This window comes from Mixophyes fleayi, chromosome 5, assembly GCF_038048845.1.
Source record: "Mixophyes fleayi isolate aMixFle1 chromosome 5, aMixFle1.hap1, whole genome shotgun sequence".
Lineage (NCBI taxonomy): Eukaryota > Metazoa > Chordata > Amphibia > Anura > Limnodynastidae > Mixophyes > Mixophyes fleayi.
In genome coordinates, this window is record NC_134406.1 from 256,224,781 (window position 1) to 256,446,472 (window position 221,692).

Sequence of the window (221,692 nt, forward strand, 5' to 3'; positions counted from 1 at the left end):
ATTCAGTATAATTTGTAAATGCGAAAACATATCAGCATCATCATCAATGTTTCTTAACACCATACAGTCAGCAAACAGGTCATGGGGAATGAAAAACATATTGACAGAAAACAAACAAAAACACATTAAAAGAGAAAGGGAGTGCAAATGGTATCAGAAGTCGTACAAGCACAAATGAACAAGTAAAACAAGTTAAACTGAAATCAAAATAACAGGTGTGAACATGAGACAAAGGGTAGAGGACCCTATTCATGAGAGGTTAAAATCTAGAGGGACGCAAAGTGTCTATTGATTTTGAATCATTAAATATCAGCGGATCAGCCAACGCAAACAAAATATGAAAAAACTTGCTTGTGCCTTATAGGAAAGTGTGGTAGATATAAAAGCAAGGAAGCTTTTTTTAAAGGGGGCATTAAACCTAATTACAAGATAGCTTCTATTAAATTTACTAATAGCATTCATAAAAATGTCCAAGACCCCCCTCTAGTACTGCCACAGTTTTGCCACAGAAGCACAACAATATTGCTCGAATTCCAACTGAATCCTCCTATCAATCAGGAATTCCAACTGCATCCACCTGTCAATCAGGAATTCCATCTGCATCCACCTGTCAATCACCAAAGAGCGCTGTCAGGTGAGTGTACTCCCCAATTTCCATGTCATGGTACGCCCACAGTTCATGGAGTTGAGGGAGGAAGATTGCTGGGTGTGAAATTTAATTTTACAAGGAGTTACTCTTTAATAAAGGTAATTACATCTATTCTGTTCTCTAGAGTGGTGTCTTTTCACACCACACAATGAAATAGAAGCAATTAAAAGTAATTACATCTTAGATATAAACATGGGACTTCGGTATTAAAAAAATAATAGTAACATGAAGTATTAGCTGAACTGCAGAGAATCAGAACACAGTTTTTCTAGTAATTGCATTTGTCTTGAATTAATTATGAGCTATATATTCATATTGTTCTGCATTTTCTTATGATGAGGAGTAGTGGATTGCCTTGTTATATGTGCTATATGTGGGATGGATATTTTCACTTTCTAGGCTGGTCACTATCAATTAACAAATTAATTTTGGTCATTTAGTCAAATATACTCTCTTGTATACGTTATGGGGTCTATTTATTGAATGTGCAGCGCTGAGGCTAATACTCTATCGCAGCTTATCACGGCAATAGATAATCACTTATTACTGCAATTTATGAAAATGTTTTCACAAGGGCAGCTGAGCGATACTTTACTGCCTTGGTAATACTGGCCCGGAGGGTTAACTTAGCCATACTTGCCAACTCTCCCTGAATGTCAGGGAGACTCCCTGAAATAGGGGTGATCTCCCTCCCTCCCTGAAGAGTCTGGCATTCTCCCTGATGCTGAGCCAGTACAAGACGTGGTTGGCTTCGCCCTCTGTGGCATGATGACACAGTTCAGAGATTGTGTCCTGTGTCCATGTATTGATGCCTATGGAGGTGGCCATTTTCATGGAGACCAAGATTTAATCAAAGACTGACAGGTAAGACAACATGACTTCCGTAATGGAGACAGAAATGTAAAAGACACTTCAGTCTCTAGAGATTCATTAGCTGCTTTTCTTTAACGCATAGTTGCCTACTCTCGTCCGGAAGACTCCCGCATTTCTGGGAGACCTCCCGGGAGAGCAAGTCAACCTCCCGGATCACGCCCCTGCAATAGATAAGTGGTGGGGACGGGGCTTAATGGCGCAAACATTGCGGCATCTTAGCCCTGCCCCCTGCTGTAATTGGCCAAACTTGTGACGATCATTTAGGGGGTGGGGCCAAAATGATGAGATTCGTCAAGCCCCGCCCCCACGCGCCCACCTCCCCCAGGATCTCCCTGAAGCCAACAAGGAAAAGTTGGCAAGTATGAACTTATCGTTTCACCGAGTCACTCTCCGAAGATATGCATATGCGTGATCCAGCTAGCTGACTCATGCATGCGCAGACTGGGGCTTTCACTTTCACTTTGTGGACAAAAATAAATTGTTAAAAATAACTGGAAAAACAAATAAATCTTAACCCCTTGATGTGTAGGGTGAAGCACTCATTGACGCTGGCCATAGGACCTTTATTGGATAAATAGACCCCTATGAGGCTAGATGAGGCTAGACTTTTTCAACTGTATTTATGTTTTTTTGTGTGACACTACAGGTACACACCAATATGGTTCTAGTGTTAGAAAACCCTCCGAGGAAAGATATGCAAACATACAAACTGCACACTGATAGGGCGTTGTTTGGAATCGAACCCATGACCCCAGCACAGTGAGGCAGTAATGGTCACGCCAATGTGAAAGGCACCTTCACACCATTCCAGTGTAAAAGGGGCTACATGTTATTGATTTTAGATCCTTAGATATCTTCTGTGATATCCTAAGTTTATAGATATACCATACAATATAAATACTTTATTACAGGTTTTGAATACATTAATGGGCCATGTAATAGTGGAAATAAGCTATAAGAGAGTGTTACGTTCATCCTGGGCTCCCCTATCTCACCTGGGGGTAGTATCTCCCCCCACAAGGCATGGGTACAACACTTGCTGACCTGCAAAGTTGAAGATTGATAACAAAAAGGTCCACTAGTTCAATGCCTAAAATACAAGAGACAACAACAAATTTACATTATAAATAATTTCTTGCCAGTCTATGGTGGTATGGCACAGAAGTGAGGTATTTTTAAATGCAAAACAGGTGCACGGGGAACAGTTTGGGTAAATAGTTTGGTAACCTCGCTGAGCATGCATCAGAATTGACTTGTTGGATATGTTAATGGTGCAGTAATTAAAGCATAGTGTTTACCAACAGAGCAGCATCCATCAATTACTTTCTGAAATTATTCTGGATGTTGATTTATTGTGTACACGGGAAATGGCAACAAACAGTCAGCTTCATGAAGGTTAATGGGAAAAATGAAACAATGCATTTATAAGAAATACGAGTACTAAAATGTAAGGGTAAATTCTGCAACTGATGACAAAAACATGCTATTTTGTAGCTGAACAACATTTTATTGTGTGTAAAGCAGAAGCTGTCTAAGGCTACGTGTAGCTTTTAAAATGATTTATTTATGTAGCACTACCTTATAACGCAGCACTGTAAAGTGAAGATTTGTCTATCACATCAGTACCTGTCCCATAGGAGCTTACAGTCTACAGTAAATTCCCTAACACCTTCACACACACTAAGGGCCAGTACCAGTATGGTTTCGGAGTGTGGGAAGAAAGCAAAGACCACGGAGGAAATCACATGGGAAATACACAAACTCCACACATATAGGGCCATGGTCAAAAATCGATATCATGACCCCATCATTAAAGCAGCAGTACTAACCATTGTGTCACTCTATATGCAAAGGGGTGTTATTTAATTCCTTTTCTCCTCCAAGACCATAAATGTGACCTCAGACCCGATCTCCAAGACCTTAAACGTGTCAGTGAATTCAAGGCTTTTCACAGAGAGTAAAAGGCTGTGTACCCTCTGACAAAGCAAGGATCGCTTCTGAAAAGCCCCTTCTCCAACACTTTATATCATTGAAATAATCATGTCACATATTATGAAATCCCATTTCTACACTTCAACGTAATCCGTCACTTAACAGCGAATGCCCTCGAACTGCCCAACTTCTCCCATCTGTGATGTCACAAAAGAGTATTTTCATTGCGGTTTTGTACATTTGTGATTCATAAATGGTCTTTCTGGGGTTTTAGTTTACAGTTTACAGAAACTCTCAGTGGTTCAGTATCTATCTGGTCTTAGATATCTCTCAATGGGCACTGCACTAAGTGGCGGTTCAAATGCCAACAACTGAACACTCGATTCACAAGAGGCTGTAGTAAATGACTCTATAAATTGGATAATCAACTAGCCTTGAGAGTCGTGACCTACAGAACCATAGTGCACATCTCTCACACATCCACTAACTTACACGATATTATACGTTTAAAGCTTCAAGCACACATTTTACATTTCAGGGACAGCTAAGAAAGTACTTCTGTAGTATTTATAGATAAGATGTTATAACTATTTCTGATATTCATTTGACCCTTTCAGTACCAGGGGTTTGAGTTGCTGGACTCACTGAGGAGGTCAAAACAATTTTCAGCATTTATCAGTGAGTTGGATTCATCAGGAATCATTGTGATTTGTTTTTTTACAAACCTAATTTAATTTTTAATTCTTTTTTTAAGACTGAAAAATTAGGTTTTCTTTTGCTACCATTCTTGGATGAATATCTGTTTTATTCCTAGGAATAGAGAGTACATTTACAATGGTTTTTTTTCTTTTCCAACATACACAATTAATCCAAACTACAAGATAAACTTCATATTTTATTCTTCAACTTGTAATGATTCCAGGAATATCATATGTACAGTAGATATAAAGGGCCTGAGTCATTAAGGAGAGAAGCAAAAAAAAGGAGTAAATTTGATCCTGGACAAAACCATGTTATAATGCAATCGGTGCTAATTAGTTTATTATTTTGCACATAAAGAAAATACTGGCTTTTTTGTAGAGCCTGATTAAGGGTTCTGGCCGTCCTAGGCTCATACACAAGTAGCGCCCCCTCCCCCCCACCCCCTTCAAATCATTAAAGGAAGATTCAGGAGTATTCTCCAGCAAACAAACTTAGAGAGATTCTCTTACCTGTTCTTGCTTGTTCTTGCAGCTTTGTTGTCGTTTAGCTACTTCTGGAAAGTTGGGGTTCTGTTTTTGAAAATGCGCAAACATTACAAACCCTCAATGGTTAGGCTCTTTAGAGAGCATCCTCATGAACACCACACAATACAGAGATCATGCCCCCCCCCCCAGCCAGCAGACATTTCCTCAACCACCAGTGACCTTCATGACTACCCTGGCAATTTCATCACCCACTTCCCAAGATATTTCATCACCTAACCCCCCCAAGACAATTCATTATTCACCTTAGCTATCCCCACATATCTTCTACTTACTCTTCCCCAAGTCATTAGATCGCTGTACCCATAAATCACACTGCCCTCTCAATACAGTGTGCCCTTTAGCACACTCTGCCCCCCTTCAGCACACCATGCCCCTCCTTCAGTACACACACTAGCCCCCTTCAGCACACACTGTCCCCCTTATTACACCATGCCACCCTCCAGCACACATTGTCCCCCCCCTTATTACACACTGTCCCCCCTTCAGCACACAATGCCCACCCTCAGAAGACAATGTCCTCCTCTTCAGCACACAATTTCCACCCCATCAACCCACAATGTCCCCCCCATCGACACACAAAGTCCCCCCTTCAGCACACACTGAGCCCCCTTCAGCATACAATGTCTCCCCTCAGCACACAATGTCTCCAATCAGCACACAATGTGCCCCTTTAGCACACAATATCCCTCCTTCAGCACATAATGTCCCCCCCTCAGCACACAATGGGGGGGAATTCTGCCGGCAGTCAGTTCCTCTCACTGCGGCTTATCACTGACGACATTGGGACATGATGATGACATCACGCCCGACAGTCAGTGAGGAGGGGGGAGGAGCAGAGGTGAGGAGAGGGAAAGGAGGGAGGGAGGGAGAGGGAAGGGAGTGGCAGCATGGAGGAGGGAAAATGGAGAGAGCGGTAGTGGGGAGACAGTTCATGGGGCGCACAAGATAAAAAAAAAATGCTGCCGTCGCTGCGCCCCCCCAGATCCCAGCGCAGCCTGATCAACCAATTGGTTGACCAGGCCCTGCTTTTTTGTCATGTAGTACACAAATACTTTGATAAATGTATCTTTACACTAACATTAAAAGTTGATCTAGAACATGTCCTAAGACAAAAAAGCTGATCCAGCACAACCGTGAGCTAAGTATAGATAATAAAAATGTAAAAATTACGGAAGAGTGCAGTTAGCCACAATAAACATTTTAATAATACATTAAAAACTGTATAAAATACATCACAATCGGTTATCCTAACATCGACACTGATGCAAGATATAATACAGATATATATTCTTCAAAGGACCGAGTAATCTAGATATAGCATATATAAAATGTTCATAGATAGCAATTGGTATCTTATTGCCAAAACCTCTTGGGACTAATCTATGACATTTACAGGCAAAGATTAGCAACGGAGTAATGAGTGTATACAGACCGGTCTGAAGTGTCCTCTGATACCAAGATAATGTTGGTATAAGGGTGATATGATACAGGCAAGTGATCACTTCCGTATTCTGTAATATATAGATGATCCGGATAAAATGGATTATTGAAGGAATATATTGATGTCCAGAATATTAGACCAGCAGGTGGTTTCAGCGTACAGGGGAATACACAGTCAATTAGCGGCAATACAGTCACCCCGATGTTCCGTAATGCGGAACATCGGGGCGACTGATGGCTGAGGTCTGGACAGGTTAACCGATCAAAAAACCTGTCCAAACAGGGACCAGGTAATAGATATTTGGTTCCACAGATCTTTCTAGAGCCAGCCTATCTATCTATTATCGGCACTTGCACTTTGTGAAGTTCATTATATGCTAAGAACGAGCATACTTATAGTAACAGGCTACGGAGCTAGAAAGATCTGTGGAACCATATATCAATTACCTGGTCCCTTGTTCCCAGTTCTGACATACATGAATACAACAAGGATGAACAAACCAATAGTACAGTCTTTCTGATTCACTTAACTTGACAAAGCACACAGGATTTCTGGTAATAGCACTTTTGGCTATCTTCTCCTGATAGAACAATAGATCTCTTCTGATTCTATGACCAACACTCCTTCTCTGTCACATAGGAACAATCCAATATGGATGCCAAAGCATAATGAATGCTCATTTTTACTCTGATGTTACAAATCACTGTCTCCTCCACTATAACCTCTGTCACACTTGTAAGGTTTACACTGGGATGGATTTGCTTTTAATGATTTTATCACTTTTGGATTTAGTGCCTCAGTTCCAAAGTTCCTATCTATCTCTCCCTGCACTACACCTTTGATACTAAAGCATAGTCTTTGAAACGGGCTTTGACACATAAATCTGAAGGTCTCTCCACCTGTTCCCTGTCTATCTAACTAAAACAAAATACTCAGACTTTAAGTATATAACATAAAAATTTGCTTCTACTTATCTCTAGCTTCCACTGGCAGCATAGGTATGGAGTCTGGCAGCTGCATCCACTTCTCTCTAAATGGCCTCTTTCTTCCTCTCTTCACCTCTTCATTCACTCTCCTGCTCTCTCTCCCTGGTGTTTCATTTGCAAGGTCAATTTCTCTGTAATGGCAATCTTAATCTCCTCCTCTCTTTGCCCGACTCACACTTTCTTCTTTCTCTGTTTTCAAGCACCATCTTTCTCCTTCCCACCATCACTTACTTACTTTCCCACTCTGCACCACTTTTGCATGATTTTGAATGTCAGCTCTCATCTCCAGTCATGCTGGGAGGTGTAGTTTTGTGACAAGCAGGAACTGGTCAGTTGCACATGTGCAGCCCATCTTGGACGTCAGCACTGTACATACACACCTTTTCATAATGGGACTGTAGCTGTGTACAGAGTTATCTAAACACTTTCAAAATCATGTTCAAGAGTACTTAGCATATACCTGCCTGTTATGAAAGTGATTGTGATTAACCCCAAATAAAAATCAGCTGATCTTGATTGAATCCTACTGGGATAACCGTGGTCCACATGGCTATCCCAGTAGTGGAGAATGGATGGTTATTTTTGTTTGTTTCTTTGTTTTTTTTCTTTGTATTTCATTTATCTCAAAAACAAGAACACCTCTGCAAATTTTATTTTGTTATCGAAAATCAATGTAATACATATATACATATACAATGCATCGGATTACTGCTCTAATCCTCTTAACATTAACTCTCAGAAGTTTGTCCTTCTCTACCTCCTCATCCCCTTTGTAATGTTTCCTTTGTTCTAGACTAGTTGTTCCTTCTCCTCTAGTTGCTTTCGCTATAGTCTATTGTATTGATTGTTACTGATTCTATTGTTTTTCTTGTCTCTTACTTATCTGTATTTTGTTCTGTTTATTTTTTGTAGATTGTCCAGTACTGCGGATTCTATGTTGCCATATAGATAAATAAATATTATAATGATGATGATGATATAGGGTCTTTTGTTTAGTACAACTCCCTACCTAACAAGCATTGTTAGTTAGATATATTCTTTACAGGGTTGTTTCTATTGAAGAGTAAATGGGACATTTATGGTCCTGTCAGGATAGGGGGCCACCATTAGACCTCCTGATCAGAGAGACTGGAAAAGAGTTTTTATCTCAGCTAGTGAATCCTAGAAAACAATAACACCATTTTTTCAAATAGGTAATACTCCTTTTTCAGCTTATTGCACTCCATTACTGATTAAGTGATCCAACCCCATTATACATGTATGCAGGTCTCTGTAGTTTTGTTAATTGTCTACTAGCTTGGCTAAAGCATGTTTCTGGATGGAAAAACCGACCTAGACTGCACAGCTTGATGTCTCTGTATAACGGAGATTAATGCACCAGATCATTATGGCACTCTTCTGGGCCTGAACCCTTAAAAGGGAATGCTTAACAATGATGATCATAAAATCTAGTGAACGAAAGAAAATGTAATTATTTTATCTTTACCGATGCGTAAGTTCCATCCACTAACCTAGATCAAACTCTGAAACAATTCCAAGTACTAAGTGAACTTTAATTTTGTTACATTCTAAAAATGTAAGAAACCTTCACAATAATACTTGTAGCAGTGAAAACATATAAACATATGTTTGCCTTGTATTGCTCAATTGAAAACAATTGTTACAGTCCTCTTTTGGGCTATACAATAGTTGTCCCCATTTTTTAAAGTTAAAATATGGGCCTGCTAATGAGATGTTTGTACTGGGTTCACTGATAACTTAAAATTATCATATTATTTTCTACCTGCTGCAAAGTGTGTGGAAGCCCCAAAAACTGACTCACAGCCGTCCAAATTTTATAGCCGAGAGATCAGCCACACCAATACCATCATCCCCTTGGATGATCCTCTTATGTATCCATAATTTCCTTAGGACCCTGTCCTTTAAGGGTGACTTTACCATACCACTGGACTCCCTTACCAGTAACAAAGACCCTCCGGGACCCCTGCACAACGAAAGAATTGACCCATCAAATTTGTGAAACCTGACACATACTAACTGATCTATCCACTCTAACTTTAATCCCTAACCACCATGGGCCTTATTTAAAGTTAAGAGTAAAGTAAAATAGAAGGTGCAGATTTAGAGTTGGAAAGGGGGCATAATTCCTACTGCCTCTCATCCTGTCTGACAGTAGTCCTACACGTTGCCCAGAATATTTATCACCAATGGTTTTTTTTTACCATCAATGTGACTGCTCTCAGAATGCTAGAATTTTGTTCTCCAATTTCTTTCATTCATTTTAAACTCCCCCTTTCCCCCCGCTTATTTTTTCTTTTTAACCATTGGGGCACTTCTATATACACATGACAACGTCCCCATACTAACACCTCTTTTATCTTATAATCTTCTGCCTCACTGTCCTTATATGATTTTTAGCATGTTTTCCCTGATTATAACACCTAACATAAATAACTAGATTCCTATCTCACAATGGGCATGACCGTTTGATCACTGAAACCCTACCTGGCAGTTTCCATTGCTGCTGCAATCCAGAATAAGTATAACCCATATTCTGGCCCCTTGCATACAGAGCTTAGCCATACACTGTCTGAAAATATAGAACCTGAAGCAAGACAGAAGTCTTTGTTGCAGCCGTGAACTCACTCACATTTACATGGCACATACAGTATTCCCTCTACACGCTAAAGGGTACATCTGATAGTTTTGCACTGCGAAGACTCAATTTCTCAAGCTCTTCCACAGATGTGGTGTGAATGGCTTTAACTTCTTTCATTATTAATAACTTCCTATTTAAACACATACATTTTGAAATTACTGGATTCCACTTTTCCAATCCACATGATCTTTTCATCACTCAAGCCCCACTTGGCATCGACAGTTGCTGCCCCAATCCGGAAGGAATGTGATGCACATTCTGCCCCAGGAACACCCATCTTAGCCATACATATCATGAAGCCAGCTTTGTCCCATTCCTCTCTCCATATACCATTACACCCACACTGCTCCTGCTGCATTCATAAAAAATGTAGTTCCCTGTTGTCCACCACTCCTACTGTCTTTTTCACCATTCTGGGGTTAAAGATCTGTACCTAGAAGGAACGGAAACTGGCGCAAAGTAACTTTATGTGCCATATGTAAACTGTGTACCAGCAACCTTAGAGCCACTAATTTGTTTGTGGCAGCCTATATTCCATCCACATGGAATCAATTTCTTTACCCAAAAACCTCAGGGACAAGAAAAGTCCTCTATATAATAGATGACCAACAGAATCCTTCATTCATCCCTTAGTATCAATTCTAAGGAGGATCTGAAAGCCTCACAGAAGGCACATGAGATAGAAATCTCCACAAGAAGACATTTGTCCATATAGATTTTTTATTCCTACACATATCCCAGCCGATGAAAATATTCTGGATGAACTGGGAGCAAGTGAATGTCTACCTTCACTAACAATGCTCTCTGCCCCAGGCACATAAACCAACAGATAGCTGTGTCAAATGAGATGTAAAACATGAAGCACGCCTCCTCTTCAATCCCCTTTAGTATAGAAAATCAGTCAAAACTTTTTAGTTGTTAAATCTAGGAGAGGGATTCAACCCTTTCAATGGTGGCCACTCAAAGGGACCTTCCATTCTCTACAAAACAAATTTTTCTTTAATTTCTCTCTGCCTGGAGATAGTCAGAAAACCCTCCTCAAACCCTTCTTGCAGCATCAATGATGCAACTTATTTTGCAGAAGAAAGTCCCCTCCCTGTCTGAATATCTCCTATGACAAGTGTGCATCACATTTATTCTAACAAGCATCATGCTGTTTTCTCTCACATTCCCAAAGCTTGACTTTCATCCCAGCTGTAAAACACAATACATCTATATTTGCTGCCATTAAACTGCCAGAATGTTCGACTTTTTAATGAGGCCGATGATCCACTTTTGCTTCGAGCACTGGTAGGCCCTGGAAAAGGCAGCTTCCAGCCTTTCGTTTGAGGAACCCAAATGCATACAGTGACTAATATTCAGGTTGCCCATCACCATTCCTTAGCCTGAACTATTCATTGTAGCTTAACAGTCCTGACCACCACAGTCCCTATAACTGTGGACCTGCCAGCCGTGTCTCTTGATTTGGCCATGACCAATCCGTGAGCAAAATCTCCTGTATCCATTGGCCTGTCCCCACAAGATGATTCCAGTTCCTGGGCTACTTCTTCACTAATTTTGCTGACCATTCTATAGGTCTGAGGCACCTTCCCTTATTGGACCAATGGAGTCACTGCTGTCACATCTGTCTCACCGGAAACTCGACACAATCATCACAGCTCCTCCTAACAGGAATGAGATTGGCCTCCAGCTCTACACAGATCCTTCTGTCTCTGCTCCTCTCCTGGCTTCAACTGGGCTCCTTTCTGCTCATATTATTCTGCATGGCACTTATCCCATTGCAGAGGCTGTGGCTGATGATAGGCTTCCTTCCAGTTCTCCCTCCTGATGGGGCAATAGGGTCCCTAAAGGAGGATTCGCATGTGTCAAAACGCCCACTGGGGAGAGCACATGTGTCCTTGATCTCCAAGCTCAGATAGTGGAAGCCCGGCCAGGCTTGACCAGTTCCCGTGTCCAACTCTAGATTCAAACCTCTGATCAGTATCTACAGCCACTGTCCTCCTCTCACTAGCACTGTGGCACACAGTTCAACAAATGTTATCTCTTGTTATCCGACATATAAAATATAGTTTTTTTCTCTCTGTTACTACAAGCATGTGTAGATTCGGTCACTTGTAACTACAAAATAACAATCCTACTCTACTATACCTCATTTATATTCCATTAGGGCCATAAGTGCACCCCATAGTTCCTTTGACCAATCCCCACAATTTACCTTTACAAATAGTTTTCTCAGTCAAGTTTCCCTTCCACAAATCTTCACTTGCTACAGGGGCCTCTTTAGATAAATTAAACTAAAATAGCACATGCATAACCAAATAGTCTCAAATACCAGTTACTGGCGAAGCTTCTCTGCTTAGAACTGATACACTCAAGTAAGCCCTTGTGATTAGACAAGCTATTGGTTAACTAACTGTTGGGTGATGCACAATTCATTTACAATGTGGTGTGGCTAGAACCTCTAACCTCCTCCCATTGTCCCATAGATTGTAAGCTTGTGTTACCCAGTATTGTTTCTTACTGTTTTTGTCCCCAATTGTAAAGTGCTATGGAATTTGCTGGCGCTATATAAATAAATGTGGGCAGCACAGTGGCTTAGTGGTTAGCACTTCTGCCTCACAGCACAGGGGTCATGAGTTCAATTCCCAACCATGTCCTTATATGTGTGGAGTTTGTATGTTCTCCCCGTGTTTGCATTGGTTTCCTCCGGGTGCTCCGGTTTCCTTCCACACGCCAAAAACATACTGGTAGGTTAATTGGCTGCTATTAAATTGTCCTAATCTCTTTCAGTCTGTGTGTGTATTAGGGAATTTAGATTGTAAGCTCTAACGGGGCAGGGACTGATGTGAATGAGTTCTCTGTACAGCGCTGCAGAATTTGTGGTGCTATATATATAAATAAATAGATGATGATGATGAAATGTTGATGAAGATAATGATGATCAGCCTCACACCTCATTTCCTAAACACATTTGTTTTGCTTAAAAACTTCAACGAGTGTCTATTGGGGAAAAAAGCAATATATACAAAGAAAATTTACTTTGCAAAGTTTTTTTTTTAATAAAAGAATGCCATATGTATTTATAGCTATATTGAAAATCATAATATATGGCAGGAGTTACTCATCGTTCAAATGATAAGCTCCATTACACACTTAAAATAGACAGTGTTATGTAACAAAAATGTTCCTGCTGTCTGCGCGCAAGGGAATTTTATTTAAGGCAAAAGTTGGAAACTTAATACTAAAGTGAAGATCTGTCACATACTTCAGAAATACAAAGTAAAATGTAGGCGAAGAAAAAAAACAGAAACAATGATGACAGATGCAAATTAAGGCTAAAAACACAATGGAAGACAAGTAAAAACAAACTTTGAGGTTCTAATGTATTCCTTTTCACTTCCACCAACCTGTCAACGGAGGCAACCACATTGTTGACTGGATAATCAATGCCAATACAAATGCATCACTCAAGTTCTGTAGAACTACATGTGCCAGCATGCCCCGGTAGCCAGGATTCGTCGTTACCTGTAGTTCCAAACACAATTTGTCAATTTGAACTGACAATAGTATCATCATCATCATCATTTATTTATATAGCGCCACTAATTCCGCAGCCGTGAATAACACAACTGGTATCAGAACAAGCACTGGGATATGGGGGAGCAAACATATACAGTAAAGCCATTTCCACATATACACTGTAGAGCTCCAAGGGACCTTCACACCACATGCACCAAGGGTGAGATCCCAGCACTGGTCTGCTTAAGTGAAGTGAATGTTTCCGGTGGTGGATCCTTTTATCTTGATCTGAATCAGCACAGTTCCAGATTAAAACTGTTGAAAGACTTTGTAATTGTTTCACCCTCACTATAGGGGTAACTTAGCTACAAGAGCATTTGCATGGCGTCATTTTGTCCATCACATGCACACAACTTGATCCAGTATTTTGAGCTGCACGTAACGCTTGCCCTTTGAGAAGTAGCTACCGGACATTCACAGACAAGTGCAGTGCAGTAAGATTCTGCAGATGTAATATAAGAACACTTCTTTGAGATGCGTCTTATTTTTTCTTACACATAGCCTTACCAATCGCATCTTATTATGCGAGTAACTCAAGGCGTAGAAATGTAAATGTGCAGATGCATATTTTGACATACGCGAATTAGCATTTTTTACATCCATCATCACCCCCAATGTTTCCATATAACTTATCCAGCTATTGGTGTTTAAAAGCACTTAGGGGTCTATTTACCAATGACCGCATAATATGAATGAAACTTTTCAATCCTCATCGCATAGATGCGGATTGAAAAATTTCTCATATGTATTAAAAAATCAACACAGGATCAGCCGTTCCGAAAAACGGCTGCTCCTGTGAAGATTAACACTTACCTGTCACTGAAGTCTTCTCTTCTCCTCCCTCTGCGGTGCTGCTCGCCCCTCTTTCAATCCCTGTGCGCATGTGTCGACCAGTAAACTCGGGCATGCGCACAGAGATCCCTGTCTGACGGAACCTGAGGCAAGTGTGGAGGGATCACATGATCCCTCCACACATGCGCTGTGCAGCCCTGTTTGTCAGAACAGCGCTGTTTTCAGTGAAACTTTTCAATTATGGTAATGTACGCCAGCTTTATATGGCGTACATTACCATGATTGAAAACTAAGTATCAGTCATTGATACATAGCGCTACTGGAACGATACTTTGTCCTTATTTTTCTTGTTAAACCATGTTTATTTGCTTCCTGTATTAAAAAGGTGTAATTAGAAAGAAAACACATTTTTTAGAGAAATGCACTTAAATTAATTTTAAAACAACTTTCTTTCACTTGTATAAATATGACGACGTGTTTATAAATGTCAATACAAATTGCATATGTTGATTTTTGTAATTGCGAGCACAGGAGCAGCACCGAGGGGGAAAAGCAGCAAATCCTTCTTTTATTCTGAAAAAAAAAAACACATTATGACCCAGTTTGTTAATGTTTCCTGGGGTTATTTTTTACATAATCTGAAAACTTCATGTATTTATTTCACTCCATTTTTTCTTTAATACTTGTGCTCAAAGTGACTTTTTACATTCATGTTGCTATTAAAATAATTATGGAAGAGATTTTATATCAGCAGAAACTCAATTATGTTTTGTCGATGCAATCCTTATGACATAGTCTTTCTTTATATATTTATTTTTCATTGTATAGTGAATAATAAAATTCAACATAATTCTGCAATATATATTTCCGCAGTCACTTACAAACACATCATTATGCATTGCAACGTGTACTTATATAACATGCTAACAATGGTCAGCACCCTGGTGGGAAGCTGCAAGGTGGGGTATATATTATAGGCAGATCTAGAGAATAAAAGGTTGAAAATATTACAGCACTTTTTCTTAATATTTAGAATATGGAAATTGTTGTATCCCTTAATGACCAGAACAATGTATAATCTTAATTTCTGTTTATCGTTATTGAAAAATGTGTACTTTAATAGCAAAAAATTATACAAAAAACAGACATAAAGACATTACATTTAAGTGTACTGCTTTGCAGCGCATCCGAAACACAATACATCCCAATATATAAATCAGTCATATTTTATAGCACAATACAATACATATGACATATGATATGACATCCTATGATATATATCAAATACTGCGCTATTCATTCATCACTTCAACAAGATAACTGTTGGGAGGTAGGTGAAGCGGGAAGGCAGGGTAATTACAGGTTCATAGCCTTAATGATAGATAGACACATACAAGGGAAAGTTGCATAAACAGGACAAGACAAACAACAAAGTTTAAGAGGTGTGATGGGGGAAGGGAAGGAGGGTAAGGGAGGGGGGAGTCACATGCCCAAGGCTTTATCGATTTATCGCTTAAATACAGACACATATAAGGAGCGGGGGAGAAGAAGAGGTGTGTAGTCCTCTTCTTACTCAGGACTGTGTGCAGCATGGTGGCTTAGTGGTTAGCACTTCTGCCTCACAATGTTGGGGTCATGAGTTCAATTCCCGACCATGGCCTTATCTGTGTGGAGTTTGTATGTTCTCCCCGTGTTTGTGTGGGTTTCCTCCGGGTGCTCCGGTTGGCTGCTGTCAAAATTGACCCTAGTCTCTCTCTGTCTGTGTATATGTTAGGGAATTTAGATTGTAAGCTCCAATGGGGCAGGGACTTATGTACAGCGCTACGGAATTAGTGGCGCTATATAAATAAATGATGATAATGATGACTGTCCAAGAAAGGATAGTCTGTTATCAGGCTGTGGATCAGCCTGCGACAGTCCTGGAAAGACATCTTCTCCCTTTTCAATGTTCCAGGCCTCCTGAATTGCTCCATAAGTGTGAGTGCCAGGAAATAGTCCACAAAGAACTGACTCGTACCATAGGTAGTTCCTGGGCATATTGTCTCTGAGTTGCTCCAGGGCAGCCATCAATACCTGTGTAGAGGCAAAGTCCCAATAGATCTGCTTAGATGTTTCCTCATTCTTCATATTTCTGTTGTGCCATTTACAAAACGAATAAGTACTTAATTTACAGAGTATCTTAATTGCTCCCCCTTAGGCTGTTTTTGCTTCTTCCGCCCAACTTTTTAGAAAGCTAAATTGGAACAAAAATAAGACTTATCCATATTTCTGCACAAAATCCAACCCAGATGAATACAACCAAGCCCACCATAAAGTCACACCTATGTCCCCGATAGACCACCTCCCTTTAGGGTTAGGAGGGTCAGGACTATTGGGAGGTAATGTATTTAGACTACCTTATAACCTCCCATCCATCAGTGCAACCCCCACAACATTGAATATGTAAATAAAAGCATTAAAAGAGTTCAAGAAAGATGGTCGTTATCTTAATGCTGGTAGGCATACATACAAAATAAACATATAATAACAATAACAAAATAGAACAATGGAAGCGCAGATGAATGTTATGAAATAACAGTGTTATTAAGTGAAATGATATGATTTAGGATATACTGTGATAGATTGGAGACACTTTGAACTACGCTGTGTTGCCAATCAGTTGAAATACAGAAAGATCCACATTAATTTAGAACTCTTTAAGGAGGAATTTGAAATGCCTTCAAAGGCAAATAACCAGCAGGGAAATTGTCTTCAATACAAAGAGTAAGGGAAAAAGTGTCATTAACCCTATGTTCATAGTTCCATGTGAGATATTATTATCTTGCATAAAATACCAGCAAAAGTATTTTAAGCAGCTCAGTGTCACATGACATTTATGAAGTGTATTCTTTGCAAAACTTCACTGTGATAAGGTGAATATAAACTGGCAAAGACTGACTCGTTTACCACTGAATGCTGACAATCATAACTGGGAAAGTATATAAGCATATGAATGTATGCAAAAAGTATGTAATAGAAGAAGACCACAACAGGTCACAATGTCCACAGGTGCGATTTCCTAGTAAAAAAGATTATTATATTATTGAATGCTTTGGAAAAGCAAGAAGCTGCTGATAAAATTAGAGACATTCATAAAGAGTACTCAATCAATAACTGGCTTCAGCTTGTGACATTTTGGCATCCAAATGGTAACTCTAATATCAAGCAAAGATTGATCAAGTTTTAGCTGAATTAACAGGTTACCCAGACAAACGTGACGCATTTCTCCACTTTAAATTTGTCATTTCTTCAGAGGCATATGTATAGATTTCTTAAACCCATGTATACTAATCAGAAGACAAGTACTAATTAGAAACCGTTTATTTGCTTATTAGCCTAGTCACACTTAATATCAATATAGGAAAATTATATATATTAATATATATATATATATATATATATATATATATATATACACATATATTTATTCTGAGACAGCACAGTTAATCAAGCACATGTTATAACTAATATGAGTAATATACAAAAGTTATATAAGCCACAATCCGGCATGACATGACTAAAGTAGGATGAGGTTTAAAATAAGTGGGTGGAGCATACTCTGCATTTTGTAGTGGTTACAAGGATGTTCTAAGTCAGGCCTGTCCAACCTGCGGCCCTCCAGATGTTGTGAAACTACAAGTCCCAGCATGCCCTTCCAGCTATCAACAGGTTGTCTACTGGCAAAGCATGCTGGGGTTTGTAGTTTCACAATACCTGGAGGGCCGCAGGTTGGACAGGCCTGTTCTAAGTGGTCTCTCATTCACAAGCTTTATCATTTTTTTAATTCAAGTATTTTTATTGATATTTCAAAAATACATACAAAATAAAGAAAACATACAAAGAGAACCAATCGCAAGTACAACAGTCAAAGTCAGGAGAATCATCTATGTAAGTACATCACAGAACTTACATTATAAGTGCTAAACTCATTAAGGATCATAAATAAATTATCTGGAAATTAGTTCAGGGAGTTTATGAAATCGCAAGCATTTGTTGCAGAGTGTCAACCATTTTACCAGCTGCCACCCTAACTGGTTTAAATACCCACAAATGAAATGTCTGAGGTGGTCACTAACATCCTAATGTACAGTCTTCAATTCCCAGGATGTACCCAGACAGCCTGTGCTAATAACAGACCCTGTTAACTGTAATTCATTCAGGCACCAGAATATGGCTGTTGTCCCTTATGGGACAGTTCACACAGAAGAAAGAGAAAGATTAAGGTTACTACTAGAGATGCTCACTGACCCCCGTGTTTTGGTTTTGGTTTTGGATCTGGATTACCTTTGTGTTTTGGTTTTAGTTTCGGTTTTGCAAAACCGCCCTTGCGTGTTTTGGTTTTGGTTTTGTTTGGTTTTGTTTTGCTATTTTCATTAAAAATCAATGTTTTTGTAACCAAATTTAGTGCTCCACCAGTTTCTTGGATAAGTGAGGTAATTCTAATGCTAATAAATTATGAAAAAAACTGTTTAATCCCTGGTAGGCCGTCCTTAATTCGAACACTTGTCTGCAAATTATACAGACAAACCTGGTTGTCTACCTCCTCCATCTTTGATTATTGGCAATGTAGCCATCGTCTTTGGGTGTATATTACACACTCCACTTGTAGTTGAATATAAAAAAAGCAGCCTGCATAGACTGTGGAATTAGAAAGTAAAAATAAATGGACCAAGGTAGTTTGGTGGCTATCTATGCCCCCCCCTTCCCCCGCCCTCCACTTGTAGTTGAATAGAAAAAAAGCAGCCTGCATAGACTGTAGAATTATAAAGTAAAAATAAATGGACAAAGGTAGTTTGGTAACTGTCTGCATCAGACCCCCTCTCCACTAGGAGTAAAATAGTAAACTATTCAGCCGTTATAGAGTATAGAATATAAATAGAAATTGAGAAAGGTAATTTGGTATCTGTCTGCATCATAATAATCAACATCATCATTAGTGTCCTCGTCGCCTACACAAATCTCCCCCTCATCCTCTTCTAATTCAAAAGTGGCATCCTCAATTGGTGCATCAGCGGCTACACTCGGGATGTTAAGGCACACATCAGCAGAACTGCTGAAAGGAACCTTCTTTATGGGTACACTGTCACTAACAGAATGCTCACGATTAGACATACCACTGGTGGATGGACTCTCCCTGGGAATTGGTGTCATTTCTAAATTCAGAGCATATACTATCCTCTAATGCCTTACTGTTTTCTTGCAGCTCGGCTTTCATGCGTAACAGTACTTGTGCACCACTTTTAGACTCCAAATTACTTGGTTTTGCTTTGTCACGAGTGTCTGTACAAGAAAAAAGCTCAGTAACATTTTTTGATCTGCCACTAATAGACAAAGGTGAAGGCCTCATTCTTTCTTTGCCACTGTGTGTGTAGAATGGCATGTTGGCAAAAATTTTTTTATCAGCACTTAACTTTTCCTCCTTTTCGCTTCAACACAGTAACTTTTTTTGGGTGTGTGTTTTTTTTACTGATTTCAAAAGACTGTTTAGTTTGACATCGCCTTTCCCAGATGACGTACTGAGAACACTACCATCAGGACTGGTGACAGAACCTGGTTGCTCATTCTGCTCATATGTGGACTGCTTTGAATCCATTATGAGACCAACGCACTTGTAATGCTACAAATTGTTTTAGATACTGCTGACAAATATGACTTTTGACAGCCACAAAAATTAATGCAAAAGAATGGGGGACACCCCAAAAGCACTTGGGAGTGCTAAATATTATATTTGAAGTCTGCTGACAGATAATACTTTTGACAGTCAGAAATATTAATGCAAAAGAATGGGGGACACCCCAAAAGCACTTTGGAGTGCTAAATATTATTTTTAATATTGCTGACAAACAGGACTTTTGGCAGCCAGAAATATTAATGCAAAAGAATGGGGGACACCCCAAAAGCACTTTGGAGTGCTAAATATTATATTTGAAGTCTGCTGACAGATAGTACTTTTGACAGCCAGAAATATTAATGCAAAAGAATGGGGGACACCCCAAAGCACTTGTAGTGCCAAATAATGAAAAAAAAAAGACTCCTCTATCCTCCTCTCTTCTCTATCAATTGTTATCAGAATTGGAATCAGAATTGTATTCTCTGTCCCTGCTCTAATCAGCCTATGACTACACCCTGCTCTCTCCCTCTGTCAAATGGCGATGGATTGCTGTGGAGGCAGGTATTTATAATTTTCAAGTATCGCGAGAACCGAGCCCCGAGATCCAACGACGTCACAATGACGTTCGGCCTCGATTTGGAATCCGAGCGGGCGGGAGAGTACCGAGCCGCGAGAGTACCGGATAGGCAAAGTTCGGGTGGGTTCGGTTCTCAGGGAACAGAGCCCGCCCATCTCTAGTTACTACCCACCTCTGGTGAGTCATTTTAGGGTGAGTCTTGTACAGGGGCAAGTCCGAGTATTTTCCCAGCTACCTATATATCTGCCTAGGGAAACAATAAAATATAATTACTGCTTATATGATAATAATGTAAAGACTTATGTTTAACAAGTAAAAAATATGTAGTCAGAACACATAACAAGGAATAGTCGGATCAATCTGGATCAGGTCTGGCAACAGAAAAGAGACATGGAACAGTCACTTAGGCAATACCCATAGAGAAAATTTCTCTTAGCTAGTGGCACTTATGAGTTTGGCTCATGATGGTAAAATATATTAGTCCTCTTGCTCTCCAGCTGTTTTGCATCCCACTTCGAACACCAACGGATTGTAGCTTCATATCACATAGGAGGAGAGTTCTGCGTTGATTGATCATAAGTTACTTTTAATATTTCTCTAATGAAGTGATCATAAGTTACTTTTAATATTTTTTGCATGAAGTGATCATGAAAACGACAACATTGCTACTGATTAAAATAAACGTTTTCTCTTCCAATACAGATATATATTTTGCAGAAGGGACAAATCTATGTATGTTATGAAATCACAAGTTCTACTTTGCAGACTTAAGCAATATTTCAAAACTTCTTGTCCAAGTAAAAATTAGAATATGTCTGTTATTTTTTAAAAAGCATATGGCTGTTTCCATCTTGTACTACATGTTGAAATTAAAACAGATAGATGAAAATGTTTTTTACACTGCATACATTGGTTTTGATCTGTTAAAGTTAATTACCATTTAGATTGCAAGTTTTCATTTTTAGACTTCTAAATTAGTATTAGCAGCAAAGGGGTTCACTGCTAAACCCTTGGTGCATTTGATCTGTGCACACCTCCCAACATATTAAATTGCCAGTTGGACATGTGTATGAACTGAACTGAACCATAAAGTACTAAAGCTAAAATAATACACAGGGTGGATTTAGAATATACTCTATAGTAACCTGGCTGATACTTTGTCAGCCTGGACTGTAAAAATTGGGCTCAATACAAACTTTATAAAGATAGATAGATAAATAGCTAAGATAGGAAAGATGGCATCAACATTTTTTTACTGGGGAAGGTGGCAGCCACAGATCACTGCTGCAAGTAGTACCCAGTAGGCTGGTTTAACAGTAAAAATATATACATTATACATCAGCCTGTAGAGCCATTTTGGAGGAATGCCACAGATCTTCCAGTGCCCCTGGATAAGTTTATACTAGTAGTCTACTAAGAAGGTTATTACATCTAGGGCACCATTTAGCAAATCCCATTGCCAGGCACAAGATTGCAAAATGCCCCATTACAGCTATAATATGATACTTTCCCAATTACAATCCAAATTGCACGCATACACTCCAATGGCAGATACCACCTCCCGTTAATTGCTAGCCTTATTGCAAAAAAGCATCTCCAAGTTCCATAAGCATTGTTAGCCAGAATTTAACATGTCACAAGTTCACTTGATCTTGCTATCTGGTGATCTGTTTCATTTGCAGCACTTGGGTGTGCCGTAAAACCTTCAGTAGCACTCAGCTTAGCCAACTTGCTACTGGGTTAGGTTATCGTGAGCATTATTTTATTGGGACTAATAACACCTCTTTAAAACTATGGAGACAGTATATAGATGATCTCATTTTTATTTGGACAGACTGTCAGCGTGATTTGGAAGATTTTAGTTAATATTCAAATAATAATGCTGTTTATATGATGTTTACTCACACTGCTATCATTGGGTTGTGGTCATTGGTAACTTTCTGCAGCAAGTGGGCGCGCTTACCTAGTCAGGACCAAGTATTTTCTTTTAGACTTCACAATAAGAATGGCTGTTACACATTTAAATATTTGTGACTGTTTTAAGTAGAGATGCTCAGGCTCGGTTCCCCCAAGAACCGAACACACACTTAGCAGATCCGAGTACTTTCGCACGCCCTCGGAATAGAAAATGAGGCAAAACATCATCATTGCGTCATCGGATCTCGGATCTCTGGAGTTTTGGATTCTATAAGTACTACCCTCAATGTCGATCCAGCGCCATTTCACAGAGGGACACAGAAGGGGTATCACAGTTCTTGGCAGTCTCTAGTGCAGTTGGGCAGCATCATAGGTAAAAAAGAAAGAGGAGGGGTAGCAGCATTCTTCAAAGTCTCCAGTGACATTCAGGAGAGCTCCATTGCTAATTGTCATTGCTGAAATACAAATAATAGGTCTGGCAGGCTTGGTCTTCTAAATCTGCAGTCACATTGTACGGTGTTATATAGGTAACATACAATGAGGAGAGCTCCATTGCTCCATTGCTAATTGTCATTGCTGAAATAGAAATAATAAGGCTGGCAGTCTTGGTCTAAATCTGCAGTTACATTTTACTGTACCATAGCTCATACAGAAACAGGAGGGGTGACATTGTTCTTGACACTCTTCAGTCTCAGTCATGATGATACAAATCCCTCTACCTCATGTGCTAAAGCCTATGTTCAAGAGCATAGTGGTTTTAAGTCAGGGAAACAAAAATGTAAATGAAAAGCTTGTACCTTTTAAAGAAGAAAACACCTCTCTAATAACGGTGAAAGTTTACTGTAGAAATACATGAAACTGAAAACATTCTATTCTACCCAAAATATTACCAAGCATACCAGCATCAGCTAGCTCCCTTCTCTCAGCTAGATCTCAGCACCTGCAACTGTCATCATTTTCACTCTCATATTTACCCTCATCAGTGTGTACATCATCCTCAAACAATACTAATTCATCCCCGCTGGAATCCATCATCACAGAAGTCTGTGTACTTTGATGTAATTGCCGGTAATGGCGTTCCTCATGGAAGTTGTAGTTTATTTTACGGAAGAGCTGTCATGATTTTTGGGCAATTCTTTTAGACCAGACCAAATGTCAAAATATTGTGCAGAGTCATCTGCATCACCACTGGGTGTCTTGGGAAAGCTAAGTATTTTCCTAGCAGCAATTTCTAGAGAAACTGAAGGAGGAGACGTCATTGTGTCATGTACCACCTGAGCTGTCAGCTTGCTGACCAGGAATTCATTGCACCTCTTGAGATCTGAGTCAGTTGGAAAGAAAGAGAAGACATAGCTCTTAAACCTAGGATAAAGCACAATTGCCAAAATGTAATGATCTGATTTCAAGATGTTGATAACTCTTAGATCCTGGCAAAGCGGATAAAGTACTTAATCTACAAGTCCAACATAATTAGCGGAATTGCTTTGTTTCACATCCTCCTTCAGTTTATCTTCCTGCTTTTCAAAAAGTCTAATTAGGGGAATCACTTGACTCAAGCTAACAGTATCTGCACTCTCTTCATAGGTGAAAACTTTGAGCGGTTTCAGCACCTTACACAACACGGAAAGTATTCTCCACTGCGCTGGACTAAAGCACATACCCCTAAATTCTATTCTTCTTGCAGCTGCTGCATTCTCCTACATGCTGTTGCAGAATCCCAAAAATGACCCTAAATATTTCGGGACACAGACAGCATCTCCTGCATGTCATTGTCATTTTTTAAAATGTTCTGTACCACCAAGCTGATTGTGTTTGCAAAACAAGGAATGTGACGGAATCCCCCCGCTGTAATGCTCTAACAATATTGGTGGCATTAACAGAAATCAAATATCCTCAGGAGAGTCCAAGCAAGATAAGCCATGTTGCAATGACATCCCTTAGTTTTTCAAACAGGTTGTCAGCGGTATTACCTCTGACCTGCACCTTGTCTTGTCTCTGATAACCACCTCTCACTCCCGCCTTCAAGACTTCTCTCGTGCTGCTCCCCACTTATTGAAATCCCTACCATGCTCAATCAGACTTTCCCACAGCCTTCAAATATTTAGATGCTCTTTGAACACCCATGTTTTTTGACCTTAACCTCGATAACACTATTCACACTAATGCACCCTCACAACTATCCCAATCTCCAGTCTGAGCCACACTCGCTCCTCTTTTTTTAGCTGTGCCCTCTTCCCTTTAGAATGTAAGCTCTCTAATGCCCTTTTTTTCATGTCTCCATTCATTTTGTCTGACTTGACTGTTCTTGTTTTACGTATGTCTTGTTTTATGTATGTCCTTGTCTTCCCTACTGTACGACGCTGTGGAGCACTGTGGTGCCTTGCAAATCTACTATAACAATACTAATAATAATATTAATAATAATAATATGCCTCTTAGTGAAGCAGATGATACACAGAGTAGCCTGCCTCTGAAAAATGTGACGTTTTTGAGTACATGCTGCTGCTGGTGATGGTGAATCATCAATGCAGTGGACTGTCACAATCATATAATCTTTAGCTTGCCCAGTTACGCTTGTCCACATATCTGTGGTTAAGTGTAAAGTGGGCAGAATGGCATTTTGTAGCCCAATAATTACATTTTTACGAACCTTCTGGTAGAGGTGAGGAATAGTTTTTCTAGTAAAATGGTGTTGTGATGGAATTTGGTAACACGAACATAAGACCTCAAATAACTGTCTAAAACCAGCTGCATTAATAGTGGATATTGGATGCAGATATAATACTAGCATAGTCACCATGGCGTCTACGATCCGCTTTGCGACTGGGTGACAGCTTTCATACTTGCTTCCTCTTGCAAAGGATTGTTTAACAGTCAATTGTTGTAAACTACTAGTAGTCTTCTTCTTGGTCTGCTTCTGGTTGAAGATCCACCCCCAGCAGCAGGAGCAGCAGGAGTGGCCCTAACGCTCAAGGATTCTTCTGAGGAGTTCTGGATAGGGGAGGAGTCATCTCGCCTTAGAAACTATTAAATTACCGTATTTCCCATGTATAAGACTCACCTTTTCCCCAAAAATTTGGGGTCTAAAAACTGGGTGCGTCTTATACAGTGGTAGCGGGGATCCAAGGGGGGGCAGCGTTACATTGGCAATGGGGGGATCAAGGGGGAGGGGGGCAAAGTTACAGTGGCGGGGGGGGCGGTCCAGGGGGAGGTGGGCAGCGTTACAGTGGTGACGAGGGGATCCAGGGGGATAAGGGCAGCGGTCAAGTGGCAGTGGGGGGGGGGGGGCGATTGCAGGGGCTTACTGCCAGTGGCTGCACACTATGTGTAAGTCCGTTTGGCAGAGACAGGCAGGGAGAGAGTACTGGCCGGCTGCTCTAATCAGAGCAGCCAGTCAGTACACTCTCCCTGCCTGTCTCTGCAGAGTGGACCTGCACATAGTGTGCAGCCGCTGGCAGCAAGCCCCTGCAATCTCCACACACTTTTTGACAGCTACCGTAATATATTTTTTATTCAAATTCCAGGGCCAAAATTAAGGTGCGTCCTATACACAGGAGCGCCTTATACATGGGGAAATACGGTAATTCTATCGTTTTCAAATAAGCATTGCCCAAGCGATTGTGTTGTGTTTCCAAGGCACAAAGGAATTTATTTTAGTAGATGCAAATTTTCAATACATGATTATAATACAGTACAGCCAATACCAAAAAGAGATAAATACATACCGCGCTCGCATGCGCTCCCATGGGTATCATTGGACAGTATTTCACTCCAGAATACTGTGGTCAGAGAATGGCTGAAGCCAGTGGGAGCACAGCTATATTATATACACTCAGTGTTACAGAGACAACAATGCAGATGACATGGCTTTCTTCTATTGGTCCACGTATCAGAAAGGTCCAGAGTGCTGCAGGCCATAGGCCAGTTCAAACAAAAATATTCAAAGGTGGGGGTCATCTCTCCAGGGGTTGTGCTCTGACTTTTCCCTCCAAGGCTCCAGTTTCAAGTAGTCTATTAGCATTTTATAGTCAGCATTACTTTAGGTATTTATTCCCTAACATCACTAACTAGAGTATGCAATGTGCGATCTTTACGGCGAAAGAACCAGACAACTGCTGATGAATAGGGGATTATGATATCAGACATGACACATTTCCTATAACCTGAACCATATATAACACTAAAGTGTACATATAATCATAATATATAAACTAATAATAAACAAAATACTATCTGCTCATAAATCACTGTGGATAGGAATCATTATAAATATGAAATTCATAAATAACTAAATGTTGTAATGCGAGTGTGTGCGTGCGTATTTTACCGTGCGATCGCAGTATGCCATGTGTAGCGTGGCATACTGAGTGCAATCGCACGATAAAACAATATTAACCAATATACTTTCGTTCATCCAATTATACGACTTTGACAAAACCTGGATGCAGGACTAACTCCGATCACTTGCGAAGATATTGATGATGAAGGTGTTGGGGGTGTAGATTGCAGGTGCTGTGATCTAGCTGAGAAAAGGGAGGTAGCTGATGCTGGACTGCTTGTTGTTATTTTTTAGCATAAGTTTCTGATTTTCACAAAAGCTTTCTATGAACTCGCTTCAAATTGCGTAATATGGCTCAGGATCACTAGATGGTTAAGGTCCCTACCTCTACTGACTGTGGCTTTACAATGGTCAGTGAACTCTAGTCTTAAGGAGATTTACTGTAACGCATATCTCAATGCTAATAGCCATCATAAAATACATGGTTAACCAGTATGTCTGTAATATGTGGCTAAAATCATCAGGACACTGCTAGAAAGAATTTGTAAGCACCACAGGCAAATTCAATTGAAACAAACACTAATTCTATGTATAGACACTTCACAGAATGCCATGAGGCTGTTTCTTAAATTCCCTGGTATTGACATTATTGATCCTGACAGCAGAGGGGGCATTAGTTATCTTCCAAAAAATAGGAGCTTATAGGATTTTCACGCTGAGCAAGCTGTCTCCACAAGGGTTCAATGATTCTATTGATTTTAATTCATTGTTAGAATGAAGGTTCTTTTGCTGCTTTCATGTTATGAATTCATGTTAGGTTTGATGATTTTTATGGATAATTCATTATGGTTTTAAATATGGTTAAGTGGATTATTTGGGGCTTATTCAATTGTTCCTCCGGCCGCCAGAAAAACGAGCGCTCTAAAACTATTACCATTTATACGGTAATTACTCGCTGAATTTCATCTCGCAGCTCCCTGAGCTGCGAGATGAAATTCAGCAAGTAAACTACCGTATTAACGGTTTTTGCGCGCAATATTACTGTATAAACGGTAATAGTTTTAACGCGCTAGTTTTTCCGGCGGCCGGAGGAACAATTGAATACCCCCCTTTATGTCTTATACTTAGATATATAAATAGGGTATATAATAAGTCTACACCTGGTTTTGGTTTTGGATCTGGATTAACTTTGTGTTTTGGTTTTGGATCCCTATTTTTGTCTAAAATCCTTTTTTTTAAATTGTTTATGATATAAAGCTTGAAATCAAGAAAAATGAATTTCACATTTAATGTGACATTGCAAACAACAGAGTTCAAGTAAAAACAAACTAGACTACTTGTTAGTGAAAATGTGAAAACCTATAATACCCTGGTTGTTTAGGTATGCTCACCCTTTCATAATGGGGCTGTAGATGTGCAGAGTTAACCAATCACATTCAAAATCATGTTCAAATGTAACCATGGAACATTGTGAACACTAAGTGGAGAAAATGTGGCACAACATGGGCATAGATAAGATCAAGATGTTCCTCAAAAGTTAATGACAGGACAAGAAAACTCATCAGGGAAGCTAGTAATCGGACTATGGCATCATCAATGGAGCTGCAGGAATTTCACTCAGGAACTGGTCACTCCTTACATGTCACAACAATCTCCCGTATTCTGCACGTCTTGGCCATGAGGTTGGGTGTAGAGATGAGAGCCAGTTCTCCACAAAAAGGAACATCCAAGCCCATCCAAATGTTGCAAAACAACATATTTCACCACCCAAACTATGCGTGAAAATGTCTTATGGTCTGATGAGACCAAGGTTGAACTTTTTATCTTTAATTCTAAAAGATAGGTCAAAAAGACAACACAGCTCATCACTCAAACAACACTATACTTACTGTGAAGCATGGTTCTATCAGCTTTGGGGCTGCTTCACTTCAGCTAGGCTGTAGTCTGCATAGAAGGCATAATGAATTGCTCCAAATGTCAAGATATTTTGGCATGGAACCTGTTGGCCTCTGTGATCTAAATAACACATACAAGTCAACCAAGGAATGACTTCAGAAAAGCAAGATCAACGTCTTGGGATCACCCAGTAAGAGCCCAAATCTCAATCCCATTGCAAACCTCTGGAATATCTAAAGAGGGCTGTGTACAGGAGACACCTTCACAACTTGATGGTTGTTGAACTTTTTTGCATGGAAGAATGGGATAGAATTGCAAAGTCCAGGGGTACAAAGTTGATAGAGACTTACTGACTGCCATAATAAAATCAAAAGGTGCTTCCTCAAAGTATTAGTTCAGGGGTGTGCACCCTTATGCAACCTATGTGTTGTATGTTTTTCTGTTTTCACTTCTTTATTTGTTTTTTTAATTGAGTTTGATTGGCTGCAAGGCTACGATAAAGGTGGAAAAAGGTCTTACATGATTTATCTTGATTTCAGGCTTTATATCATAAACATCTTCTATTTCAATAAGGGTGTGTAGATTATATCTATTGTACTCTTATAACATTCTAATAGACATCCTTTCCCCCAGGCATTAATAAGCTATAATCTGTTTTATAACCCTAGAGATCCCACAATCTATTTTTTTTTACAAAACTTGCTGATTTCTTTAACATATGAGGCCTTATTCATTAAGGAAAGTATGGGGGAAAAAAGGAGTTTTCTCCTGGACAAACCATGCTACAATGCAAGGTATGCAAATTAGTTTATTATTTTGCACATAAGTTAAATACTGGTTGTTTTTTCATGTAGCACACAAATACTTGATAGCTTTATTATTACACTGAAATTTGAAGTTGATCTAGAACATGCCCTACCCCAACTATAAATCTGTCCCCACATTTTAAATGTACCTCCCCCTCCAAGACAACATGGTTTTGCCCAGGTGCAAAGTTGCTCATTTTTTTGCTTTTCTTTCCTTAATGAATCAAGAACGCAATCTATAAATTAAATGGAATTAATTTAGGAGAATCTATAATGGAAAAGGATTTGGGAGTGCTCGTAGACAGTAGACTTAGCAATAGTGCTCAATGTCAAGCAGCAGCTGCAAGGGCAAACAAAGTATTGGCATGCATAAAAAGGGGCATAGATGCAAGGGAAGACAGTGTAATTTTGCCACAGTATAAATCGTTGGTAAGACCTCATCTTGAATATGCAGTACAGTTCTGGGCACTACTCTATAAAAAAGATAATTTGGAACTAGAAAGGGTTCAGAGAAGGGCGAAAAAATTGATAAAGGGTATGGAGTCATTAAGTTATGAGGAAAGGTTAGCCAGTTTAGGCATGTTTACTTTAGAAAAGAGGCATCTAAGGGGAGATATGATTACTATGTACAAATACATTAGGGGTCAATACAGAGTGCTTTCATGGGAACTTTTTACCCCAAGGACCATACACAGGACACGTGGTCACCCCCTAAGGTTAGAGGAGAGGAAATTTCACAACCAGCAAAGGTAGGGGTTCTTTACAGTAAGGGCAGTCAAGATATGGAATTCATTGCCAGGGAAGGTTGTGATGGCAGATTCAATAGATATGTTTAAGAAAGGGTTAGACAAATTTTTAGCGGAAAGGTGTATCCAGGGATACGACCGTTAATTAAAATGAAGGATAGTAGTGGATATAGGGTAAAAATAGGACTGAGTCTGGGGGGATTTTCACAATTGAAACAGATTGGCGGTTGCTTACACTGGATTAATTTCAAATATAAGTGCAGGATCGCAGGAGATCCAAAATAGGTTGAACTTGATGGACTGGTGTCTTTTGTCAACCTCATCAACTATGTAACTATGTAGGTACATTATGTTTACATATATAATTAAATGTATATGCCTTTTATCATTTTTATTTTCATTGTTTGTAACATGAATTGGTTTTATGAAAATTGTTGCACAGTGGGAGCTGTTATTAATTATAGCTAAATGTGTTCTAGATTACATGTAGAAGAGAAAGGAGTTTTCCAGAATGCGTAGTAAAGGAACACTTGGACAGGTTGACTAAGATCCCCTTGTCTAACAGTGGGACGGCCTGATTACTGAGCTGACTTGTTATTCAGAATATTACTTCTTGAATCAGCTACAGCTGTAACTAGTATTTAGAACAAACAGACTCTCACCCAATGACCGCACTGAGGTGGTGGCCGAACAACAGCTACTCTCCAACCAGGCACCAGGATGGGATACATTACTGAAAGGTGGCCCAGAGCCACTTACTACAATTTAAAAAATATTAAAATAAAAATGTTGCCAATGGGTCATCTTCACAGTCTGCTTAACATCATTCAGCACTCAATCAGTGCTTAACATTACTAATGTTGTATTTAACAGTTACTAGCTGCTGCTAAATCCACTGTTCCCACTAAGTGGTGCACAAATAGAGTTAATATTTTAATTTACTAAGAACGTCACCCTGAAAAGTCTCCACTGTTCTGTCCAACCCTGAACGACTTTTATTATTTTTCAGACAAGATCACTGATTCCAGAAGTCCTCCTGTAAGGAATTACTTTGACATTTGCACCTCCGACCACTAGAAGTCTCTCTATTTGCAAACTTGCCCTTAGAGTTGCCCTTATCCAAGATGACCAGTTTGGCATCAAAGAGAAACCATCTTCGATCCTGTTTCCTGTTTGGGCAAATAAATGGCACTTTCTGGTTCAGACATGTGCTTGAATATTCTGCTTGCTCAGCTCCTGCTACCTTTTACTCTACCTTGCATCTGTGACTACCTGCTTGTGTACCGACCTGGCAAACGTCTGACTACCCGCTTGTGTACCGACCCGGCAAACATCTGACTACCCACTTGTCTACCGACCCAGCAAACGTCTGACTACCAGCTTGTGTACCGACCCGGCAAATGTCTGACTACCCACTTGTCTACCGACCCAGCAAATGTCTGACTACCCTCTTGTGTACCGACCCGGCAAACATCTGACTACCCTCTTGTGTACCGACCCGGCAAATGTCTGACTACCCTCTTGTGTACCGACCCGGCAAACGTCTGACTACCCACTTGTCTACCGACCCAGCAAACGTCTGACTACCCACTTGTGTACCGACCCGGCAAACGTTTGACTACCCGCTTGTGTACCGACCCGGGTAATGTCTGACTACCCGCTTGTGTACCGATCCGGCAAACGTCTGTCTACTCTCTGGATGTCAACTTGGCTATTGGGCTTCAGATAATATCACCAGTATCTTTATACCTCCACTATAGTTTTCTTAGTAGACCTCTCTTTCTTCAATGTCCATGACTCCTGCCATTCAGGAAACCGTCAGTTATAATGTCACATAGTCTTTAGAATATATTGAAAGAAAAACTTGGTCAGCAATTCCAGGATTTTGAAATCTGCTCTAGTGTTTCTCAATAAGTTTTAAATCTTCCATTGTTGATTCATCCTACTCAAGTTATTCATTTATAAATTATGAAAAGGGCAAAACATTCCGGTGTCAGATTATTTACAATGCTCACATAAACCTAACAAGTTAAGCAGAAAATGATTTATGAAAAATGCATTGATTGTCCTCCTTTGTTCTTGCTCAGTGAATGAGATCTCTTTACCCTCAATTAAACAAATGTTAAATCAAATAGATAAGATTTCATAATCGGCATGATCTAGACGTTTCACAGGATATAACTTTTGGCATGTTCTTTTCAGGCACAGAGAAATTGTTTGACAAACATTTTACATTTAATGAAAAAATTAATCAATTAACCCATCTTTACTATTTTATAGAAATATTGGGGCTAAATAAAGTTACATGTGTATTTTCGGCAAACTTGCATTAATATGTTTGTCATAAATAAAATTATTATTATTAGCAATATTTTCATTTGCTTCATTTGCTTAGGTAACATTATACAGGTCAAAGTATAGTCAAAAGAAGACCACGTGTTATGATTTTTTTCAGACAATTTTTGATTTATGATCAATATTGCAGAAATTGGGCCAAGTTGTGAGTTTGGAGCAAAGGAAAAAAGTGCCAAATTTGCACCTGGGGAAAAATATTAATTTCATCTCAAGAAGAAGGCCTAATTATTAAAAATGGGTGTTATTGATTTAATGTCAGGATCATGGGGTTAGGGAGTCCTAGGTGTAAATGTATCGCATAGCGATTTTTGCAAATAGACGATATCCGGTGCCTTTGCGTGGTAAATTTAAAGGGGCAATAGCTTTAAAGGCAAAGCTTGCCTTTAATGCGATTGCCGCTTTAAATTTACCATGCAAAGTCGCAGAAGACTGAACCCATTCCATGTAAACTGTAACAATACTGTACTATATTCCACAGAAAATTCTAGGATCTGACGAATGATATAGACACAAAATGACAAGACATTGAGTATTGTCCAGATTAAGTCCCTCACGGCTCATATTAAACTTCATATTGTATAATATAATGGCATTGTCCAAAGAATCAAATTGTGTGTTGTATACATAACTTGAAATATGAAGTGACAGCTCGCTGCGTATGGAGAAAAATATTAAGACAGAGATACATTTTAACACATTTGCTCCCTCAAGCCCAAGCTTGTTTAAATTTAGCTACCTTAAGGAGAACTCCATTGACAATGTTTATTTTTGCAATATGCTGCCCTCCCTCAACTAGCAGAGTAATGAGGTTCCCATACCCAAATGTAGGAGCCTCCGTGATTCAGGAAACCCTCACACCTGAGATCATGATGCTCTGGAGCTCACAGCCTGAATTTTGAATCTGAACTGATTCCGCTTATCTATGTAGCTTGAGACTGCAGCTGCTGGCAGAGGTCATTTATTCCTTATTCCAAGAATTCGGTGCGTGGTAACACCACTGTTCTGCTAGATAGGGAGGAGTAATCTATTGAAAAAGTTTCTATGAAGTACAGCAACTATTCATAATATAGGAAGGAGGCATAACCTATATATTCCTATTTCTGCTATCAAGGATAGACGCCATAGTAAGTAGGTAGAATTAAGATAAACTGTGCTATTTGGCTGTCACTGACATTCTACTGCAGCTTCATTAAAAATTAGTGTAGTCAAGTAATTATCACATCATGCTCAGACTGCATATCAAAGTCACCTGGGGCCTGATTCATTAAGGTACTTAAATTAAGAAGTTTCTTATTTAAGTCTGCTTGTCACGGGCACTAGGAGTTTCTATCCAGGATTCACCAGGTGTGATTGTGCTTACCAGAGGGGCGGAGTTTATCACAGCGATCCTCTGGGCAGTATGGTGAATGGTTGGAACAGTACAACAACTTAGGATAAGGAATGTCAATGGAGAGTCAGCGACTTGCAGCTATGCAGCAGGAGAGTCACCGACTTGCAGCTATGCAGCAGGAAAGTCAGCGACTTGCAACTATAATGTGGAGGTAGGTATAATAACTGATGTGCAGTGAAGACTCGTGCCAGTGCAGGAGGGTAGCGGGGAGAGTCAGTGGTCTGCGGATAGCAAGTTGTACCACTGCTGTGATGGGAAGAGTTGTCCAGGTGCAGGTAGGAGCGGGAGCGTCAGTGGTCTGCGGATAGCAAGTTGTACCACTGCTGTGATGGGAAGAGTTGTCCAGGTGCAGGTAGGTAGCGGGAGCGTCAGTGGTCTGCGGATAGCAAGTTGTACCACTGCGGTGATGGGAAGACTTGTCCAGGTGCAGGTAGGTAGCGGGAGCGTCAGTGGTCTGCGGATAGCAAGTTGTACCACTGCGGTGATGGGAAGACTTGTCCAGGTGCAGGTAGGTGGCGGAATAGCGGGTAGTCTTTAGTGGCAAGTATACCACTGATGAGCAAGGGAGACTTGTCCAAATGCAGGCAAGCAGCTGAATAGCGAATAGTCTGTGGCGGGTACGTTACCACTGATGAGCAGAGCAGGCTTGTCCAGGTGCAGGTATGCAGTGGAATGGCAAGCAGTCTATAGCGGGTACGTTTACCACAGAAGAGCAGATAAGGCTTGTCCAGGTGTAGGCATGCAGCGGAGTAGAGGTAGTCTGTAGCGGTCAAACAAAAAAAAGGGGGGGGGGGTGGACCAATCCGCTCAAAGGTATAGACAAGCCTCAATTATATGTAAACAAATGTAGCATATATTATGAGGGGGTGCTCTCATAACTAGACAAGTCTAGACATGAAAAAGATACAGTTGATAATAAATATCAGCTGAGTAAAGTAGTATGTGAGGCACTCCTGTCTAAAAAGACTATCACTATAAAATCAACTTTATTGATAATTGTTATTAAAAAGAATGTTGTTTAAATATCCAAATGTCGTATAAATCGGCGAATATAAAAGATAGAAGTGAAAAAGATTGAAATGTGGTGTTTAAAGGATTAAAAGTGACCCATAGGGAGATACGGTTGTCCTTGGTAAATATTAGGTTCGTATTAAAAATACAATACGTGAGAGCTAATGCGTTCTCTATTCACCTTTATTATTAATATAAGGACCCCTAGCAATTGATATCTTGTGTCAAATTGCAGTAACGGTTCATAATACTTGCAGCTGCCCTGGTTGTTAAAAAAGGGGTTATTTTGGCCTCATATAAATTGAGTGCTTTTAAATATACACTCACATATGTAGTTTGGAATATACTCATATATTTTAGAGATATGCCATATGTTGCGGGCGGAGTTTAATATAAATGGTATTGGTAATGGGGGAGTTGGTAGATCTAAGCAGTTGTTCCACACATAATATCATAGCTATTTATTATTATCTCATGTGTATAAAGATGGATACATATACATCTTATATGGTGTATCCTAGGTTTATTTCACATCCTTTATCCAGGAAAAATATTTACACCAAGCTTATTATGTAATTGATAGTGGGTTATTTTATGTAGTTGTTTTCACATAAACACTGTGTGTTAAACCAAAGATGCCTATATGATGTATATAGAGGGGTGGCCTCTAATAAAGGCAATCTCTCTATAATATAGCTCAGCTATGGGATCTCCACATATAAATAATAGTGGAGGTAATGGTGGATGATTTTCAATATCTGTTGTCTCACATGGGCCCTGTATACTATGGAGAAATGCCTGTAAATGTCATGGCAATAATGGTATCCACAAATGAGGGCAATTTCTCTCAGTAGTAGCCCAATAGTGAGATTCCCACGCATGTGGAATGATCAAAATTGCCCACTATGACTGTATCAGTAATCCGGATTCTGCAACTACCCCAATCTATCCAAGTTCTCCTATTGAATACCCGCTTTCAACCTGAGGCTAACAGCTATAATCATTATAAATTGTGGACCTTATTTGTAAAGCACGATCACGAGAGGTCCCGCTGACCGTCTCCCTATTTCCGGGTCTGTGACGTCATACTTCAGGTTACCCGACGTACGTTTCGCCAATAGGCTTATTCATGGGGAATTACCCGTCTAGGATAGGACTGGAACTTTTATGTTCCAGATAGCCAATGATATTGTTTCCTCAATGATTGACATCTATAGTGGCCATTCATATGGACACAGATCTTGTTACTTATGGGAAAATAGTTACTTTGTCCTAATCGGACATGAATCTACATTTTAAGATAGAGGTTTATTATTCCGAGGATGATATATATGCGCATGATTGTCAATATGTATATAATTAAGGATACCTTATGTACAAGTACCTTATGTATCAGCATATGTAAAAAGTTGATTATAAATGAAAGAAGGACAATGAATAATGATCATTGGACATAATAAAGATATCTATATCCAGGATATATAGTATAAAAATGTGATTGTAAAAATAATAAATCGAAAGGGAGGTGAAACGTGTATGATAATAATAAAATCTTAACTAAGTGATAACTGAAGTGAGGGAAGGGGGTATACCCTAGGACTCCGATAACAGAGATAAAGTGACACGTGCAATTAAATGTGGTACCCAGTGATAAGGTAAGCATAAATTGTTAACAATTGATTATTATTATATTTGTGTTATTATAAATGTGTTTTCGTTTTTATTTATATTTTTTGTGTTTGTTTTTTTTTTATTGTTTATTATTTTTATTTACATTTTATTTTGTGTTTTATTTTTATTTATATATTTACATACTATATATCCTATTGAACTCCTTTAATCCTTTGTATATTTGAAAAAGGAATAAAAAAAATTTAATAAAATAAATAAAATAAAAAATTGTTTTATTAAAAAGAGTTCTTCTTATCATTATCCTTATTCTTAGCTATTGATATATAATCATATTGCAGGTCACAATTAATATAACACAATCTAATGAATCAAATGTATTAAACTTCAATTGACAAATATTTAATAAAAAAGAAATTTATTTTATCATATATGTAATATGTGTTTGAGAAATATGTACACTGTTCATTGTGCCCTTTCTTTCCAACCGAACAGCCAAAGTTCAGTCATGAAGACAATTATACTCATGTCTTGTATATCCATATATTACCTATATAATTATAGACTTGTGCATACAAAATAAGAGCTATAGCTTGAAGTGGTTAGAAACCTCTGTATTCTCATTGTGACTCACTTTATATATCTACCTCTTAAGTATGTCTGGGAGTGGTATTCTTGGTACAATCGAATTATTATAAGAAACTAGAATAATTGATATTATCATTTAAACCATATGGGATCAGGGAGTGGAGTAGAAAAATCCACCTGCTTTCTTTTTGAAGCAATCTATTCATGATGTCACCTCCCCTTATTCCCATGGAAATTTTCTCTATCCCAAATACACTTAGTTCATCTGATTTTCCTCCGTGTGTTTGTAAAAAATGTCGTGCTACAGAGGTAAGTGGTTTCAGACGTTGTTTATCTATAGGGGCATTCCTAATATTCCCTAAGTGTTCTAAAATTCATTGCTTCAGAGGTCGGCTTGTCATACCTACATAGATTTTATTGCAGGTACATTTCAATACATAAATAACTCCTTTGGTATTGCAATTAATAAAACTATTAATTGTGTGTTTTTGTCCATATCTGTCATGTATTTCCGTGGTTTTAACCATTACGGAGCATGCCTTACATGATCCACACTTGTGTGAACCTCTTACAGTCATCATTTGTTTTCTTGGATTAAAGTGACTTTGTGTAAGTCCCTATGGGTCACTTTTAATCCTTTAAACACCACATTTCAATCTTTTTCACTTCTATCTTTTATATTCGCCGATTTATACGACATTTGGATATTTAAACAACATTCTTTTTAATAACAATTATCAATAAAGTTGATTTTATAGTGATAGTCTTTCTAGACAGGAGTGCCTCACTTACTACTTTACTCAGCTGATATTTATTATCAACTGTATCTTTGTAGTCTGTAGCGGGCAAGTTTACCACGGATGAGTAGAGAGGACTTGTACACAAGAAAACCTATCACACGAGCAGAACACAGGAAACACCTACGAGTCTCAAGGGAATGAGAACCAAGAACAGGCAATAATACTAAGGACACAGGTGCCTTAAATAGTGAGTGGTGATTGATTCACCAATAGGATTAAAAGCAAGGTTTTAAGTTCAAGAGTCCTGCACATGCGCAATCCAGTCAAGATGGCGGACGGCCGCGGCTTAGGACAGGCGCCAGCATGAATGAGAGAGAGCCACGTAACAGACCAGAGGCACTAACCGTCCGGTGAGTGACACTGCTGGACAAAACCATGTTACAATGCAAGGGGTGCAAATTAGTATTCTGTTTTGCACATAAGTTAAATACTGACTGTTTTTTCATGTAGCACACAAATACTTGATAGCTTATTTGTACACTGAAATTTAATGTTGATATTTGTGTGCTACATGAAAAAACAGGCAGTATTTAATTTATGTGCAAAACAGAATGCTAATTTGCACCCCTTGCATTGTAACATGGTTTTGTCTAGGAGACTGAAATAAAAAGTTTCTCAAGTTAAGATCCTTAATGAATCAGGCCCCTGATGATAAAGTGACAGGCAAGAATTCTGGCAACACAACATATCGGCACTGACATTGACGTCAATTCAAATGGTAACAGTTACTTTACTGCTATTAAACGGGCAATGCGGGACCCGGCAGCTTCCTAATGTTTTTAGGAAGGGTTGGACATCAGACATCCACTGGGTCCTTGCCTTGCCCTCTGAATAGCAGTAATGTAGCTGTCGCCATTTAAATTGAAGCCAATGTCAGTTTCGGTATGTTGTGTTGCCGGAAATCTTGTCTGTCACTTTATCCTCAGGTCTCTATTTCTTCAATGTCGTAATTACACCATTTGCAATTTTCACGTCGCATTTACTATTGTCGGAGTTATCTAATTTGGAAAAATGACTACGGCGGTGTATTTAAAGAGTTAAACAGACCAATCTTGTGCGTTATCACGAAAATTCTGTTTCTACAATTTACACTGCTGAACTTGAGCCAAGATTTATGGAACTCATGACAAGTATGTTGAAAAAAATGTAAACATTCCGTACCAAGAGTGAAATCATGACAGTGTTAAAGTAGTTGGGGAAGAGCAAATTACATTTTCCAGAAGAAAAATTTGGAGAGAAAGTGAATGTTAGTGGGTGAATTTCAGACTGTAATTCCATTAGGATTAATAGAAGAAGGTAATGTAGACTATTTCCTTTATATGTACAGCTTCCTTTGTTTATGCTATCTATACAGAGCTTGACATTAGGTATATTTTATTTCATTTGAATAAGCCGTGATAGTCTGCACCGCCCTGCATGTTTAGCCTATTTTTTCAAGGTTATGTATCTTCAATAGTGGATTTGTACATGTATTTAGTCAATAGCGGAACTATATTCATAGAAGTCAATGACTCAAGTACTGGGGGGCCCCTTGGCTTGACTAATGTTTGCACTAGGGGAAAGGGAAAGCAGAGAAGCAAAGACCTGGCTGTGGCATTTGATGTCCTGTGGACAGATGTTCCTATAAACACCTCTCTGTGACTATATACAATCATATAGGCGTTAATAACAGGAGATGTACCAGAAGCTCCAGCAAATATGTGATGTTTATAGAGGAATTCAAGAGCCTCAGCTATTAGCCACCTCAGGTTCCCAGGATCCCTGACCTATCAGGCATGGGTAATATATCGGGGGAAGCTTTGAAATATGTTGGTTAGGGGGTTGTGCAATGTATGAAAGATGTTGCATCTTTCTCTGGAGGAGAACTTTATAGGCAAAGTGTTGGAGGCCTTCCCAAAATTATTGCAGTTTGCTTGTGTACTCATTTTCCAATTCCTCTTCATATGCTCAGTATCTTTGTCCTTTTATCATGCATATTCTCTCCATTGTTTTCTTCATTTTGCATTAAACAGTTTCTCTGTCAGCCTTCTATTGCTCAGTTTCCCTATTGCAGTCCTGTCTCGTGTCAGCCTTTCTAAGGTTTGTATTGATCACTTGAGTACCAAACACTGGCTCCGTTCTGGCACTCCATCTGTCTCTTGATTCTGTAACCTCATTGACCGCTCGTGTACCAAGACCTAGCTCCATCCTGACTCTCCATTTGCTCCCTGATTCTGCTACCTCATTTCCTGCCTGTGTACCAGACCTCGGCTCTGTTCTGTCCTTCCACCTGCCTCCGGTATCCACTACTTCATTAACCATTTGTGTACCAATTCAGGCCCAGTTACTCTCTGACTGATGTTGGTTCTTACCATCTCATATTCTGTTCAGTACTGTGTGTTACGCCTAGGGGCAGGTCCAGGGGACCACGATCGACGGGTTCTCGGCAGTTAAGGCCATCGCACCTTGCTTCTTTTCTTGGTGAATACCAGGGAATCTGTTAGACTCCGCACCCTTGGTCAGCCAGTGCCTATCTAGATTAACACAAAGAGTCCTACCACTCAGCTTGTTACAGGTAGTTACTTGGCTTGCCTCGCCCAGGATGGAATGTCTAACAGGACAATCCCAATATGGATAGCAATCACACTAAGCACTATGAGGGAGATAAAATCGCTAACATTCTCCTAGATTATTACAAACATTTATATATGTTACAGGCAACTTATATGGCCTCCCATTTCACAAACTACCTAGATAAAAACAAACTGCCTAGACTAACACTGGATTCCACTGAGTCATCACGCCCGCCCGATATGCTCTGCGAGTGCAGCGCGGAGGAGGAGACCAGGGAGGGAGCCGGATCGCCAGCTGACCACAGGGTAAGTATTGTCTTTTTTTTTTTTCCAGGTTTTTTTTTTTTTTTGCTGCCTCCGACGGGCCCCCCTGGGCTGCAGGGCCCACGGGCACCTGCCCATTGTGCCCAATGGGAAAGACGGCCCTGAGGGTGCCTTATATCCAGATTCATACCGCCCCAAATATCATCACTACAGATGTTAAAATTTTAGGTAAACTTTTATCCTTTATAATTAATAAGGTTCTCACTGAGGTCGTCCACCCGGACCAAATGCGGTGTGTGCTAATCCACCTTTACCAATATCAGACTTCTTTACATGCACCTTTTGATGACCCGGAAGATGAATAAAAGGGCAATGGATGCTGCCAAGGTCTTTGACACTACTGAATGGGAATATCTGTGGCAAGTACTGAGACAGTTTGGTATAGGAAACGAATTTTGGTGACTATATTTGGCTACTATATTCTGTGTTTGGCAACTTTTCTGGTCTCAGAATAAATTGGACCAAACCCAAGCTTTTCCCTCTAGGTTGGAGGGTCCCAGATGGTGTATCTACATGTCACCCATTAGTGTAGACTAATACGTTTAAATATTTGTGCATATGGATGCCCGAGATTACCCAGGATTATGTCAAACATAATATTGACCCAGCAATTGAGTACCACAAAAATTAATGCAACTCTTGGAGAAAAAATTTCCTCTTTCACTGACAGGAAGAATTAAACTTGTCAAAATGGTCATTCAGCCCAAAAATCTGTACCTGCTACAACACTTTCCAATTTACCTGCCAAAGAAAAGTTTTCATAAAATGAATGCTGGTTTGGGGTGACAAGAGGGCAAGAGTGAAGTTTGGTACTTTATACAGGTCTCAGAATACAGGGGTTTTAGCCCTTCCTAACCTTAGTTTCTATTATCTTGCTTCCCAACTTATTCACTTAATTGTCTCACAGCATCTCCAGGGATATCACTTTTTGGGTGAGCAGATAGACCCCTCCCTGGGGCCATTGCAGATACTATTGGTAAGCCATAACTTCCACAGTGTAGTTCCCATTATAAGACAGGCCTCTGCGGTTTGGTCAGTAGTGCATAAGCTTCTGGGTGGTGAGGGCCATGATCAGGATTCTCATCTCTGCTTGCTGGTTTAACAATGGGCTCCAGTGAACTGGCTAAGCTGACTAGAGATGGGACATGGTGCGAATGAGGATTCATAGCCTTGGCCTGGTCTTTTTAAAGCAGCTGACTGTTTTCATTACCTAACTTGTATTTTTGTAGGTATTTACAACTGCGCCATTCTCTTAGATCCCAACTTGGTTGGCACACTCCACAACTTATAGCCTCTCCTATTAAAGGAATCCTGTGCAGATTAAGCTTCCGGAAGGCGATCTCTGTTCTTTATGCACTCTTATTGATTTAGGTGTCACCTGAAGGATTTTATCCTCTTACATCTCAGTGGGTGACAGATTTGGGGGGTAGTTTCTGATGAAGACTGGAGTTTGATGATCTGGGGTACTAAAGAGGCCACCTCCTGTCTAAGGTTTCAACAAGCGCATTTCTATAGTTTCATAGGGTTTAACTTACCCTTTAGGGCTGCACAAAATGGGTAGACATGGGTATCCTAACTGTCCTAAATGTATCACCCTCCCTGGTACCCTTTGGCACATGCTCTGGAGTTGTCCTGTTGTGTATGGTCTTTGCAAAGAGTTGTGGACGTGTATATGCTCCACAGTGGTAACTGCCCCTGCCGTTTGTCCTCCGATATGCCTCTTCGGCCTTACACTGGGAAAGTGCTTTAGCAAACCATTTTTTAAATATATTTATAATTTAACAACTTTGGTTAAGGTCATACTTGCCAGATGTTGGATGGCATCTGACGCACCTAGCAGTCACAATAGGATTTCCCTTGTTAATGATGTATGGAAACATGAAAGGTTCATTTATGAGTTAGAGAAGCTTTCCATAAATATAATAAAGTTTGGTCTCCCTGATATAACGCTTGGCTTGTTATACATCCCCAAGAAGAGGATGATGATTTTAGTGAGTAAGGAAAAATCTCTATTTGGTCATCTTTCTCTCCAACTTCATTGTCTTGAGAGAGACATTCTATTCTGCACATTCTATTAGTTTGTCCTACTTTACTCTGCTTATTTCTACAATAACTATTTTTGTTGATTAGGATGATTTATTACCTATTTTTGATACAATGTGATACTGTTCTTATTATGTATGATTGATGTGTATTTCTGGTTTCTGTTTGGGGGTAGTTTAGCTTTGGGTAATGTTGGTTTTGCATTGCATATATTCAAACTTTCCCAAAAAAATACTTGATTTAAAAACAAAACAAAAAAAACATTCCAACACCCCAACTGATGTCATCAAGCCACGTTCAGCCCCCAGGATTGATTACTGCTTCAATCGGCTCATTTTAGACCCTCCAATTCATTTATGTACAGACATATAACAATTCTGTTTTCACCGCATTTGACCCCAACAAATTAATATATCACACCAGCTGCACCTATCTGTCCCCATCTCTTTCTTGTGATTATTCAGAGACAGACAATACTTCAGTTTTTCCTGTTTTTTTCATCCCACTGTAAGCGTTGTTACCGCACTTAATATCGATCTCATAAATGTGTCCTTGAGCATTCATCTTCTCTCCGACACCACAGGTAAACTTCCCCATATTTTCATAAACCTCTCATTTCTCTTCATTCTAACTCTCTCAATAATGCTTCAACAATCAACACCTCTTAGGCCAATTGCAAATGGTTTGTTTTCATGCTGTTCTATTCTTTAGTTTACAACATCGCATTCCATATCTGGCAACATTACAAAGAAAAACAACATAAAAACAAAACAAAGAAAATGCGTTCATTCAAGTATCCTACACTTAAACACTTCCCATTTCAAGCCCTCGCCCAGTAGTCACTGCCAATGTTTCATTCATTACTGTTTCTTTCCAGTATTTTTCTTGACGACCCTGTCAGCCCTCTCCTCAATTGTTTATCCAACCGGTAACACTCTCACTGCCAAATCCATCATCAGCTCACTCTGTTTAGCTTTTCCCTTTAGCCTTCAATTCAATTTCTTTTCAGCACACCAGACTCTCACTTGTTTATCCTCAGTGTATTCATCACTTCAAGTTCAATTATTCTACATAGTTTTGTCTTCTCACACCATCCATAACCAATAAATCATCACCAGTTATCTCAATTATGCAGTACTTTCGATTAACTTCTAGTTATTCATATATCAATTCAAAGTTTTTCTTTAACCCTCCAAAGTCAAATCTTTAGATTCAACACCCCAATTATTCCCTCATTCAATTTGTAGATCATTCTCCATTCCCCTACTCCCAAAAGAGTAGGCAAAGCTCCCGAATTTGCAGAGATTCACGGCATTGAATGGAGGGGTGGGACTTAATTGCGTCATTAAGCCCTGCCCCCGCTATTCAATGGCGTGAATTTTGGCATTTCATAGTGGGGACGGGGCTATGGTGACACCGCGTCCCCCTCCTACCCCTTGTCACATGACTTCTCCCCCGGAGAAATCTTAAAAGTTGGCAAGTATGATATATATATATATATATATATGTGTGTATTGATATATATCCATTTCACAGTGCTCTCATTTAATTCGTGTAACAGTTTCCTGCATCTTTTCCAATACATATATATTTTCCTGATTCTTTATTTTGTTCCTATACTCAGCTCTCAGTCTACTGTATTTTACTTGCATAATTGTCTTGTTTTGTTTCTTTATTTGCACACCCTTTCCCCCTGTCCTTTTTAGATACATATAACCTGTCATCACTATTCCTTCTAATATTTGACAGGCTAGGTGCACAAAAATATTATTCTGTGCAATTTTAGGGAATCAGAGTTCAAACTTGTTTGCCATGATGAGGTGTGAGCTCCTAAACAGTGCAGACAGAACCAAAGAGAGAGGAAAACAGCATAGGAGTTTGCATATGATGTAACTTATACTAGCCATTGTCGTTTGTATGAGAACATTCAGTCTACAGAGATAAATGTATTGCCCTTTTCAACATGTAGTAATTTCACAAAAGTAACAACAAAAGTCCTTTCATTTCTAGGTTCAGTTTCATTGAGAAAGAAATTACATGTTTTGTAAGTGTCTGTTCAATGCTGTTCTTTTCTCAGAATTGTACATGAAAGTTGGAGTTTGATGTTGCATGGTAACAAAACCACTCTGACCAATCAGCAGTGAGTGTGCTGTCCATGCCAACCATTTAACAACCTTCTAAGAGAACCTAGGACAAAGAGCAAGAAAGAAGACGAGACAAATAACAGTGTATGGCAGATAAATAATGTGCCATTATTAGATAGCTAAGGATAACACACACACACACACACACACACACACACAAAATCCAAGTGAGAGGATGACTACAGAAGAGATTTAGAGGGAATCATTTCAAGACTGTCCAATGCTTTCGTGGTAGCGAACAATTGCAATTTCAATGTATCAGGGGAGCAAAAAGACTCTGGGGGTAAATTTATCAAGCTGCGGGTTTGAAAAAGTGGAGATGTTGCCTATAGCAACCAATCAGATTCTAGCTGTCATTTTGTAGAATGTACTAAATAAAGGATAACTATAATCTGATTGGTTGCTATAGGCAACATTTCCACTTTTTCAAACCCGCAGCTTGATAAATTTACCCTTATGAGACAACGCTAGGTAAACATCAATTAGAGCCTAAGTACATGCATAATAATGGAACTAGGAATAAGCTAAAAGATCGACTGCTTTTATTAAAATACAAGCAATAAAAAGAATACAATGACTGGTATAGTGCCAGCATTAGTTAAGCAGTATCTCCTATCTGTTATGATCTGCCCTGTTTCTTTGTGTGCATTTTGCCCTGTGTTATTATTTGCCTAGTTTCCCTGTGTGCATATTACCCTGCAGTGCCTCTGATTCTCCTGGGGTACTGCTGTTCAGCCTTTCCGGTCAGGGGTTAACTTGCACTGCTAGTTAATCACTCCACACCTGTCTGTGGCCTATATGTGCCTGCTGATTCCTGTATCCTTTGCTGGTCATTGAAGTTTTCTTGCCTGTTCATGTGATGTTCCTAGCCTGCTCATGTGTCTCTCTGTTCCTGGATTACCTGCATGTTTCTGGCTGCTACTACAAACTGGTTTCAGTTAAGTCAACTGCTGCATTTCTTTATTATTTACTGCTTGTTTGCCAAGATCTGGAAATCCATTGTTCCATTCAGCCTGAACTGTTACTGTTTATTTTTGCCTTACCTGGACTTTACTTTACTGCAATAAACAGTTTAAACGTTTATATCACGTGTCTGGCTCCATGGCTGTAATTAAGGAAGTGGTTGTGAACAGAACCCTAACAGAATGACCAGCCAAAAAGAAAGCCTTGGAGTCCTGTGAAAAAACCCTGCTTCAGATTTCACCTGGAACTCTCATTGCAATTGATTTCATTTGTTTTCTCCCTGCAAACATGTCTGCTCTACAAATGGCTGAACAGCCTCTGCTTCAGTGTCTGCAAACTGACATAATTTTGTTACGCTCTCAGCTGGCTCAATTTTCTGCTATACTTTTGGACCCACTCAGAAGACTATCAGAATCTGTTTCTCTGAAATCCAATACTGTTGATTTGCTTCAGCCAACTCTGTCTGCTGCTGAAACTGTGCTGCCAGCACATCTTAATAGTACTAGGACAAATTTGCATTTAACTAACAACTACAGTGTAACAGATGCCCGGTTCACAGGTGGTCCACGCCCCCACCTGACCGAAGCGGAGCGACGGCGCAGAATAACCAACAAACTGTGTCTCTACTGTGCAAGTAATATACACTTCTTACAAGCCTGTCCTCTCCACAGACCACGACAGCCTACCAAACCATCTTCTGTTGTTACTTCTCCGCATTCTGGATTTGTTTATACTTCACCTATTCTGCTCCCTGGCATGAGACCCAATTTGCCAACCCCAGTTACCAGCTCTGAGGTGCCAGCTCCAGCCGCCTGTTCCGAGGTGCCAGTCTCTGTCTTCTGTTCCGAGGTCCCAGTCTCTGTCTTCTGTTCCGAGGTGCCAGCCTCTGTCTCCTGTTCCGAGGTGCCAGCCTCTGCCTGCTGCCACTGTGTCCGGTCCTGAGCCTGCTGTCACTGTGTCCGGTCCTGAGTCTCCTGCTGCAGCTGTTGCACCCGAGTCTCCTGCCACTGTGCTGCCCGGTTCCGAGTCTTCAGCCGCGGCCTCCAGTTCCGAGTCACAAGCTGCTGTCGTTGTTCCTGAGCTACAGTCCGCTCCAGAGGGGGCGCTGCCCTTACAGTCCGCTCCAGAGGGGGCGCTGCCCTTACAGTCCGCTCCAGAGGGGGCGCTGCCCTTACAGTCCGCTCCAGAGGGGGCGCTGCCCTTACAGTCCGCTCCAGAGGGGGCGCTGCCCTTACAGTCCGCTCCAGAGGGGGCGCTGCCCTTACAGTCCGCTCCAGAGGGGGCCCTGTCCCTCCAGTCCGCTCCAGAGGGGGCCCTGTCCCTCCAGTCCGCTCCAGAGAGGGCCCTGTCCCTCCAGTCCGCTCCAGAGAGGGCCCTGTCCCTCCAGTCCGCTCCAGAGTGGGCCCTGTCCCTCCAGTCCGCTCCAGAGAGGGCCCTGTCCCTCCAGTCCGCTCCAGAGAGGGCCCTGTCCCTCCAGTCCGCTCAAGAGAGGGCCCTGTCCCTCCAGTCCGCTCAAGAGAGGGCCCTGTCCCTTCAGTCCGCTCCAGAGAGGGCCCTGTCCCTCCAGTCTGCTCCAGAGAGGGCCCAGGTCCATGCGGTTCAGCCCGAGTTGCCAGTCCATGCGGTTCAGCCCGAGTTGCCAGTCCATGCGGTTCAGCCCGAGTTTCCAGTCCATGCGGTTCAGCCCGAGTTGCCAGTCCATGCGGTTCAGCCCGAGTTGCCAGTGCATGCGGTTCAGCCCGAGTTACCACTTGGTGCTGTCTGCTCTGCGGCTCCTCACAGTGCTGTCTGCTCTGCGGCTCCTCACAGTGCTGTCTGCTCTGCGGCTCCTCACAGTGCTGTCTGCTCTGCGGCTCCTCACAGTGCTGTCTGCTCTGCGGCTCCTCACAGTGCTGTCTGCTCTGCGGCTCCCCATAGTGCTGTCCAGTCCGAGTGGTGTGCTCAGTTTGGGCAATCCATCCAATGTGCCCAGCTTGCCGTCCCAGTGGGGGACTCCTGCTCTGACGTCCCAGTGGGGGACTCCTGCTCTGACGTCCCAGTCGGGGACTCCTGCTCTGACGTCCCAGTCGGGGACTCCTGCTCTGACGTCCCAGTCGGGGACTCCTGCTCTGACGTCCCAGTCGGGGACTTATGCTCTGCCATCCCAGTGAGGGATTCTCCAGAGACTGCTGCTCAAGTTGAAGACTCCCCAGAGTTTCCTAGTGAGCCAGAATGCCCAGATGCCTCTTCCGAGTCATCAGATCCTCCTCCAGTCTTCTTTGATGGAGACATCAAACAGTTTATTTCGGTTCTTCGGCTTACCATGAAACTGTTTCAAGACTCGCCAGATTACTTTGCCAGCCAATTTAACCAAGTGGGTTTTATGATCATGAATTTTAGAGGTGAGCCACAGACCTGGGCCTTCTCCCTTTTAAATTCTGATAACCCCATTATCCATAATACCATGGACTTTGTTAACGCTGTGTGCAAGAAGTACTCTCCATCAACAGTTGAGTTTCCTGGTCATAGTTCTTCTGTTTCAATTCCAGCCTGTGTTTCTGCACCTAAGCTTATTCACAAGTCATCGATGTCTGTTGCTTCCATTGGTCAGCCTATATCTTCAAAAAATATAAAGAACAATCACAAACAACAAACCTTGGTTACCGGCTTCATGGGCATTTCACCATCTTCTCATAAAATTAACAGTCCTGTTCCGACTCTAGGCTGGGACTCAGACTCTGAAAGCGAATTTTTGGAGGATACTAGAGTGTTAGTGGACGAACTTGCCAATTCTTCTGCTTCTGAAGAATTGGGTCTTCTCTGTACTCCATTAGAGAAGAGCCCAATTGTGTCTCCAGGGAGATCTTATAAAAAGAAAAAGAAGAGGAGAAAAACCTGAAAGGAGCATGTATGGAGCGTCTGGAATCTGCTCCTTAAAGGGGGGGCTATGTTATGATCTGCCCTGTTTCTTTGTGTGCATTTTGCCCAGTGTTATTATTTGCCTAGTTTCCCTGTGTGCATATTACCCTGCAGTGCCTCTGATTCTCCTGGGGTACTGCTGTTCAGCCTTTCCGGTCAGGGGTTAACTTGCACTGCTAGTTAATCACTCCACACCTGTCTGTGGCCTATATGTGCCTGCTGATTCCTGTATCCTTTGCTGGTCATTGAAGTTTTCTTGCCTGTTCATGTGATGTTCCTAGCCTGCTCATGTGTCTCTCTGTTCCTGGATTACCTGCATGTTTCTGGCTGCTACTACAAACTGGTTTCAGTTAAGTCATCTGCTGCATTTCTTTATTATTTACTGCTTGTTTGCCAAGATCTGGAAATCCATTGTTCCATTCAGCCTGAACTGTTACTGTTTATTTTTGCCTTACCTGGACTTTACTTTACTGCAATAAACAGTTTAAACGTTTATATCACGTGTCTGGCTCCATGGCTGTAATTAAGGAAGTGGTTGTGAACAGAACCCTAACACTATCAAATATAAAGCAACAGTATGTTGTTCCACTTTAAAGTCCAGTGATTCATACAAGTTGGGAAACTACACATCTGAGGGTAGCATAATAGTTGACAGAAGCTGGAACTGGTGGTTGCCAGAAGCCCACTTAGCAGGCTCTCTGTAAATATCTTGCAGCATAAAAATTATCTGTCAGAATGTAGAAGTGCAATGGAATCTTACAGGTAGCCATCAAATCTTTAGCTGTTAGTTCAGCAGTAAGATCAATGCTACTTTAATGTCTACAAGCAGTTATTTGTAGCGAAAACAGCAATGTTTATTAGCAGGTCAATTTAAGAAGTGCTAACCACAAAGCACGGTGGCTTAGTGGTTAGCTCTGCCTCACAGTGCTGGGGTCATGAGTTAAATTCCCAACCATGGCCTTATCTGTATGGAGCTTGTATGTTCTCCTCGTGTTTGCGTGGGTTTCTTCCGGGTGCTCCAGTTTCATCCCACACTCCAAAAACATACTGGTAGGTTAATTGGCTGCTATTAAATTGACCCTAGCCTGTGTGTCTGTCTGTCTGTCTGTCTGTATGTGTGTGTGTGTTAGGGAATTTAGACTGTAAGCTCCAATGGGGCAGGGACTGAAGTGAGTGAGATCTCTGTACAGCACTGCGGAATTAGTGGCGCTATATAAATAAATGATGATGACGATGATGCCTTATAACAAGTAAGTGGTAATGTATGTACGGTGTAAATCTATTCAATGATTTTATTCATGCAAACATGAGTACAATCTAAAGATGGACATGCTAAGAGTACATGCATGTGAGTGATCATCAGAGACTGCTAGTTGCCCTAGAAGCTGAACAGAGTGCTCAAATAGACTAAGGTTGGGTACACACTACTGAAATGTTCTCCTGATGTGCTATCCATTATGATTTTACCAACGATTGATAATAAAAAGTCCCGATCAGCATGTCGATTCATGAGCACACACTATACACGTTGTACATGATTTACCTTTAGATCTGTGCTCTACATCTGTCATAACCATCGGCTGAAAAGATTGTGACTCTGTAAACTCTATGGAGGTCCTGATCGTGAGTGCGTACACACTGCAGAATGGGAAGGACATTGTTGCGTCGTTAAACAACATTTTTAGTTCAGTTTAAAAGTCTATTGAATCGATACGATGAGCTTTGGAACAATAATCACTTACCATTGCAGTGTACACGCTAATGTAATATTGTGCCGAACAGTCGTTTTTCAGGTGAGATGGCCCGATAATCGTCTGAAAGCACTGTAGTGTGTACCCAGCCTTACATGTATGTAAGCTGACCAGCTCAATAAATCTGGAACTTCTGGACAGTCAAATGGGACCACCAACTTGCAGAAACCAAAATGGTAGTACACACATCTAAGATCTAGCTAAGTGAAACTTTTCAATATATGGAGGTTATGAAGATACCAGGTTTATCTGGTCAGTGCTACCCACTTCACACTACTACATTCAGGCGCGGGCTGGGAGATGTCATCAGATGCAGTCGCGGGGGAAAGTGGTGTATTTTGCATCCGGGGGGCAGCCGGCAGGCCTACCCCCCCGGCCCAAGTAGCGGTCTGACCGAGCGGCCCTGGCCAGCCCGCCCCTGACTACATTGTACTTACACGGTAGCTCTTTTCCATCCTAGTCGCCAAATGGGAGGATTTCTCCTAATCCTTCTGAGTAGTCAGAGGTACACCCTCACCAAGCAGTTCTTCTCCAGTCTCCTCCAAGATAGTAGCTTGGGCAACTGTGTATAATCGACTGGGATGGACCTTCCCCTGATTAATAGACTGAGCAGCCCTTTTATTTTAGAATGTGACAAAAGATATGGTAATTGACATTTTAGTATTCATTCGATAACACTAATCCTGCTACATTTCAGTGTCAGTAAGTCCTTGTCCCCATACCTCGTCCTCTGCTTCTTCAAAACTCTGTTGCAGACATTGTATTTGTTCCCAGAGAGGTATGTGAGGACCTAAAGTGAGCATCTATTCCCTATAGACACTAAAGGCATTGATGGGATTCTCCTGTTCTTTTAAAAGACATTTGAGGATATCCCTGTGCGTGGAGTACAGGTAAGGTACACCCTGGATCTGGCATTCCACTATCAACTCCAACATACTCGTTGTCTCTAGTGGATCTGTAGAATCTGCTAATGGGACAGATTAGTACATTTGCAGGGGATTCATCAGGCATGTCCCTGTGCTGTAACAGTCCATTTTCATCTTGTTTTACTGCTGATTATTGTTGTAACTGGATTTTCCCTTGGCCAGATTCTGCATAGTACAAATAACTTAATTTGGAAAATCATCCCATTCTGGTGCATCCCGAAAATTTCAGGCACTTGCTTTCTCTTTCAACATTAGGAACTCATCCAACAGATTCTCCAATTTCTCCTGTAGACTGGCTCCTATCCACATAATAATCTTTGGACACTTCTCATCCCAATAATCCAAAATGTGCTGCATTGTGGTGGGGTGGTGCAACACATCCATATCCCCATCCTGCAGACACTGCCACAGTCCTTCATCCCAGAAATCCCTTCCCCTGGGTGCACTGGACTGCTTCATCCCTTCCTTTGGGAACTTTTTTAACACTGGGCTGTGATCTGCTCTCTTGTTCCTAGAGCTCACACCCATTTTACTTCCAGGGATCACCTCACTGTGATTTCCCCTCCTTGAGACATGGTTCCATCTTCCGCTCTCCTCTGGCGGGGTGCGCTTCCCCTTATCAAATCGACACTTAGGCAGCATCTTCCCTCACCTACAGCCCACAACGCTTTTTGTGACACTTTCTACCTTAAAACCTTTAGGAGTAAGTTCAGGATAATGTGGTAACTGGTTTCTAGTGCTAACTGCTTTGCAGAGCCCTGGAATGTATCACAACACAGTTCCCCTGCAGCTCTACCCAGAGAGGACCTAGGACTGAGTGATCCCACTGCTTGCCACCAAAAATGTGAAGATACTGAGTTCATCTGACCACCCACGAGTGCCTTACTATGCCAGGGAGGTCTACCCAGTACCTTCTAGGGTTCTCAGTCACTCCGGCAAATGCAGTTAGAAAATAAAGCTTCCATGCAATATCAACAAGATACAATAAACAATATACATGTTTACAATGAGCTACAATGTCCCCTTATCCACATGTAATTAGACACTGCAGTGATATTCTGTTGAGCTGGGGAACAAAATCAAGGGCTATAAAAAGTACATGCTATAATCCACATTTTGTGAGAAACGAGGGACAGACTGGTTAGGGTGATATTAATATCCCGTTTTACCACAGAGGTCTAAATTCAGATAGGCCAAGTAAAAATGAAAAGCGAAAGACTGATAATATTAGCTAATGAAACACTGAACTGAAGTGCACATTTGAGAGACCATAAGTCTTAGGACAAGATATCTATAGAGTCCACAGCATACATAGTAGTGATTATAAGTTACAATTACAATTTTGCAGCTCTAAGCCCGGGCTTATGTGTCCTTTCCATAAATCCTGGTCAGTCTATCACTGTCGGGCTAGTTTAAGAAATAAAAATAAAATATTAGATTTATCTTACAGCTAAAGCCATAAACTTCACTTACTAAGTTTTATAAAACTTAGTTCTAAAATGGCAAAAAGTTTGCGATTCTATTTTAAAAAAAACAAACTTCACTGCTTGAAACAAGGTCATTATACTGAGGGTTCGAATCCTCTGCAGAGAAATTAGCTCATTCTGAAAGCAAATGATATAAGTGGTTTTATTACTTAGCTGCGTGGCGTCTTATTTGATATAGTTATTCTTAGCCAGAACACAAACTCTTCCGTTAATTAACTTTTTATAACTCACAACGTTATTACTTTTTTCTTTGCAAACAATATTTCTTTTGATGAAAGTAATTAATTCCAGCATTTCATTACATTTTCTCTTATTTAAAATAAAGTGTGAGAGGGGACACATTTCCTACGGCATACAGGGAAATGGAGATGTTAGAAAGTAAGGAATATGTAAATAATATTGTCAAATAAAATGTATGTATTCCTGGGCAGAAACTGTGAAAGGAAACAATGTGTTACAGTTTATAGCATATATTGTACATTTCCAAAGCTGTTATTACTATCTCCTGGCTCCGTTTACATGTACTTTTTAATGACTGCTTAATATTAAAGAGAACCTGTACTGTACACACAGTGGTGGCAGACATTTTGTGAACTGAGCAAATATTTATAAGAATGCAGACTATCAATTCAATAGGATCTTAACTTAAGAAACTTCTTATTTCAGTCTCCTGGACAAAACCATGTTACAATGCAAGGGGTGCAAATTAGTATTCTGTTTTGCACATATGTTAAATACTGACTGTTTTTTCATGTAGCACACAAATACTTTTGATAGCTTATTTGTACACTGAAATTTAATGTTGATATTTGTGTGGTACATGAAAAACAGTCAGTATTTAACTTATGTGCAAAAGAGAAAACTAATTTGCACCCCTTGCACTGTAACATGGTTTTGTCCAGGAGACTGAAATAAGAAGTTTCTTAAGTTAAGATCCTTAATGAATCAGGCCCCTAGTATCTAAAGAATATTTGGTAAGAAGTGCGGTCTCATTGGTTCAGTCCCAAAAAATGCTGCGGCCATTCTGTAGCCATACACTTTAAAGTGCCATTGTGTTTGTTTTTTTCTAAATGAACACGTTTCCACCTGTTTTAGCAGACATTGTTTGCATTTTACATACAGATAAGCAGAGAACAAGCAGATCGCTCATTAAGGAAATGTAGATGGATAAAATTGATTCATCTTGCTTTATAGTAAACTGTTGGTGGCTGTTCATTACTATTATTGAGATCCAATTATCCAACTGTACTTCAGATGCTCTAAATTTCTGTAGAACCAGGCCACACTTACTATGACTCTTCAACCAAGACACCTAAAAGACCAAAACATTTCTGGGTGGAGTTCCAAATGTTATTTTGGAAGTGGGAATGTGGGCGGGGGAGGGCTGGCACATTTTAGCCCGGGGGGCAAGACTCTACACAGCAGCTTATTAGGAACGATTTAAAGGGATAAAATGCAGGTGGCCCAGTGACCCAGCCCAAGGTAGCCCACTATGGGAACGGCGGGCATGTGCCCCCCTGCCCCCCAGACCAGCCTGCCCCTGAATGTGTGTAATGTGGGCAACATGGTGGCTAAATGGTTAGCACTTCTGCCTTACAGCACTGGGGTCATGAGGTCAATTCCCGACCATGGCCTTATCTGTGTTTGCGTGGGTTTCCTCCGGGTGCTCCGTTTTTCTCCCACACTCCAAAAACATACTGGTATGTTAATTGGCTGCTAACAAATTGACCCTAGTCTGTGTCTCTCTGTCTGTCTGTGTGTTTGTGTGTGTTAGGAAATTTAGACTGTAAGCCCCAGTGGGGCAGGGACTGATGTGAGTGAGTTCTCTGTACAGCGCTGGGAAATTAGTGGCGTTATATAAATAAATGGTGATGATGATGATGATGATGAATGCATGATGTCGAACCCAAGATCTGCAACTTTGCCAACCATGTGCTTTGTGTATAATGGCCAAGTGCTTTATAGAACACTTTATCACCATTCTTGATAAGCGTAAAAAGGAATAAAAATTATTATTTCTGACATCTGTTCACTTATATAAACCTCCAGAATCCGACAGTATATCCCAAGAGTTGTAAAGTGGTTTCATTGTATTTCTAACTGATTAACACATTAAGCCAAGCAGACTGGCTCAGTATTAACTTATTCATTCTCTCAGCACTTAGTGCTGTTTTTAAATTAAATATATTGGAGTTCCTTAAGCAAAGTTGACATTTTATCAGAGCATCCTGATTGCATGTTAAATTGAAATGTGTTTGAAGCCCTTTCTATCCTTTATGTTAGTAGTTCTTAAAGACAAATGGGCCTTATCCATTATGGAAAGTAAGGCAAAAAAAGGAGTAAGTTTTCTCCTGGACAAAACCATGTTACAATACAAGGGGTGCAAGTTAGTTTATTATTTTGCACATAAGTTAAACACTGGCTGTTTTACGTGCAGCACACAGATATTTGATAGCTTTATTTTTACACTGAAATTTGAAGTTGATCTAGGACATGATCCCTAATATAAATCTGCCATCACATTTTAAATTTCCCTTCCCCTCCAATGCAACATGGTTTTGCCCAGGTGCAAAGTTGCTTCTTTATTTGCTTTACTTTCCTTAATGAATCAGGCCCAATGTGTGTCATTTACACAGCACAAAGGGTGCATACTGGTTTTGCAGCCTAGATGGTGTGTACAACAACCTCCCTCCACCCTCTGGGATATCTCCACAAACTAAAATGTTGGGTTGATGAAGTTCTCCTTCGACCCTTGCAGCCCTCAATCTATCACTCCTTATTAATTACAGCCCTTGCCATTATGAAATGTTCTATATTAGCGGTTTCATTATTAAGTCATTAAGATTGTTATAATATTATATGGTGTTTACAAATATAACATTATAATACAATAGAGGACAGAAGACTAGCAGATTAAAATTATTGATGGATTTGGCTTTTAATGAAATTGAGAAAAGAATTGTTAACGTCTTTAATTTTATTTGTGGTATTACCTGTATCTCTGCTCTGCTGTAGTGTATAAATCCACCAATCCATACAGTTCAAATTATCATCATCATCATCACCATTTATTTATATAGCGCCACAAATTCTGCAGCGCTGTACAGAGAACTCACTCACATCAGTCCCTGCCCCATTGGGGCTTACAGTCTAAATTCCCTACCACACACACACACAGACACACAGACACACACACACAGACACACAGAACGAAAGAGAGACTAGGGTCAATTTGATAGCAGCCAATTAACTTACCAGTATGTTTTTGGAGTGTGGGAGGAAACCGGAGCACCCGGAGGAAACCCATGCAAACACGGGGAGAACATACAAACTCCTCACAGATAAGACCATGTTCGGGAATTGAACTCCTGACCCCAGTGCTGTAAGGCAGAAGTGCTAACCACTAAGCCACCGTGCTGCCCATTATACACAGATGTTGATATAGTAATGATACATAACAGATGTGCTGTATTAAAAATATGGTGAGAAAACACCAAACTTTTGTTTCTTTAAGAATGTTCTCTCTATAGATACATCTCTGTCTGCAGCCAATGTTTATACAGCATCAACATTCATTGAAGTAAGACTCCAGAAGTTAAGTCTACTGATTGTTACACAATATGTCTACGTGCAGACCAATGTGTCACTGATCTACAGTAGGTCATTAATACAGAACATGTCTTATGCTTAGGTTACAAAAAGCTTCAATAAATTTTCTTGTTAATGCACCTGGAACGTCTTGGTATTGGGATAACATCTGCCTGCATACCATAAATTTCTACACGTTCTGCAGCTATAGAAAATAAATATCCGACCTTGATAAAAAAAATAAAAAAATAATAGCATAAAGATTGTTAACAGTTGAATATAGCAATAAAGGGAAATTTCTTAATTAATATTATCCTTCAGTTAGCAGACATGGAAGTTGGGACATGTTATGTCATTGGGGTACAGGAGTTTTTAAAGCTTGACCTAAAGTAGGGCGAGGTTTAGAAAGAAGGTTTTGTATGAACTTTACTTCAAATAGTGGCGCGTTTGCTGCCATAATAATCCTGCATCAGTGTGACAGGAGCCTCACATCACTACTCTACACTGTGTTATTGGAATGATGGTCCTTCCACTAACTGTGGTTTGTCAACATTCTTCTCCTCACACCATGACCCTACAGCAGTCACATGCAGCTCTGTCCTCTCTAGCACATCACTCATCTCCTGATATACTCTGTGCTGCTGGGGGGTCCCTGCTCCTTGCACTATATAACTCGCAGTCTGTGGCTTTCTGCTGCCTCCATTCTCCATTATCCTCCTCACATCATGTCACTGCCCCTGTCACATACAGCCCTGTCCTCTTTAACACATCACCCATCTCCTGACATACTCTGCGCTGCTGGTGACCCTGCTCCGTACACTACATAACTCTCAGTATGTGGCTTTGTGATGCCTCCATTCCCCTCCTCACATCATGTCACTGACCCTGTCACATGTAGCCCTGTCCTCACTAACACATCACTGATCTGCTGATATATTCTGTGCTGCTGGGGACCCTGCTCCTTCCACTATATAACTCTCAGTCTGTGGCTTCCTGCTGCCACCATTCCTCTCCTCACATCATGTCACTGCTCCTGTCGCTGTCAGGAGCCACGGCGGCCTCGGGCACCGCCACGACTCACTTCCTGTTTCAAGTGAGCGTCCCGGCCGTCTCCATGACGACCGGGGCGTCACTGCCGGTTTCTCGGGGCCGACCGTTGCCAAGGCAATGGCCGGACGCCGAGTGTAACTAGCGGTGCACCCCGGCAAGTGAGACAGCCGGGCGCATGCGCTAGGATAGCCTGCGGGCTAATTAATGTAAGAGGCATGGCATATGATGTATTGCAGGGCTAAAGCCCTGATTGGCCAAAGTCTGTTTATAAGGCAGGGAGGGCTTAGCCTCCCTGCCGGTTATAGCGTCCAGTTTGCCTGTCAGCTTTACCTGCTCCTGCTTTGTATTGGTGAAAACCTGTTGGACTGATTGCCTGTGTATGACCCCTTGCCCGGGTTTGGACCCTGCCTGTGTATCTTGTGACCCTGACCTTCTTGCCTGTATCTGAACCTAGCTACCGTGTCTGTGACCCTTGACCCCAGATTGTGTATTGGATTCCCTGTCTGCTGCCGGCCCTCGACCCTTGCCTGGACTTCACTCCGCTTTCCTTGGTTCTCCCTAGTCAGTATGCACTTCACGACCCTCTGCTAGTCTGCGGCCAAGTCTGTCCCCACCACTAGGGGCTCCAGTGAACACCTGACTGGCAGAGCAGACTCCGGGTTGTGCTGTACCGGCTAGAGGGGTTCCTAACAGTCGCATGCAGCCCTGTCCTCACTAACACATCACTCATCTCCTTATATATTCTGTGCTGCTGGGGACCATGCTCCTTCCACTATATAACTGTCTGTGGCTTCCTGCTGTCTCCATTCCTCTCCTCACATCATGACACTGTCCCTGTCACATGCAGCCCTGTCCTCACTAACACATCACTCATCTCCTGATATATTATGTGCTGCTGGGGACCCTGCTCCTTCCACTATATAACTGTCTGTGGCTTCCTGTTGTTTCCATTCCCCTCCTCACATCATGACATTGTCCCTGTCACATGCAGCCCTGTCCTCACTAACATAATCACATGAGTGGACAGGTCACTGTCTCCCACAAGAATAGCTCACTCATCTCCTGCTGCTGATTGGCTAATAGACTGGGCACACACGGACAAGCTGGAGATGAAGAGAAAATGCAATAAGGTTCTAAGACATTAATCAAAGTACCTTAAACAATTATGCTGCAAATTTTGACTCATATTCACACAAATTAGATATTTTACAAAGCCCACAAACTGTGCCACAAATAGCTTTCAGCAGAACAGGAAAAATGCCATGAAAGTAGAAAAAATATCATTTTAGATAAATTAATATTCTATCCATTCATATAAGTTGCTGATACTGGATCTCTAGGGCAGCTTTCCATTAAAACCTGTATATTTACAGAGTATGAAGAGTTACTGGATTTTCATCTATCCCCGTTGCCTAACTGATTTCTTGCTGCAGGTTGCATTATCTTGTAATGGCTTTTTAATCAGTGATCTGCTTTTACTGCTATCTCAAAGTGAAAATACATAGCATATAGCTATCTGCAAATGATGTACTCAAGCACTGGTTCAAATAATTCAAGAAAGACATAGAGGGCCTGAGTCATCAAGGAACTTATCTCTGTTTTTTTATGCATATCGTATACAATTCACTTCTGCGCGTGTCCAGAACAAGGACACTCGGCCGTCAATGAAAGGAAGCCCGCTGCGTATGCCAACGCAAATGGCAGTTCGACAGTCTACGAATTCGCGGAGTGAACGGGGTGGGAAAGGGGCATGTGCCCTTACTCAATGCACAATGTGGGCGTGCCAAACTCAAGCAAATGCAGCCACGTCAGAATGAAGCTCTGCGTGTGTGAAAGTTTCTTGTCTTTCTGCCGTATCTCTTGAACCAGCTAAGGGTCTAGTCTAAGTCCCGGGTCAGTATCGTATGCATGATATAACATGTGTTTGCAATCAGGAGCAACTGTAAAAATGTATTTTATGTACAGTAGAAATTAAGGACAGACTAACCCAAAAGTTTTTCCACGAAAAAAAAAAAATATATACATTTTTTTTTTATACAATTTCCATTTCTAATCATAAATGACTATATTATTGACAGGTAACATTAATTGATTAATATTTTTTTTCAGTGCGTTCTTTTGAGACTCCATATTTCAGATAAGTGTTGTACGCATCCTTCAGTGTTTGGTCTAGTACAGCAGAGTGAACCTACACCCATAGTCAACACCACACATATCGTGAGATCCGTTCCTTGCTGACTCCGGGAGCACGCAGAGCCGATTCACTTGCTGTTGAGAGCAACTGCACGATTCACTCAGTATGCTGCCTTAATGACTCAGGCCCAGAGACGCTAGATACAAACGGGAGTTATTTTGATGACTACAACATGACTAGTTTGTTTCTATGCTTTATTTAATATGTACCAGCACACACACATATGAGACACACACAGGTGTCTTGCTCAGCATTTTTCTAAGATCCTCAAGTACAAAAATAAAAAAAAACATTAATTACTTTATTAACTCAGTATTAACACCCAGAACCATAACTAAATTTTAGTGCTCTGGTCGAGAGACCACACTGGTGCGGAAGCCCCTAAAAACCTTGGTAAGGTTAGATGCTGCCTCCCAAAGGCACATACGGCCGGAGGAGAGGTAGCTATCCTACTGTGAGGGTGTGCTTAGCCCTTTATAAGCGCTAGACCCTTCTCCAACCTTGTGCTGCTGTTTCCTACCTGTTCTTCCAGCTTTGACTACCTGGAGCTTCTGCTGGTGTCTTACGCTCACTTGCTGCATGGCTGCATTCTGTTGGGGCCATGTTTGGAAAATAAAACATTGTGAACATTCTAGGCAACCTTCCTTTATTCCGCCCTGAAATTAAATCAAAGCGCCAATGTTAAATAATCAGTCCTTCTTCCTGAGATTAAAATAACATTATTCACATTTAATAAATAGTCATATTTTCCGTCTACCAGCCCCAATATTGACTTTACAGCATTCACACTTCATAAATAGGCATCTTCTACCCCAACTTGTTCCCACATTCAATTAAAAACATGCAAACATCCCCATTATTAAATTAATAGTCCCATTGCGCCACTTTAAATTAATAGGCACTATCATGATCACATCATTAAATAGCCCTCATAACTCATTCATTCCACAATGAATTGAATAGTTCCCCAACAATAAATTAATAGCCCCTACTCCCAATAAATTATTAGATAGAGAGGATGAAGGGGAAAGACTCACAGTCTGAGGGGAGACAGAGATGATAGATACTCACAAGCTGAGAGGAAGACAGAAGGGAGGGAGGGGAGACAGATGCTTACAGACTGAGGGAGAGACTCACATGTTGAGAGGGAGACATAAGAGAGGGAGGGAGAATCACAGGCTGGGGGGGGGAGACAGAGGTGGTGGAGAGAGACTCACAGGCTGAGAGGGAGACAGAGGGAGAAAATAAAATCCTGAGGGCGTTAGAGGATTTCTTACCTATATTGCTGTAGGACAGTCAGCTCTAAAATGGAGGAGAAGCTGGTGGGTTGTCCAGGGGTAGAGCGCCCTCTGCTGAGTGCTCTGCATCATCCTGCAGCTGGAGAAGATCATGGGCCAGCTGGGGTAGTTGTTGGGCTGCCCATGGGAGGAAGAGCTCCTGAACAGCTGATCACAGTTGGAGGACGGGCAGAGTACCCTCAGGGAGGAGCATCATGTGCTGCACTGCACAGGGGCTCCTTAATCCAGCTTCACTCTATGATGGTATGGTGGGCAGAGTGCTTCTGCAACATTGCACCCCCGCTTCTCATACCCTGTGCTGTAAGCCCTGGCAGCATCAGATAGGTTACCTGGAGCTGCCTGGTGTAATCACGGGCTATGGTGCACCCTCTCCGCCTTGCACCCCGGACAGCCGCATCGCCCTCTTCTTGGTCCTGTTAATAACACCTGTGTACAAGTGCCCGCTTTCCACATCATATGTGTCCCTCATCTACTTATGTACGGTGTTTTTTTTTTATATGTTGATAGTGTAGTTTCTTGTATACAATTGCCTCATATTAGTCATGCAGGTAGTATTGTGGCTCAGCCTAGATTTTCATATTCCAAGGGGTGTAGTTTAGGAAAACATTGGCATGGCTGTAATAGGTCACTTCTTGTTTTGGGGAAATCACTTTATTCAATTCTTAAAATCTACTAAAACTGAAATCTATCATTAATAATAAAGAAGAAGAAGAAGAATATATTACTATGATTTACACTTATTGTTTAGTTATGAACTGCAAGTTATTTAATTCAGCTATTGGCCATTAATAGCCTGATATGACCACTCCTACCCCATGAGACCAGAGTAGTCACATCCTCACCAGTCTATGCCCCCCATTGGTACCAACCTCATCAGTCTTTGCCCTATATGACCCTTCCTTACATGCTCTTGCCACTCCCAACCATTATCACAAGTATGTGCCACACATGGTCCCATTCCACTGGTCTTTGGATTACATGACTCTTCCTTACCTGCTTGTGTTCCACATGCCCCCTTCTCACCAGTCTTCCCCCCATCATGGTGCCATCCTCACCAGTCTGTGTTCTATATGACACTTCATTACCATCCCGTAACCCATCACCCTCTTCAACTGTCTATGACCCATTTTGCGCCATCCTCATCAATATTTTCCCCACAATACCCTTCCTTACCTGCTTGTGGCCCACATGCTCTTATCCTAACCACACTGTGCCCCATATTATCCTTCCTTACCTGCTTGTCCCACATACGCTTCCACCTGCAGTTTGCGCAATAAATACTTCAGTTCTCAGTCTGCTGTTAAACCTTCAGCCATCTCTGTACCATGAAACTGGAGTAGTCCCGTGACACGGTGATGTCATGGTGACATCAGAAGTTCCTTGACTCCACTACACACTCCCTGGAGATGCAATATAATTAGACATTGATTCATTTTCCATATAAAATGCAATTAAATACACACACCTCCCAATGTCCCTTGTTTACCCCTTTAAAGGTCCAATGAGAATCTAATTTCCTGCAATAGTTCAAATGAAAATGACAAATAAGTCATGTGAACAGATGGATGTGACTTGATATAATATAGTTGCAACACTAATGAATTCAGCTGGAGAGGTCAATACACGGACTATCAGAAGCAGCTAGAGAGTACAGGTGATGGTCATCATCATCATCATCGTTCCTCTTTGCATCAGCCCTCCAGTACCTGCAAGAGATAGGCTTCCTAAGAGGCATGTGTCCATGTCTAATTATGTTGTATTTCCAGGGGGCATGCTTTTGTGAACATACCCTTACTGTACTCAACTCATGAACGGACACCCCAGTCTACGATACACAAAAATTTAGACACAGACACATTTAGAGGCACATACATATTCTGGAAATGCATATATTTGCACTAGAAAAATTGACGTAAGCAGGGGCAGGCTGGGCTGGTGGACATCTGCCCCACTGGCTGGTCCCATTGTGGGCATCGTTTGGCTGGGTCTCTGGGCCACTTGCATCTTTTTCCCTTTAAAGTGTTATGAGTAGGCTGCTGGGTTGAGTCTTGCCCCTGGGGCTAAAACTTACCAGACATCCCCTGGACGTAAGCCCAATTCTAAAATCAGGCCCTATACGTTGTAAATGACTTTATGCAAGAATTGACTCCAACAATTTTCAGCCTATTTTATACTACTCACACAAACGACTAAAATAACTGTAAAGCAATCTGTAATTTAAAAAATTAGAAAACATTAAATACCTAATTAAATATCTTAAATCATTTAACAGTGTATTGGAACAATATAATTACTGATTTAAATGTTATTTTTTACTTTGTCCAAAGTAATGCTTTTAATTAGGTTGATTGACTGTGTTTCTGAAATAATTATAGTGGACTGACAATTCACAAATCTATTTAAAGACATTCTTCTTGTAAGGTGTACATTATTATAAACCAATAAGTTTTTAATTAGTCTGCAACCTGAGAAAATAAATATTTAATGTTGATTTATTAGCATATATTCTAATATTAGACAAAATTACATTGAAAAGAAACATTTATTTTGTATAATTTGTTCTGATCTGATGAAGAGGATATCTAGAAACATTCCTCCCAGTGTTTGTCGATCTCTAGATTTGTCTAGATGAAATCTGCTCTATGTGTATGTTATAATGGAAAATGTGAAATTTGTCAATCAAACACAAACATTCTGCATCCCTGTGTTTTATTATATCTACCCGAGACCTGAAAATGTATTTACTTTAAAAATATTTCTTTCACAGGTATGGGCATAAGCTCAAGTAGAACCAATCTGACTTATAAGTGTATTGTGAAAGTCAGAGATCTGAAATGTCATACACACATACATGATTTTTATATTAGATTTTCACAGTATGATGCTGGTCTGGAAAGAACACTCAAATGTCTACATTTCTGGGGAAGGAAATACTCAGTGGTTTCTGAATTTTAGATTCAAGCTGAAAACTGATGGAGGTGACACAAACAAAATTGGGAAATAAATATCAGATTCTAATCATCACATTTGGTTGAATGACAAAGTAGGAAAAGGCAGAAGCTAACATTAACTAAAGCCAAATAGGCAAACAAATGGTACAGTAGGCTGTCTTTGTGAGCCAAGTAAGGTAGTAGCTCAAGGTCCACAGCTGTAAGGGAGCCGAGACCTTCACCATTGAACGTGAATGGTATAAATATATCTTTGACAAGTGGTAAAACAAGCTTGGGAAGGGGCTTGCTATGTATTCTTATAAATATCTATATATTAATAGCATAAGTACTTTTATGAGTGACTTATTTCTATGATGCCTTTGTCTAAACAGGACATAACCATGCATTACTATTGTCCTCTGGCAAATGTAACAGTTGCTGGTTTCTCTGGAAACTGTGACAGTTAGTGAAGTGTAATAGCTGATGGGTGACCTAGAACATGTGACCTGCTGGGTGGTCTGGAAACTGTGACAGTTATTTGCAGCCCAGCTGGGTGACCTGGTGCATGTGACCTGCTGGTTGGTCTGGAAACTGTGACAGTTATTTGCAGCCAGATATACATTTCAGTAAAATTTAAGGTGGTTACCGCTGAGTTTCCCTAGTGTAAACTTTAATTGGTAAAAGTATTAACGAGCTAAGGTGTTTTTTCCATGGACAATCAGGCATGCTAAATATATATAACAATGCAGCACACTTCTAAGAACAACAGTCTGTTAAAAGCCATAAAGCTTAAAGTTGAGTTCTGCCCTTTTGAATATTTCTTCACACATCTAATTTCTTATATTCCCAGATTAAATAAATGGCAATGCATGTCTGTCTCTCTGACAGGTGGCAGCACTGCACTCACAATCATCACAAACTTCTGGCATGCTGGGACAATGAAATACATTGCAATACTGCAACACACATTTCAGCACATTATCTGTCAATAGCAATTACTGCTGAGGGACTATTCCTGATTGCAAAACACATCTCAGCATTTATGCTGGCAACAGCAACCAGAGCTGAGGAGCTAAGCTTGTTTTGCAGCCTTTAAATACCCTACACTTGCAGCTTTGCAGAGGAAAGGTTGTATTCCAGTAGTGTTGTTTTTAAAGTAACTGCATTGTATTGATTAGTTATTGACCTTTGTTTTTCCTTCAACTATTCTTCTAGGACTCCAGTATACATTTCCCACTTTTATATAGCCTTCTCTCCTTGGACCATTGAATCATTCGTCATTCACACATTCCAGGATAAGCTCCTCCTGGGAGTGGCATATCTGCACTCCAGGGGCCCGAGTCATTAAGAAAAGTAAGGCAAATAAAAAGAAGTAAATTGTCTCCTGAACAAACCTCGTTGCAATGCAAGGGGTGCAAATTAGTTTATTATTTTGCACATAAGTTAAATACTGGCTGTTTTGGCCTGTAGCACACAAATACTTGATAGCCTTAGGGTTACACTGAAATTTAAAGATTATCTAGGACATGCCCTACCCCAACTATAAATCTGTCCCCACATCTTAAGTTTAGCTCCCCATCCAATGCAACATGGTTTTGCCCAGGTGCAGAGTTTACTCCATTTTTATGCTTTGCACTCCTTAATGACTCAGGCCCCAGGAGTCTCCAGCCAGACCTTCAGTGAGACAGATTTGTGATACCCTCCTTAGATGATGCATAGATTGAGTATCAGACTCTAATAACTGTGTGCCTCTTAATGTATATGGAATATAATACACAGTCATGTCAGAAGGAAAGAACAACATGTTTCAAATTTCATTACCCTGAGTAATGTTGAGCCTATATAAAAACATTGGGCTTGACTTCTCTTCGGACGTAACCTGCGTGCAACTTGGTTTTAAAAAAACTAGCACGGAACTTGAGCGCAGTTCCCACCATATTAAAATCCATGTGGATTTCAATTTAAAAAATCCACATGGTAAGTGTGGTGGTCGAGTACTGATGGGAATCCTTCCCTTACCTTGTCCTCCAGACACGAGTCAGGTTCTTTTCTGTTTGGATATCCGGTGGTCAGGAGATAAATACTTCAATGAAAGGGACAAGGATTGGTCAAACAACTTGAGTTTATTGAGAATGCGGTAAGGATAGTTTCGGTAAGACACCGCGCCACTGACCCCTTCAGCTCAATAGTAATGACAAAATAATGCGTCTGATCAGCATAGAGCACAATAACATTTAACATATAACATACACATTGTCTAATAAGGCACACTGGTAATCACAGTTACTACTTTCAAGTTAGCAATATCTGACTGGTGATGATGCAAGAACCATCAGTAATAACCCATCAAGACTCTTACGGTCACTACTGTGCCCACTAGAGGGCTCCTTCTCATTCAGGTGTTTGGGGTACCGTGCTATTTCCTATGGGTCAGGCGCCCCACTTTTAGCATCTACTGCTGAGTTAACTTGAATTGCAGCGGTACCACTAACACTGAATGTCACACCTTCAATATTAATAAATCAATTCTTAGGTAAATCACATAACATTAACATCATCTAAAACATTTGGTGCACCAATATTATCCCCGGTAACGTTACCATATTTTCCACCCAGTCCTGGGCTGACCTGTGCACAGGAATTTGGTAGTGTTCCAATGTCCTGCAGAGGTTTCCATCAAGGGTTAAGTATTATAGTAGAAAGCAGGGCTGTTGCTCATTTCAGCCACAAGATGGCGCTGTTCTCTCAACAGTCAATAAATCTCTATCAGCACATGTGCTCTGCAACAGGATATAGTGTCCAGATATCAGCACACACACAGAATATAGCTGAAACGACCGTCTTAATTGTTCCCTGCAACCTGTGTAAAGGTATGATCTGGGGGAAAAGCTCTCACAATCCTTCCTTGTACAAGAATGCAATGTCAGTTTTGGATAGATTCTCTCATCACTCTTCCCTCTGACACTGGGGTGTGTACAGTACACTGCAGGCTAGGGTTTTACCTTGAGACAGTTCTGCAGTTAGTGGAGACTGTCTTTGGCGCCCCGCTGCGTGTCCCCAATTATTCTCTGTCCGCTTTGCTGGCAATGGCACAGTTCTGGCAGCAGCTTATCTTCTCTCTGCTCGGCTGCACGACCTCCCCCTTGTTCCTTTTACCATGCTGCTCTCTCTCTCTCCTCCTTACTGCACATCCTCTTCCTGTTACTCCCCCAGCCAATCAGGGCCTTCATCCTCCTCCTGTCAATCACTCCTGGGCACAAGTTTTCAGGAGCACAATTAACCCCTTGTAGCCCTGCATTTTAAAAGCGTTTATGCACTTCCTCTGTGCTGTTCAACAGGGCTTTGGGGTACCACATAAGTACGCTCTGGCTGTACATTATTTGCCACATGTAGACAGACAGAACAGAACACAGGATGAGCATATGCATATGTGCAATATAAAGATCAGAATGCATGTGAAAAAAATATATAAAAAAATAAAGAACCCATAACACTATAATCATTAATAAAACTATGTTAGAAAGTTTTTGGTTTTTTTTAACAGTCAATACATAAATCTTGATGTTCTTAATGCGTACTGTACTAACAAGCCATTTTTATAGTCTATCTTCCTTGCATACACATGTTCTGTGTTATCTAGTGGCAAGTATCTGTAGTTTTTAAAATAAAGACTATGGGCTAGATTTACTAAGCTGCGGGTTTGAAAAAGTGGGGATGTTGCCTATAGCAACCAATCAGATTCTAGCTATCATTTTGTAGAAGTTACTAAATAAATGAAAGCTAGAATCTGATTGGTTGCTATAGGCAACATCCCCACTTTTTCAAACCCGCAGCTTAGTAAATCTAGCCCTATGCCATGTTAGTTATCACTATCAGTCGGCACTTACACCTGCCCTGTAGCTGTTGCAAATGATATGGCTATAAAACACGTACTTACGAGAAACACAGAACTTAAATTGGCGGCATCTGCATCGGCACGCCCTTATTGTACATTGCATACATTGATCCATACCTTTTCTCCCCCATTCCGCTCTTGAAGTCATAGACAGTCATAAGTTCCAATTGTGTTCAGACATAATGTCACGCACCGGACCCATTTACTCCGCAGTTGGGGCCTGGCGCTCCTACCTGTGCCCTCCTGCAGCCGCTCTCCTCTCTGTAAATGGCGCTATGCTCCTGCTGGCGGGCGCCATCTTGCTGGTGGTTCTGCGCATGCGCAGACCTGGTTTTTATACTCTGCCTTCATTCAAACTATTGGCTGATTGCCGGCTAGCTCCCTTTATAAAAAGTACCTCCTACCTTCCCTCAGTGCCAGATCTTCAGGTCCCCCTACCTGTAAGGACGTTTCTACCTCTGGCTCCTGTTTGTTCTCTGTTATCTGGAGTCCAGTAGTTCTCGGCAGACCATTGTGCCACCTATTGATCCTGCACCAGGGCTTCCAGCTCTTCAGGATCTCAGCCAGGGCTGGATTAACCCTAGGGCTAACTGGGCTATAGCCCAGAGGCCTTGGGCATCCAGGGGGCCCTTCAAAGTCCTCAGCAGCATTATTGATCGGTCCGGGGGTGGGGGCACCCCCATCCCGATCAATGCTGCTGAGCACTGTCAGTGCAGTCCTCTGTTCCCGGCCGCTCAGTAATCTGCTTACTGAGGAGATCTCGCGAGAGTTCACAAACTCTCGCGAGATCTCCTCAGTAAGGAGCTTACAGAGCGCCGCGGAAGGAGGACTGCACTGACAGGTAAGTGCTTGGGGGGGGCCTCGCGGGGGGTGGCTCACATTGGGGGCCTCACGGGGGAATGGAGGGCCCCTTAGCCCAGGGGCCTCCATTCCCTTAATCCGGCCCTGATCTCAGCGCTATAATCCCCAGCAGACTATTCACTCCTGTGATCCTCTGACTCAATGCCTCTGTTACCGGGACCCCGAGGATCCTTCTGACCCTGAACTCGTGACACATAATTAGCATGCGTTTGCGTTCATTGGTGCAATGTCCCTTTCTGAGCTATTTCATGCAAGTTACAGCACAAAAAGGGACTTGCCTCTGAAAATGATCAGGTTCATAATCTGCAATGAGATTCTAAGCAAAAGTGGGCCTTCATTTTCTTTAATAACAAGAGGCAGCATAAGGAAAAAATTGTCATTAGCTCTGAGTGAAATAATAACCTTCATATATCCTAAAAGAATACTTAAGCTAGGAATTAGAATTCTAGGAACGCAGTGATTCAGTTCCAAAATGTAAGGGTAATCACTGGGACTGCTCAGTTTAGGCATTAAGTCCTATATAAAAGGAATCATTTTATTACACTTTTATGTTTAAGGAATAAATAATAGCAAACCAGGTAAAGATTTATTTTGAGCTACATAAAAAATACATCCAAACTAGCTGTTCCGTTTTAATGCATTTTGATTTCCTCTGTATGTGGACAAACACAAAGTGTCATTATTATCTTTAGAAATAAACATTGCGTTCAAAAACATTGATTAATTGCCTGCAGTTAAGTCAGTATTAGGAGAGCTCATACAGCGCAGCTACTTTACAGAACAAAAGATGTAACAATTTCTACAACACACAAAACTAAATGTAATTGCAATTCATTATATATGAACATAGGAAATGGAGGCTGAACTCCTATTGTTTTTTTTTATAACTGTTCTGCGGTATTGGCACTTCAATCGGAAGGAATTTTAAGTAAACATTTAATGACCATAATTTAAGCATGAATGAAGCTGAAAGTAACAGAAGCCAACCACTACAAATGTACGTGTACCTCATTAACACAGAAGCAGCCCCTGAATAATTTCTTGTTTCAATCATTGATAAACCTGGAAACAACTACATGATTCATGAGTGGACTAGATGACTGCACAATACACAGTACTGTATGAAAATACAATATTACAAGTGAGGTGAGAGAACCTCCTGAGATAGTTATTTAATAACAAATGTTATGGTTTTCACGAATTAACAAAGTCAAACCTCTAAAGTTAGTGAACCTGTCACAAATTGAATAGTATATTCCATGTGTAGAAGTAATTTCGTCTTCTTTTGAAGGCAGCACGGTGGCTTAGTGGTTAGCACTTCTGCCTCACAGCACCGGGGACATGAGTTCAATTCCCGACCATGTCCTTATCTGTGAAGAGTTTGTATGTTCTACCAGTGTTTGTGTGGGTTTCCTCCGAGTGTTCCGGTTTCCTCCCACACTCCAAAAACATACTGGTAGGTTAATTGGCTGCTAACAAATTGACCCTAGTCTGTGTGTGTGTTAGGGAATATAGGGGCACATTTATCAAAACTGTCAGAATATGAAAAATAGTTTTCAATCCTTATCGCATTGATAAGGATTGAACTATTTCTCATATTTATTAAAAAAGCAACAGAGGAACAGCAGTTCCGAAAAACTGCTATTCCTGTGAAGTGGAAATCATACTTACCACGGTCTCTTCGGTTCTGAAGCAGCATACGATCAACGGGGCTCCTCTTCTGACTCCAGTGCGCATGCGCCGAGTAAAACCCTCGGGCATGCGCTCAGACATCTCTGCTCTCGCTCTGCAACTATAGTTGCAGAGAGTGAGCGGTGAGTGACAGGGAGGGATCATGTGATCCCTCCACACATGCGCTGTCCAGCTCTGCTCTTTGGAGCAGAGCTGACAGCACTGAAACTTTTCATTAATGATAATGTACGCCAGCTTCAGCTGACGTACATTATCATGTTTGAAAAGTTAATTACATTCATTGTTAAATAGCGTTACTGAGCACTCCCCATACATTGTTATGGGGAGTGCTCAGTAAAACGATAGGAGATGCAAAGCAGAAGATATCTATGATATCTGCTGCGATGCTGCTATCATAAATAGCAAATTAGTGTTTAATCCCCGAAAACTGTTGTTTTCGGGGATTTTACAGGGGGGAAACCTTTCATAAATAGGCCCCTTAGACTGTAAGCTCCAATGGGGCAGGGACTGATGTGAATGAGTTCTCTGTACAGCGCTGCGGAATTAGTGGCGCTATATAAATAGATGATGATGAAGACATGAGGCACTAGTTGCAGAATCTTGGGTGCACTATCTCCACTGAAATGGATGATTCTTTATCAGAGTTTCCGTCTCTCCTCTGCTGGACTAAGAGAAAACAGAGTGCAAAAGAGAAAGATTGAAAGAAGTTTGTATGCACAAGCCCTTAAAACTATGCTCTGTTTTTAATACTAAAGTATGGATGAAGCCACATCTACACGCTCTTTTGAGTTGCATGTATGTTAAAAGTTTGTGCAACGCAAAATACCCCCGTATGACTGCGATTTGGAGGATATAGGTTTATGTCTACACTTGAGATGCAATTGTAGCCTTCTGTGAATCATGCCTTTTGTCTATATTGGTTGAAAAACATTTTGTTAAGTAGTTTGTCACTATGCTGGTGGGAGACAGCAAGGGAGATGTATGAAAGTGCAAACACGTACCCCCACAACAAATAGGCCATTGTTTGGAGGAATGTTCACAAAAATTGGATGTATGGATTCACTTATGTATGTGGCAGGTAGACAGAGGCTGCAATTTTTGCTGCGCTTTGGTTTGAAAAACAAATTATAACCCACTTACGTGTGAGCTCTTTAGTTTTAGATATTATTTGGATTTAAATGACAGTAGTCTGGGGCTCACACCTGACACCATTCCCTATTGCGTAAAAAAGAACAAATTCATATTATCAACAAATTATAAATTTATACATTGTGTAAAGTTGAGCCCCATTTAAGAAGTGGACATGTAGGCGTGGCCAACATTCTGCCCCTAACATGAATTTAAAAAGTTAATTAGCATGTTAGCTCCAGTCCCCGTTCTCCTCTCCTCTCGTACCTGAAATGTTCTGTCCTTGTATTTAGTACTTGCAGTTCTCTGGAATAATTGATGACTATATTACTCATTTATATGCAGTACCATGCCCAATGAAAACATCTTCTAAAATTAAAAAAGAAAAACATGGAAAATATCAGTAAAGGACAAGTGACCCTTATTATTATACTATATTTATAAAGCGCCAACATAGTACACAGCACTGTACATTGAGAGGATCATGACACAAATAAATAATATACCATGACATACCTTCTAACGGTGGTAATCACTTTCCTGATTACTACCATTCCGACACCGAGGAGTACTACACTTAAATTCTGAATGTGTTAAAAAACGATTGCAATATAAGCAGACTTACCTCCAAACCGACGCTGTATATCTCCGATCGCAGCAGGATTGTGACTCAAAGCTATTCCGACTAGTCAGGTGTCCATCAATAGATTTTCACGTCACCCCGACCTGTAACACTTTTAATTTAAAGTGGCAATGTCGGGTTAAGTGTTTAAACACTTAACCTGTGGGGTCCTGACATTGCTTATATTACAATCGTTTTTTAACACATTCGGAATTTAAGTGTAGTACTCCTCGGTGTCAGAATTATCCGCACCGTTAAACAGTACCCGACCCACCTCCTAAGCGGGACAGTTCTGAATTTAGGACTCTGTCAATCTGTCCCACCCGAGACATGTTTGTCCCGTGGGTAGGAATGTTGGCAGGAAAGGAGATATATAATGGACATCCTATTGGGTTGGGTACGCTAAAACGATATTGTAAATTCCGACACTGAGGAGACCTACAATCAAAATCCGAATTGAGGATAAACTGATTTAAATATAAACGGACTTACCTGAAAACCGACGCTGCAGATCACCGATGGGACCAGCAGGCTGAGCGCAGCTTATTCCGACTTCACAGACGTCCGGCACTACAATTTGACGTCATTGCGACCTGTATGAATGTTAATTTAAAGCGTTAATGTTGGGACTTCTCAGGTATAAACAAACACTTACCCTGACATTGCCGCTTTAATTCAGAGTACAGCTGGAATTGGCTAGAATAGCATTAACAATGTGCTGAGGATCCAGTGCTCATATTTATTTGTTTGTACAACATCATCCTGTTCTTTTCAATTAAATCTCTTTTGGACAGAAAACACATTGCCTACTGTATGTGCTGGAAGAAAAACATGCCCTTGAAATATACATGACACCTCTGTGCTCTTGTGTTCCAAAAATCTAGTTCACCTTCTGAGATCTGGAAGACATTCTCCACACGTCTAACATTCAAATGATTTGCTGAAATTCTTCCTTTAGGCTGACGTGTCCCAGTGTCAAATGTGATTATAATACAGATTGCTCAGTGTTGTTCTTCTATCAATATGAATATGTGCTATGAAACCAACCAGATATATTAACATATCATGTACCGAATTCACATTTCTTACTCAAGTGTAAGTACGTTTGCTCAGCTGACTCAATTTTTAGGAGGCATTAATTAGTTATTTTACCGTTTTAGAAAACATAGTTGATATTTGTAGTTTTTGATGTTTTTTGTCCACCATGAATATACCAACGAAGCAAAAAATAGAATAAAATTAATAACAACCTTCACTTGCACTCCCGGCAAGGCTGTCTGTACGAAATAGGCAAACCAGGCACATGTCTGGGGCGGCACCAGTCAAGGAGGAGCATAAAGATATAAAAAGAGTTTGTTGATGTTATTTACTTATATTCCTCTTAATTTTCTTTTCTTGTGTGTTAATTGGTCAAGTTACTGAATGTATCTGAGTAAAGTAATGGAATAGAGGGTATTGGACAGAGAAGATAAAGCATATAGGGTCTGATGTAGAGTTGGATGGAATTTAGACCAAAAAAGTGAGCGTAAATTTTGACTTAATACTTCGGTGCCCCCCCCTCCCTCCCCCCTTTGAAGAACCAGCTCTGCCTGAATGCACTAGGTCTCATCCCACACCCCTAGTGCAGTGGATGTGGGGTAATGACCAAAATGAAGAGTGACATTTATGTATTTTGAAATGGTGCATTACTGGTATGCTGCTGCTTGTAGTACTACAAGTCTCAGCTTATCCGTGACTGCCAGGGGATGCTGACACTTGTAAAACTACATGCGCCTGCATGTCCTAGCATCCAGAGCCGGCTGTGACCTGTAGTGCACCTTGGTAAACTGCAAAAAATTCCAAAAAACCAACACATTCCGTCAAAAGCACATTTATTATAAACAAACACCCCCACACACAACCCATGATAACCATATTATTGTTCGCCAATTTCCTGGGGTGCAGTGAGGCCTCTTCTGGGGGTCGCCAGGCATTTCAGGTGTTCAGAATAATAATAAATATATGTATATATAAATACATACATACACACACACACTGGGAAATTCTCACAAATATCTGTATGTTTTAATGTATTATTGTTATGGCTATATATATATATATATATATATATATATATATATATATATATATATATATATATATATATATATATATATATAGCCCCACCATATTGTAGAGTGCTGTACCGAGTATTGACATCAGTCCTAGCACCAGAAACACACTAGGGTAATTTTTGCCAGAAACCAATTAAACTACTAGTATGTTTTTGGATTGTGGATGAAAACTGGAGCACCCGGAGGAAGCCCACACAAACTCAAGCAGAACATCATCATTTATTTATATAGCGCTACTGATTACACAGCGCTGTACAGAGAACTCATTCACATCAGTCCCTGCCCCATTGGGGCTTAGAGTCTAAATTCCCTGACACACACACACAAAGACTAGGATCAATTTTGATAGCTGCCAATTAACCCACAAGCACGTTTTTGCAGTGTGGGAGGAAACCAGAGCACCCGGAGGAAACCCACGCAAACACAGGGAGAACATACAACCTCCACACAGATAAGGCCATGGTCGGGAATTGAACTCAAGACCCCATCGCTGTGAGGCAAAAGTGCTAACCACTGAGCCACCGTGCTGCCTACATGCAGACCCTGTAGTGCCCTGGTTAGAATCAAGCCCATGGCCCCCGTAAGACAGCAATGCTAACCACTATGCTAACATGCAATATATCATTACGAATATTTACTTTAGCCTCTATGAGAGATGAGGCTGGCATTTTAGTTATCAGGCAACAGAGTGATTTGGGCTACCCTCTCAGATTTACTGTGGAGACCACTATGGACGTGGCAGCTGACCCAGTTTTCAGGTAAGTTTGTGGTAGCAGTCACTGTGTACATGTAGATACCCATGTCAGTCCCCTTAATAAGATGATTATGAAGTCCTTAAACACCGGAATTACTTAAGTTTTGTGACCTCTTCATATGATGTGTTAGTCTTTTCAACTTCAGTTGGGAAATCACTCTGGTCACAGTCATCTCATGTGTAGTTTTTAAAGCACCAAACTCACATAGCCTTTTTTTATTTAAATTGAAAGTAAAGTTTCTTTTAAGCATGTATTTTCCTTAGCTGTCTTACTACAAATCATTATCTTCTTTTCAAAATCTCTCTGGATGGCAGACATATCTAATTAATAGGGACTGACTGTTACTGAATTAAAAAAAAAAACGGAGAGATGATACAAATTAACTCCCCACAACCCAAATACTACAACGCCTTGTATCAAATAATTGCATGCCAAGGATACATTTAATCACTTGCGTGCATTAATGACAAATTATTTACACATAAAGCTAATTAAGGAGCTTGAGGTGCACCAATCAGCACACAGGGGTGTGTCGATGCAAAATAGAAGAGTAGATGCAACAACAAAACCACAATTAATTTGATAACTGAGCCCAAAGGCAGAGCAGCCAGAGTACAGAGGTATGTGCTACTTAACGAGTCAGGAGACAGCGAAGCTGCTACATGAAGAAAATGAGCAAAGTCATAAAAGCAAGAATAACAATCAAATCTATTAACATAAACAGATTTACAAATCCAAATATCGGACATTAAAGCCCATTGATTCATGGAGGACTGCAGGATGACACCCCTGTACACTACTTCTTCACTATAACACAGGAAACCTCCTATCAGCTAGATCACAAACAGATGTATTCAATGCTATTCATACTAAATTAAATGACTCAAAGGACTCAAAAATCATAATAACAAAGAAAAGGAAGCATGATGTTCCGGGGCACGCTGGGACATAATATAGCATAATATCCAATCTTTATTGTTGATTCATTCAAACTTCTTATCCCTGACTCTTAGACACCTGCAAAATATTAAAAAGAAAAAATAGAAAATCAATGAAGTACAACGTGAATTATTGTGAAACTTTGCAATGTCAATATTGTCTACACTTATGTAATTCCCTTCAACTCTGCATAAAGGGTACTTGTTGTTAGTGGACGGAAGTACAATAGTAGGTCACATCAGAGCACATAAAAAATTGTTTTTTAACTCTTAACAGAAGTGTAATTTATAGGAAAATTTATTTGGTATTTTAATTATTATTTTTTACCCGCAGTTTAGTAAATCTAGCCCCTAGACTATGACAGATAGATTAAATATGCCCTTAACATGGGTATTTACAGTAGGGGTTCATATCTTTAGAGGCATTTTTAGCTTTCATGCATCCCTGTTGGAGTTCTCTTTTTCTCCCTGGAGAATCCATAATCTCCTGGAAAAAAGACAAACATTCTTTTCTGATCTCTCTCTATTGGTCTTGGGTCTTATTTATTTTTATTTTTTTTCAAAACGTTGTTTTAAAACTCCTCCTATTTGTAGAGACCCCAAAAACTAAATTCATTCTTCAAAGCAAGTGCTTGTTGAACATCTTTTCTTATCATATTCTTACTCACTCTCCTTTCTTCGCTTCTATGTTTAGGAAAACTCTTTCTAGTTCTCAAATCCCAAGAGATGGTATAGTATATTTTTTTTTGAGCCTTAAAAACCTTTTTAATTTTCTAACTCATACAACCTCTTCACTCCTAATGAATTATCAAATTCCTGTGCAAACTTTTTGAATGATTCTTGTTTTTTTTCCTGACTGCAAATTAATCTTATTTTGTTTGGTCATTTAAATTCAAAATCCATTTGGGGTCCTCCAAATTCCATTGAGGTCATGGCTTGAGCGAGTTATCCATCTTGCTTATGGATGTTGTATTTGCTCGTACACCGGGACAGTATGGAGACACACATTATACAGCTCATGCTGCGGAGATAAGCGCCGTATTTTATATTTCCGATACATGCTTTGGAAATTGTTCTTAGTCCAATAAAATGTGGATTTTCTTCCTCTTGGGAGCACCCCGTTTGTGCTTTGTTAGATTAACAACATTCACATTTAATAAATATACCCATTTCCTTCCATCCAGTCTTGACATTAAATTAATAGAATTCACATTTAATAAAAACAAATATTTCCCCCCAAACAGTTACAACATTAAATTAATAGTGTTCACATTTAATAGATTTATTTCCTCTTCAAACAGTCTCAATATCAAATTAAAATTATTCACATTATTTAATAAATACATCTATTCCCCCCCAAACATGCCCCAACATTAATTTAATAGCACTGACATTTAATAAATACACCTATTTACTCCTAACTAACCAAGACTTTAAAAAGTATTCCCATTTAATAAAAAAAACGTACCCACCTCCAAACAACTGACATTATCATCATCATTTATTTATATAGCGCCACTGATTCCGCGGCGCTGTACAGAGAACTCATTCACATCAGTCCCTGCTCCATTGGGGCTTACAGTCTAAATTCCCTAACACACACACACACAGACACAGACACACACAAGGGTCAATTTGATAGCAGCCAATTAACCTACAAGTATGTTTTTGGAGTGTGGGAGGAAACCAGAGGAAACCCACACAAACACGGGGGGAACATGCAAACTCACTCACAGATAAGGCCATGGTCGGGAATTGAACTCATGACCCCAGTGCTGTAAGGCAGAAGTGCTGACCACTATGCCACCATGCTGCCCAAAATTAAATTAAATTAAATGTAATCACAATAATTAGACCTATTTCCCACAACCAGTCCCAACATTAAATAATAAGTATTTACTAACTTAATAGCCCACAAAGCATCCCAGCATTAAATCAATTATCCCTTCACCCCACCTTAAATTAATAGGCCCACTATAAAATAGCCCCCATCCTCACCCGCCATTATATAGCCCATGCCCCACCCACATTACATTAAGAGCCTCTCCTCCTTAATACTTAGGGGTAAATGTATGAATCTCCGGATTCTTCATCTCCGGCGTGTTCAGCCTCTTCAGCGCTTAAATTTAAAGCGGCGCTGCATTGTAAAGGGAAACTTCCCTTTACAATGCAGCGCCGCTTTAAATTTAAGCGCTGAAGAGGCTGAACACGCCGGAGATGAAGAATCCGGAGATTCATACATTTACCCCTTACGGTTTTCCATCTGGCACTGTATGTTGCAGATGAGGTCTCCTCTATCTGTCTCTTTTGCTGTCTGTACCTTTCAGGCAGTGCATGGATCAGGTGGTGCATGCCCCATGTGTGACATGCTATTAGTGGGGCATAAAGAGAGAAGGTGGGCACATGTAGATCTGTAACTATAAATTTTAGCATTTGGGGCAAGAAGGAAATCTGACCCCGTGAGCCTAAATTAACCTAAAATATTAATCTCCCTGCACCCCCAATCAGCTTTGCTCTCTTGGTGGTTGCCCCTGTCACACAGCTCTATTTATTTACAACCCTGTGTAGATGGAGAACAGAAGGAATGTGATTGGCGGGCCAAATACAGTAAGGTGGCTGGTCCTGGGGAGGGGCCAGCCAGCAGGAACCATACTTTACGGTTGCCTGGGTCCTCGCCCATCCCGTTTCCCCTATAGCTCTCACCCTCCATGACAAAACACTACAGGAAGGACCGAAACTAGGGAGGAACTGTACAAATGCTTCACTCAATGGGACTAAATTTAGAGACTGAGTAAGAAGAGAGGCTAGTAGGAGTTAATGGACAAGTTTTACCCCGTTTCTGCTATTAAAATCATGACTCCCCCCCTTCCCCCCAAAATTGTGGCTGTTAGTGGTTATGGGATTTATGCCTGAAACTGATAACCCAAAGGGTGATGAGATAAATACAGTGGGCACGCTCCTAAGCTTACTGAATTATTGTTTTGGCTATTTTTTCCAAGGAGACATCACTGGGTATAAACAAATTATATAATTAAAGTGAAAGTGTTATACACGCTACATGTTGAAGAACAAGACCCTTGGTGGACTTTAGAGATATTGCTTAATTGGACCCGCAGGCTCATTTTTCATTATTTAAGATCTAGTATTACAGCCCATAAGATGGGTTTGCAGCTTAAGAAAACAACTGGCATTATATTTCTATACAGTTAAATACATAATTCTTCGCCCCTTTTAATCTATGTAAAAGAAAAGGTCTGTGGCATAATGTGGTATCAATTGTAAGGGATAAAGACTCTGCTAGTACCGTAAGGTTCTATCAGTGATATAAGAGAAGCTTAGAATGTTGAATATATGTGGTACATCAACTGCATAGTCTGCAAGAGTTTAACTGTAAATTACAGCTAATTGCACTGATTAATGTAACCTATTCAATCTGGGCTAATCAGTGTATAAACTGGAATGTAAAACTTTTTAGCGAAAACTAAATTTAATGAGCTCTGAAAAGTTCATAGGAAGAAGAAAAAAAAACACTTTTACTTCGATAAGTTAAAAACATTTCTGTAATTATTTATTTTGACAGCATTTCGTTATCTCAACTGAAAATGGACGGTCTTAAATTTCGGCTATTTAGTGAGAAAAATCTGGGAGCGATGTGACATGATGTGCTTAAGGGAGACAAGAAGAAAGGTGCTGTTTAATATGTCATGGAAATAAACGTCAGTAGAGATGATTTACACTTTACTTATTCAGGACAAATTCCTGCACCATCAATCTCTCTTAAGCAGCTTTCTTTTTATTAAACCAAAATCTCTGGTGGTTTGGATATATCAGTAATACCCACTGGTATATGTTTTAGCTTCTTTTTAATGACAGTAACAAACATGTCAACAATGTATTTACAAGCGTTAAAAAGATAATTGGAAGCATTACATAGGCAAACCGAGGGGGGTCCTAGTGCCTGGAAACCCCCTCCAAGCCTGCGGCACTGTATAATTGAGGTGGCTGGACCCTGCCCCCACTTCACACAGCTCTGCATGAAAAGGGAGAGCTGCGTTCACCTAACAGTAGTACACGCAGCATTGTCCATGTATAATATGGGGACAGGAAGAGTTGGAGGGCAGCCAAACACTGTCTAATATTATAGCCATGCCGCTATGCATTCTGCTTATGCCCACTGGCGGCGTGGTGTGGAAACCCCCCGCTACAAATCCTGCATTTGCCCCTGCATTAATGAAGGACGCGTAAAACGGAATGCAAACTGAATACATCTCATCACTCGTAAGAACACTAAGTATGGTGACATTAGAGGCAATGATTTCTAGTTGAACAACTGTTGACATGTATTTTACTATCCTTAAAACTGAATATGAACCCTTGGGGTTCCCACACAAGGGCTTTATTGTAGTATTTACCTAGGGAAAAAAGTCATAGCAATTTTTTTTGTTCAATTAATATCAGTTGCTAAATTAAATACCATTATTTGATCAACTTATTAGCAGACTTCCCCTGGAAAAAGAAAAGTTATTCCTAACATATCTACTTATGAGCTGGAAATTTCGCCCAATAGAACTCAAAGTGCATTACAGTTGAAAAAAACATATCATACAAAATAAACTTATAAAGATTACGAAGTACAGAAGAGAGGGTTAAGCATTTGTTTGTTTTTTTATTAAAATTAAGAGGCATTAATGAAAAGCTTCGGTAAACAAGTCATTATTCTGTTTTTGAGGACTTCTAAAGCGGGGGCCTAGCATACTGTACAAGGCAATGAGTTACAGAGAGTAGGAGCCGTAAAGCTAAAACGCAAGCCCCAAATGAGTTTTGGGATATTGTATGAAATGTCATTAGTGCTTCATCTGAGGATCGAAGTAAGCTAGAGGGAGTTTAGGGAATCAGAAGCTGCTTCAAGTATCCAGGAACCCTGGCTGTGTAGGGCTTTGATTGCCAATAAGCCAATCTTGCAATTGATTTGCCATTGAACAGGCAGCCAGTGAAGGGAATGATCAGAACAGGTGTTATGCTGCTGCATTTTGTACCAGCTGCAAGCGTTGCAGTTCTTCCTCTGTGAGACCCAAGTAGAGCACATTGCAGTAGTCCAGGCATGAAGACACAAATGCATGTATGAGAGTAGGAAGATCTTCTGAGGGAATCAAATGCTTGGTTCTGGCTATGTTCTTCAGATGAAAGGATGAAGATTCGATTGTGGCTGAAACCTGATATTTAAATGTCAAGCCACAATCAAGTACAGCACCAAGATCCTGCACATGACCAGTTTTGCAACTTTAATCAAATAATCTTTTTATTTGGCATTGACCTCCTATCATAAGAAACTCTGTTTTATCAGGATTCAATCTAAGCCACCTGCCACTCATCCAGTCCTGGAGCTCAGCTAAACAGCCAGTTAGCACTGGTATTGGGTTCTCAGTACCTGTAGCAACTGATAGGTATGATTGAGTGCCATCTGTATAGCAGCGGTAGTACAGGCCATAACATCGGATTATTTCACGGAGTGGTAGCACATATACTGCAAATAGCATGGGAGATGGAATACAGCTCTGTGGAACGCTGCATGACAAGGGCAGTGGTGCCGATAAGTATCCGGAAGATACTCTGACCTTCCAGTAAGAAGTGATATGAACCAACTAAGGACTCTGCCATCCAGTCCACAGAAATCCCATAGGCAGCCTATTAGAACCCCATAGTGCACAGTATCAAATGCTTCAGAGAGATCCAAGATTAAAATTGAGCAATCGCCTGTCTCTTGCTGTCAGGTTATTGAGTACTTTACCAGGACTGTTTCAGTGCTACGGGCCTGATTCATTAAGGATCTTAAATTATGAAGTTTCTTATTTCAGTCTCCTGGACAAAACCATGTTACAATGCAAGGGGTGCAAATTAGTTTTCTGTTTTGCACATGAGTTAAATAGACTGTTTTTTCATGTAGCACACAAATACTTGATAGCTTATTTGTACACTGAAATTCAAAGTTGGCAATTTGTTTCATTTCACAGACCATTGCATTTAGTGGAAAAAATCTCTCCCAGCTCAAAGTTTATATACCAACAGTAAAATTAGTGAAAATAATAAAAAAAAAAAAAAATGAAAATATATTTTGGTCATATGTGAACAAGGGTACCAATTAATTTGCCGGTTCATTTGTACGACACTGTAGAACCTCATTTTATTCACTGCATCAATTACTCAGCTTTGCTACCAGTGGTGATAATTTAAAAAATGATTAATGTCTTCACAAATACGATTGCTGGATGAAATGCTTAATGGTGAAAAATGGATCATGTCAGTTAAGCGCAGTTATATAAATTCCTATTACATTAGTGCAATTTCAGATAATTTAATGCTCTTGAACTTTTCATTGTTCTTGCTAATGTAATGGTCTCATTGACAGTTCTCTAGAGACACCAAAAGAAATCATTCTGTACTTTTATTCACCAAATCCAAAATTTGAGCACACAGTATGTATGTGTATGTACTATAGTTGCAGTAGTATCACTATTGTCATTAATTACAAGTCGTCACAGTGGTCTGCAGAGCCGCGTGGGAACAGAGCATACCTGAAACAGGGCCATGCAGGGTATAGCTCAACAGCTTACCAGAGCATATGCAGACAATGTAAACAAAGACCCTTTCATGAACCCAATGAGGACCTATAGTAGGGGCTGGACTAGGGTTGGGCAATAGAGGCAGCTTCCTAGGGTGCAAGTAAGCCTTAGACTAGACTCAGCAGCCCATTTAGTGTTGGACGTATATGTTTCTCTCCCCATAAAATCTGCATTCCTGTACTGCACATGCCACACGCATGTAGTATAAATTGCTCTCATAATTGTTTACACGAAAACCATCAAAAGCCACAAAAAGTTACCCTTGCATATCTATTGCAATGCCATATGGCACAATGACACTCTACTCACAGGAGATCCTTCACAAAAATTGCATACAGCCCTTACTTCTGAGTGCCGATATATTTGTTCCCTAAATTGAGTATCCGTATAATGAGATGCTGCAAGAAAAGTCCGTCTATGAAATTCTGCTGGCCAACATTTTAATGATCTTGAATGTTGAGAGATATTCTACAATCCTTGGCATTAAACTCTGGTTTGAAAATTAATTATTCCACCACTTCATCCATCTTCAGCAGGCCACAGATAATATCAGATGTTCTTGAGATATAAATTAAGAGTGACCCCTGCTGTTTTTGGGGCTAGACTTAGAAAAGGCATTTGATACTTGACTCTTGAGTGATAAGGCTTTGGCGATAACGACTTAATCTACAACCTTCATATGACTGAATTAATTTCCATCTGTACAGGCACCGGGCAAGTCTGCTCTATACCTCCCCTTCTTTCTGCTTTAGTAAAAGAACATTTAGCTCAAACAATGCAAGACAACCCAGACATAAGAAAAAGAATAAAAAAAAGGCAGACACAATCTCCCCTCACTTTCAAGAATTATGTGAACTAAACCGAGGGTCAAATGAGCATAATATTTGGAGAACAATGAAGAAGGTTAAAATAATGACAGAGACAGGACAAGTTATAGTAAGCCGAGCATAGAGGTCAGTGTGTGTACTTGTGCAAGACCTCAGGAATGGGATGTGCAGATGGTCAATGAGACGTGTGGATCAGTAGGAATATGCACAGCCGTACATATTTAAAACGCCTTCACTTGCTTATGTTGTGCACTTTTAAAACTCCTGTATAGTGTAATTAGGCCACATTTCCTCCAACACTACAAAAACATACTGGTAGGTTAATTGGCTGCTAACAAATTGACCCTAGTCTGTCTGTCTGTGTGTGTGTGTGTGTGTGTGTGTGTGTGTGTGTGTGTGTGTGTGTGTGTGTGTTAGGGAATTTAGACTGTAAGCTCCAATGTGACAGGGACTTATGTGAGTGAGTTCTCTGTACAGAGCTGCGGAATTAGTGGCGCTATATAAAGGATGATGATGATGATGATGTAGGAAGGAGCATAGTTTATTATCATTAAATTAGGCACATTGTCCTACAAGATACACAATTCTTTCTTCCATTTCTCTCCAAGTCATTATTTATACTTTTCTAAGTGTCAACTTTTTTTTTTTTAGCAGTGATTTTCAATTCCAGTAAATGTCAAGACTATATTTGTGTCTAAATCTACTCTGACTTTACAAATATATACTTCAATGTAAATCAAAGAGACAGGCTGCTGCATATGCAACTGCTGTTTTATGAAAAAATGATTCAAGTGTAAGCAGTAGTAAATTCTGTGAAAAGCCCAAGTATATAATTCTAGGAATTTTACAACCATTTTAGATCAACATAAAGAACGCACAGGAAGATGGGTTTTAAATATTTTATTGACATATAAGTAAATTATGAAAACCGTTTAAAAAAATAATAATAAAGTATTGGAGTATAGATTGCAAACTTCAAAAGCTCTTGTGGGAGTATTTTGGCCAAGAGTGAACAGAGATGAAAGCAGAGTATAGAAGGCTAATTAGACTGCCGTATTTACCCTTATAACAAACAATTTCTTTGTGGTTAGAACAAATAATCGCTCATTGGAGGCTTGAAAGCCTAAGATGGGATCACTGATCTCTAGACTTGCTACCTGCTGCTTAGCAACCTGTCCCACGTGTCTCCCCTCTTTTCTGTTGTACAATACAGTGGACACCGGGGTGGGCTGGCGGTAGATGAATATCCTGCGTACACACTCGCACAGGGCCGCGTATGAGAAATCTGGAGCACAGGTGAAAAATTTCTTATCTTGCTTTGATGCTTGGACGTACCCTGAAATACAGAGGAAAAAAGGCATATTTCACATATCTATGTTACAGCTGTTATAGCAATTTATATCATTATACGGATTTGTTCATTGAAATCAGATAGTAGCTGCATAAACACACAGTACAGAGCCAAGGCAATTACTTTTTACAGAGCACACCCAGGACTAGATTTACTAATACCCCATTCATACTGCACCAAAATCCCGGGTTTTTCCCGGGGCGAGCTCAAACGACCCGGGTCTTGGTGCAGTATGAATGGTACAAGTCAAAAATCCCGGGTCTAAAAACCCGGGTCTACAACCCGGGATTTATTGAGGGGTAATTCCCGGGTCAGACCCGGATTGCCTGCACTATGAATGGTGCAACCCGGGTTTTTTTTTAACCCGGGTTGCACAGAAAACAAGATGATTGGCTGTCTGCCTGTCTCTGGAGGATTTAAAGCAGGAGAATACAAAGAATGTATATGAAAAGAAGGGCAGTTTACAGAAATTTTATTAATGGCTCTTACATACATAAATATACCATTGGGTATACATGATTGGAGATATATAGAGAAGGCACCATCACTATTGTACTTTTTTATATATATATATAAATCATGCTAATAGATAGAGTATATTTCCCTTTAAAGGTTACTTGTCCTGATTAAAGTGCAGTGCTGTGTATTTATTTGGGTGTCTGATGTAGCTGATATCCCACATTACAGAGGTACAAAGTCTGGGAAATACTAGTTGTGTGAAAGGAAGCAAAGTTCAGGTTTTTCTGCCAGGATTTAAACACTGGAGCAGCACCCAGTCTTCATTTTTCAGCCAATGAAAACTGCTCTGGTGATGACTCCCACAAATTGCCAGGGCACAGACTTGTGCAGTATGAATGGGGCCAACCCGGGAAATTCCCGGGTCCGAGGTGCAGTATGAATGGTGTTTCTGAGCTGGGACGCTCCGAGCCCCGGCAAAAACCCGGCTTGAAAAACCCGGGATATTGCCGGGGCGGCAGTATGAAAGTGGTATAAGCTGCGGGTTTGAAAAAGTGGGGATGTTGCCTATAGCAACCAATCAGATTCTAGCTGTCATTTTGTAGAAAGTACTAAATAAATGACAGCTAGAATCTGATTGGTTGCTATAGGCAACATCCCCACTTTTTCAAACCCGCAGCTTAGTAAATCTAGCCCTCAGAGTTTAAACATCTAGGGCCTGATTCATTAAGGATCTTAACTTGAGAAATTTCTTATTTCAGTCTCCTGGACAAAACCATATTACAATGCAAGAGGTGCAAATTAGTATTCTGTTTTGTGCATAACTTGAATACTGACTGTTTTTTCATGTAGCACACAAATACTTGATAGCTTATTTGTACACTGAAATGTAAAGTTGATATTTGTGTGCTACATGAAAAAACAGACAGTATTTAACTTATGTGCAAAACAGAATACTAATTTGCACCCCTTGCATTGTAACATGGTTTTGTCCAGGAGACTGAAATAAGAAGTTTCTCAAGTTAAGATCCTTAATGAATCAGGCCCCTAGGGGTTAATTCACCAAGGGACATAACCGACGCATGACCAAAACCGGACCAGCCACGGTCAATTCCTCTTCAAACGCAAGGGACATTTCCCACCACCTAAGATTTCAGGGAGGGATCAGGGCGGGAAAGAGCGCTTGCCTATAGTTAATGTACAGTAAGCGCATGCACCGTTAGGCCGTACCACGCGTGAGCACACGCAGCAGTATCTTATTCAAGCTTTGGGCATCTCTCAGATACCTGTTTTTCTGTTGCATCTCCTGCTCCAGCTACAGGTCTAGTCTAAGTCCTGAGTATTAGTGATGACACATATGCATGCTATAACATGTGTTTGTAACCAGGAGCAACTGTAAAAATGTATTTTATGTTCAGCAGACATTAAGAACATCCTAATAAATGCATTTCATGGTTTTATCATTAATGCCTTTATTATTATTAACAAGTGACATTAAATTGAATATCAATATTTTTTCTGTGAATTTATATTCCACATAAGTATTGGATGTATCCTGCAGTGTCACGTGTACTAGAACTGAGCAGCTAATTCATCAGCACACGTATTTTCAGATATGTTCCATGTTGAATTCAGGCACATTGCACTCCGTATGCGCGGTGAATCAGATCCATGGGGCTCTAAATAATTTGCATGCTGGTTCTAGCACCACCTGCTACAAACTTATCAGACACTGGACGCAAGACAAAAAAAGCAATAGTTGCTGAAACCTTATTGAAACAAAAACAACCCTGTATACAGAAAGCAAATAAAATAAAAATAATACAAATAACATACAGTGACATAAAATACAAAACAAAAGAACAATAGTGGATTACGTTGTTTTTAAAGTAAAGTATTCTTTTCAGAATCTTCTTGGAAGACTTATATAGCGATCTCTAAAACATATAGCGCTGTATCTATACCTACATGTATGTATGTCCAGAAACTTGATGCATATGAGCATTTGACTGTGTATTTATTTGTAAAAGCAAAAATGTGCCCAGATAATACAATAAATTACTTATTCAATCACTTGCATCTGTGATCACTTTGAGTAGATCGTTATAATTTAACCTGAAAAGTGAATCTGAAGAATTCTGTGTCTAGCGCTGCATAAACTAAACAGCAGTAAGTTACACTAAAAAAATTGAAAAATAACTGCTACAAAATTTATGGCCATTACATGTAACAAATATAAACCTCAAATGCTTTTTGTATTAGGATTTTGGGGTAGTATAGGGGTATTTCCCCACAACTGAATCTCCAAGAAACACTTTTATTTGAGACAATGAGAAGTAAAGAACAGGATTATAAAGACAAGAGATTTATTTAGCTTGCTTCAGTGTATTTAAAAATATTAAATGTACTGGAATGCACTAGTATTAAGTAACAGAACATTATGTACTGTGCGTGTCAAATATCAAGATTCTACACCGTTTAAGCATAATTGGTCAGATGTCTCCAACATCCTCCACAAAATTGTATAACCCCGACTGCAGGGCTAGAAAGATGTTTTTTCTTTTAACAGGTCATTAAACGGACGTTAATATGAGGTTTTCTTCTTGCCGATGCAAAATAAACAGCGGTGATCGGTGTGATTCTGTTGCCACGGAAACAGGATTAAATCTCGCAAGTGACACAATTGCAGTGCGACCTGACGATGGACGATAGGACATCCTGGTCGACTGAAGAGCCCCGCGTGCTATAAAAGTTATACGTTTGGTGCACAAGTCCACTCATCAGCCCCACAACACCAATTTCATTTTCACACCATCCTAAACACTTTCCTCTTATTTGCAGAGATCAGAAATTTATTGGAGGAGACACATTGGATTACATGTAGGTTTACAGTAAAGCGTGTAATTTCTACTGATGTCTGTCATGATGCCGGAAAAACAACTTATTACCAGCTTAATGATCGGGTGTTTTGACAAGTAATCAATGTACAACTTTTGCCTATTGTCATCCTTCCGCTTAAAACAAAAAGCACATTTGTAAGGGAGTTCATACTATACCTAGATTTTTTTTTCTCCCCAAGACAACTAAAATTTAGAAGCTAAACTATAAAACGTGTTTAAAGCATATATACAGAAATAAAAGATGTATTGTTGTAGCATGTGAAAATAATACACAGTAAATAAAAACTAAAAGGACCGTGTAAATTACCAATCAGTGTGTCACAAAAATGTCTGTGTTATAGCAGAAGTTTCAAAGGTGAAAGTCAGTCAGTTTGTGTATCATGCCATTAGAAAGGCTGGGAACCACTAAACAGTGAATGCAGAGGGAGAGTTTAGGGGCGTGAAATCAAAAGCCAAAAGACGTTCTATGAATGAATCCAAGGAAAATGAGAGCAAATAGTTTTCAAAACAGATTCTTCTAATCCTACCTAGAATTTGATGTCAAACAAGAGTACACTTCGGGCTAGCAGTAAGGTGGAGCTTTGCGCTCACATAAATGTCCACCAAGTGATCAGTGGAGACATCAGGAGATGATCAGTAGTCAGTGGAGGACACAGTTTGGGATAAATCTGATGTGCCGGAGGGCCAACTTTAGGGTTACAGTCCACTAATGATAGGGTAGTTCCAACACGTGTTTAGAGCAGGACTTTGATAGGAAATGTCCTCAAACTAAAGGCCGAGTATAATAATGAGTGGTTCGGTAATTTTCAAGATATATAGCTGCTTGGTAATTTCTCCTCTCTCTCATTTACATACTGCAACTAGTGAGAAATACCCAATGACGACTACTAAGCAAATCTGGAAATTTAGACTGTAAGCTCTAATGGAGCAGGGACCGGTTCAATACTCTCTGTTGGCGCTATGCAAATAAATAATAATATTAAACGATGGCGTCATATACCTATATGAGGTATGCACTTTAAATAGGTCTCATTAACGTCTGTAAGTAATATAACACTACAGGGATATTATGAACACCTACACCGTTAGTGAATATAGCAGTTCGGAAACGTAGCTCTTATCTGTGATCGCCAATACGAAATTATTTCTAATAAAAGTAAAAGCAGATGGGAAGTTTCTTGTTGTTTTGAAGCTTATTGCGCCCACCTTCATGAGTTTTGCCCAAACCAGCTACGTATATATTCATGTAAAGCGATTTGATAAAGATTTTCTGCCTTCCTTTTCCTGTCTTTTTTTTTGTTAAATGAACAAGTGATATTACTGGTCTTTCATCATTGGTCAAGTAATAGCATCAGTAATATCTTGCACGTGCATGTGAAATTTAAGTGGTTCAAAAAAAAGACTCTGTACAACTCAACGATAAGAACATCAATGTTATTTCAAGTTTTATGGTGAAGGTGAATTATTCCATTTAATTTTGTCTTTTAAATGTAATGTACGAATAAAGTCATGGGGGTATATTTACTAAACGGCAGGTTTGAAAAAGTGGAGTTGTTGCCTATAGCAACCAATCAGATCCTAGCTGTCATTTTGTAGAATGCACTAAATGGAAGAAAGCTAGATTCTAATTGGTTGCTATAGGCAACATCTCCACTTTTTTAAATCTGCAGTTTAGTAAATATACCCCAGTGTGTTTCTAAATAGGAACAACAACACGTCAGTTCCCTCTGCAATCCATAAATCTGTACAACTGCCGTCCTAACACAGTGATATTAGTATGATGATAACAGATCATGGTGTGACCATGACTCTGGATGATCCATGTCTTGGTAACTGATGCAACAAGGTTCACGTCTGACTGTAATATGTGACATGTCAGGACATTCAAACATGCCAAAAGATCTAAAATACTTCGGATTCCGACCCCAGTCCACAGGTTCTTATCTTTTGTATTATAATCAATGTAAACATAGATAGAATGATGATGAGTGGGTTCAGGTGAAAGCTGACCGACCGCTGATCACCGACTGCTTACCAAGAGCATTGAAGGTCGCAGCGTGCTCCCATAAATTGTCCCCTGGAGATGAAGCCGGCTGCCACAGAAGTGCATCCACGTCATGTCTCAGTGAGAAACATGGCATCATTTTTGGTGCTGCTACCACTGAAAATAGGTATTGGTTGCTTCCAAGATTTACCTAAATGGCAAAACAAAACGACATCAAAATCCACAAGTAAATACAGAAAATTACAGAGAAATATTTCACAGAATGGCACTGAACACATAATTATGGATGATGTAAGTTCAAAATATGATCACAACAGCTGAGTGGTAATGTGAATGTAGAAGCAGGTGGGTGAAGAATTTGCTGATCACAGCTATTGGAGTAAATTGTATTCAGGTCAATGACATAGAAACACTTAAAAAATGTATGTAGTGACCTGAGAGGAGAAAATGGACAGAGAAAAGTGATAGAAATCTGAGGTTTGTCACATTAAGGTAAAGAGTGAAAAATAAGAAGAATATACTTGGAAAATGTAAGTCAAAAAAGTTAATAATTAGAACCTTCTCAACAATGTCACTGACGATGGAATCCATGTCTATCATGGTAAACTAATGTGCTACAGTAAAGTACAGGAACATTTACCAACTGACAGTCTTCTATCATATCTCCAGCCTCTGGTAGCATAATGTGTATCATCATCAGTTATTTATATAGCGCCACTGATTCCGCTGCGCTGTACAGAGAACTCATTCACATCAGTCCCTGTCCCATTGGAGCTTACAGTCTAAATTCCCTAACATACACACAGACTAGGGTCAATTTAATAGCAGCCAATTAACCTACTAGTATGCTTTTGGAGTGTGGGAGGAAACCAAAGCACCTGGAGGAAACCCACACAAACACGGGGAGAACATACAAACTCCACACAGATAAGACCATGGTCGGGAATTGAACTCATGACCCCAGTGCTGTAAGGCAGAATTTCTAACCACTAAGCCACCGTGCTCCCCATGTATGTATGAAATGGGAGTTCAATTTGGCACATGTACACATTGGGTTTTGTAATTAAAGGGTCTCTGTGTCACTGCATTTCCATTTTGCGTGCCCTGTAAGATACATCCTTTGAGGCAGTGTCTGTCTTCATATCTTGCTTCTGGCCCTTCCTACATGACCTCTACATGATATCTGCAGCCTGTTGAGACCACCTCCAACTCAACAATCACTTCACCCAGCGGTCCACGGCAACAAGCTATTATCTTATTCTTTTATTAGTGTCACTAAGTGGAGGACCATTGTGAGTGTAGCGCACACTATGCTTAAAATGATGAATCCGCAATTCTGTTTGTAGTTATTCCTCAACCTCCCCCCCCCCCCCCCCAAGTTTCCGAATATAATACAATTTAAAGATAAAAAAAATAATCTCACATTACTATTACACGCCAATATACTCCGGATTGTACAAAGTCTGTAAAATACAACCTTATCATCCCTCTGCACTTTATTAAAATAGCACAGGACATGCAGCAAAACAATAGCAATTTTAATGCCTGGAAAAATATAAACATAGAAGAAAATATAGCAGCTATCTGTGGATAGTGTTTAATCATAGGCTAAATGTCTCGGGAGAGCAGTAAAAACAGATTAATATAATAAAAATAGTATAGGATTTTTTAATAATAATAATAATAATAATAATAATAATAATAATTATTATTATTAAAAAAAAAGTAATATGAAGGTAATTTATAAACTGTATTTTAAAGAATGTTTACGTTTGATGGATACGGTTTTGATAACATATAGCAGTTAGTTACAGACAAAAGTCTGATATTTCCCAAACAAGCCCCTCTCTTTCCCTGTCCAACATCCAGTTCAGGATTGTTAATAACATGCGGTCTCCTACCAGCAACTAAATCCCAGCGAGTGATTGCTACGTGCAGCTGAAGGACTGTCTTCAGGAGTGCCATAGCCTACATTCTCAAGATATTCCAATCCAGAACGTCCACTTGAGAATTACAGAATAAATTATATTGACTGCGTTCTTTTAAGTGTCATTCTACATGCCATTTTACAAATTAAATATTAATTGTCAAAGACAGTGGTGGTGTAGAAAGAACTGCCGCTGCTCTCTATTCATCAGTGATGTGTGTGACAGCCAAGCTTATCCGCAGGCACGAGAACGGCCTGTCTTATGCAAATGCTTTATAAAAGGTAGTTTCATGCACCGGGCGGTGAGAGAAACAGAATAAAAAGAAAAAAAAAAAATAATAATAAATAATAAAACTATAAACATTTAGGCGTACATGTATTATAAGGTCTTGTCATTTAAGACATTCAAAACAGATCAATGTGAACAACAAACAAAAACGAAATCTATAAAGTATGGATTATGAGACTTGTTATTTCTTGCATTTTAGGTGAAATCTGCAGCTCACAAGTAGGTCAGCTAGCTAAAACAAAACAAAAAACAAACCCATTTTATTGGATTTTTCAATAATAAGAAGGGGGAAGGGGGGGTACAGAAGATAAAAAAATTGAGCAGACGAGTTGTACAGTGGGGAAACTTTACACTATATAATCAACCAGCAAGTTAACATTAAAAGTTTGGCAAAAAGAATTCAGTCTGAGGGACAGGGGTTGGGAAGGGGAAGACCGGGAAATGGTTAGTAAGGGTAGCAGAGGGGTGTCGACTGGGCTGAAAATGAGAAAAGGGCACAGGACACAGAGGGAGATCTCTTGCATGGTGTGAGAAGAGCTGTCAACATCGCGTGTGGTCCATGGGAGCCAAGTGTGGAGAACTGAACAGGGCTATCCTGTATTATACTGGTGATATGCTCTAATTTACGCATTTGCCGGATTTTGTAAACGTGTGCTCAAATAGTGGGGAATCCTGTTTTTTTCCCCCAAATTAGGGGCTACAAGACACCTCGGTGTCCTATCAGCTTTTATATAAGTCTCGGCACTTCTGGGATTGTACGTGGGAGTAGGCGATAAGTGAGGTTGTGGGGAAGGTGGACTGGTGTAGAGGTTGCGATTGGGTCCAGGACTTCTTTCCAGAGGATTTTATGTCTCGGGATACTGCAAAAGATATTGGACAGGGCGCCTTCCATTCTAAAGCCGCGACAACAAGAGTTGGGAACCAAGGAGTAAATGGCAATGGTCTTGATGGCACTATGCGGAACAGCATTTGCAAGAGTCTTCTTTTATTATCATCAAAATGGAGCTCCTATAAACTCCCTTGTGTATTCAGGACTAGTCTTCCAGGCTCAGGGATTCACTTATGTCTTCATCCCATCAGAGCTCATGAAGTTCTTTGGACAGTTGACCGTGCTTTGTAAAACGAGAATAGAATATATAGATTAGGAGTCTGGAGGTGAACCTACTCAGGCTGAAGGTTTCCAACGCAGAAGGGAGATGAGGGGGTCCATTGTTTAATTAAAGAAATGATAGAGGTATTGGTACATTATAGATGACAGTAGCCTAAAGCTATCCTGGAGTTCAGAGATCCCGGAGAAAATGCCGGGTTGTTCCCCAACATGCCCACTTTTATACTGCATTAAGGTGGAAAACTAAGAATATCAATTGTTAATTTTACATTATATTTTTCTTCCATTTGTGTGGAGTTCCCTTTTAATTCTTACATCTTTTTCTTAGGGTCTGTTGGTTAATTAAAAGAACTTACCTAAACCATTTGCATTTACAATTGTACTTTCTTCAGTTTTACAAAACGAGATAGTCTGAAGAACTTCAAAGGAAGATATTCTTACTGATTTACCCTTGGAGGATGAGCACATAAATATTGCAATACTAAAACAGTACAAACCCGAGAATGCCACTATAGACATACTAATACTACCATTGATCACTTACAGTTAGGCTTCCGACATCCTGTAACTGCCTACAATAAGTACACAATGTTACAAATCTGATTATTATTTAGTTCTTTTACAAGTCAGCATAACAATTTCAGAAAGTTGCTATTAAAACAATAATCTGAAACAGTAATGAAACTAAAAAACTGAACAAAAGTATAATTGCAACCATAGAGACATCTATTCACCAAAAAATGGTTTAGAATTAACATTCCTACTTGAATCAGCGGTACAGCCTCACCCTGTGCTCTGTGAGACAAGGAACGAGGGCTACCGGCTACTCACTGCACAAATGAGAATAGCTGGAGGCCATACAAAATATAAACAACAAAAAAATAACTAACAGACAAAATAAAAGCAGTTGGAGAACACAGTTTCAAAACAATGCCATGCATTCCAAGAGTTCTTTAATGTACAACACTGCAAGCCCCCAGGATCTGAAGGTTTACATGCATCCAAAACAAAATACAGACATAAATGCATTGTGTTACGCAGTCCTGTGCACATGCTTTTCTAAGCCCTGTCGAACTAAACTTGATTCTGGCAGATAGGACACATGGAGACCAAGACCAGCATCAGAGTTAAATAGTAAGCGCTCTTAACAGGGAGTGTCCGAAATGGAGCAGGTACTCCCCCCCTTTACAGCCCTCCAATCATTGTATCCCCCAGCATTGTCCTGGGACAGTTTTCAAAGAGTTCAGTCAGACCAGAAACACCTGTTTGGACTCACGTTTCCCACATCTATCTGGTCAGAGGCCACAGTCCAATAGACAGAGTCTAGACCGCTCCTTTCTAGCACAGGAAGCCTCACAACAGATATATTCTTGCCGCATTTCCTCCTACAGCACTTTTCGTTTAATCATGTAAACCTATTGAAATGAATGGGGTATCACACAGAGCAAATTTCCTGCTTTTACAGCTGTTAAAAAGATAAACAACATTAGGGAGAGCTGAATAAGTACAAGGCACAACGATGCTTCACCGAAGTCTTATCTTCCCTACCTCTGTCACACAAGTGATGGGCACGCTGGCTTAGTGGTTAGCACTTCTGCCTTACAGTACTGGGATCATGAGTTCGATTCCCGATCATGGCCTTATCTGTGAGGAGTTTGTATGTTCCCCCCGTGTCTGCGTAGGTTTCCTCCGGGTGCGCCGGTTTCCTCCCACACTCCAAAAACATACTGGTAGGTCAATTGGCTGCTATCAAGTTGACCTTAGTCTCTCTCAGCCCGTGTGTGTGTATGTTAGGGGATTTAGATTGTAAGCTCCAATGGGGCAGGGACTGATGTGAAGGAGTTCTTTGTACAGCTCTGCGGAATTAGTGGCGCTATATAAAAAAAGATGATAATGATGATGAAAAATGGCCTCCTCTGCCCTTCTCTCTGCTAGCTCCACGTGGATGCCCCCAACACAGTCAAAAGCTTAAACATGTCCAAAACAGAACTTATCTCCTCTCCCAGATTCACCACCTCCCTCACGGTCACCACAATATCCTCAGTCTCCCAAACCTGTCAGTTTGCTGTTACACCTGACTCTTACAATGTTGCTGAAATACGGGACATACAGCTTACAAGTGACCTGCATATATAAACAAGTAGATGTGTTATATGACCGTGTGGCACATAGTAACCTCATAGAGACAGTTTACCTGTGTTCACCACTTGCAAGGTATATCTATATATCTGTAACTACCTCTGTTCCACAAGAACTGCTGAATGCCTGCAGATTGCTGTATACCTGCAAGTTATACTTCTCTATACTGTACTACAGATAAACCAACGTTCCTGGCTAAGCTTGCAAACGCGGGCCCTAACATCCTTCTTGCATTCCGCCAACACCTATAAAAGACTACGGCCCATAGGTTATCCCAATAGAACGTTCAGCCCTTTCTACACAGGAGGTACCGCGTTCAGAAAACGTTCATGCAGCGTCTTCCAAGTACAACTGCTCCCATGTGACAGCGTTAGAAAGATTGAGCGCTATGAACACTAGCGTTTTTCTAGCTAGAAGTACATCACCGCTTCAAGTGCTTGTCAGGGACCATTCTGGGTGCTCACGCCACAAGGTTTACAACCCTTTAATTAGTGATGTACACTTTAAGTCAAGGGGCAATATACTAATCTCACACAAAACAAATAAATTTTTTGGTTATAAAGTCACCATTGTGCAAAAAAAACAGATAACTGTACAAAAATCAGCTAATAATAAAACCACATGAAAGAGGTCTATTGAAACCATATGATACGTTCATGATACTTGACAAAGAACATAAAGTTGAATTTACTCATCCCAAAAGCGTAAATGATACATCTTTGAACACCACAACTATTAAATACTGAAATCTATTGTAAAACGACATCCTGACGACATTTCAATTAACAAGTAAAGAATGTCACAGACAAATTAATCATAAAAACCTGATTGTGTATTGTAAGAAAGGAAACTGGAGTCCATTGATCTTTAGTACGACACTCGCTCTGAGTTATGATGGTCAGATTACTATTATATCTATTTTTAATGATATGTTTTAAGAAAGAAAAGTTTCATATTTGCCGTTTACTCTGTATACTGTTCATCTGAAGCAACTAGGACTTTTTGTAACTTAGAAGGCACACCGCCTGCCCGGAGCACAGAATAACCTTAATGTTTTAGGTGGAAATGAAAAACAGAAATAATAATATTTTCTCTGCTTTTTTTATATGGTTCAATCTTTAAAAAAATAAATCTTAAAAGCCTTCCAGGCGAAGTTCTACATAGAAAGTAAATATAAGGATTTCACTTTTCTCTTGTTTATCTGGTTATTTTAACCACTGTGTCACTGACGTAGCTGTAGCGCACCGCTGAGCGTGTTGGGCTCTTGGGAGGAGACAACGAAAGACTCTGGGGGAAATTTACTAAGGGGCGGTTCAGTATGTGGTTTGCAAACGGTCATAAATTGGACGTTTTTCTTTTTAGATCAATAGTAAATCCTGTGGTTTGAAGCCTGAAAACTCAATCTGCATCCGACGTGTTGCGATTTGCAAGCCCATAAACAGAACGCCGTACTACTCAGCATTGGTCCCGGTGCTCTAGAAATGGACCCGGAAAAATGAGCAGCCCCCACAACTAGAGAGTTCAGTCCCAATGCTGAATAGTACTGTGCCCCTTCTGGCCGGTTGGTACCAGGGTAATACACAGATACAGATTCACCTCTGAAATGGATAGGCGTTTTTTTCATTGGTCATGCATATATTACAGGATTTTGTGGGGGGTATTTAATTTTATTTTATTTTTGCTACTTTCATTTGTATGGAGAAGGAATATTATATCTGCTGCATTATATCAAAGCCTAATAGCAAATTTGTTTTTCGCTATCAAAGCAAAAGTTGATAAAAAAAAACAAAAAAACATTTCTTGTGCTTATAACCTAGTTATGTGTATGCTTGACATAAATTTAGCATGTATGTTATAGTTGCAGAGCTAGACGAACCTCTAATACGGGTGTAAATTATGCCCAACATGTGCCAAATTCAGAATCTGGACCACAGCGATCATACCTGTGTGTATAACACTCCCCTTACTTCCTTGCATACCAGTGCTCCTCACAGTGATTATAAGAGAAGCCACACAGTGATCCTATCTGTGTATATGGCATTTTATTCCGTACAATGCTTTACAGAGCTCCTCACAGTGACTGTAGGAGACGGAACATAGTGATCCTATCTGTGTGTATGACATTCCCCTCATTACTTTGCATACCAGTGCTCCTCACAGGGACTGAGAAAGTAGGCATTAGTGATCAGATTTGTATATATGATATTATTACTATGTATTACTTTGTGTTCTTCCTGGTTTTATGAACTTTCTGAATAACAAACCTCCAGAGAGAGAAAAACACACACTTGTTATAGAATGATTTTGCACTAGCAAACAATTGGATTTAACCAGCTGATTTTCAAAGCTTAAATATCATTAACATCAATGTACGATCATTTCTAGTTGAATTCATTATTCAGGAGTATCTTACTGCCAGAGCGTCCAATCTTTTATGACCAATCATAGGGGAGCTGTGAAATATGGTTAATAAATTATTGATACATAACTATCATTATAATGATATTGGTCAAACAGAATTCTTAAGTACCAGCAAAATACAAAAATTTAAATTTGCACATATAGAGCTTGAAGGTAAATTAATTGTCTAGTCTTAGAAACTTTCCAGCAAGACACAGACAAAAGCTTGTAGCAAACGACATTGTCTAAGAGGTGTAAAAACAAGCAAAACGCAACTTAAAAATTAGAGAGCATATCAGTTATTTTCGTCAAGCTTCATATCATAACATATCATAGCATGAATTAACCAATATGTAATAGACAGAGAATATACTTCCACAAATGTAATGAGATTTCATACAGGAAGTGGTGTCAATACAAACCGGCTGGTTTGGTGCAATGTATGCATCCACTACTGTACCACTAAAATTTCTTATGCATGTCACTAGAACCCCTCACTCTCTGCACTCCCAGCAGTTTTCTTTATTCCACAAGCAAGCTGCTATCACTTCATGTATACATGGATATATTAGTGCTGAAGTTATTCCACAGCATTGCCATTCAACATGAATAGGACTGTGCTGAAATAATGAGCAAGTGCTTCAACATTCTGCAGACATCAGTAAGTGCAAGCATTGGGGGACATTTATGAATGGGCTTTGAGAAAGTCCTACAGACTCAGGACGAAACGCGTCAGTTAATCAAACCTCACCAGTGGTTACCAGCTCCGGCATACGGACGGGTGCAGGGGAGCTCTTTGCAGTGGAACGGATACCTTTAGTGATTGTTTCCGGACGAAGGAGATCAGAGGACGCACAATACCAGTTACGGAGCGGTTGTGGATTTACTCTAAAGTGGTGAGCTCCCGCCGGGACATAGCTGTTTAATGAAATCCTCCGGAGGACATATTTAAAGTACTTACCGGTAAGCCAACTACGTATTCTATTCATCCCTCTCCTCCTTGGAGTGTGAACTATCTACTCCGTAAGTAATCTATTAACCACAGGAGTTCAACACTCCCGGAATTCGTGTCTGGAATCACTTTCTATATGTGTACACCTATCCTACATACCTACCTCTAATAGTGGATTACATTGGGGATCGTTTCTCCAGTGGACTGGTTTTGATTTTTGAGAATGAGAATTTTCTCCAACAATCTGTGGAGGATTCCCTACTGGTTCTTTTTGGTATGTTTAACCATTTGAAGCTCCATTGATTGAACTACATTCTATTAGACCCTTCAGCCCACTGGGAGCTTATTCCACTGTATATTGTATATTTTAAATTTCATAGGTTGTTTTTTGATTTTATTAATATGTTTTTTTTATATATATGTTATTGATTGTTGTGCATTAAATTCATTAGTTTATATACATTGAACCAATCTGAGTCACTTAATATATTCTTTATGACTGCATATTCCACTATCTACAGCGCGGTTCATTTTTTATGTTATTTATGAAGAGTGGTTGACCGTAAATGACTAGTTTTGCCAATAGCAAACCATTAGATTGTAAATGGAAATGTTCTAGTGCTGTTTACACATTAAAGCAAACATACAATTGGTTGCTAGTGGCACACCGGCTCCCCCCCTCAAAACATAACATAACTAAAGCAAAATGACAGGTTTCACTGGACCTCAGGAAGGCAGTGGTGTGTGGAGCAACTTTCTCAGCTCTTATGTTGTAACTTTAAAGAGAGTTCAAAGAAAATACGTCAGATTCAATAGAAAAAGGGATGTGATGTTATATCAATGGAGAAGTAGTAGCTTCATTGGGCACGGACATTGACAATGAAACACGGACTGGCTCAAATACCAGTCAGCTCCTTGTGAACTTGGTCAAGTCATTTGGTCTCCGTGGACCTCAGGCAGCAAACACTAGATCACCAGAGTCCAGGTGGTGATCCGTAAGCCTCATGCAGCCTAAGGTATAAAACGGCTGGGGAGTGGCACTCCGCAAGTTGGGGTGGATTTCTGTGCAGGCAAGTGGTAAAGGCCGATTAAGCAGTGATGACTGTCCAGGTCACTATGTATGACGTTGGTTACTTGCCACAAGCTGTTATTGGCCACTGATGACCAATTAGAAGCCAGTGGTGCTACTACTAGCAGCAAGAGAACAAGGGGACACTAGAGTACAGGAAGAAGATGGCGACAGTGGTGGAGTGCATACGGACAGCTATATGAAATGGCCATTGCTACCGGTTGTGGCATAGTACTGGGCATTTTTGGCACCGATTATATTTTATTAGACACTTTTGGGTGTTTCTTTTACTACTGACATATTTTATTAGGCGCTAAAAATGTTGCTCAGTGCCTGTGGCTCACAGTAATTTAGTATTAGTTACTGTGTTAGTATTACCACTACACCCTGGTTGACATCCCAAATCAATTGCATCTTTTGTATTAATAAAATATAAATGTATTCTATACATGACAAATAACAATGCCATATACTGAAGCGCAAAGGATTGTGGGGAGACAACAGCAAGCCCTATAAAAGGCAGCACGAGTATAGGAGTATAAGAAACATGAGCCATGTGTGTAACTTTATTAATATACCCATACGTGAATGTTGTATTGGGGACTCTTGCTTATGTCATTAGACTGATGTAATTTTTACAGCAAAAGCTAAGTATAATTACAACTTCCAGCATGCCCTGGGTATCAGACACTTTTTTTTTACAGAAAATATGCAATCAGTGAGCAACTTCTATATTATGAGTCAATTTAAGGAGATGCCCCTCTCTGGACATCTATGGCTCCTTAGGAGGTGACCCTGTGAGTGGAGATGGTGATTTCCAAAGATATCCACACTGGGGCACAAAAGATTTCCCAGGCTTCCTGGCTGCAAGGTAGGAGACCAACGGAATGGATCAGAGCTGGAACTTTGAAATATGATGACCCCAATTAAATGACGCAGTGGGAGGCAACCTTTTATGAATGCCCAACAACTGATGTGATGATCTCTGCCTTCAGCAAGACTTTGGAATATACCTGTTCTACTAAATGTTCCTGCATTAATTTAGAGGTCGAACTGTGCAAACAAGCGACGGTGTGAGTAAACTTGCTGATTATGCAGCACTTATTTTTGCAGAGAAAGTGCTAAATAAGACAAATTGTTGGTTTTTTTTGCCTATTTACTGCATTACAGGAACTGAAATAATTGCTAAACAGCATGTTGAAAAATTATTATAATTGCCAGAAAAAGTTGACATGATAACAGTAAACACTCAGACAATGGATATTGCATGTCTGATCTACAACATACACAAAGTAGCACATTTCTCATTAATATTCAGCTCTGGTCTGGTGTAGCTGTCATTATTATCTATGCGTAGGACTAGGGAGGATATCTGCTATTTGTCTAGGAACAAAAAACCCTAAAGGTGTGAAGATTGCATGATACTGCTTCAATAAAGAGAGACCAGAACCACTGGAATAGGACCAACCTCACAGCTTATCACCCGCAAAGGAGTGTTAATAGAAAGAGTTGATGAATGAGGGTTTAGTTGAAATGAAATATAATATGATAAGATGTTATTATGTAGGATGAGACTGTATGACATTTGTATCAACATGTAGAGTAACTAGATAAAAGTGTACATAAACCATATGTATTCTAGATAAGGATTAAGCCTTGTATAGCACAGCTACTAATAACATTGACTAACACACGTGTACAAATTCCCTATCATTTCACAGAACACAAGTTACCACACACTGAAAGTACATTTTCGATAATTTTATCATAAAACATTAAGTTAAAAAAGGCCAATTGTAATATCCTACATTGGAATTACTTACAGGAAATCTGCTGTCCAGACAATAAATATTTCCCCCCCAAGATCACAAACGCTCCGGGTCTTTAGGACTCTGCCCTTTGTTTTACTTTTATCTTTCCAACCACACGTTTAAATGCTCTACGGTTTGGTGCTTCCAAAGTTTTGTTGGAGTACAATAAGGCTGTGTCCTATACCCCCTCCTTGACACATCTCAAAGTCATAGTCTTATAGTTATCGTATAAAATAACAAGCCCCAAACACCAATTCAAATTTGCCATTTTTCAACAGAGACATTGATTGAGAGCCACACAACAGTGCCCAGTAGGAGTCAACTCCTGGATCCGTCTGGTCACACTCAAAGCGGGTAAGTAGTCATGCTCATTGCTAGGTTTCAACATCCAGTACTATGACACAGAACCAAATCACAAAGGATTAAACCACAGCTTAGGCATTTATTATAAATATGTGCACATTGATACTTACTGGCCAACCATGCACTAGAAACCACAACCAAAGATGCTGAGTCACCAATGCAAATTTGCAGCCTTTCTTTTGTTCTGTGGTTGTTACAAACTAGCTATGATAATGTCACCACCTTCTGTTATAAGAGGGCTCTCACTGCATTAATTATGCTGGAGTGTTCCAAGACTCCTTCCAAGTATAGTCTCTGAACAACAAAGGACATCAAACAATATCTTGCATTGATGAGTTCTAACAAGATCAAAACAGGCTGTCTGCAAGCTGAATTGATGGCTATTCATCTCTTGCTGTATCAATGCAAGGAAACCTGCATGCTTGGGGTCAAGTAATGAACAATAACCATATCTCTATATAGAATTCCTTGGCTGATGTTTAATTTTTCACTCTTTGGCTCTGAGGGATAATGCTGGTTGTTATAACCTAGAGAATGCTCTTTATACTTGAGGATTTATGTGATCCTTTTAATGCTCCTCATATACTTAAAAGTGTGACATAATATATGTATGTGCTAAGAAACTATACATCTTTTAGACCGCGGGAGTTCATAGTGATCTTGAAGTTCTGAATTTTCCACTGAGGGTCACAGAGATGTACTTTGCATTAACCCCAATATTTCAGCATGATCATAGAATTTGCCAATGCTTCTTAATAATCCTTAAATTCCATCTAGTAGATGCATTACCCTGTATGTTACAGCACTATGATATCCATCCGTTTCCTACGAAGGCTTTTGACATATGAATCCAAATTGTATAGTACTAAAATCCTGCGCCAGTCAGATAAGTCATGGCTCTACCGGTATTAAAATGAACATGGAAACATAAAATCACATATATAGTAATTATATAGGTATATCATAAATATACTCATATGAGGATGCTAGACTTCTCATACACCTCTGATTATGTTAGTGAGAAGTATACATTACATATCGACCATTTAGAAGGCAGTTTATAGACTTTATATACATGTAGGATTCTTCAGAAAGGACTTACCACATGAGTGGCCTTCAATGTGTTACTATCAAATCTACAGAGAGTTGTACTGTCCTCAAGAGAAATGTCGCACTCTTCCAGCTCCTGCGCATTGCAAGCCGGCTTCTCACAATCTGGGTCAGGGTTCTGCCAATACAAAAACAGCACTACAAATTATTATTCCCTTCAGTGTTGACAACATGGATTGGAGGGGTTCCTTACTAACAAAGGCAAACACTTGCCTAGTTCTGTAATCAGAATCAACCAATCAGAAACCTGTTTTCATTAGTCTGCTTTACACTCGATCCATGAAAGCTAATTGCTGATTGGCTGCTGTGGGCTATTGCATTGTGAAAGACCACTTTACAGTCAGAACGTGCAATTCACTGTACCCATCACCAGGTATTAACATCTCCTAGCTCAACTATATAGAGAAATAAGTAGACCCCAAGCCTGTTATTTGTTATAGAAACGATTAGATTAGATTATAATTACATATCTTTTATATCTTTCTCTGACATTTCATGCACAATGTCAGTGGCTCCAGTATGCAAATAAGAGGGGAGACCAATCAAACATTCATTTGCATACCGTAGGGTAAAGAGGGGGGGAAAACACTAATTTATTTTATTACACACAGTCATTTAAAACAGTTCTTCTTTCTTGTTTTATGTGTGATGGCAGGTCTACCAGATATTAACTGTGATGTTTGATCTGCTTGAGAATGTCACACAGTTTTCCAAATGCTGTTAATTTCTTTTAACTACAAAACATTTGGGGTATACAGTAAAGAAAATGAATAGTTGCTATGGGTTACATCAGCTTTTCTGCATAATTAAGTGGTTTTCTAAATGCCCACTCCCCAAGTTTTAAGACTCCTTAAGGGTAGTACAAATCATATAGTAACTGTGAAGGAGGGGTTAGGGTACTAATTGCTCGCTATTTGTTGTGGTACTACAAGTCCCATGACTTTAAGGCTGGGACTTAGGTCACATAAGTTGGAGATCCATAGTTTCCAAAATTTGACCAAGGTGTAAGAGCAAAAATCAAGCAGATATTATAAATAAAAAAAATATAAGAAAAGCATAAACTCTTAGTGGACATTTGGGGCATGTGACTTGTTCACAACTTTCTGAAGTTGGCTTCCGGGAGCCTGCCGGGGGGAGGTGGGCGTGAGGGGGGCGGGGCGCCAAAAATCGCGTCATTTTGAACACACCCCCTGTAACCTAATTACTCAAACGCGGCATTTTACACCGGGGGCAGAGCCAAATGCAGCGATTCCCGGAGAATCGCGTCATTTTGGACCAAATTCTGCACACTTCACTAGCACTTGGGCAGATTCGGGAGATTGCCATTCTCTCCCGGGAGTCCGTGAGACTCACCCAAAATGCGGGAGACATTCCGGGAGAGAGTTGGCAAGTATGCTTGTGCAGTTTTAGCCACTTGTAGGAGGCAGCTATGTTTATTCCTGACACAGGACACACCTGCAGGTGCAAGGATCTTCAATCTCACACATTCATTTTCGAAACTTATAAGGGTCCACAGATAAACTGTCCAAAAGATGACAACACCAATATCAATCATCTTCTGTCATTTTTCTAATACAGTTTAGAAAATGAAAGCAACAATTTAAATGGTTGCGGTACATCTTGTGGTCTAGGCACTCATTGTAATATACAGTATAGCCTTCTTGGGATTTTGCGAAGCCACCAATCTGCTTACCAAGGTTTCAGATGTGAGATGCATCAGTCGTTGAGCTATTGTTGCACATTGTACAGGATCTGCAACAAATTCTCCTTGTTTATCGCCAACAATTAACTCAGTCCACATACTGCCTTTGTCTCTCTTCGCCAATGTCACCTCTACACTGTAAGAGAGAAAATAAATACATTGTCACTTAGCAATAGGCATTACAAAAATATACAAAAAAAAAACCAGATTGGTGGTTGCTTACTCTGGATTCATTTCAAATATAAGTGCAGGATCGCAGGAGATCCAAAATAGGTTGAACTTGATGGACTGGTGTCTTTTTTCAACCTCATCAACTATGTTACTAAACTCCCCAGAGCTAAAATAAGTGCTGATAATAGCAGAATAGGGATATCAATATTTATAAGCAACAATCTTGCAAAAATAAAGCTATTGGATCATAATGATTCCACATATTCCTTAGTATTCAAGGATGGATGCATAGGGTCATTGGTATACTACATGTAGAAAGCTCTGATGTTTGTTCTTTAGTGAACTTTTTAAGTCTACCAACTACACATTTTATCTCTCTAATTGGATTTTACGGTTTCATCTCCATCATCAGAATTGACTTTCTTTTAGAAGTTTTTTGGGGTATTTTGACATTTTTGATGCCTAGCTTTTTGTGTTTCATATTCTTTTTTTGTGTTTTATATTCTCAACCTAATACATTTCAGGGCTCCACATGAAGCGACTCTCTATCCTATAAAATTGATGCACATTAACCTTAATCTCTGGGATAAATTAAAATAATACAATTAATCAAAGAAAGAGACACCTATCAGTAACAACATAATAGCAGGCATTTTAATGTTTACGTGTTACAAGGTATAACAAACCAATGTGACACCAAAGCACTAAGGAGCTGTGGGCCACAGGAGAAGGCTTGTAAGGCCGCCTGCTGACCATCCCTAAACTTAGACAGCTAAAAAAAACTATTGCTGATTGGTTGCTATGGTTTAGTTTAAATTTTTCACCAATGTGCGTGTTTCCACTCCACAATGTATCCCAAACCTTTTCAAATAGCCTTTTCCATTGAAATGAAGGAAATGAACAACCTGGAACCCAAGTGAATGTGTATGTACGCCGTAGTAAGAGTTGAAGATGTGTCCAGGTCTGAATGAGTAGCACAGGCAGCCGCTCGACAACAGACGCACCCGCACTGCTAAAGTCTCATTAAGTGTCTGCGAATCATTCGCAAACCTCTAATTCAAAGCAGTTTTCTAGTTCGGGAGTTCATTGTCGTCATCATCCACTGGTTACATCTGCCCCTGACCACCGGCAAATAAAAACCTACGTCAGAACACCCCCTTCCTTCCCCTATCAGGCATAAGGAGTCATAAGTGACAATAATCTGTAGGTCTGGATAGCTGTAGTGACGTACACTCACTTTCAAGAAACACATATACTAACTAATCAGCAATTAACTGCAAACCTCCTTGTGCAAGTAAGAAATAAAATGAAAGTAAAATATCTGACCAGTTTCAATAGTTATTTGTAATCACTTTTGAACTTTGTAAAAAAAAATATTCCCCTTGTGTACACATTGGGCTCGATATCGCCTCAAATGAACACATAACATGCAACCTTTGTATATCTACAATATATATTACTGTAAGTGTGTAAATATATCATATCTAGGGGTAGAGTTATGAAACATTCTAAAAAGGAAAAGTGGAGGTGTTGCCCATAGCAACCAATCAGATTCTAGCTATCATTTGTCTAATACAGTGTTTCCCAAACTCAGTCCTCAGGGACCTCTGACAGTGCATGTTTTCCATATCTCCTTGCTGGAGCACAGGACCAGACCTTATAGGGAAAAAAGTACTGCAAAACATTTGAATTAAAAGAGCATGGATTGGTTGATTCATACACATACAGGGACAGGACTAGTTATGTCACTAGAGCAAAAACATCTGCCGTCTCAGCTTTTGAACCTGATCAGATCCCATTAGAGACGTCATTTATTTATTTTTACTTATGAAAATTCGATTATATAGCACCATCATATTCCATAACGCTTTACAATTGGGAACAAACATAGTAACTAAACAAAAAACTGGCCATTAAACAGACAGAGGTAAGGGGGCAATAATCGTAAACTTAAGATCTATGGGAAAATAGATGGGGGGAGACTCTTTACCTTTCTGTAATGAAGTGGAAATGTAATGCTTTACTTTCTGAACAGAAACGCTAGAATAACACTGACCAATGTATTTAAACCTCTTGGGTCATATTTAGCAATTTTAATTTGGTGTTTATTGGTGCTCAAAAGGAGAGGAAACTAATGGTTAATACTGCAATACAAACCTATTCCTTTTGGCAGTCTTTGCCTTATACAGTTAATGAAGGATCATTTTTGTTTTAGTTAGAAAAAGTTCTTTTAAAAATGATCTGGGGTCTTCAAGGTGTGATTGTTACATTGTATCCATATGTTCACTGGTAAAACAAAGAATCTTATTAAAGTTATTTTGGGAGCAAGTAACAAAGAACAATTAGAGAAGTATTACACCACATTAAACCGATTATGGTAGTGACAGTGACATACTGCTCACAATACTAGAAATTCCATTGTTTAAAATAGAATCTCCCAACACCTCCTCCCACTCCTCCTCTCTTCTTTTGCACCATTATTGAAAGAAAAAAAGGGTAATTTCTAACTGTATAAATATGTAAATCAGGCAGCTCATCTAATCACCTACTTTATGATCACGCACGTCCACTTTCCACTTGTGAGAAATAAAGTTTTGTGCGACCATTTGCGGTCCCAGATAGGAATGCACAAATCTGTAACATTTAGCTTTTTACTACATTGGGATTTCATTCACTTGCCATATATATTGCCTGTGACTAATGCTAAACACTGCTGTGATTTTTGGCTATTTTTTCCCCTTCCATTTTTTATATTAAAATATTAAAATTGTTGCTATTGGGCATCATAGTCCCCATCACCATATACCAGTGGTTCTCAAACTTTTTCAGTTGGCGGCACCCTTAGAGTCTCCATCATTTTTTCAAGGCACCCCTCCAAAATAATTTCCGAGCAGTCCTGTTTTATAAGTAGTTGGGTCAAAATAACGTAATAAATATTTAGGTCAGGACAGAAATACTTAGCAAGTTGCTTTCAAAAATAATATACATAAATCAAAATATTTTTTTCAATTATATTTGTGTCAAAGAATAATTTACAGCTAATACTAAGATGAAGAAGATCAAAAAAATAAAACAACAACATGTACAAAAATAATCACACTGTGTCCTCCTTCGTCCGCACACTGTGCCCTCCTTCATTATTTTGTCCCTCCATTGCTGTTTCCTATCACCATTTTCCCTCCCTATACTTGGCCTTCTTTCTTCTATTTCTACTGTCTTCTCGTCCGGGACCCAGCATCCTCCTCTCTCCTGCCGCTTCTGACTGAATATGTCAGACGTGATGACGTCACGCCCGAGATTCAGCGAGAAGCGTGGGGGGAGGAGGATGCTGGGTCCCAGGTGCCGCTTGATGGGCAACTTTTTGTTTTTTTTCTTTTCTTCCTGGCCACGGTACCCCTGTGACAGTGCTGCGGCACCCCTGGGAACCGCTGCTATATACAATGTATTATTGGTGCTCTATGCAGGTCTTATTTAGTTATGACCAGTTTTCCTGTACAACATGTAAATTAGCGATATATAAATGATCTTATGACCCGGGTCTCATATAACTCACAGACTTATCCTCTGCAATTATATCCTTTATTGGCCACTTGTGATTTTTTTATGCCTGGCTTAACCAATTTTGTGCAGTGGGAAATCCCAGATTTTTTTTAAAAGTGTTTCTAATAAACTTTACTTATTTAACTATTCCTATGTGTCTTGGTGCATTTTTTTGGTCAGTAATTCTACCTTGTTTTTTTCTCACAAATATTCCTATATTTTGTGTACCAAAAGCAGCACCCAATAAACACAGTAATATACGCCGTTCACTTATGGCTTTCTTTTAGTTTTTTTGAGGCGTCAATGTTTTCTCATTGAAAGCATAGACCCAACTTCTGCCACTCGTTAAACCAGTAACACCCCTCTCAATGTGCAAGAGCACATTGTTTTATTGTTATAAAGTCTGTAAATATTTTCAAACAGAGGTATTTATGTCTTGTTTGTTGTGATGTATATGATAGGTCATGTTAAACATTTCTTTGAAGTGAGAAGCTCTATTTGTTTTTCTACTGTTTCTCTCTTAGCAGCCATATAATTTATCTTGACAATTTAACCGCGTCTCCACATCATGAAATCTTTGCATCTGGGAATAAGAAAATGCCCATAACTGCACCAAACCAACCTTCGTCAAGGAACAGCACGGTGGCTCAGTGGTTAGCACTTCTGCCTTACAGCACTGGGGTCATGAGTTCAATTCCCCACCAAGGCCTTATCTGTGAGGAGTTTGCATGTTCCCCCCGTGTCTGCGTGGGTTTCCTCCGGGTGCTCCGGTTTCCTCCCACACTACAAAAACATACTGGTAGGTTAATTGGCCCTAGTCTGTCTGTCTGTCTGTCTGTGTTAGACTGTAAGCCCCAATGGGGCAGGGACTGATGTGAAGGAGTTCTCTGTACAGCTCTGTGGAATTAGTGGCGCTATATAAATAAATGGTAATAATAATAATAATCCTATCAGAAGTGTATCATGTTCATCACACAGAAGGTGCCTATTTCTAACTATAAGCAAAGAATACCCCCACTTTAGTTAGGCTCATCACCATTAAAAAATATTTCCTGCTCATTCAAGCACAGCATCCCTTGCCCACATTAGTATACAATTTGCAAGGACACACAATTACTGAAAAGACATATCTACACTAAATGCCTACCACGAGGTACGATCTAGGATGACATATGATACTACAACCTCCAACATGACAAAAAGACTAGAAATGATCATATACATATCATTTTACCATTTTACTACAATTGTAAAATCAACATTCCATACATCACTTCCACTTTTCATGCCGTCAAATTTCCACTTCGACTAATTTATATACAATAAACAAGAAACAATTAATCTGCCCCTGGCTTCCAGGTACAAACTTCGAGATATCTGGGTTTCTGCAAGCAGGACCACCTTCAGTACACTCAGAAGAGAATGAGGTCTCGTATTCTCCCCCCCCCCCCCCCTTCCCGAAAAATCACCAACTAAGGTGGGCTTGTTTCAAACAGGGTGAGTTGTCGATGCCACTCCCCTATTTGCTTGACAGGAAGTTTATGGAGGTGGAGCATGAAATAAGCGGTAGCAGGAGAGCACAGCACTGGCTTTTTGCGGACCGCTTTGTATTTTATCTCATCTGATTAACTCCAAGACCTAATATGTTTTTCAATGAGGAGTGGTCTTTTCACCTTGTAATCCTTTAATTGAAATGGATGCTGACTATACCATCAGCGCAACATTGATCAATTATATAGGTTCGCTATAGATGAAGATATTTAACTAACCTGCAAGACTGTTTAAGCTCCAAAGACAACCTGCAAGACGGTAAGCAGTCCCTCTAATGCTAAGCAAATGATTATGAGTGCTGACTTTAGAATGCAGGAGAGTAGTAGGCATCAACCTTAAGACCAATAAGAAAAAAACAGCATCTGAACTTAATATAGTAGAACTAGATTTCATCAAAGAAAACACAAATGACAGGCTCTCCGATGCCATTACAATGTAAATAAAAGAAAATGGACTGTTCGTGTCTTATATATAGATCTACAAGATGCAGAAACTGGCTACAGTAAAGAGATGTTTAATGAAAGGAAAGGAAGGTACAGATTACTGATCTGTAAGGTACAGGGTGTACAAAGGCCATATACTTTGATGGCATGTAATATAATGAACTGCAATAACGAAAGCACTTTACTGCATTGGTAAAAAAAATAATAATAATAAGTGCTGTCAAACAGAGACACTTTAGTGTTCACGCCAATTCCAGGATTATTTTTTTTTACGGTAATACTGGGCAGCAGCAGCAGAACAGAACGAGAACATGAAATGTAGCAGGTAATTGACAGAGGAGGAAAAAAAAGGAAGTACAGAGAGATTGATAAGAGGTATGGGATCAAAAGAGCGCTCGCTGGTTAAAAGATGGTTTGTGGGATGAATTGGGGTTTTATGATAAAGTAGAGGTCAACAAAGACATTCCCAATTAAAGCACAATCCGTCTGTTCTTTAAACTGATCAGGAGCGTGGGCCGGCGGTATGCCAGATGTAACAAACATTTCATCTTGGAAGCGATGGAATGTTCTAAACTGGGAGGAATCATTAAGCAGTTTCTTTTCCTGTCATTTGAGATGAGCTTCTCCTTCATGGCACATTAAGCATGCAACACAAAAAGAGACAGAAACACTTTCTCTGAATGATTTTACAGCCTGAAAGGCTATTGCCAACATCTTGTTGCGCCACTGGCAAAGTGATTCTTATTTTCATTTATTTACATATCGGAAGACTTGGTTCAATGGCTTCTGAAATAAAGTTTCATAGTTGTTATGTACCAAGGCAGAAATGAAGGAAAGAATGGGGTATTTCCATTCTTTCCTCCATATTTACCTGCTCTCTGTTGCGTTGCCGGGGAATTACCAGGAAGCAGTGCTGTGGCGGAGGTGTAACAAGCACATATGGTAATAAGGATAATTGATCATTACCACGCAGCGTGTACGCCTCTTCCTTCATCAGCGGTGCAGGAGGTCAGTCCTGCTCTGTTTCTGGAACAGAGCCGCTTCCTAAGAATGGCGCCGCTCTGCTCCAAATAGACTGCGGCTTCTGATTGGTCCTCCTGTACAGGGGTGTAGGAACGAAAAATTTTCATTTCAAAGACCAGGGACTACTATAGGGCTTTGATCTCCTTTTTCTTGTGTTTGGTATCTCGTTTTATGACAGTTGTAACAGTGGCTGTAGATATACAAAAGACTCCCGATCCTATGTTAAGTTTTTCAGTGTTCAGGAGTTAGTGAACCCCAGTTTCATTGTTTATTTTACTATAGAAAATTATTTATACATTAAATATTATTATTAACTACCAATTAGTACAATAATTTACATTTTTCATAGTCATTAACCTAGTTTTTATTCAGATTTCGTTGACAGCCTAATCTCATTTGATTGGGACTATTTTTAAATCTATAGTCACTGGTTATGGTATGTTAAATGTTTAGTAAATATACCCCCATGTGTTTCGTTGATAAACTGCGGGGTTAGAAAAATGGAGATGTTGCCTATAGCGACCAATCAGATTCTAGCTATCATTTAATTAGTACATTCTACAAAATAACAGCCAGAATCTGATTGATTGCTACAGGCAACAGCTCCACTTTTTCAAATCCGCAGTTTAGAAATATACCCCTTTGTTTTAAATAAACAAAACAATCAATTATCGCTTCATCCCCATTCACTTTTGTGTAGAAGTTCATTGGGGGGGGGGGGGGAGGGGGGGGGGAAAGAGACGGGATGGACGCAAAACACAGTCCTTTCTCACCCAAGAGAAATAATGGGGGGGTGGGGGGGGGGGGGGGGGGGGGGGAGAGCAACTGCCCCTTCTGCTTCCCCCTTCCTACACCCCTGCCCCTCGACACAAACCACCTCTCTCGGCCGCCATTGTAAGCTGGATACCTTCATTGATCTATCGGTTCTGTATTACAGAGCTCCCAACTGACGATAAACAACTAACCCCACCCACTGCGCAGCACTAAATGAGTCTACTTTTGGGCATGAAACAGACCTTAAAACGGTTATTTTTTCACCTATATTGTTTAACTTAGTTTTACATAGACTTTGAGATGTCCATTAAAGAGTTTGGCTGGTATTAAGAACCAAATTCATATGGAAATAATTCATTCTCAGCTGCCATATGTGACCTCCCCAAGACTTGCTATAAACGTGCAAAGCTTGTACTGTAAAATATTTGTCTTTACAGTTCAAAAAGTTCACGCTGTCAAAATCTGAAGTGTTCGAAATGCGGGAAGTTTTATTTAAAGTCCTTTGGATTTATGAAGTCTTCTGCACACTTCGGCATGAAAGAACGGCACAATCTTAGCCATCGATCAGAGCAAACAGCTTCAACTTGTCTCTTTACATCACTGCGAACCTTCAGTGCTCCTTGTAAATTGTCTATGTGTGAAAGATGGCATGCACAGAGTGTAGTGTGGGAGAGTGGAAAACAGAAGCAGCGGTAAGCAGGCCATTATTACAGCTGGGTGAGAATCAGGCTGCGTCAATGATCACTTTAGGTCATTGAAAAAAAAAAAAAAAAAAAAAAATAGCACCAAATGCATAACTGTTATAAGTAGAAGGAAATCTATTTTTTTCATATTTTATGCTGTTATGTGTTACTGTTAAACAAGTTTTGAAGTTAATGCTTTAGATTCCAGCAAGTGATAGTACCCAGCATAAGGTTTTTAAATATGCAGCATCAAACATCAATTAGTGTTTGATACAAAATTATTGTATGTACCCCATAGAGGTGCGAGGAGAAATCCGCAATGTTGCGGTATTGTAGTACCAGGAAATATGCGCAGGCGCAATGTTCAGCAGCACATCGTGCCCAATTGAATACCCCCCCTTGGAGCCTCATGCAGAGGTTGGCACAAATCCAGCTAATTTGTGCAAACTTGCCCCTGGTGAAACCGTACTGGGTTAGAAAGGGGTACGAATGTATTTTATTGTATGCAAGGAAAACGCTACCTGCTCTTTTATGCAGCACACGATTCAGGCCAGCTGCAATGTGTTGAGTTGGGACGCAATTTACACCCTTTCCTCGCGGCACAACCCCACATGAACATGAGAAGAACCTAAACTCCACGCATATACAATTATATGCCCTTTGGCGCTTTAAAGGGCGTGGTTCGACTTGGCTTTTTGCAAGGGGTCTGCAATCCCTAATATCAATAGCTAAAAAAAAAACAACAAAAATGCAAAAGCATACTAGAGCCACAAAATTAAAGTTAATAACCATTTAAAAAAATGTTCAGTCGTAATAAGACCACTTATAAATCAAGTGTATTTAATGTGGTGTTATTATTAATCTTATGGCATATCCCTTGTGTATAGATCAGATAAGGAGAAATAGTTATTGTAGTGAACAGAGAGGAATCACAGTTATAAGGATTAACCAATAACATAATTGGAGGAAATAATGCCTAATCATAACTGCAGTGTAAATATGTAATATTGATAAATTGAGCTACTAAGGTGCAAAATGTGACGTCAGAGGGTCTGGTGTGTGTTTACCTGGTGCTTTTGCCCACCTCTATGTTAAAAGTTAACAGCAACACATTCAGGGAAAGCTGAGCAGCTTCAAAGGCCCCTGGAGTGAGCTGCATCCTGACATAGGAGAGTTTGTTTTGACACCAAGAGAGACTCTAAGGAGCCGTTCACAGCTTGAGATCCTTGTAGACAAAGGCAACACATTAAGGCTATCTATATAGGAATATGAACTTTAAAGAAAATGCCTTCATATTTCATATTTTGGGAAATCTGTGTTCCTGCTTCATACTGAGGAGCAGAAACCACACCAGTGTTGTGAATTATAGTTACCAGCGAACAGCTGTAGTCACATGTCTTTGGGAAAGGTATGTCATATTGTTATAATTTTATCATGTTTAGTATTTAAATGTGCAGGAGATTATGACTGGTTTATTGACAGGGGAGTTATGCCTCTGGGATATATCTAAGAAAAGTTAAGACAGGCCAAAACTTTAGGAATAGTTTTGAACAAACACTAGGTGACACCCAGGAGACATTTTCGCCCCCACACTAACATCAACACTGCCGCTGTGAATGCCGTCCCATTTGATTTTGCTTAAAAACCTGTGTTGTGAAGAGACAAATGGTCAGTCTTTTGGGAAATCAATCATATAAGCTGTCCATTTTTCAAGCTAATTTACCATGGCGCAGATTATACAACTCATGTAAGTTTATATTCTGAAACTTTGTCTTTTTATTTTTAAATCTGTTTTGTTATGTATAGGTCATGTCATCTAAGCTGTTTTTATAACCTTTAAGCATTGTACTTTTTGCATATTAAATCTAAAAATTAATTAGTGATGTCCTTATTGCTCTAAACGAATTCACTGCCTGTTTAGAAGAGATGGATTGCTTGACCATACTAACCCTTTAAATGCTGAGGTGTGAATTGTGATTACATTTGTATACCAATCCGAGTGTGTGCCTGTATGTACATTTGTGTCATAGAGTCTTGAGGGGTTAAGTGTTTGATTACTGGTGGGTGCCTTGCTAAACTGTGTGCAACAAGGAGTGCTCATTGTGTGCCAGTGTGAGACAGTATACTGGGGTCCTATTGCCCTTGTTCAATAGGTGGTAGTAAACCGAAGTGGGTGTGGTGGTGTGGACGCTGTACGGGGCGATTCAGCAATCTGTAACCTGTGCGGTAGGCGAGAGGAAAATTGAGTACTGTATGGAGTTACACAAGATTCCACCTAACACTTCAAGTCACAAGTGTGCACAGTGCGGGTTGTGACTGGCAGTTAGGAGAGCTTTCATGACAAAATAGAGGTGATCTATTGTTTGACTGTGTGAATAAATGATTAGATATTAAATCAGGGGTGGCTAGCGGGGTCCATTTGTGACACTTATTGATACAGGTGTTTCTATTTGCCCAGAAATCTTCGGGCAATGTCTAGGTAAAAGTTGATGCATGGTGTTCCTATCACGATTGTTTTTAATACTGCATGCTCTGCCTTATAATGTTTTATAAGCGGTATTATTATGACTAAATATTTATTTAAGTAAAAGATTATTAAATTTCCACGAATCACTCCTTTTGTGGCTCTAGTACGCTTTTGCATTTTCGTTCTTTTTTCAGTTACAAACTCCACGCAGACTAGTTGTAATCAAACCCTGGGCCGCAGCGCTGTAAAGCAGGAACGCTAATCACCGTGATACATATATAACATTTAGAGACACAGTGCTTGTAATCACGCGGTATCACTACATGTCACAGTACGGAGGCACTGTAATTTTCCCTGTTTTGTCCAAAGCGGGAAGTTCTACTCCCCCTGTGATTACAGGTATTAGACATATGAAATCCATTTATAAAAAAGCTTTTAAAAAGGAATGAGCCAGTTATATATTACAAAGGACAACTCCTCTCACATGACGTTTATTTTTCTGCTCTTTCAAAGACTATGAGTAAATGAAAGTAATATTATTACTGTTCATTTCTTTTTCTATGCATATTCCAGGGCCTTTACGGCTTTTTAAAAATAATGATATAACAGCTATCAGAGTAATTTAGGATGTACGGAGTAAAAGCATTCATGTGCAAATTACCTGATCATAAAGTAAGTTATTGTGGGCGTTGGTGTGCCCTGGTTATGTACAAGACTAGCATTTAATAACGCAAATACAAATAGGACTGTAGAAAAACCCACAAAAATAAATAATACAGTGGGGTGTTTGCTGGGATACTAGGTTCAACCAACATCAAGCAATATGGCAGAAGTCTCATACTTCAACGGTGTAAAAGGAGAACAATGTAGACTTGGATATGTCCAGGGGCAAACGCAGGATTTGCAGAGGGGGTTTCCACACCACGCCACCAGTGGGCGTGACCAGCATGCATGGGGGCATGGCTATAATTTTAGAGAGTGCTTGGCTGGTCTCCAGCTCTTCCTACCTCCATAATATACATTGCCCGCGTGCACTACTGTTAGGTGCATGCAGCTCTCTCTTTTCGAGCAGAGCCGTGTGAAGCGGGGGCAGGATCCAGCCACCTCAATTATACAGTGCCCCAGGCTTGGAGGGGGGTTTCCAGGCACTAGGAAACCCCTCCTCGGTTTGCCTATGATGTCCCTATGCTGAGTGCACACTTGAGAGCTTAGAATTAGAAGATCCATATTCTCTCAAGCAGTGTAATCCAGTGACAATGTTAACAGGTGCCCGGCTTCCTGCACATTTAAATATTGAGGACGTCAACTGATAATGTTGAGTGGCTGTCGTAGTGAAGTCGGGAGGAGACAAATGAACTGCTGAACAATAGGTAGTAATATAGTAATACTTACCCGGGATTGATACATCTAAACACTGACCACTTCACATTAATCCAATCGTAAGACGCAGTTTAATTAAGAACAGCTGGAGAGACTTCATTACGTTGAAGTAAATAACCCTTTATACACAGAGTAAGTGTTTGCATAGGGGCGATTGCCCCGCCATCATAGAAACATATTGTGAAAAAGGTTCTCTCACGTGGTATACTAAAATAACAAGAAAGATTAATTTATAAAACACCAAGTGCATGCTCCATAACCATCTGTGGTGTTGGGTTTTAAATACATTCTACTTTAAAAAGGTACTACAATATATTGTGCTTTTCTTTTCCCCCCCCCCATATCATCGTATCTTAAGCATGGTGCTTCAAAGTCCAAAAATAAACCCGTCCCAATTAATCCAGAGAATACCTGCAATCAAATCTAATTACGCATATAGCAATAGTCAAATAGATTTCACTTCCAGATATGCTCATATACTACATCATCAGTGGAAGGAAACATCTTACCTTCTTTCATCTTTTACAATCCAAGTGCTGCTTTCATGATCAATCACGGAATAAAGCTGTCCTTTCAGAAACGTCTCCTGTTCCTTCAATGAAATACTGATGAGATAGGGAGAAAATTGTATCTTAATGTCCTCTTTAGTTGTGCCATCTGGGAGGTGGAACGTCAGGGTCACATCCTCCGCTGTTTGCTGCCAGAAATACAGGGGTTCTACAGAAATGATGAAATAAACAGAAGGTATTAGACAAAATGTCTAACAGCACAGAGTCATCTAAAAGAGAAAGCTGATTGTTCTACTACATCTGTTTTCATTCCCATTAGCATAATTATTATCCTTTATATACAAATAAGGTCATTTAGTACAGTGAATGGGGCACCATGCCAAATGAGATTAAGAATCTAAGTAATATTGTGGGAGATCTCTATATGGTTTTAAATGCCCATATGATCCGTCATTCTGCCAGTCAATCGGGTCAAATTGCAGAGTGTATGGGAACCAAAAAGGGCCGCCAATACCTATTCGCGCGTAATCAGGATCGTTTTGAGATGTCGAATGCGATGTTTGGAAAATCTGGCCAAAAAGATGCATTGGATCCTTGGTCTGGTCATGCAGTTTCCCTTAAGATCCGTCCAGTTGACAACACAGAAGATTCAAGTGTCTTTGAATGTGACATAGTGGCGGGCACGAGCAATAGATACGGCAACACTGCTGGGTCACAGGTGTATGGAGAATGGGCCACAACCCAAATAATGGGTTGGGATCTCGCGGTCTGTCATGCAACATGATAACAATTATATAAGAAAGGTAATTACATATTTTTATGCATAGAGTGGCTTGTGAGTGACTGGAAACCATTTAAAATACAGGATTAGGGGTTAATCATCATCATTTATTTATATAGAAATTCCTTTTGTACAGAGAATATTTGTCACTCACATCAGTCCCTGCCCCATTGGAGCTTACAGTCTAAATTCCCTAATATACACACACAGACACACACACACAGACTAGGGTCAATTTGTTAGCAGCCAATTAACCTACCAGTATGTTTTTGTAGTGTGGGAGGACACCGGAGCACCTGGAGGAAACCCACGCAAGCACGGAGAGAACATACAAACTACACACAGATAAAGCCATGGTCAGGAATCGAACTCATGACCCCAGTGCTGTGAGGCAGAAGTGCTAACCACCGTTCTGCCCATTAATGTTATGTTGAACACACGTATTTCCTATTGTTAATATACTTTGTAAAATGTGATTTATATAGTCTTTAAGGGAAACCCAACACAATAGCAATTTCTCTTATTATCTGGTAAGTGGAATGTTGAAAACAATCTCCATACTACAGGTGACAAGTACACCCCCTTCCTTTTTATTTTTGTTTGGTTGTGCCAGCTGACAACCAAACTCACCAAACTGTAAGGAAGGGGCTGGTATTGTCATTTGTATCATCCAAACAGTTGTGAAAGAACGGCTTAGAGAAAACTGCATTTGTGTGCAGTACTAATGTATATGTATATTGGGACAGAGGGCCCTTATACAGACTCGCCTGGTTCCTTGATGATTAATCCATCAGGTTGCTTTCTCTGCTACTGAACACAGAAAACCCCCCTCCGAATATATTTTATTTGATATTATCCAAGAGTGTCCTGAAAATGTAAACAACCCAAACAATATAAACTTTATTCAACTTGTGATTTTCTCTGTAAAATATACAGGTGAATTGATAGAGATCAATATCTCTCTCTCTCTCTAGATCTATATAAATAATCAGGACTCCTCACGTTTAGAGTATTTGTATCTGCCACACAAAAGATAGAGAGCTGTAGATTTCTCTATGAGGAGAGCCGCATACAACACCAGCTAGGTGTCTATAACTCACTTCTGGATGTGTAAATTGTGGAGTCAATACTCTCCAATGATTCAGCAGTGGCGCACGCAGGGGGTGTTTCTGAGTCTCTAGAAACCCCCCCCTGCGCTAACTAAGTGGCCACTGTCCTATACAGCAGCCGCGGCGCTGTCAAAGAAGCGTCCAAGGTGGTGCTGTATTGTATACAGCACCGCCGCAGACGCTTCTTAGACAGCGCCGCGGCTGCTGTATAGGACAGCGCTGGCGAAACGGAGCTGCTGCGCATGCACAGCAGCTCTCTCTCTGTTTTTTTTTTTTTTGGGTCGGCGGGGGTAAACCCCCCCCCCCCCCCCGACAATCCTCCGTGCGCCGCTGATTCAGTTACATATTGTTCTGAATCAGTGAAATCACCTCTGGTTTTCTAGCTAGAGAGAATGGCCAACATCAGGGCCCCAGTGCCTGTGTGCACGAGAAGTGAATAAAAACACATAAAATCCAACGTGCGATTTGGTGGTTTGCTTTTGACGCATTTTCCATGCTCTTCGTACGTCGCACTTTTACCAGTACAATAGAGTGTGTGAGGTTACAGCGTGAGTAACAGGGCGTGATGCTGTCTAAAACTCTAAGACACAGTATTAAAATGTTATAATGCAATAATTCTTACTTGTCCCATTTTTAATGTGCTTTTTATTGGTTTCTTTTGTGAAAAGCAGAAAATAGCTAAAAGATCAGTGTGACTGAGCCCTTCAAGGAACACTGCTACTCTATCCATATGTATACAACTCTTTTTTAATGAAAGATATAGGGACCTTGTGTGCAGTATTCTGCTTAACTAACTCTGCACATGTTCAGAAACAGACTATAGACCAGAGCACAAAGTGCATGCAATTATTTTTTCCAATGCAAAAAACACGTCTGACTGCCTGCGATTTCAATGGCGGAATTGGGAGGGAAGGGACTCATGTACGTAGGCAATGTACAGCAAGAGCGGGCCAAAGTCGAGCAGGCACACTTCCATCCCCAATTCAAGCTCTGGAAATCTTGCAGGTATGCGATTTTTAGCCGTACCACTTGTACCAGCTACAGGGCAGGTGTAAGTGTTGAGTGATAGTGATTTTTTTTTTCTGCGTTCTGATAGGAATTTAAATTACACATATGCTTTACGCCGATCCTGCAGTTTGTTCCATCTGTCTGCATACAGCAAGTAGCGTATTGGAGGAGCGTACTTGCACCCTAGTCAACTGGAAATGTTTCCTTAGATCCACATGTACTTGAATACGAGCGAATGTACGCGAAAGTTATTTCCATTTAAAAAAAAACCAAAACAAACAGATTACGTTCACTTTGCGCTCCTTGATGAACCAGCCTCTAGTGTACTTAGGCACCAATCTAAGAGGCAGATTTAATTACATGCAATTGAGGAGACCCTGCTGGATATTACGGTATTAAAACATCTCATAAGAGTGTGAACAAAATAAAGGCTGGAAATCTGCCACAAAATCTTAGATTTCCAGAAATAAAAAAAAAAAAAAAAAAGAATCTCTTTAATGAAGGCTGGAATCGGGCTTTGCGTTTTGTTTTGCTGAGCATTTCAAAGAAACAGAAAGTTAATGATAAAAAAAAAGACCAATAAGGATGCAGAGTCAATCTATAAGGGGTCACAATGATACGTGTTCCTGCCTCACAGCACTCCTGCTTTGGCTTTCGTTCCCACCATAGTTCTATCGTGGTAGAAGTTGCGAAGGCTTCCTGACTCAAGTTTCCTCCCACGGCCCAAAGATAAACGTGTAGGTTTCTGGCTATATTATTATTCTGTGGGTGTGTGCTCATGTACTTAGCAAACTCCACCTGGGTAGCAACGTATATGACTGAATAAAAAGATCTCCGATGCAACACTGAAACATATACTGATGCTAAATAAATAGAGGGCAATATTATGGACTATAGACTGAGCCGCTAAACAGAGTGAGGCTCTGGGGGAATTCAGTTCTGAACAAGTGCCGTTGGACGCCACGGCAGCCCACGTGTGGCTGCGGACACTAGTTTACTACAGTAGAGGAACCTCCGCTCAGTTTTACTTTTACTAGATACGGGCAAAAACGAGCGAAGATTTCAGGTCTATTCACGGGGCATTCTGGTGGCACTTCGCTCAGAAGTGAATTGCCCCTTTGTTAGTAAAAAAAAAAAAAAAAAAAAAAAAAATTTCTGTTGTGTATTGACTTACCATTGCTTAATAGTGGCATGAACGAAAACACAGAGAACAGTATGAAACAAAAAAGCAACATTAGGTTTTCAGAGTAGTGTAAAGTGGTACTAAAAACCAATCTGCAAGACAACCAAGTAATATCTTGGCTTCCATCCACACACACCTCTCGATATACCAAATTTATTTTCAACAAGGTCCAGTTGGTCTATAGCAGTTATTATGGTATATCTCGCACAAGCAGCTTGTCGACATATCACTAAAAGTGTTAATATATTGACCATGAGAATGAACAAGACAAAAACCGGTCTTCCTGCAAGGTTAGTATGTCTTCACAATCTCGTGAGGTGTTATGCGCTGTTGCTTATTAGTTTCTATTTATTTAAACTATCGAGTGAAAAGAATCTTGGATTAGAAAAATAAATCAAAAAAAATAAATCATCCACCCTGGCAAAACTACACGTTCACACATTCCACTCACACCTCCACTGTCACTTTTCTGTTTAATCTCCTTGTCGGGAAATGTGCGTTTTGTTAATGAGAATCTTTGCCAGCAAACCCTTCTGAATCCAGTCTAATCCTGACATTTATTGTAAATGTACGCCATTCTAGCTATTCAAAGCCGCGTCATTGTAATACTGAATAGCTGAAGTTATTTTTCACACACATGCTTGGTAATATTTCTCTTATATTCCAAGTACAACAATAAAACAACTAAAAGAATAATGATATTAATGCCAATAAGAAAATATGCATCTCCATGATTCACCATTATTATGCCCACAGAAAAAATATCCACAGTGAGAAGAATTACATATTGGTCTGGGGGCCGTAGCATGCGCACAACTGAAGAATTACCTATTGGTCTGGGGGCCGGAGCATGCGCACAACTGAAGAATTACCTATTGGTCTGGAGGCCGGAGCATGTGTACAACTGAAGAATTACCTACTGGTCTGGGGGCTGGAGCATGGGTATAATTGAAGAATTACCAATTGGTCTGGAGGTCGGAGCATGCGTACAACTGAAGAATTACCTATTGGTCTGGAGGTCGGAGCATGGGTACAACTGAAGAATTACCTATTGGTCTGAAGGTCAGAGCATGCGTACAACTGGAAGATTCCAGTTTCAATGATTAAATTGAAATACATATTTGTGACTCATATAGACTCCACTTTAAATTACCCTCAATACTCTCACCTATTGCTCCTATTTGGGACACATCGGGCTTTCTACTCCCTGTTTCAAACAGTGGATGTAGGCAGGGATTAGAGATGTAAATGATCTTAATGTAAAAACAAAAATTGGTCTTTGTTTTTTTTTTTTTAATCCTTCTAAGTTAGACACTTTCTTATGACACTACCACCATGGGACACTAGGAGACTCCTACTCTATTTGAAAAAGATCAATCTAAAATCTTCTGTTCGAAAAAGGTATGATCTCATCGATCTATAATTTATTGATAGATGTCACCATACATTCTCAGGGATGTCATAAGAGAGAACGGGAGACAGACTTAGGATCACCTCCGGGAGACTCCTGCTGGGGAGAACTAAGGGAGGGTTTAGCTACTAGCTCAATCTCAACTCGGATCAAAGAAATATATAAAACTTTATTATAGGTGGTACTACACTCCTGAGAGGATCCAAAATGTTCCCTACTAATATGAATTGTTGGTGAAACATGTATAGTTTGGAGCACAGAAGGGAACGGGGGGACATGATTTAAACTTTCAAACATATCAAGGGTTTTAACAAGGTGCAGGAGGGAAACATTCTACAAAGGAAGAGAAGTATTAGAACACGAGGACACTGGAGGGAAGTAGGTTCAGAGGAAATGTGAGGAAAAACTAATTCACAGAAAGGGTAGTGGATAAGTGGAATAGCCTCCCATCAGAGGTGGTAGAGGACAATACTGTAGAGCAATTCAAACATGCTTGGGATAGACATAAGGATATCCTTACAAAGAACTAAGGATTAAATAGGGTTTGAGATTACCATAGATTAAAAAATGGGCAGACTACATGGGCCAAGTTGTTCTGATCTGCTGTCAAATGTTTCTATATACCCACATATCATGTCTTCTGGGATAAAGTGTACTCAGTAATTACTCTAAATGACTGAGAAACAATACCAAAAAGATAAACGGAGCCTTTTCCTCTTTCACCCACAAAAGAATGTAATTAAGCCAAACCAAAAATATTGGTCTCTCACATCCTAATGGCTTCAAAATCTTTAACTACTAAAAACTGGAAACAATAACAATCTCCCTTATTTCCAATAGTTACAACTATGTATTGTTTTTATTTCTTAAACAAAACGCACAATAACAAAGTTTAAAAAAATTAAATAAATAAATAATGCAGATATAATATAAAAGTTATATTGTATCTGCCTCCTCCCGCCCTCCCCCAAGCAGGTAATATGCCTTTTCTTGGTGCTGGGCAATAGCCTCATTCATTTTTTCAAAAATTCAGGCAGAAAAAAAAAATTAAAGCATTGCGGTAACACATCTTCACATTTTCAACAGGTTACTGCCCATTGTTTTAAACACGACAAACTAATTTAGAAAACTATAATATTTTGATGTTTTAAGTACAACAACACATAACAGATTTTGTTTTAAAGAGGTTGAGGTGCGTTACATTTTCTTGCATCGGTACATTTCAGCCGACACTTGCAGTCAACCTATCCGCAGTATCGGTTTCAGGTCATGAGAGCAATAAAAAAAAAAACAACATACGTCTTGCAGGCAATAGAGCTTCAGGAGCTTAACAGGGTCATTATATTGCTGGGTGGTAACACCAAATATCCTTGGACTAATGACTGCACACGTGGCACTCGCACCACCAGATGCTGGAATGATCCTTTTGTATCCGCAAACACTTCCATTTCATGAATGTGCTGGTTGTTTGTGACGCTAAACAGAATATACTCAACGTTCCGTCTTCCAACGTGATTAAGTGATAGGGGAGGTTTATTTTTATTCTTCTAAACAATGTAAAAAAAGATATTTATTTTATTCCCTTTTTCTTTTAAATAAAGGAAAATAATCTGTGGATATGGAAGGCACCCCAGGTTGCTAATACCATTGCAAAATCCCAATACCGCAGCCAAACAAAGATTCCAAGTAGCGCACAACAATTACGGAGGCATTATAAACCGCACCTCTGTGGTCCTTAAGGGCAGTCTCAGATGTCTACAAAGATTGGATGTTGTGCTGCTGTAGTCACCTTCTAAAGTTTGTGCCATAATGGTTGGTTGCTCTGTTTTGTACAACATTTGGGTTGAATACGGCTCACAGTTGAGGTGCATTCTGTCATTTGTCAGGATTTGGATCTCTCTCTTCCTGCAGCAGAGATAAATGATACAGATAGCTGGGTCTGGTGCCATGACATTGAAGAATTCCTCTCATGTGATTGTATTCATTTTACTACACTGCCAATGTAAGTGATCAGTATCTAGCTATGGAGGTGTGTCTGCATAGATTACATATGGGGTTTGCTTGTCACTGGGAGTTCCAAGGAGCTCACTGCACAGATCCTGGATTCTGGCACATCTGGAAGCAGCAGGCCAACATGCCGATACCTCATCTTCTTTTGCTTTGTCTTGTGCTCTCCAGCTTCATTCTCATATTGCTTACACCTCTAACCCTTCTACCTCCAACCGTTCCCCGCACACTTTTCCTTCTCTCTCTCTCTCTCTCTCTCTCTGGCCCTTTCACAGAGCATTGGGATCGCAGCTAAAAAGACCCATCATCTCTCCAAGCCAAGGGTGGCAGCCACAGAACGAGGACGTTTTTAAACAAAATCCATTATGTGTTGCATTAAATAGTTGTTAGTCCCAAAGTAATGTAATTATCCGGATAAGTTTGCCATTATTAAAAACGAAAGTCTCTATTTATCAAAGGACGGAAAGCTCGATCAGCAAAATCGGAAACAATTAGCACCAGTCTCTATTTTTTCGCTGGCAACAGTTTATTTTCACTTTGCTCCATATATAATAGGTTGCCAATGGCGATAACATTGACAATCACTCAAGGCTCCCCCATTCCGCAAAAGATCTGCGTCTCTGATCCACCCTCATTACATCCTCCCATTCCCGGTTACAGGACTTTTTTCGGGCTGCACCCACTCTATGGAACTCTCTCCCTCGCACAATAAGACTCTCCTCTGGTCTACAAACTTTCAAGCGTTCTCTGAAAACCTACCTATTCAGACAAGCTTATAATATTCCTCAACCACCCTCTTAACCTCACTACCTTTAGCCTGTTACACAATTTCACAGAAGACAACTACCCCCGGACCAACATTGTTGTGTGACAGGATCATTTAGCTTATGAGTCACTTTTACCTTTGCAGTCTGGCTGGGCCAAGATGCAAAATGTATACTTAACCTCATGTGTCAATCTCCCATTGTCCCATAGATTGTAAGCTTGCGAGCAGGGCCTTCTCACCTGTCTGTTTTACCCAGTTTGTTTATTAGTTTATTACGTTTGTCCCCAATTGTAAAGCGCTACGGAATATGTTGGCGCTATATAAATAAATGATGATGATGATGATGGGGTAAACCATTTATCAAATGAGGCCAGTACTTATACCGATGCCATATAAATTCTGTAAATGAACGGTGTTAATACATTAAGCAGCTAAAAAAATAATAAAAATATTATTTTCGGGGAGGAGGTGACGAGGGGTCATTGGCTCAATGAATATTGGCACAGTTGTTCAAAAAATGTCTGCTGATATGTTATTACCGATAGGTGTCTCTTTCATTGCTTATAGGCATTCTTTTAACTTGTTAAGATTATTAAGATTAAAGGTAATGTGCCAGTCACTGCCCTATACTGTGTGTGGGCACAGTCAACAGATCTGATTATAAAAGCCGATATATCCTTATAAAGCAGGCTTGGGTTATTTGTGGGTTATTGTGGAACCACAAGTATCTGAGCGGGCAAAAAATGAAAAAAACATGAAAAAATGACTTTCAGAATTGTGGATTAAGCCTCACAAAACAGGAAGCAGTTTATATTTTTTAAGGCTATAATCAAATGTGAAGTGAACTTCCATTAGGCTCTGTCAAAAGACTCCCTCCTCTAGATTACTAATGCTACCCGTATTGTTGTGCGAGACAATGCAGTGTTACTTTTGGATTGCAAGACAAAAGGTAATGCATGCTCTGTACGTATATGAAAAAAATACAAAATTATATCTTGTCAAGAAATTAAGATAAAAAAAAATAAAAAGCAACCAAAAAAAAAACAAGTTCTTTTTGTTACAACCTACAAAGCACCTAGGTTTCAAGCCATGAATTACATTTACCTAAATTGACATAATTGGTCTCTGCGATGACCACTATTGTCTGTATAATTTCACTATGAAAAGAACGGTATAATTACACTGCAGCTATGACATCACTACTGTAGAAGAGATTAACAATTAGTCGCTGTTACAAGGTTTCATGTGCAATGAAGTCCTGGATGTGAATGGCACTACCTGGGTAACAGGTCAGCGTGAAATGAGACGAAAAGTGGAGATCTTTATAAGTAACACAGGTCATTTCATAAACTTTCCATGGGCAATAGGACAAACGTACAAAACAAGATGATTTCTCACTAACTGGCTTTGCCAAATGATAGGATTTAGCCCCGAATGTGTAAATATGATCTGCAAAATAAAATGGAATAAAAAAAAAAAAAACACATATTGCAATAGTGCAAATTATTATGAGATAAAAAGTATTATTTTCACTCTTTATTTTGTAAGACTCAACCTAGGGGGTGCTCAATTGTAAAAAGTAACATTTCATGAAAGCTGCCTATTTAAGTTTTAATGCACTTTTTAGCTAATGCCTGGAAAGTGTATTAAAAAGGTAAATGATTTATTAAAATTGTAGGCTGAAGAATAACCTATTTTTGTGCTACGAGTACATAAAAGTACAATGTATGAATAGCACATGGAACATGGTTTCCAAATGCATCACCAAAACAAATATAAAGTGCACCTTGGTTTTTATGTATTTATGACGGAACTCTTCATTTCCAAAAAGAGAGTCTGCATATAAAAAAATCCCTAAAGGCAGCATCGGCATACTGTTTTCTAGTAGAGGAGAGTTGAGAAGGTTGTGGAATTATTGCATTACAAGAATCATAATATTCTTGTGACAGGATGGACCTCCTATGCCACCCTGTCCGCTGTGCTAGGGACGGCTGGACTTGCTTTGCCACGTCCCCTTTTCTTTATCCCAACGCCCTCTAACCGCAGTAGGAGGGGCTTTTGCTGTTGCCTCCACTAGGCTCCTTAGCAACACCTAGAACCGCGTTCCTCTGGGTAGCTCTCGCTGTTAGTGTAGCCCCTTCGCTGGTCACCTGGGCTGGTACCCCTGACCTCTTGCCTACAGATCAGGGTTGCTGTGGATGGTTCCCCCTGGCCTATCACACTGGCCAGAACTGCAGGGAAGCGGGCAGAGCGCTGGTACTAGACACTGGGTTCCAACCTCAGAACAGCTGGACAACGGATTAGATTGGGTCTTATCTGTAGGTCACAGGAATTACAGCAGGTAAGTAGGCGTCAAAGCAAGTTCCTTAAGCAGTGATGTTTATTAGCTCAGGAAGTCGTAAAAGGGACAGTTACACACTAGTTTGCGGTACTAATGATTTACAGAAAGTACAGATGGTATAATACTATATTACATGGTTAACCAGTGCGCTTTTTATACAGTTTTACCCAGATACTATAATTCAGCCTCCTGTCACTCTAACCAATCCAGATGCTTTATACAGCCTCCCATAAATCAGCCTGGAGGGGTTTAACACCTTTTTACATTGCTGCTAGTGGCACCCGTATGCCTGAGGTTTTCTATTGAATGTTTATCATAAGGATATTACATTTCTCTAATCTTGCTTTAAACGCAATTTAACTTGAAAAATTCACATTCATCTGTGATCAATTGCATAGGGAGTCTACCCGCAAGTATAATTACCTCCTCCTGCCTTTCAGGCTCAACAGACGTTTTGGTCACTCAGTGATACAAAGGTCTAATTAACATGAGATTACCTGTCTCCAGACAGTTTCAAAACCCAAACATGACATACTGTCTCAGAAGTCAAAACATTTCCACACATACCAATATAAAAAGATAAGTAAATTTGCAATGATATACAGGAGGGTACACTGCACTCCTAATTTAAAAAAAAACAATAAGTTATTTCTATGTGATCCAGCCACAATTCTTTAATATTACATATCTCTTTAGACAGTGATCGAAGGGGGGTGTATACGGTGGGATGCCATAGCACCACTTCTCCTACAGCCCTGATTGTAACACTATCAAAATCTATTTACCTACATTCCCATGACGAGACGAGAGGGGGGAGAGAGAGAGAGGGGGGAGGGGAGAGATGGAGCGCTGCGAAAGCTTAATTGTGGATGAAAAAATTGAATACATCTTGAAGTGGGCCTTCATTTTTGCGATTCAAAAGAATAAACTCAAAACTACCAATAAAAGTCATGTTAGACAGTTGTTCAAGGAACCTTTTAAAAATGATAATCTTCATCTTTATTATATTTTTTAAAGTACATAATGGATTCTGGATTAAACTGGCTTTGTCACAAATAGAAATTGTTATTTTTCTTATCCTTTCCAGGATACAGCTAATGAAAGGCAACAGCTCTCTGTCTGCTTCAAGTAGGGATGTGCACCGACCATTTTTGGTGTTTTGGGTTCTGAGTACCTTAAGGTTTTGGGTTCTAATGGGTTTTGCCAAAACACCCCCCTCAAGGTTTTGGGTTCTGATTTTTTTTTTAAAAAGCATAAAAACTACTAAAATCCTGTTTTTTTGTTTGTTTTCACTCCTATTATAAACCTCAATAACATTCATTTTCACTCATTTCCAGTCTATTCTGAACACCTTACACCTCACAATATTGTTTTTAGGCCAAAAGGTTGCACCGAGGTAGCTGGATGTCTAAGCTAAGCGACACAAGTGACATAAAGAGCACATAATGGCAAAAAAAGAGGTGCAAGATGGAATTGTCCTTGGGCCCTCCCACCCACCCTTATGTTGGTGAAATAGGACATGCGCACTTTAACAAACCAATCATTTCAGCAACAGGGCCTACCAAACTGTGGCTGAAATGATTGGTTTGTTTGGGCCCCCACACAAAAAAAAAAGCTATTCATCTCTCCCTGTACAAAGTAAACTGGCTCTACTGAGGCAAAATGTCGTCCTCATCCTCAGATTCCTGGCCCCCTTCAGTGTGAACTTCCTCATCCTCACACATTATCAATTCGTCCCCGCTGGACTCCACAATCACCGGTCCCTCTGTAGTCTCTGGAGGCCATTGCTGGTCTTGATTGAAGAATTGATAATTCATTTTTATGAACATCATCTTCTCAACATTTTGCGGAAGCAACCTCCTTCGCCGCTCACTGACCAAGTTCCCCGCTGCACTAAAAACTCTTTCGGAGTACACACAGGAGGGGGGGCAACTCAGGTAAAATAGAGCCAGTTTGTACAGGGGCTTCCAAACTGCCTTTTTTTTATCTGCCAGTAAAAGTAAGGACTGTGACATGTCTACTTGGATGGTGTCAGCAAAGTAATCCTCCATTTTTTCAATGGTGACAGCATCCAATGCAGCAACAGTAGACATGTCAGCAATGGTTGGCAGGTCCGGACCAGATGTTCTCTGCATTACAGCCAGTGGGTCGTTTATGAAATCTCAGCTGTTTCCTCTCCTGACCAGCAAGTCTTTGCACCGCTATAGACTTGTGTCCGCCGGAAACAGAGACACAACATACGCTTTAAACCGAGGATCGAGCACGGTGGCCAGAATGTATTCCTCTGACTTTAAAAGAGTGACCACCCTCGGATCCTGGCAAAGCGTACGAAGGGCTTCATCCACAAGAGCTACATGCTTTGTGGAATCGCAATGGTTTACCAGCTCCTCCCTCACTTTCTCCAGCTGCTTCTGCAACAGTCTGATCAGGGGAATCACCTGACTCAAGCTGGCAGTGTCGGAACTGACTTCTCGTGTGGCAAGTTCAAACGGCTGGAGAACCTTGCACAACACGGAAATCAGTCTCCACTGCGCTTGACTCAGGCGCATCCCCACTCCTTTGCCTATGTCGTAGGTGGCTGTGTAGGTTTGAATGGCCTTTTGCTGCTCCTCCATCTTCTGCAGCATATAGAGGGTGGAGTTCCAGCGCGTCACAACCTCTTGCTTGAGGTGATGCCAGGGCAGGTTCAGGCTTTTCTGATGTTGCTTGAGTCTGCGGTAGGCAGTGGCAGAATGCCGAAAGTGTCCAGCAATTTTGCGGGCCACCGCAAGCATATCCTACACACCCCTGTCACTTTTCAGGTAATGCTGCACCACCAAATTTATCGTGTGGGCAAAACATGGCACGTGCTGCAAATTGCCCATATGTAATGCCCGCACAATGTTACTGGCGTTGTCCGACACCACAAATCCCCAGGAGAGTGTAAGTGGGGTAAGCCACTGCAAAATGATTTCCCTCAGTTTCTCTAAGAGGTTGTCAGCGTTGTGTCTCTTACTGAAACCGGTGATACACAACGTTGCCTGCCTTGGAACGAGCAGGCGTTTCGGAGATGCTGCTACTGATGCAGCTGCTGCTGTTGCTGCGGAAGGCGATGCATCTACCCAGTGGGCTGTCACAGTCATATAGTCCTTAGTTTGCCTGAACCACTTGTCCACATGTCCGTGGTTAAGTAGACAGTGGGTACAACCGCATTTTTCAGAGCACTGAGGACACTTATTCGTACTTCTCTGTACATCCCGGGTATCGCCTGCCTAGTGAAGTGGAATCTAGACGGGATTTGGTACCGGGGACACAATACCTCCATCAACCGTCTAAATCCCACTCCACTGATGGCGGACACCCGACGCACGTCTAACACCAACATAGCTGTCAAGGATGCAGTTATCCGCTTTGCTATAGGATGACTGTTGTCGTACTTCTTGCTCATGGCAAACGACTGTTGTACGGTCAATTGTTTAGTGAAAGACGTAGCGGTCTTACGACTTCCCCTCTGGGAAGATGACCGACTCCCAGCAGCAACAGCAGCAGCTGCAGGATCCTCCGGAAGAATCCCGGATTGAAGAGGACTCAGTCATGCCGGTGACATGGCCTGCAGGACTATCTCTGATCGAGATCGTGGAGGAAATTGACGAGGAGGGTGTTGCTGGTGTGGATACAACGGGACCAAGGGATTTAGGTGTCCCTGGACTGCTGACGGTCCTAGCCACAGTTCCTGAACTAAACACTGAATTATGAAGGGTCTTCAGGTGATGTAGAATGGAGGATGTCCCTAGGTGGCCAAGATCCTTACCCCTGCTTATTGCAGCTTTACATAAACTACATATGGCAATACAATTGTTGTCCGGATTGGGATAGAAATAATTCCAGACCGAAGAGGTGGATTTTTTGGTCTTCTGCCCAGCCATGACGATGGGCTTTTTCATCCCATGGACAACAACTGTTTCCCCCCCCTGGTGCCTTATTTAAGATAACCACATCAGCATCCTCCTCGTCAAGTTCCTCCTCAGCGCCAGCTACATCAATATCCTCCTCCCGGTGTACAACATTGACACCTTCATTATCCAAATCTGTAACTGTACTGTGGGTGATCCTTCCAGCATATGCAGAGGGCGTGCTGCAAATGGTGGAAGGAGCCACCTCTTCCCGTACAGTGAGGGGAAGGTCAGGCGTTGCAACCACCAACACCCTTGGACTCGCCTTCGGGATTTGTGATGACATCTCTTTAGAAGGCAGAGTTGTTTGCTGTGTTGTTGATGACAGCTTTACTCTCTTAAATTTTTTTAGAGGGGGGGGGGGGAGGAGGAGGGCTTAGATCCTTGGGTGAAGCTGAACCACTAGTCATGAACACGGGCCAGGGCCTAAGCCATTCCTTGCCACTCCGTGTCGTAAATGGCATATTGGCAAGTTTACGTTTCTCCTCAGATGATTTCAATTTCTTTTTTTTGATCATTTTAGTGACCTTTGGCTTTTTGGATTTTACATGCTCTCTACTATGAAATTGGGCATCGGCCTTGACAGACGACGTTGATGGCATTTCATCGTCTATGTCATGACTAGTGACAGCAGCTTCAGCATTAGGAGGAAGTGGTTCTTAATCTTTCCCTACTTTATCCTCCAAATTTTGGTTCTCCATTATATGCAGCACAAGAGAGCGTACCCCTAAACCACACACACTCGTCAAAGCCTTTAAAAATTATATGCGGCACAGGACAGTACCACTGAACTGGAATTATATCGCAGCACCAATGGACTTATACTGCAGGAACAGTGAACGTAGTTATATCGCAGCACCAATGGACTTATATACTGCAGGAACAGTGAACGTAGTTATATCGCAGCACCAATGGACTTATATACTGCAGGAACAGTGAACGTAGTTATATCGCAGCACCACTGGACTCAGCAGGACAGAGCACAGGACACAGCACCACTGGACTCAGCAGGACAGAGCACAGGACACAGCACCACTGGACTCAGCAGGACAGAGCACAGGACACAGCACCACTGGACTCAGCAGGACAGAGCACAGGACACAGTATCACTGGACTCAGCAGGACAGAGCACAGGACACAGCATCACTGGACTCAGCAGGACAGAGCACAGGACACAGCATCACTGGACTCAGCAGGACAGAGCACAGGACACAGCATCACTGGACTCAGCAGGACAGAGCACAGGACACAGCACCACTGGACTCAGCAGGACAGAGCACAGGACACAGCACCACTGGACTCAGCAGGACAGAGCACAGGACACAGCACCACTGGACTCAGCAGGACAGAGCACAGGACACAGCACCACTGGACTCAGCAGGACAGAGCACAGGACACAGCACCACTAGACTCAGCAGGACAGAGCACAGGACAGCACCACTGGACTGAGCAGGACACAGCACAGCACCACGAGAAAGAGCAGGACAGAGGACACCTAACACACCCTCCTTCTTCCCTGATCAATGCCCGAGTGAAGATGGCGGCGGAAAGCGGGGAATATAAAGAATCCGGATCTCGCAAGATCCGACAGCGGGATCCTGACGTTAAGCCTCGTATTCAGTTTTGCGATCGGCGGGAATACCCGAACAGTGCTCGGATCCGCACTGTTCGGGGGTGTTCGGATTGCGAGAATCCGAGCCCGCTCATCCCTAGCTTCAAGCAACCCGACCTCTCCGCCATGACACTTAACCAACACAGTAGTTGGGACTTTGAATCCTGTGTTGTGTCTCTCCCATGTAGAACTATTTACAGATAAAGAGCCGTTACAGATAGTACCCGCTATTATGAAAGTGTGAATAACTAGGTATCAATTCTTTTTGATAAAAACGTTAGATAAAGGTATCAATAATGTGCCTATAGAAGTTTATGGTAGACATGTCTACCAAGTAACTCAAAACCATTTCAGTGTCCGCTACCCTTCCTAATTCCAGAATCTTTGTGGTATTTGAAACACCACAGTATGATAAAAGTTCAGGCTAAAAAACAAACAAAAGAAACAACAAACAATCTTACATTTGTATATCCACGCCAGTTTTATTTTCTTCCAATATATAACAAATGTAATTAAATTCAGAAATGTAATGAATTGCCATCACAGGTTTAAGCCATCCTGATAGTTTCGACTCCAATCTGTCCAACATGCTTTGAATGTGGAATGAGTGTTTACAGGAAGCAATGACCACAGGGAGAAATAGACAAACTAGAGACAGATTGACTACATTTCTCAGGGAAACACAAAGACTGGATGAACTAAACAAAGAAGAGAAGTGATGGCAAACTGAGAAAGAGGTTCACTGAGCCAGAACAACAAAGGCTCCGAGAGTAAATATATGATCCGAGTTACTGGGGAATAGCAGACAGAGCCGTTATGCATCACCAAAAACACACAATTTAAAACAAAATACATTCTCTTGTTTCTAAATGAATTTGCAATAACCAGTCTTGGATTCAGCCTGGTCTGTAACTTACGTTAATAAATTATGCATAAATTACAAGGGCACTGAATATGACTCAGCCAAATAATGAATTATGTGATTTGATGGAGCGTTTTTGTTTTTTTATTATTATAATATCTTCTGTAAAGAGACCTTTTTTTGCTGCCCTTTGTCTCAGACCATGTTATGTTCTTCTTTGTACTCCTCTCTATCTAAATCGCTACTAATTATCTTGACAAATATATAGTCTATGTAAACATCTCAGAAGCTTATCAGAGCACAGTACATATGAGATAAGATTAGGTTCATGTCAGCAACTCTACTTTGGACATAAGAGGAATGTAAAATGGTATAATGCAGAAGTGTTGCAAGGTAGAGAAGACGTTCACCACACTAAATTGGCCACTCATGTTTGTGGGCAAGTTGGACACTGATCCTGTTTGGTAGTGCGTGGCCATCATAAATCACCACCATTAACATACGTAGACATACGTAGGAATTATAATCCTGGCTCCACACCCGCCAATGCTTGCTTGCACTAAGCACAACCCTTCAACCTGTCCCTCTCCAGTGAAACTAGTCCAAAACAGAGCTCATCATCTCCCCCCCCCCCCCCCCCCGTCCTAGTGTCTACCCTTCCTTTAGTCTGCCTCAAAGTTGACATCATCACACTCTCCCCTGTTCCCTATGGTGGTAATCGTTTTACCGATTACGAGCACAACAAGGTTGACACCTACAAGAAAAATCTGATTGGCTAAAAAAAAACGAATAGAATAAAAACGGACTTACCTGAAAACCAAAGCTGTAGATGTCCGAAGGGAGCGTCCTGCTGACAGCCAGAGATTCTGAACACCCAGCTGTCTGGCACTTCAGTGTGACGACAGTGCGACTTAAATCAATGTGAATTTAAAGCAACAGTATCAGGACACCGCAGGTTAAGTGTTTAAACACTTAACCTGCGCTGTCCACACATTGCCGCTTTAAATTAACCTACATCTAAGTCGCACTGACATCACACTGAAGTGCCAGACAGCTGGGTGTTCAGAATCTCTGGCTGTCAGCAGGACGCTGCCTTCGGACATCTACAGCTTTGATTTTCAGGTAAGTCCGTTTTTATTCTATTTCTTTTTTTAGTCAGTGGGATTTTTTTCAGGTGTCAACCTTGTCGGAGTTCTCGTAATTGTAAACTGTACCCAACCCGTTCCCTAAGCCAAGCAGACTGCCTTGTTGTCATCCCTGACTCCACCCTGAGCTTCACTCCACACATCCAGTCCCTTGAGCTGTCTTGTCGCTTCTTCCTTCGAAACATTGCCAGAATACACCCTAATCTTCATCTTTACTCCTCCACATCTGCTGCATCACTCTGCAGTGCTCTACAAGGACAACCCAATAACTTCAGAATTCAACTCAATCTATGCACTCATCTTTAAAGCCCTCCACAACTCCTCCCCTTCAGAAACCTGTGACTTGCCACTAGGTGCACTCACCCTCTTCAATCTGCTTCTAATCTACACCTCTCCTCTGGTAAGTACCTCTCACTTCCACCTCCTAGACTCCTTCCACAAGGCTCCCCATGGAATTCCCTACCTCGCCTGACCACTCTCCCCCAAACTTCAATCTTTCAAGCGCTCTTTCAAAACCCACCTCTTTACTATAGCTCTTATATATAGATCTTTCCCCACCCGATACTAATTTCTCTACATGTTCTGCCAGCTCCAGTACCATGTCCACTTGATGTCCCACTAGCTCCTATTGTCTCTCCCTCTCGACTGCAAGCTCTGATGAGCAGAGCCCTCTCTACCCTCACATCCGCACCTCCTTCTTTCCTTCTTCAAACCTCGTTTGTACTTGTTCTGTTTTCATGTGCGACTATTTTGTATGATTTGTAACGGACTATCCAGCACTGCTGAGTTTTGTGGAGCCTTACAAAAAAAAAAGATGAACAATAAAGCATAAGTCACACAGTCAATATGTTACAAAAGATAAAAATCGGAATAAAAAAAATTCCAAAAACGTAAGTAAAATATAAACTTATGCAGCTCGGCTGAAATATTCACTTGAACTCTGTTAGTATCGCTATATAAACAAAGTACATCATTAACCTTGGATTAACCCGGATATTTAAAAAGCTACATACAAGACAGCCATCATGGATCGGCCATACTCTAACAAGTAGAATTCCTCTCTGAGCCGCCTGCTTATCACGCGCTAATATCGTCTAAACGCCTCTTCTGTACCACAGTGACCCACTTTGTTTTTTAACTGAATTTTATTTTGAAAATAAAAGGTATATAAATATTGGCTGTTAGTCTGAGCTTAGTAGAAAATAAAAGACAGGCAGCCAAGAACACTTAGGTGCTATAAAAAATACAAGTAAAAACATCAGCGAAAATGTACATCAAGCACGTTTGACATGCGATTGTTAACATACGTTTTTACTCCAGCTCTGAAGGTCACTTAGGGGTATATTTACTAAACTGCAGGTTTGAAAAAGTGAAGACGTTGCCTATAGCAGTCAATCAGATTCTTGCTGTCATTTTGTAGAATGCACTAAATAAATGACAGCTAGAATCTGATTGGTTGCTATAGGCAAGATCTCCACTTTTTCAAACCCGCAGTTTAGCAAATCTAGCCCTTAGACTTTCTTAAAGTGGAACATCGCAAGTGGGTATGGGATCAGTGGGTATGAGGCCCTAGCTGGTAGCACCTCCAGAGAATGTATAGGGAAGTATAGGGGATGGGTAAGGGTTGCATAAACTGTGAAGAGAATGGAGGTGTGAGGGTTGAATTCTGGTTGCAGCACTGTGCATCAACATATCCCCCAGCACCTCAAATGACGATTTAAGGAGCCCCCCCGCCACTCCATTTGCCCCATGGCTCCATAAGCGTGGCCCCCACTACATGGACAAACTCACTCATGAAGCTCGCAAACGTTAATGCAGTTTCATTTGGATTTTTGCGCTGCTGATCTCAGTTTAGCGCATTTCAGTATTACCTCACCAATTATTTGGTGAGCACAAGTTTTATACAGTTTATTAACTTTTTATTGCAGGTTATCAAAATGCCCTTCCCCAACAAAGCCAAATTGGCCAATTCACCCAAATCGTACCCATCTGACATCTGATTGACCCAACAGGTCTGTTTGAACAAGGTATAATGATAACCAGTTTCCATTCCCACTACCTCACAATTGCCACAATCTACTTCCCTACAATCTAATCTCTTCCTTAGACTATGTACACTGGGTAAGAGAGAGTGTTTGACCTCTGGTGTGGTCAGCTCTGTCCATCACATGACAGACTCAGCAGTCTATATCCATAGAGTCATCAACGAGCTCTATGATAAACGTGACTGTGGTACTGTCCAAGAGCGGTAAATAGATGATTAACGACGTCTATTGTGGCAGCAGCTATAGCTGCCTCCCCTGTCCACAGATCACTGCACCCGAGGTAGAACGCTCTTGGTTTACCCAGAGGCCGAGGTCATGTGCTTCTCTCACCAGCTATACAAACAGTCTTCATGGACCTTCATTACCACCTTCCACACACACCAGGGGGTAAATGTATCAAGCTGAGAGTTTTTCGGCGGGTTTGAAAACCCAATCAGATTCTAGCTATCATTTATTTAGTACATTCTACAAAATGACAGCTAGAATCTGATATCCACTTTTCAAACCCGCTGGAAAACTCTCAGCTTGATACATTTACCCCCAGATTCACAGTCGTGCATGACGCTTCCACTTTTTGAAAAATAAATATTAATTTCTGAAAGCCAAAAAGCATATGACATTACAGAGATGCTGGCCTATACTTTATACTTTCAAATGTGGACTTTTTTATTATTATTTTTTTTTGAAGTGGCAGAAAATTTTAAGCATTTTCCTTTAAGAGACATTTAAAATCAATACAATATTTGCTGTCCGAACATATATTATTTCTGTTGTAACGCTGAATATAGCCACTGTCAACTGAAAAACAAGTAGTATCGGTGGGAACACGGAGGGGGGAGATTACACTTGGAATGCAGAATCTTATATTACAATGACATTGTAGGTGAAAACACCAGTTTGAATATTACCTTTTTTTCCATCCTCATCCATTCTCTCTTCTTGAGGCTGATCTTGCTCACTGTCTGTGGATCGGAAGGGCTTGTAAGAGATGATCATCAACCCATTCCCGTCCAGTTCAATAGCCGCGTAATGCGGGACAGATTTGCCGTGGAACTTCCTGCGTTTCACAATTTCACATTTGCCGTCTGTGAATATAAAAAAAAGCAATACATTCTATAGAGTCGCATTCAAATCAAAAGTGAACAACCTATTATACCCACACAGGCTTTAGGCAAATTGCTCAATTACAACACCGGTGTTGGGAGCAAAAACTCATTTGGTCTTAAGACTGCAGCAAAATTGCAGTTTGTCACATAATTGCCAGTGAAATCTCTTGCTGTAAAAGCATCAATATATTGCTTGAGGTAAATGGGCAAGTCAAGGTAAGAAAACAATAGGAGTTCTTAATATTATGTTGTATTCACCAGAAATGAGAATACTTAAAGAATACATGCCTCTGGGTACCTCTAAACATGTGTGTGCGTTACAGCTTACCAACACAAGAGGGCGCTGAGGCAGACTGATAAGCCTTCTGCACGGTAGACATAGGGACACAATTTCATAAAAAAATAAAATATTAAATGGTCCTTTTACCATAATATCAATACAAATGTCACATTGGGGGGGGGGGGGGGGGAATTCAATTGGCCGCGTTACTTGAAAAAGTAATAGTACGCATAAATACCGTCATTACGGTAGTTTTAACGCCGGCTTTTTGCTCGGGTTATACTTACCGTAAATAACGGTAATAGCTTAAACGCGGCGGTGCTTCGGGGGGAATTCCCCCCCCCCCATTGTGTCTATAAACTGGCTGCACTTTCTTCCCTTGTAAACATAAAATAAAGATTTTTATTCAAAACCTTCATTCACGATTAATTTATCCTGGTCCTCCTTCCCAGGTCGTGATGGTCTTCACTGAGACGAGAAAAAAGTCTAGTCACCGAAAGACTTTGCCCATATTTGCTGCAACTAACGGAGTTCTGCAGCATTGTCAAATCAGCTGCGCATCTTCCTAACACTTACTATTAACATTTATTTAAACAAATATTTAAAAAATAAAAAAGTCGGCAATAAAACAAGACTGGGTATATAACAAACAGACATGGAGGTAAAAGGAAACGACGGAAAGGATGCAGCAACAAATTTCTTTCACTCTGCTTTAAGCTCTCTCGACTACATTCAGTAAGGCAGAAGAGCAATTCATGTATAGATTGTAAGCTTGCGAGTCAGGTCATTGTGCGCATGCCAATTCCTAGTCTTGTTTTTATTATTGTAAATGCAGCAGAGTATGCTGGAACTATAATAATTATTATAATAATATCAGCCAAGAGAGCCGTATAGGCAAAATTGAAGACAGACTTTTTCAGGGGAAACTCTGTTTCTCCAACAAGACTTCTCTGTGAAGCTCTGCAACCACAGCAGGGGGTGTTATCATTGGGAATTTGAATTTTTTTTTTTTTCTTTTTACTTGAAATTTAAAAACCTAGTGACAGCTGGTTGGCAGGAGACATATTCTATTGGACATATAGGCCGACGCTGGACTTCTGCCACGTCTGTGAATGTGGAAAAAACGTTTTGTAGCGGCAAAAAGGCTTTGCAGTCACCCGCTAAATAATTTCCCTAACGCAGTGCTATCCAGCTACTGAAGATAGGTTGAATATTTGGTCTGGATACACAATCTTATTTTTGGTTGCGGTCACAGGACAGAACTTGCCAAAAGTAGCATTAAAATGTCCACAGCTGGTAAGAATTAAATCGGAGTGATCACTTTAATACAGAAATAAAAAAGAAGTTTAAGAATTACATTAAAATTGACAAACCACTACTGAATGAACCCATTGCATTGTTACAGACTAATACTAGAGAATTTCTCCAGAATGTGAATGTTTAATAATTGCTTATTATTTTTTTCCAGCATCTACTCATTATTATAATTTGTTTAATTGATATCATCTCTAACTTGTAATTTTTAAAGTCTTTGCTTAGAAAATGACTAATTGTCATGCTTTTTAACTATGTTTACTGCTTTCATTATATTTAGATATATGTAAATGGATATTTTTCATATTTGTATTAAATTAAAGAAAACCAAGCGCCAATATAATTTTTCGTTTACTGAATTACAATAGTTCTGTGTTAGAAAAGTTTAGGAATAAGGCCCATAATCAGCAAGTAAAGTCCCGATCCTCTCAGCTTGTCCCCACCAGAAGGAGCAAAATTTCAGCTATCTGGACACACTGACCCTTGGCCATGAACCGCACCAGTACACAGTTATACGAACCAAACATACTGTGCTTATGCCACGAAAGCTAACTTTTATCAATGTCTTGCATGCAAATACCAGTCATGGGGGTATATTTGACTAAAAACTGGAGATGTGCCTATAGCAACCAATCAGATTCTAGCTGTCATTTTGTAGAATGATCTAAATAAATGAGAACTAGAATCTGATTGGCTGCTATAGGCAACATCTCCACTTTTTTAAACCCACAATTTAGCAAGTATACCCCCTGGAGTTTCACTGATCTGTCTGTAGGAGACATTTTCTGCACAGGTCCTGGGTACCGGTAGACTTTAGCGGCATTGTCCCAGGGGAAGTTCTGCCATGTTGCTGGTGTTGATACAGCCTCGCTTAGATGAACTACAAGCAGCAGAATCTACTTCCATAGCTGCTCTGGATGAACCTACGGTGGCCAATACTGATCCAGAACACAAAGTGAAGCTGTATGAGAAGTCTGGAGGGGCTCCATACCTGCTGTTTCTGGCTTAATGTCATCTGATGTTCCAGAAGTGTCCTCATACTTATGCCACAGATTCCTTGAGTGTCGCATGATTCTCACCCTGCTGAAGGTAGAAGCCCTAGCCTGGGCCACCCTGCTATTAAAGACAAGGCACAATGCCAAATTCCCTTTCCCTGCAAGAGTTTAGCAAAGCCTTCGATGATCGGAAAGTCTTATTCAATCTTCAAAGTCCATGGTCTGTGCTAGACTACACTATAGAATTCTGTTAATGAATAGATGATGTGGGTTGCGTCACACCAAAGAAATATCAGTGCAAAAGACTCTATTGGGAGAAGAAAATACTCACTGTCCACAACAAGCTATACAGACCTACCGGCACAACAAAGCGTCACACCTGAACCTGCAACAGGCTCATTTAAGAGCTGTAAAATTGATATCTCTAACTTGCAATTCCACTTCATGTCTCTGGTGAGAACCCCGTAAAGCCATCTTGCACCTAATTTTACAGGTTGGTGGATGCTATGGAAACTGTGCAGTGTGGAAACCCGTCAAAATATGACATCAAAGTCCAATCTACTGCCACTGAAGAACACCCTACACCATTTACTCATTTAAACTTTCACAGATTTCTTATACTACAGCCCAGTTTTGCTTGATATGTGGCATAAACTAATTATGAGAGGACATTGGGAATGTCTTTGTTCCATGGGGGAATTTAATTCCACCCAAAGTACGCTATTACGGTAATATTAACCCGTTTTTTTGAGCTGTGAGCATTAGAACTACAGTAATAACGGTAATTATACGCACTATTACCGTAATAGCGATTATAGTTTTAGCGCGGCGGTACTTCAGGGGGAATTATATTCCCCCCCCATGTGTTACTTTGCTGTGTTTGAACATATTACATTGTTTGCAGTGCATCCAGAAATGCTCTTTTCTGTAGTAGTTCAACTGGTGCAAAGTGCATCGCATTATAAGTATATATAGTATATAATAAGTATGTATAGTATATAATAACTATAGGTACAAGACCCAGGGGTAAATGCATCAACCTGCAGGTTTCTGGTGGGTTTTAAAATTGGAGATATTGCCTATAGCACCAATCAGATGATAGTTATTTATTTAGAACATTCTACAAAATGACAGCTAGAATCTTACTGGTTGCTATAGGCAACATCTCCACTTCTCAAACACGCCGGAAACCCGCAGTTTCATGCATTTACCCCCCAGTCTCTGGGACCTCAGAGGTGGAGAGTTCAAACACTTTGCAATTAGAAAAGTACTCCATCAGCAAAGAAGGGAATGCTAATTGTGCCCGCTCACACACAGACATTTAAAATTAACCTGTCTCACATAAGCAAATCCCGTTTCTGTATTTCCGTGCAAAAATTTGGCGTTAATGTGCCTCGATCCAACCAATCCCGCTCATCACCTCTGCCGACTCAGCGCTCTTGGTCAGCAAATTAAATGTGCATCTCAAAAGAGAATTTGTACTGCAGGTTTGCACAGGTCTGTAAATGATCCCTAGAACTTGTACACGCGAGTGTTGAAACAACGGTAGTGGAGACAAAACTGTTGCTTTTTAAGCATCCTTGAAGCACAACGCACACAATCTACTTAATTCATTAGAATGCATTCTATGTATCCATTAATTCCAATTAATGGATAAACTGTATCCTTTGTTGGCAGCATTAATGCGAATACAAACTATCCATTTATTAGGAACTAATTAAATAATTGAAGCACAAACTAAAGGTCGTCCCTGTGTATAGGAAAAGGGTGAACTTTAAAGGGGTTTAACTCAACTTCCTATAACTTTAATTAACTGCCTTGTACAGTGCATGCCTTCCTGGAACTCTAACTACACAGTTTTATCATTCTGCTTTCCTTACTTGCATTTCAGCCAAGTCTTTATATCATTAGGCAGAGCTGTTTATCGGCATAGCTCTGGTAGAGGACCATTAGAGCAGCTTTTCTGTTGTGTCTAAAGGAAACAGAAAGAAACATTCGCCTGATGTTATAAAGAAATGGCTGAAGGAACCTAAACATAATGCAATGTATTTTGTAAAAAGTAGCTATAGACATGTAGAAAGTAATAAATAAAAGTCACGTGGAGGTGGAAAAACTCATTAACATGGTCCACTTGGCATCCACTTGGGGTGTTTGTGGTTTTAGTCCCAGTAAATGAGAGGGACTGGTTCTATTGATAAACAAAGCAATCTTTATACGCGTCTGGATCTGTCTGAACACGGAAGCACCGATCATTAAGACATCGACAAGTACATCATTAAAACTTGTTTTGAACCGGTGCGCTTGCTAATCAGCATTCACTCACTCTTCAGTTTCCTCAGTCAAGTTTTCAAGAGTCCTTCAAGCAAATTCATTTCCAGCCCAGCATTACATCACACAATCTGTCTCTACAGGCAACAAAACTGACCACATTTTGTGAATAATAATGATTCAGAAACCCAGGCTTACAGAGAAAGGGATTAGAGAGAACCAAACATTACGGAACATTAAGCGATGGAAGACAAGCAAAGTGATTAAAACATTTTTCCCAGCAAATACTTACACACAAGGTATAATTTGGTTTATGTGCAGCATGAAAATCGGAGAATGGAGAAGAATTTATCAGCCTTACCGGTGAGACACAGCTGAAAAATGCACATTCCACCGATAAAAGTACATTTAAAAATTCCAAACGTGTAAAGAGCGCAGAAGAGCTAGGACTGCTGCTTTATATATGAATTATGATCCGTATATAATTTAAAATAAATGCAGTTAGTTATTTCATCTTCTAAACAGATATCTCGGTTATACAAACTATTGCACTGTACGATTCCAGAGCTGGATTAATAGGCGCCGTTAGAGTGTAGCTTATAACGTATCGTACAGTTGGACACCTCAACATGATGTGAAAACTGGCATTTCATTCTAGGCATTTATTAACATTTTTAAGGATCATCAAAATCTATTCTATATATGGCGCCACAGGATGCGTAGCGTCGTACAATAGACAAAAAAATAAACAGAAACAAAATACAGATAAGTAAGGAACAAGAGGAACAATACAATCAGTAATACAAGAGACTATAGAGAAAGCAATTGCAGAAGACACAACTTGAACAAAGGAAACAATACAAAGAGGATGAGGAGATAGGAGGTAGAGAGGGCCAAACTTGTGAGCGTTAACATTAAGAGGAACAGGGTAGTAAATGGAGACGACTGAGGTTAAAAGGGCAGGTGGAGTGTGAGGAGGGAACGGTCTTAGGATGGGGTCTGTAGACAAAAGGGAAAAGGTGAGTTTTGAGTTAGCGTTTGAAAGATTCAAGGTTGGGGGCAAGTCTGATTGGGTGGGGCAGAGAGTTACAAATGTGGGGAGCAGTGCAAGGAACGTCCTGAAGGCAGGTGTGTGAGGGGGTGATAGGTAATACGAGGAGAAGACATTTGCCAGGAAAGCCAGAGAGGAGAAGATTACAAAGACCTTCCGAGGAATATACAGGCATTGTAGAAGCAGGAAACTACTCTCTATATGCTACAAACCTCACCCATCTGGCTGTTGCACAAGACTTAATAGTAGAAAGAAAGTTACATGAAGATGTATTTAGGTATAACAGCAAGAACTATAATATCTTTACACTGTGGAAGCTTTCATCACATGAAACATATTCAAAGATGAATGATCTGTCTGCGGATGTTATACGGTGTATTGGCCAATAGCTGCTACTATGTTCCTAATAGTGATACTTCTCACGGAAGTAAAAACAGGAAGCTATGAAACGAGAGAACTTTATAGGCAGCTGATGAATTTCTGGAGGAAATGTCCGTATACTTTGCTTAATTTAGTGAGAAAAAAAAACCCCAATATTCATTATAAGTAATGCTGAGATTTTACTATTTAAGTAGAATTACACACCTGGGGCCGGATTCATTAAGGGACGTAAATGCAGATCTCTGCCGTATTTTGCGTAAAATTGCTCTGCGCATGCCCAGAACCGGACTATAGGTCAGTGAACACAAGGACATCCAGTTCATCTCACAGTTCAAAGGACACTTATGATAGCTGTTAAAGTAATTTTATCGTTTTCAAATAAGCATTGCCCAAGCGATTGTATTGTGTTTCTAACACACAAAGTGATTTATTTTAGCAGATTTAAATAGTCAACAATTCAATACATTATTATATTATGATACAGTACAGTACAGCCAATACCAAAAGATAAATACATACCGCTATCGCATGCGCTCGCTGCGCACCCACGGGACCCAGTGGACAGTATATCTGTTAGAATACTGCGGTCAGTGAAGACTGAAGACTGGGTGCACAGCTATGATCATATATACACATGCAGTGTTACAGAGAACAATGCAAATGACGTGGGTTGCTTCTATAGGTCCAGGCATCAGATGAGTCCAGGCTAAACAGGTCATAGGCTGATTCAATCTAAGGAATCCAAAGGTGGGGGTCGTCTCTCCAGGGGATGAGCTCCTTTCTTCCCGCCAATGCTCCAGTTACATCTCAGTAAATTAGCATTTCATAGCCAGCATCATACAAAGGTTTATTCCCTAACATCAATAACTAGAGTATGCAATATGCGATCGCTTCGGCGGAGGAACCGGACAGCTGCTGATGAATAGGGTTTTAATATGATACTAGGCATGATACCTTTCCTATAACCTGAACCTTGATTATCACTGAAGTGTACACATATATATATATATATATATAGACTAATAATAAACCAAATACTATCTGCTCATAAATTACAGTGTAACGGAACCAATATGAATATGAATTATATAAATAACTAAATGTTGTAATGCGAGTGTGTGCGTGCGTATTTTACCGTGCGATCGCACCATGCCACGTGTTACGTGGCGTACGGATCGCAATTGCACGGCAAAACAATATTAACCAATATACTTTCGTTCATCCAATTATACGACTTCGACATAGCCTACCAGGGAGGGGAAGTACGCACATAGTCAGTATACAGTAAGGGCATCCAAAGCTCGAGCTCACACAGCAGCGTCCAATCCAAGCTCTAGGCATCGCTGAGCAGAGCCGTAACTTAGAATTCTGCCCGCCCCCCTAGCACTCAATTTTAACCGAATGAACCTAAAATATTCTTAAACTGCGCCCCCTTTCAGCGTTGCGCCCTGGGTGATCGCCCGTCGCACAGCCCTGTCACTGAGGTACGCGATGTTCTGCCGTATTACATGCACCAGCTACAGGCTGGGTGTAAGTGCCGAGTGATAGTGATGACGGTCATGTACACATGGAAGAACATGGGTTTACAATCAGATGTAACTATAAAAATACATTTTATGTACAGTAGGCATTAGAAAAAAAAAATGGAAGAAAAAAAATAAATTTTTCTTTTAAATTGTATCATTAATGCCTATGGGTCCGATTCATTGAGGAAAGTTAAGTAAAAAAAGAGGATTTATGTACTTACGTTAAATCCGTTTCTCTGATTCCGTCTGGGGGACACTGCTTTACCATGGGTTGTGGAGGGGAGCTGGGAGTTGGCACCTAACTAGTTAACTTTAGTGCTGCTGATAGACCCCTCCCCTCTACAATCACCCTGCCTCTTCCTGTACAATCCAGTTTGTTTTAAAAAGCCCCAGGAGAAAAAAGGGCAGTCAAACAAGAGCACACAGAAGAATAACAGAAGGGAGGGATTGCAGTGTCCCCCAGACGGAATCAGAGAAATGGATTTAACGTAAGTACATAAATCCTCTTTTCTCTTTCATCCAGTCTGGGGGACACTGCTTTACCATGGGGACGTTCTAAAGCAGCCCCTAAAGGGTGGGACTACTCTGAATATCCCGCTCGCAAAACATTACGAGCGAAATTTGCATCGGCTGATGCAAAGACATTAAATTGATTAAATTTAGTAAACGTATGGACAGAGGACCAAGTGGCTGCCCTGCAAAGCTGGTCCGCAGAAGCACCATTCCTTGCTGCCCACGACGCCCCTACCGATCTGGTGGAATGGGCTGTGATTCTCTCCGGCACAGGATGGCTAGCCTTTATATAAGCCTGTCTGATGGTAGACGTAATCCATCTTGCAATGGACTGTTTTGAGGCTGGCCAGCCTCTTTTATTAGCGTCATAAAGGACAAATAGAGAGTCAGTACGTCTAATCTGGGAAGATCTCTTAACATAAATGCGGAGAGCCCTAACCACATCTAACTTTTCCATCGATAGCTGATCCGCATGGGAAGAAGATGAGAAAACCGGAACTACAATTTCCTGGTTGAGGTGAAAAGCCGACACTACTTTTGGTACGAAAGAAGGGAGAGTTCTTAACACCGCTCTGTCCTCGTGGAAAACCAAATATGGTTCCCTACAGGACAGAGCTCCTAATTCGGAAACTCTACGAGCCGAAGCGATAGCCAAAAGAAAGAGGACCTTCCAGGTCAACCACTTAAGTCTGCCTTGCTCAAAGGTTCAAAGGGGGGGCCTTTGAGCATATCCAGTACCATGTTGAGATCCCATGCAGCTGTAGGAGGGACATAGGGAGGTTGGATATGTAAAACTCCCTGGAAAAAAGTCCTAATGTCTGGCAATTCGGCTAATTTCTTATGAAAAAATACCAAAAGTGCCGAAACCTGGACCTTTAGGGAACCTAACCTAAGGCCTGCTTCCAGGCCATTTTGAAGAAAGGCTAATAGACGGGAAAGCTGAAAGGAGGACGAGTGGCACGTTCTATTTTCGCACCATCTAATGTAGGCCTTCCAAATCCGGTGATAGATACGAGAAGAAACTGGTTTCCTGGCTCGCATCAGGGTCTGAATTACACTGGGTGAAAAACCTCTAGCCTTCCAGAGGCTGGCTTCAACAGCCATGCCGTTAAATTGAGCTGAGGTACATTCTGGAAATGGAATGGACCTTGCAGAAGCAGGTCGTTTCGATACGGAAGGCGGAACTCCGGCCCTTCCGCCATAGATATGATGTCTGCGTACCACACTCAGCGCGGCCAAGAGGGATCGACTAAAATTACTGGCAGAAGGCCCTGCCGAACTCGTCTGAGTACTCGAGGAAGCATGGGAATTGGGGGAAACAGGTATCCCAACCTGAACTCCCATGACATCGTCAAAATATCCACTGCTGCCGCTAAGGGATCCCTTTGCTTTTGCGCAAAACCTGTGGACCTTCCGGTTGTGTCTGGAGGCCATGAGGTCTATGTCCGGAAGACCCCACCTGAGAGCCAGAGACTGGAAGACTTCTGTGTGTAGAGACCACTCCCCCGGCATCATCTGGTTTCGACTTAAATAGTCCGCCTCCCAGTTTTCTATTCCTGGAATGAAAACCACCGATATTGCTGGGACATATTGCTCTGCCCAAATAAATATCTGGGCTGCAATCTCCATAGCCGCTGCACTCCTGGTTCCTCATTGTCTGTTGACATATGCCACGGCCGTGGCATTGTCGGACTGAATTTTTACCGGTTGGCCCTGAAGAAAAGACTGGGCTCCCCGGAGAGCCAAGAGAATGGCCTTCAATTCCAAAACATTTATCGCTAGAGTTGATTCTTGAGGCAACCAAATTCCTTGGAGGCGGAGGTGAAGGATTACCGCCCCCCAACCCTTCAGGCTGGCGTCTGGCGTGGCTATGATCCATGACCATTGTGCAAAGGACTTTCCCACGCTCAAGTTGTTCAGACACATCCACCACTGAAGAGATTCTCTCGCTTTCTGGGATAGAGATCTTTTGACATTTCAGGAGTATGTGTGATCCTGACCACTTCGATAGCAGATCCCATTGGAAACATCGAGAATGGGCTCGACCGAAGGGAATGGTTTCGAAGGAGGCCACCATCTTTCCGAGTAGCCTCATGCACAAGTGCATTGAGGGGCTGGGGGAAGATAAGACCTGGGAGGTAACCGACTGAATAGACATTTTCTCTACTGGGAGAAACACTCTTTGCTTTCTTGTGTCCATGATGAGTCCCAGGAATACCATGCGCTGTGACGGGATCAACTGGGATTTTTTTTAATTTATCAGCCAACCGTGGCCCTCTAGAACTGCCTGGGTGAGGGACAGGTGATAACTCAGGCAAGCTTCTGAGGAAGCCTTGATGAGTAGGTCGTCCAAATAAGGAACGACCTGAACTCCCTGCAGGTGAAGACATGCTGCCATAACTGACATAATCTTCGTGAAGACCCTTGGCGCAGTTGAGAGGCCAAAGGGGAGGGCCCGAAACTGAAAGTGAACAGACCCTACCGAGAATCTGAGAAGAGACTGGTGGTGGATCCAGATGGGAATGTGGAGATAAGCGTCCTTTATATCTATGGACGCCATGAACTAATCTACCTGTAGGCCGTTTATTACTGACCTCAGAGATTCCATCCGAAATTTGTCCACCCTTAAGTGAACATTGAGGCCCTTTAAGTTTAGTATGGGCCGAAAGGAGCCGTCCGGCTTCTTGACTAGGAACAGGTTTGAATAAAAACCCCTTCCTTTCTGTCCATCTGGCACTCTGCAGATGACCTGCTGGAGTAAAAGGGAAGCGACACAATCCTGTATAGCTTGTCTTTTTAAAGGATCCTGAGGTAGCGGGGTTTGGAAGAAACGCTGTGGAGCCGGGCCCAATAGGTCTAGTCTGTACCCCTCTGAAATGATTTTCCGAATCCAAGGATCTTGGGAAGACGCTGTCCACTGTTTTTGAAACAGGGACAGACGTCCTCCCACTGGCGGCCCCTGTAGTACAGGTTGGTCGTCAGGACGCAGGCTTTTCCTGGGTCTTAGCAGCCTGGCGCTTAGAAGCAAACGAGGATCTTCCTCTGGAGGAGGAGCTTCGGGAATTATATTGCCTTCCTCTGAAGGACTGACCCCTCTGGAAGGAGGTCCCACGAAAGGGCTGCCGGAAGGAGCTATTTCTCTGAGCGCGACTTCTGTTAGCGTATACTGGCAAAGAAGTGCTTTTGCCCCCCGTAGCCTGGGAAATTAGGGTATCCAATTCCGGGCCGAATAAGCCCGCTGCAGAAAAGGGGATGGTTTCAACGGACCGCTTTGACTCCGCATCACCTTCCCAGGATTTCAGCCATAGTGTTCTCCTTGCTGAAATGGAGGCCGCCTGAATGGCAGAGGAAACCGCCGCTGAATTCTGGGCCACCTCATAGATATACCCCAAAGCTTCCTTTAAATGCAAAGCAAGGGGAAGGAGCTCGGAGTCCTGTAAAGCTTCTGCCAGCTGGTCTGCCCATGCTTCCATGGCTTTTGCTACCCAGGCTGAAGCAAATGTGGGTCTAAAGCCAGAACCCGCAGCCGCAAATATTGATTTGAGCTGGGATTCTACCTTACGGTCATTGGCGTCTGGAAGAGACGCAGAACCCGGGGCTGGGAGTAGAGTATGTTTAGCCAGGCGAGCAATAGGAATGTCTACCGTGGGAATACTCTCCCAGCGAGTCGCCTCTTCCTCCTGAAGAGGATACAGAGAGGCGAACCTTTTGGGAATGAAAAACCTTTTCTCAGGTTGTTTCCAAGCCCCTTCAGCAATTTCTCTGAGTTCTGCAGAAGAAGGGGAAACGGTTGGTTTTTCTTTTGGCCTTTTTGAACAGACTTCTGTCCCTGGGGGAAACCTCCTCCGGCTCTGGGAAGTCCAGCGCCTGTCTAACCACTAAAACCAAATAATTAACAAATTGGTTTCTAGGGTACACTTCCTGCTCTGAGGAATGACTATGGTCAGCATCCGAATAGATTTCCCCCCTCTTCCTCAGACTCTTCCTCCGAATCTGAAAGGACCACAAGGGGATTTACAGCTCTAAGCCTCCTTCTCTTAGCAGGCGGGGTATTAGAGGAATGTAGCAACAGGTTAAGCTTGTTTATTCCTTTCAAAAAGGCTGTAGACCAAGCCGGGTCTGTATTAGCAGGGGCTGGGTCAGCCTGTAATGTGGAAGGTCCCGGCAAACTCGATCCGCTGGCATCAGAGGAAGCCTGGGGGTCTGACTGCGTATTAGTATTGCTAGCCACCGAAGTTGCCACAGTTGATAGCAACTGATTTGATTGAAAAACCATTTGGGCTAGGGAGGTAACCGACTGTGTTAGGGAGGTTACCCAGGCCGGTTTCTCAGACGAAGGGGCTGTAACCTGCTGGCTTTGCACAGAGGGGGCCCCTGCTTCACATGCAGTGCAGAGCGCCAAAGGGTCCTTCTGCCCACACGGTAATTTTACATGACATTTAGAACATGTGAAATATTTTGCCATAGGGCCCTTTCCCTTATCTGTCATTTTATATAAAGGAAGGCACACCAATCACACAAAATCAGTCTAGCTGAATATACAGATAGAGATAATGGAAGAGAGAGAGAGACAGAGAGAGAGAGAGTAAAAAAATTTAAAGGAACAGAGTTAATCACAAGTAATCAACTAATGTCTTTGAAAAGTTGTACTTGAATATTTTAAACAGCATAAATATCTTTTGGCTAGCAGGAGACTATAATGTAAAACTGCTAAGCCAGAAATAAACAACAAATATGTGTTTAAATAAGCTTGTACTTAGCCCAAGGGCCACCGAAAAAGGGATAAGTCCAACAGCAGTCTGTGCTCTCACTCAGCTCTGTTCCTCTTCCCGGGCTTCTGCTTTGGTGCCAGAACCTTGGGAAATACCATCTCTCTTTCTCTGTAAGGAGGGGGGGAACTCTATGTTTTAGCTCCCCCCTCTTCCCTGATGCCGCTGTTCCTGCTTGATATTCCATAGGAAAAAACGGCTTTTGGTGGCAGATTTGTGGAGACCTCTATTCGATCCTCTTCCCAGGACAGAGGTCTCCGCAGCGGTACTTTTCCGACGCCCCCCTCCTATGTATGAGGGGGGAATCTTGGTATCGCCTCCTCCTCCTTAGCGCTTTAGACCACTTTCCTCAATTCCAAAATGGCCGCCGGCGTCATCGCTATCCGATAACCGGCGCTCTATGCCTGTAATGGCAGCGCCGGTTATCGGGGAGGCTGTAGGAGTGCAGCGGTCTCTGAGACCGCTTGTCACTCCTAAATCAGGCACCTGTAACCATTTCCTCTAGTCCCTGTCAGCGAGAGCCGCTGGCTCTCCGCTGGCAGGGGAATGCCTGCGCTGCTCTGCTGTGAGTGTGTTCTCTATAGTAGAACACACTCCAGCGCTGCCACCTGTGTAAAAAAAAGAGAAAACATAAAAGAACAAATAAAATGTATTAAAATTACACTAAGCACTAAAAAAACTTGCCCAAACTCCAGGGCACCTAAAAAAAACTGGATTGTACAGGAAGAGGCAGGGTGATTGTAGAGGGGAGGGGTCTATCAGCAGCACTAAAGTTAACTAGTTAGGTGCCAACTCCCAGCTCCCCTCCACAACCCATGGTAAAGCAGTGTCCCCCAGACTGGATGAAAGAGAAATTAAGTTTTTTTTGTTTTTAAATGGTTTTCTGGACAGAACCATGTTACAATGCAAGGGGTGCGAATTAGTTTATTATTTTGTACATAAGTTAAATACTGGCTGTTTTTCCATGTAGCACACAAATACTTGATAGCTTTATTTGTACACTGAAATTTAAAGTTGATCTAGGACAAGCCCTATCACAACTATAAACCTGCCATCACATTTTAAATTTACCTCCCCCCTCCTATGCAACAGGGTTTTGCCTTACTTGCTTAACTTTCCTTAATGAATCAGGCCCTATATTACTATATATATTATAAACAGGTAACATTATTTGATTATTTTTTTTTCTTCTGTGCGTTCTGCTGGGACTTTATATTCCACATATGTATCGTATCCTGCAGTGTATTGTCTGTCAGACCAGAGCGCACCTAGACCCGTATTCAACCAGAGACGTTTATTCAGATCCGCTTGTAGTTGAATACAGACGTGCATATGCCAGAATTTCATGCATTTAAAAAAAAACAAAACGCAATTTCCGTTTGGTTTGCGTACCTTGATGAATCAGGCCCCTAAAGCCTTGTTTGCATCTACTACAATGTAATTCAGATTCCGCTCTAGAACACAAAGCTTAGCTCACAAAATGTATCAAGTGTTCTAGAGGCCTCCTTTTCCACTAATGCAGACAGCTCAAGCTCCACACCCCCCCCCCCCCCCCCCGCAGAAAATAATAGCGATACATCTGACTTTATTCTTTGGTATAAAGTACTTCTCCACGTTTTATTAAGCCGACTCACAAGTGGGTTTGTTGCTGTGTGCAGGTGGAAGTATCTTTTAAGCACTTCAATTCTGGTCAATAATTAGTATTTACAAAATACTACACTATTATTCTTTTTTGGCTGTTTTTTTAGTTTACGTATGTCTACACTACACCTCTGTTGAAGATGAATAACAAAGACATGCTGCTATCTTCTCTCTGGATGAATGGACTATCTTGAAAAAACATTCACATCTATTTGGAACATTATATTTATTTTACTTTTGACATCACATATGTCTATTCATTGCTTCAGTACACATTTATACTGTAGAATATTTTATATGAAAAGCATTTTTTACCTTGTTGGAGATTTTATTGTTCAGGTATAACCAAAGAAAGACCTAAAAGCATCACATATTTGCTTCCTCTTGATAGAGAGCAGGAAAATATTAAAGCAGGTAAGGACTATTTAAGCAAGTAAGTGTGTGGGAGTAAGTAGAGGTGATGCACAAAAGCTTCATCATGAAAGAAAGTGGAGGTTTTGGCACACAGTAGAATACGTCAATGCCAAGCCACAATCTAATATGAATAGACACAAAGCTGAGAAATATAGAAAACATAGTAAAAATGCAAGAAAAAGGTTTTGTTTGTGGGTATTGTGAAGTTTTGGTTTGTTGATAGATAAATAGCCGGTATAGCAGAAAGCTAAAATCCAGGATCTCTTCAGAGATCGCTTTGAAATGAACTAAAAACATCACTTTGTTTAATGAGTCATGTGAGACCCTTAATTGAAGATCATGGTATAGTGCAAAGGACAATTACAGTAGCAGGCAATAAATGTTCTAGAACTTATTCCTTCCACGCAAAAAATCAGACTCTGGCGGATATTGTCAACAAGTTAAAAATAGAGAAAAAAAATGCTTACAACCATACAAATGTGTTGTTGTTTTTATGTTTTTTTTTTTTGCAATAAAGACCAGTCATTGATTTTACAATTTTGGAAGCTGCTGCCTCTCATTATTTGTGTGTCGCTGGAAACTGACAGTCACTAAGTGCAGCTTGGATCTTTTCCCGGAGAGGTAAAGAGCTCATGAATTCTCCTTTCCTATAAATAAGAGCTTCTTATTTTTAGCATTTATAGAAACAGATTTCACAAGGTTAGATTATGATTGGTCAGTTTTTGGATGAATTGAAACAGACCAATCATTGTACCTTGTGTACACATCACGCCCAATCAAAAATCACAGATTGCATTTCATCATGTATGACCTGATGTCAAGTTAGAGTGTCCACCACTGCCATGCAGGTTCAACCCAGGAGGACAGGCACCGCAGTGTGTACTTGATGTTCAGAGTGGAGCCTAAACAATCGGATGAGAGCAATTTAGTCTATATACATGTATGATTACACTGCTCACGCATTGTTGGGGCAGCACGGTGGCTTAGTGGTTAGCACTTCTTCCTCACAGCACTGGGGTCATGAGTTCAATTCCGGACCATGGTCTTATCTGTGTGGAGTTTGTATGTTCTCCCTGTGTTTGCGTGTGTTTCCTCCGGGTGCTCCGGTTTCCTCCCACACTCCAAAAACATACTAGTAGGTTAATTGGCTGCTAACAAATTGACCCTAGTCTGAGTGTCTGTGTCTGTGTGTGTTAGAGAATTTAGACTGTAAGCTCCACTAGAGCAGGGACTGATGTGAGCGAGTTCTCTGTACAGCTGCGGAAGTAGTGGCGCTATATAAAAAAAAATGGTGATGATGATTGTTCACATCGATAACCGGGAGCAAACCTGAGCACTCAGAGGAAACCCACACAAACACAGGGAGAACATAGAAACTCCACACAGATAAGTTCCTGGTTGCGAATTGAACTCTTGACCCCAGTGCTAACCACTGAGCCACTGTGCTGCCCCACCAGTCCACTTATCTCCTCCCCTACTGGCCCACCCACCCTACATCTATACTTTACTCTGCAACACCTCTTCTGTCAGTCCCTCCCCTTTAGATTGTAAACTCTCAGAAGCAGGGCCCTCCTTCCCCTTGTAGTCTAGCCTGCTCCCACCCTATTCACCTGTGTGTCTTTGTCCCTTACCTCCTGCGTACTCTTTTTGACCTGTTATCATGCCTTATCCATGTGTCTCCTTGTATTACGTCTATTGTACAGTGCTTTGCCTCTATGCTGCAGATTTTACGTTGTCTTGCGCTGCTATGCTGCCAGTATGTCCTTCTCCTTACCTATTCTGTGTATGTGCTCTTTGTTATATATGATCCCATTGTACTGTGCTGCAGATTTACGTGGTACCTTATAAATAAATATTATTTTACAAAACTTCCATGCTTCTCTAGGTCTAACTATCTTGTCTACTTGCAGAATCCTAGTCCTTTATTTTTGTGGAACTGGACCAGACCCTCTTCCAATCAGTAAGCTCACCATTCAGCTGGCCAGGACTTGCAATGTCAGCATGTTAAATTGTGTTATAGACTGCAGTGTTTGCGTTAGCACCTATCTGATCGTCCGGAGTCTGGTTTTGAGGACCTAAGATTTCCTCGCAATGTTTAGAACTTCCTGAAAGTCCTGTTCTAGAAACCTGCGTTGCTCTGTGTGATCCAGAAGTGCTCACAGGACGTCTCTCTCTCAGGATGGGACCTATTTCTGTCTTCTTCTTACTCTTTCCCTACTCTGCTCTCTTTGTTCTACTCATTAAACTCTGTCCCCTCTAAACCCAATGTTTACCTCAGAAATATCCCTTTTTCCACTGCCCTCGCACTATTATCTCATCAGTCTCTGTGCCCTTATATTCTTCTTCCCATCACTCTACTGGCTGCTTCTCCCCTTATATAACCGGTCTCTCTGTCTCCTTTATGCCCTCACTATCACACTACTTGTTGCTCTTTCCTCTCAAAAATCCTGTCAGTCTCTTTATAATCTCCATTATCCTCTCAGGTCTTGTTGCTCTTTCGCTCTATAATAATCTCTTATCTAACCTCTGCTTGTATCTTTTCCTTTCTCTTGTCCTCTTATCCCCCGTCTCTCTACCCTTCTTACGCTCAGTCATCTCCCACCATCTTCCACTCAATCCTCTTACTCTATGACGACTCCTCTTATCACCCACCTGCTCTGATTTAACTTCTCTTGCTTCTCTCGTCTCCCGCTGCCTTGCTCCTCGTGTCCTCTCACAGGAGGCGCGCTTTTCCTGCACAGTTAGCTGTTAAACCAGGAACCCTTGAAGCTCAAGCTCTCTGTTGCCCTCGTGGGCCGTTGACTGGTCCATTGTGGAGAATGATGGGAGACCCGATCCTCCCATGTCAACAGCCATTGCAAATCCCTACACTGGCTCCCTGTGTCCTCCAGAATCAAATTCAAATTCATAATCATGTTATTTATATAGCGTCACTAATTCCACGGCGCTGTACAGAGAACTCATGCACATCAGTCCCTGCTCCATTGGAGCTTAGTCTACATCCCTTAAGACACACGTCAATTTTGCTGGCAGCCAATTAACCTACTTGTATGTTTTTGGAGTGTGGGAGGAAACCAGAGCACCCGGAGGAAACACACGCAATCACGGCAAGAACATACAAACTCCACACAGATAAGGTCATGGTCATGAATCGAACTCATGACCCCATTGCTGTGAGGCAGAAGTGCTAACCACTAAGCCACCGTGCTGCCCACATTACTCACCCTTACCTGCCCTCAACAACAACAGCCCTGCATACATCTCAAATCAAAATACTCTCCCACCCACCCTCTTAGATCTACCTCCGACCTGCGCCTTGTCTCATCTCTCTCACCTACAAGACCTCTCCCGTGCTGCCCCCCACTTATGGAATTCCCTACCACGCTCAATCAGGACTTTCCCACCGCCTTCAAATCTTTAGCTGCTCTTTGAAAACCCATTTCTTTTTTTTCTTTTTTTTTTTTTAAGAGGTGACCTTATCCCAAATAACACTATTCACACTAATGTACCCTCACAGCTGTCCCAATCTCCACTCTAAGCCACACTACCGGTAGCTCCTCTTATTTCAGCTGTGCCCTCTTCCCTTTAGAATGTAAACTCCCTAATGAGCAGGGTCCTCCATTCCCTTTGTTTTCGTCTCCATTCATTTTGTCTGTTCTTGTTTTATGTATGCCCTATGCTAATAACATTAATAATAACAATAACAATAACAATAATAATAATAATAATAATAATAATAATAATAATAGTAATGTGATCCGTGGTCTGAATCTCTGCAGGAGCCTCAGATCAGCTCTTGTATCGTTACTGTGACAATACATGTCGCAGTCACATGTTGCTCTGCCCTCACTAACATAAGCGGACAGGTCACCATTTCCCACATAATCAGCTCACTCATTTCCTGCTGCGGTGACCAATGAGTTAACAGTGCTGTAAACAAAATTAAGCTAGCTAGATACAATACAGCAGAAATCATTTGTTCTACTTTAAAAAGTGTTTTACGAATTGCTCACGTTGTTTTAGATAGTGGAAGATTAAAAAGGAATTACAAATTATGCAAAAAAAAAAGTTAGAATACAGAGTAATACATAGAATAATAGAATTTAAAACAACTGTATTTTTTATTTGTGGATGAGCGCCCTCTGCTGACATAAGAGATCGCAAATATGCAAAGCTTAGAATACATGCAGCACCTGTAGTTTAGGTATTTTTTTTTTTTAGCCCAGTCCTGAAGTCAGGAAATCAGTTCCAAGACCCATAGCTAAGCCTTGAAGTATTAATGGTTTTAATTTGAATTACTTTATGGTTGGGTACAAGTTACATATACCTTTATGAAAATATGATCAATAGGAAATTATATACAGAAGGAGGACATTTCTGTAAGACTAATGGCCCAATCCAGTGACACCCAAAGCGCGATGGGCGTCACGGTAACCCCGCCCCCTCCTGACTAGTACAATGGTAGTGATCCTGGGATAAAAACATATGATGCACCATGTGACTGGTACTCAACTGCAAAACATGCACCATCTGGACTTTTTAAAACAATCTTAAAAAATTTAAAATAATATTTATTAGTGGGTATTTTGCAAAAATACAGAATCCTAGGGACACACACTTTATGCAGCACGAATAACTCTTTTATTGGGCTATGACACACATGTAATAGCCTGATGGTTATCTACACCTATGCTACCTCACCCTCTCTTCAGATTGCCTTATTTGGGGCATTTCTTTATCAGTTATATACATATGAATTACACATATACACCGACCAGCCACAACATTAAAACTACCTGTCTAATATTGTGTAGGTGCCCCTAGTGCTGCCAAAACAGCTCTAACCCGTCAAGACATGGACTTCACAAGACCTGTGAAGGTGTCCAGTGGTATCTGGCACCAAGACGTTAGCAGCAGATCCTTTAAGTCCTGTAAGTTGCGAGGTCGGTCCTTCATGGCTCGGACTTGTCTTTCCAGCACAACCCACAGATGCTTAAACAGATTGAGATCTGGGGAATTTGGAGGCCAAGTCAACACCTTGATCTCTTTGTCATGTTCCTCAAACCATTCCTGAACAATTTTTGCAGTGTGGCAGGGTGCATTGTCCTGCTGAAAGAGGCCACGGTCATCAGTAAATACAGTTGCCATGAAGGGGTGTACTTGGTCTGTATCTATGTTTAGGTAGTTACGTGTCAAAGTAACATCCACATAAATGCCAGGACCCAAGGTTTCCCAGCTGAACATTGCCCAGAGCATCACACTGCCTCCGCCAGCTTGCCTTCTCCCCATAATGCATCCTGGTGCCATCTCTTCCCCAGGTAAACAATGCACACGCAGCCGGCCATCCACATGATGTGAAAGAACAAGTGATTTATCAGACCAGGCCACTTTTTTCCATTGCTTCATAGTCCAGTTCTGGCACTCACAGGCCCATTGTAGGTGCTTTCGGTGGTGGACAGGGATCAGCACTCTGACCGGTCTGCAGCTATGCATCCTCATATGACTGACAAACTGACTGTTCACTGGCTGCCTAATACATCCTACCCCTTGACAGGTGCCATTGTAATGAGACAATCACTTGTCATTGTAATGATTCACTTCACTTGTCAGTGGTTTTAATGTTGTGGCTGATAGATGTATGCCTAAGAGAAGCATCATAATCATATTAAAATGCAAAGTTTCTTGTGCTTCCAAAGGGCTACTAAACCCTAAAATGTAAAATTGCAGATAGAAGTCATTGAGGTATAGTACATTGTTCAGCATTAACCCAACATTCCACTGCAGCTGTTATTAACCTCCCACTCTATTACACTGAAAATGTACTTCTCTCGTCTTTAGGATCCCAAGTGAGATCTGACACATAACAAAAGCGGAGACTGCAGTTATTTGAGCTGTGGTGACATCACTGGCTCTGCCACAGTGTATAAATCTACTAATCCACTCAATGCATTTACAGCACTGTCGGCCTCTTTAGTAAGCGAATCATCTCACTCTTTACTTTGAAATTGTATAACTCCCTGGCGCTTGATCAGAGGGGGTAGCAGGTAATTTTAGGGTCAATACAGAGGTACCAACCTCTACTTTTAATTCTTAGGAATAGTATATGCTTCGGCACTAGGAATAATAGTCAGGTATAAATAAATACAGAGAAATTTATTAACTGCAGTATTTGTGGGTAACACCCTCCAGTATTCATAACACTGACATATTAAAAGATGGCACATATGAAGCTGTAAGCATAAAGACAGACAGAGAAGATATATCACATTTAAGTGCGGCAAACAAAATCCATATTCGCCATACAAACACAAGTCTCTGATAGGGCTGGTAAAGTCCACTAGACACAGAGATACAAAAAAGTCAATGGTAAATAGATGTGGCAATCATGAAGTTTCCGTTAGGCTTGTCAGGCCACATAAACATGGTTTTCTGATAGGGCCACTAAGGTCCGCTGAACACCAGGAGTAAAAATCAACTCTATGCGTGTCATGCAGGTATAAAGTATCCTTTAGGAATGTCAGCAGACATTGTAGTCCGATGGAGAGCGCCTAAGAAAGGCTGAGTGATAGAGGACTTACCCTCAATATAGATGGGCTATGGTGTCCTTCCAGATTATCCCGTTATGTGTCAAGGTAGCTGATGTGATGAACGCTTGTGCCGTCCCGCTGAAGTGTGATAATCCAAACTTTAGACTATCAGACCCACTCTGTCTGTTTGCTGAGAGGAAGCAGCTTTTAAATCATACTAAAGGGAAAACCTATCTCCAACCAGAACAGACCAATACTAATCGCCGATTGGATAATCCGGCTGTCCATCATCTACAGGCCCAGCCCAGGTCACTAACCATTGGAGCACTTCCAGGAAGTATTGCATTTAAACTCCAGCTGGGGCCTACAGCACTATATCGATCCCTGAAGAAGCCTAGTGCGAAACGCGTTGGATTGAACATAATTGTGCCTCTCAAAGGCACCCTACATATATCAGAAACCGCCGCTGTGGGAAACAAACGGACCCACTTCACGCATGCGCATCTCTGCTAGGATTGCGATACTACCCGCGACTTCCGGGTTTGGATTATCACACTTCAGCGGGACGGCACAAGCGTTCATCACATCAGCTACCTTGGCACATAACGGGATAATCTGGAAGGACACCATAGCCCATCTATATTGAGGGTAAGTCCTCTATCACTCAGCCTTTCTTAGGCGCTCTCCATCGGACTACAATGTCTGCTGACATTCCTAAAGGATACTTTATACCTGCATGACACGCACAGAGTTGATTTTTACTCCTGGTGTTCAGCGGACCTTAGTGGCCCTATCAGAAAACCGTGTTTATGTGGCCTGACAAGCCTAACGGAAACTTCATGATTGCCACATCTATTTACCATTGACTTTTTTGTATCTCTGTGTCTAGTGGACTTTACCAGCCCTATCAGAGACTTGTGTTTGTATGGCGAATATGGATTTTGTTTGCCGCACTTAAATGTGATATATCTTCTCTGTCTGTCTTTATGCTTACAGCCTCATATGTGCCATCTTTTAATATGTCAGTGTTATGAATACTGGAGGGTGTTACCCACAAATACTGCAGTTAATAAATTTCTCTGTATTTATTTATACCTGACTATTATTCCTAGTGCCGAAGCATATACTATTCCTAAGAATTAAAAGTAGAGGTTGGTACCTCTGTATTGACCCTAAAATTACCTGCTACCCCCTCTGATCAAGCGCCAGGGAGTTATACAATTACAATTATACACTCTAATAGGGTCGAGCTATCCCTATATCCCCCTACTCCCAGGTGGCTGCTTACCCACTGATATTTTAATAGGGAGCGCTGAACATTCATATTACCATTTACTGTCACTCTTTACTTTGAAACTGCCACAGTAGGGTAGCGAGTATTATAGACATATTTAGTAAAGCATCAACACTCGATTTCAAGCATATTACTCAGCTCATTAAAATGTGGCATTTTAATGTATATTAAAGCTAAATACTCAAAATTTTTTTTTTAGCCTTCAAATGGTGAAAAGTAAAATACTTTACTAAAAAGGTATCCTACAGCAAACTCCACTCAAAACTTAAACTCTAGAATTGGGTGAAATGCACTACATTAACTATAAAATCTTAATCTTACTTCCCTCTCATATGTTGTTATATCAACCCTTCAGGTCCTCCCAAACCTCTCTGTTCCGCATTCCTCTTCTGTACATTGTGACGCTCAACTGTTTCAAAACCTACAGCAGTGTTGTCGACTCCTATCTGTATGGACAGGGAAGTAAACAGGGAAGGGGAATCGACAACAGCGGTGCCTGTTCAAATCCAGTAAGTAGCAAAAAAGGGCAGTACAAGTATAACAAAGCCCTTGAGTGATACAAAAGGTAGAGAGTGTATCTAACTAAGCAAGATCAACAGGAACTGCTACTTGCAAAAAAGTGACCATTCATGGCTATTAAAGTGCTAACATCGAGTCATTCTTTCAGCTATCGTAATAAAAAAAAAGTTAATAGGGCTTTAATAAGCCAACAGCCATCTAAAAACCATCATCTTCAAAGAGAACCATAGAACCTAGGATTAAGGCTACAGTTATGTACTGTGTCTACAAAGAGACTATAGAATTTACATTTTATTTCAAAATATAAGACACTTCAAAAATGTGATGGGTGAGAACCTAGGGAGAGGTAAAAGAAACGTTGACAGCTGGCTTGTGACCAATGTCAACTAAAAAGTCACGTTGCCTAATCGACCTGCTATCTTGACATAATTTACCTGGACTTGTGTTGCAGGCTATGGATACCCACTCCAGTGAGACATGGAATCCACTCCCTTCAACATCCAGTTCATCTTTCTCAATGGACAACATCAGAACATGAACGACTTGAGCCTCGGCGGAGAACACGCTGTGAACTACAATGAACGGATCTCCCAGCTCTTGATTAAATTTGAGCTGCAATAAAGAGGACGCTGTGTGAGTCTCGGCAAACATCAATACAGGATATATAGAAAATAAACGTCCCGTTGGGATAAGCAGAATTTTTACGCAGCATTTTATTGGTGAAATTTTTCCATTTTAGCTCTTACGGGGAGTAAAGATGAAACGAGAGCAGCAAAATACCTCACAAAGTATCTAATTACAGATTGAAAAGTGAAACTTGACACTTGTTTTGAGTATAGCATTAGAACTGTACTCCTTACTTTGTGCCACCCGCACTGATCTTCTGATGACATAATTAATAAAATGACAATGATGCAGTAATGTGTTGGGAGTAGGTGATATTATAATGTCTTTTACAGAACACTATTTCATTAGGGTGACAGGTTTGATCAAAGGAACTGCAAATAATAATTAATGCCATGGAAAATGTTGCGTGATGTCAAACGATAAGTGGATATCTCAACGCATTTAAATATAAATAAAACACTCACTGCCCATTTTCCAGGTGCTGATTCTGCCGGCTCTGCAACGTGAATGAGATACAGCGTCCCGGTCCCATCGGAAAGGGTGACCCAGGAGGGGGATGTGAAGTGCATGGAGGCGCACAGACGTCTGTCGCAGGCGCTAACATCACTCGGGAGTCTGAAGACTTCCACTGGTTTCCCCAAAGCAGTATCCTGAAATGAAGAGGACATGGTAACCGCAGAACACCATTTATTTCATGGTAAAAACATTGATATAGGTATGATAGTAAATGAAATGCAGATATATATATATATATATATATATATATATATATATATATATATATAGTAAGTAATTCTATTGTGGTTTCACAAAGTGCCAAATCACAGAATATCACAGACAAAAGATCCAGCATCCTTTGAGCCAGAACTCTTATAATGAGACGCTCCAGGAAAACAGGTTTTTATGCAACACCACTATTATCATCATTTATATGCAATGTGCCACAGAGCTCTGCAGCACCAGACAGTGAGGAACACAAGACACAGATAAAACAGGGATATACAAGGTAGACAAAATAAATGCAGACATGACAATAAAAGGTAGGAGGGATCTGCACATGAGAGATCTTACAATCTGAATGTAGGTGTGAGTACTATACACGGGAGTAGGGTAGGTGTGAGGGTGCATTAGTGTGGGTACTATCATCATCATTATCTATTTATATAGCACCACTAATTCCGCAGCGCTGTACAGAGAACTCATCCACATCAGTCCCTGCCCCATTGGGGCTTACAGTCTAAATTCCTTAACACACACACACACTAGGGTCAATTTGATAGCAGCCAATTAACCTACTAGTATGTTTTTGGAGTGTGGGAGGAAACCGAAATACCTGGAGTAAACCCACTCAAGCACGAAGAGTTCATACAAACTCCACACAGATAAGGCCATGGTCGGGAATCAAACTCATGACCCCAAAACACTAAGCCACTGTGCTGCACATACTATAGGCGGGAGTACGGTAGGTGCGCAATGGTGCATTACACTGGGTACTATAGGTGGTAGTAGGGTAGGTGTACCGTGGTGCATTAGTATGGGTACTATAGGCGGGAGTAGGGTAGGTATGAGGGTGCATTAGTGTGGGTACTATAGGTGGGAGTAGGGTAGGTGTGATGGTGCATTAGTGGGTACTATAGGTGGGAGTAGGGTTGGTGTAAGTATGCATTAGTGTGGGTACTATAGACGGCAGTAGGGTAGGTATGAGGGTGCATTAGTGTAGGTACTATAGGTGGGAGTAGGGTTGGTGTAAGGATGCATTAGTGTGATTACTATAGGTGGGAGTAGGGTAGGTGTGATGGTGCATTAGTGTGTGTAACATAGGCGGGAGTAGGGTAGGTATGAGGGTGCATTAGTGTAGGTACTATAGGTGGGAGTAGGGTTGGTGTAAGGATGCATTAGTATGGGTACTATAGGCGAGAGTAGGGTAGGTGTGAGGATGCATTAGTGTGGGTACTATAGGCGGGAGTAGGGTAGGTGTGAGGGTGCATTAGTGTGGGTACTATAGGCGGGCGTAGGATAGGTGTGATGGTGCATTAGTGTGGGTACTATAGAAGGGAGCAGGGAAGGTGTGATGGTGCATTAGTGTGGGTACTATAGGTGGGAGCAGGGAAGGTGTAATGGTGCATTAGTGTGGGTACTATAGGTGGGAGAAGGGTAGGTGTGATGGTGCATTACACTTGGTACTATAGGCGGGAGTAGGGTAAGTATGAGGGTGCATTAGTGTGGGTAGTATAGGTGGGAGTAAGGCAATCTTTAGTAAAGAGATGGTTTTTCAGAGAGTTTAAATGTAAATGTACACTATGGGGTAAATGTATTATACTCTGGTTTCTTCAAGTCGCCGGAAATCGGCGAGTTGACAGCTAAAATTTAAAGCGGCGCTGCCTTGTAAATGAAAGTTTCCCTTTACAAGGCAGCGCCGCTTTAAATTTTAGCTGTCAACTCGTCGATTTCCGGCAACTTGAAGAAACCGGAGTACGATACATTTACCCCTTAGTCTTCAGATTTTTAAACACTATCTCTGTCTTTACCCAACGGTCATCATTAAATGTTTTATCATCACTGCTCAGTGACTATAGATGAAATAAGATCATGTTTGCGAGCAGATTATCATCACCGGCAGCATTAATTTCCATTTCGTTTTGTGAGCTTCTACATAAACAATGTCAGACCTGTACTTACTAAAATCTGCATCTGACGTTTACTACACCACTAAGTAACACCGAAACTACACAACCTTCAAGGTAGGAGGAAATCAGACAATGCACAGAGATCACTGAAGGATCATTACATAAAAATATGAATAGTTACAAGTTCTAGAAACTTCATACAGCAACGTGCAGAAGCAGCGACTGTCACCAAGGGCTGATTGTAACCTCCTTTGTCAGTCTATCATCCTTGAAATGTAACCAGACAGATTTAGGACATTTCAATCTGAAGATGCAGTAATATATTTATGCATTTTGGAAAAACTTAAAAAAATAAATAAAGTTTCGGAATAAATAATTTAACAATCATATCTATACCATCACAGTTTCCTCAAAACATCTTCTAATAATTAAATATAATAATAACACCAAAGAAAATGGGTTCAATTAGTGATCTATAATAAGGGAAATCTTCAATTTATTACCCGTTTGGAAGTCTCTCTGGTCACACTGCTTAATAATAATAATCTTATAATTCACTAAGAACCAGTGACATCACTGGGGCACTTCATATCCAAATATTTAAAAAGCACCAATTCCTAATAAACGCTTAATATGCGTTCTCATAAATACATGAATTGCGCGCTAAAGCGTGGCACAACCTTACTGTAAGTTAACTACGGGCATACGTCTATTCCCCTCCCTCTCTGCCAATGAAATTATTGGCTGTAGTAAATGTACTTTGCGCTTGAAGTTGAATTGAATACATTTGCGTTCTCCGGTGTATAGTTGTTTATGGGCATGCGCAGTGCAATTTAACGCAAAATAAATCATGCATCAACCATTCACTCCCTTAACGATTCAGGCATCCTGTGTTCACTGATGACTGCGTGATTTCAGTCCTGGCTCTGTTCACTTTACAGCAGGTAAACACACTCCAATTTCCTGCTCTTTCTGGTGATCCTGAGACTCCCAAACTGGGGAGGTGTAGACAAGTATCCCAAACATTCCAGGGGGTAAATGTATCCAGCTGAGAGATTTCCGGCGGGCATGAAAAGTGGAGATGTTGCCTATAGCAACCAATCAGATTCTAGCTGTCATGCTGCAGAATGTACTAAATAAATGATAGCTAGAATCTGATTGGATTTTCAAACCCGCCAGAAAACTCTCAGCTCGATACATTTACCTCCAGTATTATAGACAACTATTCTGTATGGTGACACATCACAGTGGGAATGGTGTATCCCTCTAATCACTCTACACTTTCCAGGGACACTGCCATATTCTATAGATTTGTCCCTATTTTACAATACTGGCCAAATGCACAATACAATTCTTCTTTTTTCCAGCATGATGGAAGAAATTCATACCATCTATTTTTTTTTTATTATCTGGACTTTATAAATTCGTATTTCATGAAGAAGAATATGTATAAATAAAATAAAATGATGGGAACTTAGGGTTTCTATATGGGCAGTATTTTACTGATCCGGCAAAGAATATCAATTGATGGAAATTTTGTTAATAAGGCACCTTGAACATTCTGATAAGTGCATGACAGCTGCCACAATGGTGGAGGGGGATCCACAAAAAGACACTCACCCAGAGGCGACCAGCCCCACCTTGAAAAGCTCTGGGGCTCTTCCCGGACCACTGGGCTACAGCTGCAGGGGTATGTAGAAGAAAGTGAACTTTCCCACCTTAGTGGTCCTACTAGAATAGCCCGTAGGACCCAAGACCACCCCATCATCCCGAGTAAAGATAAATAACACACATACTCCATTTTAAAATAAACTTTAATTGAATAAAAGACACCACAAACCCTTGTTCACTGCTTTATTAAACATTTTTCTCTTCTCTCTAGTTTCATCATAGTCCAACCAATTACAAGCAGCCGGTGTGGGAAACCACATGCAATTGGCTGGACGCTAAGGAGAGTTTTATGCTACAGCTGGTGACTGTCGTTTAGCGGTGGCCGTTTATGGTCATCAAGTGGGACCTCCAAGCCCAGCTTCAGATTGCGGTATGTAATCTCCCTAACTCGGCTTTCTGCAGCGATACTGTACTATATAGAGAGGCAGGCCATGGAAAGAGTATAGTACAGCCAGATGCTCAGCTAGGAAGCCAAGGAAAGAAATTAACACACTGGGAGGTGGGTGGATTCAATTCCCCCCAAAGTACCGCCACGTTAACCGTATTACCATTATTACGGTAATATTAACGCGGCTTTCAAAAAGCCGGCGTTAAAACTACCATAATAACGGTAATAGTGCGCAGGCTGCGTTACTTTTAACAGTACCGCAGCCAATTGAATACCCCCCCATAGCGCAGACTGTCTCTGCTTGCCCGTCTTTATTGGACCCCAGTTGCAGAACCATTCCTTACGGTAGGCATACTATAGCAAAGTATCAAGTTAAAAGAATTCTAAACACTTTAAAAGAATAAACAAAATCTATAGGAGCCAGCCTAATACATAAAAGCTACGACAATCAAGCAAATAATACATATTACAATGAATACTTAATTGTTTTTTCAATCATTTTAGTATGACATTTTGAGAGAAAGTGATAGTCTATATTTTAGTTCCACAATGGCACTTGACACTTTATTAACATTAAACTTAACAACCAAACGAACAATTCTCTGAACTTCCCCCCGGCAGGCTGTGTGTTATGTAACCTTTCCACGACACGCGCTGCTGTACCTACCTCTGCTCTAACTATTCATGTTATGATAAAATAAGCAACTGTGCCGCCACGCACCATTAACACTCTTCAACCCATTGTGTGGCCCATTAGCCGCTCAGCTGTGGAGGAACGGATGAACATCTAAAACGCAGATCCATAATAGGCTGACTTTTGCTACCCAGGGCTTGTTTTTAAAAAAAAAAAAACATAAGAGTTGCCTGTTAAATTCAGTGTTCAGACAGATAATGATAGGAGCCAATAAAGCAAAACTGTTAACAATTAGAATGAAAAGAATCTATAATCACTACAGAGTCTTCCGCAGCAGTAGAGGGTCAGCAATGTCTATACATTGTGTTTCCTCATCTCTGTCACACATGGACCATTAAATGTGAGTAGGAACATTTTAGAATATAAAGATTTAAACGTTGGGAAACATTTCATTCTGACTGCAAAAAAAATAAATAAAAAAAAAAAATCTTGGGCAGATGGTAAGGACCAGATCTAGGGTGCGCTATTGACTTTTCCTAGCATAAATATAGTATTAAAGTGTTTCTAAATAGAAAAATGCATAATATGGTGACTGGTGTCCGGAAGGGCTCAAACATAGCTGGTACTCATCACCATCACCATTTATTTATATAGCACCACTAATTCCGCAGCGTTGTACAGAGAACTCATTCACATCAGTCCCTGCCCCATTGGAGCTTACAGTCTAAATTCCCTAACACTAACACACACACGGGTCAATTTAATAGCAGCCAATTAACCTACCAGTACGAGTGTGGGAGGAAACCGGAGCACTCGGAAGAAATCCACGCAAACAGAGGGAGAACATACAAACTCCTTACAGATAAGGTTATGGTCGGGAATTGAACTCATGACCCCAGTGCTGTGAGGCAGAAGTGCTAACCACTGAGCCACCGTGCAAAAAAAAAAAAATATTGTGATGTTGTAGGATAGGCTAAATGCAATGCATTTGCTGCTCCTGAATGTGAGAAAAGCTGTGTCTACTAAAAACCCATACAAGAGTTGCTCTTCGCATGCTGCCTCATTTCTGAGAAAGTCCACTTGGCCTGTCAAATCATTCTACACATCACGCTTTTCTAAGGATTGGGAAAAAAAAACGTGTCCACCATCATAGATGGTAATATGCTCTCATTAGTTTTAAGCACAGTATAGTCCCCCTCTCATTAACAGCAAACATTGACCCTTCCCTCTAGCTAGCGGAAAAGGTCAGTCAATGAATATCATTCACCCATTGTTTGTGTATATACACCCACTATTGTGATTGGAATTTCTTTGTATTGATACAAAACAACCGACGGCATTAGGGTGATTGTTTCCTGCCAAATGTAAACTCCGCCATAAATATTTTGCTACTAAATTTTAATGCCAATTATAATGCATTGCACGTAAAACATATTAAAACCATCATTATGAATTCAACCAGCATCTTAGATTACAATGGAGCTATCCCAATAGTCTTTGATGAACTGTATATATCAGTGTTGGCTAACTTGTGACACTCCAGGTGTTGTAAAACTACAAGTCCCAGCATGCTTTGCCAATATATAGCAGCTTATTGCTGGAGGGGTATGCTGGGACTTTCACAACACCTGGAATGTCAGTTTAGCCAAACACTGGTATATATGAATAAAAGTACAAATATGTTAATGAGTGTACACCTATTGTCCCATTTCTTTTCTATGTTTACTGATTTATATAGCCACAGCTGGACAAAATAAAAAAAAACACAGACAACACAAGTGTGCACATTTTAAAATAAAATTAAAATTTAAAGTTAAATTGCAATGTAATTCTTCTATAAAACTATGCATAGACAGCAATACACACGGTACCAAACCAGACACTTAAGTTCTAGGGAAGGGTTCTAAACGCTGTCAGCAGCATTTAGTAAATTAGTATTGCTGTACCATAGGATTTTATCTTATTATTAGAGATGAGCGGGCTCGGATTCCGCTAATCCGAGCCCACCCGAACAGTGCGGATCCGAACTGGATCCGAGCACTGTTCGGATATTTCCGGCGGGCAAAAAAATTAAAACGAGGCTCTGTCGTCCAAGTCTTGCGTCGAATCTCGCGAGGGGTGGGAGGGCCCAGAACAATTCCATCTTGTACCTCTTTTTTTGGCATTATGTGCTCAAGCTACCTCGGTGCAACCTTTTGGCCTAAAAACAATATTGTGAGGTGTTCAGAATAGACTGGAAATTATTGTTATTGAATGTTATTGAGGTTAATAATAGCGTAGGAGTGAAAAAAAAACAAAACACAAAACTGGTTTTTAGCACTTTTTATGTTTTTTTCAAAATAAATTTGAATCCAAAACTTTAAATCCGAACCAAAACCTTTCGTCAGGTGTTTTGCTAAACAAATCCGAACCCAAAACCTCAAGCAAATCCGAATCCAAAACACAAAACACGAGACACCAAAAGTGGCCGGTGCACATCCCTACTTATTACAGCCGACTCCGCCACACAAGAGTGCTTAATAAGCTCAGTAAAAGCACCACTTTCTCAGCAGCAATAAAAACATTTGTGAAGTGTGACTGGAGCATTTCCATCGCTGAAAACGTGCTACTTTAAAAAGAGCTTGTAAGACAAAACCCTCATCCTGAGACACCGATGGGCTGGGACTTCATTTTCAGTCCCAACTCCTTGTAATCTTCATCGAGTTGTTGTCTCTTCTTGTGACCCCATCACCAAAATTACATTTAAAAAACAAAAAAAGCTTAACTGGATGTGGAAACATTATCTGAAACATTCTGTGTAAAACATAAGATTTGTTTGGTTTACTTTAGAAACAATGGCATAAAAATAAATAAATAAATAAATAAATCAGAAACACTTCATTATAGGTACAAAACTTATTTTTATACATTCTGAAATGGTAGAGGTCACACACTTAGCCTTTAAATACAAACGTTGTGTTCTGGAACTGTATTTTTATTGTGGAAAGCGACACCCAGGCTGAAATATTGCCAAGAAAATAAAAGCAGCATAGCCGAGTCTGGAGCTGTCAGCGGCTCTTCATACAAACGCAAAGCCGCCCAGCAGACATTCAAGCTGCCTCCACCACATTCTCAAAGAGCTTTCACGTAAACAACGCTCCTGAAGTGAGGAGCACAGCTGCAGATAAGTACGCTGCATATGGAGCAGGTCATTGTGTTACATACTCAAATCTTAAAAAAAAAACCATTACATACTACAAATAAATATAACACATTTTAGATACAAAGATTTCTTAAGGAAAAAAAAAAAAAATAAATAATAATTATTTTCCTCTGTATTATTTTGCACTGAATACTGCTGTCTATGTTCCCTCTATGCCAAATATTCCTTACTGCCAGTAAGAAAAGCATCAAGTATGGACAGCAGGACTAGACTTTAATATAATAGAGTATTGGATCTCATACCTCCCAACCATCCCGATTTCCACCGGACAATCCTGATTTTAGGGACCTGTCCCGCCCGGGGACATGTTCATCCTGCAAAGGGGAACATTGAGGGGGGAGGGAGATTTCGAATGGGCAGCCTGGGGGCATGGCCACACCACCAGCAGAACATGGACACACCCCCTGTGTCACTGCCAGGGACTCGTGAGGTATGGATACATTTTCTGGAAACCAGTTACCCAGTAAGTTCCCCCAAAAAAACCACAACTGCTCATTGATTATATCAAACACACAGACACGATCAGCCAGTGCCTTTTTTTTTTTTTTACAAGCACTGTGAAGAGCACTGCTACATGGTAATGAGCAAAGAAAGGTCATACATACATGATTACGGACCACTTCCTCATAAGTAACAGTGAGGAGTCCTGTTATAAACATGGTAAGGTCATGCTCAAAGATTCGATCATCCAGCCTGCCCTTCTACTGTGAGGAGAGCTGGGTACATGGTATTAATAAAGAGAATGTCATACACACAGACATGATCATAAGGGCCCCCCTTCTCCTGCAGCACTGCTATGCAAAACAACGAGGAGTAGAATGTCATGCACATAGACACGATCATCGCATCACTGTGAGAAGCACGGCTTTACTATTTAATAAGGAGTGAAAAACCAAGATCAGGAAAAAGGTGTGCAGAAAAATGGGCAGAGATTCCTACCATAATACCCGGCAATAGGTGCAGCTGAACATTGATGTTCACCGGCATCTCGCGCCAAATTGAATCTGTCCTAAACAAACCAGTTATCTCAGCTGAGATTTCTATGGCGCAAATCGGTAAGATTGTGTTTGCAGCAAGTCCCAACACAGTGAACACCATTGTATTTTAAATGTTATTTTATTTAATATCAACATTGTGTCCAGCCGGATCCAGGCACCGCTGCAGTGAAGCTTACAATCTAGTTTTGTTTCCTTGGACTCAGACACATAAAGGGACTTGGCCATGGTCACAGTATAAGCAAAAGAACTGGAAGAGCTGAACATGCTATGCGGATCTAATCACAGGGACAATTACACATCTCTCACATTACCTAAACAATCCTCCCATGTTAGATCACCATGATCACACCAATTCATTTCTGGTCATCCGAATAAAAAAAATGATGACAGCAGAGACATCTTACACTTCCACCCTTTGATAACACATGGGTTGTGCAACACAGTGACTACCTTCAGGTTGTTGGAAATACACTTGTGTGGATTAAAAGTAGGGGGAATAAACACCCAATGAAATCTTAATAAAAACAGCAGAGCAACATTAAAAAAGTAGCCTAAAATGTCAATATGGACCATCCCATTTACCCCTTTCAGGGTGATGTTCTCCTCTAAACACCCAACACCTCTAGAATGTAAGCCCCACAATGACACATAAGAGTTGTAGGCATTGAGCGGTTCAAAAAGCTAGGATGAGGGACACGGTTCTTGATTGGATTATCCGTGGCTATGGTCCAATCAGGAACCACTTTCATTATACAGGTACTTTGAATCGACCACCCAGTGTTTCCTGGCAGTTCATCGGCTGTCCTAGGGTTGGTGAATACCTGCAGCAGCGACCTCTACATATAGGGCACATTGGGGGGAGTGCCCAAAAAAAAAAATCGATTAGTTTACAAATATTTCTGAAAACAGACAGAAAGCCAGAAAACTCCATCAACTAGAAATAAATACTACACATAATCACTGAAAGTCTCCACAGCGACTTCAACTCTGACCAAAATAAATGGCATTTCCCCCAATTCACTTGAAATGTAGTAATTAGAGGAGTGCATCAAACAGGTGGGGTGTTGCTATGTATTAGCTGGAAACATCTCAGAAGTGAAGAACTGTATGTCTGGTCTCCTGATAAAGGTGCAGCAGAAGAGACAACGCAGAGAGGACAGAAATCCAACACTCCGCTGACCTCCCACCTCAAGCACCAGCCTTGGACACTCCTTACTGATCTGCTAGCATTGGCGAGAAGATCACTTTTGATTTAATGGACTACTTGTACTCCTTGTCCCTCATTTAAACTCTCAGTATTTCCAATCTGTTCATCTATATCACCATATTGTTCTACCCACACTACGCCAAATGTTATCCATGTCTCTCTGCACTGCTCCTTCTTCCTCTCTGCACTCCCCTCCTACCTCTCCTCCCGTGTTGCCCTCTCCCAGCCCAATATCCTCAACTACTTCAACCCACCCTCCTGCCAGTCCGACTGTATACCCCCTCCACATCTACTGCTACCTACCTGGACTGCTAAACTTAATGTCCCATTCGTACCTATTGTTTCTCACTACCCCCTCCCTCTAGAATGTAAGCTCTCACGTGCAGGATCCTCTACCTTATGGCTCGTGTGCGTTCAGTCTGTTTCCTTGTATGTCCCGGTCATGTTTGTCGCTGAATTATTTCTCTAAACAATGCAATTTGTTCTGTTAAATGCATCCATACATTTATTATCCTGCTCTGTACCCATGTACTTGTTATGTCTACGGTTATCATGCATGTCATTTATATTACTATGTCAGGCGCTACGGAATTTGTGGCCCCAAACAAAAAAAACTGATAAGGATAATTATTGTCCAGCGAGAATAAATTCACTGCGAATGGGCTGTGAACTAATAGTTTTATTTGTTGTTTTTTTTTTAGTGATTTAAAGTTTTAACTCTATGATAACATAATCTAGATTCTCTTTTCAAATAAACAATGTATTATGATGGAAAAGGACATAACGCATCCCACTGCCAAATACTGTGGTTGGTGGTTAAAGCACAGAACACGAAATGTAAAGACATTATGTAATGGAAACGAGAGGATAGGGCGAGTGCGCAGGGTTATAACTGTTCAGGAATCATGAGCTGGAATAAAATATTATTTCCCTCATACATTTACTTCAATTTATTTTGGATGACTATCTTCATCATTGCGAGAGGAGATAAAGATACACAAGTAAGGGACGATTCAGAGTGAGGAGCAAATCCAACATAGGGAGAGATTCAACTGCCGGCGAAGACGTGCGCGAACATTGCTGGCTATTGCGGTAGAAATCTACGCTCATTTTCAGAAGTGCAAGGAAAAATGAGCAGAGATTTCTGTCAAATTTCCGCCACGGAGTGTCTCGAGGACCTTCCAGAGACACCTGACGGGTAAGTGAAATCCCCCCCCCCCCCCCCCACAGAGTTTACAATTTGCAGCTGGCAAAAACATTTCAGGCTGAAGTGGTGGCTGTATAAAATGCCTAACCTGGTTCCACAGGTGTGAGGGGTTTGCAGCCTAAACCAACTGTAAAATGCAGTGTAAAAAAATAGAGCCAGTCAGCGTGTGTACAGCAGGCAGTATTTGCCCCACATGTAAAAACATATTTTTTACACTTACACCCCTTGAAGTGCAACATGGTTTGCTCAGCTGGAAATTCTGCACCCCACTCTCTTAATCTGTCCCTTAATGTGCAGCGGACACATATATTCACAAGAATGCAGATTACTAATCCACTAGGAACTAGTGACATTAGGGAGCGCATTGGTTCCCAGTAAATTAGTAGAATGCATTCACATGAATATTGGTTCAGCTGACAAGATGGCTGCCGATGTGCCTCAGTGATGGTACTTGCTCACTCTAAATTGATGCATTCCCACGATTATTGGCTTAGTTGACAACAATAGATACCAAACTGCCTCAGTGATGTGAACTGATATTTATGGAAATACAGCTCATAGCACCAGGTAACAGAAGTCTGTATCCACTGCGTGTAGGTGGCAAATGCGCCTGAGAGGCCTCACGAACTGTCTGACAGAGGTTAATTCAGTGGTTCCCAAACTTTTTCAGTTCGCTGCACCCTTAAGAGTCTCTAAATTTTTTCAAGGCACCCCTCCAAAATAATTACTGAGCAGTCCTATTTTAGAAGTAGTTGGGTCAAAAAATTGTAATAAGTATTTAGGTCACGACAAAAATACTTATTTAGTTGTATGCAAAAATGCCCCTCTGCATCCAGACACTCTGCCCCCTCTGCAACCAGGCACACTGCCCCCTCCGCATCCAGGCACACTGCCCCCTCCGCATCCAGGCACACTGCCCCCTCCGCATCCAGGCACACTGCCCCCTCCGCATCCAGGCACACTGCCCCCTCCGCATCCAGGCACACTGCCCCCTCCTCTGCTCTCTGTCCCCCTCACTCTGCCCCGCGCCAGCCATAGAGAAAAGAAAGAAAACAGGAACTTACCAATCCACCGGGCGCCGGGACCCAGCAGCCTCCTCTCTCCCGCAGCAGCTTGTCATTGACAGCTGCGGGAGAGAGGAGTCTGCTGGGTCCAGGCGCCCGGCAAGTTCCTGCTTTCTTTCTTTTTTCTATGTCTGGCCCGCGGCACCCCAGTGACAGCGCCGCGGCACCCCTGGGAGCTACGGTGCAGTTTGGGAACCGCCGGGTTAATCTATTTATTTAGTTAACCAGAGGGTTAAATAATGAACTCCTGTGCGCCTTAAATAACAGCACCCGGTAGGTCAATAGCAAAACGGAGTCCGCTGTGCACATTGCCAGCCACAAGAATGGGACGCCAAAAAATATGAGCGGAAATTCCTGCCATAACATTGGCGCAACGTGTCTCCGTGGAGATTCCGTAGACACCTCGCGCCGAACTGAATCTCCCACTGAGCTTGATTCCCGACCATGGCCTTATCTGTGTGTAGTTTGTATGTTCTCCCTGTGTTTGCGTGGGTTTCCTCCGGGTGCTCCGGTTTCCTCCCACACTCCAAAAACATACTATTAGGTTAATTGGCTGCTATCAAAATTGACCCTAGTCTCTCTCTGTCTGTCTGTGTATGTGTGCGTTAGGGAATTTAGACTGTAAGCTCCAATGGGGCAGGGACTGATGTGAGCGAGTTCTCTGTACAGCGCTGCGGAATCAGTGGCGCTATATAAATAAGTGGTGATGATGATGATGATGCATCGGATCCCTCCTTTCCACCGACACACATATCAATCTTACAATTTCCACTAACAGGGGGGTAAATGGACGATGGTGTAAACCCTCCAAAAGATGGAACACACAAACATTTCTGACTTTGCGGCAAGGTGGAGAAACATGAATATATTCATACCAGCGTCACTGTGATGTTCATGACCCGTCCCAGCTGGTCCACATAGAACATGCTGTCAGAGGACCAGGAGTTACTGTGAAGATAATTATACATGCCATAGGCACGCATGTGGTCCAGCGTGTACTGATCGTCACGGAGCTTCACCTCTGCAACAGCTGAAAGACAGGGGGAAATAAATCACTTTCACACATATTCTGCAGCTTTTCACCTTTTCTGAATCTTTGACAAATTATCTTTATAATGGTGTTTCCTGCTGTTCAACCCATTGCGGCTACGAGCGAGGAGAAGGCGGCTTATACCACATGTCAAGGCAAGCCCCCTCTTCCCATCATTCCAGCAGCAGTGGCTACAGATTGCTATGGGAGCATTTGTAGATTAATTCCAACAAGCTCATTACAGTAACCTTTATTAGACCCAGTTGTCTAAAAAGGGACTTCCACCAAGTTATACTGCTCTGCAGAACAGCCAAAATTAGCTTCATAATACAGATGAAACAGCAAGAACTCTAGTACTGCAAGTCTAATAACGATGCCCCCTGCTGGTGACTAGAATTGGCTGTTTCTGATATTTAAAAGACAATACCAACTTATTAATATTTTCTTAGATGATTTCTCCAGTTATGAAGTAACGTTTACACACAAACAATAATTCTGCCACTCCAATGCTTCTTATACATATTATAAAGCTATTTATATATCCCGCTTCTCTTTTGCTTCCTCCACCTATAACGCCTGCTAACCAGTTGCACTTTGCACCACCTCCTCCTTGGGCTCTCTGCCCGAGACTCAACTACTCCACTGTCATCGCACCTCTATCACTGGCTCCGATCTTGTTAGTTGCGCCCACTCTCTCGGGCACAGGTTTTAGCTGACGCTGAATATACCCCATGCACCTGTTGCTATTTAAACTGCTATAAGACGTGTTGATATTTGTATTGTTATAGGTTTAGCTAAGAATTGATCATCAACATGAACAATATATGGGTCATAAATAGACCCCAAATTGGCAGTACAAAACATAGACTTTGGGGGCAGCCCGGTGGCTCGGTGGTTAGCACTTCTGCCTCAAAGCACTAAAGTCATGAGTTTGACTCCCGACCATGGCCTTATCTGTATGGTGTTTGTATGTTCTCCCCGTGTTTGCGTGGGTTTCCTCCGGGTGCTCTTGTTTCCTCCACACTCTCCAAAAACATACTAGTTGGTTAATTGGCTGCCATCAAATTGACTTTAGTGTCTCTCGGGCTGTGTATTTATTAGGGAATTTAAACGGGAAGCGCCAATGGGGCACGGACTGATGTGAGCGAGTTCTCTGTTTAACCCTTGAAGATTAGTGGCGCTATATAGATGATGATGATAGACTGTATACAATGTCAAATAACTTTCATCTGGTCGTTGGAACAATTACATGTACACCTACCTCTGTTACAAGCTTTCTTTTCATATTGGCTCAGTTTGAGTCTACTTTGTAATTACAGTGCTTGTAAAACATAACATACTACAGATGTACTTGAAAAGGATAAGATTCCTGGTAACATCCCTCTACAGTAATGTGTTTCTTTGTACAGGACTGAGCAGAAACAAAAGTACATTCAAGTCTGACTGCTTTGGACGTCTATCCCGCAACTAATAAACACTTTTGCATTCGTACTTCAAGTGGAAAAACTAATTGGGCATTCAAGCTTTTGAATACATCGTTATATACTTCACCGCATCTTAGATTGTAGGATTATACAGACATCCGTCACGTAACCAGCTGAACCCATTAACACTGGAGAATGATTTGATAAGATGCACAATCTAGCGATGAATAAAGAAAGGACAGCTTTGTCTCTTCTAGCGATTAGCCCCATTGTAATAACAATGAAAGGCTGGTGGGTTCCTGTACCATACAGAATAGAATAATGGAGAACAGTCTTCTCCCAATTCTGCTTATCGAACCCTCCAAAATAACAAAAGGTAAAAGTCAGGTATATGTTTAATTAGAGTCAAAATCTTCACAAGATACATCCAGCTTCAAATCACTGCTCGAGTCCACTCCAACATTAGTCACTGTACAATTATAAGCGATTACAATTCTACAATATATTCCACTTAAGAGTCGTCATTAAGTCTATGTACCTAGCTGCCTATGTAATTGCTGCACTTCAGATTATGGCTGGCTGGGTACCACCCCCATAAATGCATAGAGTAAAATATTTCTGCTAGCTATAAGAATCTATAAGCAACCACCTAGGGATTAAAGGACCTATAATTAATGATGGGGGATTTTAACGTTAATATTGGAGATATAATTACTAAGGCAGGAAGGGTGTGGCATTGTGTTTGCCAGTAGAATTAAAAAAAAAAAAAAATACAGGATCTTGTTTCTGCATCATAATCATAAAAAACAAAAAGTGCATTATATAGAAGATAGTTTCTAATTAAATAGGTACCTCTTGGCTGAATACCACGGACAGGGAGGGGCAAGTGGGACAACGAGTCTCAAGCCACAATCAAGATATTGCGGCTTGTGATTGGTCCTCTGACGCTATTTAAAGATGGTTAGCTTAATCGATTTGTCGGTTCTTTATTTCGTAGCTAATGTTTAGATTAAATATTTTACTAAGGTGCCCCAACCCCCAGCCAGAGACCCCAAGATTGCGACATGGAGACGTTTTTCTGGGACTGTGGCTAGTGGGAGAGGCAATCTATTAAACTATTTCATCTCTGTGGCAGTGCAGCTATAGGAGTAAATCTGTTGCTTGCCCAGAGTGGAGAGCAATTCTGTGGGCTCAAAAGGAAATTAGGTTTCAAATCTCAGATTTTAAGACATGACCACGTTGGCATACTGAGGCGGCGTAACCAGACGGAGGGCGGCTTGTCCAACAAACCACGGCAGCTTTGCAAGTCGGCTACTTCTTTGTGGAGATTTCAATTCATCTGGGGTTACCCACCACAGAAGAATGGAGTCATAAGAACAGACCGCAACCGTTTGGTTAAGGGAGGTGGGTAGATTCATTGTTTAAGAGTAGAACTAGCCTTCGAAGACTTGTTAACGTCTACTTTAAAAAAAAAAAAAAAAAAAAAGGAGAAAGAATTCTATATAAATTGACAGCTACTACATCACATAGGAACAACTTGACACCGTTTCCAGAAGACAATTATAGACAAAACAAACAAATAAAAAAACACACCAAAAATGAGGAGGTTTCTAAAGTAGCAATTTGTGAAATAAATACTGTACAGTTAGCAAAACTCTCACAAGCTGATCTATAGAAAGGTGTGGGCGGCATCCCCCCCGTACTTACGTGGGCTTCCTCCCACACTCCAGAAAAGAAAATACATACTGTAGGTTAAAAGGCTTCAGACGGAAGTATCCCTGAATTGTGCCTGTGCTGTAGAGAATATAGATTGTAAGCTCCAGTGGGACAGGCACTGATATGAATGATTAAATATTCTCTGCAAAGCACAGCATCATACACAGGTGCTAGCTAATTAACGGTTAATATTATTATTAAGAATAATAATAAAATTAAATAAAATAAATAAGGTAGGTAAACCTCAGTTAGGATAAATTTAATACATAATATCTTGGTCTCCTGTGCGATTGTATATTGCCAGGACATTAAAACATTTTAATACTGAAAATCTTAAACTGGAACAGTTATCTTTGCAGATGGATTAAAGTTACCAGTCACAGATTCCTTAAGGTGATTTAAATGTATAAAAAGAAATTTAGTATGAATTAAACCCCCCCCCCCCCCCCCCCAAAAAAAATAAAATTTGCATTGTGTCAATTAGGGAAAAAAATATACAGAATCCACTAAAATACCAACCTGAAAATAAAATAAAAAAATTCTAAAGGGATTTTATTTTCTTATTAAACATTAGCTACCAGAATTAAATATTACTCGTCACTGCAGAAGTACATGGTCAGTTGCCATGGAAACTCATCAGGATAATGACTAAACCAGGAAAAAGTAGATGTCTGCATCTAACAATTTCAATCAGCCCTGGGTCACGTAAACCATGTAGAGCGATGTGGAGATATTCGACCAATTACTTGGTTAGGTCCTGTGGCAATCAGTGGAGGGAAATTATTTGCCAGTTAAAAAACAAAAGCAGTATGAAGCAGCCGCTGCACCGCAGTGCTGAAAGTAATGATTAGTTAGCAGAGACCAAATGACTGAAATGATCGCTTGCAGACGTTCGCTGCAGCCCCTGGCAAAGCTCAGGTGTGAAGATTATCTACTGGACTGTCGGGGTTAAAAAGTTTACTTACAAGGACCCCCCCATGCTCCCTCTGCCTTTATATTACTAACGGTGTACCTGTCTCCTATATACTTTTACTGGTTCAGCCACAAAGCTGCTACGCTGAGGGCTCGTTCACACAGAAGTGCTGGGAAAATAGGGAAAATGCGTGAAATCTTACACGCGCTTTAGACATGATTTTTCATGCATTGCACTTTCACCAGTACAAACATTTGGGGTGGTAGCGCACATTAACGCATGAGAAATTGGATGTGCCACTTCCCAAAAATCTAAACACAGAGTTAAAATTTAAGCTTGTAAGAAACCATCATCATCATTTATTTATATAGCGCCACTAGTTCCGCAGCGCTGTACAGAGAACTCACTCACATCAGTCCCTGCCCCATTGGAGCTTACAGTCTAAATTCCCTAACACACACACAGAGACAGACAGACAGAGACTAGGGTCAATTTGTTAGCAGTCAATTAATCTACCAGTATGTTTCTGGAGTGTGGGAGGAAACCGGCGCACCCGGAGGAAACCCACGCAAACACAGGAAGAACATACAAACTCCTCACAGATAAGGCCATGGTCGGGAATTGAACTCATGACCCCAGTGCTGCGAGGCAGAAGTGCTAACCATCATCCTATTTTTAATGTGGCTTGCAACATGGTGGTAGAGTAGTTAGTATTGCTGCCTCATAGCATTGGGGTTATGAGATTGATTCCCACCCAGGACACAATCTGTGTAGCGTTTGTATGTTCTTCCCATGTTTGTGTGGGTTTCCTCCGGGTGCTCTGGTTTCCTCCTACACTGCATAATGGGAAGTTAATTAGCTTCCGACAAAAGTGTGCGTGCATGTAAATTTGGTCTGTAAGCGCCAATGGGACAGGAGCTGATGTGAATGACAAATATTGTCTGTACAGTTCTGTGCAATATGGTGGTCCTTTATAAATAAACAATAAAAAAATGACTCTCTCTGCTAGATACATACTGGAGAATTTTCCGAACGATGGTTTATCTACAACGACTGGACCTACTAATGAATGTCCGATCGGTCGGGCGATTCATTCACCAGACACATTTAAACAATTTGCAGAAGACCAACCCTCCTGCCAGCGCACTTTGACGGCCATATTGTCCTCTTAAAAGATTTGGATATCGTACACACTGAAACATATGGGCTCCATGCAATATGCTGAAGAAATTTAAATCAAGGGCAGAACATCTACAGCAAAAATCTCCCAAAAACTTTTAAAAGGAAAAAGAAAGGCAAAGACATTAGAAATTTACACACGACCACCCTAAAAGAGTCGCAGTTGGTCGTGGAATCCGGTGGTAATCGTTAAAACGATCGCCACAATTCCGACACAGATGAGACCTACAAATAAAAAACGAAACTAGGAAAAAGCGATTTGAATATAAATAGACTTACCTGTAAAACGCCTTTGCACATCTCCGATGGCACCAGCATGCTGACTGCAACTTATTCCAAGTGAAGAGGTGTCCAGCGCTACACTTTGACGTCATCGCGACTTGGAATAATGTTAAAAGCGGCAATGTCAGGACCCCGCAGGTTAAGTGTTTAAACACGTAACCCAACATTGCCGCTTTAAATTAATATTATTCCAAGTCGCGATGACGGCAAAGTGTAGTGCCAGACACGTCTTCACGTGGTCAGCATGCTGGTGCCATCGGAGATGTGCAGCGCCAGTTTTCAGGCAAGTTTATTTATATTCAAGTCACTTCTTTATAAATTCGGCTTTTATATGTAGGTCTCCTTGGTGTCGGAATTTTCACTATCGAAAATCCGTACCCAACCCGTGGAATCAGTTGTTAATTTATACACACTACGTGATCGGAAGGTGGTTGGAACGAGATTATCCTACAGTACAACCAAGCAAATGAAACGCAGATCAGCACTTTGGAACGACTTTGGTTCATCGTGTAAGTATACACACCAACGCAATTTCTGACCAAACGGGCATACGACAGCTGATTAACACTATGTTTGGATGAATAATCTCCAATGTGTACCTAGCCTAAGAGAGAACACAAGGGAAAATACAATTTCTGTTTAGCTGAACCACACAGATTGTACAGTTGTATAGTTATGTGACCAAAAGCAAAATTCAGAATAATGCAGCCCACAAATTCACTAGGAATCAATCGTATCACTTTTATGTGACTAATGAATGCCAGAGTCTGAAAATTGCTTTAAAAAAAGTATTTATGGAAAACTGATAAACAGAGCACGGTTTCAGCATGTGTAGTCTCATTTGTCTTAATTTTTCAAATCGGAAATGTTGGATGTTGCTATTGGTAAAAAAAAAAAAAAAATGATCAACATTCCTATTGGCCCCTACCGAATATATGTCGTTCTTATTAATCCCTTTGCTCATCTCTATTGATAGATTATTTATTGCTAGTTCTTTACTGCCACCTTGTGGAAAAACAACAAAATGCATAGGTTTTGTAAAAACATTTTAGAAAAGTGATGTCGGTGTCCTGAGAAATGTCATGAAAATTTATATTGAAGTGGCTTAAGGAGTACCTTCTAGCTGTCCCTAACCTTACTCACTGTTTCAGTGACATCTGCAAACAATGCAAAATAACAATATGCTGGAGAAGCCTACAGCAAGTTTCTATCACCAAGTTGATCTACGCTGTGATGACCTATGCAGAAATTTGATTCAAATATACTGTGACGATCCATGCAAAATTATTGGTAGTTCTATATTTAGTCCTCGGTGTTACTCCAGACCAAGCTGTACGATGATAAACTCACCAGGGTCATTGATGAATGAGTGCAGCTTTATCCAAATTAATAACACAGCTCTATAGAACGCAGTGCACTGGAAACACTAAATGGGGTGAGCCGGTTTTAATGGCTCTGAGCTGCTGTAATGAAGAGTGTTCTGACACGGACAATGCGCAGGGGAAACTGGGGGTGAGAAATTTCACGGTCTATATACAGAAGTGATTATCATCTATGAAGGGAGATAGTCACTCGCGGCTACATATTGATTTTTAGTCACAAGGCCAGTCAGGTGAAAATAAGGGTGTGGGTGGTCATCTACCAACAGGCTCTTCTTGCGATGGTTACCAGCATCATTTATTTATATAACACCAGCAAATTCCATAGCGCTGTACAATTGGACCATACAATTTACCATATTGCCAAATATGTCCAATCTGGAAGACAGATCCTATTGTTCAAACAGATAACAGGATGATAACCATGCATAGGAGAACCCACCCCAAGATCACAGCTGATATATGATTGGGAGGCACGGTGGTTAGCATTACTGCTTCACAGTATGGGAGATATCAGCCTCGATTTCAACCAGCACCCTATCTGTGTGGAGTTTATATGTTCTGCCCGTGTTTTGCATGGGCAGAACATATAAACCTCACACAGATTGCTCCAGTTTCCTCCAACACTCCTTACTGGTAGGTTAATTGGCTTAAGACAAAATAAACCCATGTTTATGTGTGTTAGGGAATATAGACTGTAAGCTCCACAGAGGCAGGGACTGATGTGAGTGATTAACTATTATGAAGTGCTTTACAGATAATAAAATGTAAACATCAAATAAATAAATGTAAATAAATAGATATTATGTTCCAACATTAGCTACTGAAACTTCTACAAATCATTGCCAATGTAATTAGAACTTCCCCCTACCCAACTTGCATAGGTTAGACTTGTACAGCCTAGGGGCAGCAAGCCATGTAAAACAAAGGCCATAAATTAAGGTTAGTTCTCAGGTCTCACCTGGTTATCTGTAAAATGGCAGCAGCCATAATGCCCAGGGCCATAAATTATCAGTAAATCTAATATGCAGGTTACTTTATGGAACAGCTCTTCTAAACATTAAACATTAAAGCATAACTCCATCCAAAACTAAGTTGCAGGTATGGGTGGAACTCTCCTTTAATCTAGGTGTGAACAATAGAATGTAGAATTCAGGAGCTCGTCGGCCAAATCTAAGAGCCAGCAGAATGTTTTAAGTAGCCAGGGAAGATGAACATCCATTGCCAGGAACAGAAAGTACGGTCACATATTTGGTGGCCACAGTAGGGGGGGGGGTTTATTGGCAGCACACAACCAGGAACTAACAAGAGCCTATCACTAAACTGTACACAACAAGTATACAATAGAGCTAAATATCCCAAGTCCTGTATATAAGGATATGAGAACTATTACAAGATGCCTATTTAAATTAAACCAAGTTATTTTTATGTTGCCTTTTACTGTAAGTAGGTTGTTGATTTTGTACTCGTCACCACTCCCTGTTTCCACCTTCAGCCAAACATAATGGCTTGTCCACGCTCTCCTACAACTTTCACTTGATTCACTGCTGTATCCTAACTTCCTTACCCGAGTCTCTGTCATGTCTTCAGCCTCATCAGCAGTCAGAATGGTTTATTGTAGTGGTCGTGAGATCCTTCATTGGATACAAATTAACCAAGAGATCTGGGGGTAAATGTATCAAGCTGAGAGTTTTCCGGCGGGTTTGAAAAGTAGAGATGTTGCCTATAGCAACCAATCAGATTCTAGCTGTCATTTTGTAGAATGTACTAAATAAATGATAGCTAGAATCTGATTGGTTTTTCAAACCCGCAGGAAAACTCTCAGCTTGATACATTTACCCCCCAGGAATGTTTAGAGCAGAGAATGCCAACCTGGTACTATTCAGGGGCATCTAGGGCGGCCCTCTGACCTTCAAAAGGGCCACACACAACCCTTAACCCTAATTAAGATAAAACAATACACTTAATGAAGGAAAGAGACAGCTATCTGTAATAACATATCAGCAGCATTCTAAACAAGTGTTACAAGGTACAACAAAGAAACCTGACAAAGCAGGAAGTAGCTGAGGCCGAAGATGCCCATCACTGGTTTAGAAGCCCCTTTACTCCACCCCATTGTGAATAGGGAAAAACTAAGATTTAGCACTTCTATTGAGCTCTATGGAAACTAATGTCATTGGTCAAAGAATCTTTGCTGCTGTTGGCTGGGATCAATAACCAGAAATAAGATAACCCCTCTTCACTCTTAAGTTATCCAGTATCAATCAATGGCGAGATGTACAGTAATCTCTCTTTACCGCAACTTAAAAACAAAGCCAAAAATTGTCATTATAGCAAAAGCAAAGTTATAAATAGGGTCTTATATAACGTAACTGGTTCAATGTGTTGTTCTCTTGATACAAATAACCCGTACTGATAAAGGATGAAAATACAGGATTATAAGAGAGTAAACGCTCACACCGTTTTAGAGCTATATGCAATAAGATTCTTCTACATCATATGCCTAAAGTGAAACATGGTCTCAGAGCTTAACACTAAGGGGTATTTTTACTAAACTGCGGGTTTGAAAAAGTGGAGATGTTGCCTATAGCAACCAAATTCTAGCTGTCATTTTATAGAACCCGATTGGTTGCTATAAGCAACACCCACTTTTTCGAACCCGCAGTTTCATAAATATACCCCCTAAGTATTACATGGAAAGTTTCTTGGACAATAGCTATATATTAAACAAAAATCAAAGCTATGGACACTTTTAAAGGGTAACTCCACCTTCAGATAAAATGGTCTCTTATTTTGATGACCTAACAAAGCTGCTGTGAAGATACAACTTTACCCAATGAACAGGTCAGAGCATAACTGCTGTCTTATCAAAGTCCAACAAACAAACAAGTCAGCCTGAAAGATAATGTTGATTAACCTTCATCTAAACATAAACAACAGTTATTAACCTTCATCTAAACATAAACAACAGTTATTACACATGTTTTCTAACCTGGAGATAAAAAGAACAGTTACACTGGTGGCAAGTATAAATAAATAAATAGTTGACAAATAACATCTTGCTATAACATTTCAACTAAACAGTTGTTATTTTCTGTATCAAGTCTAAACCTTAAAAATATATTTCCTACAGTTATAATATACTAAGGCTAGGTACACACTGGAGCTTTTTCGTCCAATAATCGCGCCAATCAGTGGACACACGACCGTTCGTTTGGATGTCGCGTTAGTGTGTAGAAGCACACGATGGTCGAAAGTCATCCCAAAGTGACAATTTTCGGCTTATTAGGTTGGTCGTACTGTGTAATAATATCGTTCCAATCACCTTCTGATCATGCAGTGTGTATGAATTCACAACCAATTCCAGGACCAACTGTTTAAAATGTGTCTACTGTGTACGCATGAATCGCCCGAGAGATTGAATCGTAGATAAAACGTTGGTGGGAAAATTCACCAGTGTGTACCTAGCTAATATCTGTAATCTTACAATGTGGTGATGGTCAGCTTCTGCTTTTCCCTACAAAAATTTGGGGATTCATTAGTTAACTGATGTTTAACTAGGGGCAGCACGATGGCTTAGTGGTTGGCACTTCTGCCTCACAGCATGAATTCAACTTCCAACCATGGCTTTATCTGTGTGGAGTTTGTATGTTTCCCCTGTGTTTGCTTGGGAATTCTCTGGGTGCTCCGGTTTCCTCCCACACTCAAAAACATACTGGTAGGTTAAATGGCTGCTATTAAATTGACTCCAGTTTCTCTCTCTGTCTCTGTATGTATGTTGGGGAATTTCAACTGTAAGCTCTAATGGGGCAGGGACAGATGTGAGTGAGTTCACTGTACAGCGCTGAGGAATTAGTGGCGCTATATAAATAACTGATGATGAGTTACTGAAATCCCTCCCAAACTAAGCTGGATACACCTTACAGAAAATTTATCATGATGAGATATCTGTTACGATTTTACAAATGACAAAGTCCCAATGAACATGTAGATTTGTGTGTACACACCTACGTGATTTACCTTCAGATCTGTGCTCTTCATCGGTCATAACCATCTGCTGAAAAGATTATGACTCTGCACACTCTATGAAGATCTGCCTACACTGCTGGTCCTCAGTGCGTACACACTCTCACATTTGCCCAACATCGTTGATAGTGATTTTTAGTCACTTTAAAAAAAAATCAAATGAAACGATACAATGTGCTTTGGTACGGTAAAACATTATCGTGGGAGTGTACACACTGATGCAATATCGGACCTGACAGTCATTTATCGTATGATTGGCACGATAATTGGGTAATAAAACATGTAGTGTGCACTTAGCTTTACTGCAAGTTGTAAAATACGTATAAAAAGCAAACAGACTATTGGCTGGCATGTTGACTGATTTACACACTTTCTAATATATCAAGTGGCCAAAGTTACCTTATTACATACAAACACATCCTCTTATTCATTAAAATGCTTTTTTTTTTTGCATTCAAACACAGGCACTAAAAACCTAGAAAGACTTTCAGATACCAGGTTTGGTAAATAATTGACTGTATTTACATACACCAGGTAGGAATAAAAAAAACACATTGAAAAGCTAATGAAGGGACTTGTTCCATGATATCTACACAAATGAGGGAATAATTTGGCAATCTCAACATTTGGTTTGGGTGCAGAAAAGGACACATGGAAGACATCTGATCCATGTAGACCCCTAAAAACCTATTACTTAAGGGAATATAGTGCCTGACAGCTGTATGTTCTTCATGAACTTCCTATAAACATGTCTCTGTAGCCATAGAATGTATGAAGCTCTATTCTCATGTAAGAAGATAACAGATCTCATGACCACCAGAAAGATAAATACACAACATATGATGCAGGAACACACGTGTTACTTACCAGCATCTAACTCTACACTATAACACGGCAGGGGGTCCAGGGACAACTTGTAACTCTCAAACTTGGGGTCCAGCAGCAGCCTGTTCACCCTCAGGGAGCAGTTGGCAGCTTCCATGATGGCTCAGTGACCCCCTGAACCAGCTGCACCCACTTGTAAGAGGCGCTAGAGATACGGAACCTTAGCGGGCGGCTGACGTGTCTGTACCCGGAAGGGAACAATTTAGACCTGGACCAGAGACTGGAGCATGCCGGGAAATGTAGTTTTTACTAGTGATTGCCCATTCTAGCGGCTTAAAAAGTGTCAAAGATGAGCAGGTCTGTCAGGAACGTGATGTGGGTCATATTATGTGACCGTAGCGCACAATGCCTGGGAGTGAGGTGGGCCACACAGTATATTTATCAACATAGACCGCTTGTCGCAGCAGGGCTGATGACGTGTGAGCAGGATGTGGTGTGATGACGGGAGGCTGTGGGACACATTTCCGGTCCCGCCTTACAGGTGGTTGCCAGGCAACAGAGGGCACTTCCGGTGTCTGATCAGCGCGTTGTTCTCTGCGAGGTACCGGTGAGTGTAGTAGTCACTCAGCAGTGTCTAATACTATATGTGTGTATATATATATATATATATATATATATATATATATATATATATATTTATAATAATAATAATAAAATATCTTTCTCTCATATATAGAGATATATATGTTATTTACTTGAGCTGGATTACTATAGAAGACACAGAGGTAAATAGTTTCCTATTGGGGCATTGGACTACATAAACAAAGCAGTAATAGGTGCTTGGTTGTGCAGCTGAACAATTGCTTGTTGCAATACATTGTTTTAGATTTCTTTGTTTTATAGATCTTCTTTATAATTAAAAGGCCATGATTTACTGCTGGTATTGTAAAGCTGGGTACACACTACAGAATTTTTCACCAACTTTTTATGCAGAGCGATTTTACATGCGATCGATGGTGCGATCGCTCGGTCCATGGACTGCATACACACTAGTCTTGTTATAGAAGATAAAGGGAAGAGCGGACGTCCCTTTAGCGACCATTTTACAGCCATGTTGTCGTGAGCAATGACTGTAATTTCGTACTCACTGTTGTGGATCGGTCGGAAGTTTATACACACTACACAGCGGAAACAAGATTGGAAAGAAAATATTAAACGGTACGACCAACCAAATGAGGCGACAATCGTCCATTTGGGCAGACTTTCGACCATCGTGTCACTGCACACACTGACCCGACTTTTGAACGAGCGGTCGTATGTCGGCTGTTTGAGCCGATTATTGGATGAAAACTGTGTAGTGTGTACCCAGCTTAAGATTGTTGAAATAGTGTGTAAGAAAACATATCTGTGTATTTTAGTGATTAGAACATTGGAGTGTTTTTACGATCAGTATATAATATACTTGATGACAGTTACTAGTTGTTGTGTTCTCTGTACAGGCCTGCACCATGAATAAGGATGCTCAGGTGAGAGCTGCAATCAACCAGAAACTCATTGAAACGGGGGAGAGAGAACGGTACATACTGCAATAAATGGCTGTTCTTTACTTTTATCTAAGTACCTCTTTTGTATATTGTAGTTGGTGGCATTTATAATGCATCTGTGTTGCCATGAGTTAAGTTTTTCTGATTTCAATTGACAGATGTCAAGCAAACCGTATAATAACAGTGGGGGGTTAATGAAGTCAAAGTGATCTGAATGTACGCCACAACCTTATTTAGATAAACATGGAAGTGTGGTTCCCAAGCATCTCGTGTGTAATCATTACCGCCACCCTGCCTCTTCTCCCCGACCTGTTTATCTCGTCAGCCCAAGTGCTCCAGGATCCCAAGCTCTGCAGCTTGTTTGCTATTTCTGCCTTCCGTCCATCTAGCCAGTCAGTGATGCTCGGTCTTGGGCTTACACAGCTTGGAATTGGCTGTAGAGTTACAGAGACATGTAAAGTGAATTACAGCTGATTTAAAGTAGTTTTCAAATGTCCTTCTGCCTGGCTCAGTGCAGTGAATAAATTATGGGGGCAGCGGGAGTTTTGATATATAGTTTTGAGTTTTTTATACCAACCCCATTTAGGCGCTTGTTGTGTGATTCTTAATGTTAAACACAAGGCTGGAAACAAGCAGCAGGAGATATGAAATCAGCCAACGTGGAGCTGATATAATTGTGTGGAATCCATAGGTTACCCTATTACCATCCTCTACACAGCTAACACAAGACAACAACCCTCTGACCAACATTGCCACACACACAGGCCACTCAGTACTTTTACCTTTGCATTCTAGCTGGTCCAGTGTGCAATATGATGTAGCACGTGCCCTTGTGTGTTTCAAACTCCCATTGTCCTATAGACTGTAAGCTTGCGAGCAGGGTTCCCTTACCTCTCTGTCTGTATGTATTACCCAGTATTGTCTTATTAATGTTTGTTCCCAATTGTACAGCGCTACGGAATTTGCTGGCGCTATATAAATAAATGATGATGATGAATCTGCTATTAGGGCTGGAGGAGTGGTAATTAACTAGTGCCAAAGTATTTAGAACAGTTGTTTCTCACAAATCATATTTTGTGTGTTTGAGAGGAATCGGTAGCTGATGGGGAGGGCTGTTACTGTATTGCTATTTGGAGGAGTTTGGGGCACCTCTTGGTAAGTTAGCTCTCAATTTAAAAACACATGTGTATGGCCCAACAAAAATAGGGACTCTCACTCTTCCTTTTTGGATAACCACGCCCTTTCAAATAACCTGCTATGAACCTATAAATTGATTGAGCAACTTCTACTTCTGTTTTGTAACTTCTGTTAGACCTGGTGCAGACCTGGCCAACCTGTTGATCTCTGAGTTTGTGAAACTGCACCCCCCAGCATGCTTTGCCAGTAGATAGCCAGTTAATAGCTGGCAGAGCATGTTGGGACTTGTAGTTTTACAACACAACCTGGAGAGTTACAGGTAGGCCTGCCCTCTTGGGTTATAATTGTCACCCTGCTTGATTCAGATCCCCCAGTCAGTTATAGTTTATTCTTTCTGTCTCTAATTAAAGGATCTGTTGTGGAGAACAAATGATAGGAGGCGCTATAGCGCCACTTATAAAGCATTGCCCGAAACCCCATCCATACAGATGCATTGAGACGCCCCTATCATCTCGTCTTGTTGCGCTACAAGAACCTTACCCATGTGAAATAAGGGACTGTACGTATCTCTGCTTGCAGTTGTCTTCAAGGCAGCCTTAGCACTGTCACTTGTCAGACACTTCTGGCAGATATGTTCTCTGGATATCACTTGCCTGTAACCAGCTGTACAAATAAGATCAATAGGGGCAGGTGAGGTGAACTATGTAGTATATGTGGGAGCTACATCACTCACTATTGTCTGCAGTCATTTATCTTCAAATTCAGTTTACAATGGTGTACCTGTAAACTTGTACTCTGACTTAAAGAAACTTTAACCAAATGTTTCCTGTGTGTAAATTGTACCTGGTTATGACACAGAGGAATATTAGATTGTTTTATGCTATCCCTCCTTTATAACTATAAGGACTTTGTGACTACATCCCCTTTGGCTGTTTTTTATTTTTTTAATTATTTCGCCCCTTGAGAGTCCAGCCACCCGTACTCCACACCAACAAGATATTGTATTGTGAGAAGATACTTGCACATTAATACATTTGGTAGGAGGATATAATAAGAGATTAGGGAATTACTGGGTAATGGTAATGTCTCTGTGTTTGTAGAATTTACCTTGATTAGAGTTAGGAACACCTTTGAAATGACATATAATATAATGATAAACTTATTCTGCTCGGCAATATATATGTTGACTTCTAACAACATTCACAAGTACAATGTATAACTTAAAAGTTTACAGCGTTTATCAGTATGCAAGATATTTAAAATAAAGTTGTGATTGTGGGGGGAGAGATTTTCCTACGCACAGCGTTGTTTTACTTGCCGTAATACCAGAATATGTGTGTAGGCGCACGTCCTGCAAGCCTATGGTGGGACTTTGCAGATGATTGAAGTGCATACGCTGCATTGGTCTACTTTTACCCTTATTATGTAGGACATGACTGATGACAGAAATATGAAGTAGAATTTTAATCTTTTGAAGTTCTGCCAAGGTATGGGCACTTTTATTTATTGCAAAAACTTAATTTAGCCTCAGATAAAGCTGCTATCTGTGCAAATTTTATTAGATTCAGGTGCGTATTATAGAAAAATAATAAAGTTTCAGAATTTAATGCGTGCGGTGTGTTTAGGCCCCCATTACTATACATACTTAACATGCTTTTCTTTTGACGTCAGGAAAATTTGATGCTAAATAAATGTCATGCTTGGGTTTCCAAGTGGCCTTTTGTTAGGTGTGTGAAATATGTGATTTATCTTATCTGTCTGTGGATCAACCTGAATAATAACAAACTGTTCTGGCTAAAAATAACATTTTATAGTTTCCACAACACATGTCAGAAGCCTTAAGGAACGCTATGTTGGAAATATACCTGTTTTGACAATGTTTTACCTGTTTTTCTGTTGTGTAAAGAAAGGTACTACAGTCTCTGACAGATGCTTTGTCATTGTGTTATTGCTTGGTATTGACCCTTGTGCGACACTGTTATATTCTTGCATATAGATGGTATATTGCAGAGGTTCCGGCCGCTGTGAAACTACAGGTTCCAGCATGCATAGCTAGACAGAGGTGTGTCTATTTGATATTAATAATGAATGGCTCAGGTCTTGTAGAGAGTGTACAGCAGTGTAATGTGGGGCAGCGTGGTGGTTTAGTGGTTAGCACTTCTGCCTCACAGCACTGGGATCATGAGTACGATTCCTGACCATGGCCTTATCTGTGTGAAGTTTGTATGTTCTCCCCATGTTTGTGTGGGTTTCCTCCCACACTCCAAAAACAGACTAGTAGGTTAATTGGCTGCTATTAAATTGACCTTAGTCTCTCTCGCCTGTGTGTATCTGTTAGGGAATGTAGATTGTAAGCTCCAATGGGGCAGGGACTGATGTGAGTGAGTTCTCTGTACAGTGCTGCGGAATTGGATGCACTATATAAATTGATGAAGTAATGTGGTAATAACTAGCTTGGTTTGGGAAGAAACTGTGTTACATTGTTGCCATCTTCAGTCATTATAACTTTGTTTCAAGGCTTTTACCGTGATTCAGCTGTAGGTTTTAAAAGCATTCATTAATTTTGTTACATCCCCAATTAGAAAGCCATTATTTCATTGTAGAGATAATTGTGAAGCACAGTAATGAGGAATTGATGGTGATTGACACCTGAAAGGAGTGATAAACGTTATCCAGCACCCAGGGCCGGATTAAGGGAATGGAAGCCCCTGGGCTAAGGGGGCCTCCATTCCCCCATGAGGCCCCCCGTGATCCGGGCTGCCCGCTCCACCCCCTCCCGTGATCCGAGCTGCCCACGCCCCCCCCCCCCCCCCCCCGGCACTTACCCCCTCCGGCGCGCTGTATGCTCTTTACTGAGGAGATCTCGTGAGAGTGAGACTCACGAGATCTCCTCAGTAAGGAGACAACAGCGCGCCGGGGAAGACCGCAGTGAAAGTGCTCAGCAGCACTGATCGCGCCGGGGGCGCCCTTCGACCGATCAATACTGCTGCTGAGCACTTTCAAGGGCCCCCTGGATGCCATAGGCCCCTGGGCTGTAGCCCAGTTAGCCCTATGGTTAATCCGGCCCTGCCAGCACCCAGCTTGTGCACATTGTCTGAGTGCTGTAGATTTATACCCCCAGAATTCTAGCTTGTTGCCATCTTGGTAGGATTTCACAAGTACGTCTGTTTTGTTGATTTTGCAGCCAGTTTGCCAATCATCCGCTCTGCAGATCAGCTAAACAGACCTAGTGCCTGGGGCAGCGGGTGGCACAGTGGTTAGCATTGCTGCCTCGCAGCACTGGGGTCATGAGTTTGATTCCGACACTGGGTCCTGTCTGTGTGGAGTTTGTATGTTCTTCATGTGTTTGCATGAGTTGCTTCTGCGTGCTCCAGTTTTGTCCCACAGTTCAAAAACATACTGATAGGTTAATTGGTTTCTTATAAAATAGACCCTAATGCAGTGGTTCCCAAACTCTGCGCCGTGGCTCCTTGAGGTGCCGCGGCGATCTCAGTGTTTCCTCCGCTAGGGCCATTTGTAAGCAAGGCAGGGGACTTTTTGGTAAATATTTTGGCTTAGGGGTGCCTTAAAAAATGATGGAGAACCGAAGGGCGCCTCAAACTGAGAAAGTTTGGGATCCACTGCCATAATGTATGCTGTGCGGTAGAGAATTTAGAATGTAAGCTCCAATGGGTCAGGGACTGATGTGAATGATTACATATCTCTGTACAGATTATTCGATAATGATGGTGAATTAATCTGCTTACTGATGATAAAAAGAACAAAAACATTGGGGATGTTGGTGTATTTAGTTTATAGTCCATTACAAATTGTGTTGTTTTTTTGTTTTTCTTTCAGCCTTAAAGAGCTATTGAGAGCAAAACTAATTGAGTGCGGATGGAGAGACCAGCTGAAGGCACACTGTAAAGGTATTGCTACCTGTGTTTCTACAGATTGATTATCTGATTGTATGTGCATCTTTCTTGTCGGCACTGATGACACATCAGCAATTTTCTTGATGCTTACTGTAGGAAGCTCATAAGTCCAGTAACTAAGCTAAGCGGTTTATTTTCTTGCAGCATTTAGGTATTTTCTGAACAGGTTTCATTTAGGACTAGTGATTAAATCTGCATCTAGGAATCGGCTGTAGATCTGTCCGTTGATGCAGTGATCTTCCAGTTTCACTCTTCTGTTGGTAACTGTACAGCTCACATGGGCCGATCAGTCACAGGAGACTCTTGTAGCAGAACTTACAAGTGCCGAAAGCAACATTTACTTGTGCTACTAGAGGAGTGTTGGGACCTTTAGATTTGGGAGATGGTTCATGGTGAAGCAGCAACCCTCAATAGGTTTAAATTGATGCAGAGTTAGTCACTCATGGTGGACCAGCCACCACATCCTTCTAGGGGATTATCCTCATTCTAGTTTCCTTTCCTGATAACCTGCTATGTGACTCCTGGAATTGGCTGCAGGACCAGGTACACAGAAGCTATGTATAGTGTCTGTACCCTAATGGCTGCCCAGCTAGAAGCCCAGTCCTGCAAGTGTGATGCATAAAAACGTGAATTAGCAACACCCGTTTATGACCATAGTAATTTATACACCAATGATGTCAAACAATTTGGTAAGTTGCAAATAAATTGGCTCTTCACTGGAACATGTATGGCACATCTGATTGCCCATACTATAACGTACTGTTGTTAACATTATCCCAACAACAACATGTATATTTTATGTATGTCATGCCTTTAATCCTTATTTTACTGCATCCGCCTTTCGCTAGAGAAGGAGGGAGGCACATGGGTAAACTCGATTCAGCAGCTGCAGAATGATTGCCAATCTGCACTTTTTGACTTCCTGTAAAAATTAATTCCTTGTCCCCCACCATGGGAATCATACTGTGCCTAAATATATTTTATGTAGAGTGATTATGCCAAATAAATATTGATGTTAAACCGTTTTAAAAAGGAGGTTTATAATAAGGACCCTCCACAGTCTGCATGGGGATCCAAATCTGTGTGTTCCTACCCACAGAGTAAGAACCCCTGACATAGACAATTTGCTACTTTTGCCCACTGTGCTTGGATATCTGCTGAACTTTGATTCAACATAATCTTTCTTCCTGTAGATGTGATTAATGAAAAAGGACTAGAACATGTTACAGTTGATGATCTGGTTGCAGAAATTACTCCCAAAGGCAGAGGTGAGTCATAACCTTGGAAAATATATATGGATATTTTTTTCTAAAGCTGATATCTAAAGGAATCATAAGGGATTTTACATCTATAGGTGTAATTTATAAATAATGGTAAAAATTAGCTCAGTGCCATCAAAGAAAAAAAAAAAAAAAAACCTCAAAGAATCACATTATGAATACGTTGTTTAAACCGCTCACCCGTATCAAACGTACTGCATATTTCTGCAGCTTGTATTTTAGTTCTGCTCTTCCCATAACTCGTACAGGTGCTCGTCTGTCAACTTAAATCACTTAATGTCACAACATCAGTGTGTGGCAATGTTTGGTGCTTCTTTCTCTAACTCCTTTTTCTGGCCTGACAAGCTTATGTCTGGAGATATATATATATATATATATATATATATATATATATATAATATATATATATATATATATATATATAATTTTATGTAGCATCTGCAAGTCTCCTTCTGTTACTGACTGTTCCATTATCTAAAAAAGAAGATTTTAGCCTGTTCTGTCACATGATCATTGGGCGATGTCCTGTAGGATTTTTATACTTTCGTAAAATCCTTATTACTGTTATTACGGTAATTCTAACCCGGATTTCAGCTCGCAGCTCCCTGAGCTGCTAGCAGAAAGCTGACGTTAAAGGTACCGTAATAACGGTAATTATGCGCACTATTGGCGTAATAACGGTAATAGTGCGCATGCCGCATTACTTTTGACAGTGATGCGGCCAATTGAATATGCCCCTACTAATAGTCCTCCCTCTTAAAATCACTGTTGCTATTTGTTTCCTGACTTGTAAGTTCCTGATGACTGTTTACAAATATGAAATACATGATTAGCTGTTCTGTACAACGTCTGATGTTATCTCTCGTCAGCTGTTCAACTTTGGTTCAGTTTGTTGCCAGCACAGTGCGGATCAAATGTTAGGGAAATACAATTTAAAAAAAAAAAAATGTTTTTAACTGGGGCACTCCACAGTCCAATATTGTACTTGGAATCAGGAACTTTATTTTTTAATTCTAAAATGTTACACAAATCCTGCTTATACACCCCAATAAACTAAATATTAAAGTGACTGAGGCGACAGACTATGTAATAATCTATATATTAAAAAAATCATGTGTTTCAAATCTATTGCGTGAGCATAAAGGATTGATGTGAATATAAAGAAACAATACATTTATAACTCGTTGCATGATCAAACCATGTAAGAGAAACAATATCGACAGCACAATAAAAGGGGGAGAACCTTGTTTTTGGGGAATGATAAATGATACTTTGCCAATATTAATATATTGTTTTATGTGATGTAATAATGGCCAGCATAATAGGGAAACACGTTACTGAAGAGTATTTGGTTTAAGAGACGCAGCTCTTTTAATCAGTGGTAAAAGCCACCAGTGGAGTGAGATGGATACAAATGTGGTTTAGATCTCTGTAGGATTAAACTTACTGAAAGTTTTTTGTTTTCCTTGTTTCAGCCTTGGTGCCTGACAGTGTGAAGAAAGAGCTGTTGCAGAGGATAAGGTCCTTCCTCGCCCAGCATGCCAGTCTCTAACGGATTGTCCTGTTTTGTATATGAAATATGTCTTTTGCGTTTTGCAATTTGTTTTCCATTTCCGACTTGTTTTTTATTACATAATTTGTAGCATGTATTACCAAAATAAAATGATGCCAAATTAATTTCCAGTTGCTACTGCAAACTGCCTTGTATAAAGGTAAATATTAATCATGGTAATTATATCCTGAACGTTGCTTGCTTTCTGGGTTGAAATCTTATAAATGGGATGGTTTCATGAGATTCAGTGAAGTCATGCAGGCTCTAAATAAACTTTTTATATATATATAATTAGATATTTTTTTTTTCCCCCAGTTGTTCATTGTAAATATTAAAAGGTATATGTATAAAATATATTCTTGTTGTGGGACTGTACATAGTTTCTGTGATGTTAGTTATTCAGCTTGTAGAACTCTGCATTCTATGCCGTTGATAGTTTTTCCTTTTATTTCCTCCCAAAGTTCTATCCCGATGTGATAATTAATTTACAAGCCAATAGCTTGGCGCTGTGGGCCTATGCATATGTGCTATATTGAGGGTGGGGTGTGATGTCATGGAAGGGAGGGTGCAGGCCTGCAGAGAAGCAAAAATATGAGAAAAGTAGCACACATTAAACAACTCCCTACACAGAGACTGATACATCCACCTCTGCTACTTTATAGAACAGTGTTAGCTAACCTGTGACACTCCAGGTGTTGTAGTTTCACAAGTCCCAGCATGCTTTGCTTATATCTAGCAGCTTATTGCTGGAAGGGTATGCTGGGACTTGTAGTTTCACAACACCCGGAGTGTCACAGGTTAGCCAACACTGCTATAGAACATTGCTAAGGTTACAGTCTCTAGATAAGGAATTGCATTCATATTGTAAATATGTCCAGTTGAATCAAATAAAACCTGAGTATTATGCCCATGCCAAACCATTTCTGAAAAAATATATTTTATAATGTGTGTGTGTAGGAGAATAAGTAATATAGAGAATGGCCTATTGTCGATTTCCCCCACCCCCCCCCCCCCCACCCCCTTGCCGCTTCCTTCTGTCGCCCACCCCTCCCCCCCCCCGCTTCCTTCTGTCGCCCCCCCCCCCCCGCTTCCTTCTGTCGCCCCCCCCTCCCGCTTCCTTCTGTCGCCCCCCCCCCTCCCGCTTCCTTCTGCCGCCCCCCCCCCCCCGCCGCTTCCATCTGTCGCCCCCCCCGCGCCGCTTCCATCTGTCGCCCCCCCCCCCCCCCGCCGCTTCCATCTGTCGCCCCCCCCCCCCGCCACTTCCATCTGTCGCCCCACCCCCCCTTGCCGCTTCCTGCTGTCGTCCCCACCCCCCCTGCCGCTTCCTGCTGTCGCCCCCACCCCCCCTGCCGCATCCTTCTGTCGCCCCCCTGCCGCTTCCTTCTCTTAATCATTTACTTATACTTTAAGCATGTTCTAAATGGGTTTTGGTATCCTTCAGCTCTCATACCCTTGTGAAATTACACATTCTTGTGCCGACCATGCCTATAAAAAAAAGAGTACACATGTAATCCTTGCTGTGACTTGTAGTTCCATAACAGAAAGCACCTCCTGTATCATACCTCTGTTCTAGAACCTACATCTGTATCTGAAACCATTTTACTTCAGAAAAGCATCAGGTCACAAGTTATAAATTGAACAGCAGCCATCTTGATGGACAGCAGCATTTCGTGGCTCTGAGGCTCCAAATTAAATGCCGTCATATTAGTACCTGTGGAAATTTACATTTGATCCTGTTATCAACTGAAAGAAAGGAAAACGGATGAGAGTAAATTAAAGGAAACAAATGTCATCAATATGTTTTTTTTGCCAAAGCTGAGGAGAGGCTGGAACCAGAAATGTGTAATCACCCCTGTAGACTCCAACTTCTCCTTGGTTATATAGAAGTTCATACTAAAATCATCTTTTTATTATGAATAAATTGAACATGATTAAGCACTGGCCCCAGCCTAACTGACCAACATTTATTGTATTTCTAATGGCTTATTCTGTACCATCACAGTACTAAACTCTGATAGAACAGTGTGTAATCCGACATGAACGGCCAACAGCTTAGTGAAGAAAGTTAAAAAAAAATATATATAGGGCTTCAGTTTTTTTTCAATTATTTTGTATTTATACCGTATGTATTGCCATGTAGTACTTGTAAGAATGTTTATTTAATATCCATATGTCTATGTCTCTATTCTAAAAATCCATATAGGTGAGTGTGGTCCTGCGATACATACATTGTATGAACTTTTAAGGCATACACTTCACCATTAATATGCACTATAACATATATATATAATATATATATATATATATATATATATATATATATATATATATATATATATATATATAATTTTTTGTTCATAAAACGGGTTTCGTTAATGTTCGCATAAGCTGCTTGGTTTTTTAACAGATTTTAAGTTAGTTGCAGTAATTAAATCTTGGAAGGCTAAACATGGGGAGGTTTCGGCAAAAAAAAAAAAATGATATGCTGGATTTAATTGGTAAGGTACTACACTAGCTAAAATGGGACCAATTCGATGGGTGGGGTATATGTAATGCACTCCATTCATAATTTGCATATTTCATGGTATCTTCTTTCTTAGATTATTAATATTTTTATCATTAATAATTTATTTACAGGGCACCACAGATTACACAGGGCTGGACAATTGTACAAATACAGATAAGACATAACTAAACAGTGAGCAAAATCACAAATACATGAATACAGTTACACCTAAGTATCATAAAGGAGTGGGTAAAAACCAAAAACCTGTAGGGACTCATACAGAGTGTAGCAAAACACATTGAAGATTAGTGCTGCAATAGTGCTCGCTGCAAACACTGAGCGCCGTGCTGCACTAGTGGCACTGACGCTCAGCTCTGTGCTGCACTAGCTCTCAGCTCCATGCTGCAATAGCTGCATCGGCTCTCAGCTCCATGCTGTAATATCGGCGCCGGCTCTCGGCTCCGTGCTGCAATATCGGTGCAAACACTCAGCTCTGTGCTGTGCTAGCAATGCAAGTTCTCTGTAGAATTACAGTCTTTGCTAGCCATTATCAAGCCTTAGTTCTCAAGCTTTTAACACTTATTTCAAAGTATCATCTCTCAAGGTATCCACTAACGCATTTTATTGCACATTGATTTCTCACTAACGCCTTGCTACAATAGTGCAAATACTCAGCTCTGTGCTGCAATAGTTTACTAGCTCTCAGCTCTGTGCTAGCGGTGCCAGCTCTCTGTAGAATCACAGTCTTTGCCATGCTTGAGTCTCCAGTCTCACGTTTTTAACGCTTAATTCAAAGTATCCTCTAATGCATCACCCTTTGATTTCTTACCAGCTCCATGCTGCAATAGCGTGCAAGCTCTCAGCTCTTATGACCTAATACCGTGTTCAAGCATTATTATAACTCCATTCCCTAAACATTTAGGAACTCATGTAGAGAGTTGATCATCAGCATGAACCTTGCCCAGCATGTAAAATAAATCATTGAAAAGAAAAAGCTGCCCCTCCGCTCCAAAAGTGGAGCTAGTTCTACTGCTGGCAGCCTACGCTGGCATCAGCAAATCGGAGCAAAAAGTGTTTGATTGCCCCAAAAAATGCCATTACCAGTCTGGGCTAGTGGCACTATTGCAGGGCGCTGAATTCCTTAGTTAAAACCAGCCCCTGCTGAAAGCACTAAGGGGCACATTTGTCAATGTTCGCAAAAAGTGAAAAATAGTTTTCAATCCTTATCGCGTTGATAAGGATTGAACTATTTCTCAAATTTATGAAGAACCCAACACAGAAACAGCAGTTCCGATAAACTGCTGTTTCTGTGATAAAAAAAAACCCACATACTTACCCCGCCTCTTGGGAATGCGCTGTCTCCGGATCTCCTCCTTGTCCTCTCCGTTTCTTTTCTTACTGCAACTGCGCAGTTCACAGACCTGGACATGCGCACAAACATCTCTGCTCTCTCTCTGCAACGATAGTTGCAGAGAGAGAGCGGTGAGTGACAGGGAGGGATCATGTAATCCCTCCACATATGTGTTGTCCAGCTCTGCTCTTCGGAGCAGAGCTGACAGCTGGCGTACATTAACATGACAAGTTTCCAAATAATTTTTCGGAACTTGTTAGATTGTGAGAGGAAGCAGTCACCATACTATTGAATGGTGACTGCTCCCAAAAACGAAGCAGAATGCAAAGCACCGTTCTTAAATATGCGGGACACACAGAGGGCCGTGGATTTTACGGTAAGTGCACGATAGTGTACCATCACTAGATGTTAAATATGCCCCTAAGGCTCTTCCCACATCCCTGGTAAATATGCCTAATAAATGTGGAAAATAATATTGACAGAAGTATAAATCATTTTATACAGTGTACAGCATAATTACATAAAAATATAATAGTGAAACAAATGTCATGATGTGAAAAGGGACTAAAAACCTCAAATAAGAGACACGGATCCATTCCTTGGGTAGCTTTAGCTGAACTGACTGTGTAAAAATAGGAGATTATTGTGAATGTTACAATTATGAACATAGTACAAATACATCACAAAAGAGAGTTAAAAGTGTCCGTAGAGCTGTGATAGATCGAACTGTCTAAAACTTCAGCAATTTGCAACAACCGGTCACAAGGTTTGTTGCATATGATATTTCATTGGCCACAATATTCTCAGGTACTTGATGTATGCTATCTAGCCTTCCTTATGTATTTCTTTGTTTTATTACATCTATGTCCTGCCTCCATAGCAACTTTTCTTTGTTATCAGAACATATCTTGTGTGGCCAAATTTATTGATCTAAAGACACAATTTAAAGCGTAAAGCTGGGTACACACTACAGGTTTTTCAACCAATAAATGATTTTTAGGTCCGATATGGCATTAGTGTGTACACTCTCTCTCTATCATGTTTTATTGTACCAAAGCACAGTGTATCGTTTGATTTGATTTTATAAACTGACTAAAAACTATCAACGATAGAACAATGTCGGGCAAATATGGAAGTGTGTACGCACTCACCACCAGCAGTGTAGGCAGATCTCTATAGTGTGTACAGAGTCAAAATCTTTTCAGCAGATGGTTATGGCAGATGAAGAGCACAGATCTGAATGTAAATCATGTAGGTGTGTACATATAAATCTATATGCTCGAGACTTTCAGTTGTACAGAAATCACATCTGCAGTACTTTTTCTGTAGTATGTACCCAGCTTAATTAATCCTAATGACATATTTGTCTTCTTGTAATAAATTTATTTCGTTCATTGATAATTTGTGTTTTTCATGGTATTTTCTTTCTTTGATATATTTCTTAGATGACTTGAATTGATCAACTCCCACAGTAACAACAAAAAATTATGGTATAGAAAAAAGTTTTGTATCACACTTGAAAATTAAATAATTAGAGCGAAGCATTTTCATTGCACTGTCTACTATGAGACAGATCGTCATGGCAGCTTCCAATTCACAAGGGCTGGGAAGTTAGAACAAAAGTCACTGTATAAGTCATGAGTAAATATCTCATAATATAATTATAATGCACGTCCTTCCAGTGCAAACACACAGTGTAAATAAAAAAAGACTTTAATATATAATTATTTGACATTCAGTGTACAAATGTCCCTTTTCAATTATATTCTTTTGCAATCATAAAACTATGTCCTGATGCATTAAGAACCTCAAAGATCTGTGGCTGTCCCTTGAAAGAACAGTTCCTTCTTCGGGTAAAAAAAACCATCTAGGAAGAACAGAAAAAAAGGAGGCTCTCCATAATGCAACGAGGTCTTTTTATTCTGAAATAAGCAAAAATCAAGTAAGACCAGGTGTGTACATTATTAGTTAATTGATAACATTTCGAGCAATCATTTTTATTTATGTTTTGGAGAGGTAGAGCAAACAAGTGGTGGAGTAGAACGTAACCACCTTTATCAAACGTTTCTTTATAATGTGAGTTCTTGCAATAATAGCCCCAGGCCTCATGAGATCATGGGTCCCCCACCATGTGTTCCCCCTGTCCTAAATCCAACAAAAAGGTAAAACTTTGCACCTTGGCAAAACCATGTTTTGCTGCATGAGGGCAAATTTAAACTGTGTGGACATATTTAGAGTTGGAAGGGGGGTATGTCCTAGCTCAACTCTAAAATGTAATGTTAAATTAAAGCCGACCGGTATTTGTGAGCTACATGCAGACAGCATTTTTCCTTCATACATCTCAACATGGCTTGTCCAGATGGAAATTAGCCCTCTTTAGGCCTCATTTAGAGTTGCAAGCACTTATGTTGCAAGCAAAGTGTGCGTACGTATGTCTGCAAACATCTCAAGGTACAGTCTACTCAAAAACAGCAGCATCTCTGTGTTAGGTATAGGTCAGACATAGATGTACACAGGCATATATTTGTCCATGAAAGTGTAGAGATGCGACTTTAGAGTGTTAGCAGCAAATGCAAAAGTTGCATTACCCTATTCATACACAATACAATGTAATGAAGTGTCTTATACACAAGAGAGAATAGTGTTAAAATCCAATTGGAATATGCTTTCCTGCAGCTGTACAAATGGACATTACAGATTAGTGATCCGAATAGATGGCTCAACTTGACACAAGTGACAAAGCCATGACACTAATGAATTAAGTACTATTTGCTAGAGTATTCAATACACAAGCAGCCATTATATTTATCTAGATATAGCCAGATATTGATGCTGGTGTCATCATCCTCGTCATGTATCCTTACCCCAGGCTCCAGTACCCATAAAAGATGTCTTTCCAGGGAGTGCTCTACACTTACCTGGACATGCCCTTAGTGTACTCATCTTATGCTTGTCTCCCCCAATCCGCCTCTCCAGACTCGACACAACAGCCTATTTTCAAGGAAGAAAAACGCAGGTGGCCCACAATGGGACCAATCCCCCCTGCCCCCAGCCCAGCCTGCCCCTGAGACCTAGACACTTGTTCTAGTTTGCAGAAGTATCTCCCAAACGTTCAGAGGAGGCATCTTGAAGTGAGTGGGACAAATTACGTAGGCACAATCAAGTAGTTGTGTGGTGAGCATCCAGTGCGCTCTGTGAATGAGGCCCTCTCTTTCATCCATATAAGCCTATTCTATAATCTGCCGTAAAGACACAGTAGAAATGGCAATATCGTGGCATCTGCATCTTAATGCTACAATATTCGTTGTTTTAATATCCTACAAAAATAATCAGCTTAAGTTACTGGAAACATAGTAAAGAGCAAAGTACATGAGATGTAGAGGAAGATTCCGTGTCGGAGAGCTGTCCGGGTAGTGGTGCGTAAACTGACAGTTATTGTGCTGAAATAGCTACAACGTCATTCAGTACAAGCATTTTATCAGCAAACATATCAGTCACTAAGAAGACATGAAGAGAGCAGATCTAGTCCAGCTACAAGCTGTATAGGTGTTACAAACTGATTGTAGAAACAGACTTTTGCACTAGCAACTGTATATGCTCATTCATCCCTATCTTCCATTACATTTAATAGTTTAGTTGGAAAAATAAGTGGCAGGGCTATACACATAAACCCGAGATCGCAGGGAGTGGAATTTATGGGCTCTCTGAATCCTGATGCACTACTGTCAGCTTACTTGTAGATTCACTCCCCTTCGGAATTTCTTTAGATTAACATCTAGACAGGAAGTAACTAAATATTTTGTTATACTTAGAAACAGAGTCTGGAATAAGGGAGAAATATATCATTGGAACCATTAAACCAATTGAAATTTGGATTCCACGATATGTAGAGTTCCATACCTATATGGGATTAGTTTAGGAACCAGACCTGGGTGATACATCTGCCTTATAAATGGATATAGTGAAATTGACTTAATAATAGGCAGAATCAACCTAATCCCTCTTTTTTTCGGTATGGTAGAATAAGATAAAATTTATGAACCAGCGGACTATATTATTATATATACATATATATATATATATATATATATATATATATATATCAAAGGAATAATTTTTTGGTAACAGCGAGGCTATGCAACTTATATTGCATTTTTAGATCACAGCACATATGAATTTTATTTTCCCTGTTTTTATTATTTCACTCTTTTTCCAATCAAGATAACGGGTCTGATTCATTAAGGATCTCAAATGAAGAGGATACTCATTTCAGTCTCCTGGACAAAACCATGTTACAATGGAAGGGGTGCAAATAAGTGTTCTGTTTTGCACATAAGTTAAATACTGCCTGTTTTTTCATGTAACACACAAATATCAACTTTAAATTTCAGTGCACAAATAAGCTATCAAGTATTTGTGTGTTACTTGAAAAAACAGGCAGTATTTAACTTATGTGTAAAACATAACACTTATTTGCACCCCTTCCATTGTAACATGGTTTTGTCCAGGAGACTGAAATGAGTATCCGCTTCATTTGAGATCCTTAATGAATCAGGCCCAACATTCTTAATGTATACCTAATAAAAGTTATATTTTAATATATTGGCTACCCCGGAGTGCCCCTGAGATATACATTCTTTTTCCTTTTATTCTGACATTTCTAAATAATGTGTTGGGTGTATTAGTTTACAAATTAGGCATTTACATTGCTTTATGTGACACTAGAATGAAATAAGTCCTTCAAGCAGGTAGACTACATGTGCTACTGACCTTTTTTAATGTCATTGTCATCCTGGTCCAGTACTTTGACCATCATCTCCTCCTCTCTTGGGCTCATTGGATTTGCTCTTTGCTCTTCTTGAGAATCTCCATCCCCCACCTTAACTTTTCCAACATTTTTTGGCCCTTCCAGCACCATCTCTGACTCAGTCTCCGTCTCCATAGCTGCAACCCCCACTGACACCTTCTCCTCACCCGCAACCCCCACTGACATCTTCTCCTCACCCGCAACCCCCACTGCCACTTGCTCACTTGCCATCTTCTCACGCTCCTCTGCGCCAAACAGGTTCCTCTGTCCTTTTATACACTCAAACATGTGCGTTCGTTTCTGCTGTGGACCAATCAGCGATGATGCACGCAGAGATTGGAGCATTCCATTACATACGAAGGGATTTTATTATTAGGGAATATTCATTGCATTGCACTTTAGCAGTTTAATGTTTTTCTAAATTGTATGTATGTTACTATTACTAAACTTCTGTTTTATATGAATGAATGAAGAGACAGTGTTGCCTTCTCTTTTATGAAGCTTTGGGTGTTAACTATAGTGAAAGCTCTGCCCCTTTAGGCTAATGTCTTTGGTATATTGTTACATCCCCCGCAAATGATGCTTCAGTGTGTACGAAATTAAAATTATTGCTCACGACAAGATGGCTGTAAAAAGTCGCTAAAGGGACGTCCGCTCTTCCCTTTATCGTCCTAAACAAGGCTAGTGTGTATGCAGTCCATGGACCGAGCGATCGGACCATAGATCGCATGTAAAATCGCTCGGCATAAAAAGTTGGTTGAAATTTCTGTAGTGTGTACCCAGCTTTAGTCATTAATCAGGCTTATTGTCAAACACAGCAAGGTCAATCTGAAAACATTCTTTAAGAACATTAACAGACAAAAGGCAAGGTCTACAGAATTGAAGCTGAATTAGCTGTTATTAAGCTCCATGACAAATATACCATATGAGAAAAATCAAAAATTTGATTAGTGTGGCTTTAAAAAATATTTATTTGCAAAACCTTAAGGGAAAATACAGTAGGATTGCCCCTTCCCTATTTTTTTTTTTTAACAAATGCAATATTTAAATTAATACACGTGCATAATGCAAAAGAATCCTGTGAATGTTTTGTGTACAGTATTCGTGCTGTAGTTCACAGAGGGAAACACAATGATTTGCATAACTTTCTGACAAACATAATTCATGCAGGTATCTGCTGGTAGCTACATGAGAAGGGAAAAAAGGGTTTTTTGGATCAGTGTACAATAAGGTAAATATGCCACCACTAATACAATACTAAATACCATCGGCTACAGCGATGCACTGAATGCATGACAATATAAACACAAAAGATCAATACGGGTAAAAGTCACTAAGCAGCCGGAGGTCAATCTACAACCCTGGTACATGGGTGTAGGGCAGGAATGAGGGGGAAGAGAAAAGACATAAGGGCAGGACAAGCTTGACTGCGTAGTGACAAGAGACATTTCAGAGAACCCCCAGAGTAGCAGGAAGCTTGGGTCAACCATCCACGGACATAGTTGGTGTGGTGTGTATGGTGTTTGTGTGTGGTGGGGCCTATCAGTGGTGGTAGAATTTAAGGAGTGCCCCAGCTAATATTTTGTACTGGGAGCGGACCAGAGGTTATTGGCTGCACCATTTAGAAATGTCTCAGATCATCAAGTTTTTGCTAATGTGAACAAAGATATCCCTTTTTACAAACTAAATTCCACATATTCAGTCAAAGTTAATAACGGATTGGTTGCTATGGGCAACTGTACATGTTACTTTTTGCAAAACATTAGCGAATCACACAAAAGGGTAAATGTATAAAGCTGCGATTTTTATAGAATAAATGTAAGGGTTTTTTTAAAAAAAATTCTGTGGCTTATTATTTCATCAGCATTGGTCCAACATATATATTTGTATGATATGTCAACACTTTAAATTTCATGATGGGGAAACCATTAAAAAGACAGACTTTTGGCACTACAAGTGTCAGCATGCACATTAGCACTTGTAGTGGCAAAAGTCTGTACTTTGCAATCTATGATGAACCAGATGAAAGTGGAAGTTTGGCGGACAATAGATAATTGGATCAATTGTTTTTTCTGGAGTTTGGCTGAATTTCAATAAGTCAAAAGATTAATTCACCAATCACTCCAGATTTGCACAAACTGTACATAATAATTTATGACTCCTGGAGAATCTGTCCAATCACAGTTCATGGAACTTAAAAAAGCCAATCAGGAAGGATCAAGAAATGTGTATGGAGCCACTCTGGCACTCTTTCTGGATTATTCTATGCTAAAACATCTGTCAAATTTTGTGATTGAAATGTTTGGGGCAAGAAATTACTTAGCAGTGGCCTCTTACAATTCTACTGTGAAAAGTTGGGAATTGTTTCTATGGAAGAACACACTGGAAGATGTCCCACTGGAATACACGGAGATGCTTCACACTGTAGACAAAATGCTGAGAGTACAGGTCAGTACACGAAGTGTGGGGGTTTGGTATTGTGCAACAGAGTACACAGAGTTTGTATGCAATGCCTGGGCAGTGTGTTGTGCGTACTGAGGTATACAGTTGTGTTGACACTGTTTGAACAGGGTGTAGCATGCAAGAAGGTACACGGATGGGTTGGCACAGTTTGAACGGCGTGTAGTGTGCAATAAAATTCACGGATGTGTAGGCACTGTTTGAACAACATGTAGCGTGCAATAAACAAATGGATTCAACAGACTATATCACAGTGACCCTGTAGAATAGAGACAGACAACAAGCTAGCAGAGTACACACACAGATGGCAATAACTAGCAGGCGGGATTTCCACAAACAAATACACTGGCATGGAATCTAAGACCCCCACCGGACTTCAAGAGGGAACCCTGCAAGAGGATATGGACTTCACAGGTGGAAATGCTGGTATGGATGTGCTACTGTTGGGAAGAATGGATACAGGAGGTGAAGAAACAACTTCCTAGTATAGTGATGGAGCAGGAGTATCAATGTTTGCCACAACTGATACTCAGGCACTGAGGAGTACACTGAGCAGTTTTTTATACTGGCTGGTTGGTGATTCCCCGCATGTGTCATCCGTACTGGAAGTTAGTGGTAACACCTGAGAGGGGTGTTATGTCATCTGTAGCCTAAGGCCGTGCCCAGCTGGGCTCTGTTAAGGATTCTAATTGGGAAGTCTAGCAATCAGTGACTGCTCAGTGTTGTCTAAGACTGCTGGGACTGATATCTACTCTTCATCTTCTGTTCTGTGATGTTTGGTACATAGCAACATGTGTGGTGACGTGGTACAAACTGCCCCCTCAGAAGCCCCTGTGCCCCCTCTGATGCCCCTGTGATCAGTAGTTCCATTACTCAGAGGGGACATATGTTGTTAATAGTTTCTCAATATGAAAATGAACCAGGACATCCACTTACAACCATGATATTATACTTCATTTCACATATTAGAGATCATTATTCTGAAAAGAGTTTAAACACTTTCACTACACACATTGCAATGTGTGTAATCAGTACTACACTGATGTGAGCATTATGCAGAGTGTGGCCAATGTATAGTTTTAAACTAATTTTGGTCAGGTGTAACATTTCCACCCAGCCAATCAGTGTAGTTTTGCCATGGGTGCTCTATGTACTAACTAACATACATGGACAACACCTACCCTATTTTTAGAGCAGACCGACTATTTTACCTAAAAATGGAGCAGAAGGGTTAACAGAGAGTTAATTAATATCTTTTTAATGAAGGGGAAGGAATTGCTAAAACCAAACTGGAAGACCCCAGATTACATATTTCTACAAAGTGAGGGGTGGGTTCATTATTTAAAGGTTTGTAAAAGAAATTAGCGAAACCATTGGGGTTTGACAATGGAAAGTGTTTTAATAGCCCCTAGTACTTCTGTTGGTCGATCCTGGGTAAATGTAAAGGTTTTAGGAAGGCAGAGGTCCACATGGACATCAGCAAAATATCTGCTCTTTTAGGGAGGTTGCTTTCATTTACCTACAGATTTGTTTTAGATAGCAGATTCAAGATGTGTCCTGAACTTGTATAAGCAGCTTGTCAGATCTATTGTAGTATTTCTGCTTCACTGTAACAATGGCTCTGTTAATGCAGAGAATTGCCAATGAATTTAATTAGTTTAATTAGGGCCTTTGCAGAGCCAGATTTAGACCTCATGGGCCCTAGGCAAGATACTGGTTTGGGGCCCCCTCTCTGAAAAAATCCATAGCACTATAGTTTTTAGCATAACATATACCCCTATTCAGGGGCTGGCTGGCAGAATTTAGCCCAGGGGGGCAAGCACATAGCACTGGCCCATAATTAGCGGCCCATTTTTAAAGGTTGGTCTCACCGCCGGCCCTGGGAGGGCCCTCTGGGGACCGCTGGGCCCTAGGCAATTGCCTAGGTTGCCTAGTGGTAAATCCGGCCCTGGGCCTTTGTATTAGCTTTGGGAAACATCTATTATATGTCTCCAGGGTGTGTATTTGTGACAGTAACAAGAAAGTTTGAGGAATGTTTACTTCTACTCTGACATTTCAGGTGGTTTGACGAGGAGGCAAATTAAGAGAATTCTGTTGCTGCTGCTGCCAGTGACCTCATGCTATTAATGGGGCAGATATTACGGTTATTACCGACTTATCACTGTTGAGCATTACCAACTGACAAACCAGTGTTGTAGTGTTGGGATTAATATGGAATTAATAAGTAGTTAAACTGTGTAATGGCATTACTACTTCCCTATAGCATGACTATAATGAATAAAGAGATAAATCATGACAAAAATATATTGGGTCTGATTCATTAAGGAAAGTAAAGCTAAAAAAAGGAGTAACTTTGCACCTGGGCAAAACCATGTTGCTTGGCGGAGGGGGGTTAATTTAAAATATGGAAGATTTATAGTTGGGGTAGGGCATGTCCTAGATCAACTTTACATTTCATTGTAAAAATGAAGCTATCAAGTATTTGTGTTCTACATGAAAAACAGCCAGTTTTTATCTTATGTGCAAAATAATAAATTAATTTGCACCCCTTGCATTGTAACATGGTTTGTCCCGGACAACATTTACTCCTATTTTTGCCTTACTTTCTTTAATGAATCAGGCCCATTGTGTCTATGTATATTTGTATAAATTGACAAAGATAGTCAATGAAATTTTATAAACAAAACATTGAAAGACCCGCAGGCATTCCATAGCCTGATGAGTTATTTTTAATGCGCATCATCACAAGATGCGGAACATAGTTGGGCAAGAGTTAGTTGAGTACATTAAGGTTACGTACACATGCATAAATATACAATGCCCCCTGCATATGAAACCTATTGCAATTTAGACCCCTCCCAGTTATGTTTCTTAGGTGGCGTATCTTTTGCTAGTACCGGAGACTTGGTGTAAAGATACACCAGCACTATCTAGTCGCTTCTGATTGGATATTTACATATTTAAGTTTCAGGTACTTTAATTCATTAGCATCACAGCTATATTATTTCAAGTTGCGGCCATCTACTTTGATTTCTTATTTCTCTTTTCCATTTGCACTACTGCATTCAAGAAGGTTTCCATTAGAGTTTTGAAGCGGTAACCATCAGATGTGCAGGTGTTCTGTATTTAATTTAATTGTATATGGAAAATATGGCTTCACGTTTATTAATAACACAGTCAAGACACAAGTCTCTTTTGTATATATGGCACTTTAATATTGTATATGAATAGGGTAATGACACTTTCCTGTTTATTACCTACACTGTCTAGTTGCACCTCTACACTATTGTGGGCAGTGGTCTGTGGGGGTGCATATGGTGGTATGTCATACTGCCACCTCTACTGTCATCATTGTAAAACTATCAATTTCATTCACTTACATTCCTATTACATTTTCCATACGGCCACTTCTAAATTTCCACTTTGACCACTGATTGTGGGGCATAAGTACATTCATTTGCATACTGCTATTTTTGAGTTGTATGTATCTCAACATATGTTTGACGAAACATTCACAAGTACGTTTTTTGCAGCCAAATTTTTGCATCTACTTTCAGAATGCGAAACTCCTTTTCCCTACTGAATTTTTATCTACACTTTTATAATCATCTGCAACTAATTTTTGATTGTTATCCCCACTTTAATATGGCCACAGCCAGGAGTTTTTAAGAGAGTCCTAGGACCACTTTTGTAGATGACCCAGCACTCTCCTAGGAACAGATGAATCTCACCACCTACAATTGAGACCGAACAAAGAAAGAAAATATTAAATAGGCAGCACGGTGGCTCAGTGGTTAGCACTTCTGCCTCCAAGCACTGGGGTCATGAGTTCAATTCCCAACCATGGCCTTATCTGTGTGGCGTTTGTATGTTCTCCCCGTGTTTCCGTGGGTTTCCTCCAGGTGCTCCGGTTTCCTCCCACACTCCAAAATTATAAAGGTAAGTTAATTGGCTGCTGACAAAAGTTCACACCTGTGTTTGTGTGAATGACAAATATTCTCTGTACAGCGCTGAGGAATCGGTGCCACTATATCAACAAATGATGATGATTAAATGACTTTTAAAAAGTTCACAAACACATGAACATTGATGGCAGCTAGAGAATTTAGATCTCCGAAGTGCTGTTTCTGGGGATGGTGGGGTCCTCTAACATGTAGCGTTTTTGTTTGAAACTCCTGATTATTGCACAGTACACACACTTTAGTTTTTGTTTTCATTAGTACATCTTAAAAGCAAATTGTGCAGTTGAGATAGATGAGACTTTTGTTAGGAACTAAACAAACATTTTCTATGTTCAGAAAACTGTAGTACGATGCTAAGCTACAGTACTTGTCAACAAGGGGAACCAAGAGTACAAAAGAGAAGTATGTGAGACCGAGGTGAAGACAATGGCTAAGTAGTTTTTGTTCAAAACCTTTTAAGTGTTTAGCTGATGAGTTACACAAAATGTTCAATAGCTTTAAGATGACATTCTGGAGCCAGCTTGGAATGTAAAGATAGGAGAAGACAACAAATATTGCTAAGGTTTATGTATTAATAGGTTGTATTGTTAGGTTTAAGTGTCCTCTTTGTAAACAACAGGTGTATGAAACAGCCCCAAACTGAGCTTTGTCTGGTACCACCTGATGCCGAGTGCTTAGATAAAATAACCCCCATTGTTTGTGGAGAGATAGGTTAGGTCAGCGGTTCCCAAAGTGTGCGCCGCGGCTCCCATGGGTGCCGAGACGCTGTCACAGGGGTGCCATCATGCCCGACATATTCAGTGAGAAGCGGCAGGAGAGAGGAGGATGCTGGGTCCCAGGCGCCGCCGCATTGGTAAGAAGATAGAAGAGAAGACAGAAGAAATAGAAGAAAGAAGATCAAGTATGGTAAGTAAAGAAGCGGAGGGGAAGGTTAAAGGAAACAGCAATGTATATTAATTTCCACTTTAAATTTCCTGTCTTAACTTTTGCAAAATGTGAGTTTAATATGAAGTAAAAATACAGTAATTTGAAGCTGATGAATCGCCATTAGACTACATGCGGCCTGCTAGTGTTAGCAGCTGAGTTTAAGTTGGAATGTAGGGATCACAATAATGAAAAGGAATATAATACTTAGTGTTTTATTCACTTTCTACACCTATTATCGGCCTGTACCATCCCCATAGCTTTTGTCAGCGAAGATGTATTGTCCTATTAAGCGTTCTTAGATACCGGTGTAACTGATATTGTTAGTTATTTCTTTACGGAACATGCTCAGATTTCCAGTATCGTGCTGTGTGCTTTTTGTTGCTATTCCTACCGTGCCGTGTACATTGATCGGTTTGTAATCATACCAAGTTTGGACACAGCCTCTGTGTCTATCACATTTAAAGGTTTAACTTCTATATCATTTTCGTTATTCAGCTTTTTATAAAACTCTGCCTATTTTACTTTTAGATGTGTGTATTTTAAGAGCAAGTTTCAAATGTTTGTTGTCTGTTCTACAAAAAGACGTGTTACATTTTTTTGGGGGGGAATCTTTACTCCTTTTTGTTTTTTTACAATAAAAATGTTTTAGTCTACTTTTAGTACTACTTTAGCCCAGACATTTAATGGCGGCATGGGTATGCTGGGATCTGTAGTGCATCATAGACAAATTGGTCAATTAACTATATTTTTTTTACATGTTGACCCACACTGGGGTGTGGGAATAGCCTTTATGCTATTCAACATTGGGCTGGTTAAACCTAGGGGAAAGGGGCCCGCATTTTTGTTGCACCCCAACTCCCCTGATTTTGCCAGTACCAGACTAGGCACTAGGTCTGGTTATGTGGTTTTTTTTATTTATTTTTTTTTGGGGGGGGGGGGGGAGGGTGTAAGGGACAAGCCCCAGTTTTTTTCCTTTGTACACATCATCCCCATCAGCATTAATCTTGCACTATCGGGAGAGAAGTCGCAACAGATGCGCCACCTAGTCCTATCTGCGGCTACTTTACTTTCAGCATAGTACATAAGGAACGTTAACACACATATGTCTATGTCTGCCCACCCAGTACCTGCCCCATTCCACCCCTCTAAGTGTCTGAAGCTCTGGCAAAAGTTAGATAATACAACTCACCCAGAGGAGGAAAGGTTGAGGCAGAATCTCTCTTATCCCAGTTAACCACTGGTGTCGTGCTAGCCTTTTCCAACACTCGTGAAAACATATGTGAAAAGCAAATGCACAATATAAGCCTAAGTCAGGCTTGGCTAACCTGTGGCACTCCAGGTGTTGTGAAACTACAAGTCCCAGGATACTCTTCCATCAATAAGCTGCTATATATTGGTAAAGCATGCTGGGGCTTGTAGTTTCACAACACCTGGAGTGCCACAGGTTAGCCAAACCTGGCCTAAGTCCTAAATCTGACCAATTTTGAAACCTAATCCTAAAATGAATAATATTGGGACCCGCTATCATTGATCTGAGCCCACTAATGTCTTAAGGTGACTGCATAATCTGGAATATTGCAGCCCATTAAAGCAATTGACTCAATTTCTCGACACGCAGGCCATTGGAGGTCAATTTCTGACCCAATTTTCCACTTTGCTTGTTGATGATCTTTTGAGTTTGTGAGGACCGTTATTGGTGACCACAGTTGCTTTCAACTCACACTTATTGTCATATTTTTCCACATGCCCTAAATGGACCAAGATTTTTGGATCACCAAGGTAAAGCTTCCCCTCTTTAAAGCATGGGGTTTCCTGTCTAGCTGGGACACAATGGGTGTTCTATCGAGGCTCCTTTTGAAGGTAGCCTAATGGTGGGCCCACTGCCCTGGTGGTTCCTTTTTTTAAAAAAATGGTCCTGATGACAGAGCTGGTGAAGTCACCAAATCATCATCATCATCATCTATTTATATAGTGCCACTAATTCAGCAGCGCTGTACAGAGAACACACTCACATGAGTCCCTGCCCCATTGGAGCTTACAGTCTAAATTCCCTAACACATACACACACACACAGACACACACACAGACTAGGGTCAATTTGTTAGCAGCCAATTAACCTAGCAGTATGTTTTTGGAGTGTGGGAGGAAACTGGAGCACCTGGAGGAAACCCACGCAAACATGTGGATAACATACAAACGCCTCACAGATAAGGCCATGGTCAGGAATTGAACTCATGACCCCAGTGCTGTAAGGCAGAAGTGCTAACCACTGAGTCATCGTGCTGCCCACAATGTTCTGTGTAAAAGTTTATGGCTTGTACATAGAGCAGGATTTAGGCTGCCTAAGGTTGTATACATATAGGCTCAAGTTATGTAAATCTAACCATGCATGGAAGTAGGAATATTGAATCATTTCAAACTTTGTGATTGGTTGTAATTGCATAAATGCTACTATTTATAAACATAACACAAATAATAGTATTCCAGCTTATCTTTCTATTTGCTATGTGTACCCCATGTACTGGGATAATATTTTTAAATAATAAAATTAAAAGTATATCAGGGAGATGAATCAGTAACAGAAAGAAAGAAGTAATAATACCACTGTATAGGTCATTGGTACGGCCTCATCTAGAATACTGTGTTCATTTCTGGAGGCCGTATCTCCAGAAGGATATACGTACATTAGAGACTGTACAAAGAAGGGCAACTAAAATAGTGCATGGCCTACAGCACAAACCTTACCCGGAAAGACAAAACGATCTTAATAATATGTTTAGTTTGGAGAAAGGAACAAGGGGACATGATAGAAACTTTCTAACATATCGAGGGTCTTAACAAGGTACAGGAGGGAAACATTATACATTGGAAGAGACGTATTAGAACATGAGGACATGCACTGACACTGGGGGGAAGTAGGTTCAGAGGAAATGTGAGGAAACAATACTTCACAGAAAGTGTAGTGGATAAGTAGAATAGCCTCCCATCAGAGGTGGTAGAGGCTAATACAGTAGAGCAATTTAAACATGCTTGGGATAGACATATGCATATCCTTAGAAAGAAATAAGGATCAAATAAGGTTGGAGGTTACCATAGGTTAAAAACGGGCAGACTAGATGGGCCAAGCGGTTCCTAACTGCTGTCAAATTCTATGTTTCTATCATATCTTTCATGGTTTCCATTAGAGATAGACAACTTCCTCTACAGTAGAATGCACAGCACATGTTAAATGAGCTTCAATTGTAATAATGTTCTAAATAAGGACTTTTTAAAATGCTGGATTTAGCTGGGAAGGTTCATTGCTAAATTTTAATATTTCCTGTTTCAGTGATCATTGTCTAGTAAGGTAGACAAGCTGATGCATGAAAGATAATTATAAGTTTCTGAAAATCCTCAGCGTCATAAGTCAATGACAAATTCCTCAAGTGACATGTAGCGGTCACTGTGTCTGCTAGTTGCCACGGAGAGTTCATATATAAATGCAGACAGAAAAGTGACAAAGTGAAGCAGTTTGTCAACAGAGCAAGTCTACAACTTGTCATCTTCACCGACCTCAAAGTTTGACTCCCATCCACTTTTCACGGCCAGGTAAGTGGATTACAATAATGAGAGGCAGCTAATATTATTATTATTATTATTATTATTAATATACAGGCAGCAAATTAATCAGTTCTGTGTGCGAAAAAGGATGATGTCAAAGTAACAAATACAAACATAGCACAGTGTGACTTGCGCCCAAAAAGCTTACAATCAAAAAGAGAGTAACTTGTATTGTCTCATTCTAAAAAATGGGCGAAAAATGGGGATTACTCTTTGTTTATCCTGAGAAATATGAAACTATCTTTATTAGCCCATAATGGAATGGAATATGTTCTATTGGCATAGTAAATTAGGAACTGTAGTATATACTTCTTTATGGCTGCATTTCGGGGAGCACGTGGTCCCCCCCAAAAAAACATAAATAGAGAAAATGATTCTAAGAGCTGTAAAATGGACATATAGATAGATAGATAGAAAGATAGATATACAGATAGATAGATAGATAGATAGATAGATAGATAGATAGATAGATATGAGAGATAGATAGATAGATAGATAGATAGATAGATAGATAGATAGATAGATAGATACATACACACATAATATGCAATAGATAGATAAGAGATACATATTAGATAGATAGATAGATAGACGGATAGATAGATAAGAGATAGATAGATAGATAGATAGATAGATAGATAGATAGATAGATAGATAGACGGATAGATAGATAGATAAGAGATAGATAGATAGATAGATAGATAGATAGATAGATAGATAGATAGATAGATAGCTAAGGGCAGCACGGTGGCGTAGTGGTTAGCACATCTGCCTTACAGCACTGGGGTCATGAGTTCAATTCCCAACCATGGCCTTATCTGTGAGGAGTTTGTATGTTCTCCCCGTGTTTGCATGGGTTTCCTCCAGGTGCTCTGGTTTCCTCCCACACTCCAAAAACATACTGGTAGGTTAATTGGCTGCTAACAAAATTGATGATGATGATAGATGGATAGATTATCTGCAATTATTCACAGTATACTTTTGCTGTGCATTATATAAATACATACATACAAAAGCTAAATTAGTTCATTTAGATTCTTCTGGAATCTCTAGTTGAATTATTTTGAAAGGTTTAACATATTGAAATGTAACAAGTTAAGTTAATTTATCATTTGTTGAGGTTTCTTCTAAACATCTCTATACTATACACAAGTTATGGCAAAGTTTTAATTGTACTTTTATCGCTACGGTTAAACTCTTTAATTGCACATCTATTTATAAATAGATGAAGATGAACAATACTCCCATATCATCAGATCGTCTATTATGTTTGATAAAAATATGTTTAGTAGACATTAAAGCTAAGTGTTAAAGAAATGACATGTAGCCATAGACTGTGGCTCCCCAGTCTTGTGGAACTATAAGGCTGAGCAGACATACCAGTCCTGGGGTATTACTGAATAAACCAGAAGTAGGCAGTATCTGGGTAACTATCCTCTGAGGCTGCCCAGATTGGTTGGGACTTGTAGTTCCACAGCAGATAAAAAGTCACAGATTGCTTAAATCTGTCTTTACTTAGTAATATCCAGCAGTTTTCAGGTGTTTCTCTGCACATATTTGTGCTAAAGGTGCTAACTTTATCCTGTTACATAGACAATAAATAATTTTAAATATGCTCATCATAGATCGTCATTGTTTTTGTTTTTAAAGTCCCCATAATAATTATGCATTAAAGTCTACATGTTTTACCAGCATCTCCATAAGTCATCTGGATATTGTAATATACAGTAAACGTATAGAATAGGTCACACTAGTGATAAATTCAGTAGACTATAAACTCAATATAGTAAATATAACGTATTATATTGTAGATATTTATAGAGCTGCAACCACCAACCAAAATTCAGGATTTAAGCAACAAAAAGAAATAAAAGGGGCTGGGTAAATTGGTGCACAAGAAAGTCTAGCTATATTTAGAATTATTCCCTTGTAATCCCTGAAACAATAAAGTTAAAAAGTATCTTTTAGCAGTAACAATGTTAAAATGTAAATAAATAAAAGCAGCGAAATTTGTGAGTGTAAAGTGAAAATAAAGTGATTTTAAAATACTGTGTGTGACTGCAAATTATCCTTAAATTGTATGAAGGAAGCAGGATGAGATAGTATCCCCAATGCCAGATAATCTTATTCATCACTGGTAGGAATAATATTTTCTGCGATTAGGCAAAAGATTTTATATCTGAAACAATTACTGGCTTCAATAAGCACAGCGAACACTATCAGTAGCTGTCAAATCATAAGTGCCTGTTAATAGTAAGACATGTAGAACTCCGTCTACTCTAATAGAATCTGAGCCTGCTTCAATCGTCACAGCTATTGTGCTTATTCAATGGGGCTCTAAATCAGAATGGGGACAGGTGTGATTTGCTGTCTTCCTACTATATATGTATAGTAGAAAGACAGCAAATCACCCCTGTCCCCATTCACTTTACACTCACAAATTTTGCTGCTTTTATATATTTACATTATAACATTGTTACTAATAAAATATATATTTTAACTTTTTTGTTATCAGGGATTACAAGGGAATAATTCTAAATATCGCTAGACTATCTTGTGCACCAAATTATCCAGCCCCTCTTCTTTCCTTTTGTTGCTTAAATCTGGTTATGGTAATATAGTCATTTGTTATATTTGCTAAGAAGGGAAAAATAAAATTAATGAAAGAATCTCAATGTTTATTGTCAGTTGGATAACGTTATGTGACGCTTGTTGCTGTGTTGATTACAGGCACAGGTCAGCTATGTGCCTCAAGCTAGTTAGATCTTTTGTTTATAGCAAAGTCTGGTTACCAAGACTCAAGGTAATCAAGTATCCGTCCGCCCCGGATTACTTGCTTGTTCAAATTAATTTCTTTGTTGTACTTTTAATTTGTTCTCATAAAAGATTTAAATAAAGATTGTACAATAAGCCCCAATGGTACCCAGTGGTGACTTAATAATACCATGGATCTAGGATGGTGCTCAAACCTTGTGCCCCCATTCCACATACTTTTCCATGCTTGATTGTTAGTTGAAATAATTCTATTTTTTTAATATCCATTCTGGATCACTTACAATAAACACACGTGATCCTGACACCCGGCTGATGCCAAACAAAAACAACTTATTTTTGGAAAAACAATGCTTTTTATTGTGTACGTTACAAATAGCACAGCAGACTTTTGTCAGGATAATACCAGGCGACCTTCGCTCTAGCTAGACACCGTTCAGCTGCCTAGTCACCGGCCAACTAACTGACATCAGTCGCCCCGCCCACAAGAACACCCAAGCACTACAAATCAATAAAAAAAACAAAAAAAACCAAAACAAAACTGTGAGGTTTAGATAATAGAGGAAGCCAGCCTGGAACCAAGTTCTCTATATTGAGCCCCCCACTTAAATTAAGCTTTTATACTGCATTATACTCACTTCTGGTTACTGAAAATCACATTTTAGCTATCCCGGCACTTAGTAGTATATGTGTATGCTAATTCTTGACTTTTATGGACACCATCCTGTACATATACTTCTCTACAAACACAAGTATACATGATCTCACTTTTTTTTGGGACAGTGTCATCGGTTTGACAGTTTTCAGTTTTAGGGCTCACTCATATATTTGAACATTGTGAATTTTTCCTAAACATTGCATAAAAATAGAACAACTTTTTGTGGCACTCTTCACTCTCATCTGCTGGTATTAAAGGGATATACACATTTATTTTTTCCTGCTAGTCATACACTGAGATGAATTTCTGCATAATACATTGTTTCCACCACTAGAGGGTGTGTTCAGCAATGTTAATATGACCCAGTGAACTGTAATAATTGCTGTTAAACAAAATTCTGGTAACATACAGGAGAACTTCTCACAAGTCCCATGAAAGAATCTGCTTCAACTTTGTGTCTGTCCTGAGGATGAGAATTTATGAAATATCATTTAGCAA

At 40.6% G+C, this 221,692-nt stretch overlaps 2 protein-coding genes across 3 annotated transcripts; one reads left to right on the forward strand and one right to left on the reverse strand.

The window, feature by feature from the left end:
* Positions 1-84,287: 84,287 nt before the first annotated feature.
* NUDCD1 (NudC domain containing 1) lies at positions 84,288-189,049 on the reverse strand. 2 transcript variants are annotated; one of them, XM_075213967.1, is made up of 10 exons: positions 188,767-189,049; positions 176,826-176,980; positions 163,417-163,602; positions 162,760-162,937; positions 138,636-138,812; positions 117,526-117,733; positions 104,976-105,120; positions 103,275-103,400; positions 90,145-90,304; positions 84,288-84,738 (listed from the first exon to the last, which is right to left on the reverse strand). In XM_075213967.1, the coding sequence occupies exons 1-10, from the start codon at positions 188,879-188,881 to the stop codon at positions 84,446-84,448; spliced, it is 1,743 nt and encodes a 580-aa protein (XP_075070068.1). In that variant the 5' UTR covers positions 188,882-189,049; the 3' UTR covers positions 84,288-84,445. The 2 variants fall into 2 exon arrangements, with proteins under 2 accessions (XP_075070068.1, XP_075070069.1); XM_075213968.1 differs by lacking the exon at positions 176,826-176,980 and having other exon boundaries at positions 188,767-188,853.
* A 187-nt stretch (positions 189,050-189,236) lies between these two features.
* Positions 189,237-198,276, forward strand: ENY2 (ENY2 transcription and export complex 2 subunit). The gene is made up of 5 exons (XM_075213969.1): positions 189,237-189,331; positions 190,224-190,300; positions 195,243-195,313; positions 196,513-196,587; positions 198,075-198,276. The coding sequence occupies exons 2-5, from the start codon at positions 190,233-190,235 to the stop codon at positions 198,149-198,151; spliced, it is 291 nt and encodes a 96-aa protein (XP_075070070.1). The 5' UTR covers positions 189,237-189,331; positions 190,224-190,232; the 3' UTR covers positions 198,152-198,276.
* The last annotated feature ends 23,416 nt before the right edge of the window (positions 198,277-221,692 follow it).

What these genes read in the sequence shown, in the direction of transcription:
- NUDCD1 (XM_075213967.1), bottom strand. Translation starts at nt 188,881, where the DNA reads ATGGAAGCTGCCAACTGCTCCCTGAGGGTGAACAGGCTGCTGCTGGAC. An exon ending in TGAACATCACAGTGACGCTG is followed by an intron (nt 163,603 to 176,825) that starts GTATGAATATAT and finishes TCTTCATTTCAG; the next exon opens with GATACTGCTTTGGGGAAACC. An exon ending in AGCCTGCAACACAAGTCCAG is followed by an intron (nt 138,813 to 162,759) that starts GTAAATTATGTC and finishes TTATATTCACAG; the next exon opens with ACGGCAAATGTGAAATTGTG.
- ENY2 (XM_075213969.1), top strand. Translation starts at nt 190,233, where the DNA reads ATGAATAAGGATGCTCAGGTGAGAGCTGCAATCAACCAGAAACTCATT. An exon ending in GCTGAAGGCACACTGTAAAG is followed by an intron (nt 195,314 to 196,512) that starts GTATTGCTACCT and finishes TTCTTCCTGTAG; the next exon opens with ATGTGATTAATGAAAAAGGA. An exon ending in AATTACTCCCAAAGGCAGAG is followed by an intron (nt 196,588 to 198,074) that starts GTGAGTCATAAC and finishes TCCTTGTTTCAG; the next exon opens with CCTTGGTGCCTGACAGTGTG.